This window comes from Schistosoma haematobium, chromosome 3, assembly GCF_000699445.3.
Source record: "Schistosoma haematobium chromosome 3, whole genome shotgun sequence".
Lineage (NCBI taxonomy): Eukaryota > Metazoa > Platyhelminthes > Trematoda > Strigeidida > Schistosomatidae > Schistosoma > Schistosoma haematobium.
Window position 1 is genome coordinate 34,699,512 of NC_067198.1, and position 288,358 is coordinate 34,987,869.

A 288,358-nucleotide genomic window follows, 5' to 3' on the forward strand; every position below is an offset into this window, starting at 1 on the left:
AGACTTCATTGTTCTTACATTTTCATACAAATTGCATTATATTCCCGCTCTTGCTTTCTTGATCTTCCCCCATCTTCTGCTGCCAGACATCACATTCCTGACTCGCGTCATATACTACTTATATCAATATGAGTAGCACGCACCACAGTACTACATAGAAATGAAATCAGTTCTATATAGAAGCGCAAAAATTAATCAAAAAATGGAGAAAATATTATTGAATTTTGCGATCTCATTACTACAAGTGTAACTCAATATTAAGGGTGAAATTTTCTTAATTTAACTGTTTTTACACGTAAATTTTCGGTATACATAAACAATCTGTCACAATTTATCAGCTAAACCAATTCAATACCATTGTGTATATGGTATACTGAAAATTTTCTCTTCCGACATTATCTTACAAACGCTTACACCAACAATCATATCTCTATCTATTACTAAAATTATGGGGACGGACGATGAGGTAATACCATAATGATTAATAAATTTATATTATAGCTAGTAGTGAAACCCAAAATGCACCTAACAACTTATTTAGAACTTATCAGCTGATTGTAGCCGCATTCCAGTGGTGGTCTTTGATAATCCATAGTAATGTCGAACTAACCTGATTAAGGTGTACCTATCTCAGTGAACGTTGATCAGTTATTGTACATGATCTAAAATACGTCAAAATCCAAACTCTTATATATAACTGTTATGAATAGACCTACTAGAGAAATTTTCCTTCATCTAGCTAATTTATACTCTTACTCCATAACAAAAACTCCGCATGTAGCTCTTCTAGAGTTACTGCCGGTCTCAAGCCCTGGACTTCGCAGATAACCTAGCCCTCCTATCGCATACACACGAACAGATACAGACAAAGACAGCCAGTGTAGCAGCAGTCTCTGCATCAGTAGACCTCAGCATACACAAAGGGAAAACCAAGGTCCTCAAATTCAAAGCGGAGAACGGCAATCCAATCACTCTTGATGGCGAAACTCTGGAAGATGTAGAGTCCTTCACATACCTGGGAAGCATCATCGATGAACAAGGAGGATCCGATGCAGACGTAAAGGCGAGGATCGGCAAAGCAAGGGTCGCATTCCTACAATTGAAGAACATATGGAACTCAAAACAACTTTCAACCAATATCAAAGTGAGAATCTTCAATACGAACGTCAAGGCAGTTCTACTGTATGGAGCTGAAACTTGGAGAACTACAACAACCACCATCAAGAAGGTACAAGCATTTATAAATAGCTGTCTTCGCATGATACTCAACATCCATTGGCCGGATACCATCAGCAACAGCCTTTTGTGGGAGAGAACAAACCAGTTTCCAGCTGAAGAAGAAATTAGGAAAAGACGATGGAAATGGATAGGACATACATTACTCAAATCATCAAACTGCATCACGAAGCAAGCCCTAACTTGGAATCCAGAAGGGAAGCGAAAAAGAGGAAGGCCAAAGAACACATTATGTCGGGAAATAGAATCAGATATGAAAAGGATGAATAACAACTGGAAGGAGCTGGAAAGGATTGCCCAGGACAGGGTTGGATGGAGAATGCTGGTGAGCGGCCTATGCTCCTTCATGAGCAGTAACAGGCGTAAGTAAGTAAGTAAGTAAGTAAGTAAGTAAGTAAGTAAGTAAGTAAGTAAGTAAGTAAGTAAGTAAGTAAGTAAGTAAGTAAGTAAGTAAGTAAGTAATTAAGTAAGTAAGTAAGTAAGTAAGTAAGTAAGTAAGTAAGTAAGTAAGTAAGTAAATAAGTAAGTCCACGACAAACCTATATTACGAATCCGTTAGATTATACCTGGTAAATAGCTTACTTGACCTTAGTCATATAATTCATCTTATAATTGTAATAATGAACACAAAAAACTAGATTAGTCCAAAAATATATATAGGTCGATTAGAAAAACAACCAAAAATACAGATGAAAAATGACTTATCATAGTAAATATTTTATGTTTTACTCAGTACTTTTGTAGTGAAAGAAGACTTGGTGGGGATAACCAATTTATTGTTTAGCGCATAATTACAGAGTTCATTTGTAAAATGTGAAAAACACACACTAGATACTTCATTTGGAAATTTTCCATCATTTGTCCTTTACATCCTTCATGATTTTTTCAATTCTCAATTCCTTTATGTTTCCATTTCTGTTTTCTTCACTTCAGTCTTCTTAACCTTTTTTTGACAGGCATTCCGTTTCTGATTGGTGATACATACTACTTATATCCGTCAATATAACTGGAGAACATCACAATTTTACTTGATTCTTGCTAGTTATGAATACTACTATAAAACTTGTAAGTGGACTGGGATTGTCCAAACTATTCGTCATGGCTTTTCGTAAAGTCAGCGTTTCAGTCATTCTATCAAAAATCTACTGGATCCTAAATCATTTTCAAGTATTTGGTTTTACTAAAAAATATAGTAACTTAGTATGGCTAGAAAGAAACCTAAAAAATCAATCATATATCCGTGTATGATGCAATAGCTTGTTTGGAATACATCAATTACATTAATCCCATCTTCCTAAAATCGAGAATTTTCCAGAAATTAGACGTGTTATACAACCTCGCAACATCTTGCAACGCTAAACTGTAACAGTGGGAGTCAATTTATAATAAAAGTTAATATATTGTAAAATATCAAGCTGAACTCTCATGAACAAACTGTTTGACGTAACGTCTATGATAAAGATGTGATATATGCTATTCTAAAGCACACTTAACTGTGCATTTATGAAGTTTATCTGACTACATTTATCATATATAACTTAACAGTGGAAATTGTGTGCTTATAACATTTATGATTGTTAATGATGTAAGTTAAAATGATGTCAAATGGGAAATTACGTCTTACATACACTTCATGTTACTAGCGACTCTGCCCTTGATTTTCAGTTAAAATGGTTTATCAGTCATGTATATTTTAAATATTACCTTTTCTTTTTGTATAAACGCTTGAATAAATTGGCTTGTGTTCTGTAAACATTTCTAGTATACATTTTTACTGCTAAATTCTCACAACTTATAACGTTTTTGATTGTTTACTTTTAATCTCCGACTTTCGTTCACCAAACAGTATTATGTAGCCTATAAAAAGCGTCTTTCAGATAATCTGTTACTTAATATACAGTGACAACTAATATAAGAGCTTTTTACCACAACCTATTTACTTTCAGATCTGAGTTAAGTAATCAAGCCATTTAGCCTAGTTGGTGCATAGACGTTTCTGTTATATGGGGAAGACGTTGATTCCTGAATAGCACAGTAGCAATATCACCGATAGTTTTATTTGGTGACTCAGGTTTGCATCACACAAAATGTTAACAGTTTATTCAGATTTGCAGTTGTGCTCTGTCACTGAGCACTAGGTAGCATAAACTCTAACCTCAGAGCCTCCTACGTATAGCATCCAGTAACCTAAAATTAAAATGTGATACCTAATTGTACACATATTAGTTTAATGCTTATTTATTGACGGAATTCTATGCGATTATTCGATAGAAAATTATCGGAGAGTTTTTATTTTAGTGAACTCTGTACACTGTATTTCAGATCATTCATAACCAAACATGCTGATCATATTAATATGAGAATTCCCAAACATGAGATACCTATGCCTAGCAGCTCTTACTCTAATCCTATGGTCATATGAAAACAATTTGGATTTCACGTTACAAGCTGAAATGATCTCAAACAGAAATTGTATAATTAAAGGTAGTTTAAACTGATTAAACGACTTTCTTTTTAATTTACAGACAGTTATATTTTGATGTAAAAGTATGTTATAGTTTACATACAAATGAAATGTTGTACAATGTGAAATTGATATACAAATGTTAACCGTTTAATTACTGAGACACTAAATAGGTTTTTGCACATTTGTTCAATTTCTGTCTTCTATATAACATATTGGTTAGCGATTTTTAGCGACGTTATTGTCTACGATATGATGTTGCCGACCCCATACCCAATCCTCCTCCTTTACTCGGATTTGGGACCGGCAGTAAACCCAGGAGAGCTACAGGCGAAGTTGGAAGGAGAATGCTGGTGAGCAGCCTATGCTCCTCCATGAGAGGTAACAAGCGTAAGTAATTATATAACATGCTGGTTGCATATTTAAAAAAAATAAACAGACAGATAATCTTGATGAGCATGACACTTTAAAAACTGTGTTCATGAAGGATTGCATACAATCGCAGTATGAGAAAAACAAATTCCAATTCATTATAAACTGTTTACAACTGAGGGATGGTTTTTATAAAAATAATTCATTATATGAAATACATAAGATAAATCTATAATTCATAGTTATTCATTGTTCACTATCATGAAAATGCATTGATATAAAACACTTTTGGTGATTTATAAGACAGGATTTGAGTGCCTAATTTCTATAAGATGCATACTTTTTTGGACTAATGATATGTGATCATTTAATTATAGATTGACAAGCTATTTAACTAGTTCACTACATCAAAGTGCTCCAGCCAAGACATCAAGATAATACTTAGTCATTTTGTAAAATGTTATCCTGATGTTTCATCAAGTTAACTTGTCAAAAATGTTAAACTTTAAATATTGAGAGGTTCTATTAAGCGTCTCTAGAATGTGAACATTTAGATCAGTGTACAGAATAAATTGTTAATTCATAGGCCTTATAATGAAAATCGAACGTTAGTTTCAAAGGCAGTGTAGAAGTGGAAGGAAGCAACAGTTGACCGGTAAAATGCTCAATAACTAAATAAGTTTTAAACATGGGTCACCCAATCTTAACAGACTAATCATTCATGGTCAATTTGAAAACAAGTCAAAAACAGCTAAGTTTAGTGCGATTTCTCATCTTCGCCTTGTTGAGGATTCCTTTAAACATATAGAGAAGCCAAAACTATTAATATATAAGACACTTACACTAAATCATGAAACATCAGAAAATCTAGGTTTTCTACTCATTGGGACATTACAAATATATTATTTATTTACAACAATCTACCCAATGCTCAATTTATTCGAAATTATCAAATCAAACCTTGGTAATGATACCTACAATATACAAGACACTTATTCAATCTCTTCTATGATTATCTAAATCCCTTGTTTTAAAAAAAATTCTTCTGTCCTTCTCTCTTGGATCGTTAACCTTTTATCCTTTGTCAACTTAACGCCGCTGCTCTATACCTTTTCTGATTAGGCTTTGTTTCATTTAAAAGCAGTTATCTCATCATGGTATATACTTCTATTTCATAATTAGTTGTCTTTATTTGACAAAAATGATTTAAAATTAACGACAATTCAAAGGTGTACACTCTCTCCTTATTAAAATGTGTTAATGTTCTCAAAAGCTTCTATATTAATGGATGGTTTCTGATAACATTATTCAATCATATAACTAGTAAAAAATGCCGTTGATGTAAATGTTTAATAGAATAATGAAATCTACATAACCGCAGATTATAAATAGTATGTATCCGATAACATGAACTTTTAATTCACTAAACGATAAACTAATTTTCAATGAAAAGAAATTAAGATCAACACTAAAACACGATTGATAACTTCCAGGTATAACAAAAAGTATGTCCTGGATTTTCCTGCGAAACACTACTCAATAATACTATAATGAACAAGAACACAAGTGGAGATAATCGAATGCATTTCAGTACAAAGCTACACAACGTCTTAGTAAAGTCTGGGAACCATACATTAAATACTTTATTTACAAAATATTCATTAATTGAATCAGACTTCATTGTTCCCGCATTTCCACACCAATTGCTTTCTTTTCCTGTTCTTTCCTTCTCGATCTTTTGCTACCAGACATTCTATTCCTGGCTAGCTTTATATACTACTTATGTCGACACAACTAGCGCACACTACAATACAATTAATAACAAAGCAAAAGCAATTAAAGCACTATATTCGTCATATTTGACAGAGTTTCTTTGCTTTATTTTTTCTGGCTAACTGTGGTGTTTGAACGAACTAATAATACCTTTGTACTTGTTGAATGCTCGATTTCGAATTCCAAATTCAATACATTCGTTTGTGCTTGTGTCTCACTTCTTAATTCAGTTGCGTTATTTCTGGGATTCCTAGTTCATACTAAAATTCAAATAATCCAAAACATTATACTAACTCAAATATATGATTAGGTCATTGTAACTAATGCATTTAAATATTCGAATGGACTTTTTTTCGTGACAGTTGATAATCTAAATTGAATCGTGGTTTAAATTGGTTGTTAGTAAACAAAAAGGTAAAACAAAATGTTTCATATTCATATTATGATTAATTATCGTATACTCAGTAATGATCTATTTCCTTGGTTTTGATCAATCTTCCAATGTTTATTTAGGTAAATAATTTAATATTACAGTAATTTTAGTAGTTGAGATCATGAGTCAATTGAAGCTAGATCACAATGGAAAACCTGGAAGCACTGAACAGCCGTTTCGTCCTATTGTGGGACTCCTCAGTAATGCGCACCCACGATCCTACCTCGCGGGATTCGAACCCAGGACCTATCAGTCTCGCGCGCGATCGCTAAGCCGTTAGACCACTGAGCCGGTATCCAGTGGTGTTAATATCTAACTTCAACTAATCTATGAAATAGAGTGACAAATCCACCATTGTCTTGAGTGAGTTACTATTGTTTAGTTTTTGTTATATAAAATCAAATCAGAGTGAATTTCGAAACTTTAAATAAACGCACATTTCTATTGTCTAACTAAGTTTAATTGAGATTTTTTCTCCAGAAATTCTAAAAAACTCTTACTTACTTACGCCTGTTACTTTTAATGGACCATAGGCCGCAGACCAGTATTCTCCGACCCACTCTCTCCTGGCCCTAAAAAACTCTACTTCCACTCAAACTTATCAGTGTTTCAACTAGACTATTTCATTTCAACAATGGTAAATAATACATATTTCCATTTTGAAATGACCCTTACATTTCTAAAATGATAACATTGAGTGATTACAAAATTCTAAAACTCAATATTATTTTATTTGTAAACACAAGAATCTATTAAATTATCTTTTCTATAGTCTATCACTATGAAATAAATCAATGGAAAGTCATCTTTTAACAAACATATATCACCACATACTTTAACATAGTTTCATTCTAGATAATCAATATTATCTATAACATGTTTCAAAGATCGCAGCAAATAACATTTTAACAATAACTGTTTTCTTTTCTTAATGCATTCACATCAACATACAATAATATATAGTTTCTAAACCATAGATAATAAGTACAAATGAGATAGAGGTGAATAAGATTCTGATAAAAGTAATATTAACATTGACTAATCAGTGTTTTAATTTCATTGTGTATTTGGTTGTTTGTATACTATGAAGTTAACAATGACTGTATATAATCGTACAAATCATGGTACTTTCTTAAATCTCTAATATAATCCAATTATAAATAGTACTCTAAGTATACATAGATATGTATGTACTTGTACATAGTCACAATTGTGTATGTTCATATGCTCAAATAGTTGACTTTACAAATATGTTACTAAACATATAAACAATGAGTGTACTTGATTCGTTTTCTTTCTTAAAATATATATATTTAATAGTGTCTTATTAGATTACTCTTTCTTTTGTATATTGATTATACAGTTAACATTCAGTTTGATCCTTTTTTATTATTAAAAAAAATAGTATATCTAAAATTGAAACATGTCGTTTGGTAAAGCTGTTGTAAAAAATGCTGATATGGAACCAGTTATGCAAGAAGATGCTGTACAAATAGCTGCTGTAGCACGAGAAAAATATGAAGTAGACAAAGATATTGCAACATATATTAAACAACATTTTGATCGAAAATATGGACGTACATGGCATTGTATAGTTGGTAAACAATATGGAAGGTAAACATTCTTTTTATTGAATAATAATTCAATTAATATTCTGAATGTTAAATTTCTATGGAAGTATCTTTATAGAGAAAATTCTGTTGAGACTAAAGAATTCATCTCTAGTGATATAACGAATTATGTCAGTTATTTAATATGATGTTAAACTATTAAAATCACTCAGTAGTACATAACTTACTTACTTACTTACTTACGCCTGTTACTGCTCATGAAGGAGCATAGGCCGCTCACCAGCATTCTCCATCCAACCCTGTCCTGGGCAATCCTTTCTAGCTCCTTCCAGTTGTTATCCATTCTTTTCATATCTGCTTCCTTTTCCCGACGTAAAGTGTTCTTTGGCCTTCCTCTTTTCCGCTTCCCTTCAGGATTCCAAGTTAGGGCTTGCCTCGTGATGCACTAGTACATAAAGATGGATATAATTTATCTGATAGCAGAATTTACAAGTATTAAGGATCGAAGGTTCGGTCATCGGAACTGAATGTTTTTGATGGATGATAATGTGTTTATCTATAATGATATTAAACTAACTTTAGAAAGTTAATTCACATTTCTTAACGGAACTAGAACTTTAACAAATGGTTTTCGTATATATATATTGTGAGATAGTAACTCACTGATGACAATGGTGGATGGTGGCGCAACTTCATGAATTGATTGAAGTTATACATTACCACTACTGCATGCCGGCTTAGTGGTTTAGAGGTTAAGCGCTAGAATTTTTTTAAAATATGGTGCCAGTTTATTAACAAACTTAGATGATAACCTCTGTGACACAGTAGTACAGAAACTTCAGAGCACTTAGCTGAAATTTTTATAAATATTTAAATAGATTCAATTTAAATATTAAACTCTAATATCAGAACATTGTAACCTGAAGAAAGTTTATTTAACCAAGAGCATTTTCCACAATATTAGTAACATGATATTAAATGCTATTTTGCTTATTGAATGAAATTGAATATTTTCATTAGTTATTCATTGGTATGAGTTATCTTTGAGCCATGTATGAGTTTTCAATTTGATCTTTGAACCAAATCAGTCATTTATAAATTTTAAAGAATTCTAATATACATTTTTGGTTAATGTTGTTGTAGATATTATATGATTTAGAGTAGTTGTTTAACTTCTGGTAACTAACACCTTTGTTTAAATACGTACATATTTTAGTCTCCTTGTCTCAAGTAATTTTATCTTAGTAAGTTTTTCTTCATTCTTCATTATGAATCTTGCTTAGTTCCTTACTCAATCAATTACTCATATGTTTTTCTCTTTTTTTTAAAAAAACTGTATTTCGATATATCAAGAGCTCATGACTTTTTATGTACTGTTATTTCGAGCAAACTTAGTTCATCATTAATTCAGGAAATGACCAATTGTCCTTCTCCTTTTTAACTATATCAGTTACATACAACAAAGGCAGCCTGAGACAATCATTTAGTTTTAAATTGTTTTGCAAAAACAATTTGGATAAGCAAACTTAAAGTTTTAGTTTGTTTATTCATAAAGTGGTCTTGTATTGACTGCAGTAAGGTATGGTCTCCATTTGATTTAAACAAATTTTAATACATTCAGTCATTTACTTCTGTTGTCTACAATAATACCATTTAAATAAGATCCTGATTAGGACTTACTTTATGATCTTGTTACTAGTTTATATTTTATATCTTTTTGTAGCTAGACATAATAATTTAAGTGTTTATTCTTCGAACTGTAATGATGGTTTAAATAGTTTTTACTTGACTAAGTGCTTGCAATGATCATACTGTTTGTATTCCGAAGGTAACTTTACATGCAATACATTTGAAGATATACTCACTTTTGATGAAGCTCGTGATTGAATTTAAAGTTCAAATCAGTAACTATGATTGTTATTAACACACCGTTAATTGTTCAATATTAAAACATGATTAAACTGTAATCCTGAGGGATGTAACAATTTATGAAGGAAGCTTTCGGTTTCCATCAAAATGATAAATTACATCATGAAATGCGAATCTATTCAAATTTTAGACGCATGTAAACTATTGTTCGTGTACAAGTAAAAGTCAACATGTTGACAGGTTGTATATATGGTCAACTGAAAATAGTTTTTATATACTTAACATAATACATGATTAGTTGATAGCTTAAATCACATTTCTGAACTTAAAATATTTGCCAAATCTTTTATTGTAAACCTGATCGAAATCTCCTACTATGACATTGATATGAAGTGGAAATTTCAATTTAGTTATTTACATTTATTGTTCATCCAGTAGTAACAAATGTGATGCTTGTGTAATTCATAGTGATGATCGAATTCTATCGATCGTTTGGCAGTATGTCTATTAATCTGATTGAATCGGCATCACATATACTGTTAGGTGATTAAAAACAGTCAGCAGGTAATCTTAGGCTTATGTTTTGTGGCAGTTAACACGTTTTGACAGGATGTTCAAGCATTTACACTAATTAATACTCAGTGACTAATCAACGTTAATACCTCACCTTGGAAACACCATTTCCTTGAAAACTTCAGAAATCCCCTGTTGAAGTTTTCTGTCGACTACCTCCAGCGACCTAGCATCAATCTACCCTTTCATTTTAATATGTTTTCTGCTTCTCTGAATTTAGCTAAGTTAAACATTTTGTTGATGTTTTGTAGTTTTTTTATGGGCTCTGATTTCAAAGCTTTCAGTAGAGCGATCTTTTGCCATTAAATTTATAAAAATCATTCTACTTAACATTTGTTACTGTGCTACTCTGTTATCTAATCTAAAACTCCTACATTATCTAGAAAATGGCAAACAATATAATTTACGGAATATTGAAAAATATCTACTAAAGCTGTGTATCATAATGGGTTAATAGTGTAAATGTTAAAAGAATTTCATAAAATACAACCAGAAATTGTTATCAGACTGTTATTTAATGCTAATGATTCTTTAGATGTGAATTTTCAATGAGTTTTGCAATTTATTCATCTGCAATATACAATAAATAAGTAGAAATGACCACGACAATATCTTCCAATCACCAGCTAAAGATCAATTATTGAGGATTATCTATTTTGGCTAAGAATATTTTACAGTTATCTTCATTTATCTTTGTAGTTATGATAATTAAGACTATCATTACCCTGGACACTAAAATGACAAACTTAAATCAGTTTAAACCATTCATATTTCCAGTTCAATAAAATCTGAAAACTAAAAATTGTTTTAATTCATCGAAATGTCGGTAAAACAGTTAAGTTTTTTCATTATGAATAATAAAGAAGATTGAATGTTATGGTCTCTCTTAATTTAGTTTAGTTTTTTTTTACCGATCAATCCATTAATATAATATATGCGATTCACAGTCAAACCATCTAGTTCAAAGAATAAAACTCTATCAACATCTTTCTATTTACACATTTACTTTGATACTGAACAATCTTTAAAAATCAATTCATGTATTAAATTCATTATACATTCATTATATAAAACCAAATTAAACTGTCACTGAAACTAGTTCTATGTTTGTAAGTACGAATTTCACTTAATGTGCTATTGTGAATACAGTAATTAGAACGGTATACATAAATAAGCGTATAACATTAAACTTCACGTGAATACAAGCGGATTAATTATTCTTCAGAAATCGAATATATATATATATATATATATATATATATATATATATATATATATATATACGTCATATTAATTATGTGTGCAAACATCTATGTATATGTCTAGTATATGTGAGAAGATACTGTATACACAAAAAATTCGGTACAATGTAAATTCTGTTTTCACATTAGCTATTACATGCCAGTTTCAACCAGATATATGTTACTTTCCAAAATGATTTACAAAGTAAATACAAATAGAAACAAATAGAAACTTTAAAATCAATTCATGAAATGAATTAATTAACAGTTAATTTGAAACTTAGAACGTGTGAGTATAGAATATAGAACTGTTAGATCAAACAAAAAGAAAAGAAAAGACAAACAAACTGAAAGATGCAATTCAGTAAAGTTATAGTGAAAGATACTGATATGAATGATGAAATGATGGAATTAGCAATACGTGTTACAGCATGTGCTATGGATCGATTTCAAGCGGATATGGATGTGGCTAATTATATTAAAACACAATTTAATAAAAAATATGGTAGATCATGGCATTGTATTGTAGGTCGACGATTTGGAAGGTAAGATTAAATCACTTATTACTTTGTTTTATGTCCCAAGTTTTTTTATCTTTTGTTATTAATGTTGACAATATCGTATTTTATCCATTATTTTTTTATCATAGTGATGTTTCCCATGAAGAACGATCCTTCATATACTTTTTTCTTGGAGATCGTGCAATTTTATTGTATAAATCTGGTTGAAATCAGTATCACATCAATAGTTTTGATATAAATACCGATGTTAGTAAATGGCAATGTTCAAAAAGAATGAAATCATCCATTTGATACTCTTTTATCTCAACAATGTGTCCATAGTATATTTTGTTGTTGTTTAATTTACTGTAGACTTTTCTTTTAACCTCTTAAAAACTCATAATATTCTGTGTTGATAGGGTATCATTTTAAAATATTATTATAGTAACCATTGTAAGTTTATTACTACAATCATGATATTGTTATCTTTATATTCAATAAACTGATCAATAAACTGTTCAATTTACTTTTGATCTTAACAATTGTAAATCATTGGGAATTTTATCAGATATGAAATACTCTTATAGGATGTTACGGAATGAATTGACTTTTTTGTACTCACTGAGTTGATCTTAATCAATCAGAATCAACTAAGTAGAATAGTGCAAAATATTACAAAAAGTGATTTAGAACAAGACCAATGTGTGTTGATATATATATATAATTTGCACAATAAACAGAGAAGATGAGAATGATGAAGATGTCATGAACATTCAGTATAAGTGAAATATAATCTGTTATATCAAAACATGCTTAAAATGCTGTTTGTTTATGAATTTATAGCACTATGGAAAACATAGTTTTGTAAGAAATGGGTTAGTTAGTATTGGAATTTCATTTTTGATGATGGCAGATTTATCTTTGTCAAACGAAATTATCTTTTTAAAAGATTCTCTTTTAAGAATCCATTGATAGCGGCTTTACCAAAATATAGTTATACAGTTACTAAACAGTTTACAAAATCTATCAAGCATAGTACAATGCATAAACAGTAATTCTATACGGTATATATAAGCATATTTAAACATAGTTTTTATTATGTCCTATCATTGACCAGTACACATGGACGATTTTAAGCAACTCATAAGCAACAAGGATGAGAGAGGCTGATACTCTTTGATTGATGGTTTACTCAATACTAGTCGCGAACGAAGATGAAGAACAAAAGACTAGTGATCACCAGTCTAAGACCTTTATTATATTTCAGACATTCATTTGTATACATACTAGATCAGATCATTTAGCAGTATTCCCATGGAACAACAACATTAATGATGAGAAAAATGGAGTACTGTGTACACAAATAATCGATTCTCGTTAACGAATGGAAAATGTTATAGTAACAGTAGATTCGAAAACTTTTACCTCATAGTTAAATCGTCACTTACTACAGTTTTAAAACTTGTTAGATGATGAATGTTCAGACAGTTGGGTCAGTTTGCATACAGTAAATATATGATGATAAATTATCTTTCAAAACTAAAAGCAGCTAGTCGAATAAGGTAGGAATTTCCTATTGCCTCCTTATTTTAAAAACGAGTTAAACTGTGAGCAATAAAATCAGAAACGAAGACAATGAGTGCTAGTGTACTTAATACATAAGAAAAGCTCAATTATATACATATTGACAATAACTGCTTATGAATGTAAACAGAGTGAAATTCTGAATGATTAACTAATTAATTCGAAGAAGAGGGATGTGTTCGTGGTAATAAGTAATTCAATTTTCGAGGTGTTACAAGTAATTGGCTTACTTATCACAATTATATCTTTCTTCCAACCATTTGATTTAACCATTCAACACTATGGATTTGAGTCCCGGAGTGAATATCAACTCTGGGATGCAGATACATCCAACTGACGAGTCCCAAATAGTACGAAACGCGCATCCTGGATTCCACTGCTCGCCACCGTCCATCTTTGCTATAATACTTGTGAGTTAAAGCAATATTGAAGCAATCCGCACAAGATGCACATAATACTGATCAATTGCGGTTTAAAATATCAATGGGAAGATTCAAACAAACAACATCAAATGAACTTAAACTTGTGATATGAATAAATTATTTAATACTACTAATCCGTTAGTATCGTTTTGTTGTTCTAAGAGACACATAGATGTGAGTGTAGAGCTATGATGACGAACTAATTCGAAAGAAATGTTTCTTTGCTTTGTTTGTCTTCCAATGAATTAAAGTTGTTAAAATTGGAAGAGACTACAAAACACAGTCTGAACAAAGTTCTATTGTTATGTATCATAAAAAGCAGTCATTATTCTGATGCTCAAAGAGATGAAACTGTCAAAACAATAGAAAGATCATTTCTGTTACTGATTGTAAAGCATTTTCTTTTAATAATCTATATTTAGGACTAAAATTAGTCAGTCTCTGTTATTAAGTATATTCCATGAACGAAATCCTCTCTGTTACTGGTGTCCATTTAGTATTAAAATTATCAAAATCACTTTCTATGTTATTGTTTGATGTTTATTTGAAGCTAATCAATACCGCTCTTTCAAATAAGTACAATAATTTTGTTCATCCTAAAGCAAAACTAATTATGGCAAATAAATCAGTATCAAGAAAATGAGTAGATAAGATAATGAGTAGAAAATATGTTTTCGATTAATATCATCTTGATTATAAGTAAATAGTATATTTGTAGTATCCCAATGAGTAGAAAAATTAGATTTTCTGACGTTTCGTGGCTTAGTGTAAGTCACTTCTTCAGAAGAAGTGACTTCAGAAGTTTGTGTTGAGAACAGAGAACAAAACTTCATCAAAATCATCCACCTGAGCTACAAATCTCCATTATCTCATAATTATGTTATATCCTAACTAAGATTAAAGTACGAGTAACTTCTGCGAACTATTAGTGGAGTAATATTATCTATATATTCTTATTGTATAACTATTCAGTAATTAGATTGAGTATGTCTATATTCCTCTTATTATAAGCTTCATTTTGATCTTTCGATTATTATTATTATTATACGATTTACTGTCCCTAAGTTATACACAGTATATTAATTACAACAAATCGTTGAGAAATATGGTAAGCTCTTTGAAATGCTTATGAGGAGAAAATTTGACAATTTCTACTTCAGAATCATTAATAATCTAGTAAGACTTTACTTTCTCCGACGCTTGCTTTTTTGTTGTCTACCTTAACATAGAAAAAGTGACTGGCAATGTAAGTAAGGATAGCGAAGTGACAGAATATGTTTACTGTAAGTTCTTTGTGGTTGTATGTTTAACTTAACATGTAGTGTCGGCTGCTATGTTAACCCTACATAGTTTATTCTAGCTTCCGGATAAGCCAGTTTATTCATCCTTCGCAAGTTACACTGTGACCTAGTTAATTATTCGCTTATCAATCTTGACAGTTTCTATGTGAGTGTATGTATGTGCATTCCCTTTGTTATTCATCACATGCCTGTAACTTATTTTTTTCAGCTAGGAAATATCGATTAACGATTGATTAAATTGAGTTGACTAACTTACCTTCTCCACTGCGTGTTATTTCGCTTCGTTGAGTGTACAAAATATGAGTATTTGAAATTCATTCTTGTACTTGACTTATTTAATTGCGTTATACACTGATGTAATTTAAGTCGATGATTATAATCAAGGATTGGCGAAACATATATTTCGATAACAATCATTCATACGATCCAAATGGAGTCAGATGAAAGGGCCAAAAATGTATATACAATTCACAAACTTAATTTTCTGCATCAAATATTGTTAGTCCTTTATCAGTAGAAATGATGTATCAATAAACGTTTGCACAATTCTTTGTTTTATCTTCATCATAATTTCATGGGCAGATACAACGATAATCTTAAGGTTTATCTGTTTCTGATGACTAGAGATTATTAAGTATTTGCATCATAACATCTCAATTCGTCATGAAAACTTGCAAGTGCTGCATCAGTTTAGATGCTTCGCTGGAACGTTGAGTCGTATATATAATTTTATTGACAATGACAGTATATTTGGATGGATACTAACAAGGTTACGAAAGAACATGAACTTTCACTAAGCTTTCACGGATCTGAGACACTATACATTTCGCGCTCGTAATATGCGTAAATTTGTTATATTTATATTTAGAAGACCCATTGGAAGATGTCAATATTGAACAAAGTTATCGTTAACCTGTAAATCGTTTGTTCATTTAATTTCCCTTATTCAGCAATACGCTTCAGCTAATCAATTAGTTGAAGGAAGACATGTGGAGATATGCATGACAAGCTTATTTTGTAAACAGTTTTTGATGTTATTTGTATTTATCCTGTCAATTTTTCACTGCATGTACATTTTTCATTAAATGATTGTACGTGTTGTTTAAGTTTATGACCTTGAACACCTTTTCTTCCGTCGTGTTATTTTCATAGCATGACACACGCTGTCACGTACTAACAAATACACTGTTACACACATACCTCTTGTTCTCCATTCGCTCGTGATTGTGTTAATTGAACTCTAACTCAAATACCGTTCACATTTATAGACTATAATCGAAATATATCATATTCTACATTTGGTTATACCACTGGAAGTATATCAATCTTACAGGAATCTTCAATCATCTATAATTGTGGGTTTTGGTACAAGACTCAACCGGAACACTCACAAACCTGCCGAATTAAGTATCGTCTTTAGATTTTGTTATGTTTATAACATTTTAAGTGATATATTAACATTACTATGTGTACTTAATAACTCCGTTATCATTTTTGACTTCATATATTGTTTGGTCTACCATAATTATCTGGTGAGCCTCGAGTGTATTATGGTCGTTATATTGCTTATATTTTTACTTGACACACTAGTTTATTTTTCACATTATGTACTCTCCAAATAAACTTATCGACATAGATTGCCCTCCAGTGAATCCCCTCAACTCATCGCATTCAGACGATAATATTTTAAGCTCAGTTAACACCATTTTCGCGTTCAGACTACTGGCATACGGTGCCGATAACCCCAGGGTCTGGTTCGCGTTAATAGAAGCCTTATTCTTAGCGAGAGGCATACGCCCCCGGGCGACCAAATATGCCTATGTTATCAGCTCACTTCCCATCGAAACCGCTACGGAAGTCGGAGATTCGATCGGCCATGTACCAGAGACTGATTCTTACGACAAAATTAAAGCCGCCGTAATACAACGTATATAATTCTCTGATGAAAAAAAACTACAGCAACTGCTTACATCATGCGAACTAGGGGACAAGAGACCATCGCAGTTGCTATGACGTATGAAACATCTAGCGAGTCCATATAAATTAGATGAAGCATTACTTAAACAAATGCGGTTCCAACGACTACCACATAACGTGAGACAGATTCTTAGTGTGTCAGGGTATTCCGTCAATCTGGAAGACCTAGCAGAGATGGCGGACAAGATGATGGAGATCCACCATGATATCATTGTGTTAATGCGGTACGGACCTCTGGTAAGGAAGATACGAACACCACATTTAACATCTAGCAACAGTAAACGCAGTTGACATAATAACAGGCTACTATCACGACTATCCATTCTCGACCGGCTAGATCCACGACTGGGAAAAGACCAGTTTCCAGACAGCGCCCTAAATCACCTAGACGGGCAGCTGGAATTTGTTGGTACCATTTGAAGTATGGTGGAAAAGGACGGCGCTGCACACAACCGTGCAACTTCACAACAAACAACCATGAGAACCAGGGAAACGGGACGGTCAGACAGTAATGGCGACGTCTGTTACTGGTCAACATGCCATCTGCCTCTTCCACATCAGGGACCGTACTTCTGGCCCAGACTTCTTAGTCGATACAGAAGCAGAAATCAGCATAGTCCCACTGCACCTCTCTCGTCGACAACAAATACCAAGTCGCCACTCATTGTGGCTAACGATACGGTCATCAAAACCTATGGAGAGTAATCCCTCTTTTTAGACCTCGGATTCCGGAGAAGATTCACATGGGTTTTTATAGTCGCCCACGTCAAACAACCCATTCTCGAGGCCAACTTTCTTAGCGCCTACAGTCTATTAGTAGACATGAACAAAAAGAAGCTGACTGACAAAAATACACGTTTGCCGGTGAACGGTACACTATACACCGACTACGAAATACATGGTGTACGAATAATGGAACCTGTGAACAACCTTTTTACCGATATCCTGACTAAATACGAGTGCGTCACTAAAGCGGACTACTAAAAAGAATGCAGCATACATCATATGAAACATCACAATTCTGAGTTCATGTATTGTTTGGTTCATCACAGACATAAGTTTTAAATCGGAAAACAAATAAATAGCTTTTCAGCTTAATAGATACAATTCTGAAGAAAAAAATCAATTGAGAAACAAACGGTCAAACTTTATTAAGAGTATCAAATTCAACAAGTAAATGTAACAGCAGCAAACAGAACGTACCTTTAAGTGTTTTGCCTGTTTTAAACAATGCTCTTCATTTGATGATCATTGTAGAATATCACCTAGTCATTTATTGTTGGCAAAGGAATTACAGAAACTCGAAGCAGTACTATGAAATTTTAGAAAAGTCCATTAACAGTGTTTATAATGCTGTTTGAATCTACAGTTTACATAGAATAATGACATCATTTGAAAGCACTGTAAGATCCATTTTGAATGCTTGTGTGTTTGTGAAAATCCCTCCATGTATATACTTGCACCTTGTTCCTATTGATCCTCTTAGTTGTACATTGTTAACTTTTTGACTACATTTGAATTGTTAATATTTGTATTTATTATAGTTTTTGTTTTTACTACACCTTCACTAATCCCCCGTGTTTCTTCCCGAACTGTACTTATGTTGTTTTACTTTATACTAAGTCTGGGCGGCAGCCATTTTGGTTTGTTCCTGCTTTTGATTGCTTGACCTGTGTTGACTGGAATTGTGCATTTTGGTTGTGAATTGAAGCACTCTTCCAGAACTGAAAACACTCTGTGTTATAGAGCGACCAATTATTACCTTTTGAACGAATCTGTACGTGATCTATCCAGACAGGATAGAATAACATTTATTTGTGGTGATTGTTTAGATTTGATCAATTGAACAATTATTGGTTGGATAGCTGAGTGGTTATATTTGTTTAGAACCGTCATCTTACCCAATTACTTTGTTTTGGTTTCAATCAGGCGAGGGCGCGTATCTGACTCATCCAGACAGCTGTCCTTCACTCCAAACCGTAGTTTGGAGCTTACAAGCACTACTTCGATATTACTCATCCAAATGCATTAGATTTTTTTAATAATTTAGTCAGTGATTGCAGATTCTATTTACAGAAATTTATTCGCGATCTCTATAACAGACATATTATAAATTCGTATCCACTAACAACATAGTTCAGTCACTATATTTGAAACATACATGCATCGTTTTACTTATGATGAATATGTCCCTATTAATATAAAACTGTGATGTTATATGCAGATCCTGTATATGTTCATAAAAATGGAAAAAACGATTATCAACGTTAACCATTTCTCACATAAATTTTTTTTCTCAGATAAGAGATAGGCACGACAGCATTATGTCAGTTCCGTAAAAAATAATGATACTTTTAATGGTTGGAACTATTTATGCTTAAGTACGACCAACGTATAATGTTAAAAAATAGTTTAACTCAGAATTGCTTCAACCTGAAGTTACCAAAAACCTACCAGTCATTCCTGTTTATCAACATCCTTAGGGTGGTGAATCAAATTTTAAAGTTGGAACTCATGTTTGCTTAAGAAATCTGACTGCGAGTTAATAAATAGTGAATTTTACTTGCTTGAGTACAAATTGTTACAAATAGCCACATTAAGTTGACTTAAAATTCACTTAGGTAGTAAACAACTCTGTCAAACTACTAATTAACCAAGACAGGATTCAAATGAATCACAATTAGTAGTCAACGTTATTTTGCTAAAATGCCGGAGGAATGGTGGCTATCATTTAGATAGTGGTAACTTACATGCAGTTTAATATCTAATTTTTCATGCGATTTTGTTAAAACGGCATTATTGAGCGGTTTTGTGTCAGCGAATGTTCCAAGCACATTCATAGCCCAGAGATAAGTATATTCTTCAAAATAGCGGTCAAGTTATTGGTCGTCATTTTCATATTGGTAGTTGGAGGGAGGTTTCGGTCTTATTCTACTCTTATTTCTTTCAGAATCTTAAAGCCTAATATGCCTGTCAGCAGGTACGCTTTTCGAAAAGCCTAATCTCGCGCTATTACTAAGGGTACAACGATTCATCAAAAGATGTCGTTATTATCTCTCCTGGCAGGAATCTCACAACTTTCAGATATTAACGACTGGAACGTTCGAACATATTTTGTACATTCTCTTTAGAGTGTAGTGACTCACATTTATCACGAGAACACGACTTGTTTAATAAAAACAATTATTATTACGACCAACTGTACCAGTGTTTGTTCTAATGTGCTTTTGTTTGACTGTGCTAATGACAGCTATTTTGTGCTTCCATTCTTATACTTACACTTCGATTGTAACTTCGCGCGAATTCGGTTACCTTCTGTAACCAAGGTTGTATCCTGGCACGATCTCGGTATCCTTTCGATGCCACGAGATCGCCAGCAAATATAACTCGACTTGGTCCATTACTTGCCTTCTGGTATTTGGCTTCTCGGGGATTTTATGGATCTATTTGGTTACGTCCAACCTTCGCCTTCTGATCTACTTGGCACGTGTTTCTTTGTAGCGGTGTTCATAGTTATTCTTAACTCGACGCCACACTACAATTGGTGACCCGTATTTTGGAACACGCCTCAACCCCTGGTCAAATCTTCCAAAGAAGCCAATTCGGTGAGTCTATGATTTATCTATCCACGTCTGTTGTATATTTTCATATTTTTAAATATATAATATACTCGACATGACGAATAACGATAAGAATAGTATTAGTATAATAGACTCACATGTATGTGTACCGAATCCTTGTTACCTTTTATTCGCGTGACGATGAATTCCACGCTTTATTCGAGAAAATTTCCCCTATTAACTATTCTCCTCGCTGACCCGGCTGCTTGGTACGGAATGCATTCGCATACGCATTAACGTCTACCTCCCAGCATCAAATGGTTAACTTGAACGGTTTCACTACCAACTTAAAAGTGCTCTACGAGCACACGAAAACGACAACTGGTACGAAACCTTATCGCTCGTCCTCTTAGGTATTCGAACGAGCTTGAAGGCAGATATCCAATGTTCCGCCGCTGAACTTGTATACGGCACGACATTGCGTCTGCCCGGAGAATTCTCCACACCACGGAGCAGACCTAATTTCGGTAAATCAGACTACCTCCATCGATTGTCTGCATTTATGCGAACGCTGTCTCCGATGTCAACTCAAATACAACATCGACAGGTCGCTCTCCCTCGAGAGTTATCTACCCGTACACGTGTTTTCATATGAGTAGATTCGGTACGCAAACCTTTGCAACAACCTTACGAAGGCTCTTTTCACGTGATCGCTCGTCACGAAAAGACCTTCAAGGTTGACCGACATGGCCGCGTCGAACTCGTCAGCATTGATCGTCTCAAACCAGCACACGTCGATGACAGTGCCCTATCTGATAACCTGAGATTCAATGCTAGACCTATCAAACCTACTAGCGGGATCCTTAAACCTTCTTCAGGTCCCACGCTAGATACATCTGAGACCTCATTCTCACGTCCCGGTCAACAGCACGCGTCATCTGCACCGTCTACGGATGAGACGACAGTCTCACGCCCAGATCAGCAGACCACGCCACCCTTGACCTTGGATGAGATTGCAGGCTCACGAGATATGAACGAGACTGCCGTCTCACGTTCCGGTCGCCGAGTACGGTTGCCCGTACGCTTCCGCGACTAGCCGCACAGTTAACAAACGATACGATGTAGGGTTATTTCTATACTACACGCACGCTACACTCTTCTCTTTTTTGATTTTCTTTTTGTTTCCTGAGCCTACGCCTTCGACCATCTCCGTTTGGTTCCGTCGACTTCAGTCAACTTTGGCGAAAGCTGGATTGGCCACCTATGCTCTTGTCAACGCACTCAGTCGATATATTGGTTTCGAATGCTTGGCATACGCTTGGTCTCGAACTTGATCGTTATGGTGGCTTCTGGTCTTTTGGCTCAACGTGGTTTCGTCCTACGTCTGCAGCGTTTCTGCTCCGCATTCCCTACGAACGCCCTCTTCAGATTCTGGATACAAACCACTCTGGTGTAGCATGCCGACTCAAGCAACAAATACAGCACATCGCTCCTGGTACTGTTCTCCGAAAACGACCTTCGTTGGCAACTCGACGATCAACGATCGCTTTTCTGTTCGCCAATTCATCCATCCTACAATCGCTCGTCAGCCGATCAGTCCCACGATTTAAAGCGCTACTTATCGAAAGTGTAAACCCTTTTTTAGCGGGAGGCTCCTGTAGTGACTCACATTTATCACGAGAACACGACTGGTTTAATAAAAACAATTATTATTATAACCAACTGTACCAGTGTTTGTTTTAACGTGCTTTTGTTTGACTGCGCTAATGACAGCTATTTTGTGCTTCCATTCTTATACTTACACTTCGATTGTAACTTCGCGCGAATTCGGTTACCTTCTGTAACCAAGGTTGTATCCTGGCACGATCTCGGTATCCTTTCGATGCCACGAGATCGCCAGCAAATATAACTCGACTTGGTCCATTACTTGCCTTCTGGTATTTGGCTTCTCGGGGATTTTATGGATCTATTTGGTTACGTCCAACCTTCGCCTTCTGATCTACTTGGCACGTGTTTCTTTGTAGCGGTGTTCATAGTTATTCTTAACTCGACCCCACGCTACAAGAGGTATGCTCCAAAGAAATGCCTTGTTGAGTTTTCGTTAGCCCTGGATCAAAAAATGTTCTGATGTGACAAAAACACTGTGGGCGATTTGATACATCATGACTACATGCTACGCAATATTTCTGTACTATACTAGTCCCAATTTAAAACTGGCAAAAGGATTAACTAATGTATTACAGTTCAAGTACCTTTAGGTTACCACCCTTTCAGCTATTTCCGAAAATCTGGTGTTCTCACTGGGTCAGCTGGTCTTCTTCTCAAATAAATTTTTTATTAGATATTGAATACTATTCTAAATAGTTTGGGTGTCTGGCTGTAGAATGAACTTTACTACAGCGTAGGTATTATTAGGAAGTGTTATACTGGAACGATCTGAAGAGTGCAAAGTAAACTGATATTAGGACGGATCGGATATCGGAGAATTGGGAAGTACTGGTACTTGAATCACATGTCACAAGAGAATCCAAAACCGTTCACCACTGTTTACCATTAGCGTTCTGAATTGATGACATATGGGAGACTGTTCTCATTAGATGTAATCAAAAGTATGAAGCCATTCCTTAAAACATATTCTGAAGTTAAAAAAGTCGTCTTTCTTCTAGGAACTGACCATGAAAACATTGAGTTGTGTTTACAGTTGCGCGACCTAGGATCTCAATATAATATGCCGCAAGATTCGAAATACTTGCTAATTAGGTACTCATCTGTGGTTTTGAGGAATTTGAGGATATTGAACTATGATTTTGACACACACAACGTTCCTAAACAAGCAGATTCATTTTCGTAAGTTAAAGGCTCGCCAAATAAACTACTGAAGGTCTTTTTTCAAAATATCCCGCAAAGCGGAGTTTATACATATACTCCACTTCTTATTTCGGACTCTAAACCCTGTGAAATATGACACGGAGTTAAGGTATTAACCAAGTAATTATATAATCCATAAAGGGCGTTTCTAGGGCCTAAATCTGATGTTGGGTTCAAGAATGCGACTTACCGCTGGTTACGCATTTTGTCAGCTGAGGTGCGTTTATTTCCATTTAACGTAGGTAGTTTCCTAAAGTGATCTCCAACTTTTTCGCCACTTGGGGTTGCCCTGCTGGTGTTGGCGTTATGCGTCTTCTGGCTAATCTATCTTCTTACGTCTTAGTAATTTCAAACGGCATGTTATCCTTCAACAAACAAATCATGGAAAATGACCCTAACTGTGAATGGGTGTCATTCAACTCTATAGGAATTGTTCAGCGCAATCTAAAACGTTCACTTTCCCACATTATTTCGGAAGATCTGCTCCAAAGGTTAGTTTGGAATATTTGGATTAACTACTCAGTACTATCGTAGTGCTTAAGTGATTAATTTAAACATATTACTCCCACCCATTGTATAAAATCTGATCGTTTTCACTTCCAGGCGTTTAGATGGTGTATACTCCCTACAAATTGTGGTTCAGACGAAATACATGAGCATTTACGTAATAACTAATTTTATTAACTGATAAGTCAAAATTAACAATCGTAGCTATGTCTATAACCGTCAGCTAATAAGGAGAGGAAGTAGCAATTATAACATGCAGTTTCTAGCGTTCAGCTTCTGGTTAACGAACAACACAAGCAGCACTGAATGACGGACTACATACATATATACTAATAATCTTTATTTTTAAAAGACCTAATATTCTACAGCGTTCAAATACAACGTTTTCTCCTGTATGGAGTGTAAAACCACATTCATCCGATGACACCTTTCTTTGTCTAGTTTTATATAACATATTAGGCTTCAGTATGCTGCGGTTTAATTTAGATTTTTTTTCTACACAAATTCTATTTCCTTCTATAGCTCGAATTTTAGTTACTTTTATAAGACGTTCGAACAGCAATATAACTCTGAGTTGCTACACTTCACTCCAGCAAAATCAGAAGGATGACTTGTAAAATTAAGGTGACAAGTACAAAGTTTCAATTTTCGAATGATGGAATCACCTTCACGTATATATCTGTACGATCCTTGTCCTGTAAACTAGCTTTTACTGACTTACCACACTAACTTGTGTAAAACGTGTGAGATTAGTAAATTTATAGCTTGTATCACGAAATTCGACTTGTCTTTCTCACTTGCTTTCTCTTAACACCACTATCACGCACTCAATGTTACTATTGCTTTATCCTTTGGTAATTTCGATAGTAGGAGTACTTTACATTAAAATTATTATAAATCGTGGTATGCTCTACGAATTCTTTGACTAAAGGGAACTTCAAAAAGGATCTGAAGCTCTGGATGTTGAAGTTCAGCATGCATCAGAAGAAATTTTGAAATTCAAGCAGCTCATTGTTTCAGATTTCGATTTACGAAATAATATGTAAGTTAACTTCATTGAATAGTTATTTACGTGTCAGCACTTTTCTTATCGCGCTGCGTATTCTCAAATGTTTTTTTCCAGTTATTACACCATTTTCCGCATATCCAAAGTTTGGAACATTGGATTCTATAACTTTTGCGCCACTCGCAACAGGTGTTCACAACTATACTTTAGTACTACGTAGTTTTAGCCAATAGAAAATGTTTCCAGTAAGCCACATATATTCTCGGTTATCCTATTTGAATAAGTACGTTGTACAGCTAATCTGTAGTTAAGCAATAAGCAATACCGTTCATTAGTTTCGACATGTAGCATTTCACCACAAAATATGGGGTTCGTTTCCCGGGTGAGTATTTTGCATTATAACTGAATGCAGTGGTGGCTTAGAGATTAAGCAAGTTACTTTTCAACAAGCAGGTGACTGATTCAAACTGCACTTCAGGTAACCAGATAGTCTTTCTATCCCTTATATAATATGGCTCAAAACTGAGTGCATAAATTTGTGCTCGGTAAAGAAGTTACACTTTGTGTCAAGTTATACTCCATCGTTGGAACACAGCTGTTTTGAAATGTGCTAGATGTGCCTAGATTACAACTGCAATCCGTGATATATATGCTAGAATAATCTTGATCCTGTTAGGTAAAACGTTCCGTTGGTATCACACCTGTTTATCTGGTGGTTATTTTTCACCCATGGTTTTTGTTTTGCAAAACTTGACCACACTGTTATTCTGCAACATTGAAAGTATCTTGGGTTCGCCACTGATACAGCATCCAAAGATCAGGCCTAACAGTCCGACCTTGATCGGTTGAATGACTGACCCACAAGCTAATTTATTTCAATCGCCTATGACATTTTATCATGTTTATTGTGTTCATATTTTGTATATAAGCATGTTATTTCCTTACATAGAAGCTCATCGAGCCATTGGTCTTGTCTCTGGTTTGTAATCATTCAGAGGCCTAAATCAATTATGCGATCTTGTGAGTAACTGTCAGCTAGTTAAATTATATCATAGCGTTCATCTGTCGATCAGCATTCTATTAGTCGATTGTTATGGTTTAAATATCGTGTGGTCAAAACATACTAAACCTCTCCCATAACATCCACTCACCGTCAGGGATAAATTGTTGTAGGTAGTAAATATTCCTCTATATCTAGCTATGTGTCTTATTAGTGATGGGATTAATGAAGCCAGTTTTCGTGTTACAAAAGCTAAAATGACATGCTAGCTTGCACGGAATCCGCTGAGATGGTAATATGGTTGTAGCAGTATAGGTTCATACTTTTTCTCTCGAGGTAAGAAGTCCGACACTTTATCCGTAAAACATGGTCTTTTCCGGCTGGTGTATTTAAGAACTTCTCTTCGCTCGCTTATTTTTGTCTTTTGTGTAGTGGTTGACTGCAGTCCAGATTTTTGAGTATATCTGGTCACGGTGATGACAACTGTTTGATCGACAGCCATCTTAAAATACGGGCTTGAGTAAATTTTCGGTTTTATGTTTAAATTTTCATTTATTTCCACAGTAAATACTGTTCCTCGACATTGAAAGTAGACGTAAGAAGTGAAGGTATCGTCAGTTTATGACATGGACTCGTAGGTCATCACTGTTCGGTATCGTAAGTTATGTAAATCATACGAATCAATAGCTTAAGCGATCGTTATTAATGGGAATCGACTCCGGTTTCATATGTTCTACAATTTTTTAAATCAAATTTGAACACTTAAACGTTACTCAAGTGCTTTTTATCCATGTTGTCTTCTATGCCTTTCTCTTTATAAGGTTGTATTGTTTTATGCGGCTTTTTTGTGTTCAATATATCAAGCGTTTTGATAGTTGTTGATTACCAATAATCTACGAATTCTATTGAAATAAAGTTGATTATTAGCATAATCTTGTGACGTCGTAAGTTAGTTATTTTTATCGCTTTCTTTACGTAAATCAAGTCTTACTCTTTGATCATAGGAACGATACCCAATTGTTTTCTCTTTGTTCTGATAAAACCATTGGACTCCCGGACGAACTAATTGCTTATCAATTGGAGTTAACAAAAAAAGTAATCTTTTTTCCATCTTGTTCATGTACTGTTTTTTTTCCTGGGAAATATTTTGTTCTTACTTTGATCATGTTCAGAAAATGCCTTACATCATTCCTAATCGATCTGAAGAAGATACGTTGTGGTTAAAATGTCTTGTAACCGTAGATTTTATTAAAAGTATAATCAGGCAGCAATTTAGTTTTACCATACGTTAGATAAAGCCGAAAAAACGTAATCTAATAATAATCACAGGATTTTATCAGTCCAAGTTGTTGTTCTTTCAGCCGCTCAAAACGGTTATGTGTAGATATAAATAAAACAAATCGAGGAAATATAAGGGTAGGGTGGAAAAAATACCTTTTTAAAAACAGGATATCTAAAATTTAAGTTAAACTAAGAATCAAACGCATTTGCTCTACCGTGTCCTTTAAATAATCCTTATTAAAATGTCTTGAAACCCAATTACGAAGTTTTTATCTGTCCACAGTACACAAACCAACAGTAATTAACTTCATTATTCGGTTACTTATCCTAACCTGACAGCCACTAAATAACTTGTTCTTCATACCGAGTAGGTCCTTTTGGGGTTCTCAATATACTGTTAATCTGTTTAAGTGCTCTTAGAAGTTTGCCTTGGACGTAATGATATTTACTTTTTTCTCGGGAAATAACTCTTTTCATGACTAGACGGGAAATGTTTGAATTGTTCGTACATAAAGTGGATAAGTGTGTATCTTTTCAACATACAATATATGTGTCTGACATCTACGGTATGATTCTTTGTCAGTGTGTTGAAAACATATTGAGTCGTTGTTATCCCAGTGTTATTGCTTCTGTGACTGACTTATGTACATGAATAAAACTGTTCGTGTCATCTAGGATTCTATGTGTATGGTAAAAATGATCAAATCACATATCTTTTTTGATTAAGAATAACTTCGGGAATATTTTGTTTAAATTCAATGGAGTTAGAGTGAGCACGACTTTAGAACCGCACCTAGTGTCATAAAATAGTGTGACCTACACGTTGTAGTTGCAGCCAAACATGTCGGTTTTGTCTTATTCATAGGTAATTAGTAAATCAGATGTGTATATTTTATAGTTAATTCCACGGAAAGACTCTGGTTAGAGAATCACTGGAAAATAAGGAGCACTGGATATCTATTTCATCCTGATACAAAACTCCTAAACTGCAACTGTTCACGGCTCCTTCGTTGATTGAGTCCAGGATCTTCAAGTCTGTCAGTGGATGGTTAACCTTAAGACTCCTGAGCCAGAATCCAATGACTTGCATTTGTAATTAAGACCAGTCGGTGATATAAGCTCTCGAATCCAATAATCTGCAAAGATCTAACATGCTAAAATGTGTAAGGTTTCCAGTCGGTATCCAATTTATATATATATATATATATATATATATATAATTTTTAGTGGCAATGCTCTCAATTATGTATGTATAACCAAAAAATTCCTAATTTATATCGACTAAGCAACATTAGTGTTCATTACTGAGCATCGTATGGTTGCCTACTAATCTTCGGTAAATCTTTGGTACAGTCTACATTAGTAACAAAAAATTACTCTTAAAATGTATACTACTTATAGTAGTATGCTTGTTGTTGTTAGTTTTAATACCATACACTTATTTTCGCACCTGCTATTAAAAGTAAGAAGGTAAAATAGAGCTACTAGCTTAAATGATATCTTCATAAGACATTCGCAAATATTTTAGAGGGTTGATCACACAACATATCTTAACGTAGTTAACACTGATTTTATTTTCGTTATTTGTGCTGCGAAACAATTTTAACATAACTATGATTGATGGTTTATTCAGTTTGTCTTGCGAATCAAGTTTGTGATACGTGTTCCTGGGTAGCGATATTTTCCAGCTTAAAATAAATTTAAGGGAGACTTATGAGCCAAATTATCTAAGTCTTTATGTTTCGTTACGTTATTTATTATTTATTTGAACACATACATATTGGTACAAGAGTGAGCCAAATATTTATGCGCCACACAATGAGAATTTAAAGAGAAGGAAAAAGAAAAAAAAGGTAAGGAGGATAAAAGAAAAGAACAATAAGGAAGAGATTGGTGTAAGGTAGTGTAATAATAATAGTGGTAATAATGGGGGAACGGAAAGGTACAATCAGAAGAAATCCTTTAGTTAAGGGAGATACAACCATTTTTATGAAGTAAAAGAAGGTTACAGCAGGATCGCCACTGGCTTCTATTCTGAGCCATATCTGATAACGTCTCAAGCCACTGTTGCACCTTCTCTCGGGCCCCGGCCAGGGATTTGTGAAGGACCAACAGAAGCCAGCCCTTTGTAGCTTTCTTTCATGCCACGACACTGTCATACGCCGACCACCTCTCCGCTTTTTCCAACCAGTCCCAGCGTTGGTAAATAATGCACGACGTGGAATTCTCTGGGACAACATTCGTAGAACATGTCGAAGTCACCGAAGTCGGTGTTTCAAGGTGGTGACACCAATTGCATTATCGTCTCTGTGCCCAAACACACGATGCCGAACCTCTGCATTACTAGCATGGTGTTGCCACTGGATGTCAACAATCTGTTACGTAATCTGATTCCAATAAATGTTGAGTCCAAATTTCGGGAATTCTGCTGATAAATGATTCTACAGCTTTTCATCTAAAATATACAGCTCAATAATGCTTTATAAAATCTATATTTCTAGGAAATTGCTTTGTAATAGATCTATCAAACATCGATTTACGTCGAGTGATTACTTAGTAGTTCACAGTTTTATTCCTTACGATTGGTTATTCAACATTAATTCATTGCTGTACTGTTATTCAATGCAGCATTATTTTATGTTCAAGTCTTTTTTTCTCCGACCAAATAATTTATTTTTGATCCGTTCTTTGAACAATCATTTCTAGGTATCCACTTTGAAACAGCAAATTAAAACCTACTTAGACAGACACAAGCCGTCTTTACTGCAGTTTAACAATATACTGGATAGTTTAAATGATCATAAACCGTTTACTCTAAATGGTTCCAAGATGAGATTTCTACAGTCAGGAAACATATTGTCATCATATTTAAATGACGATACCAAGGTACACACTTTAATTAGTCAATTTTCTGAATCTAGTTATGAAAGTTTTGTTATCTTTTCCTACTTATTTTTTTGATGTACTTAAACGTTTAGTTAACTGACCCTTCAACATCCAATTGTCCACAAGGTCAATGTGCTTAACGTTAAAATGCAACTCCATATATCGTGAGCTGTAGTGTGATGTGGATCATATTTTAAGGCTTTCGGCGCCAACACCTTAGGATACCTGTTAGTTGAGTTTGGTTATTTAAGATTTTAGTTTCTGGCGGATTATTACTGATGAAAAAACACTACCGTTTAAAGCATCCTATTCGTTATATATGACGGTTTGTTTAGCGTTTGCTCTAAGTATATCTGAGCGGTAAATCAGTAGTTAGTGTTCAGATTTCAGTCACTGGGTCACAGGTTCACGTCCTACTCCACCTACTTCAATGTAGGCAGCTGAGTAGTATCAGTAGTCCTCACACTTAATGTGACTTAAAGCCCAGTACACAAATTTGTATCTGGACAAAGAATTATATTAGTTAACTCGTAGACTTCCTTTCAAATTAAATTGACCGCAAGGGCGAATATTTTAACCAGGATTACATTTAACTTCTAAATATATGACTAAACGATGCAATTTATTGAAAAATATTAAAATTCGTTGGACCGAATTCTATTCTAATTATTCTCTTCATATGGTCAATTCAATAACCACATAATTTGAAGCTGTAGTGACAGTTTACACTTACAATCCATATGACTAACTTTCATTAATTTAAACTTAAAATTTTATCTATGTAACCTTCATGCATGGAATTAACTTTTTCCTAATCCTTATCAATTTTATATCTCTTTATAAGTAGTCTTTCAATGATTTAAAACGTTTAAATATCGATGTTATCATTTGTCATTTGATTGCCGCTTATTGTTGTTTTCATAAATTATTTTAGTCCCATGTTTTTAAGACTCAGGTAAGAAAATGTTGCGTTAAAAAATATTTTTTCCTAAAGAATTTGTGCTATGATAATGACAACTAATTCTCAATGTCACTACCGTGTTTCGGTTTAGGCACCCGGTCAGTATTCCAACCCTCACACAAATCGAATCATTTATGTGGCGCATATTTGTTTGGTACCTCCTTGTACCACTGTTTATTTTTTTTAAATAAATAAATACTGTCATTACACATTCATAAGGAAATATTTCATTTTATAGGCTACAGTTTCAAGCGAGCTGTGCGTTTTTATAACTGGTAAATTTAATTCATTTTTTGCATATGACTCAGTAAGGTCTGTTTATTCAGAGTAGCTTTTACTGCAACGGACGGTTAAATTGTTCATCTACCCAAAAACGGCTTCCAAAAATGTATATCAATTCAAGTTCCCACACAATAGCACGACGAGATGAAATTGACAAGGTTTCTAGCAAAAGATTCGAAGCACTATTAGTATCTGCGGTAGTGAAAGGAATTAAGCACTGGATAGTACTATGGGTTGTGGCTAGCAGTGGAATCCAGGACTTGCTTTTCGTCCTATCTTGGACTCATCGACTGCATGTCCTTGCATCCCAGATTTGATGTTCACTCCGGTCTTCGAACTCAATATCTTTCTCCTCAAACGCCATCACGTTGCCCACCTAGCTACTGAGTCCAGACAGCCACTAGCTTGCGCAATAATGTGAAGTGTAATTCATCTTGTATTTGTTGTTTGAATCTTCCCATTAACGTTTATGACTCCGATTGATTAGTCTCTATTGAGTTATGTAAGACTGATTAATCACAGCCAATGGGAACATATACCAAAAGAGACTGATCAATTGCAGTCATAAACGTCAGTGTGAAGATTCAAACAACCAATAAATGTAAATTGTATGATATGATTTCGGATCTAAGAAATAAAAGTACGTAATGATTTCAAAGCTCAACCTCTCCAACAAGCGACCGCACGGTCCTCAAATATATATTATGCACTTGCAAATGTAACTCAGTCAAACAGTCATTGAATTAATGGACTGATGTAATGATCAGAAACTGATCACCTTAGTTGCTTAGCTACTATGTTATTCCCTCACGCATTATATTCTACTTAATAAGTGTATGAGCTTTTCATATTATCACTTTTATCTTAGGAAGAACCAAAACAAATAGATGGCAAATTAAATTTTCATTCGTAAGTTTGTGATTTTTTTTGCGTTGTTTACTGTGTGATCTCTCTTTTCTTAGTGATTGTAAAGTATTACATGTGAATATATATTGTTTTCAACTTTGTATTGTCTTGTGGATTGATTTTGCAGGGATACATCCGTATATCATTGTTAATAGTATTCATATTTAGATACATTTACCTTCTGCCTTTCTATATTTGGATCATCTTTCATATGATGACTACCATGAATGTTGTTATAACAAGTCTTATTTCAACATTTTGAACTTAACATCGTTAGATTGTAAAACCTTCAAAATATTCTATGTACAGAAATAACTGTGTACTTTGTTCTTTGTCAATGATTATTTTATTTTAAATAAGTGAATATCACCCATAACTTTAATTATAGAATAACATATTAAAAAGAAATTGTTTTATTCACAATTTGTTGAATTTAGGGTGATAAACATTAATGGTGAGGGGCGATCTTCTATCTAAAGTTTAGCATTTTTATTTAAAAATGAAATGGTATCTTAGTGGTTAAAGCGTTCGAATTTCAAGTTGTTGGGGAATAGATTGGAATTCTACATCATCATCATCTAGATGTGGGCGGCCAGTTGATTTCACCACTCTCCGCACAAACAGTTTGTATTGTATTTAAGCTTATAAATACTAAGAGAATCATATTATATTTAGTTAATTACGAATGTGCATTTCGTTCGTTATTGTGTATTTTCTTTGTTCTCTGTAGATTTCTACGCCATTCAATGATGCTTTTACAAATGGCTTTCAAATCTTACAATCCTTGTTTTACAAATGATAAATTTCAAGAATTATCTTCTTCACAGTATAGTTCATTCAATCAAAATAGTTCATCAGATTGTCTTACTGTATTTAAACAAGCTGTTGGTCAGTTTTACTCTCAAACATCTATCGATTCTAATTTTTCAACACATTCTGAGAAGGAACTCTGTCAGTTAATGAAAGAAATGCGTAATACTATTGATAAATTACAATTGGAACTGTATGTTTTTAGCTGAAATGCAGCTATTGTTTTTAAGATATTCTCCGTTTTTATTACTCAAAATCTACTTTGTAAAAACTTCATATCTTCGATTTTTCGTTTAATGGAAACGCGATGGTATTTGAAGCGAAATGTTCTAAGTTCGAGTACCTGCGTGGACACCAACTCTAGGATGCAGGTTAATGCAGCTGACGAGTTCCGAATGGAACGGAACGCACATCCTGAATTCCACTACTAACCATCGACCATCTGTGCTCATAATATTTGGATTATTATTATCCGCCTTCTTCCAATTATTCAACTAATCATCTGATATAATTTTATAAACACTAAAATCATTATTAATGTTACATCACCAGTCGATGAGTATTATATATATAGTGTAGAGCCATGATGAACAACTAGTTAGAAAGAAATTCCTTCACTCTTTCCGTGTCTTTACTAAATTTTTAAATGAGAACTTTCACTAAACTTATATTATGTAGTATTTCTTCAAGTTTCATATTAAAAAACCATCATTTCTACTAAGCATCTCAGCAATGACTGAAAAGTCCGCGAATGATACAGCGCTAGAATAACACCCAACCTCCCTTTTTGACGAATACATGGAACGTGTCCGGGGTCAAGTGCTTTCCGTTTCTTGTGTCACTGTTCATATAATTTTTGCCGAAGAACCTTACCCCTGGCTACTGCCAAAGATGTTTCGATTGATGAAGGTGGATACTGGACAATTGTAGAACAACATATGAGAAGTATATTCGTACGACTTCAACTTTCTTCTTTATTTGACTGACTAAATAAGCATAATACTTATATGATATGGTAAAGTTGATCATCACAAGAGGCGATCAGCAACCCTATCGGCCCTTCAAAAATAATAGTAGAAAGTAAATTTTAGCAATATACTTTTCACCTAACTCAATGCCATATTCTTTGTCGATTGTCACTGTTGAATGTCAAAAAATTGGGTGACATGTATTAAGCTTAGCATTTTCTAAAATGTATTTAAATGTGTTTAGTTGGTTGTCTAAAATTGAGCTTTAATGAAATGAGAAATATTCGAGCAAAAGTATAATTACGTAACCTCATTAGTCTTTATCTTTTTGTTTTTTTTTGCAGAAAGGATGAGTGGCTTCGGGAATCACAACTGAACATAAAATTTCCAGAACTTTCAGCAACCTATTCGACCATATCTCAACCTTGCATTTCTTACGAAACAGGTGATAAGTATAATGTAAATAACAAGTCTAATAACACTTTTGATATATCAGCGGAGAATACCCTAAATAAGACAGATGAAGCGTTACCTATACATGAATCTTCTCACCAGTTGTTTAAAAAGTGTATGTCTGTTTTACTCTCTTAGAATTTAAACAGCTTATCCATATTTTGATTATGACATTGGTATATTTATTAAATCTTCATAAGATTGATGTTGTTTTTCCTTATTATTTACTTTTGTGCATTCGATAGTTCAAGGGTCTTCTCAAATAAAAATAATTGTATATTTATCTTGATCGTAAATTAAGGTTTGTTGCTAGATTGTAGCAGCTGCTATCTTGACGTGGTGAGTGGGGTCATATTTCGTGATGACCTAATCAAGTTTTTTTTACTGGAACATTTGTTCATTTGAGTCCTACTACGATAGACAAGTTGGCTGAAGAACAGTCAGACTAAAAGCAACAACGTTAAGGTCAAAGGACTGCCGTATTCCTGACTGTACTGAGGTGTTTCCCTCCAGCAACCACCATCTACAACAGTACGCCCTCTCCATAATGGAAAGGGGATATCACAGGTCAGATCTAGAAGTAACACACTTCATCTTCCCCTACAGATGTCCGGCGTCATCGGTAAAACCTTTGAAGCACGGAGCTAAGACATTTCAAACTGCTTATTATAAGCCACGTGTATAACGAGACTCAAAAAGTTAACCTTTTAGCTCTGAGGTCATGCTTCTAGGCTGTCAAGATCACCCCTGATTCAATCTCCTTTCCAGATTTGTGAAGAAGAAGCGTCCGTCCACAATATAGGAAACTGGGGACTGATAATCGCTTTCGTACCTCTAACAACACTGGAGATCACCAACTAACTTGGTTTACTAACCGTATTTCGCTGATGCTAAGTACTGTATCTCTTAAAACTGTTGCAATCTGATTATATGTTGTCATTATTCCTCGTTATTTCGAACGTTTATTTACATGAGCTAGATTTTTTACTCAGGGTAATATGATTGCTCTATATTCATTAACTAGTTTGTCTACTAACGTTGTTCGAGTTAGGATATTAGTATAAGTAAGTTTAATAGTTGAGATCATGAGTCAATTGAAGCTAGATTAACATGGAAAACCTGGAAGCACTGGACGGCCGGTTCGTCCTACTGTGGGACTTCTCAGCATTTCGCATCCACGACCACGCCTCGCGGGATTCGAGCCCTGGACCTATCAGTCTCGCGCGCAACCGCGTAACCACTAGAACACTGAGCCGGAATCCAACGGTGTTAATGTCTAACTTCAACTAATGCACGAAATCGAGCGACACACCATTGTCTTCAGTGAGTTGATATCTCACAACAGACCCGGTTGAACTCCAGTGACCACTGCTTCTCATTAGAACTCTAGGAAATACCTCTTGAAGCCAGTCACTTGTGAGCATATGTTAATTAGTATCAGAAGGGGTCTTGTGGAGATTGTAATAATTTCAATAGTTGAGATCATGAGTATAAGGTTTTTGTCTGCTAATCCCAACCAATTTGGCCTACTAACTTAACATTGTCATACTGAAAGTATGTGGTATCATCCTATGATAAACATTGATTTTGCCTTGACAGATAATGAACAGAACCTTGTAGCGTGTTGAATTATTTTAGTTTGTTACAATACCAGTAAACTGTAAAGTGAAAATCAACCGAACTAGGAAGTCGTGTGACTTTGGGTAACATGATTACGAAAGCAGGTATTTTAGTCTCTTCACTGTATTTAGTTTCACTCTAATACTGCTCAAATACTTGCTTAAATTTCTGTTGTACTGTGTCTCAAAGTATAAATATCCTTGTACAATATAACCCATTCAATCACTGCGTTGCTTTTACATAATTCTTTAAATCAACTATTGCTCACTTTTATTCAGCACCAGCAAGGAGTAATTTACAGTTCAACTTTCCTGATGAATCCACCTACAAGCATTTAACATCATCACTTAAATGTAGTCCAGTTAACGATCCTAGAATGAACTTCCTGGATCTAAAGAAAGGAAACTATTTGAAAGTTGATCATACAATTTCTAATTCGTTATCTCCACCCCGCACGCGAGAAATTGAAAATACTTTGCAAAATCTAAGTATAAACTCACCAGAAAATGTTCTTACCGATGAAATGTATACGGGTAAGTTAAAAATGTATAGTTTTAATGTTGAATTTCGATATCGTTGCAATAGAATAGAGTATTCTTATAACTTGGATAATTTGGCTTCTATGGTAATGTTTTTCCTGGTTAACCTACTGTTATATCAGAGTTGTCGTCTGCGTTATGTACTTATCAACTTTATTGAGTCCACAGTCTAAGTGCTTTAACTTAATAATCAGGAACCACTACAATTTCCACGATGCAAATTGAGAATGGAAAAGACTGGTGCAATGAGGATAGACTCCCCAGAAATACGTCTCAAATCATCCTTAGACCACATTATAAACATTTATATACCAAACTTCACACACACTTATATTTGTACTACATAGGTGGTGAAATACATACAACTGTAAAAACACATTATATATAGTTCCTGTATTAATACAGGGAATAAAATTATCACCCTGAATGAGACTTCACACTTGTCATATAAAACAAACTTTATACTGGATTGTTACAAGAAAATATTGACCTCAAAATATCACACTGAACAAAGTTTTCATCTGTCACTTTGGCCAATATTCATAATGAGTTGATACAAGAAATATTGATCTTAATCATGTCATTTTATCTCGTCATATCAGGTATGATTTTGGTAGTAGTACGTATAGGATTTATGGTTATATCTTTTGAGTACTTATTTAATCCGTACATCTGATAGCTACAATTGAATATATCAAATAATCGTTTAGAAAAGAAAAGAAACACTTGCAATTTCATTTAATTCAAAAACACCATTTATAATCTTGTGATGCACATATTGTTATGCAAGTGAGATTATGACCTATATTTTATTATCATATCCTGAAAAATCTGTCTTTCAAACACATTTTTTCCTCGCATTTTTATTACTGTTGTTATCGAGAAACTAGATTTATCTGGTTTACAAAACATTAAACATCTTATAGTAATGAAACACATTTGCGTATTATTTAATTACCCGGATTACTTGATTAGCCTAGTTATTTTAGTGACTCGAGATCTGACTCCATTTGGATCGTATGATTATCGTTATCGAGTGATTGCTATCGAAATATACATCCCTGTTATCCTTGTATATATAATAGACTTAAATTGCGTTAGTAAATAACGGAATTAAATAAGTCAAATACGAGAATCAATTTTGAATAAGTATACTTCATACAATCGTTGATTCAGACAAACGAAGCGAAATAACGCACGGTGGAGAAGGCGAGTGAGCTAATTCACTTTATGCAAGCATGAATCGATATCTATATTCAGACGAAAATAAGTTACATGTATGTGATGAGTAAGGTAAGATATGCACACACATACGATCATATAAAAAACAGTTAGGGTAAAAATGTGGCTTGAAAAGAATGAATAGATTGATCTGTCCAGAGGCTAGAATAACCTATGTGGGTTTGACATAGCAACCGACACTACATTATCGTTTACAGCTAGAAGCAAATCTCTGATCCTAATCAAATCGATTTCAAATAGACAGATTTACCATTCAAATTTATAAACATATATAATACAATTAAAAGCGTCATTTTATATACATAATGATCAATTCAGTTATTGTATGATTGAATTTATTGATAACATAACCAAGAAAATACAAAAACAGAACGATCACAAAAGGACTAGTAATCCTTCACTTTTTATCTTCGTAATAACCCTATGTTAATAATAGTTGTGTTAAGTACAATAAAACATTGATAAATAGAATTTAACTAATTGAATACACGCTATTCGATCGTGTTTTAATTAGTTTTTAGATTCTACAAATTTAATAACTAAAATTCATGTCATCCACTAAGCATATATTATGCGGTTCAACTGTTTCAATTATTAATTTTGAACAAATTGAACGTTGGTTAGATTGTTATAAATAAATTAATATATTTGTAACATTATCAGAAGGGGTTTGTGGAGATTTTAGAAATTTTCACAGATTGAAATCATGAGTCAGTTGAAGCTAGACCACCATGAAAAACCTGGAAGCACTGGACGGCCGTTTCATCCTAGTGTGGGACTCCTCAGCAGCGCGCACCCACGATCCCGCACCCCGCGGGGTTCGAAACCAGGACCTATTGGTCTCGAGCCAAGCACTTAACCAACTAGGCCACTGAGCCAGCATCCAATGGTGTTAATGTCTAACTTCAACCAATCCACGGAGTTGCGACACCGTATACCATTGAATCTCGCGGGGTGCGGGATCGTGGATGAGCACTGCTAAGGAGTCCCATACTTATCTTAGTTAAAAAATCATTTCGAGTAGTTTCAGTCTCATGATTTCAATCTGTGAAATTTTCTAAAATCTCCACAAACCCCTTCTGATAATAATCATCTGCTCACTAGTGACTGACTTCAAGAGATACTCCTGGAGTTCTAGTGGGAAGCCGTTACCAGTGGAGTTCAACCAGGTCTGTTGTGAGATATCAGCTCACTGAAGACAATCGTATACGGTGGCGCAACTTTGTGGATTGGTTGAAGTTAGGCATTAACACTGTTGGATGCCGGCTCAGTGGTCTAATTGTTAAGTGCTCGCACGCGAAGCCAGTAGGTCCTGGGTCTGAATCCCACGGGGTGCGGGACCGTGGTCGCGCACTGCTGAGGAGTCCCATACTAGGGCGAAACGGCCGTCCAGTGCTTCCAGATTTTCCATGGTGGTCTAGCTTCAACTGACTCATGATTTCAATCTGTGGATATTTGTAATATCCCAATTAGTAGAGAAATTATTCTTATTGTTCCGTTGTACTATTTATTCTCTGAAGAAGCGGCTTACACTAAGTCACGAAACGTCAGAAAATCTAATTTTTCTACTTATTGGGATATTTCAAATATATTATTTATTTATGTTTCAATTAATGCTATGTAATTTTAAGCTTAAAATTATTGTTATTCTGTATAATTTTATTTTTCATATTACTCAAACTATCAATTCTTTCTATCATTAACAGAAATTATGTCCAGTACAACTGATATGTTAAAAATGAAGGGACTTGATTATTGTGAAGATATTTTGAAAACCCAGTTTCCTGTCACATCATTAGTTCTGCATAAAACACCTTCAATAAAATATTCTTTAAAAGATCTATCCAATATACCAGTATCTATACCACCTACTTTTCTGTCATGTAAGTTTCGTTGACTTTTCCTATATATGCTATGTTTTTTTCTCTATGGGTTGGACATTATCCACTCAGTTTGGTAAAATAGCATTCTGTTAGTAAAAGTAGGGTATGTGCAATCAGACATCTTGAATAAAATATTTTGTAAGTGGTCTGTGTGGAAAATACTGAGGTGTATTTCATTTCTCATTTGTACTCTCTTATCGACACATAGATTTACTGTAAATAACGGCCAATCAATAAATTTGAATCAGTTTTTTATCAGAGCAACAAACGACTTGTAATTAAATAACCCAGAAGATGAATGAAAACTTGTATTCTTTTCTTGATATCACTAGTTAGGCGAGTTTGCTACAAATAGTTCTAATTTAAATCACTTGTTAGAATTAGCGAAGAACATTCATGTATTGACACTTCAATGAATACTTACCACTATTGCACATAGGATACAAGTGAAAAGGTTTGTTTTTTTGTACAAAAGGATCGTACTGGATTACACATAATAAAACAAAAATGCAAATACATATCTAATATAATTTTTATAATATGACGCCATAATAACACTTCTCTTCCAATAGTAAGTAAGAATAAACGCTCAAAATGAATATAGAAATTCTCACCTTATGAAACTGTTTTTTCCTCTCCATCTCTTGGTTTCCGGGGAAATGGTCACTATTTATCTCTTGAATAGATTTTGGCGACATAATAATTAACTTCTAAAGCGGTAATGTATAAATCTGCTTGTTTCTATTTTAAACGTGTATGTAAGAATTTTCTTTCTAACATATTATATTAACTTCTACTTTTTTCTATACATCAGTAGACTTTTCGTTTTTGTAATCTTACATACCTTTTAGCCTACAAGAATTTTTAGTTTAAACATACACAATACTAATATTTGATTTCTGATAGAGTCTTGTTTTCTGTGTTGAGTGGTTTGGTTATGAAGCTTTCAATTTCCTTTTGGATAACGGAGACATAAATTTTGTGGTCAACCGGATTTCCCCACTTAAGACTGATACGTAGTCCTGTTGACCTCGATCATGATTTGTTGATATTGACCCTTGTCTAGTCATTACTTGCATATTTATTTTGATTATCAGTTTTTAACTTTACGGTTGTCCATGTTTTTCTGATTTCGGCCATTTATGAGAGTCATAAACAGTTATAAAGTCAAGAACCAGGTCAAAAGGAATGACAATCTAAACAAATTTACGAGCGATTGCAGGGCAAGGGTCATCATCAGTCAGTCGAGGCCGAGGTCAACAGGACATGTCAGTCTTGTGTGAATGAATGCAGATAGCTCATTTCTGTCTGAAATTTGTGGTCATTATGTTGTTCAGAAGGACAGTGGAAGGTGCTCGATTAAACCATTGAGCTCAAAGATTAAGGCCACCAGATTTATCTACTTAGACTACAAATCCTCCCTACTATCTCAAAAATTCTGTTTGTATGTAGTCGCTAGTGAACGCAAATTACTATTTTTGTTTCAATGTACTGTGTAAATAATGTTGTAAAGTGTCTTTCTACACATTTTTATGCTGTAAATGTTCTGATTTAGAGAAAAACGAATCAAAACAAGAAAATTGAGATAAATTATTATTATTGGTGAATTTTGATTCCTATTTTGTATGTCTATAAGCTTCATTTATTTTGTTGGCTTTTTTCTTCTTCCATTAAATATACATTAGTCTCTTCTACTATGGAATTAAAAGAATCTCACTTGTGTACTCCAACAAATAGCAGCTTCAATCTAATTGGTAAGTTGTACCATTTTTAATGACTAGTGTGATTAACTCTTAATGTGTAACTAATCATACAATTTTCTGCCTACAACAAAATTAAAAATACAAGTTTTTTCTTGGATGAAATAGTTAACACAGAAACTAAGTGCATAAAATAAGTCAGTATCTGTATAATTAGTTTAGAATCATTCGAAAATTTCAACTATTAGATCGTGGGTTCGTGTTAGGATGTGCAGAAAAATATACCAATAATTATCATGTTAAGTCTAATGGTGGCCTTGGACTTTAAGTGTACGCTCCCTATTGGTCGATATTTACTTCACTTGTTAAATATTGTACAAATGTTGTTTTCTATTTTATGGTACGATGTGGTCTGGTTGATTGGTATATAAATAGAGTATGTCTGAAATGTAATGATTCATATCTCAGAGGCTAAGACTTGCGTTCTGGACTCAACTGCCTGGGACCAATCAGAACTCTAGGTCGTTCATTACGTGTTTGACGTGTTATTGATCCGGTCGATAAATACGCTGCTCCATCTAAACTGCAGTCACACACACGTTACAACAGTTCGAACCTGTTCCGCTTATCAGATTTTGTATGTTAACCGTCCATAAGATGTTAGATTCACTTAAATAGCTCAATGGAATCCGATTAAAGTAGAACAAGTGTTGGCTCTTCAGAATATTTATACATAAATAATGAATGATCCTATAGTATATAATAATTAGCCTCGATTAAAATTTACATTAAAAGTAATAAACTCAGTAACAGCACCAGTGCAAGAATGATTAGTGTGATATGACAGAATGGATAAAGAGAACGCATCAACAAATAAGTTAACAGTTATTTTATGATGGATCAATGAAATACAAAAGTGAGTTTATTCAATATAAAATCTACTACTCATGTGTAGTGCATTTTATAGTGAATCTCACAAATGATGCTTAGTTCTTCAGTTAAATCAATCAGCGCTGATTTCATCTCAGAGAAGACGTATGTCATAATAAATGAAGGTACTGCTGAAACAAATTCTTCTGTTATCATTTATACTTTGTTGATAAAAAGGATTGTACAAATGTAACAGGTAACTGTGTATTTATATCTTCCCTATAATATTCAAACGAATCAGTTCGTTATAGACAAATTAGTCTTTGACTTATTTTTTTGAGTAACTATTATTGTTATTTCCTTTAACTAGATGATAATCTGGAATTTGTCAATGATCTGCTTCCATCGTCTCCAAACTGACGACAGTGATGATTCTCTCATTTCCATATGCTGTAGTTATTCACTTTATTTGCCTGTTAATGTATAATTTTCTTCCATATAAATGGTGATAATGACTGTTAAGAAGTAAATATTATCATGATACACTATTTTCTGTATGTACTACATGTGAAATTAAAAGTGAATGATGTCTACTACCAGAATACTTTGTATTTAACAGAAGTATCAGTTAACAATAATATCCTCTCAAACTTTAATGTTACAAAATTTGCGAAATCTTATTTGTAAATTATGAGTTTTTTGTAACATTCAGTTTTATCTCATTTAATCGAAAATTTTATGTCTATTTTCCATAACTTTAGAGTTAAGTATACCAATTAATTACAACTGATATGGTCCACCTAGCGTAGTTTAGGTACAGGAAGCTACGTAAGATCTTTTATTTACGTCGCAAATGAATCAAACTATCTGATTTTAACATTGTCATTATTATATTTTACGCTAAATAATACTGTCAAATCCAGGCAACCTGAGTTTGCAAAGTACTATACCCATGTTAATTGTTTAGAGCTAATAAATTGATGCTTCTGGAGAATTTTATTCAGTGTGAGACTTCTCTATTCTTAGACTTATGCATGAAGTTGCAACTCATTGTTTATATCATTCAAATCTTAATGTGGGTCGATCCTCTTGAGATAGAGGCATGTAAAACATTGGTTAGCCCTATTGAAAATATAAAAACTTCAGGTAGGATCAGGTTGCATGACCTCATGTTTTTTTCAAACCAACTTCAGGCTTATGAGGTTGCCTGGTAATACCATCCTTTTTCCTTGTTTTGCTTTGTTTGGTTTTTCCAAGAATGTCTGAAATAAATACATATTTGCGATGTAAATCTTTTACCTTTCTACATTTAATATATGATGTCATTGTGTTGTAATATACAGGCCAATCAAGTCATAATCAATGAGAATATAAATGGTTTGTGCTGTTGGTCTTCTATAGATTTACATAGTCGTGTATCTTTATTTGTTATTAGTGTTGATCTGTCCAAAAGCTAGTTAGGCATAAATCTGTGAGACCGTTAGTACATATATAAGGCTTCAATACTGGCACTTCTGTTTTTCATGTTTCTCGAATTGAGTTCCCAGTGGGTTTTTTCTTAATCATTACGTTTTTCATAAGATTAACCACATTGCGTCACAAAACAAAGTAGGTATAACTGTAGTCTAACAGTTTATTTGGATATTCAATGTTTACCATTTACGATTAACTGATCAATATTAGAGCAGTCCATAGGCGCTGGACAGCCGTCTCGCCCTTGTATGGAAGATGGTTGCACAATATCGTAGATTTATTGAAGTTGGACACGAACACCGTTAGATGCCGGCTTATTAGTCCAGTGGTTAAGAGTTCGAGTGCGAGACCACAAGGTCTTAGTCCAGTTTCCGCGTACTGAATCGTGGGTGTGCCTAGCGGAGTCCTATACTAGAACGAAATATCCGTCCACTCCTTCCCGGTTTTCAATGGTAGCCTATCATTTTAATCAAAATCGACAATCCTCACAGACCTATACTGAAAACACTCATTTATTATGCTTGTCAAATGAGAAGTATTTGTTGATCAGTAACTACTGGTTTACACAAGGAAATCATGTTTTAAACTCCAATAGTATGTCATTTAAAAAACGTATAAATCAGGTAAAAGTCCACAAGTTGAAGTATATATATAATTGATCTGATAATAATGTATAAGATGAGCGCATGGTAAACACCTTCAGTAGTCACATGTTGAATATGCTTGTAAAACTTAAGTTTAGAAATTAGCATCGATTTGAACTACTTATGTTTCCTTTTCTTATCAACTTAATGGATGTTCGATAACCATGACATTGCTCATACTATTTATAAATCCAGATATTTTCTTCTTTACTTTGTCGGTTTAAGTAAACTAGTTTGCTCACGCTAAATTACTAGGTTTTTATAATCAAATTTCCATCTTAACGTAACTTCTACTGTTGCAAAAAAGACTTTTTGTACATGAAAATCATGTGTAACATTCTTTTAATACTTATTACTTCTGAAATTAATTTGTAAACTATCGATATTCAGAATCTTTTTAATGTTCACTTCGATATACATCGGAAAACAAGGACGTAATATGGAACTTAGTGGGTAAAGTATTCATATTTTCAAAACACTATCAACCCCCACCAAGCTAGATGTGTTTAACTATATACCTTGTAACTACCGATTATAGCGTTTTACGTGCACACATCTGTAACACTTACATAATTGACGGTTGTACGCTTACTGTGATATCCGCATTACTATACTTCTCATATAAATAATTCTTTTGATAAGCGCCTTCAGTGTACAAACAGTAAACGTTCTGTTAGCTTTAAATCTTACATATATGACCATAGTTTGCTTGATAATGATGAATATTATAATCATTCATGTCCGGCTCCTGTAGGAATAGAATAACCAAAAGAAATGTCAATGTAACCAACAACGAGGAAAATCTGAATTGTTGTCACAGTGGAGTAGACACATGATTGAAATTGTTTAGTAATTCAAAAAGCAACCATTAAGTATACTTAGTGATGCTGATAATAGTATTATTAATCACTCAAGTGAACTTGAGAATAAACCAAAATGCGTATATGGGTTGGAAAGGTTTTCAAAATTTTCATATGATCAAATACTAATGGTGTCATGATCAAAATAGGCGTGAAAGTATGGAAAAACTGTACAAATAATGTGTTAATTAAAGATGTAACCAAGAATGTAGGAGCGAAATAAACGGAACAAGGTCACAAATTGGACTTGTGTTAATTACAAACAATTGTAGCGAGTATGTTAAGTTGATTGTAAATGATCGGTCGAGAGGTGGAGTTTAGAGCGGCTTAGTGATAACCTGAAGTGCTAAGCAGTTCAGGGCCTCATCGCATATATATTTTTAAGGATTCAACTGTTATCGGTTTGTTCTAATTGACGAAGTCCGCTCCCAGCAATTAACACGTAACTTATATTAAGTATTCTTATCATCATGGCTCGTCAATTTGGATATACAAATGTAGATTCTGATGAGGAATTATTAGAAATAATATTCTTCGTTCCTAAATCTGTGTTCTAATAAATACTTGTAGTATTTTGTATTGATGCTCCATACTATTCTACGGTATTTAACTAATTGTTCAAAATTTGAGACTTTCGATAAGAAACTAAAACATATACATGAAACATAAATCAAAAATTAACTATAACTTAAAGCAGCCTAAATAGTGAATCAATGATACTATGTATTCTAAGTACCTGAACAGTAGAGAAAGCTAAATTTATTGTATCAATTATTCTAATACTAAATAAACCCGTTCAAATTATCATATTTTTTTATGTGGACAGCATTTCAACCTCAACCTTATAGGATGATAACAGATATAGTTGTAAATATTGATGACATCATTAGGAATCTATATCACTGAACGTATTTAGCAGATATCCCCTTGGAGATAGTTAAATTTATTTCCATTGACTTATACATTCATTACGTAATAGTAGACAGATTGGTAGATTTACAGGACACAGATTAATAGTTTTGTTACACCACAAATAACCACCAACTTTAATATTCAATATCAATTTAGGAGGCCGCATAAACGTATTTTTCGGAGATTTTCAGTATTGTGATGTGTTCCAATGACACATTTAAGACATTTTAACCAATATTATTGCAGTTACAAACAAGGATTAAGCAAAATTCAAGAAACAATATTCGTAATGAATGGAAAGTTTCGAATGTGAGTACCCGATTGCAACCTATATTCGTTAAGCAATATTACAGTAATTAAGAAGAGGATGGAAGATTCAGAGTAGCAGTCGCATTAGTTACTAAACTTATATACTAACACTGGAAAACATGAACTAACTGTTTAGAGTTTGGAAGATAATCTTAATCGGTGGTTGAATAGATTATGACATTAAAGAGGTATTACATACTGTGTTACAAACTGAAAGCAGACACTTCGTATAAATTATATTGCTTTTTTACATTATAGACAATAAACATAGTAACTGAATATCTTTCTTAAATCACTACAGAAAGTCTGACATTATAGGATTGATGTGACGTAGGATTTTGAATGCAATATTTTATTCTTTTGGTAGTGTTAATCAAATTTAAAGCATTTGATAAAGCACTTAAACTGATGAAACCCAATCCAATTCCACGACCTAGTGACTGACCATAACCACCATCTTGAACATAACCAATTAGAAGACGAAAATTCTGAGGAGATTCCTTATCATCTGCTGAATTAGTCACAGGATTACTGTTATCCTCTTTTGAATTTTTTCTATTAGATTCATTAGGATAGAATGCGTAAATACGCGCATATGCCTGTGGTACGCCTCGGTGTTCAGTTTTCACATAAACCTTAAATACAAATAATAAAAAATATGTAAGAGAACTTATTAGTGAATAAACAAAAAGCAGACTGTTTTAAAGTCTTATAGTTACTCAGTTGTCCAACGGGAACTCTATAAAATATGCCTTTTTAAAAATTATTTCTGAAATAAATTTATAAACGTCATGTTTCGAACGGAATGGTCTGCTTCAAAATGTCAATGTGAGTTTCACATAGCTCCTACCAAACTTGAATAAGCTATATGATTTATGAAGAATAAGTTCGGTAACTTAACGTTTTTATGTTCTACGTAATATGTATACTCACAGTACATCATGATCGGACCTGAGTGAAATTCTTTAAATACAGTGCCAGTATTTTGCATATCTGTCCTAAAATTGAATGAATAAATGATCAGTCTGTATTAGATTTAGGTTGGTGTCTGTAGTAGTCAGATTAAACATCTAAAGTTCGTACTTGCGACAAATAATCCTTTACAAAACAGCGTGTCAGTAGGGAAACGCCTTCATATATTCACCAAGCTAAAATGCGAAACCCCCCTCGAATAAAGTGTATTCCTTTAAAGTTTTAGCTAAATTTTCCAAGATCCAAGTTAGTAACTAAGATGACAAACGAATAGACAGCTTTATATAAAAATAAAAAGCTTTAGATGGAACTCCTTTTTTATCTGAGATACCATCAAGCGACGTTACAAAAAGATAATATGTCAGTACTTCTGATTTCATTAAAACCAAGAACCGATCTATGTTAGACAACCACGAGGCACTCGTTGACTGTTCCACCATAGTATAAATTTCCCCAGCTGTGCGCATCCACTAATTCGGATCTGGGAGTCTGACTCAAGAACTTCAGTCTTGTGTGCTAACACTTGACGGGATCCGCTTATGTACAAGTCTAATTCCGGCCAGTTCAAGATATTGCGCGACTATCTTTCATTGTATTTGGTGAGTACCTTCTTATTTTCCACGAAGTTCATACAACGAAACAGCTAACAGATTATTGCGTACAAATGATATGCAAATACGTTATAAGTCCCATAAGAAGAAGAGATAGTTTGCCCCATGAAAATGAGAGGGAACGACCATCAATGTCTTTAGGAATGCTTATGCGCATGAGCGCAACCTTATGTACCTCTGGTATGTGCATATAAAGCATAAGATTTAGCAAATACGACTCAAAGGAGTGACGACCATCAATCCTCACAAGGACGAGATTATGCTCTGGGATGGCATCTGAAAACCTGTGTTACTGGTATGCATGTACTAGTCCTAAGCGCGACGCCTGCGCGCCAAGACCAACGGAGTTCCTACGATTTCCGGGTATGTTTGTCTTAAAATGGCAATTAAACAGCTAGAAAAGCCAATCGACTTCACTAATAAAAGCATAACCAACTTCAATGGGGCTGATACGTCAAGAAACAATATTGAAGTTGAAAACTCAGATAAAGTGTGAATGTAATAAACATGGACCTGATCCTTTATGGAAGAGAAAACTTAAAATAAATCTAATCTTTTTCTTCCAAATGCTTAATAAACTATCATATACATCCTATGAAGCAATTTAATATTCAGAAACTCATAGTTGCAGCATCCGTAACTCTTTGTCATTAGTGAAACGATCTTTAAATGCTTAATTGTTTTTATTACTGAGCCTACTAAGTAAACTTCCCTACCTGCTGAGTACTTTACACCCGCATTGTCCCTCGTAAACTTAGTAAATTTGAATAATATCTAACACAAACAGTATATCATAGCACATGTATCATGGTAGACCAGACTAACCTATCGTAGTAATAATTGCTTTAATTAATCGGTGCTTTCTGATTCTCTTTTTTTTCTCTAGTTGTAGATAATTATAATCAATCCGTTATGGCACTGAAAATGACTTTAAACACATCGTTCATACATCAACAGTATGCCTACTTAAAAAAAATCAAAAGCTCTTAGATGATACCCTTCATCGCTTTAATACAATTTGGGAAATAGAAAACTTAAAACAGACTTATATCACATCTCTGTTCTCTACATTTAATATTGATATCTATGTCAAGCTGATCATGCCTATAAACTGATATGAATTCTGTAATTATTTTATTCAGAATATCTTTATTATTACCTATTCCATATCTGTAAACACTTACTTAGTTTAATTGATTATCACACAAAAATAATAAAATATTGAATAAAATCATATTGACTACTATAAATTAATTAACTTACTAGAATAATTGCATTTAAAAGTAATGAATTATAATTATACAATTGTTGTAATGATAATTTAGCACGATTTTCTCCAATGATCATTCTATGTACAACTAAACGAAGTAATCCTGGCTCACGAAGAACAAACCATTGATTATTATCAACTGAACTAGATGTAATTACATTATCATTACTAGAAATTGTTGATGAAACAATTGAATCCATTGTTTTTCCAACACTTATAGAATTTTGTGTAATCAGTTCAGACCAAGGATAAAGAAATGGACAAGTAATACCGAATTTAGTAAAATCAGGGCGTAAATTACTTGGAAGGCGACTGAAAAGAGATATATATATATAAATTTAAATGGAGCATGAAAATTCTTGGCATTTTATAAGAAATCGACGTAAACAAAAAATTGGAATCAACAAAATATTATCAATATGAATGACGTAGGTTGATCCCTTATATTATTCTTCATCAATCTTAAACTTTGTTCTGATTTTTTTAAAATCCACTCCGTTATTTTAAGAATGTAAATACAAAACCTGATTCATTTAAGTAGAATTTCTATATATCATTTGGTTAGAAAAAAAGCTAACATATATCTGATGATACAGTATAGGGTTGTGGAGATTATTAAGTTTTTGATTTAGACCATGAACTGGTTGATGTTAGACCACCATTGAAATCTTGGAAGCACTGGACAGCCGTTTCGTCCTATTGTGGGATTCCTCAGCAGTGCGCACTCACGATCCCAGTTCATGATCTCAACTAAAAAATATATATGATGACTGACCGATCATAGTAATATTTCCGGCTGTTATTCCGTGCTCTTTTTTTCTTCTTTCATTTTTTTCTACTTTTACATCTCTGTAATTACCGAGTAACAGGAATCGAATCGCTATTGGCGACTCCATTTATTAAAAAACATGAAGTTCTTGTCCTACAACTAAGAAAATACTGATTACTAACTGTTTGGTCTTATGGATCATTTATCATGCCAAATGGTTCATACTACTCCCTTAACGTACTTAATCTCTTCTCACATTGCTTACTGAGATAATTGTGTTTACAAGGCTGATAAGTTCTACGTGGTATACTCCAGTAAAAATGTTGTGCTATAAAATGCTGTCATTTATGATTGTAAAATCCACCTGCTTCATGTTATTAAAATTCATGTGACAAGAGTTTAACTTAAAACATCTATGAATCACGTACCATTACTTTTTAAAATAAGCTTGATTATCCCTGTAAATTAATGTGCATTCTGTAGTTATTTTCAAAATCTATACCATATTATTATTATCATTCTCATTAACCATATTATGCACACTAAGAAATAGTAATAAACTATTAATTTACATCAATTTATTTAACTTCTCTTTAGTGACAATTTCTGCAGATTTCCGACCAGCTAAGGTATCAGGCCATAAAGTTTCTGGAAATGAATCAAAACGTCCACCTGCACATGTTCCAAGTCCCGCCCAATAATATAAATCTCGTAGACCTCCAACTTCAGCTCCTCGATAAACACAAGCTATAAGAAAATCACGCGCTGTTAAAGAACCACGAAGTAATAAATCATTATCTGACTGTGGAAAATTTCGTCGTAATATTATATCCCAACCAACGGTTTCAGGTGAAGAACGAATCAATGACGGTGTACTATTCTGGATCAAAACAACATCTATACTGTTTTCTTTAGTTTCCTAATCGAGTAATAATAAAAGCAACATGAAACATAAACAAGTATGAAACCATTAAAGACAAAAACAATCACTTTCGAAGTCCAATAAGAAAGAACATTTGTTTATAGTCAGGGTAATCGAGAAGAATAACTTACTCGAATATCTTAGAATACCAATTCACCTTGTTTACAATAAGTCCTTAAAAATTCACTGTACTTGTTTTATCTTCCGCATAAATTGCGATTCTCTATGAACATGATATAAAAATATTTTTCATAAAACATTTATAATCACCGTTGCAACCACCAGTCGATCTACGCTAATCCAACATTTAAGACATGAAAGCTCTGGATGATCGTCCCGTTCTAGTATAGAACTCCTCAGAAGTATGCATGCATGATCCCACATACGGGACTCGAACCCAAAACCTTCAGTCTCGTTCGCCAGACGGCACCCAACGATGTTAGCGTCTAACTTCAACCAATCTATGATCTTGAGCAACCCTCCATCTGAAACCTGAGGTAGATATTTGTCTCGCACCCAACACAGAGTGGACTCCACTGGTCACGGATTCTCACTAGAACTCCAGAAGTTACATCCTGAAGCCAGTCACTGGTGAGAACAGTATTGTTATCAGTATGGAAATTTGCGAAGATTGCAGTATTTTCACAGTTTAATTCATGAGTCGACCTAAGTGGTCTACAGGTTAGGCGTCCGCGCGCGATTCGAAGGTTCTAGGTTCGAGCCCCGCAAGCAAGATCGTGTATGTGTGATGCTGAGGAGACCCATACTAGGACGAAACTGTCGACCAGGTCTTCAGTGGTGGTTTAGCTTAAATCAACTGGTGATTTCAACTGTGAAAATACTACAAAGTCTACAAATCCCTATACTGAAAACTGAAATTTATTTCAAGTAAAACATTTAAAATATTAAAATTAAAGAAAAAACCAATACCAGATTAATTTTTGTTGAGAGTAATTGGTCAGGTGAATTAGTGTGATTTGGATAGAATTTATTAATATCTAACCAAGATAATTGTTTACCAGAAGGTAGTACGAAACCAGATTTGTTATTTGACGATTCATTCATACGTAATTGGTCCTGATTTTGAGGATCATTGTCACTTAATTTGATTGGCATGAGAGACCAATTTCGATTACGAATTTTCAAACGTGGCCTACAAAATATATTATTGAAAAATATAGAACTGTGTATAATGCAGCACACTATTCGCATAGTCAGAAAGCGAACAATTCTTTAAAATGAACATATTGACAGTGTCTAATAAGATTATATGAATAAAGAAGCCATGACGAACAATGAAAGAGATTTTTGATAGCCATTGCTTCATTTAGTTTCTATAAATCATAAGCTTTCGTTTAGTTCATGATTTACTGTCATACCCTTTTAAGTCCCAAAACTATTTTAATTTAAAACGTGACCTTAATTAATCTCTTTTTCTATCCTGATGCTTAGTTTTGACATAATTGTATTTTCCTAGTTCTTTGTGTGTTTTGATCATGTTAGTAATCTACCTTTTCATGTGTCTTTGCGTTAATCTGAATCAGGAATAATTCGAGTAGTGTTCCAATGGATTCGTTTTCTCTCACTCTCGCTTGTCATCCAATTGGATGGTAGAATAGTTTTAGTTTTTCTGCCTCCAAAGCTGTTTAGTCACAAATCGAAGTCATGCATTATTGGCTTCAAGGTTAAATTAGGTAGCCTATCGCGTCAAGGCCTTAAACTAAATTAGGACAAGTTCTCTCTTGTAAATAATTAGATAGGAGGATCAAGGACGTAACACAAGCAGTAAAATCAGAACGAGGTACATTGTCTCGCTGGAAACTCAACAGTTCGATTTCCCAAAGGTTCTTGATACTGAAGACTTACAATCGATTACTTTACAAGCTCAAACGAGCTGCAACAAAACTTACTTTTGAATGGAACATGAATGTCAATAAACTAAAAACAGGAAATAGTTGAGTGCTCGTTTAAGATAAACTATGAATACCAAGAACAGATACTACACTCTAATAGTTATACAATTTGGATAAGAAAATAAATTTTTTAATGTTTGGATATTATAATCAAATACATTATCGCAATACATTTTGAAATTCATTTCGTCGATATATCACATAGTTCTCATAAAATTCATCTCCTTGTTATACAATCCAAATTTATTAAATGGATTACTTGTATCAGATATGTAATATTTCCCAGATCAACTTTTTGAATAATTTTACAAAATATTATGTATGCTGAATTTATTAAATAAAGAAGTGGTAGCACACAAGCAAGGAAAATGACATTTCAAAAGATCATTTTGACTGTGATACTATTCATACAAAAGGTATTCATCAGTACGGGGCTGTGGAGATTATTAAGTTTTTGATTGAGATCACGGACTGATTGGTGTCAGACTACCATTAAAAACCTCGAAGCACTCGACGGCCATTTTGTGCTAGTGTGGGTCCCCTTAGCAGTGCACATCCACGATCCAGCATGCGAGATCATAGATCGGTTGGTGTTGGACATTAACACCGTCGAACGACAGCGCAATGGTCTAGAGGTTAAGCGTTCGCGCGCGCGACCGAATGCACTGGGTTCAAATTCCGCGAGTGTGATTGTGGATGCGTACTGTTGAGGAGTCCTACAATGAGATGAAACGGCTTTCCAGTGCTTCCAGGTTTTCAATGGTTTATTTATTTATTTGAACACATAAATATTGGGACAAGGAGGCACCAGATATATATGCGCCACACATTTCATTTTAATTGTGTGAAGACTATGATACTACCCAGGTGCCCACACCGAAACAAGTGGTTCTCTTGGAGAGCCACACCCCAAGCCTTTGACCTAAAAGTCTGATCCACAAGAAAGTGGAGCATCGTAACAAGATGCAGTCTCATGGTAGCCAGTGACCAACAATTGGTTCATACGCAATTCGTTCCCTCAGGATAATGGAGCCCATGTGCATCATTGGTTTGCAATCAGGGTTTCCCAACTCCCCTAGATGGACTTTCCATGTCCACCAACCGAGTTGAAGCGTCGGACATTCGCTTTTCGTCCTCTCGATTTCGTAATCAACACCCCCGCCACGAGAAGGCAGTGAGTACGACTTCCCTGGCAGTGGTTGTATGTACGTGGCCATGTGAGAGCATTTCGAGAGGGACAGCTGACTCTCCCCAATCTTGGCAGTACCAAGGCATTAGGAGTGATCTAACATCAATCGATTCATGATCTCAATCAAAAATTTCAAAAGGTAAACTAAATTAATATCAGTTCATAATAATGGAAGTGATCATAGTAATGATAACATTTTAAGTAAACATGTAATGTAATTGGAAAGTTCATATTATTACATGTGAATAATCAACAACAACAAAAAGAATGTATACAATTAAAAATGTGTATTGAGGTCAAGGATTAATGAAAACGATTCATGTGATCTTATTATTGAAATTTCAATAAAAATGTTTGACAATAAAATGAAAACAAAAAATTTGACAAAATCAACTGACCTGATAAAGGCATTTAACATTTAATCATTTATTTAAATGAAGTATTAACTGACATTATCTGACTTTTAAAACTATTGTACTTCCTAATACTATGATTAGTAAAAATAATCTGTTGAATATTATAATAGAATTCCTTACGTAATATATTGAATAAGTTCTAAATATAATGATATACCATTGTTATATTCTACAACTAGATACATTCTATATAATTTATGTTTATAAAATAGGGGGTTTTGTGGAGATTTTATTAATTTCAGTAGTTGAAATCATGAGTCAATTGAAGCTAGACCAACTATGGAAAACCTGGAAGCACTGGACGGCCGTTTCGCCCGTTGAATGCCGGCTCAGTGGTCCAATGGTTAAGCGCTCACTCGTGAGACTGATAGGTATAAGGTTCGAATCTCGTGGGGGGCCGGATCGTGGATGCACACTGATGAGAAGTCCCATACTAGGACGAAACGGCCGTCCAGTGCTTCCAAGTTTTCCATGATGGTCTAGATTCAATTGACTCATGATTTCAACCATCTTACATATAGTAATCTATTATTTACATATTTAAAATTGAATTCAAACACACTAGTTTTGTATAATAAAAAGAAACTAAGCTATGAGTTTTCTAATCAAATTCTTTCACACTAATCTAATCTATTGAATAGTTCATTAGTTTCTCAACTAATATAAAAATATCAAACTTGACACAATTTTGTTTCTAATAGATTATTCTTATATCATATCAAGATAAATATAAATTAATCACAACAACAATACAAAACAAAAATCCAGATAGTGAACGGATTTTCAAAAAAAATTTGATCTTTTTATTTATATATTGTACGTATCTTCATTCTAATCCAGGTGGACAATTTAAACACTTATGGTTAAAGATAATAGATGACTCTTACAATGGATGTCATATTTTCGCTTGATAATAAGTAAACATGCTTATAAGACAATTAGAATAACAAAATAAAGAACCCTATCTTTATATTCCGATCTTTCTTATACATATTATTATAATTGATGTAACTACTTTATGAATTCGGTGTTCATCTTGGTGTAATAATGGTGTGTGGCAACTTGGACCGATATATATATGTGCCTGGTTCTACGCTAAAGATGACTGGCGGATATAAGGTGAGTAGATGTGTGGTAGATTAGTTGCTGGCTGCATGCATTTATTTACTAAATTATAACTACTAACGAAGTGAATGTGCATATATACACAGATCCATCATTTTTTTCACATTGTAAACTTTCCCATTATACACATCTTACTGACTTATATTTTCCTACCCATTAAAATCAACATAAGAAAATGATTTGATAATCTTTTAGTGTAGTTTTTGTTGTTAAAAGTTATTTACTCTAGAATAATTTTGATTTCGATTATCACCTTGAAGAGGTTCTTATTTATTTACTTGAACACATAAATATTGGGACAAGGAGGCACCAGATATATATGCGCCACACATTTCATTTTAATTGTGTGAAGGCTTTGATACTACCCGGGTGCCCACACCGAAACAGGTGGTTCTCTTGGGGAGTCACACCCCAAGGCTTTGACCTAAATGTCTGGTCCTCAAGAAAGTGGTGCATGGTGAGGAGATGCAGTCTCATGGTAGCCAGTGACCAACAATTGGTTCATACGCAATTCGTTCCCTCAGGATAATGGAGCCCATGTGCATCATTGGTTTGCAATCAGGGTTTCTCAACTCCCCTAGATGGACTTTCCATGTCCACCAACCGAGTTGAAGCGTCGGACATTCGCTTTTCGTCCTCTCGATTTCGTAATCAACACCCCCGCCACGAGAAGGCAGTGAGTACGACTCCCCTGACAGAGGCTATATACGCGTGGCTAAGTGAGAGCATTTCGAGAGGTAGGGAGTGCCCTCCCCACTCTCAACCGTACCACGGAAGTCCGGGGCCTGACGGACATTGAGTGGACGTGGTAAAGGTGGGAAGTCTTGTGCTTGAAGAGGTTCAGACAAGTTTGTTGTAAGAAACAGAATGATTTAAATTCCAGCCGTTTATAAATTTAGCATATAATGTTCTTCATATACTCGGAGCCTAATTTCTGTCAAATTCTTCATTCAAATATTGACAAATATTTATATAGATCCAGAACAATGTGTATGAGACTTCTGAGAACTGATTCATTAGTTTTTACAAAATCATACTTTTATTATTTTCATTATGTCGTTACAAAAAGGAAATAATGTTCCTTTTTTCATCGCACTAGTGTTCACACAGATGCGTCGGTTGACTAAGAGGATAGTATATTAAAACTAATAAGAAAACCTATAATCATGTTGAGACTATAATATATAGACGAACCCAGTCACATTTAAGATAGCAGGTTTTGAATTTCAGTGCAAAATTCATTTGGCTAAATAACAATTTGGCATCATAGCTGATGTCAGTTCGTGATAAAAACAGTAAATCTAATTCGTAACATTCAACTATAGATCCTAATGCTAAGTCCTCACACTAATATATAATCCACATTTAACCGTAGTAAATAGGTGGACATTCCAAAGTCATTTTAGCGTTGCTTAAAGGTCATCCATAAATTATAGTCTTACTAGAATTATAATAAACACCTTGTTTCATTCGATTGTTCATATTCGATGTGTATAGCTTTTAGCCGATGAGTTCGAATTTTCTCTACTTCAGAATTATGATCTATGTTGTCAGGTGATCTGAATAATCCTAATAGATTGTTCATTTATTCACTTGTCAAGCCAATTAGAGACAATCATTCAACTACTTTCAAAATTATTTAAAATGTACATTGCGTTGTTTCTTGTTTAATAATAAAATGTGGCAACCACAAATCAGGTACATTAAAGTGAATAATTGTAGTTAATATGTGTTGGTCAGTGCAATCTGTTCATTGTTATCATATCGATTACATTTGTAAACGTCAAACTGATGAAAAAAAATTCTTTAAAAATTCTTTCTTTACCTATTAGAACGGAAATTTTCACAATCCTGTAGACTAATAACAAGTCCCGATGGGACACAGACAGCTTCACGTATACTTGTAGAAACATTATTCCAAGATGTCCAATTTTCGTCAAGTGTACTCCCATTCTTCAATTGAATAATATCACTGATTAATCCATGTGATTGTCGACCGATTAAACGAAGGCGACAAAAGTAACCCGTTACATCATCTAGTTCAAGTGCATATTGTGTATCATTTAAAGAATTGACTTCTTTAATAGAAGTTTGTAGTAATTCCCAAGCTGGTGCAGACATTGCTGGATGAAGCCATAACCAAATATGACGAAAGCTTTCGTTTAGCTTCAAATGTTTATTTTTTTACAAGAATAAAAAAAATAACGAGGATAAATAACAGGATTTAATAAGGATATTTAAACAATACTATAACCAGCACCGATTCGAATTATCCCGTTGCTAATATTGTGGATTAAATTTTTACCAGTCGTTATAAGCATCTTGTCTGTGCGGATTGTTTCAATTAATAATATCAAATGATATAAACACCGTACTCAATGAACAAGTCAGTAGCTATCTGGTCACAGTGGATAACGTGTTTGAAGTTCGAATCGAAAATGAGTTCAGTATAGGGTGTGAATATCAGATACATTTAAGTCCTAAATGAAACAAAAAACACTTTTGGGACTTTAACGTAATCTAAAGTTCATCAATCCGACAGTGTATTTGAACAATAAATTTTCCCTTTTCTTATTACAATTGCTGTGCCTGATATAGTGTTTTAGATATTAAATGGAGTATATAATCAATTCATTATTTAAAATGATGAGTAATTTAGCATGAAAATGACTACTGAATTCATCAAGATTTAATGTCGATCAAATAGACATTAACAGTCCTTGGTGGTGAATTATATTAGGTACTTTAACGCACAATATGCACCAGGACAAGATATTTCTTGTAACTTGGCATAAGCACCATCTTATGTTGACTTTTTGATTGCATAACAGGTATTTTTTATCAACTTCAAATATTTTAAGAACCAAACATTGCTAATTTTTATTTAGTTCATTATAAGATGTAAGTCATCCAGCACTGTGCAAAACCCAAGAGGAGCTATCTCAATTTTGATTGATTACCTCAAAACCATCAGTATGATATACTTTTACTGAGATTTCGTATCAAGGTTTAACTTTCGTCATATTTGCGTTGTTCATCTGGCGTGCTGGTTTCCGGTACATTGACATTCCCATAACAAACAGTTATGAATAATGCCAGACTCTTCAAATGAAATATTTGGTGAGAAATTCACTCTAATACGTAGCAGTTATCCACTCAACGGATGAACTGAATGCAACACCTATTGGACAGTGAAAACGTTGTGAATATTTTTAGTCAGACAACAAACTGGTTAATGGATTAGATTGACCCTCCCTGATTGAATCATAATTATTTAATCAGTCAAGTACATACTTAATGTCCTTGGTTAGACTATGGGGCTGACATATAAATATGAAGTATATAATGTGACTAACAAGGTAAAATGTGGATCACATTTTATTGTGTTCCATTTTAACCTTATACCTTTGGATTCAATTATTAGTAATTAAAATACATTTAAACATTGTAAACTTCTCATTTACACTCATCTAGTCAGTTCAGTCACGAACCATGTGACCACTTTGTGTCACATTACAGATAAAGGTCATGAAGTAAGTAACCGTCATGAAGCAAGAGATCATTAGATGAGTAAACAATTCAATATTTTGTTACTAATACTAACCATATTGATAAGTTACAACTTCTGACAAGCTTAATGAAGTCAGTATAACAGGAGGGAAAATCAACTTGATGAAGATTCTTCAGATATCAGCTAATTGCTAGGTGATCAAAGTGATTTGGGAAGATCATGAGTAAGAGTATAATATAAGAACGAAATACGAACAAACAGGACAAACTTTTAGTGGGTTCTTAGCAAATTGGAAAACAGTTTCTGCAAATAAACAGTTTGTGGAAAACAAGACAATAATATTACAAAGCGTTAACCAAGTTTACATAATTAATGAGTCTGATGAAATCTTTCAAATATTTTTCAGTCTATAGATTGAAAAAAACAAGATTATACAATTTATTTACATGGGTATGAAACATCATTCTTCTCGAGCCCTTATAAGTCAACATCAACATTTCTAGAAGTACCCAGATTGTTCCTGTTTAAGGGTACAGATTTACGGCTAGAATTAGGGAATTTAGGGTTAGGATTAGGAATTCAACCTTATGGTATATTGACTGTTATGTGCATCTTTAGTATAAAGCATCGAGTAAATGAAATGTTTCACGACAGAATTTTCAGATTGTGATGCGAAAACATAATACTCCACATTATCATTCTAAACTCTTTGAAAACTATACAAACTTATTTCTACTACTAGTTTGACCTGATATAAATTAAAGTTCACTTAATTTCGACCATAATTATCTTTGCTAATTTAGTGGCTAATCAATCAGTTTCAAAGTTTACATCACAAAATGATTCTCGCTAGATCAGTACTGAAAGCCTGAAAGCACTGAGCGGTCGTTTCGTTCGATTATGAGTAGTGGGGTCGAAGATTCGCTTTACTGACGAGTCCCATACTAGGACGAAACGGACATCCAGTGGTTCTATGTTCTAAATGCTAATCTAGTAAAGACTGGTTTGTGATTTAAACTTTGAAAATTCAGAAATATCCGCAAACTCCTAACAATGATAATAAAAATCATGCAATTGTTCCAAAAATTCAATTACAATCAATATATGAAACTCGAAAGGAAGATCCAACTGGTCAAATATTGAACAGTGGTTATAGAAATTGGTTTCGATAAGTGAGAAATAAAAGTTGGTCAGCAAATATCACAGAGATTTAGTGAAAAGACTAAATACAAAAAAAATATATCAAGATAGCTGGCTTTATAGACCAAAGATTCTAAAAATGTGCCCAATGTCAATCGACTGATAATTTGCTACAGAACAATATGGTAACTGTTAAAGAGACCCACTTATTAACCGAAAGCGCCGAATCAATTATGAATCAAAGTTAAAACAAGAACGCAGAGGAATATGTTTTGCTTCATTAAAATAACGCAGCTATATACAGAAAGCTAGATATAAAAATAAAAGTGGTTAAACCGTCAGTATATGGTGGTGAGCATTGCTGAACTTCATTGAATATACTAAACTGAGTCAAGTATGAGGAAGGTTCTCAACGAACACTGTCGAGAACTGATTGGAATTAGACTAGTACACTAGTGGGCCCCGGCTCAGTGGTCTAGAGGTTAAGAGTTTGAGAGTAAAGCTAGGGTTCCTGGGTTCGATTGCCAGATGCGGGATTGTAGGTATGCGCACTTGAGGACGAAGTGGCCGTCCAGTGCTTTCATGTTTTCAACGATTGCCTAACTTCGACCAGTTCATGGTTTTAATGAAATTCGTTATATAACATAAAGAATTGAAAAGTATAAGGATTGCAAACCTATTACTGACTGAATTAATCATTAAAACTTAATTTTTGACAGATATTTTAGACTTCGATATGGAAGTTAACCAACTAATGTCAGAGTTGCATAAATATTTTGTAATATTAAAGGTGAGCGATATCAATTTCGATGTGCCATTATTATCTATCAACAACCTCAAAAATTCAAAACAACTATTCATTGGAACATAACTGATCACTTAACATTTAAATCAGTTAATCAATGCTAAAAATAACAAGAAAAGTCGATTAGAAACTAATCCATAAACCATTATGTGTGATCAATTGGTTGAGACAGTTTCTGAAGTCACAAAACTGTAAAATATTCAATTATCTGGAATATGTACTTCAAATTGCTCTACAAAGTATGAATAAACAATTAAACAAATAAGAAATTCTGCAATCATCAAGCAAAATATAGAAGATAAACATAATCAGTCAAATGACAAATACCTATTTAGAAAAATAACAATCAACTTACTGAATTTAATGAACCCCATAGAATTCGAACAGGTCCAAGTACTGGACGAGAAATATCTTTAACATATTTATTAGTTGCGTATAAAATTCCAGTTTGTTCACATGACCATAAAGGAGTTTTCATGTTGGACAATTCAGGAAGCCAAGAATCAACTTGATAATCTAATTGAAATACATTATTTAAAAATTTCACTAACATATTCTCAGGTCCATATATTTGGAAACAATTAAGATAACTGACGTCAAACAATAAACAACCACTAAAATTTAAAAAAAAATACAATTGCAACAAAAAGGTTAGTTCACATGAGCAAGTACAAATAAGTAAGTAGTTACAAGCTACCACATTGTTGAGGTCATCGTAATTATTGTAACTAATGGTTAGATTTTGGGTGATATAACTAAGAATTGTTTGCACTAGCACATGTGCATGAATGTTTTAATTTTTTTTTCTTAGATTCTAAATTACCGTGCAAATTGTTTTTTTACAAGAGATAAAAATCCAGATAGATATCTGTTAGCCCAGGTTGTAATACTAGATTAGTACGACTAGATGTAATTAAAAGATAAATACTAAATAAACTGAAATAATGTAAAAGTAATGATAATGAGAAAAAATAAAGATTGAGAATACAGTGGTAAAAAGTAGAATGGAAAGGTGTGTATGGAAAAAAATATTGAAACTTAAGATCTAAAAGAAAACAAGGAGTAGATCCGTTCATGGTTTTATAACCGATTTGGAACTATATCACCCAATGTCTTCAACTCCTGACTGCGATTAACACGAGGACCCTTAATCGGATATTTCACATCTACCAACATGGTTTAGGTTGAGTAAGCAAATTCATGAACTGGTGCCATGTCTCGATATCGCCACTCCTAGCTTTGTTCCAACTTTCATTTACCCCAACCAACATTATATCCCAAAGTGGGTGATGACTGAGGATAGGTTATGTATGTCTCAACTATCTCAATCGATGAAGATTAACAACCTTGATCGTTTCATAAAACACTGTAAATATATTTTACCAATTTACTGGTTTCGGAAATAACTGATAGGGGAAATACTGGCTTCAACAAATGATTAATTAAGTCAGCATTATAAATTGTAGACACAAGAATTACAATTAAAGAAAGCTATAATTACACTAGTATATCGCCATGACCATTAAAACAACGATATAAATGGATAATCTAAAGATTTTTACGAAGATTGACTAATCTAATCGTGTACATACATTACCAGATAACCTAAACCTGCAAATATACATCGATCTATAAAGACAACTAGATTAACCACAACTTTCAATGCTATTTGAGATCCTGATTGAAACAACAAGAAAACAATGACTATTTAAAGATTTTTCGCAAATATAACATAGACAATTTTTGACTGAGATGCAATCAATTATTTTTCCAAGTTGCAAAAATTCAACAAATCTAAATACTGAATACTCTACAGAATAGCGAATTTAAGAAGTTGATAAGACAAGGGATATAATAGGAAAAGCAAACAATCAAGTGCAATCATGGAGAATAATTATCATGTCTATACAGAAATTTCAAAAGATTAGTTAATTTCTTATTGAATTATTAACCCGATAGTAATTATGATTATAATAGCATATAGAATTTTTTTATAAGCCTGGATAATTTAGATAAATGAACTATTTTGATCTTTCTACTTATTTTTTCATTTACACATATGACCTTATGATATGTGCATTATACAACATATATATTTATATGCTTTCTTGGATGTTTCATACACATAAACGTTGTATGATGTGTTGATTAAATAGAGTTCGCACGGTTGACATCTCCGCTTGACATATTACTTTTGTCTGAGTAAATAAGTACCTGAAATAAATTCATCCAGGTTACTACCACCATTGCTCAAACGGGGTTTTAGCTGAAGCAGAATGTACGAAATTAAAGAGAGAATTAACATTCATAGTTCATTCATTCATTATTTCTAATGAAGTCAATGAGTTGCCACACTATCATAAACCATAGGTGCGGAGTCGTGGATGCGTGCTGCCGAAGAGTCCTATACTAGGACGAAACGCCTGTCAAGCACTTCCAGGTTTTCAATAGTGGTCTAGCTTACATTAACTCATGAATCCAACTATTAAAATTACTACGATCTCTCTGATAACTCATAATTACAATTCCCAAATAAATAATTCCTGTATATAATAAAAATAATAAGATATTGAAAAGATGAAATACAAAATTTTGACTAGTTAAAAATGATTTTCAAGGATTTCTTCTTTAAATTATGAAAATCATTAAAACAGCGCCTCTGCTACAATTAAACTTGTTTTCGATTAATTTTGTTAAGTTCATAAATTAACTCATTCAACAGTGTTATTCGAACAGTAAAAATATGGTCTGTCGTTTTATTATTATTATGACTGCATGAACATGTATGCTGAATATGTGACAGTACACGCAAATATCCCTGTCTCCAACTAAAATGTTGTTGCTTAAATATCACTGAATGAATCAATCGCTTCCGCATATATATATATATATATATATATATATATATATATATATATATATATATATATATATATATATATATATATATATAATTATTATTAATATTATTAATCGATTTGTCTCGGAATTCGCCTCTGTATTCGCTTGCTTGCGTGTAATAGCTTTTCCGCTCAAATTCGTTTGACGTTCTTTTAGCTTAGTGATCTGCGCAATGCAATAATAAACTGTAGTCCGAGCTTCATGCTGCCTTCTCAATTTATACACCGTTGGAATTTAATTAATAATGGTTATTAGGGTGATTAATATACGAAGCCTAAGGAATTATCTCGAAGACAAACCACCACAAACAACAATCATTATAATACATGTAATAATATTTTACTCATCTATGGAGCTGGAATGGACTGCCCAGGACAGGGTTGGATGGAGAATGCTGGTGAGCGGCCCATGCTACTTCACGAGGAGTAACAGGCGTACGTAAGTAAGTAGGCAATGGTGTCCATATTACATTACACTTTCTATCAAAGTAATTTCCCAATAAGATATTAACTTCTTAATTAAAAATTCAAATAAATAACCTTAAAGATAGGTTGATTAATAAACATTATTAAAATAACTTACTTATGAGATGCTTTATAACATGCTTTGAATATTTTATTCGTTGGTGCATAAGGTAAACGCCAACCCCATTTTGTAATCATATGAAATCGTTTAGCATGCCATATATGTGTTGGTAACCAGAATGATTTTTTCTTTTTTAAATGGTTATTATGTTTATTTGTTGTAATAAAACGTGCATGTAAAGCTAAAAGACGTAATGTACGCCGACGATATCGGCGGGATTTCAATTTATTTTTAATTCGAAATGTCTTCATTTCAAGAGAAAAAATTAGAAAAAAAACAGGTTCTGAAAGACATTCAACAATTAATACTGTGAACTATAATAATAATAATAAGTTTAATTGTCATCACATATGAGTCATAAAATTTAGCAAGCAGAATAATAAAGATTTTTATTATTTTATTATTTGAACACATATATATTGGTACAGGAGTGCGCCAAATATATATGCGCCACACAATTTCAGTTCATTAATTACGTGTGGGCTGCGATACTGCCCGGGTGCCCAGACTGAAGCAGGTGGTTATCTTGGGGGGGGCCACACCCCGAGCCTTTGACCTAAAGGTCTAACCCACAAGGCAGTGGAGCATCGTCATGAGATGCAGTCCCATGGTAGCCGGTGACCAACAATTGGTTCATACGCCATTTGTTCCCGCAGGATACTGGAGCCCATGTGCACCATAGATTTGGAATCCAGTTAAAGCGCCGGACATTCGCTTTTCGTCCTCGCATTTTCGTAAACAACACCCCAGCCACGAGAAGGCAGTGAGTAGGACTTCCCTGGCAGAGGCTGTATACACGAGGCCGTGTGAGAGTATTTCGAGAGGGAGGGCGAACCCATCTCGCTCTCGGCCATACCAGGGCATTTGGGGGCAATAAAGATTTTAACAATTAACAATGAAATTTCAAGAAAGAAAGATCTGCTTTTTTTTACTCGTTTTCTGGTTTATTTTCAAAATGTACAAATATCTAAATTATATTCATAATTGATAGTCAGTCAGTCAGCTACAACGTAGGATCAGGGATATATATATGCATCGGACCAAGTTTCCATACCTCACTCATTAACACAACAAGATGAACACCAAATTCATAGAAGCAGTTACTTTAATTGTAGTAATTTATGGAGAAAAAAAAACACTTCATATAAAGATACGATACAGGGAGAAAGAATGGATGGATTCCCAACCGACCTGTTCTGTCGATCAAGCGTATTCTTAACAGAAACTAAATACAAAAACGTATTTATTTCATGAAATTTTCAATCAACAGATTGTTCTTTTAACAAATTAATTCCTGAAAAAAGTAAAATGCAAGAATCACCGAATATATATTCTTATATATATTCTTATATATTCTTGCATTAGACCAGAAACTAGAAGTTTATTAAGAAAACAATATGTAGACCGAGGATTTCATGGAATGAGTACAATGTAGTTAATTGTTCAAGCTATCTGGTTCGTGACCGTGAGATTGTTGTAATAAACTGTTGAAGACTTAGAATACCATGATTCACAACCAGTCGTAATGAAGCAGATGTTTGTTATAAAATACTTATACTTTTTACTCTGTAAATTTATTCTCTTTTCGAATTATTGTCTGTGCCTAATCTTTTCGATTAACGCTGATTTTTTTACTACTTCTATTATATTGCGATTTATCTAAAATAACTTTATATCACCACGTTAGTGTGATATGGGAACTTGAACTGATGAGTGTATATACCATGTTCCGTTTTGCTTATAAATGACTGGCCTCACAGATAATTAACATGAATATGTTATTCTCCTTACGTAATTGATGACAACTATATTTCAGACATAAAATCCTCTCTTTTATGATTTCGAATAAATAAGATGAATTTAGCCACTATAGAAAAAAGATAATTGTTGTAAGTTATAACAACCTAAACTGATAAACACAATTGTATCACGTCCTATGTTGATTAAAATGAATAGTTAGAGACTATTCAAGTCGATCAAAAATGGTCATTAATCAAAGTTAATTTCATTTTGAAAATGTAAAACCTTTAGACTTGTTTAAGTTTTTCACAATTCGTCTAAATTAACTCAAAATAGCTAAGTTAGTCACTAGTGGAATTTGTCAAGGTATAGTTTAGATTATACAAACAATCATATCTTAATATAGTATATATATACTTTCAAAATTTAGAAAAGATCACGGGATGAATGTATCAGTATGTCAATATGTCTTAGCACTAAATGCTAACATCAACAATCTCTAGACAATATTCTAGGCTCTAAAACTCGACGGCCATTCAGCCAGATCACAAGTGATTAATCACCAAACGCTGGAAATAGGAGGGATTAACTATTCTATAATAAATGAAGAAAACATCCTGGCTGGTGTGGATATTGTTCAGCAATACATTCAAAGTTTTCCTTTCATTACTTATGCAGATAAAGATAAAGAGCGTTCTAAATTGAAAAAATAATTGGCTAGTGACAACTTTCGGTAACTTGAGATATAGGTTCGATTCGGTTTATAGGAATCGCTAATTATGAACGATCGTGATTAGTCTAATACTATTGGAATCTATCATGAATGCGACAGAACCTTAGAAAACAATCAGCTGAGCAAAAAAAATTGATATCAAATGAAGACAAAATTAAAGTGGAACGACTCTATAGATCCATTGGTTAAACATGACCTTGAGATACAAAAAACAGTAAACTAAAAGTGGTAAAAACCAACATGAAAACAGCAAAAACTGTGCAAAAATATGAACCATAAAAACTGTACTTGAGATCACGATTACAGGTGAAGAAAATTAACATTTATTAACAAAAATAGAATATCCTATGATCTTAACATAAACTTGATAGTAAAGAAATGGTAGTTACAGAACATGATAAAAGTTAAGAAAAGCCTCTTACCCCAGACTTAGAACCATTCTCATTAGGGTTTGCAAGATGATGATGTTTATGAAAACGACGAGGTAATCTATTGATACGATGACTTGCAGCGCGTCTTCGTAAACGAACAGGCAATCGTTGAAGTCCAGTAAGTGCAGTGCTAGTTAAAACATTGACACTAGATTCAAAAGATGCTAATTCAGCTCCACGTACTGTAGCTAAACGCAATACATCAAAACAAGCATATTGTGAATATGTTGATTCTGGTAAGTCATTTATGGGTTTAAAATCCATAATATTGCAATCTGCATTCAATGTAAAGAATAATACAAGATAATATCAATTTTAGAAGTAATTTTTTAAACAGAAAAAGAAACACAATACAATAACTTATTGATAAAACATAAATTCAAGTATACAGAACCATTGTAGTTCTCGTTTTTTATGTGTAAGCTAAAGGAATTATCTGGTTAACTAAAAAACAAATTAGAGAACTTAAATGTTTTACGTTAAATTACAAAATTCTTGAGTTCTAATTCATTTTTGTGTTGCTTGTTTGAATCTTACCAATGATATTTAGGACTGCAATTGGTCAGTCTTTTATTGCCATATGTGAATCCTGTGTGGATTGCATCAATATTGCCTTATGTCACAAACATTATAAGATGAATGGTGATTAGCAGTGCAATTCACGACACATGTTTAATCTTATTTGGGAATCGTCATAATCATAATTTTCAAATAATACATACAAAGATATATTCAAATGTAGTGCAGTGTAATTATATGAAAAAAACAATTACCAGTATAGGGGTTGTGGAGATTATTAAGTTTTTGATTGAGAGCATGAACCGATTGATGTTAGACCACCTTTGGAAACCTGGAAGCACTGGACGAAAGTTGATCGCGCAATTTCGTGGATTGGTTGATGTTAGACACTATCACCACTGGATGCCGACTCAGTGGTCCAGTAGGTTAAACGTTCGCGCGCGAGACCGAAGGCCCTGGGTTCGAATCCCGCGAGCGGGATCATGGGTGTGCACTGCTGAGGAGTCCAACAACAGGACGAAACGGTCGTCCAGTACTTCCAGGTTTCCAAAGGTGGTCTAACATCAATCGGTTCATGATTTCAATCAAAAAAGCAATTGTAGTTATCATAACATTTATGCTTTTTTTTATATCACAATGAAAGTATGTTGTGAATTAAAATAAATAATTGGATAGGTTATTTCATATACATTGTCTAATAAGACTTTCCAATAATTTCATAGATATATCATTATTGAAATTCAACACCAAATATTACGCAATAATAGTAATAAATATGAAATTGTAATGGATGCTATTAATTCTTATTCAGGAAGTAAAATGGTTATTAATCATGTTAGATGAATCAATAAGTTGAAAAGGGTAAAACTAGATATATGATAGAATGTGAATTATAATACACATTAAACTTACAAACCGTACATAAAAATATATATAGTAGGTGTATACCAAAAGATTATGTCATCTAAGTAGTAGTTGGAAATAACGTCCAATTGAAATTCTGACAATTACATAATATAATCTCGTCTATTTAAAAATAATAATTCACTGATAAATCAAACACCTATTCATAATGCTTTACAAAACATGAGAAACTTTTTCTTACTCATTAGCATATAAGGCTTATCATATCAAAGAATACTTCCTATTACCGATATAATATATTAACTATCACATTTATCATACGAATTATAACGCAACTCATGCAATAAAACAAGTTAATTGGTGAAAATATTGTATATCGTAAAAAATTACAAGCGTTTACATGATATGCATACATAGTCTTCGATCATCCATTTGCATCTTGCAGTGTTCTGCAATCCAAACTATCGTCTCGTCTGGATATCAAGTGTTTTTTTCTTACTCTGAGTTCTCAATGTACTGAAAACTTTCTGTGATAACTTCGACATCACATTCAGCTACATACTACTTACAAACAATCCTGTGAACAGCGTCCACTACAATGTGACTGAGTAGTGAATTGATAATGAAAAAAAGTCTGTTTAGTAGAAATCAACAATCTAGATTATTGGTCGGAGAGGTAGAAATTATCCTGTAAGCTTATAGTATGGGAATGAGCGTGGAAAAAAACATGTAAAATTTTAGGCCGGCTTTTAATCGATTAGAATAGTATCGCTAAATGTAAACAAATTTGGCATAAATAATGGACTGATTAACACGTTCCCCAGGTTGCTATGTCCGTAAATACAGAATAGAAACGACATTTTTGTAGCCCGCTGATCTGACACCGATTTGGATGAATGTACGATGCTATTAACATAAATCTTCCATTTAACTCTGTATATTACCCAGGATAACCCCGTTTGTGTGATGGAGGTAGAAAGAAGTTAAATAGTAGTTACGTTGGAGGGATTTATTTCAAGTGCTCGTTTATCCAGACACAAATTCAGAATAGGAAGCGGAAAGTCAAGCGAAGAAGGCGAATGAGCCAACTCCATCTGACCAAGTGTAACTCAATATTTATAGTCAGACTAAAATAGGCTACAGATATGTAATGGATAGGATAAGAAATGCACATACATACACTCACATAGAAACAATCAAGGTTTATAAGCGAATGAACGACAACTTCAAAATGTGACTAAAGGAGAATGAATAAATTGGTCCATCCAGAAGCCAAAATAGCACATATGGGCTTGACATGGTACTAGACACTACATCCTTATGGGCATAGATTGTCCTTCTTCTAGAAATCTTGATGTTACCTAAATAAATTTTTAAAAGTACCCAGATTTAGGGTTACGGTTTCCATCGCGAAGTGACATCAGCTATGATGAAAAAATGAGAAGTAGCCTTACAGGCGAATGAATTTTACGCGAAAACGCAAGGGCCACTGTTTGATTTGTTCGTCCATAAAACAGAAAACCATCAGGTAATGATTCGTTCCAGAATTAAAGATTTACAGGTAGGATTGAATGATAATGTTGACCTGTCCGTTATACACAATATGCAAAATAATAATATACCGTTTGGAAAGTTGTGGCAATCATCTTTTTATACTACAATGGTAAAAAATAATTTTTCGTTATTATTTTGGACGATTTGAGCAGTATATAAAGGTATCTACTGTTTGTCATACGTGATGATTGGATTTCCCCTGCAAGCCTAAAAGTTATATCCTCGTGTGACTGGTCGTTGTTATTCTATACTCTTACGATATTTCCTACTTCAGATTTCGATTTATTCTGGTCTGTCGTCAGAACAATATAATTGGATAAAATATTTTGTTGTTTAACCAATCACCAAAGTCTATTTATTCATTCTATCATTGTTACTTTGCTTGAAAATGGATATAGAGTAATTTCTGATAAACATTAACAATCCATTCTGGGGGTAGGAATCATATGTATTACCGATTCGTGCAATACCATTACAAAGCCATTCAGGTTATCGTATTACAGCTTGGATATGCCAGTTGATTTAGTATTACCGTTCTGTTACATATATCTTAGCTAAAACAAGACATACACCGGTAGCATAAGTCTCCAAAGTACATTAAACTAATGTTCTGTCGGAAATCTATTTTTATAGCTTCGACATTTTTGCTGATTGGCTTCGATATAGCTTTTCAAGAAAAAAGTCGATGTTACCATTATGATGAAAATGGTTTTTTACAGTATCCAAAACCAGACATTATGTCTAAAGATTTCCTTAAGGTAGTATAAAAATTATCGAAAACTTGAGCTTCATCGAAAACGATTACACAAATCAGAATGTTATATATTATTTCATGTTGATCTGAATGAAGTTGGATGTTAACTATAAGATACTACCAATTATGTGATCACTTTTCCTCTATAGAATTACAATGACAGAGATCAGATAGGCAATGATAATAATTTTTTTAAAAACCTAACTTAATAGTGCTTATTATTAAAACTTTCAAACAAGTTGTAAATTAGGATGGTCTTAAAAACCGCTTTAGTGCAAATTTACCAATTTCGAAATGTGACTGTCATAATAGACTTGACTGATACCAAGAAACATTTTTGAAATAAATTTACCTTTAAGTTCGACTGGAAAGTATACGTATATTTCTTTACTAAAGCACATTGAAATGAGTAAATAAGAAGTATTACAATCTAGAAATAATCTTAATTATCAACCAAGAACACAATCTAATTCACTATCTCATTATTAACCAGGATATATTAAGCATTTTTAAACTTGGATTTTAAGGCTCTTCATAATTGTCACTATTTTAATTAGGTTTATATGAGAATGAATTATGAAGTCTATGATATGTATATTATTGACAAAATCAATAGTTACAGTTGCTATACATCTGTTAGATAACTCATTAACAAGTATATAAAACACAAAATCACTTGCAATCGACTCTTCAATAAGGAATATTTAGTGTAAACTACTTAATTAATGAATAATAGATGAAAACCTGTTTGAATGTTTTAGAAGGAAAACACATTCGGGAATATTCTTCATGTTTCATCATTTGAGTTTAGTTTCAAGCGGCATAAAATATAAGTAATATATTAGTACAACGAAGCAAGATATAAATCATTTATCAAGTTATCTGTAGTACGTCTTAACTTCATGCTGTCCTTCAACGGTGTGGGCTAATGAAATTACCTGGCTGTCCACATCAAAGTAGGTGGGGTGGGGTTCAAACCCTAAACTTGTTGATTCAAAGTCAAATGACATAACGGCTGATCCGATGAAGATTTAGTAGAACTGTTATTCAAACCTATAATCATTCAAACTGGCGTCTGAAATTAGATCCATAGAACGCTCGAATACTCGAGTAATTTCATTGAATTTTGTGTGCAGAAGTAAAATTTGAACTTGAACAAAAACTATGATTCGGTTAAGAATCAATCTAGCCTAAGCTAAAGAAATATATTAAGGATTGAACAGGTTTATAACCAATAACCGATTTGTGAACCCATTTTTAACCCAATCACTTCACTCAACCATAATATCTTGGTGCTATTATAGATTTAGCTTAGTGTATTTTGATCAATAAAATCACCGATATTAATGAATATATTATGTCTTCATGTTGAATAGATAAGACCACTTTTCTAGATTTTCGATTGTCAACAATCTATGAAACCAAATGATGTCATTTATTGAGAAATACAACATATTACCAGTCATATATTGACAATTGGAAAAAAGAAAACGTTTACAAGTTCGCTGTAGTAAACTAGTCGTAAGTGAGCATGTAAGATAGTCGAGTTTCATGTTAGTTGGAAGTGGCTACATAGAAATCATCAACAAACTTAAATAACAACCTTTTTAGTAATAATTTCATTACGACACTTCGATCTAGAAAACGCAACAAACTTAAAAATGTTAAAAAGCCATCACAATTAAGAATTATTATCCTAATCTTAACGATGGTATAACACATCATACATTCAACAGACATTAAACTATTTCAACGTACACAGTAAATGCAGTTTATAATGACTAAACATACTAGAGAGAAGACTTTATATGTGTAGAAATATCAATAGAACCTAAAAAGGGACAATACAAGCGTACAATCAAACAACTAGAAACTCGTTGAGATTGAAAGGCAAATCAATGAATGAAAAAGACAGACAACGTGGACAAATAGTAAACAACGTTTATTTTGTTTTGCAATTCTAATTCACTTTTATTATATGTAATTGTGTCTGCATTATATACTACTGATAACGATCATCATAGCAGTAGTATTCACATAACGATAAATAATATATTCATAGTTACATCAGTCATTTAAGATGAGAAATAGAGAGAAAGAGGAAAAAAGGACACATGGAAAAGACGAAAATCCACACAATAAATTGATTATAAAGACATTCCAAGTCGTTCATTGAAAGATGAGAAATTTTTTCAAAAAGGCGTCAAATATAAGGTTCACTAAAAAACGGGAAAAAAACTAAAGTTCATAATTTAGAGAAGATGAAACTAAATTTTGTTGTTCTGATAAAATGACGTTTTAATTTTGTCGTTTTTTAAAAAAGAAATCGAAACATATGACTAAATGTTGCAGTTGTGTTTTCTTCGTGGAAAAACGATGTACAGTGAGAATCGTTACACAATTATTCAGTCGTCTCCTCAAGTGTTCCCACCGTATACCGGACATTTCAGAACGAAAGACGTATTGACATAAACAAACAGGTTCATACATTGACAGATGAATGGACAGAAAAAAGCTAAACTAAATTCATCGAAGAGATGTGTCATATTTATTATTATTATTACTATTATTATTATTATTATTATTATTATTATTATTATTATTATATGGTTTAATCAGCTGACTAATTCATTTGATCAACTGAATACGTAAATCATATGTACGTTTACATTGTTACAAATATGATGAGTGTAGATCATTACGTAAACGTGAAAACATTGTGTTGATCTTCTGTTTCTTTGTATAGTTATCATTTATTTTTTGGTATAACAAATACTGATAAACCTCACTGTATATGTAATAATTTGAGCAGATTTTATGAAATTATAATTGGTGTCTGCTGCCAATATATATGTAAGTATGTGCAAAAAAATCATGTTATTTATAAGTAAGTAGGTGTTTATATATGTTGAACTTACTATTAAACATTGATGATAAACAAACAAGGTTGGCAGTACACATTCGATCAAAAAAATATGATAAAATGTTGACTGAATTTCAAGAAAATTTGCTACAAATTAAAAACACACAAGTAATTGATTAATAATTCCCGTATCCTTTCGAGGAAGAGAGAAAGAGAAATTCCGTAAGTAACCAAAAAAGATAAACTATAGGAAATCGAAAAAAGAAGAAGGAAGAAAGTAGTCCACCAATGATAAAACAAAGTTGTGGAGAGGATAAGGAGAAAGAAGGAGAAGACAAGATGGATTTATGACATTCCAAATCCTTTACAATGTGTTATCGCCAGTAATAATGATTGTTGTAATTTTTCCAAACTTTGATATTCCGGCAATAAAAGAATGTTGAAACAAGTATGAGCAGATGGTAATCTGAAATGAAAGAAATCACAATAATGGAAACAAAGTGTACACATACACAAAATGCCTACACATAACCACAATTTTAAAAAATTGTTTAGAAAAAACATGTTGCAAACAAATGTATTACTGAATGAATTCAAGAGAGATATCTTCAGGAGAAAATTTATTCATATGACAATATGATGTCACTATGCATGATAGTTGTGTGCTACCTATACTATTTGTCTAATATAATGTTTCTGTACCGAAAACCTCAATCTAAAAATTTAATTATCAATGGCGGGATGCAATTGTAGAAGGACTCCTGATCAAAATACCAAAGAAAGGCGATCTCAGCAAGTGTGATAACTACAGAGGCATCACTCTTCTCTCAATACCGAGAAAAGTCTTCAACAGGGTATTGTTAAACAGGATGAAGGACTGCGTAGACGCCCAACTTCGTGACCAACAGGCAGGATTCCGTGAGGATAGATCGTGTACAGACCAAATCGCAACTCTACGGATCATTGTGGAACAATCAATTGAATGGAATTCATCACTCTACATCAACTTCATTGACTACGAAAAGGCATTTGATAGCGTGGACAGAACAACACTATGGAAACTTCTTCGACACTACGGCGTGCCTCAGAAGATAGTCAACATCATACAGAGTTCATATGATGGATTACACTGCAAAATCGTGCATGGAGGACAGTTGACAAAGTCGTTCGAATTGAAGACCGGTGTTAGGCAAGGTTGCTTACTCTCACCCTTTCTCTTTCTCCTGGTGATCGACTGGATCATGAAGACATCAACATCTGAAGGGAAGCACGGGATACAATGGACATCTAAGATGCAGTTGGACGATCTAGACTTCGCAGATGATCTGGCCCTTCTATCCCAAACGCAACAACAAATGCAGGAGAAGACGAACAGTGTGGCAGCAGCCTTAGCAGCAGTAGGTCTCAATATACACAAAAGGAAAAACAGGATCCTCCGATACAACACAGCATGCACCAATCCAATCACAATTGACGGAGAAGATTTCGAAGATGTAAAAACCTTTACATATTTGGGCAGCATCATTGATGAACACAGCGGATCTGATGCAGATGTGAAGGCGCGCATCGGCAAAGCAACAGCAGCATATTTACAATTGAGGAACATCTCAAACTCAAAGCAACTGTCTGTCAACCAACACCAAGGTCAGAATTTTCAATACAAATGTCACAACAGTTCTACTCTATGGGGAAGAAACCTGGAGAACTACGAAAGCCATCATCCAGAAAATACAGGTGTTTATTAACAACTGTCTACGCAAAATACTTCAGATCCGTTGGCCGGACACTATTAGCAACAACCTAATGTGGGAGAGAACAAACCAGATCCCACTGGAGGAAGAAATCAGGAAGAATTGCTGGAAGTGGATAGAACGCACATTGAGGAAAGCACCCAACCGCGTCACAAGACAAGCACTCACATGGAATCCTCAAGGCCAAAGGAGAAATGGAAGACCAAAGAACACATTACGCCGGGAAATGGAAATAGACATGAGAAAAATGAACAAGAATTGGATGGAACTAGAAAAGAAGGCCCAGGACAGAGTGGGTTGCAGAATGTTGGTCGGCGGCCTATGCTCTATTGGGAGTAACAGGCGTAAGTAAGTAAGTAAGGGATACAATTGTGAGAAGGCCCTAGACGACAAGGACAGTGTGTATGTGGGATTCTAACCATCGTTACGAAGTACAATATTCAGGTGGGACATCCGTGTGAGATTCTCAGTCGCTTACTAATCACTTGTACGATTAATAATCATTTTCACATTTTAATTAGGTACTTCGACAGTTTCAAATGAATGATAAAACAGATTACTAAAGAGAGAAGAACTTGCAAAAAAAAATGTGGGTTTCTTTAAAGTAAGAATCTGTGACAATAAAATGTAGACATTTATGACAATGTTTATTCAGAAAATATTCATAGTTTAATTTGATTTACCTTAGCAAGAAGTAGTGGCAAAATAGATTCATCACATAATTATGAGTTTCCGATAAAAAAAGTTTTATTAACACTCTGATATAGGTTAAAGCATTAAAACGTAAAGGCAGATGAGTTACAACCAAAATCCAATATCACAACACCAACTTTGGATTTAGTTAAGTATTGTCATTATCAATTATACATGAATACAATGGATTGTACTAGATAAGTTACGGTATATTATTGAATTAAAATATTTATAATAGTATTCTAATTTTTATTCACTATGTGATACATGGAACTCATAAAGTTTGTTTTAGCAGATATGAATGTGATAATACGCAAAAACACTCATATTTAAGGTGTTGTTTAATTCTTTGAAACTAACAAACAAGAATTTCACTTTGTAATTAATACAAATGCCTACATCTAAAGAGGCTAATTGGTAGAGTAAAGGGTGAACATTTAACTTGTATTTCGTGGACTTTTGATAATGTATTTAGTCCGATGATTAGCAAACTGGATACTAAAATGAATCTGCCATGTGAAAAATCAGTTGAAAACAGAAGATTAAAGTTGATAATAGAAATAGAAAAAAAATTATTAGATAGTAAAAAAGAACTTGATTGTGAACAAGGTGATCTCAAGTGCTGTGAAAGGCACGACAACAGTTATCACTGCCGGGAGGCCAACACCATGAAAGCATGATTTTACTTGAGGATCCTGAAAATGGAACTAAGTTGGTACTGATCTTGACGATCCAGGAGCAGGACAACTAAGTTCAAGTAACGACTCCTTGAGAGGCGTTTATGTATCACTCTTCTACGAACAGTTTCACATGTTTTGGCTCCACACTCATAAGACCCTATCGCTCGCTAGCAATAGCAATTTGTAAGGTAATGTGAGGAATATTAATTTTACAGTCTGCTTTATCTGATTCCCTCTTTCTGTTGTAAATAGACAGAATAATTGAAGATACAGATTGTTTACAGAAAATGCTATGTCGTCAAAAATCTGTGCAGTGGGCAGAACTATTCCGCATTCAGATTATGAATGTGTTGCTTTTTAGCCCACATAAGTGGCATGTTATTACCTAAATGAATGAGTGTTCCAGTTAATATGTGGTGCACGCTACTTATGTCTGTCGATATAATTAGTATGTAACACCATCAGAAGTGATATACCTGTCAAAAGAAGAGGGAGAAGATTGAATTGAAGAAAACAGAAAGGGAAACACAAAGCAACTGAGAATTGGAAGAATCATAAAGGACGTAAAGGACAACTGATGGAAGATTTGCAAATGAAGTATTTTTCACAACTTACGAAAGAACTCTGTAATTTTGCATTAAGCAATAAATTGGTTATCCCAACCAAGTCTTCGTCCACTTCAAATATAATTCAACTGAGTCACTGCGACATATAAGTTTAACTACCACGTTAAGCCAGCAGCTAATATTAGGTCGAGTATAATTGTTATGTCAACCATTTCAATCATACATTTGAATAACCTGTTAATTGTTTCAAATTCTAAATATTTAAAATTAACTACTAAAATTCGAATTTACAAATGGAAAAAGAAAGAATAAATTATTTATAAAGTAATTAGTAAACAAAATTAATTTACCTATTAGTATCAGAACCTTGACGTGCTATAGTAAATTTCATTTTTGACATACCACCAACTGGTACACGATCAGAACCAGTAGAAAATTGTAATAATTGTTTTTTTTGTTCTTTAGTCATTGAATGTACTATAGACCAGAAATTTTTAATTACAGTTGAATCAGATGTATATTCTTCATATGTAGTGACTCTTTCTAATTCATTAAAATCATATACCTATTAAAATGAGATATGAATTGTATAATTTGTTTAATGAAGAAAAATGTAAATGGAAAAATAGAATTTTAAAAAGGATCAAAATTGAAGTATGTAAACTGTCTTGTTATATCTCAGTGATAATTAATAAAAAAAGAAGTATTACAAAATGATAATAATAGGTTAGATTTCTGAAAACCAAAGCTAATCAAAGGTGTTGGATAGATGAAGGTTTGTCAGCAACAATTCCTGGTACTAGATTTCATATTAGTTGTGACTCTTCAACAAAGCGTATCTACAATCTTCACAGAAATGTTTCCTATAGGATTCAAACCAGTAATGTCAATTTCTTTAGACTAGTGACCACATACTACAACTTGATCTATAGACTTTGAACAGCACTGAAAAACGACTAGGCAAATATGATAAGAACCAATATTCACTGATCAACCCTAATGAAAGTGTAGATGGATAATGCATTTATTGTGAATTGACTTAATAACAATCAACATTATCAATGCATTTCAATAGTTGTTAATTCCTGCTATACGTTCAATTTCCAATAGCAAACCGACAAGTTTGTTATACAGTCAATGATATATATATAGAAACATGAACATTTTAAATATATCATTATATGTTTCATACAAATTATTATACTTACTGGGCTTCCACGAACAAGTAGCTCTAATTCATCTGGACGAAATAAAAATGTTAATGGGCTTTCATCAACAACCATTTGAAAACCTCTTCGAAAAGCATTGAATTGTTTTTTAACCGAATCATTCAACAAGAAACTTGAATACAAATCTACATATTCCTTAATTTTAATTTTAACACAAAAAATAAGAGGTTTTTTTAAATAAAAATACTTATTATGAACAAATTATAAACTACATATAATAATAAACATAATGATAATTAATTACTTTTTAATTGTGTATTAAATCTAACATGACAATGAAATACTCTAAGCTAGAAATATAAATTTGTAATCCAGAGTCAGTCAATCATGTATAACCTAGAAAATGGCACATATATAGATTGGTTCAAGTTACTACTACACCACAACAGCATAACGAAATGAAATTATCAAGACATATGAGAAATTAGCATAAGTAATAACAGTACCAGTGGTAAGTGAAAACGTTAGGTGTGATTCTAAACATACTGTAAATGTTTCCTTATTTAAAATAGTCAACTAGAAGATAGCATGGGTAATAAGTCTTTTAGTTAAATATTATCTAAATTAGGTGCAATTTTTAAAGTTAATAACTAATATTGTTACGTTGATACTGATGTTCAACGACATGGCCTAACCATTTGGAAGCTAGGTTATACCATTACCATTCTTGAAGAATTTACAGAAATTAAATAAAGTTGGCTGGATATCAACCAAATAGATAAATAAATATTAGTGATACGCCTAGTCTCATAGGAACTTTGATTCAATGATAATAATCTTAAAAAGGTATGTAATGTTGATGTGATTAGGGATATCAAGTTTCGCAACCAACATGATAGCAATAAGCTATAAGTGTCCTGAATTTACTGAATTAGTCAGATTTTTAATTGTATCATTCTCGAATGCATCTATCAGTTCACCTGCTCTTGTAAAGCGATGAACATGAGCTGTAGCTAGCGCTCGCTTTTAACTCCGTTACGAAAACATATTCCAGTGTGGTTCTACAAAAATAAGACGAAAGTGGTAACGAATTCTGTCCCTGAAAATCTAACCGATTCCGATCATACAAATGATTCACAGGTTCATCATAGAATTCGTTCAAATCTAACAAGATATTTCGGTATTCGACTCGGTGAAAACAGCCTAGAAGCTCTTGGCATTCATGAAATGAAGAACAACTTGTTGTCTTTACTGTATCCGTGAACTATTATTATCATTACCATTTATCCATTTATTTTGTTTTCATTTCTTTGATTATACATATAAAAATATTCCTTTTTCTCGCCAATTATTTCTCATGATCCCATTATTTTATTCATAATCCTTTCTGACATCACCTCATTACATTCAATATCTCTAATACCTTCATTCATTGTAACAAAAGTATTTTGATTATCTTAATTCAATTAGATTATAATTTATTGTTAGCTTATTAATTTTATTTATTTGCATATAAACAATCTTGTATTGTTATTATATACAATAAATAATCCAAAATTAAAACCCTTCCATTACATCATCATGTTTATTCATAATTCATATGTCCTTATGGAACTAATACTTAAAATCCCATATATATATATATATATATATATATATATATATATATATATATATATATATATATATATATATATAATAAATTTGTTGAGAAGAGATTCTTAAACTGAACTGTGCATTTTTACTTCTCAAGTTGCACAATCCCCATAGGTCCATCTTATATTTACATCCCATTCAGTCATTCATTATAGTTACAATATTCAACTTACATGGTTGATATTGATTAATCTATTTACTTTTGTAAGTTTTAATCTCATTACCAAATCAAAACTTTCACTCTCTCTCTTTCATTAAATGATTATTATCCAATAACGGAATCTTAGTTCAGAAATGAGTTTTATTCCTAACAAACTGTGAGTAACAATTTTTATTCATGTAAATATCATACTGTTAAATGTCTTTGTAGAATTTCAGAAAAATATCGCTGAAAAGAAAAACATTTCGCTTAAGTTTGTTTAATTCAATAATTTAATGTATAGATTATAAATTACTTTAGTTAATTTACAATAGATTTGATCATTATGTTATATTTGATAAGAATAATTGTATCATCTTGAAAATAACCTAAGCATATGTTAGTACTGTTTGAAAAGACAACAAACAATGTGTAAACACAAAAAATTATTTGACCAATTTAGTTGCTATGCATAAGCATCAAATTAACTAAATTAAGTGAAAGAAAAAATATATACAAAGTCAAAGACAAAAAAGCAATAATTACTTTACGATTTTCTTTTGTAACCGGAATTTTAGCTCCATCCGGTTTTAATTCATGTGTAATAACATTACCGAATGGATCAAGGTAATTGACAGCGAATGAACAACCGAATACGTTTTCAATATCATCATATTCATATTCCAACAAACTTTTTAATCCTTGGGCTAAACTCTAAAAAAAGCAGAAAATAACCATATATATATATGCCAGATACATATTCGTGTAATTATTGACCTTCAGTCACAAGTGTAAAACATCTAATTCTAAAAGAATATATAAATAAAATTACACGCGCATGAGGACCTAAACTTGAATTAATGAGCAGTTATCAAGTGAGAACTTTGCTTTGTTTAACACTTTGCTGTAGTTCAAAGCCAATACAGAGAAAAGTTAATAAAACAAAAAAGTACAGCGAGGATAGTGAAAAGTTAAAAAGTAAGATTTCTGAAAATGGATGAATGAAATCTACAAAATAATTTTGATGTTCAAGACTGAGAAAAAGACATGTGAGAATTGTGTTTGCACTACTACACCAACTGCATTTGTCCACTGAATACTATTATCTTTCTTCAAAAAAAACTCGGACGGAAATATTAGGTAAAAGACGGACGACAAGTTCTTTGAGAGCATTACACAAGCACCAATATGCTATACATATCATCTGAAAAACGTAGTATTATAAAAATATGCTAGTGATCTGGTCAAGTATAAATGGCACGATAAACAAGTGGAACCGATATACGTAAATAATTATGAAAAACAGGTAAGATACAGTGAACACAAATGACAAAGATTATTGTGTTGTTGAATGAATTACATACACATAACAAATTACTGAGAAAGAAATAGTAGAAAAAGAGGAGTAGGAGAGAGAGAGGAGGGAAGGAAAAGAATCAAACGGAACAATACGCTAATACTATCAGTAGTAGTAATAGTATTAAAATTATTATGAAATTGTGATCAATAAGCACCCATTAAATGAAGATATAAATTGTTATCTTGGAAGATAATCCTTATATAGCAACAAAAAAATAGAAATTAATCATCTTAAAAAAATGTATGACAAAAATTCAGGGAGGCGGGAGTGAAAAAAAAGGAATAATTTTAGTGGAGAGGCTTTTTTAGTTTCACAAATAGAAAGAAATAGAGAAAAATCGACGAGAAAATCAATGAAGCTAAAAATAATTGTCCTTATTCAAAAGAAATAAATAAATAGTATATTTGTGAGAGAAATATTGGCAAAACTCTATTATAGTGTGATAACAATTGATCGAATAGATATGTAGGTTTCCTTTTTTTCATTTAGATAGTGAAATTTCAGTCAGTCAGTCAGCTACAACGTAGGATCAGGCACATATGCATCGGTCCAAGTTGCCATACCTCATTAGCACAATAGGACGAACATCGAATTCATAGAAGTAGTTAGTTCGGTGATGGTAATATATAAAAGATTGTATATAAGGATATATTGTGGTAAGGAGAATTGTACATATCTAGAACTGGGCGTAGAAGAAGACCCGATTTATGTACTTTCGCAAAACATACAGTCGTGGTGTAAATGATCCAGTCGGCCTAATTGAATCGTGAATCTCGGTCGTAATTATCCCCTTTTTCTTTAGATCCTTAAATTCTGTGATAGTAGGCATAGAATCAACCAATTAGATACGGATGTACAATTTGAGAATTTATTTTCACAAACAACTGACTTGATTCCTACCTCATTGGAGGATCTTGCTTGGTTTAAAACCACATTAGTTGATAGCTGCCAACAATACAAGAATAGTAAGGGTACCACAAATCACCTACTAACCAAGCAGCACCGAGACTCTTTAACGAAACTAATAAAAGATGAAACCCTGACCATAACCGAACCAGATAAAGGAGAAGGTATAATTCTCATGAACAAAAATGATTACATGGGAAAAATGGAAACAATGCTTAGCGATCCTAGCAAATTTCAGAAAATTACTAGTAATTGTGACATTAATAATAAAGTAGAAAGACAATTGGCCAATTTCCTTAAGGATCTAAAGAAAAAGGGAATAATTACGACCGAGACTCACGATTCAATTAAGCCGACTGGATCATTTACACCACGACTGTATAGTTTGCCTAAAGTATGTAAATCGGGTCTTCCTCTACGCCCAGTTCTAGATATGTACAATTCTCCTTACCATAAAATTGCAAAGTGGCTAGTACGAATCTTAGAACCTTTACATATAAGGATATGGTACAGAAAGAAAGAATTGGTTCGTAGAAAGGATATGAAGCAATTTCAATCTCATAGTTTAAGGGAAGACAGAGAGTGTATACACCTACGCCATTGTGATCGATTCTGAGTCATGTCAACCAGAGTCTCCAACCATTGGTGACTATCGTCAGCGATTTCGGCTTTAGTAAGACAGAGAAATTGTTCTATACGAAATATTAATTAACTTTATCATGGCTGTGGTACAATGTATAATGAAAGCAATGTGAATTAACTTGAAGCATCACATCTAATGAGTTGAGTTATTCACCAATCTTAAGAATGATGTATTGAGTAAGCCTGATGATGGAAATCAATAAAATGAAGTCCTAGAGAATTCAATGTAGAATATTATTTTCAACATTAATATATCATCAATTTGAATTTATAAATAGGCCAATTTATATTACTTAGATATATAATGTGGAAAATCCTTACAGGTCGAGCATCAAATAGATCTTCAAATGTACCCAATTTTCCAACTAATTTTCGATACAACACTGACGGGAAATTAATATCCAATATAACATCATTATAAATTGCTAAACCCAATAAAGTCCCAATTAAACAATATTCACGTTCCATATCGTCCAGAGGAACTGGATTAAACCAATAATTTTGAGTTTCTTCATCCAGTACAAACATACCTTAATGGAGAAAATAAGCCGGGAAAATGTACTACGATTATTATTATTATTATTATTATTATTATTATTATTATTATTATTATTAATCGTCGTCAGCTCAATTATATTATATGTAGTAAGAGAAATTTACAACAAATGTTAGGTGGCAGTCGACAGGAAACCTTGGAAGCTAAGGTTTTATGCTAGTTAACGCTTGTTTGCAAGGAGTTCCAGAAACCTTAAGAGAATGGATGATTCCTGTACAGTTAGGACCTACGTCACCTATAGCCTCACAATCTCAGATGCTACCAGTGAGCTATTCGGGCATAGACTCACCTGCTATATGACTGAGATAGTTACTTCTATCATAGTTGTCTAATCCTTTAGTGTTGATCAACTTTTTGTCGACCAAGTTACCTATCATTGGTTAAATCCTTGAACTAAAACATATGTACAGCATTTATGTAAAGTGGCTGATCTATTAAAATGAGGATAAATTATGTTTGACTGGACTGGACTCTTGATTTTCTCAACCTGTCGCTGGTTCGATCACCCTTTTGAATTTTCATCACTTATCATTTGTTTTTTTTCACTGTTCCAATCACTTTATTTGATGTACTTTTCATCTATATTGAAGTAAGATAAACACTATACCACTGACTCAGTCTAATATTAGTGCTGTCTACCAATTTATTAGACTACCATCACCTGCCCACTGTAAAAGAAATAATGTCATAATATTCAGTTACTGTTCTTTATCACATACGTATAATCATTGAAATAAGTGACTCAACACAAAGAATCCATCAAAACAACGTTAATTAACTAACGAAAAGTCAGTTCCATACTGAACAAATAAGTTATACTGACATTGACTGGGACTTATGGATGATGCCAGTTTGAATCTTTGGGTGAGTAGCGGTCATCAAAAAAAATATAACAAGGTCAAACGTTTTGTATCGAATGGTTCCAGCTATCCAACGACATGAAGCATACGAAATTTTTTTTAAAAAAGATCGAAGGACCGTTCATTTCATGTTGTAAATACTAAGAAATTTAATTATAGCAGTTATTTAAACTCTCGCTTTATTGAATATCCACTTGTTTCCTGCTGAACTGATAAGAATTGTAACAACTAATTAGGATAAACTCTTCACAGGGCATCAAGTTCTCTATGTTGTTTCAATTAATCAAAACGTTTACCTTGATGAAATGTTGAAATTTTTCTGATAAAAATTAAAGGTTTAAAACATTTTTCTTAGTAGAAATGAAAATAAATCAACTTGCCATAGTCTGGATTAAAAATACGTTCAATGATCAGTTGAAAAAATTCTTTACTAAGTCCACCTTCATCGATTCCTTGTTCACCATCAAATTCGATGAGAAGTTGTTTTTTAAAATCACCCGGATTTTCCATACAAGCAATTTCCAACTTCAGTACAAATAAAAATATAATAAAACAAAAGTTAATCCTAAAAAATCTAAATTAACTGTAGAAATTGGTGAGACCATAAATTATGGATGACCTTTGAGCGACTCTAAAGTGACCTTGAGAGCGTCCACCTACTAAGACCAAATGACAGATATAAACCAATGTGGAGAACTACAATTATAATTTACAGTTGATAGTTAGAGCTAGGAACTAGATTTAGAGTTTTCATCATGAACTGATATCAGCTAAAATGCCAAAACGCTATTTAGTAAAAAGGATGAATGAATTTCGCACCACAGTCCAAGACCTTTTATATTACATCTGATTGGTTCATCCATAAATTATAGTTTCGCCATATATATATATATATATATATATATATATATATATATATATATATATATGAGCGACAATATTGTTCCCAATCAGATCCTGGTCAGGCTTTGCTTTAATAAACAGTAATATTTATGTGTATATATGAAATTATTAAACCAATCAAGGCAGATTGTGAGGTCAGTGATAACAGTAGATTAGACAACATAAACGAACATGAAGAGTAAAATGTACAAATTGATTGTGTGATGATAGGTGTACTAGTTGTGATGAGAATAGTACAGCCTTGAATTAGTTTTTCATAAAAGGAAGTGGGTCAATGAATTAGAAAAATAGACGCTGAAATAACTTATATTAAAATTTGTAAAACTACTTAATATGTATTCAGATGATTGGACGATGAATGAAACATACATTTGAAAAAGGAGGAGTAAAGGAAAGTAAATAAACAAAGTGTGTAGAAAATAATGATTAAAAACGTTTATTAAGGCTAATTAGGCAAAGGAAGTGATAAAAGTTTTCCAAATTTCTTCTGAATACAAAGACTTGGATTGTTAGCTCGAATCCATATAGCTTCTGCTAAGTGTGAGGGACATGATCGAACTCTATAAGGAAAAGTAGGTTTACGATAAATTATTAAAATGATTTATTTCTGTCTACTAAATGGCCGCTATCCATCAAGTGTGATAGAACAGAGCTGCATATTATTTTGATTATATCCCCCAAATGCCCTGGTATGGCCGAGAGTGGGGAGAGTCCGCTCTCCCTCTCCAAATGCTCTCACACGGCCACGCGTATATAGCCTCCGCCAGGGAAGTCCTATTCACTGCATTCTCGTGGCGGGGGTGTTGTTTACGAAAATGAGAGGACGAAAAGCGAATGTTCGGCGCTTTAACCGGATTCCAAACCAATGGTGCACACGGGCTCCAGTATCCTGCGGGAACAAATGGCGTAGAACCAATTGTTGGTCACCGGCTTCCATGGGACTGCATCTCCTGACGTTGCTCCACTGCCTTGTGGATCAGACCTTCAGGTCGAAAGCTCGGGGAGTGGCCCCCTAAGAAAACCACCTGCTTCTGTTTGGGCACCCGGGCAGTATCAAAGCCCTCACACATATCGAATGAGATTTGTGTGGCGCATATGTATTTGGTGCCTCTTTGTACCATTATCTATGTGCTGAAATAAATAAATAAATAAATATCCTAACATAACCACGAAGGAAGGTGTTCACTAACTCCTTCGTTCGCTTGTCTGGCAGTGCGCCCAATAATATAGCTCTCGCCACAGAAGCAGCTAAATTCGTAGATACACTTAGATGAAGCCGAACCAGGTAACTTATCCCTTAGTCGAAGAACCATTCTAAGTCAGCTAAAAAACAATAAACAGTTGGTGAAAACCTAACAGATTAAAGCGAATTCATGTAATCCTGCTCAATTCTTTATCTTTGCACTCCTCAAAATAATAAAGAGAACTAAGTGCATAAAATGAAAACATTGAAATCTCAGTGAAAGATATGGAACAAAACATTTTTATAATATGTGACTTCAGGATATATGCCAAGATTTCTTCAGAACTTTAATGGATAAACAATATTACTCCTAAATCATTGAATAGAATAATCATGCAGATAAATGAACAAAAGAAAACGTAAAAATTGCTTTAATGTATTATTTGATCACTCAAATAACAATTCAGTAATTTTACTGTTTAGTAATGATTAAACTAATATTGAATTAAGCAGACTGAACAGTTTGAAAGAAAAACTGAATAATCTCTAAGCGTTTCAATACATAGTTATGAAACCTAATATTGATGCGTTTATACAACGCTCTTGTGACTTTAAAGTTGAATTTCCCTGGTTTTTATGACTTAAAACTACTTGAGGAGATTGGACTAAAAAAACAGAACAAGAATTTACTATTTTTCAGTATAATGGATTGATTCACTGAAGTCAGCTTATAATAAGAAATGAATCGGGAGGTATTAAAATTTGTATAAACTCAATTGTTAAAGGTATAAAAAAGAATACCTAAAGTGAACAGTGAAATGTATAAACATATCAACATACGAACACGAATTGTATGTAATTGATAGTAATTAATAATGACGTAACAAGTACAAATTATAACTTACAATTAATAAAGCATCTTCAACGATTCTATCCCGATGAACACGCAGTTTAAAGAAAGGCATTTCAGGTGTATCCATGAGAAAAGTATGCATCAGAACACCTCGACGTTCATCTAGCATACGCATACGATTATCATAATACAATAGAACAGATTTCGAACTAGTTTGTAACAGAAATGGTAATTTCATAAAGCTTAACTCATTTGATATACCTTTTGAACGATAATAAATATAATCTTTTTTTGGCTAATTAAAAAAGAAAAAACAGAACGATAAAACTAATTATTAATCACAATTAACAACTATTAATATATGATGCGAAGGTAGGTTATAGTTAAACAGTCTCTTAAAACATAACTTTATCATATATAAATACAGACAGAATCAGTGTGGCTACACAAATTATGTATTTTACAGATACTATTCTATTGACCATGTTGATAGGGATCATTGAATGACTAGTTGAATACGATCAATGAAAAATTCTGAGATTTAGTGCATTAAACTTTGTATACAAGTTAATGAACTCATAAACCCTATCTTATCAACTGTTATAATTAGGACATAATGCTACATATATGCATGTCTCAACATAATGAGACGGCAAGTACAAGGACATATTGAGAAGACATTAATTGTTGAACTGAAGAAAATTGAAACGTGAAGCTTTTCTAGATATAGTTGTCACATCGAACCCGATCTATGGCTTCAAAACATGGTTGATATGGCTTGAAATCGATCATAGTTAACTAGATGTGTATTCTTTATCTTTGTCAAAATCTTTTGAGTTCTGAAGTTATTCCACACCCTTCAACTTTACACTTCTCACTTATTCACTTTCAACTGCATTTTGTATATGTTTAGTTTTCATTACTATTAACATGATTGTTTTGCACTCTTTGCTTTTTGTCGTATTATTTTCATCTCAGTTCGTTGCTTTAAAATTTGCCGATCTCGCCAGATCAATATCTTTCTCCAAGGTTCCAAGTAATTTAGGATTGACTTGTGACTTATTTTAATTGGGTAGATCATACGGAAAGAACAAACAATACGTTGGCTTTTTGAATCAACTGAACACGTTGACAAGCAGAGATATCATATTTACCGAAAGCCTGGTAGAGAAATGTGTTGGGTCAAGTTGCCACATTTAATTAGCACGAGATGAAAATAGCAAAAGATAGGGACAATATAGTAGCAATGAGAAGTCTAAACATTGGGGATATGGTTCGAAAAAAAAGGGTGGATAAGTACGTATAAATGAATATTGGAGTTCAAAATAGAGAGGAAGATAAAGAATAAATGCATCGGGACCAGTGTGACCAATTCTAAGCTATGTCACCCAAAGTCTCTAACCATTGGTCTCGGGAGTCAGCACCTACCAACATATTTAGATCAACAGTCAGTACCCTCACGGACTGATGCCATGTCTTGGTTTAGTCTCCCTCGACATACCTTTAACTTTCATACACCATGTTTCACAGCTATAAAATAATGCAAATAAGATTTCTAGCCAGTATACGCGCCCTTTTATTGGCAGATGGACAACTCGCCTACGCCACAAAACAATGTAATTTCAAAGGACTTTTTCAAATCCGTGCCAAGATTTTGTCGCAAAACACCTCACTAGGGATGAACAGACTTCCAAGATAAGTGACGTTGCCAACACATTCAACTATTTCGCTTCCCATCACTAGTTCAGGTGTTGAAGCAGACTAGTTCTGAGACGACAGTATGGATTTAGAAGCAGAGAAACTCATTCCAAACATGCTTGCAATCACAAGACCCAGCATCTTGTCAGTGTCTTCTCCAGAAAAAAGGACTTTTATCTGCACATACTTAGTCGATAGATGAACGTCCTAAAACCAGAGCCATAACGAAATTAAGTAAAAAAGGAGTCAGTTGGCGAACCTGACGAATACTATTTGACGTTTACAGTCCTTCATAAGCTCTGATTAAACATTAACAAAAAATATTAAATTAATTTTAATTTAAAATTATATATACCGATAATGTTAGTAACAAAAATATCTACTAAAACAAACCTGTAGGCCATCATTGAGTGTTTCATTTACAAAATCTTTAACTGGAATAAATGGTGTACGACAATCATTAGGAGAAATATTCAGCGCTTTAGCAAATGGATCTTCAGGTAAACTAACACGAGAACGTCTTTCATAAGTCTAGAAATAAGACATTGAGTATTGTCGATGAGTTATTAAGCAAACAAAACACCACAATATGATAAATGGGGACGTAAACAGTATATTATGATGAATAAACGTATATGATTAGTTAATGATTAATAAAACGTTACTTCAGTATTAGATAGTTGGAAGTCGTCGACAAGAAAGCCTGAACCCAAATTTCATGCTAGTTAGCGCTCGTCAGCGAGGGGGTTCCTGTAGTATTGAGAGAACTGGTATTTCGTGTAGAATTTGAATTCGCATCACTCAGCTTCACAGCCTGAGATGCTACCATTGAGCTATTCGTGTCACGAATAACCTGCATTACTGAGATACTGACAACTGATATATTATTGATTACTGACTAATGTCATGTTTGTCTAGTCCTTTAAGAGGTCAACGGTGTGAGATTGTTGATGAGAGATACCACAAAGCCCAGGTTCAGGGATTCATGTTGACTACTTCCAACAGCCCAACACATCGACACAGTGCACATGATGTAGAGACACTTAGACTAGTGACCAAACTGCAACTTGACCAGTAGAATTCAATCAGCACCTAAAGGACTAAACAAACATGATATAGTGACTAACCAATAATACATATCAGTTTATTCAAAAAAAGTGAAAAAGACATACCAAGTAAGAAAAGTACAACTGGAGAAAAATACTTTAGCTCCATGACTTGAGCATCGATCAATGATCTGAGAAAATACAAGTCACTTCGGATAAAATTAACATTGAAAAAACAAGTTTGCAGGAATAAATTCAAAAATCAAGAGAAAAATGTTTTAAAGACTTAGCAACAGAGGTTCATTTCTTTCTGCCCCCAAATGCCCTGGTACGGCCGAGAATGAGGAGAGTCAGCTCTCCCTCTCGAAATGCTCTCACATGGCCACGTACATACAACCACAGCCAGAGAAGTCCTAATCACTGGCTTATGGAGGCTGGGGTGTTATTTACGAAATTGAGAAGGAAAGCGAATGTCCGGCGCACTAACCGGATTAGTGGACACGGAGAGTCCACCTAGGGGATTTGGAAAACCCTGATTCCAAATCAATAGTGCATATGGGATCCGGTATCCTGAAGGAGCAAATGGCGTATGAACCAAACATTGGTCACCGGCTACCATGGGACTGCATCTCCTGACGCTGCTCCACCGCCTTGTGGATCAGACGTTTAGGTCAGAGGCTCCGGGTGTGGCCCCCTAAGAGAACCACCTGTTTTGGTTTGGGCACCCGGGCAGTATCCCAGCCCTCATAGAGATCGAATGATTTATGTGGCGCATATTTATTAGGTGCCTCCTTGTACCAATGTTTATGTGATTAAATAAATAATAATAAATAAAATAAATTTTGTGTTTTACAAATAATAAGTCAGATTAAACCATCTAAAAAGCTACCACAAGGTAATCTTACTTTCGTTTTGATCTGCAGATTAAATTTCACATGCTGAATAAATAAGTAATGTCACAATTTACAATGTTTGATTACTTAGGAATTTCTATTTTCTTATTCTAAGAGTACAATCCATATTTCTGGAACAACCTTAACTGTCCTCTCCAAATGGCTGCTCACTCTTTCAATGTGCTAAACGTTATGGTATATTTTGCAAAATGGATTGATAGACTATCTGTAGAAACCAGTTGGAACATAATTCTGCACTTTAGAGAAACATGAAAAGCTCTCCCGTAAAAGTTCAATCTTCCCATTTGTTGATTGTATGCATTACGTAAACTACAGCTAGATTGTTGTTATACATCATTATTATATACTACGCTTCCATCGTTTGTAGATTGTGTCCACTTTCTACCTCAATAATTTCTGATTACTCCAAACGTTCACCAAGATGTATTAGGAAAAGGTTATTCTGGATTTTTTTACGTTTTAAAAAATCTAATTGTTAAGTAAAAAAAATCAACCGACTAAACTCCAATCATTTGCAATTGTTGAACTGGGAGGATCCGATGCAGACGTAAAGGCAAGAATTGGCAAAGTAAGGGCAGCATTCCTACAGTTGAAGAACATACGGAACTCAGGACAACTGTCAACCACTATTGAAGTCAGAATCTTCAATATGAACGTCAAGACAACCCTACTGTACGGAGCTGAAACTTCGAGAACTACTACAACCATCATAAAAAAATACAGGTATTTATAAACAATTGTCTGAGCAAGATGCTCAACGTGCATTGGCCAAATGCCACCAGTGACAGCCTACTGTGGGAGAGAATTAACCAGCTTCCAGATGAAGAGGAAATTCGGAAAAGACGCTGGAAGTGGATAGGAAACACATTGTGGAAATTATGAAACTGATTCACAAAGCAAGCGCTAACTTAGAGTCTTGAAGGGAAAAGGAAATGAGGAAGACCAAAGAACACACTGCGTCGGGAATTAGAAGCAGACACCCAAAGGATGAATAGCAACTAAAAAGCATTGCCCAGGATAGAGTTCAATGGAGAATGCTGGTAGGTAACCTATGCTCCTCCACGAGAGGTAAAAAGCGTAGGTAAGTACATAAGTGTCCACAAACAACGTTTTTGAAAGGGGATCAAGTAAGATGGCTACATATACCTTACCATCTGTATTTCTATGTGATGGTAATGGCCGGAGAGCAATATCAAGTTTAGATGTAAACATTTTGTTTGGGGAGAAAAATCGACCAAGAGTATGGTGAATGTGGATGAACAATCATGTCTTGTATTGTACGTACAATTTTAAATAAATTAGACCGTGATTTTGATATAACTATTTGTTCCGTTCTGAATGGATTTCAGTTATTTTCTGGATTAGCACTTCCAGTATATTTTTCCCTACAAATGAATGATAGCCTACTACTACACCATAATTCTTATATTAATTTTGACAACTGTTTTAAAGTACGGATCTGAAAAAAATAGATTAAAGTGCTAAGTTTTACCCTATCCCCGTTATATAATTTATTTACTATGCAGGGTGATATTGATCTCATTTATGAGTATACTGCAGTTTACAAATGCACTGTGAATTAACACTTCTTTATTCACCAAATTGTTACCGTTTAAATGAAGTGAAAAAAGAGAAGAAATATGTTCTCTGAACAGTTACATTCTAGTCCAGTTGATAGCATTTACAAAATTAATACTCCAACAATAACTCTACAGTTGATCAGCCAATATATTAATCAGAGTATGTGCAAATGCTAAAATAAGACAACACATTTTCCTAATTCAGAAATATATATATATATATATATATATATATATATATATATATATATATATATATATATATATATTATAATACTACATTTAACAACAGTAACGGTAACGGTTGAACCACGACTTACAGGTCCAATATGAGCACACATTTGTTGTTCAAATAATCTATTCTCTTCAGCTTCCATTTCTAATAATTCAGGTGAATCCATTTGACCAGCCAATAGACTAGCATAGTAAACAATACGTAATACAAGTGCGGCTTCACAAATCTGTTTATCTTCATTTGGTAAACCATGATCTGTAGTTAAACAACGTAAAGTAATATGATGTAATAGAATTTTTTGTAGACACCATAAATTAGTTTGTTCTGGATTTGGTGGTTCTGTACAATTAGCTAATGGTGTGTGTACAGAATTAGCCCATGCTCGACATAACATAACTTGTATTGTGTTTGGAAGCCAAGTTACAGCACGATTAATATTTAACAATAAAAGCTATAATTGAAGATGATAGAAACGTAAATGAACAAATCAAAGACGAGAAAAGAATCCAAACAAAATATAAATGTTATAAGTGCCGTACATCTAAACATAAGTAATTCCAAACAACTGATATTAATGTCAAAAACAATCTGTCATCAGATCAACATGACACAGTTATTTCACTTGCTGAAATATGGATTCGTCGTTAGTTTAATTAAAATAATTCAAATTATAAGAAATTTGATTGATGACTCTCACAGATTAAGATCATATTTTCCGCTGCTCGAAACTTTATCAGTCTAGTTTAACTAAAAAGAGTGTAATGTTTAGGAGTCTAACTGATTGTTTAAATCGTCTGGTGCTGTTTTGATTTTGCGTTAATAAGATCTACTAAAGGCGATAGAACAATATATAAAGCTATCAGAAATAAATAAACAAAAAGTATACTGTATGTAGCGAACAATTGACCAATGTATGCTCAAATATATCATAAGATGTTCTTTACCATATAGATCAAATTGACTTATTATTAACCTGTGCACATAGAAGACATTCAGTAGCCAACTATAATAAAACTAATACAACCTTTGAATTTCACATTACATCAAAGATAACAAGAACTGGAGTACCACAGAAAAGAAAACGATTGGCTAAAAAAGTAGAAAATTGAATACAACAAGATAACTAACAAAATCCATGATAGACGAAATTAATTGAAGATACATGTACAAAAAATGCTGTCACTATAGGAGAAAATTTTGTTTATACTAAAATCGATCTTTTTTTAGGAAAATCCATAGACATATATGTATTCACATAAAAAGTATTGAGAAAAAAAAGGTTATCTACGGTAGTAAATGTTTATGGGCATGACTTACGTATGGTATACAATAGGACATGAAAGACTTTATGATAGAATAAACATCATTCAACAGAAAAATCAAGTAACCTTATTTTCTTTTAATCTCAAGAAAAGAAAAACAATTTAGTTGGTTAATTGTCAAAAGTCTGGAATGTTAGCAGAAAATTAGTAAGTAAAATTTCTTTCCGACCAGAAATATCACTTTTCACATTTACCTTTTATAAACAAACTTTTTACTTTAAATAAATTGGAATCTATAGATTTTCCGCGCTTATATACTTTATAAATGTTCTTAATATCATTTCATCTAATAGACTTCGTTGATATTTTTCAGAACACTATTCATCATTTTTATTTAAAGGTAAAAAATAACTTTATGAGTACATAACACTATCTTAGAACCCTCAGACATCTTTCTTTTTCATACTTTATGTTAGTAGACTCTGGAATCAGAAGGTAATAAACCCATGAACTTTGTGCAGTTACTATGGAGTTTATTTCACAGTTCACCAAACAATATTCATCAGTTAAACGATACAAGAATGAAATCAAATATTCAGTATATAAAACGTAATTAATGAAGTTGAACAGTAATGAGCAAAATGAAACGACAATCGTGATTGTCTTATCTTATGATGACTGACTAAAATATTTACCTTAAAACATTTTATCAGAAAATAAGGTTTTTCACTGTTAAACTTCATTAATTATTGGGTCGGCTCCCAGAAGCCGAGATGAGGCCTCCAGAGGCTCTAAAAGAGCAGAAAGGATTCCATCTAATCATAATCCGATAGAACTTCCTGAAATATCAAAGTGGCATGTTATGATTGAACATCCGTATAAACTTCCTACATGCGGATTGGCTGTCTTATAATGATACTCTAACCAGTGCCAAAAAGTATAAATACATCCATTTTCAGTACATTCTCAACACTTCCATAAACGCTTCTGTTCTTTTCTATCTTTTCGAATGGCGACTGTGGGTTCCACGAGTTCGAGTGCCAAAGTTGTGTACCGTATTAGTCGTAATCAAGTAGAATACTTAACATAAATATATGACTAAAACTTTATAGTAAACTGCTTCACTGTTGATTGTTAACTTGAAAAGGCGTTCACTACGAGGCTCCAGATTAAGTTGTAGGTAGGCCTCGTTGAGGTATCTTGCACTATCATGAATAGTTGTCCAGTGCTCTCTAGTTTTTTTTCAGTGTTTTTGCAGTTGAAATTAGTTTACAATATCAACTACAAACTGACCAACATTCAAAAATCTTCTTTTCCTTATAATGAACAATACTGTTTAATAACATGCTTCTGTCAGTTTTGTTTGGTTCACATTATTCAAAAGGTGAATGAGAGGAAAATATATCATTTTATAACAAAAATAATAATGATCTTTTTATCAAGAAAATACTTTACACCTTTAACACTACTTGGTTAGTTTGTATTTATGATTTTGAATAGAAGTGCGAAGACCAGGTTTTTAATGGAACTGAATAAAATAAAAAGCAGGAAATTTCAGTAATAATAATAATAAATTCGGTAATTCGACTGAATACATTGATTCGCTTCGAAAACCAAAAGTAAACGGTTATTGAAATTCCTGATTAACAGAATATGAAGTATTAAAAAACTTTGTGATGTAGCATTCCAAAGCTTGAAAACGATGTCTACCTACATTCAACTAATGATAAATGATCTTTTGTTGTTATCTGTGTGTGATGTTTGTTCATTCCTACTAAACACGACAGTAGTGATACTTTTAGTGCTGTTACGTGTTTTCCAGGTGAATGATTCAATTATGAAACCCTTGAATGATAACGAAAATAAAGGTGGATTAATGAAAGTGCAGTAGAGTAGAAATGGTACGGAGATGAAATAAATACGAAGTACAAAGAAATTGAAAACTATAAACCTGTATTTAATAATAATGTTTGAAACTAATGAGTACAGACAGTTATTGAAGGTGTGTGATTGTCTAAAAAGACCATTTTCAAATTCTTATTCAAATTATGAAAGGAAAATAAAATGGAAAATTTACATGGAATATTATGATAACTTAGTTGAAACAGTAATCTTTGTCTTTAAACAGTTCCCATAGCTGGGGTTACTCAATGAGACACTGAATATTTAACAATTTGGTCGGTCACAAGATTCGAACAGCTAAATGAAAACATTTGTCATGAAAAACTATACATGACGCCATCATGTCTGCTGCACATACGAACCTATAAACAGTCGTTGAGTTGCATTACTATTAACAATAAGAGATCCACTGAAAAGTACCTCCCATTTCGGTTGGTCAAGACAATAAAACCATGACTTACAGAAACAACAAATCAGTGATAGACTGTTATACAACAAATCTGAAAACATGATCAACTTTAAAAATGACCTTAGGTTAACTCAAATTAATAGACATAAATTGGTTAAAATGATGTTAGTAATCTGGTTTGAACTGTCTAATTAGATATTAAATAAATGTCATTAAAAAATGTTTATGCTGACGATAAATAATACACAACATAAAACCATATTTCTATAAATCAATCAGAAAAAGAATAAGCTCAAATTGATGTTGAGAATTTTATGTCGTGATAAAGATAAATTATTGTAAAAGAAAAAAACACCAACAAGAATAAAACCAATAAGATTATCACTAAAAAAAAATAAAGTTTTTAATCTGCGAAATCATACAGGCATAATCTCGAAAATATAATCACCTGATCTTATAACACGTGAATAAGTCTCTTGGATTTGATTAAATACACTAGTTACTATCAAAAAGTTCTTTACTCCTTAAAACCGTTACAATATTATCATTCAGGTTATTGGATTAAAATTTAAAACTTAATGGAAACCAGATGTTACCAACATATTGATCAAATAATATAACTGAAATTTTTAACTATTCCAGTATGTATGTGATGTATGTTACTTATGTTGACAGATATGAATAGTATGTAGTACCAATCGGGAGTGGAATGCATGCCTACAGAAGATTGGGAAGATTCAATTGAAAAAAAAGAGGAAGTAATTGTAATGACAACGGAATTGAAGGAATCATGATGCATGTAAGAGACAACTGAAGGGAGATGTGCAAATTATGTATTTGATGTGAAGTTTTCCTCATCTAAGTGATAGTTCACTATATATATATATAATGTACTTGATTTTTTCGGTTGAATAACTTGTAACGTGAAGTTAGCACAATCATGATTCCATAAGTAATTCAGTAGTAATCATTACGATAGCAAAATTTCTGGTTTTACGACAATAAAAAGAGACTTTAGAAATAGAATGATGTCCTAAAACAACTATACCTTATGATGGACGACGTTAAAAAATAAAAGAGGAACTGTATTATAACAACTTTATAGAATAGTTTACCAACCTCAAAATGTAAAGGATCTGTTGCAAATGGACATTCATAAAGAATAATAAAAAGATTCACTAAACGTTGTTGAATAATAGCTATTTCAGTAGCTGGTTGATTATCGTCTAATCCATCAGGTGGTTGAATAACTAAAAGTTGATGTAAACTGATCACAACCAAACGACGAACAGCTCTCATTAGTGTATCTACAATATTTTGACGTTCAGGTATAGATACAATCATAGACCAAGCTTTACGTAAATCATTAAGATTAACAGATGGCCAATACATATTGTTTTCTGATTTTTCAATAATTTCAATAGAGTTCAAAGTGTTCACTTGTTGATCATCCATTTCTACATCTGAAAATAAACATTTATAAATATGTTATGGTAAAATTTAGTGAAAGTTCTTTGATGAATGAATATATTCATAAACTCTATAGATATTATTTTGAATATTACAAAATAATTAAGCAAATAAAGCATAAAAATTCAGTAAATATAATTGATCTAGGTTTTAATTTATTTTTATTCATTAAAATAATATGCACCTCCAATCTCAAATACACATTTTCAGATGTGAGTAATTTGAGGTTTTTCGGACATTCAACACCAAATAATCTATAATACAATAAATATGTACTTAGTTATTTCTTCAGCTCTGTATTTTAAGTTTTAAAAATCCTTACTGGGTTTTTTTAGGTCAAACAACTTAAACTGATGGATGCAAATCAACTAATAAACCCTGAATCTGATTGAATGGAATTTTTAGGTTTTATGAATGAGGATTAAGTTATCTGCTCATCAAGAAATAATGTACATATGTATGGTAAAAAGTGATGAACAGATTGTATGCTAACAATCTATGAAAAGGCATGCCTTAATACACAGCTGACTTAAAAGATAAGCGGTTACTTCTAGAAAGCGTAATTGTAACATACCAGAATCAGATAGTAACCCTATCTATAAAAATATCAAGCCTGTTAATATCACAAAACCATTAGCATATTTCATTGGTTCATTTAGGTTTCAGTATGCTGAATATGGGTACAAACATTTCATGAACAGCTGGTGACAAGGTGGATAGCCAAAACAATGAAGACAAGTAAAACCATTTGGTTTGATCTACAAGGGTCCTTGCAACTAGTGTTATACAAAAGCCACTAACACAATTGTCTACTAGGCTATAGTCCATTCGATAGTATTGTATACCAAGCATTATATAATTATTTCGGACGGGTAACCTAATATTATTAGTTTGACACATGTTTCCAATAAGCAACTTACAAATACACTTCATGTAAAACCTTTTATAAACCCAAAATATTTTACTAGCTGAGAATTCGATTGTAAGGGAGAAAAGCAAAAAGTGTTTTCAGCACGCGATTTTATCAAACATCTACCTGTAACAAGATTCAGTACACACCTACTTCGGTTTGGTTAACCGGGTAGCATTCTTAGCTCTTACCCTTAATGTGTGGCTTAAACCCAAGTATCTGGTGGATGAATTAATTAATTTTTTAAATCCTCTTAAACATCCTGATATGGTTTAACTTCAGATGAATACATGATTCTACTTTACATATCCTAACTCCCTTCAACTAAAAACTACACTTCTGAAACATCGGGTGCATGGAAGTAAACGCTACAAACAGTTTACAGAAGTCATAGTACGTTCCCGTAAGTAACTTAACATCTTAGAAGTATACCTACCAAAATGTTCAATACAGAAATGATTTATATCACTGATATTTCAAGTACTTTTTACATACATAGTTGAAAGGTCCGTAACATAATGAAAGTCATTCTCGACTAAGAATGAATTTCAAAGTTGATTGACAGTGCAAAATAACTATCAAGTTACCAACACCATCCATTCCCTTGGTAAACTACATTATGTAAAATGTGAGGAAGAACTACAGTCAAGCTTAACTCCAGACGTATTTTTTAGAGGTCAGAACAACTACACCAATTGAGATCAACCAGAGGAAAAATGCAAACGCCATGTAGACATCAGGAAAAGTCTAGAATTTCGAGTATTTATTGACAATATATTAAAATCAATATAGTCACTTATAACCCGAAAAAATAAATACACATTTTGCAGAATGGTGGAGGAGAAATATTTCGACTTTTGTGAAGATTGATTATAATCCGGTGACTGAATGACTAAGTCAACCAACTCATCATGAAAAAATTCTCATGTATTTTATAAAATCAGAGCAGTGATAGCAACCTGTATTTTATTTAGAACTAGTAGTACAGTCCATTCTAAAACGTTTTAGTTCTTTATAGACTCAACTGCCGTACCAAGTTCGTAGAATATACCTAAAATGAGGTTGAACCGCACCTGATAAATAACATGCACACATCTCTGTCCTAGCTGCATACAGTGACCACTAGGTTTCATAATGCCGAGCAAGAAGTATTAACAACATAGAAATCTCTACCAATAAGAATAAACCAAAACTGTCTAATGTGCCTGAAAACTGATTTATCTACCTTTCAGTCAGCTACAATGTAGGACCAGGCACATATATGCAGTGGTCCAAGTTGCCACACCTCATTAAAACAACAAGATGAACACCGGATTCATAGCAGTGGTTAGGTCAAAGGTGGCAATATATAAAAGAAAGAATGCCACGTTTTGGTAAGGCCGCCACTCACTTTCTTCCAACTATCTCCAACACCGGTTAGCATTGCACGTCGTGGTAATCGGTGTTCGGGCATACGTAACACGTGACCCAAACATCTCAGTCGATGAAGATTCACAACCTCATCAACTGATTTACCACCATTCCCTAATACTCTGCGTCTAACCTCACTATTACTTATCTGGTGATTCCATCAGATGCCAGCAATATTTCTAGGGCATCTGTGGTCAAATAGTAGTAGCTTAAGAGTGTCTTCTACTCTTAATGGCCACCTTTCAAAGCCGTAAATTAAAACAGAACGGACTGCCGCGCAGTATACTCGTCCTTTTATTGATAGACGGATATCTCGCCTTCGCCATAGGTGACGTAAGTTGGCAAAAGCCAAACGAGCATTTCGAATCCGTGCTGAGATTTCGTCAGACACCAACCCATTAGGGCTGATCAGACTTCCAAGATAAATGAAGTTGTCAACGCGTTCGACCAATTTTACTCCCTATCCTTAGTTCAGGTGTTGACGCAGACCACTCCTGAAGCAACAACTTGCATTTAGAGGGAGAGAAGCGCATTCCAAACATTCTGGCATTGTTGCTTAGTGCTACCAAAAGACTGCATTTTATCAGCGTCTTCACCAAGCAGGACTATGTCATCTATGTATCCTAATTCGATAAGTGGTACTGCTGGAGGGAGGTCAATTTCTGAAAACAAAGTCGACGAGAATGTTATTTCCATTAGTATTTCTTTGATGAACTTAGACAAAAATGGAGAAAGTGGACAGCCTCGACGGACACCACTTGAGGTTGCAAAAGCAAATGGCAGTTCGCCATAAGCTCTGACTCGACTAGTAGTGTCCGAGTAAAGAGCCCTCACAAGGTTTATGTACTTCTGAGGTACGCCTTTCAATGATAGTCACTGCCACAGAATCTCGCGGTCTACCGAGTCAAATGCTGCTTTTAAGTCAAGAAAGACTACCATTGTCGGACGCCGATAAGTATGCCTGTGTTCTAGAACCTGGCGAATGGTGAATATGTGGTCGATGCAGCCACGATCAGGTCTGAAGCCAGCTTGATTCTCTCGTGTTTGCAATCTACCTTTACCAACTATAAGCAAAACTGAAATGTGAATGAAAATATTTCTTCGGAATTAAGATGAGCCGTGGTAAATAAGTTATTACCAAAACTGATTGGAGAACTTGAGGAAGATTTCTACTGATTGCTCAAGTCCTCTAAGTTAAATAAATGTCATAAGCACTTAATTTATAGTCACACACAAACACATCTAACAAACTAGAGCCAGAACAAGTTTAACATTCGGAAACTATTGCTAAAGAAGCTGTCAATAACTCTAGCAGTAAAACCATCGTTCAGAAACGTTTAGTAATTCAGAAATAATCCTAAAACAGAATATTGATAGTCAAGAGATTAACAAACTTAAGGAAGATTAAAGACTGTAATATGTGATAAAAACCAGTTTCGTCTCGGTTTTATAAACTATGTATGATTAATGGCTTGCATAGCGAAATTTCTTATTGTTAATGGATCGCACTCAACAAACATGTAACCAATTAGAAGTTTGTACACTAGACTTTGAGCTAAACGAACTCAACAACTATAAAAAGTCGAAATAAAATTCCCCAAACCTTATTAAAAGTAGGTTTGAGACCTATGACTCAATAGTCGAAGGACGAGCCCTTGAATTACTGAACGAGAGTTCCGATACAAAAGGGAAGAGTAAAACCTGAGTTGGATTTTTATTTCATCGGATCGTCAGTGATCTACCTACAAAACCCGGAACTTCCAGTCGGCTATGTTACAATTAACTTTCGATTGTTTATTTTGTGTTCAATATTTTGTAAACAAATGTACTACGAAAAGACCGCTAACCAGTTGTGCTATTTTTGATATTTTAAAGAGAGCAAGAACAAAGGTTGGTGCAGAATAATATGAATTCATTTTATTTCGTTAGGTTCTCATCAGCTGCTTACAACCTAAATTATTTGAAATTCAACGTTATTATAGATATTGAGATACTTATACATCGAAGGGTGATGAAAGATGAATATATGTAACATGATGTAGCAAAGATTTTGTTAGAGTTAATGAGGTTATAAAATTTTTGTTTCAAATATATAGAGTTTGGGAGGGAAGGTTCCAGAAAATTGAATTAGTGATTAGAAATCATGGAATTAAAACACATAATATTGAATAAAGCTAATAATAATAGTAATAATAATAATAATAATAATAATAATAATAATATTATTATTATTATTATTATTATTATTATTATTATTATTATTATTATGTAATGAAATAACTGAAAGTAGATTAATGTTGATAAAGAGGGATATGAATTGAAATTGGTCAGTTATGAATGATGTAATCATAAAATTCAGAAAGAGTTGGAATGACGTAATAAATAAATATAAAAAAGGGGGTAATGTTACCAGGACAAAGAAAAATTTATTACTGTCTCTTTTTGTATACATAGATCTGGTTTTAAACGTTTGATTGCTAGTGCTTCGGCAAATTTCAAAAGGTTTGAATTTGATTGTTTGTTGATCACCTTGAAGGACTTCAGTATATCAACTTCGTGTCGTCTTGCGACAGCGCTGCTAAATGCTTTTAGTCCGTTTGATTTCAAACCCTTCGGAATATGTTCTTTGAATCGGACGTAGGCTCTCCTTTCTGTTCTACCAATGTAACCGCTTTGGCAGATACATGTAAATTTGTATACACAGTTGGAGGTAACATGAAAGGGATACCTGTCGACCTTTGGTTGTGTCAAAGAACATGTCCTTTTGAACAGGACAATCAATTTAGCTGCAGGATATGTTTTTGTCAATGCAGTTTTTAGCCTCATATTGATTTCTGATATCCTTTTTTGTGGGACTCCATGGCGTTTGTATGAACTAATGATTGTTTGGTACTTGTTTCCTGGTTGATTTCGATTTCTAAATACAATACGTTCGTGCTCATCTAGTTCTATTTGGTTTAAATTGCACTGTTTGGGGAATTCCTAGTTAATACAATAATTCGGATACTTCTAATTATCATAGACTCACGTCAAAAATCTAATTTTTTGAGCATAAATCCGAAAATCCTCTTTCACAACAAATGTACTTGAACCATAAAACTTTTAAGATCTAATAATCATTTAAGTTGCATTTATATACTTGAGTCAACTCACTGGTGTTTGCATAAAATATAAACAAAATAAATTTTTTAGTTATAATTTGTAAGACATGATAACATTACAAGTATACTACCTATTTTAAAGATACTTTATGTAGGTGAGTGGGAATTTGATAATAAAAACATTACTTACCATTTTGATAAACAGGAAAATCTGTTGAGATACTAGTCATACCTTCGACCCAAGAAGATTCTATTATGTTGTCAACCGAGCCATCAGAATTATTTACAGTTGGCGGAATAACTTCATTGTAATCTTTTAGTGTTTTGGCACTGGTGCAACACAGTGATGAGTCTGAGACGTCTGTAGTTTTTTTATCCTTTTTGGATTGCTTTCCTGATCTAACCCCACATAATTCATGTAAGAAGCTAGTTGATAATGCATCATACGAACTGAAAACTGAATTTAATAAACTTATAAGACAGGACCACTCTCCATTTTTCCTCCCCATTTCAATAGCTTTCTGTAGTTCGGTTAACGACAAACCAGTTTTACGGGATTCACGTTCGACAGATGTATTCAGTGATGGTGTTGTATGGTTATTTTGGCTTGTTGGTCCTTTGAGGGTTTTCAAAGTATCAGAGCTCGAACTAGATGGCCTAGATGTTCCTGTAACACAAATACAAGACATCGTCAATTAAATTGGCTAAAAAATGATGACCTCCCAAAAAAAGACGCTTAGTTACTAGATTTTACGAATCTCAAGAATACGATATAAGAGAATAACAAATACATGACCAAAAGCTGGAAAGTTCCAAAAACATACCAAACAGAGGATTGCGACTACGGAAAGCGGAAGTCAGAGAGTTATCATGGTCCGCCGAGTAGTCCTCTGCAATAATTCCAGAAGCTGGCTCGCTTAGCTGGGAAGAACTGATTTCGTCATTTTCCGAAGCATCAAACAGAAACATGATTAACCGAGTAACTTCAGCGGGTGTCATCAGAGAATGAAATGAATCTTCATCAGAACCTGATGTTATTGTATCCGAATTAGCAACAAGCTGTTGTGATGAAGGAATAGAAGTCGTTTGAAGACTTGAAGGCTCTTGAGGATGGTAACTAGACACCTAAAGAAAGAGAAACTAGGCAAAGTATATATTACTTCGTTGATTCCGTTCGACGTTTCACCACCCTTGTCATCACTATTAATTTCAGGTTCCACAGAACGTGAAGTTGATGGATTGCTCATTCCAGATGATAAGATTGCATTAGTAGATAAACAGAGATCAGCACGATTGACCGTTAATTCGATTGCTAGAGCAGCCGCTTGATTTGGTGTAATACCCGAATGCGCAAAATTGACTGAAGATGCACAGTTTCTATTTTGACAATCTACATTACGACAACCATGGATAAGCTGGTTAAAGTATAGCGTAATAAGGTGCTTGGCTTGAGATTCAGGGATACTCCTAAGAATAGAAATATTTAGATACTAATTTTAAACGGCGAAAATTGATAAAAATCGATAGTAAGTGGGTAAGTGTGTGATTATAGCAGCAACAAGGTATTTCAAGGTTAGTGAAAATTCGTAACATTGAAGAACCCTGAAACAAATAACTTGCATTTTAGTCCGTAAATGAATTATATGAAAGTTTATATTAAAGAAACTTATTCACGATAAGATCCACTCTTAATAGCGATGAGGTATTAAAACACGAGACAATACTTGGTACAAACTTCCATACTCTAATCCTCAAATCAAATTAAATTGCTTTTATTCCAAGTTTCTTTAAGTTCAATAACGGAATTTTTTTTTATTTTTTTTTTAAAGAGAACAATACATCAAGATTTTCAGCCGGAGAGATTGTGTTATATTCTTTGGATGTATGTACATCCCAAATACATCATTGTATGATAGTACGATATTAAAAAAGTAAATTAACACGACAAACAATGTACAGTGTGGTCATTACCTATCTATTTAATATCAATTATCACTATTATTTGCTTAAGCGCAAATATTGGTATAAAGAGGAACCCGAACAAGTATTCGCCACATAATAAGAAAATGAGACTGCGAAGAGATTAGAGATGAGTAAAGTGTGCCGAAACCAATGAGCAAAGATAAATTGGAAATAAAAATATAATGGGTTTCCGATTGAGAGAAATACGGCCAGGAAGAACTCTTTTAATTTAAGAAATTTCTTCCATTTCTATGGATAAAATAAAGGAAAGCTACAGCAGTACCACCACTGGCTTCTGTTCTGGGTCGTATCTGATACAGTTTCCAGTCACTGTGTTGCACTATCCCTACAACCGGGACCAGAGAGTTGTGAAAGACAGGCATGCCAGTACAGCTTTCTTCCATAACCAGGCACTACGTCACAAACTGATCACCTCTTCGCTTTTCCCTAAGTCCCACCGTCGGCAAATAATGCACAAGATGCTATTCGCTGAGACGACGTTCGCAGCACATCTTCGAGCAAGTGAAGCCAGTGTTTTGAAATGGTGACACCAATTGAATTGTCGTCAATATATGAAAATACGTTTCCAAACCTCAGAAGTACTAAAAAGATGTTGATACCAAGTATTCACAATTCCTTGGCGACAACAGTGACTGAACGCAGTCACTTAACATATTAAAATCGGAGAAGCTACGTTTTACAAGTATAGTACGAAAATTTCATTATCGCGTTGTAAAGACCATAACAGTAAGACTAACATCTCGACAGCGCCATAGATGATCAATTCGATATAAGCCACTCCAGATTCACCTATATTTAGATCGGTCATATCAATTACGCCTCCACAACCACTAACACGGTTACCCATATACACGAACTCAACCACTTCTAAAGACTCACTACCAAGAGTGAGTGCAAGCACAGGCTTCATCCGGTCTTGCATAACCACTTTATGTCTAGATGTAAAGCACATATCATACGTACGGACGATAATTAGCAACTGGTTAAGTAAGGATTACATGGCTTAAGTATCATTACAGTAAGACAATATCAACCGCATAATCAGGGTCGAAAAGTTTCTCTCCAGTTAACAGAGCCACACTACGATTACTTCCATCCCTCGAATGGAAAGGAAGTGCAAATCAGGTTAAATGAAAAACAATTAGAGTGACTATTCAGAGAAATATCTGGCCTAAAAGTAAGGATATAGGATTAGGAATCAAAGTACAGGTTTTCATCACAAACTGACAACAGCTGTAATGCCAAAATGTTTTTCAACCATAATTAAGGACAAAGTTCTCACCGAAATCCAAGAATTGCAGCCCTTAATTTCATTGATCCGTACACAAATTATAGTCCAGACTATAATTCGGCGGACTCGCCGAAACAATCCATGATTCAATTCATGAGAAATAATATTTCAACGTGAAACCTCGAAAAAAAACTGAATTGACCATCGACGAACAATTTGATAGTCCAACAAACTCCAGAGACATAAATTTAGAAAAGAACCAAACGAACAAGACCTTAATGACAACAAGGAACGAACACACGCAAACGAGATAACTTTAAGCTTCTTTCTGCTGCTCAGACATAGTTTTATCGAAACCGAACAAACTATAAATATTAAGAATTGATCAAAGTTAATTGTCCGCAAAATTTGTGCTAAAAACAACCACTTTAGCAGAAAATCACAGTGTCACTATTACATTAAAGTAACGTTCAAATTCAAAAGCCTCGCTTGAGGTATAGTCGAAAAAATTTATGCCGTTGCTAACTACCAATGATCTCAGTACTTTCTGCGTGTGACACAATTCAACTTAATTTCCAAAACCATGTATCGTTACAATATGAATTTTCTAAACATATAATTCAAAATACATACGCGCGTGAAACAAATCTCTTCTCATCTGTTGTGTCTAAAAATGAAAAGGTTTTTTGTATTTATTAAAGCCATATTTTCCGCTTCCAGTAACATGTAAATCTCGGCTCTTTGTGCTCAGTTTCTATCACCTTTAGAGTGTTTCAAAAACACTTATTCTGGAGATCACTTCTCCGTTAGTTTATTTTCTTTAAGCTTTAAGACGTCTTCTTGATATTGTTCTCTCTGTGAGATCACTAACAATTTTAGTGGCGCAGGTCAACGTTGTTGTGTAAACTTGCATGCTTTTTTCAGTCGACAATGGAATACAGCGTAACAACTCCTACAAGTGTTACCACAACGTGTACTACGGACTCACACTAGCTGCATGTAAAAGATGCTGTAAATCACTAGCACGTTGGTTGTGTGGAGCATTCTGTTCTGCAAAGTCTTTGCTGAGTTTCGAGGCCACTGTGCTGCTGAAAATAACTAGAAAGAAGCCCTCAGATATAAAGCTAGCAGCAGATGTGTGGCTTTCAATTCTCGAGGAAACAGCGGGCGTTATCGTGATTTCAGATTTGTATTTGAGTGAGACAATCAAGGTGGGCCCCGATAACTTAGCATACAACAAACATTTAAATGTAAGCATCGTTGCGAGAGAAAGAAAAAGCACGCTTAGAAGAAATAAATCATCGAAAAAGTCGACAGTTCCAGCTCAGGATTCACACATCAGTGCATAACAGAATACGGAGGAGCAAAGCCTTGGCGGTGTGGATGACGTAACTAAGAGACATAATAAGATCAATGGTTGGCTCACAGTCACACTCAGAAAAGAAAGGAAACGGACTGAAACCTAAGCCTGAGAACTTCAGGGCTTCGAAGATTTCAGGAAACAAACTTCACAACTTCTTAAAACGAACCTCGCTGACAGATCAGTCATTCTTTCAAAATTAGGCGAGTCTTCCGGAAAGGAACCAAGGGCAGGATTTGGACTCGACCTCAGCCACATTAAGTCCTTAATAAGGAGGCTACTTCCAAAAACATCAGCAGGGGTTGTCATTTGTAGTCACTATAGATTAGGGCAAAAAGTGTATTCTGAATGTACGCAGAAAAGCCGCCTCTGAAAAGTTACATTTGCTCTTGCTGAAGACGGAAACAAACTGGTAAAAAAATTCACGCAAATCGATTCGTTTCGGAATAAATTTCCGTAAAGATCTTTGCCTGTTTGATCATACGAATAGACGATCGCCAGAAGTAGAAGTAAATGAGCGCCGTCAGAATGGTGAAAAAAACTTATAGCAAAGGGTTTTTACACTGTGAAAGTTCGAAACAAAACGATTTTCAAACTACTCTAAAATGCAAACAGCAAGTTATTGAATTAGTTGTATACCATATTCCAGAATAATTAGTGGATGACTCGATAACACAAGAGTAAAAGCCTCATAGTACGTGACTTTAATACACTTTCTGTAAGGTGGGATAACGTAGCAATAGGGTCATCAACAACATTTGATCCCAAATAATTGGAAACCACACTCTTATTAGATTTATTCCAGTAAATTGAAGATCCCACCAGATCTGACCTACAACGCTCTTCGTCTCGTGGACCTAGTTCTCACACACTGTGATATCAGTCTAATAACCTTACTTCCACCCTTAGGAAGATGTGATCATGTGGTCGTCCTATTCACGTTTATGGCTGAGTTGGCCTGTTAAACAGTTGCTCCTGCCCATCCTAACATATCAAAGGCAGAACTAAAGGTGGTCAGCTCTGCAGCCTTGGTCGAAAACTTGACGATAAATCTATTTCCGACAGTTACACAATCACGTTACACAACCATTCATACCCTGGACAGTACCAAGGAAGACGAAGCACGGCCAACATTCGAAAGACGGCGATATCCGACGTTTACTAAGACAAAAGAAGAAATGTGGGAACACCATCAGCCTTTGCACCACAAATAAGATGGAATGCTACTGATCGGTACGAAATAAGTACATTCCGTAGAGCTTAGAGAAAATATGAAAAGCGGTTGGCTCAATATGTACTCAAACAACCTAAGAGACTATTCTCATACATAAATTATACAACAAGAATGCAGCAATGAATTCCCAACAGCATTACGGATGAAAGGAAATCTCAGATGATAGCGGATGATCAGGACAAAGCGAACGCTATGGCAAGCTATTTTGGAGCAGTTTTCACTCATGAGCCTCTTTTAGACGAAGAAATAGGCTCAAATACAAACTCAACAAACCGTCTGCTCACCCTGGACTTTGTTTAAGACGATGTGCTTAAGGCTCTTAGCACCTTAGATAGGAAAAACCCAACAGGACCGGATGAACTACACCCCGAAATCTTGAGACATATCGCACAATATATCAAAGCCCCAACGACTGTGATATTCAATATGTCACTTGATCAATGTGTTACTTATGGACTGGAAAGACACAATCGTCGCTCCCATACACAAAGCTTCCATCGAACTGCCGACCTGTCAGCCTCGCCAGTATCATACTAGAAAGAACAACCAGAAAGGCTACAATGACATTCGCTGAAACTAACAACTCATTAAACAGCGGACAACATGATTTCAGAAAAGGCTTGGCCTTATAGCAAGATAAAAACGAATAAAGGTTCCGGATAATGGAAAATCAGTGGATGTTCTTTACATCGTTTCAGCAAAGCGTTTGATAAGGTGTCAAAAATAAACTACTTCTGAAGCCGGGAAATCTAGACATTGCCGGACCTCTCCTGCAATGGATCTAGGATTTCTAGGTAGGTCGAAATCAGAAGGTAAGTATAAATTTCAAGTGCCACTCCTAGAGACCAAAACGTAACCTAGTACAACACGGCTCTGTCTTAGGCGCTTTGTTATTTATACTGTATATTAATGAACCCCCGAGCATAGTTGATTTCCCAGCGGTACTATACGCTGATGATGTAAAAATCTGGCAAGAAATGGAGGGAGACGCAGATACATGTGAACTTCGGGCAGACTAAGATATTCTGATTAGCTAGTCCGTAAAATGATTGGTACTTAACGGTGTTGCCAAGTGTGTCCACGTAAACATTGGGAGGACACAAAGGTAAAAAGGTACAGCGTAGGGGAAGAGTGCGCTACGGGCTGGACTTTACTTTCAGGCCGAGGACTTCAAATTTATTTTACTAGAATTCTCACAGAGCTGGATGGATTAATTTTTCTTGGAATTGCAAAAGATAATGTAGCGGTAAATAAATCCCCAAAATAAATAGCTCTAAGTTTTCGACATTGGATGCTGACCATATGTTTTAGTGGACTCATCTAGCCGAAGGCGCTCGGTCAGGCATCCGCACCAGATCACGTGTGGTAACGCCGTGCTCAACATCAACCGCAATCGCTAGCCAGATTAGATCAGAGAATTCCGATATATTGGTCATCGCCAAATATACTCTTCCGATCTCCTCGACTCTGTCTTTTGATTTCTCTTGGTGGGAACGAAATATATTAGAAGGTGTTACTGGTAGAAGCGTTGCCAAACACCGAATACCTGTGACATCATCATTGGTGAGACCGTCGTGATCTGGTACACCTAATTGCAACTGTGAGTCTGTTCCTTTTTGGGATTTTTATATATCATTGCCTTACTTTTTATTTTTTTTAAACATTGTGATCTTTTTTTCGTGTTTTTTCTTGGATATATATATATTTTCCTCTCGTTCATTATCGTACTTCATATTTCATCATGACTGAACAGACACCCAAAGTACTCAAGCTTAAGACTTTGTCCTCGCCTTCGTTTCAACTGATGCCTTTCTGGCCCGACAACATCGAAGCCTGGTTTCGCTACGCAGAAGCCGACTTCTCCGAGCACGGCGTGATCGACACACGTGCACAACTCCTCGCAGTAGTCAAGGCACTACCGCGCGAATTCAACAGGTACGTAACACCTAGTATGTTTACTAGTGATGTTTCCGATCCTTACGAAATCTTAAAACGCTCGATTCTCAAACGAGGAGACCTAACCGATCGACAAAGGTTAGATCAACTCTTCAACAATATCGACCTGCAACATGGTTCTGCGACGGACATGTTGCAACGGATGAGAGAGGTAATAGGCCCAAGAACTTTCGACGAAGGTCTATTCAAACAACTCTTCTTGTCAAAACTTCCCCAACAGGTGCAAGCAGTTCTGGTCTCGTTTCAGAACAACGCCTTAGACGAGCCAGCTGCATCTGCCGACCGTATTCTAGAAATTACGAAACCTACTACCGAGGTATTTTCAGTCAAAGAAAAACCTCAAACGACGCAGAATGATATAACCGACTTGTGTCACACACTCACGCGTTATCGTAGTCTTCGTACCGACCGTAAGAGATCGCGCACACCACGTAGAAGCATTTCTCGTAAGCGATCTGTCTCTAGACCACGAGAGACAGATAACCCCGACTGGTGCTGGTATCATAACCAGTATGGAAAGTTTTCCAGAAATTGCAGAAAACCCTGCAATTTTCCCAACACGAAACCGACTGATTCGAAAAAATATTCGGGAAACTTCCAAGCCGGCACGCGTTAACGGCAACCGTAGCCGGCAAACAAAGCCGTCTGTTATTCGTCACAGATGTGACAACGAGAGTTCGCTACCTCGTCGACTCTGGCGCAGAAGTTAGCGTTCTCCCAGCGAATCCTAACGACCGACTTCACGAATCGACCCTAAACTTACAGGCGGCAAACGGAAAACCGATCGCTACGTATGGCAAAAGGTAAGTTTACCTTAACGTGGGTTTACGCAAACCCATCCACTGGATCTTCGTTGTTGCAGATGTTTCCATGCCAATCATTGGTATGGACCTTCTACAACACCACAATCTGATCATCGACACGTGCAAACGGAGGTTAGTAGACGGAAACACTAATTTGTCCGTTTGCGTAACTTCTTTTACTGGTTGCAGAGTATCCCCAGTCATAGTTAAACATATGATACACCCACTCTATCAACCACTACTCGATAAGTACCCTGGGATACAACAAACTCAACCGAAACTACCGTGTGTAACCAGCAACGTTACACATCACATCACGACTACAGGACCACCTGTATTCTCTAAAGCACGACGGCTAGCTCCCGAAAAGCTAAGGTTAGCGAAAAACGAATTCGACCATATGATAGACTTAGGAATCATACGACCGTCAAGTAGCCCATATGCATCTCCGTTGCACATGGTCCCTAAAAAGGACAGCAACGATTGGCGTCCAACTGGTGACTATCGGCGATTGAATGCAAAAACCATTCCCGATCGTTACCCGTTGCCTCATATTCACGATTTGACAGCTACCTTGAAAGGTACAACTGCCTTTTCGAAAATTGACTTGGTTAAAGCGTATAACCAAATCCCTATGGCTACTGACGACATACCGAAAACGGCTCTCATAACTCCCTTCGGACTCTATGAATTTTTGCGAATGCCTTTCGGTCTAAGGAATGCTGCTCAAACATTCCAAAGATTCATAGACGACGTTTTTCGAGGTCTCAACTTCGTACACGCGTATGTTGATGACTGTCTAATCGCAAGTCCGGACAGAGAAACACATCTCAAGCATCTGGATCTTGTTTTCGAACGATTACAAAAACATGGCATAACTGTAAACGTTCAGAAATGCCAATTCGGGACCGACTCATTAGACTTTCTGGGACACACTATCGATGCTCAAGGTGTCCGACTCCTTAGAACCAAAGTGGCGGCCATTCTGGATTATCCAGAACCGACCACCGTCAAGCAATTACGCACGTTTAACGGCCTCGTAAGTTTCTGTAGACGTTTCATACCGAAATGCGCATTACTTATGAAACCTCTGACCGACCAACTTCGTGGAAATGCGAAATCCATTAATTTGGACGACACCGCACGAAAAGCATTCTCCACAGTTAAGGAACTTATCGCTAAAGCAACAATGCTCGCACATCAGGACACCGAAGCACCCATTAGTATCGCAGTAGACGCATCGGACTCGGCAATCGGTGGCGTCTTGCAACAATGGGTTGACAACTCCTGGCAATCCTTGGCATTTTTCTCTAGAAGGTTGCTAGACACCGAATCGAGGTACAGCACATTCGGTAGGGAACTCCTAGCTATGTATTGTGCTGTACGACATTTTCAACACTATATCGAAGGTCGTGAATTCACTCCTTTCACGGATCATAAACCGCTCACTTTTTCGTTAAGCTCTCCTTCTGACAAGTACTCTTCCCGTGAGTTTCGACAACTCGACTACATTTCGCAGTTTACTTCGGACATTCAACACATCTCTGGAGCAAACAATGTAGTTGCAGACGCCTTATCTCGCATAACTTCCTTGAACAGTTTCCAAGGAATCGACCTTCTTAAACTCGCCGAGCTTCAAAAAGAAGACAGTGATCTTCGGCACGAGTTATCGTCCACAACCCTTAAACTACGCATCAAACAGATGGGAACAGGTAAGGAAACCTTACTGTGTGACACATCTACAGGTAGGGATCGCCCAATCGTGCCGAAACATTATCGACCCAACGTCTTCAATACATTGCACAAACTTTCTCATCCAGGTGTTCGTGCAACCATCAACCTTATAGCAGAACGGTTTTGCTGGCCTGGCATGAACAAAGACGTGAGGGAGTGGGCACGCTCCTGTGTAAGCTGCCAAAAATCCAAGGTTATCAGACACAATAAATGTCCCTTAGGCTCGTTTAAAACTCCCGATGCTCGTTTCGACCATGTTCATCTGGATTTGGTAGGACCTTTACCAGATTCAAATGGATACTCTTATCTCTTAACCTGCGTAGACCGTTTCACTCGATGGCCAGAAGCAGTACCTATTAAGAACATCACTCCTGAAACAGTGGCCCGCACCTTCGTCGAACGATGGGTAGCAAACTTCGGTTGCCCTTCAACCATCACCACAGACCGCGGACGTCAGTTTGAGTCTGAACTTTTCCGTCGTCTGACCACACTTCTAGGAATCACTCGCTTCCGAACGACCGCCTACCACCCACAAGCAAACGGGTTGGTAGAACGCTTTCACCGACAATTAAAAGCTTCACTATCAGCTGAAAACGTTTCACAGTGGACCGACGCTCTTCCACTCGTCTTACTAGGTATCCGCAATGCAGTAAAAGCGGACATTGGATACACTGCGGCTCAACTCGTTTATGGAACGACACTTCGACTTCCAATGGAATTCGTGGATCCTTCGTCCTCTTCAGTGAACATGGATCTAACCTCCTACACGAACAGGCTTGCAAACGCAATGCGTTCAGTTAAACCTGCTTCCACTCGACCACAATCAACTGATGTTTTCGTGTAACCTGACTTACGATATAGTACACACGTTTTCGTTCGTCGAGACTTGCATCGACGACCATTCGAATCAGCATACGAAGGACCTTTCAAAGTTCTTCAACGTGAATCTAAGTACTATATAGTCGATAAGAACGGAACCAACGATAGCATCAGCATCGATCGCCTCAAAGCAGCGTATTTAGAAGGGAATCCTATTCACGTCGATTTTCCTTCGTTACAGTCGAACGACACGACTCCACTCATAATTCCTCAACCGACAACCAACACTAGCGATGATACTCCGAATGTATCTGAAAATAAACCTAAAACGACGCGTTCTGGAAGAAGAGTAAGATTTCCAGAACATTTAAACGACTACTGCACGTAAAGCACTACTCGACATTTTATATTATCTCGATCTTTCTTTTTACGATATATAATTTTTTTTAAAAAAAGAATTTTAATATGCTTATATATTCATATTTTTTTATTTAAAATAAACAAAACAAAAAAAACATTTTTTAACGCTATTATGTGTGCTTGAGTATGTTTCCCATTTTTTCGCCGACATTGTGTTTTTACGCACATACGAGTGTATTTCGACATGCACTTACACTTACTTTTTTCTTTTCCAAGACGACTGGAAAAGAACGATGCAGTTTACGAGGAGTCGAAATTTTCGTTGAAACTCTTGTTTTAAACATAGGTTTTGGTTTCTAAACTATCTTGGGCTCTCGCCATTGATTTTTTCACCCATTTCTATATCCGACATTTTGTTCAATCCATCCGCTATTTATCACTTTTTTATCATGACACAGAAGAAGATGAAGGCCCCTGCTTCTAGGCGTCTAGCCAGACGTAGGAAAACGACCTAATCTAACTCTACCGTCGACACGGTTTTAAACAGTTTCAAAGAGACAAGCTACTCCGTTCATCCGTGAGCAGACAAACTTACAGCAGTTGTCTCCATTCCAGGCATGTTGAAGACTTTATTGGTAAACAATTTTGATAATCACACGTGCAACCATATGGATGGTGTAAAAAAGTTGCAAGTTGACATGGACATTCTCAATCCATGCCAACCTCACGGAGACTCAAGACCAAATGAATGACATAAATAGTTTCCTAGATAGTGTTGCTTCAGAGTTATTTGAAAAAATATGACAATCTAGAAATTCAGTTTAATATACCAGACACATGTGTCCTGAAAAATATGAAATCTAGTTTGCTTAGAGCCGGCAATATGACAAATGTACCATGTGTGTGCACACAATTAAAAAGAAGCCACCTTGGTATGCACTCACCGATCTTGTTCAGATTTTCAAGGATATTAAGGTTCTTCTAGATAGAACACCATGCCAGCGAAAAGCAAGAAGAGACAGTTACAGACCACCTGCGTCAAACTCCCAAACGCATCATGACCCCGATGGTTGTAAAATTAAGTCTGATTCTGAGAAGACATCTACCTTTTACATACATCCCATCGCTCATAAAGTTTCCTGAGTCTCATAAAGTTCAAAACACAGAAGAAATTAGTCCTGATGTAGATAGTGTCTATCCTCCTAATAATGCTGACTTAGATCTAACTTTTAGTAGTTGTGCTGATGACGAATGGGATAAAGCAGTCCAAATCTTTGTCATTGCAACACCCAGCTACAGTACCTGTGCGACGGATAATGGGTAAACTAGTAATAACATTTATATAACTGACCATACACTTAACGTCGATATATTCGAACCTTGCAAACCATCACAAGTATGTTTAACAACACTCGATTCTCTTCTGATTACGAAGGAAGCAAAAGAAACCACAAACCCTGAAAATAAACGTCTCGAACATGATACCCATACTTCAGGTATAGAAAGTAATCTGAATTGTAAATATCTACTTGGTCGCACACACAGACCTGATAGCCTTCTTTGTCCGGCACTATGCCTTTATCAGATGTTATATTCAATAACAATAAGAAGACTTTTTTGTGATTCCGCCAGCTTTTCTGCCGGCAACGGTATATATATTACAAATGATGACAAGGTTGTTGAATATATTTCCCCTCGAATATTAGTTGCACGTCTCTACGCAAGCTTCATGAAGCGCGTCAACTGTGATGTTGATAATACAAGTCTTGCTAAAACCATCCGCATTCACATCTTATAAAACATCAACCCAGCTGAGTAAGTCGCTACATTAGTTCTTGTAGGAAAATCTGTGTTGGAAAATCTATGATACGAATTTTAGTTATCAATGATTTAAGTACACATAACTGACTTGTTGATCAGATACAATTCCGGGAGCCGAGTGTGTCTCTTGCGATTTCTGTTGTTAATTCTAATACTAATGAGTGTATTCCAGATCATACAGTCTACATCCAATACACAGTAGAACAAACACGATGAATCTAAGGTGAAGTACAATGGATTACAGAAATTTGGACCCCTATTTTAGCTGTGGTGGCTGTGATACTTGTACGAACGAATGATTCCTTTGTAATTGATAGCCCACGGATTTCGAATTCAAAATATAATACGTTCATTTTTGTTCATCTAGTTCTATTTGGCTTAAATTGCACTTTTTCGGAATATTTAGTACGATAATTTAAAAATCTCTAATTATCATAGTTACTTATAATTACGACCCCCTGTGTTGATCAGCAAGATATCCCGTGCATTCGCTCAGTAGAAGAATCTGTATCGTTATAAAGAACATGTTCGCCAAGGAATCGTGGTTTGTAGATGCCGTCAGAGTGCCCGAATGGATTAAATATTAGGCAATCATGTAGTTGGCCACTTTTCTGAAGGGTTTATTTGAAAAGTTTAGAGACAGCTTTTGCCCTAAAGCAGGTAGACAGGTATTATGGAGTAAGGCATTTTGGAAGGGAAATCCTCAGCATGTCCCGATATCTAGAAAAAATATGAGGTTATAGATAATCAGACTGAAATGAAATGGTAACATCCAAAGTTCCCAATAAATGGTGCACATCTCACTTTTCAGGTAATGTTAAACTGACGACAGCGAAGATTCGCATATTCTTTGACAGTTGCCTGAATCACAGATGTCTGTTACTAAATGACCTGCCTTTACCTAGAGCAAATTATTCATTTTCATTGCTCGGCACGTTGATCAGATGTTTTTAGTCCCAAATCACGGTGACCCTGATTACACAGATGGTCCAACAAATCGTGGTTCTTACTGAGAGTATAAAATGCCTGAAACTTTCACGGCTGGAAGATGATTCAAGCAAATTGTTATATATTGAATGACTAGGCATCTTTTTGAAGCTAACGTTCACGCTTAGCTCAGCTTGTTTTTACTGTTGACGATTACTGCTACGGCGATATGTATCACTGTCAGTTTGGTGATGACCACTCTAGAAAGATCATTTCTCACTTTATAATCTTATTCTGAAGAACGGGGCCTGGTTCAAAATATTCAGATACTTTATAGCTTACGTCTGAAGTTCTGTTACTCTCATCGATTAGTAATTCAATGTAAATCTTTACCAGAACACGTAATATTAGTACCTTCTTTGAAACATTCGGAGTGGAATTGGTTCATTACTGCACTACACGCTGAATGGATGAATTAAAGTTGATTGACCTCTAACCTGTACTCTTGAAGATTGAAGAGAGATTTTTGTTTCCAAGACACGTGAGTTCTTAAAGACGCGAACGTTCCCGTCGAAAAACTCTCAGCCATGTGGCATTTTCATAACGACACTCAAGCAGTCTTGAATAAACCAATGACTTACACCCACTATTTAAAAAATTAAAACTTCAATCTTGTGGGAAAACAAGTCGGAAATATCTTTATTCTTATGAACTCAGCCGTATATTCAATCTTTTAGTGTGGTGATATTTATTGTTTGGGTGTAAATGTTCCTGCAACTCATGCTTACAAACTGCTATTACACTCATTGCTTTGAAATAGTTCAAATTCTGTTTGTCTTTGACCCCAGAGGACACCGCGTGGTTCGAAGTTTTCAAGAGTAACTGTGATAGCTGTGAGACACCGAGTCTAGGGGTTGTTTTGTAAGTTACTTTCGTTTCGATTCATTTTATAACCAAACTCTAAACGCCATCACGTTTCTCGCTTGATAAACGTTTCAAAACACACTCACTTAAAATCTAACAATAATAGTGAGTAATTTCAAGCACCTCAGCGTGCTCACTATGTAAATGCATCTACATAATTTTCTAGTTCGTGGCACATCTCGTTTATTCTAATGCAAAATAGCAAGTAATATACCGCTTTCCAGTCCCAAAAATCAACAATGTAGGGCTCAAAAATATTAAATTTTTTTAGACGAATTATCCTGACAGTTATGTTCCGGGTTTGTTATTACCCACCTGTTCCTTGTCATAAAGTGTTATAGCCATCCTTTCCTGTCCGTTATGATATTTATTTTTAGCATTATTCAGCAATAGGGTACTTTTAAACCGCTAGGTTTTATAGTGATGTCTGGATGCGCACCAATTTTTAACAACAGTTTTGTGGTTAGGCTCCTGAAAGCGGTTAATTTTACTTAATGAATCTCTGGTCCATGAACTTGTCACTTTATCTACCCATTTTATGCGTTGCTTTTCAGGACTGGTATAAGGTGATAGGGATGCTAATATGAACAAGCTAATAGATAAAAAAATCCTATATGATCAATTTTCTGCAATCATACATGCTTTGCTTTTTTGTATTAATCCTTCAATACTGAACGATGGGAATGGAAGGCGGTGGAGTAAATGGATTTACCTGGCTCTTGGATATAAACATATTGCATTATATCACCTCATATTTAGTTCATTCCTTAGGAAAATTATTGTTCATTGGATTAGTAATTGTAGATACTTTCGAAACATTGCTACCAAGAGTCGGATTGTTTTAACGGAATATCACTGTGTATTATATTAGATCAAGATGCTTTTTGTGAATATAATTTAGGGGATTGTTATAAAAATTAGTCGTATTTCGCACGTAAGTAGAGGATATGGTATTGTTAGATAACGCGTCATTGTTAAGTTGAAATTGACAACAAAATACTGACAATGTAGTGCTACTATTGATCATCGTACAAACAGTTCCGAATCATACGTAGGAAGCAGTCGACGTTATAACATATTTTTACAGATTTTTGCTTACACTGTCTTTCCCATCCTTCAAGTTTACTTAACTACATATATCTTATGTCAAGAATTGTTGACTAATAGTCATAAATAAATATTTGTATAACCCGAAGCAAAGCTTGTTCAACATTTTCCCAGATTACTCGTTAAGAACATTGCACGTAGGTTTAATAGGATCATATTCTGCTTGTGACAAGAAAAACGAGACTAATTATTTTACCACTAAATATCAGTTATTCCTAATTTATTCATTTCAGTTGTTTGTATTCCGGACATTATGCTGTCAAAAGTGTGCTGTCTTGGTGCAGGTTATGTTGGAGGTTCAACACTTTCAATTATAGCTCATTACTGTCCGGAGATTCAAGTTACTGTTGTTGATACTTGTGATGAACAAATCAAGATGTGGAACTCAGATACTCTGCCAATATATGAGGTAATATTTCGTACCTATAGTTTGACATAGCTCAAATCTCGTTACATTTAGGTGCATAAATATAGTAAGCATCATTACAAAATAGACATCTGCCAGTGAACAAGTCTTTCTGTTTTATTTTATAATCACTAGCTTGAATACAGCAATTATCTTTGAGATTGTAGCTCTAAAATACCAATGCTGTTGGCATACAGTCAGTCAGCTACAACGTAGGACCAGGCACATATATGTATCGGTCCAAGTTGTTACATCTCATTAGCACAACAAGATGAAAACTAAATCAGTATAAGTGGTTACTTCAATGGTAGTAATATATAAAAGAAAGACTGCATATAAGTATATACAGGAAGAAAGAGCATTGTTTCATAGAAAGAAAGGTATAAAGCAATTTTAACCCCACGTTTTAATGGAAGACAAAAAGTGTATACACATACGCCATTGTGATTGATTCTGAGCCATGTCACAAAGAGTCTCCGACCATTGGTTATGATAGTCGCGCGGATCCAAACTAAGCAGTCTGCATCTACTAATACGGCTCAGGCCAGAAGTTAGTGACTTCAAGTACTGATGCCACGTTTTGGTTTGCTTCCAACCGTCGCCAATACTAGTCAGCATTGCTCGTCGTGGTAATCGGTGTTCAGGCATGCGTAACACGTGGATCAACCATCTCAGTCGATGAAGATTCACAACCTCATCAACTGATTTACCACCATTCACTAACCTCACTATTACTTATCTGGTGATCCCATCAGATGCCAGCAATATTTCTAGGGCATCTGTGGTCAAATTCTAGTAGCTTGCGAGTATCTTCTACGCTTAATGGCCATGTTTCGCTGCCGTAAAATGAAACAGAACGGACTGCCGCGCAGTATACTCGTCCATTTATTGATAGACGGATATCTCGCCTTCGCCATAGGTGACGTAAGAAATCCATTGGTTTTTTTGTAACCCTTTGGTTTAAATCACTAATAGATGTCACTGTTGTTTGCACAGCTGTTTTTATATCTTTCTATGGAACATCTGGGTCAGTCTCGTTTTCAGAAGTGCCTAAGTGTGACCTTAGTTGTTTCTGGAATCTACTTTAGGCTTTCTCGCCACCAAGTTCAACTCTAATGCGTCTTCTTAATGTGGTTTTCCTGCGTCCAGTAAGGCGCAAGCAAATGCGTACTCGTTTTAGAACATGATTGGGGTCTGAACATGTGTTCCCGAAAGGGTGGTCGTCTTCTGTCAAGCTTCTCCAACGATCACTGATGGCAGTATGTTCTATTTGAGTCCATTGTTGGTTTGGTGCAGGGGGTCACCATTTTAGACGACGTCAAATACAAAAAATATTTAAAAAAGTCGAAAATTATATGTAAACTAATACAGTTGGATTTTGGGGGATATTACTACGCTTTTAGGTAACTTTCGGCGTCAAAACAATAAAAAATAAACAATATCAATGTACCAGTGGTCTCGAGTGCTGTTAGAGGTTTGAGGGAGGCTTTCGACTCCCGATTGCCCATACTGTGGAAGGGTTCTTCTAGAGGTACCTAAAATGGAAATTGGGTTAGAGGTGGCTGTAGTGACCTGAGAGTGTGATCGCAATTCCCAAGGGACAACTGCTTGAGGCCGGTCACACACGACCTTTTTGTGAGTAATTTTCGTGTTAGCTCCGTACTTCTTGAGACCTTACCGCCGGAGACGGGAATCCGTCGGATAAGGCAAGGAATGCATGTCTAACCCCACACTTTTTTGTGGGAAGGTAGTGTTGCTGTTATGCTGGATGTCTGAAGGAAACACCTTACTGCCATCACACTGTGCAGTCAACAGTACGACTTCATCCTCGAACCTTGGGTTTGTTTCTCTTGGTCTGACCGCTCTTCAACCAAACTGTCTGGGATGGTAGGACCTTGAGGAACGATTGTTCCAGCCAATATAGCCCGACTGGTTCGTCATGATTGGCAAACTGAACCACCACGTCAAGGTACTAACTGTCGGGGTTGGCATGCAGTCGATTGTTATAGTTCTTGTGCCATAATTTCTGCCACTTTGATATACATTTATATATATCTTTTATGTTTTGTCGTTTGAATGCTGATTGTTATATCTTTGTCGTCACTGATCGTTGTGTCGGGAACGCTTATCACTTACACATTTTTTAATTACCACTGAGTAAATGATACTTTTATTTCGGACATTGTACTAACTGGAAAGTTACTAACTGTTGGTCTGATCCACACCAGGATGTGCGACTTTCTTGGTTGACGGCCACGCGATACTCGCAGTCATTAATTAGAAACAGGTTACACTGTCTAGACTCAATCAAAGTAGTTTATTTGCACTAATTAACTTCTAAATATCTTAACTTTTCGTTTGCTTCTTTCAAAGCGTAATTGTCGGTCTTAGATTTATGTCAGTTTGTATTATCTCCCATCGTATGGTTCTCATCTAGTTGATTGCCTGGCGTGCCAATGCAAGGTGCGACAAATTAAACCAATCCAGCTTCGTACATCATCTTATGTCAATGAGTAAATAATATTGTTTATTGATTGATCCATGGATAGCTCCAGAGATTTTTCATATAAGTCCAATACCTTGTTAAGTATATTTAAATTTCATAGTCAGTCAGTCAGTAACAATATAGAACGTCGTACGCACGTACATCAGTTCGAGTTGCCATACCATATTAGCACAGAGATGCAGTTGTCGATTCAAATCCCGTAGTGGTAGAGGTAGTAAGAGTATAGTCAGTAATTGGAAGGATTAGGGTTTGAAGATGTTATTCAAGGAATATAATACAATGAAATAAATTAGGAAAGAGGAAAAAGGGACATGACAAATTCAGAAGATTCGAATTCGGGAGAACACAAAGAGTACCATTGCAAACAATTTTGAGCCATGTCATTCAGGGTCTCTGTTAGCGGGACATAGGCTGGATTAAAACATGCTCAATGCATGATTGCTTTGGTGCACTCTGATTGGCTAATTCTTATCCAATCAGCACTAGTCGATAGTTGGAGAATACTCTAGAATCTTCTCATGTAAAAACTATAAATATACTGACGATTTCTCTATTGTGCTTCCTACTTTCTTCTGACTTGCTTCTTACTTCCATCTAACCTTGTTATTTGGAATATAATCTCTTTCCTGTTCAACCGTGTTCTGATTTGGGGACTTGTCGAGTGAATCGGTGTCCGAGAATACTAAGCAATAGGAATAGCTGGGTCATAACCGTAAGAAAAGGGATTTATAACAGTGGCGACGGGGAAAAACTAAAGAAAAATGGCGATTTCTTTAGAACAGTTGCGGTTAATATTACAGCACCAGCAGAAGTTGTTAGCCTTGCAACAACAACTATTGAGCACACTTTTCACTCGACCAGAAAATAAGAAATCTGTTTATGATGCAGTAACAGACATTTCAGAAGCATATCTAGTGGAGGGTTCAAATCCCTTTATACCTGAATCAGAACGTAATATTTGTAACGTTTCCGGCTCACAGCAAGAAAATCCTGTGCTGAATGCTCATAAAGTTGTGGCAATACGAGATTATCAAGAGCCAGACCCTGTAGATGAAGCCCGGAGTCCAGAATTGAATGAAGCACTACTGGTCCTGTCTAGCTCTGAAAATAACTTTCAGCTAGAACAAATTTATGGTCCACGTGATATTAGCCAAGAAAGCTATGGGGACTCGTATTCAGAAAATAACTGCAGTGACACAACGAACCCAATTATACCGAATGTTACTCAAAATCATTGTGAGACAGAAACTTATATTGAATCAGCTTATCCGATTTCTAATGACAATGTATCAGACATGGGTTCTCAGAACAATGCATGTTATTTTGATGAAATTTCTCATAAAAATCAGGAAAATATATCAGCTGAGTCAAATTATGGTCAAAAGTCTAATTTAATTTTGTTAGATGATTTCCGTAATGATCCATTATCCACTGATGAAATTCCTAATGGATTTGAAAGTAATGCTTCAGAAGAATTAAACTCTGACCTCAAATCAAAGGTCGTTCATTATCATCTAGTCGTTTCTAGTGGATCCGACAGTCAATGCGAGAAACGTCGTTTAAATAAAGTCCTATTATTTGTAACTTGGAGATATAAGGATCCGACATTGTTTCGCGGAGGAGGAGAATGTTGGAGAATTAAGAGTTATGCATACTTTTTTTTAAGAAAAATCAAAACGCCGGGAACAGACATGTCAGTCTCAGTGCAAGGAAAAACTGATAATTCTTCATTGCCTAGACGATGGACTAATCGATAGCACAAGCCAGTCACTCAGTTGCAGTTGGACCCTAGCACCAGATCCTACGAATCTGCTCAAAGGGGAGGTGTTAGCGGGACATAGGCTGGATTAAAACATGCTCAATGCATGATTGCTTTGGTGCACTCTGATTGGCTAATTCTTATCCAATCAGCACTAGTCGATAGTTGGAGAATACTCTAGAATCTTCTCATGTAAAAACTATAAATATACTGACGATTTCTCTATTGTGCTTCCTACTTTCTTCTGACTTGCTTCTTACTTGCATCTAACCTTGTTATTTGGAATATAATCTCTTTCCTGTTCAACCGTGTTCTGATTTGGGGACTTGTCGAGTGAATCGGTGTCCGAGAATACTAAGCAATAGGAATAGCTGGGTCATAACCGTAAGAAAAGGGATTTATAACAGTGGCGACGGGGAAAAACTAAAGAAAAATGGCGATTTCTTTAGAACAGTTGCGGTTAATATTACAGCACCAGCAGAAGTTGTTAGCCTTGCAACAACAACTATTGAGCACACTTTTCACTCGACCAGAAAATAAGAAATCTGTTTATGATGCAGTAACAGACATTTCAGAAGCATATCTAGTGGAGGGTTCAAATCCCTTTATACCTGAATCACAACGTAATATTTGTAACGTTTCCGGCTCACAGCAAGAAAATCCTGTGCTGAATGCTCATAAAGTTGTGGCAATACGAGATTATCAAGAGCCAGACCCTGTAGATGAAGCCCGGAGTGCAGAATTGAATGAAGCACTACTGGTCCTGTCTAGCTCTGAAAATAACTTTCAGCTAGAACAAATTTATGGTCCACGTGATATTAGCCAAGAAAGCTATGGGGACTCGTATTCAGAAAATAACTGTAGTGACACAACGAACCCAATTATACCGAATGTTACTCAAAATCATTGTGAGACAGAAACTTATATTGAATCAGCTTATCCGATTTCTAATGACAATGTATCAGACATGGGTTCTCAGAACAATGCATGTTATTTTGATGAAATTTCTTATAAAATTCAGGAAAATATATCAGCTGAGTCAAATTATGGTCAAAAGTCTAATTTAATTTTGTTACATGATGATTTCCGTAATGATCCATTATCCACTGATGAAATTCCTAATGGATTTGAAAGTAATGCTTCAGAAGAATTAAACTCTGACCTCAAATCAAAGGTCGTTCATTATCATCTAGTCGTTTCTAGTGGATCCGACAGTCAATGCGAGAAACGTCGTTTAAATAAAGTCCTATTATTTGTAACTTGGAGATATAAGGATCCGACATTGTTTCGCGGAGGAGGAGAATGTTGGAGAATTAAGAGTTATGCATACTTTTTTTTAAGAAAAATCAAAACGCCGGGAACAGACATGTCAGTCTCTGTGCAAGGAAAAAGTGATAATTCTTCATTGCCTAGACGATGAACTAATCGAAAGCACAAGCCAGTCACTCAGTTGCAGTTGGACCCTAGCACCAGATCCTACGAATCTGCTCAAAGGGGAGGTGTTAGCGGGACATAGGCTGGATTAAAACATGCTCAATGCATGATTGCTTTGGTGCACTGTGATTGGCTAATTCTTATCCAATCAGCACTAGTCGATAGTTGGAGAATACTCTAGAATCTTCTCATGTAAAAACTATAAATATACTGACGATTTCTCTATTGTGCTTCCTACTTTCTTCTGACTTGCTTCTTACTTCCATCTAACCTTGTTATTTGGAATATAATCTCTTTCCTGTTCAACCGTGTTCTGATTTGGGGACTTGTCGAGTGAATCGGTGTCCGAGAATACTAAGCAATAGGAATAGCTGGGTCATAACCGTAAGAAAAGGGATTTATAACAGTCTCTAACCATCGGTTGCTATCATCTCGCCCTCCCCAACCAGGTAGTCTACACCTACCAAGATGACTCAGTCCGCTTGTCAGTGACTTCATGGACTTGTGCCATGTTTTGGTCTGGCCGCCCCTAGCTTTCTTCCAACCTACTCCCATACCACTGAACATAGCACGTCGAGGCAATCGGTCGTTGGGCATACGTAACACATGTCCCAGCCATCTCAACTGATGAAGTCTCACTACTTCATCAATTGATTTGCCATCCTGACCTAGTACTCGTTTCCTAACAACTGCGTTACTTACTCGATGGTCCCAGGATATACGAGCAATGTTTCGAAGACTAATAACCTACGAATATCCTCTACTCTTACCGGCCATGTTTCACTGCTATAAAGTAGAACGGAACGAACTGCTGCGCAGTAAACACGTCCTTTGGTTGATAGACGGATATCTTGCCTACGCCATAAATGATGCAAGTTGGCAAAAGCTAGTCGAGCCTTCTATATCCGTGCTGAAATTTCGTCACACACCAGACCACAAAGGCTGATGAGACTTCCAAGATAAGTGAAGCGGTCGACACACTCAACTACTTTACTCCCTATCACTAGTTCGGGTGTCGATGTAACCCAATCCTGAAGCAACATTTTTCATTTCGAAGGGGAGAATCGCATGCCGAACATGCTAGCATTGTTGCTTAGAGTGGTCAGAAGACTCTGACTCATAGTTCATGTGTATTATAGTGAAAAAATAACTCGTTATGTAAGTAAAAGGTATTTAAAACTCAATAGTTTCTGAATAACTTCCAATCAAGAGTTTATTCTAAATTGTTTATGTGTAATTTTAATGAATCCGTTTGGTTAAGTGCATGCCGTTTAAGGGTTCTGGCATTCGGATAAACTTTGTTCCGGCGTAAACATTTCCAATATATTTTAGGATATCTATCATTCCGCATACAATCATTAATAAATTCCAACGATGTTTTCGCTTCAGTGAGACGAGCATTAAACTTTAGGAACTCATTGAGCACCTTAAATGCAATCGGATCCCCACGTGACTTCAAAATTTGAAATATTCCCATATTGTAAATTTAGAACAACATATATAAGCGAACAATATTGTTTTCGATTAGATCCTCATCAGGCTTTACTCTAATATACAGTAATATTTATATGCATATACGAAATTATTAAACCAATCAAGGTAGTTTATAAGTCAATGATAACAATGGAAAAAATTACATAATAAGTAGAATGTGAAAAGTACAAATTGATGGTGTGACAACAGGTGCATTAGTTTTTGATAAGCAATAATAATAAAGGTTCAAATCAATGTTACATAATCTGAAATAGGTCAAGGATTAGAAAAATATAGAAACTGAGATAACAATTATAAAATTATAAGATGACGTAATAAGAAATGTTCAGATAATTGGACCATGAAACGTATAGTTGAGAGATAATAAAGTGGTAGGACGGTGTGAAGAAAAATAATAAACGAAGAGAATAAATAAATAAATACATTCATTTATTACTTAAGGCCAAGGGAGAAATAAGGGAGTTACAAATTTCTTCTGGGCACAAAGACTTGGCTTGTTGGCTCGGATTCCTATAGCTTCTGCTATGTGTAAGAGACGAGATCGAACACCATAAGGAAAACTAGTGGGAATCCGATAAATAACTTTGAACGACTTGTTTCTGTCCACTATATGACCGCTATCGATCAAGTGTGATAGAACCGAGCTGCGTACTGTTTTGACGTAGCCTTTTCCTAACCACGAAGGGAGGTGTTCACTAACTCGTTGGTTCAGTTGCCTGGTAGTGCCCCCGATATAGCTTTCTCCACAGGAGCAGCTGAATTCGTAGATACACATAGAAGTGGCATAACCAGGTAACTTATCCTTCAATTGCGGAATCACCATCGATCGGGTCGAATACGATAGGCAGAGGTTGGCAGCATTAAACGTTCTCTTTACTGATCTAGTCAATCTATCCCGTAATACATCGCTAGCCAAATCACCATTGAATTGCAGTTTCAAGAAAAGCGGTTTCTTATTAGCCGTCAGGGTCACTATTTTCCTGTTTTTTACGCGCAAGTGTTTCTTCAGGAAACTCAGTGGATATCCTAATTCAATCAAAATATTATGAATGTGTTGTAATTCTCTATCAATAGTGTCGACTGAGCATATCTTAAGAGCTCTATTTGCAAGGCATTTGACTAAGTTTCTCTTATAATGAAGAGGCACAAAGCTTAAAAAATGTGTGTATTGGCTTGGCGAAGAACTTTTTCTATACACACCCCTGCTGATAGAACCATCTTCTTTTCTACTTAACAAAACGTCCAGAAAATTTAGTTTGTTATCTATTTCCTCCTCACATGTAAATTTAATAGCAGGATGTTTGTTATTAAATAGTTCCAGTAGTTGTTCTTTTCTAAGGTTCTGATCGGCAATGATGAAGGTGTCATCAACGTAACGACAGTAGAAATCCAGTTTATTGATAACCTCCTTGAGAGGTCCGTTTTCTAGTTTCGCCAGAAAAAAATCCGCAAGGATGGGACCTAGTGGCGAACCCATCGCTATACCATCAATTTGTCTATAATATGTGTTATTGAAGACAAAATGGACATTCATTGTGCATTTTAAAAGTAATTCTTTAAGACTAACCCCAGGAATTCCAATATTGATTTGTTTTTCCTGCAGTTGTTGGCACACAAAATCGATAGTCTCTGTTAACGGTACATTGGTGAACAGGGAAGCAACATCTAAAGATATCATTCGTTTCCCATTTAAATTTATATGTTCCACTTTAGATATGAAATTGAAGACGTCTTTCACGCTTCTATTGACGACTAATTTGTGTAAGGGGTTTAGGATACGAACTAGCCACTTTACAGTTTTATGATAAGGCGAATTATACATATCTAAAACTGGGCGAATAGGAAGACCTGTCTTGTGAACTTTAGGTAAACCATATAGTCGCGGTGTGTTCGATCCATTAGGCTTGAGTGAGTCATGTAAGTCAGGAGTAAGAATACCTTTATTTTTTAATTCCTTCAGTGAGATAGTCAGCAATTTTTCTGCCTTCATATTTAAGTCCTTAACGTCGTTGAGTTTCTGAAATTTTGTCGGATCATTCAAAATCACGTTCATTTTATTAATGTAATCAGCTTTGTTCATAAGAACTAGCCCCCCTCCTTTGTCCGGCTTGCTTATGATTAGAGTAAGAAATCTTTCACCAAGAGAATATATGCTCGATAACCTACCACCGGAAATAAAATCACAATTTATTCTAAATGTTTAAAAATTAGTTAAATTGTAAATGTATCAGTCTAGTGAAATAAGTCACCATAGTGTGATTATTCATTAGCTGAGAATCCAATAAGTTAATAAAGAAAACAAAACCTTTGTACATTTATGATTTATTTTAAGAATGATGTTTGTTTTAATTGAAAATTTAATTAACCAGTAGATATCAGAAAATACTATAAAACTGCTACTTAATCAAGTTTATTCGCTCTCAATTTACAATAGCACAATCTTTAAAATACACTTTTAAATCAATATATTCTTGCCTTGGTTGTGAAATCATTGATGTGCAACGAATTACCCTTATTTTCATATTCTTGCATGACATACTTGCTGAGTGCTTACAATCAAGTCTGATTTATTGATAATTACGAGACTATTAGGTTGTTCATCCAAAACATTTAACTTAGAGTTCGAATTCTTGTAATTTGTTCTTTATTAATTTGGATTATCCCGTTGGTATATTGGCTACAATTTGACCAGCCTCGGTTGGCATATGCGTGTCTTATGCGGATTACCTCAATATAGGCATCATGATACAAATTTTCCTAAGAGTAAATGGAATATGGCTAGCAGTAGGATCCGTGATGCGTTTCGTCCTATTTGGGACTCGTCAAATGAATGGCTATCTGGATTCATTAATGTGCTGGTTTTTGAGGCGAAGGGCTCTAGGTTCAAGTCTCGAGGTTAATTTACCTCACAAGTCCCAAAAAGAGTGAGACTCTTCCTAAGTTTCACTGCTAACCATCTATCTATTTATGTACATTTGAGTTCTTTTTTTGTTTATATTGATTGGAAAGTTCGCTTGTCTTGGTCACCTTTATTATTATTTTTATTTGAACACAAATATTGTTAAGAGGGGGCACCAGATATATATGTGCCACACAATAACATTGAGAATGGGAAGAGAAAAACAGTGCAAGGTGCGTATAAGAAAGAAAGAAGAAGAGAACAATAACGATCACAGACTAGTGTGTGGTAGTGTAATAATGACAATAAGGGAAACGGAAAGATACAACCAGAAGAAATCTTTCAGTTAAGGAAGTTTCAACCACTTTTTATGCAGAAAGTAAAAGAAGGTTACAGCAGGATCGCCACTGGCTTCTATTCTGAGCCATATCTGATAACGTCTGTAGCCACTGTGTTGCACCATCTCTCGGACCCCGGCCAGGAAGTCGTGAAGGACCAACACAAGCCAGTCCTTTGCTGCTTCCTTTCATACCACGACACCATGTTATACACTGACCATCTCTCCGCTTTTTCCCACCAGTCCCAGCGTCGGCAAATAATGCACGGCGTGGAATTCTCTGGGACGACATTCGTAGAACACGTCCAAGAACATTTAATTGCTAAATAATTTTCCGTTAGTTTGCTGATTTGCGTCGATTATTCGTTTTACAGTTAATTTACACCATAAATTGTTAGACCGGGTGGAAAGCTACTAAAAACTTGGGGACAGTGGATAATTGTTTCGTTCTATACTGGTGTTTGTTATGAAACATATAGTTTAGGATTCAATCTATGCTGTGGCTGAAACAGCTTCCCAGTGCTCTCTAGTGTTTAATGTTTCTTCAGTTGATGGCCTTTCTAAATGAAGACTAACATCAAATAACTTTTGCTGGCATTTTTTTTTCAAAGTGACTTTAATCTAAACGAATACATTATCGAGTTGATATTGTCTGAGGGTAGTCTGACCATCATATGAAAATAAACACCTGTTATTATTTATGAATATTAGGTTTAGAATCTTAAAGATTCCATTATTTCACAAATCAGCACATTCACAAAATAATATCGGAAATTAATGATGTCCTTTACTTTGTGACCTAAAAAATGACAAACCAGTTATGTAAGCCTTTGTAGCTTTTATTATCTGTTCACCTATTTTCGTCTAAAATCCTTTGAGAAAGCTAGATCTATTACTTTTCAAATTCGTTGTTTTTCAGTCCAAGCGTTAAACGGCAAATTTGTATTTTTGGGGCAATTTAATCAGTATGAGCACGTATAGTTTACCCGATAGAATAATTTCTTTTACTTTGATTATACGATTACTACTATCTCTGAACAGACTGCAACTGATTATCATCCGATTACTTGAAAGATTTTTTTGGTCAAAGTAGAAAAATGTAGATATTAAATATTGACCCTATAGTAATAATAAGTATTATTATTATTATTTTGTACTTTAAACTTCTTTGTTTTTAATCATTGGATTCATTATTCGCATGTTAAAAACATTATTTGGGTTAAGAGTCTTTTCCATTAATCTTTTTCATAATATCATACGATAACTGTAAATAAAGTGGTATATATTGAAAATTATTTTATATGGATAAATTGACAGCAGCTGAATAATCTTGAAAGTTGAGACTACCAAGTATTTAGTTTCTTCGTGTTTGTTTTAAACATCTCAGTAATATGCATCCACTAATATTAAAATTTGGGTTTTAGATTTTCACAATGAGTACAATACATCTAAGTCACTTAGTCAGAATCTAGTGATCTATATATTTCTAATTCTAGTCAATGGTAATCGAATGTTATCACTTTTATCATGGGCGACTTCAAACGTATAACTTATCACTAGATGTTAGGATAATTAATCTCCAACCTGGTATTCATCCAGTAATTTTGAATGCCAGTTGATTATGTGGTAAGTTGGGATAGTTTTAAAGTACCCACTTAGCATTAACTGGGATCAGTTAGACAACAATAGTAAAGTTGTATTGTTAACCTGTCTCCATTTGATTGTAAATACGATAGCTCAAATTGCAATTTTTCTTATTTCAATTTTACACTGGACATAAATTTTCACGAAAAAAAAAATCATTTTTCAAGTTATTCAATTATAACACAAGTTTTTGTATGATTTCTTAAAATATTTCTCTTATCGAAATATGATGTTGTTTAAGCTATTAGTCAATATTCAATCTGGAACTGTTATAAAAAATTTAAAATCGAATTAGACCTGTTATATCTGAACGACCAATAAATAAACGGTAGCTGCTAGGAATTATTTATGGGTTATTATTACATATTTTGTGCATGAAACTCCCCGAACGATAAATTGGGACCTTTGTGAACAGGCGAAAACTTCTCAGGTATATGATGACGTTCAGATAAGACTTACTTACGCCTGTTACTCCCAATGGAGCATAGGCCGCCGACCAGCATTCTCCAACCCACTCTGTCCTGAGCCTTCTTTTCTAGTTCCATTCAATTCTTGTTCATTTTTCTCATGTCTATTTCCATTTCTCGACGTAATGTGTTCTTTGGTCCTCCTCTTTTCCTTTGGCCTTGAGGATTCCGAGTGAGTGCTTGTCTTGTGACGCAGTTGAGTGCGTTCCTCAATGTGCGTCCTATCCACTTCCAGCAATTCTTCCTGATTTCTTCCTCCAGTGGGATCTAGTGTGTTCTCTCCCACATTAGGTTGTTGCTAATAGTGTCTGACCAACGGATCCGAAGTATTTTGCGTAGACAGTTGTTACTAAACACTTGTATCTTCTAGATGATAGCTTTCGTAGTTCTCCAGGTTTCCACCCCATAGAGTAGAACTGTCTTGATATTTGTATTGAAAATTCTGACCTTGGTGTTGGTTGACAGACAGTTGTTTTGAGTTTGAGGTGTTCTTCAGTTGTAAATATGTTGGTCTTGCTCTGCCGATACGCGCCTTCACATCTGCATCAGATCCACCGTGTTCATCAATGATGTTGCCCAAATATGTAAAGGTTTTTAAATCTTCCAAATTTTCTCCGTCATGTGTGATTTGATTGTTACATGCTGCGTTGTATCGGAGAATCTTTATTTTCCCTTTGTGTATGTTGAGACGTACTGCTGTTACACTGGCCGTCTCCTCCTGCATTTGTTGTTGCGTGTGCGATAGCAGAGTCAGACCATCTGCGAACCCCAGGTCGTCCAACTGCATCCTAGCTATCCACTGTATCCTGTGCTTCCCCCCCCCCAGATTTTGACATCTTCAGGATCCAGTCGATCACCAGGAGAACAAGAAAGGGTGAGCGTAAGCAATTTTACCTGACACCGATCTTTATTTCGAACGAGTATGTCAGCTGTCTTCCATGCACGATTTTGCAGTTAAATTCATCATAGGAATTCCGTATGATATTGACTATCTTCTCAGACACGCCATAGTGTCGAAGAAGCTTCCATAGTGTTGTCCTTTCCACGCTATCAAATGCTTCCTCGTAGCCAATGAAGTTGATGTAGATTGATGAATTCCATTCAATTGATTGTTCCACAATGATCCGTATAGTTGCGATTCGGTCTGTACACGATCGATCCTTAACGGAATCCAGCCTGCTGGTCTCGAAGTTGGACGTTTACGGAGTCCTTCATGGTGTTTAACAATTCCCTGTTGAAGACTTTTCTTGGTATTGAGAGAAGAGTGGTGCCTCTGCAGTTCTCACAGTTGCTGAGATCGCCTTTCTTTGATATCTTGATCAGATGTCCTTCTTTCCAGTCTGTTGGTACTTGTTCCTTATCCCACCGTTTTCGTTTCATTGTACTAGCCTATATCGTCCCATGATTTCTTCATATCCGATGTTTTCCATTCCAACCCTGGCATTTAGGTCTCTCATCAGAATGGTCAAGCCCTTTGTTTAACACTTCTCGACGACTGACTGCAGCCTATCGTAGAATTAATCATTAATGTCTTCATTGTAGTCGTTGGTAGTTATAGTGAAATACAATAACTCATATATATATTTCATCACCCTTCGTTTGACCTATTCTCTACTGTTATATGGTTAACCATTCTTAATTTATTCGCAATTTATTAGTTACAGTGCACAATAATCACAGCCACTTTTGACTTGTATTTATCTTGTATAATTATCATTCCTTATTTTATGATGTGATGCGGTCTGGTCTGCTTGTGTATAAACCACGTGTGTCTTAAATATACGATTCACAAAGCAGAGGATAATATTTGTGTTATGAACTGAACAGGCTGGGCTGGGCGAGAAGTTGCCATACAGAGGAACAGTAAAGACTAAGAGTTGACTCTAAGCTACTCGTGCTGATTAACACACAGTGGGTTTAGCACGGGGTAAAGGTAATGTAAGTCGGCGTTTTGATTGACGATATTGTCACGTGACAGGGTCACAAGCTACAACAAAACTACTATTAAAATCATGGTTCTCAACTAAATGCAATCTGATTTTTACTCATAAATTGTCTTTTTTGTTTCATATTTTATCTGATATGCTTCTTCTTTTCAAAAAATTATATTTAGCCGGGATTAGACGAGATTGTTAAATTACACCGTGGAAAAAATCTACACTTTTCTTCGGATATTGACAAAGCAATAGATGAAGCCGAAATGATTTTTATCTCAGTGAATACCCCAACAAAAAACTGGGGCCTCGGTAAGGTAAGTAAATCGTACACAAATGGAACCAACTTTGCTTTTTCTCTATAAACATATTGCTTTTTAATACAGGAATCAGACTTGAATTGACAAACATGTAGAGCCTGTACTGCGCACACTTTTCTGATGCATATTTCATTTGAATCGGCTCTTCTAATTTTGTAGGATATTTTTTGATGAAATCTTGTGGTCAACCACCTACTCCTGATGGCCTACAATTGCAATGAATTTTAAAAGTACATAAAAAAGATATTCTTCCAGTTGATATGAAGAACTCGCGATGATACACAATTATCTAATAATCGGTATAAATCGTGCAAACGATTAGAAATCAAATCAGTGGACGTAGCCCCTAATTCTCGCGAAATCACTTATTCAAAAACCAACATTAATGTATTCATAAAGAGAATGCTATATTTGGATATCTGCTTTCCGTGTGATCATGATGAAGATAGTAACCTTGAAAAAAGTATCCCAAAACATCCAAAGAAACTACTCATACTTTTCACTCAACTTGCATTTCAAAGTTAACCATGGAACTTATGGGCAAACCTAAGGCATTGAAATAGAGTAACCACTGAGTCGTTTTCTAGCAGATTGTTTCATGGCCAACTTAGAAAATAATGTAGTTTGACAAGTAATCTTTAAATCTTGTTTATACATAAGACTCATAGATAACACCATCATTTGTAATGATAATAACAAACGAAATGCTGTACTACAAGAGTTCAATAACTGCTACATATCGATTACACTCACAGTAGAATCAGAGACAAATTTAGAATCTCACCTCCTCCATGTTTTGTCGGAACAAAAATGTAATAGTTCTGTAAAATTATTAATATATAGAAAAGCTCGGACAAATTAAGAATTTCCAGAAAATATCTCTTAGATGTAGATAGGGATACATAAAAGAGACACAGCACAAAATTTAGAATTGTCGTACATTTGACATCTCTTTAAAATCAATTGCACGAGTAATGTCCTTAAAAACCATCTATGTGTACAAATGTGCCACTTGAAATGATAAATTCGTTGAAAACTAGTTTCTTATCTTATTTTTCTCCTTATTTTCGATTTGGAATGTTTCGCAGCAGTTACTGTATCATTGAGTATTGTTTTGTTTAAATTATATGATCCACTCGTATATTGAGTATTGATTTTTTTGAATTTTTGATTTTAGCATTGTTTTTACTATTACATGTAGATCGCATAATTCTACCCTAGGTCAAGGATAAAACTAACCGGGGTCAGTAACCTACGCTATTTCTTAGATTACTGTTAAAATGATTATATATACTTGTAAAATGGATTTTAAATCTTCTAATGGCATTATCGCCTGTTGTACATAACACATCTGCTTAGATTATTCATGGATGCGTATATAAATATTACTTTGAAATTAGTTTCTCTTGAGTTTGTTATAATATGATCTACTGACCCTATCAATATTTAATGTATTGATCATTATCATAATCATAAGAGTTTGTAGTCACAACTAATCGGCTGACATTTCTTACATGGTTATTGTAATTTCTGACTCCTGTTAATGAAGATTTTTTGGGTATATTTAGAAAAATATAAAAACAACTAATTGGTTAACTTGATTTCGAAAATGTGTACTCATGTGTTTATGAACAAACATTTTATTGCCTATAATAATTTGTTAATTATGTACAGTTTTTGATTCTTATACAAATGAGAATCATGTACCATATAATAAATAGCAGCATATCTCCCATTCATAATTTCCAATGACATTCTTTAACGCTTCAAGTGATTGGAATGCTATCAGATACAACATACTCAAAAACACGTTATCAGTATTTGTGACATTTAGAACAATATAGCTAGTAATTTGTATGTTATTTACGTTCATAATTTGTAGAAAAAGTGATCACTGGAGGAATATTTACATTTGATATCACTTTTCAAAAATTAATAACTAATAATTACTGGAATGAAAAAAAATCTTCAAGATGGGATGGAAAAATTTCGAAAAAACACATACAAAAATACTTACTTACACCTGTTACTCCCAATGGAGCATAGGCCGCCGACCAGCATTCTCCAACCCACTCTGTCCTGAGCCTTCTTTTCTAGTTCCATTCAATTCTTGTTCATTTTTCTCATGTCTATTTCCATTTCTCGACGTAATGTGTTCTTTGGTCCTCCTCTTTTCCTTTGGCCTTGAGGATTCCGAGTGAGTGCTTGTCTTGTGACGCAGTTGAGTGCGTTCCTCAATGTGCGTCCTATCCACTTCCAGCAATTCTTCCTGATTTCTTCCTCCAGTGGGATCTAGTGTGTTCTCTCCCACATTAGGTTGTTGCTAATAGTGTCTGACCAACGGATCCGAAGTATTTTGCGTAGACAGTTGTTACTAAACACTTGTATCTTCTAGATGATAGCTTTCGTAGTTCTCCAGGTTTCCACCCCATAGAGTAGAACTGTCTTGATATTTGTATTGAAAATTCTGACCTTGGTGTTGGTTGACAGACAGTTGTTTTGAGTTTGAGGTGTTCTTCAGTTGTAAATATGTTGGTCTTGCTCTGCCGATACGCGCCTTCACATCTGCATCAGATCCACCGTGTTCATCAATGATGTTGCCCAAATATGTAAAGGTTTTTAAATCTTCCAAATCTTCTCCGTCAGGTTTGATTGTTACATGCTGTGTTATATGAATTATTCAAACATACAAAAATAACTATTCGGTAAATGATATTCCAACTAATCATTATGATATTAAACGTTTAGAATCATTTCCTATATATAATATTAGTGTCATATTCATCTGAAAGAATAAGTCTGAGTAGAAGAAATCATTTAAACAATATGAAATTCTTGTAACATATATATATATATATATATATATATATATATATATATATAGCCTTATTATCAAGATCATTTCTTAATTAATAATAAGAGTTATAGTTGTGAACTTTAAATTCTGTTATAAATGATATTGAATAACAATTCCTAATTTCTATTAAATGTTTTTCTATCATTAGAATAGTATACCTGCAGAAATATTTGTTTATACTATGAATAGGTATAATAATATCGTTTTGTATGGTTATAATAACATTGAAATATTACAAACAATTCAGTGAATTCATGATAATAGTACTAACAATAATAGAAATAATAATAATAATTAATGATCAATAATACTGTTTACTTTTATTATTCCGCATGACCCTAGTTTGTTGTTCATAAAAGAAAAATGATGTACTTTGCTATACAAAACAAAAATAAGAGTAATGGATGGCTAAGCAAACTATTGTTTGTAACGATAACGATTTTTTCACGATACATGTTTTTAATATTTTAACTTATTATTTTACATTAGATAAAATATTAGAATCTGTATATAAACATTCAGCTTGAATGAATTAGTATATGTATTGTATGTTGAAAATAGTAGATTTTATTATTATTATTAGTGGCTTTATTCAATATTATATTTTTGGTACAATATAGAATTCTCAGCACAAAGTATTTTAAAAAGTTTCAGTTTCTTATTTGTTAATCGATCCTAATGATAAATATTGAATGGTCATCAGTTAGGAGTTAACAGTTCAGGAATCGACATCTGAATAATGTACATTCTTTTCTATGCATATTGTCAGCAACCACGATGTCTCTGATTGGGGATTTTTGTAACATGTGCAGTGGACGGTCGTAAACTTTCCATAAGCACACCTAAATAGGTTATATGACTAATAGACATAATGGTTTGTTAAAACAAAAAAAAACAGATATCTAGATGGCAGGAACAGGTATCCCAGATTATTATTATTATCAGCTTTATTCAATATTATATTTTTTGGTACAATATAGAATTCTCAGCGTAAAGTATTTCAATAAGTTTCCGTTTCTTTCTTCTTGGTCGGTCCTGGCGATAAATATTGAGTGATCTCCAGTTAGATGTTAACAGTTCACTAAATGAACATCTGAATAATGTGCATTCTTTCCGTTGTATATTGCCAGCAACCACATTGTCTCTTATTGAGTTTTTTGTATCTTTGACAACGAAAGGTTGTACCCTTTTCAGAAACGCAGCAAAATAGGTTATGCGATTAATAAACATAGTGATATATTAAAACAAACAAAAATAGATAACTTGTTGAAATATCTAGATGGCAGGAACAGGTAGCCCAGATGATCAAGCAGGCTGCCATCTGCCGGGATGTTGACTAAATCTTAAATCTTAACAAATTATTTTATTCATTTATTTTCTATCAAAATGATAAATAATCTTTCCTATTTAATACAATTAATAAAATGAACTCGTGATAATAATAATAGACCTTTAAATAATCATAGCCTGTTGTTTGAGATATTAAGCGATATGGCCTAAATAGGCTACAATCGCATAGATGCATTCATTGTTTTCATTACTTTAGACACTTAGTCTAGTGTTGCATAATTTTCATTTGTTGATCTCATTCGCTCCTGAACTTTCTTGTCTACATTTAACCTTTCATTGCCTTTTCTTTTCATATGCTTCTCATGTTAATTTTCACCGTCCTGTTTCGAACTATGTCTTCTTCTTCTACATGTGTGTATCAGGTTATACGTTGTCTATGTTAATCTGATTGACTATTGCATATAAATAATTTACAAAAATAAAGATGCGTATACCCTTGTATGTATAATATTCACATTCTTTTAGGGTAGAGCAACTGATCTAACTAACTTGGAGGCTGCAGCTCGACGTATAGCTAAAGTATCACGACAACCCAAAGTTATAGTTGAAAAAAGTACAGTACCGGTGAAAGCAGCAGAGACTACAAGTACCATACTTCAATTTGAAGCTAAGTCTCGTCGTAACATATCCAGTCTTACAATAACAACTAATAATAATGATAATAAGGTAAGTATACATTATTTCATTCCATTTTACTTTTCATTTTTTACTTCTATTTTTTGTCCAATTTACTGAAATGACATTTTGAGAAAAAATGGATAATAACCCTCTTTCAATAATGAATAAAAGTAGAATATCTTGCATCTTCGAACATTCTTCTATTCAGTCAAAGGGTCATTATTGCATATAAAACTATAGTTCTCACTGGAAATTTTATTTCAATCATCTGAAGCTGTTTATGTATATTTTTCCTATGAACACGATACTGTAATGCTTCTTAACTTCCCGGAATAAAAAAGCAAGTAAGGTATGAATTGTAGCGTGAAATGAATTCTCCAGTGGAAATTATGGTTTTATATACAACATTCACTCAGTAAATGAAAAAAAAACAGAGCTAGATATTGCACTCGTATTCCCCATTGAAATATAGGTGTGTTATATTGTTATAACTTGTCAATTTTTCCGAAATCCCCGTCGCCAATTGATATAGCTTGTCAGTTGAATGCTGCTTGTTGTATCAGGTCGTCGCTCATTGTTGTGTCGAAAACGCTTATCACTTATACTCGGAACAGGGACCTCCTCAATTCCCACGACGCGAGAGTAAGGACACAAAGACTGGCATAAGTGAATGTTTCTTAACCCCAAAACACGACGACAACCTTAATCGAAAGCACACTCATATATTGATTGTACACCCATTTTCATTAATAATTAGGATGAATCACATATATGAAAAATACTTAGAGTTATAACATATCACATACTGAGCACAGTTCATGTAAATTGAATAGAGGAATATCGTATATTATACGGAATAAAATATCATACGAGAAAAGAAAACCGAATATTACACTGAATGATCATCACATTGAATTAGAACGGAAGTAATGTTGAACAAAACTCATAATAAATAAATCAATCGAAAATTGATTTTTCTTCCCATTATCTCACCTTCCCTTCTTTTTTTTGAAGTCTCAAAGTTTAGATCCTGACTTTAAATTTTATGACTTTATCCTCCCCCTACGGAATAATGTTGGGTCCTCATATTCCTAAGTTACAGTTAGTTTGACCATATTTAAAACATAGTTGCCGCATTGAATAGAGAGTCTACTAGAACTGACTTGATTGTAAGGATCAGCGACACTAGATGTGAGGTCATTAACGTTTGATTCTTGTGGAACATTTTCATCAAATCTCTCGAAAATCTCATTAGTAGATAATCGGTCTCTAGAATAATAAGCAGCTATCAAAATTTCATTAGGTTCTCGATCATCATTTAATACGTCCAACAAATTTTTCTCATTTCTGTAAGAAATTTGATCAAAAGTATGTAAGTCATTAAGATAACTCATATCTGGTAAAGCAACTAGAGAACCCCGATACGTATATTCACCAGAAACTTTTGTCGTAGAATGATGGGCTCAATATAATGCAACTGTCTTCATTATGCTGCTTGATTCATTTTCTGTTTCTTCTTGGGCGGGTACTGCAATAATTTCATGAGCATTTAATAAGACGTCGAATTTCTGTAAGCTGGACAAGTCAGTGTTTGTACATAGTGTTTCGGGGACAATGGAATTTGAACACACAACATGGCATGTTTTTAAAATGGTCGTTTCTGGACCACTGGGCGGATTATGAATGACTGCTACTACTTCGTTTACATTACCACTTATCAAGGATTCATGGAGGCTCTCATCGACACGTTCATAGGTTCTGCAGTCATTTTCCAGCTCTGTACGCAAATTCGAAATTAATTTATCAACTTCTGTCACATCTCCAAAACATGGATGATTTAGTAGCCGTGTGCGTAAATTGTCTAAAACAGTCAACTGACTCTTTTTTAAAACGCTGCTGTTGTCGATCAAATAGCAACTGTAATTGGTCGGAAGAGATAGCCATTTTCTGAATGAGCGCGGTAGTGAAAAATACTGTATGACTAATTAACAATCAATGTCCTTGAATGACACCGGCGAAAACCCTGTATGCTGATTACTCGAAATAATTACAATGAATTTTGTCCAATGACAGACTGGCTTTGGTTCATTAATTTGAAGATTGAGGGTTCAGAATTTTTTTTCACCACATCGCCAATTGTTATAACTTGTCAATATTTTCCGACACATTTTCAACAATAAAACGTCTCCAAAACTATTTAATTTATTCCAGATGCGCTATGAGCTGACTGGGTTGTTGGGAGCACCTGAGGTTTTCCGATATGCTCCCAAGTTCTTCGACTAATAAGTGTGATATCGGAAGCAGTGTCGAGCTGCAGACGGGCACGCTGTTTATCTATCTCTAAATTTACACACTTTCGTTGGCGGTAAATTTGTGCTCGGTTATGTGATACCAATATTTTCTTAGTTAGTGCACTAGATCTGTATTTCTTGAGGTAAGGTTTCGAAGAATATCACTTATGTGTTCTTTTCCTGCAGCTTGTTTCTTTGTGACCCTTACGATGACATTTAATGCAATAATATTCTTTATATGGGCAAAACCTCTTATAATGTCAACCTCCACATGACCAGTATGGAGATGAGGGCTGGTTGTTTGAAATGTCCTTCTTACGTACAAGAGAATCTTTCTGGCCATTTATTACCTGCACATATAATGACCGGCCACTGTTTTCAACCATAGAAGGGTCATGTTTTAGATTCACTGACCTCTGACACCCACTAGTCACTTCTTGTTGTGTTATATTTAGACACTGTTCAATTTTGCTCAGAATTCTGGTTGTGATGTGGGCATCTTCAGGTGACTGCAAGCTGGATACAAAAACAAGACACTTGAACTGATCTTCTGTCATTGCTGATAATTTGAAGCGCTCACACTCGCGATTTACTCTGCCAGCATGTTGTACCCAGTCATCGTCTCCCGCTTTAGCCAACTTCAAACATTGGTAACGAATATTGAACGACGATGACTGTTCACCGAAAATTTGTGATAAAGTTACGACCATCGCATCAAATGAAAGGTCTTTTGGGTTCTTAGGGAGAATGAAATTGGTTTAGCGCTCATGTTCAGGTGTGCCAAGTTTGAGTAGCAATATTCTGACCTTTGCGGCATCATCAAATTTCTCTAGGTCGACCTTGAATACATCTTCGTATTTCTTGAACCATGATTCAAATGTGACACCAGCCAAATCATCAAAATGAAATTCATGGATAGAATTAATAATGTGGTCAGCATGAGATTTGGAAGGACCATCTGTAAGCCCCTTCTGATTTGGGTTAATTTTCTGGGTTAGAGTCTCTATAATACGAATCTGGAACTTCGAAACGTTTTTCTTGCCGCTCCAGCAAGGCTTCAAATTGGTCAATGGTAAATGACATCTTGATAAGTTAACTCCGTCGCCAATTGTTATGTCTCAAAATGCTTATATTCTTGATATGACGCGTATAACTTGAGCACTTGAACGCTAAAACCCTTCCAAGTCACAATGAGAAGACAGAAGACTAGTGAAAGGAATGTTAATCCAGACAGTGTCAAATTAAAGTACAAACTGTCAGGTATTTATAGATCTCAGTAAAAACGAACTCATCATTATAGCTATCCAATCCGCACACAGGGGGTTATCAGCGTTGTCGAAACGTGTATAAGACACATAAATCAAATTCAAAGGGACGGCAGAACATTGGTCCCACAAAGCCGACTGCCGTTTCAATTGATTGTGAATTCATCTCGAAAAAACCCTCAGAGGCGCGAATGTAGAAGAGGTAAAAGACTCAAAGGCAAAGCCGCACAACCTTCAAGAGTGATGGACCCTGATGGTCTTTTCGAGATGAATTCACAATCAATTGAAACGGCAGTCGGCTTTGTGGGACCAATGTTCTGCCGTCCCTTTGAATTTGATTTATGTGTCTTATACACGTTTCGACAACGCTGATAACCCCTGTGTGCGGATTGGATAGCTATAATGATGAGTTCGTTTTTACTGAGATCTATAAATACCTGACAGTTTGTACTTTAATTTGACACTGTCTGGATTAACATTCCTTTCACTAGTCTTCTGTCTTCTCATTGTGACTTGGAAGGGTTTTAGCGTTCAAGTGCTCAAGTTATACGCGTCATATCAAGAATATAAGCATTTTGAGACATAACAATTGGCGACGGAGTTAACTTATCAAGATGTCATTTACCATTGACCAATTTGAAGCCTTGCTGGAGCGGCAAGAAAAACGTTTCGAAGTTCCAGATTCGTATTATAGAGACTCTAACCCAGAAAATTAACCCAAATCAGAAGGGGCTTACAGATGGTCCTTCCAAATCTCATGCTGACCACATTATTAATTCTATCCATGAATTTCATTTTGATGATTTGGCTGGTGTCACATTTGAATCATGGTTCAAGAAATACGAAGATGTATTCAAGGTCGACCTAGAGAAATTTGATGATGCCGCAAAGGTCAGAATATTGCTACTCAAACTTGGCACACCTGAACATGAGCGCTAAACCAATTTCATTCTCCCTAAGAACCCAAAAGACCTTTCATTTGATGCGATGGTCGTAACTTTATCACAAATTTTCGGTGAACAGTCATCGTCGTTCAATATTCGTTACCAATGTTTGAAGTTGGCTAAAGCGGGAGACGATGACTGGGTACAACATGCTGGCAGAGTAAATCGCGAGTGTGAGCGCTTCAAATTATCAGCAATGACAGAAGATCAGTTCAAGTGTCTTGTTTTTGTATCCAGCTTGCAGTCACCTGAAGATGCCCACATCACAACCAGAATTCTGAGCAAAATTGAACAGTGTCTAAATATAACACAACAAGAAGTGACTAGTGGGTGTCAGAGGTCAGTGAATCTAAAACATGACCCTTCTATGGTTGAAAACAGTGGCCGGTCATTATATGTGCAGGTAATAAATGGCCAGAAAGATTCTCTTGTACGTAAGAAGGACATTTCAAACAACCAGCCCTCATCTCCATACTGGTCATGTGGAGGTTGACATTATAAGAGGTTTTGCCCATATAAAGAATATTATTGCATTAAATGTCATCGTAAGGGTCACAAAGAAACAAGCTGCAGGAAAAGAACACATAAGTGATATTCTTCGAAACCTTACCTCAAGAAATACAGATCTAGTGCACTAACTAAGAAAATATTGGTATCACATAACCGAGCACAAATTTACCGCCAACGAAAGTGTGTAAATTTAGAGATAGATAAACAGCGTGCCCGTCTGCAGCTCGACACTGCTTCCGATATCACACTTATTAGTCGAAGAACTTGGGAGCATATCGGAAAACCTCAGGTGCTCCCAACAACCCAGTCAGCTCATAGCGCATCTGGAAGAAATTAAATATTTTTGAGGAGCTTTGTTGTAGAGTTGTTAAAGGAATTGCGTAAACAAATGCAACACTATATATCAAACATTATTCGGAACTAGATTTGCTGAGTCTTTACCTCATAGAAACACTGCAATTAGCACATCTCTCCATTAACCGCACATGCAGCTCCCTTAGTATCAATAAACCAGCGGAAAAGAATTTCAGGTTTGTTGTGTTGGAAATAAATAGTCATGTGTTTACGGAAGAACTGGGGGAGTGCGACAAGGTAATGGCAGTTCTAAGTCTTAAACCGGGAGTCACTCCCGTTTTTAGACCAAAACGTCCGGTACCCCATGCAACGCTGCCTAATGTTGAACAAGAGTTAGAGCGTCTGCAAAGAAGTGGAATAATAGAACCAGTTAACTTTTGTGACTGGGCAGCATCAATAGTGATTGTCAAAAAGTCAAATTTAAGTATCCGGCTATGCGCAGATTATTCGACTGGATTAAATGAATCATTTGAAGCCCATCAATACTCTTTGCCGTTACCAGAATTACTTGCGAAACTGAATGGGGGCAAGTATTTTGCAAAACTGGACTTATGAGAAGCTTATTTACTGGTTCCATTAGCGGAAGAGTGTAAGCATTACTTGACAATAAACACTCATAAAGGGTTGTTTCGATGTAACAGACTTCCGTTTGCAGTAAAGACCACCCCTTCAATCTTCGAACAAGTTATGGACATTATGCTACAAGATATCCCTGGTACTGCGGCCTATCTCGATGAAATACTGATCATAGGTACAGACTATGCTGACATAAAAAATAGGGTGGATACGGTTCTTAGACGCATAGCAGATTATAGGTTGAGATTACGTGCTGAAAACTGTAATTTCTACATGGAGCAAGTCCGCTATTTGGAATTCATGATCGATAAAAACGGAAGAAAACCTGATCCTGAAAACGTCGAGGTTATAAAGTCCATGCCTCCAGCGACTGATGTATCAACTTTACGTTCTTTCTTGGAAATGGTTAGTCATTATGGAGTTTTTCTTCCAGATCTGCATCGCCATCGTGCTCCTCTTAATTGCTTACTGAAAAAGTATACCAAATTGTTCTGCTCAACCGAATGCCAGGAAGCATTCCTAAAACTAAAGCAGCTCCTATCATCAAACCTTCTCCTTACACACTAAAATCCAGATCTTCCCATTATAGTCGCAGCAAATGCGTCAAACTACGGAATTGGAACAGTAATTTCACATGCCTACCCTGACGGGTCTGAGAAAGCAATCACCCACGCTGCAAGATCGCTGACTATGACTGAAAGAAACTACAGTTAAATGGAGAAAGAAGCTCTCTATCATATTTGCTGTAAAAAAGTTCCACAAGATGCTGTTTGGCAGACAGTTCACCTTACTTACAGACCATAAACCGTTACTGACAGTCTTTGGATCCAAAAAAGGTATTCCTGTATATACAGCAAACCGGCTACAGCGATGGGCAACTACACTACTGGGCTGTGATTTCAAGATAAAGTATCGACCAACAACGGATTTCGGCCAGGCAGATGCCCTCTCAAGATTGATTGGCTCTCATACAAAACAAGAAGAAGAGGTGCTTGTAGCGACCATAGACGTTGAGGCTGAGGTTCACACAGCATTAGCAGACGCAGTTTCCTGACTTCCGGTCACATTCGAAGTCATTAAAGAAGCTAGCAAGAAGGATAATGCGTTGGAGGTCGTTCGCAGCTGCATACTCAACAAGTGGACTTCATCTAGACTACATGGAGAGCTGTTACAATATTTTCACCGACGAGATTCTTTGACAGTTTTCGACTCGTGTATAATGTTTGGCCACCGTATCGTTATCCACAGAAATCTTCGAAATCAAATCATTAAGCAGTTCCACAGCGGGCACCCGGGGATAAGTCAAATGAAATCACTGACTCGGGGCTATGCATACTGGCCGTCAATAAACCATGATATGGAACAAAAATGTCGCAGTTGTTGGTCCTGTCTAGAGGCTGCAAAGAATCCAACGAAAGCTGAACCACAACCATGGCCAAAGCCGGACGGGTCTTGGCAAAGAATACACGCTGATTTCGCCGGACCAATACACGGTAGAAATTACTTAGTTGTTGTCGATGCTTTCACAAAATTGCCAGAAGTATATGACATGTCGAAAACGACTTCAGAGAGTACAATAAGTTTACTGGCAGGATTGTTTGCTTGTTTTGGGGTTCCAGAGATCTTAGTGACTGACAACGGCACTCATTTTATGTCATCCACTTTCAAACGCTTTTGCAGTGAAAATGGCATATCGCATCGACAATCTCTTCTGTACCATCCTCAGTCGATTGGCCAAGCAGAAAGATTCGTGGATACGATAACAAGAGCTGTGATCAAAAGGGGAGGTGAGGGTATCCCAGGACAAGTGATCAGTAAGTTCCTAATGTCTTACAGAGTTACTCCTAATCCGGCAGTACCAGAAGGAAAGTCACCGGCCGAGTGTATGTTCGGAAGAAAAATCCGGACAGTCTTTAACAGTACGTTGCTGCCCAGAAAGACAAATAAACCCATGAATGAGTATCGTGCGGTCACTCGTAGCTTCCAGGTGGGTGAAAGGGTATTTGTCAAGTCGTATCAAGGTAATAGGAAGTGGGAACCAGTTGTCATAGAACGTCGGATCGGAAATGTACTGTACCCAGTCCGGAGAAAGGTCGGAACGTGTATAAGACACGTAAAACAATTTCAATTCAAGCAACCGATACAAAAATGAATTATAGTTACAGCATTTTGTTTTCCTCTTTCAACCGGTTCAATTAAATTTAAAATGCTAAATCTTGTCTCACTATTTCTTCTAAACTTTGTTTTTATAAATTTTTTATGTCTATATTATCGACTTTTTAGTTTATCATTGTTTTACATTTTGATTATATATTGAATTTATTATGGGTTTGTTTTCTTCATTTTTATTGATTTTACATAAAAGCTTAATGAATTTGTAGTCTTATCGAATCCGGAATTTCTAGCTGAAGGTACTGCTGTCAATGATTTATGTAATCCAGATCGTATTCTAATTGGTGGTGATTCACATTCGTCATCTGGTAAATTAGCAATTGAAATGTTACGTTGGATATATTTACATTGGGTACCAGCAGAACGTATACTTATTACATCGACCTGGTCATCGGAATTATCTAAATTGGTAATTTATTTTCATAACAATCATATGCTCACTATTGACCGGCTTTAAAATGTTACTCCTGGAGTTCTAGTGAAAAGTCATGATCAGTGGAGTTCAATCTGTGGCAATCAATGAAGGGTTGAGTAAGATCATGGATTAACTGAAGTTAGACACTAACACCGTTGGATGCCAGTTCAGTGGTCTAGAGTTTAAGTGTTCGCGCGTGCGACCGGAGGTTCCTGAATGCGAGGTCATAGACGCACACTGCTGCGGATTCCTTCACTGGGTCGAAACAGCTGTCCAGTTTTTTTAGGTTTTCAATGGTGGTGTAGCTATGATTAGTTCATAATTTCAACCGTGAAAATTTATTTCCAATAGATTATTATTCTAGAAAGATAAGCATATATCTGTGCATCTTTATTTGTTTTCTGATGTCCTTTTCGGCTATGTTTCACGAATAAATCATGCATAAAATTATTTTGGAGTAGTAAATTTGAGATCATTCACACTTTTTTGGACTTGCATATTTGTATGTGCTGAAATTGGTCATGATTTCACTTCTTATCTTGCTCTAGATCTTCAGTTTCAATATTCCTTCGTATATATCTTTTCAGCCTTTTCTCTAATCATATTCTCCATGTTTAGGTTTTATTCACTATCATTCATAATATATTGTTCAGACTCTTTTGGTATTCATCTTGTCAATTTTATCTTGTCTTGCTTGGGCTTACGTATATATATATATATATATATATATATATATATATATATATATATATATATATATATATATATATATATATGCTTAGTTCTATGTTGATAATATCAGACTAACAAATTGTTCATTAGAAGAATATTTGTAACACGAGCAAAATAATATGTATGTATCTTTTACTGCCTGTAAATTAATTAACCATATACCCGTTACTTAGTTTTGTACCACAAATAACGTAGTTACGTACAGATTAAGATTTTCTATTTATGGTGTATGGTGGCCTTATAATTGATGTATATTATATTGTAACCTTTGAGTCATAATATACATAGAGTAAATCGGTTAACATTTTCCGTGTTCTAATTGAACAGGCTAATGCTAGAAAGAATTAGCCTCGGCATATCAACGCTAACATATCCTATTGGTATTGGCTTCGTTGGCATAACCTAATTTATTAGTAATGTACTCAATATATCAGTTGTCCATTTAATTGGGCACGTAGATACTGAATTCATTTGGTATAATAATTTCAAATTTCAGAAATCAACCTTAACATTCATTAGTCGTTTGTTAGCGCTCAATCTTTTCATGATTATTATTATTATTATTTCGATAGAACAATGAGAAGACGGAGTTGATCTGAAAAATATGATGTATTAGCGCTATACACATTTTTCAGATCAACTCCGTCTTCTCATTGTTCTATCGAAATTTATAAAAGGGACTAATTGCTTTATATTATTATTATTATTCCATTCATAGGCAGCTAATGCTTTTCTTGCTCAACGTATTAGCAGTATCAATGCTATCTCGGCTATATGTGAACAAACAAATGCTGATATTAAAGAAGTGTCTAAAGCAATCGGTGCAGATCATCGAATTGGTCCATATTTTTTAAATGCTAGTCTTGGCTTTGGTGGTAGTTGTTTTCGTAAAGATATTTTAAGTTTGGTAATTTGAAATACATTTTTATTATTTTAAAATTTTCTTTGTTTCATAAATTTTTTTAACAAATAAACACAATAAGAATAACGTTTATTTTGTACACATAGTTTGAGAAAATTCTATTCACCATTTGAATTGGTTAACTCCACCTATTGCTCTCCTAGGGCTATTGCCGATTCTAAGTCCGCGTAAAGGAAGAGTGTTGGGCATGGGGTTAGCAACCCTATTCCGTAGAAAACAACCTTGCTTAAAAAAAAGCTAGCCAGAATAATAATAATAATTCAAATTGTTTAACATGAAATTTATTCTTCGTGTTACCAATAAATTTACTAAATCCATTTTTTTATTAATAAAAATTCTGCTCGAAATTATTATTCTTGACTTTTGTCATACGCTTATCGTATCAAAGTAACTAAACAAAAAAGATTACGACTGATGCTACATAAAAGTAGATGTTTAGAATGTTGATTAACAACAATGAGGTGTTTTTGTCAAATAATCAACGTTTTCTGTCGTAATCGTCCGGTTGAAGACTGTAGCTATAATCAAAAAGTACACATCATGGCTTTCTGCTATTCTTTTTATCGTAAATATTATGCTTCATAGGAATAGAACTGTCCAAAAAATCGACAATTCTTAAAGGGTCATTTATAGTTTTTATATGTATGGGGTCATCTGTAATACGACCCTTAATTATTGTGTAAGCTTCATATTCATTAATCTGACAATCAGAATATTTATCTTATGCTTGCAAAGCAAGTGCGTCTGATGCCGAAAAAATGTAGAGTTAGCAAATGATTGTGCAAAGTCTATTCAACTAATCCTGATCATATTGGTCATTATGAGACTTCTTTTATCCACTCCGCGTAATAATGATGACGTAACAAAGTGAAATAAATGTGAGGAGCACTGTACACTTTTCACTGCAATAAAAGTGTTCGTTACATAACTATATTGCTTAACCATTCATCTGGATAACATTAAAAAAACGTACTATGCTTGTAACTCTTTCTAGAAAAATGTCAAGCATTTACCAGAACTAATCGAAATACAAGGAAAATTTTCAAAACAACTTCTCTAGGACTTTTGTTTTGTCTATGATAAATGTCACACTCTTAATTACCAGTACAAAGAATTGAGGAAAAATTTCTCTAAAAAGGATATCCAGGGCATTACAGTTTGTTCCTGTGGTATAATAACCAGACTACATAAAGATATTCACTGCTGTATTTACAGGTTCATTTCTCTTGTTGTTGTTTATGAAAAGGTCGTTGCTATAGAAAATTTCCGTGTTCAATTATTTCATACATTTAAATTTGAATATGTTTATCTGCGATTAATCATACGGTGTGATTGTATTATCATAATAATTGACGGTTTCGCCCAAATGTTTCGCTTACTTATTTTTCAAACGTACAAATATTGAGATAAACGCTCTTTGTTTCAGGTTTGTTTTGAACTTTAGAATTTTGAGTGGCAGGCGTATACAAATATGCGGTTTTTTTTAAAAAAAATTGACCATTTGTGTGGGTGTTAAATACTGAAAAACTCGGATATAATCTCCACAGCCCTTGGTATAGTCTTTTCCTCTATTCTCCAATGACATAATAGACGACTACATTGGAATTCATTGGTTCAATATATGACAGATGAAGGAAAGAGCTGTAGTCAGTGAACCAGTTAAAAACTTTCACAATTGAAGACTATAGTAGTGGCAGAAATTGACAATTGAAAAAAATTTATAGAATATATTTAGGAATAATTACAAATTGAATTTATGTTGAGGAGTGGTTTTGTTGCTATAATCTATAATTTTCATGTTAAGAATTCCTAATAGTAATGAAATTTATATTGGTGAATTAAGTAATTGTTATTATGAATGAAACCTACATTAATTCTAGCATCAATCTGTGATAAATTTTTACAGAAAAATTGATATTTAGGAAATTAGCGCAATCTACGACGACTATTTTGAAACAGTTTATTTTCAAATAAGGTAAACTCATCTTACTTTTTGTACACTCAATCTTCAGCATGCGCATGAAACTGGTATATGCTACTTTCTGCTTTTCAATAGTAAACCAACTGAGGTTACTATGTGACGAATACACCCTATAAATAGTATTTGTTAAGCAGTGAGACTTAATCACATTGCCAATAAACACTTACTGTTAAATTACAGTACTACACAGTAGTGGTAGTCGTAGTAGTAGTATAAGTCTAATGACTATACAGTTACACTTAGTACGTTTAAAATTGAATACATTAAGTCAAGCCTACTCAATATAAGCATGGCATATATATATAATTCAACACGAATGATTTTTTTCGTTCCATCTAAAGTACTCGTGATACTAAGAAGTTTTGACTTTCAAGAGTGAATGTGTTTTTAGTTGCTCCCATTAGCAGGTTGGTTCTGTAAAAGTCAATAAATTACTCCACTTGTCTCACTGAGGTATTTAAGAATATGATTATAGTGTTCTTCTCATCAGAATTTATTTTGTTTTATGATTGTAATGATGTGTCAACAAAATAATTCTAAAATAGGTAAAACTTCTTTTTTCACATTCAACTGATTTCCACTTTTAACAATTATATTCAAATGGACTGAATTTTTCTTCACAGTTTTATTTGTATATTTTTGTTGTTATTACACTCCTAGATGTATATATCAGAGACATTGAATTTACCAGAAGTAGCTTCTTATTGGTATAGTGTACTACAAATGAATAATTATCAGATTAATAGATTTACACGTAATGTAATTGAAAAATTGCACAATACATTAAAAGGAAAACGTATTGCAATATTTGGCTTCACTTTTAAAGCGGATACATATGATACAAGGTTAGAATGTTTTTTTTTAAATTAAATAATTATCTTGACAGAAGAGGTTTTGTGGAGATTTTAGAAATTTGAATAGTTGAAATCATGAGTCAATCGAAGCTAGACCACCATGAAAAACCTTGAAGCAGTGGACGGTCGTTTCGTTCTAGTATGAGACTCCTCATCAGTGCGCATCCACGATCCCGCCCCCGCGAGATTCGAACCCAGGACCTATCGGTATCGTGCGCGAGCGCTTGACCATTATGTTTACGTATTATGCAAATATTAATCATTTGTTAACTAATTACATTTCTCTGTCAATACGTTAGTTTAAATCTCCATTTCATCAATGCATTTTTTACTTGTATTCACATTATCATCGTTTTTTTCTTTAAAAAATATTAGAGATAGTCCTGTGATACCATTGTGTAATCAGTTATTACAAGAACAGGCTGAACTAGCAATCTATGATCCTAAAGCTCTTCATAAACAAATTGAATCAGATTTATTAATCAATAATAATAAAGATTCATGTAAGTAACATAGTATTCTTCAAGGAGTTTTTTTATCATGCCTATTTCATTTGTTTAGTTATAATTCAATTCTGGTTGTTTATTAATAAACCACTTAAAGTAAAAAATGTCTTTGAATTTGAAAACTCTGATCTAAATTACTGTGTTAATCAAATTACGTGTTAACTAGATATAAGATTACAATAATTTCTATCATTATGGTTCAACTATAGTTTTTCATTATAAGTGGATATTCATCGATTGGACTGTAAAGAACAAAGGGTATGTAGTTTTTGACATTTCTTAGTAGTTTGCGATTTTATCCAGAATATTATATGAATGATACATCAGGAGATGGAACATAATAATCTCACTTATTGAATATTGAATCAACAAAAATCATAACGACAAGTTTTGCTTTATTTATTTGTACCTATTCGGTTACAGTAAAAGTTTTCTTAACAGGAAATTTACAATGTTTCAATAAATTCCACTCTTAGATCCACTTAAATTGTAAATACTCAAATACAACTTAAAACAAAGATTTTACTTATCATTCATCCTTATCATTCCAAACGTTTACGACCGGTTTAGTTCTTATGACACTGTCATTTCGTAATGTATATTTGATGCATAATCGTCTTTAGTTTATCTAAACGACAGAAAAAGGCAAATAAGTAAACCACTGTGATGATAATGATTCTACTCGGATTTCCCATTGTTTAGTTCCGCTGTGTATTGCAACTTACGCCTGTTAACTCTCGTAGAGAATAAGCCGTCGACCAGGATCCTCCAATCAACTCTCTCTTGCGCTCTCCTCTCTAGTTGTTCCTAAGTGCTATTTATTCATTGATATCTTCTCCCAATACCCAGCGCTCTTTGTTCTTTGTTTTGAGGATCTGAACTTGGGACTTACCTCATGCTGTTTGGTGATTTCTGCGATGTGTCTCCCATCCAACTCCATCGTCATTTTCTAATTTCCTGTTCAGCTGGAAGCTGCTTTGTTTTCTACTAGACTAGGTTATTGTTGATTGTGTCTGGCTAACAGATTTGGAGTATATTGTGTAGGCAGTTTTTTATAAATACCTGTACGTTTTTGATGGTGATAGTTTTCCAAGTTTCAGCTTCGTACAAAAAACTGTCTTGGCGATCGTATTGGAAATCCTGTCGTAAGCTTTTTATAAAAGCGTGCTGATACAATAGGAGGGTTGCTTAAATTGGTTCTAAAAAACTCAGATTTATTGCATTATTTGGATAGTTAAGAAATAGGTAACCCAGGACCCTAAGAGTACTGTAATTGGTTCCCAGAATTTGTTCATCTTCCGCCTGGAGCCCCTCAGGGGCTACTGCAGGTCCCAACCCCTGATGGACGAGGAGGGTTTGGCATGGGTTTAGCGAGCCTATCCCGTAGAAAACTAACTCGCTAGAACACGCTAACTAGAAAAATAATTCAGATTATTATTATTATTATCATCATCATATCAGATCGAGTTAGTATGGTTTACTACTTTATTTCTAACACAAATTTCAGTTTACCAGGAAACCTTTACATTCAACTGATAAATACCTGTCATTTATTAGTTTTCCGAATGTGTGCGAGCGTGTATGTGAACGTTAGGCCACAAAATTGTAATTCTGCAACAGTAGAGAATCTGAAGACATCAGACCTATGTACATACATTGATTATGTATGCTCTTCCGTGTGTTTAGAATAAAGGTGTATTTTTAAGATTCAGGTGACCTTTGTTGCATGGGTTATTATTGTCGAAAAACAAGACTTATCCTTTACCAAATACCTGAACAGCATTTAAACGATTGGGTCACGTCGCACTGTTTGTCAATTTACATATTTGTGTAATCACATATACATAGGAAGGAGCAATCATGATTTGCAAATTGGACTCAATGCATATTTATTAAAATAATAATCTCAGAGATTGAAATGTAAATAATGCCAACGTTTCATCCAGCGAACTTGTCTGAACTTCTTCAGGGTAACAACCAAAATCATCAAATCAAATCTATACTGTGCTAATCCAATCATGAGCCAGTTAAATGAGAATAATGTGAAAAGTTCACAATGTATATGTGATTACACAAATATGTAAATTGACAAACAGTGCGACGTGACCCAATCGTTTAAATGCTGTTCAGGTATTTGGTAAAGGATAAGTCTTGTTTTTTCGACAATAATAACCCATGCAACAAAGGTCACCTGAATCTTAAAAATACACCTTTATTCTAAACACACGGAAGAGCATACATAATCAATGTATGTACATAGGTCTGATGTCTTCAGATTCTCTACTGTTGCAGAATTACAATTTTGTGGCCTAACGTTCACATACACGCTCGCACACATTCGGAAAACTAATAAATGACAGGTATTTATCAGTTGAATGTAAAGGTTTCCTGGTAAACTGAAATTTGTGTTAGAAATAAAGTAGTAAACCATACTAACTCGATCTGATATGATGATGATAATAATAGTGACAAGAATAACAAATTCGGGGAACCAATTACAGTTTCATGCACTCAACTTTTAATCACATGTGATCTGTGTACATAAACGACACTCCCTCACCCTAGGCAACTTGTGTTACTGTTTCCCCAATGGTATGTTCGTCACTGAGCCACTATTTCACATCGTATTATATTAGTTATGTAAATGATTACCGTTAGTATTACACTATCACGAATTTATTGATTAGTAACGAATTGATTTTATCTTTTAATAATGTTAGTTGACCTGAATCATATAGAATTAATTGCTGAAAAGATTTCCCATACAACAACATTACCATACATTTGAACTAACATACTTCTTAATCATATGAATATGGATCTACCTTGCGATCCTATGACTCGTTTAAATATCTTTCCTAATATATTAAAATAGTGGGAGAATATAAAACACATATCGATGTACACAATTAGATAATGCTTCTGTTCATGTATATTTTTCTTCAATGCTTTTTTATGTGTATGTATTTTAGTTAGTCAATTCGTTCACATTTGTTCTACGCCTGAAGAAGCTGTCACCAACGCCTATGCTATTCTGATATGCACAGATTGGAAATGTTTCCAAGTGAGTATTGTATTGTATTGAGAAATTCTCTTGTTGAAATGTTGGAAAATGATTCGTACGAATTCTTTTTGTCTTCGTTTTAATGTATGACTTAAACCAATACGTCCATGTATTGGTTATTTTACATCGTATGTTGACGTTACAATAGAATTATATGGATGTAAAAATCTTTGAATTTCTTTTTTAAATAACTTATAAATAATAAATATGTTTGTTTTTGCAGAATTGATAGTTCAGTTGTCAGTTACAAATAATATAAAATGGAAATACTGATATATCACTTTTTGATGGTGTATATTCTCTCAAAATCAGTAACTCAATAAACATTCGTGACTTGCTTTTGGCCCCATTAGTTTTGATGAAGTGAACTAAACCACTTAAATGCCACTTGTTATTTCACGTGTATATGACGATTCTCATATACACCATCATCTTGCTAGCTAGGAAATGTTATCCATACCTCCTGTAGTCTTCGAATAAACCTTCGAACCAGTAATGTCTTCTTTCTCATACACTGTCGATTGAAAATACAAAAAATATCGTGATACTTATAGAGAGTTCAATATCATTATCGTTTAGTTCTGTCGAAACTAGGAAAATAATGTGTAGATTATTATTAATTTTTGTTAGGTGGTTAGAGGTGAGCAACAGTAAACCTTAGATCTGTGTTTCTTGTTATTTGACACGCAACCCGTGTCGAACCCATTAGGAAGCACCAATGCTATAAAAGTTGTCAATCACTTCGAAGCAGCTAACATTTTGAAATCATGAGCGCAATATAAAGTCAATTAGATAGACAGATAAATTGCAATTCGATCGATCGGATTGAAGGACCAGACATGAATAGTACTGGTCACTACTCGTTGATCAATCAGTTGTGACCGTTAAATTATTGGTGTCAATATAAAACTGGCTGGCTAAAACGTTGATACAGTCCTTGTTAGGTCACTACTGACTCCCTTGAATATAATACATAAAAGAACCAAAAATACATTGTCTGTAAGTTTTAACTGACATCATACTGAATTTCTTGAAACTACCTAAATATACTAGTACTTCATAATTTTACGAGTATTTAACAACTTAGTATTTTGAATTTATTATTCTATATTCTCTGTTTTTTTTTCTGCTTTTCATTCAGTTCTTTACTGTTTGTTTATTTTGTGGGATTGACTAGACTTGGCACACATGACATTGATCACCACCCAGTGATCAATCAATTGTGATTACATCTTAGTCCTAAAGGAGGTCGGTCGCGGTCCAGATAGCTCAGTGGTAACGTCTCTGACTGTGAAGCTGGGTGACACGGGACGGAATCCGTCAGGGAGCATCAGTTTCCTCACGATTACAGGTACACCTTGCCGACGAGTGCCAAGTAGCACGAAACCCGGGTCCAAGGTTTCCTGTTGACTACCTCCAACCACCATCTTATCTCAACATAATGCATGCAGTGTCGAGTCACCTAGACTAGTGGCCACATTGAAACTTACTCGATAGCATTCGATCTGCACTAAGAGGGACTTGACACATATGACATTGATCACCACCTAGTGATCAATCAACTGTGATTAGTTCTATTATTTATATCTATATGATTTATTATATTTCTTAGTGAATGATTTTAATTGGTATCGTCGGTTTTTTTTAATCTTAATTATTGATAATACTTTTATCTGTATTAAAAACAGATCAGTAAATTTGATGAGCTTGTTAAAACGTTAACAAAATTGTATGTTTTATTTATACTGGATCATGTAAACTTTCGAATTAAAATTGTTATTTTATGTTAATCACTGATTGATTTTCAAATGGATTCCCTTCAAATTTTATTACAAAATCATGACTAGTGAAATGCATTTATGTTGGGTAGTAGTTAAAGTGTTACTCACCAATTGAATTTCAATAGTTGTTACACTAATTAAATATCAGTCGTGATCAAAAACTAACTCTCTTACTGTAAGATTTTAATGTCTTATATACAATATCTGGTAGATCTTGAATAAGGAAATTAGCTACAATTTATGATAGTTTTTGTTAAACAGTTTGCGTTTATGAATCAACTTTCTTTAATTTACACCCTTAGCATGTTTTTGCAATACACAAACGATCCAAACACTAGATATTCAAAATATTGCCATAAAATAAAATACAAAACTAAAAGCCAATAACAAATATTTATGAAAAAGTCTATTAAAATTAGCGTATAATTCAATTGTGCAAAAAATTAGTTAATTGTCAATCAACAGACAAATAAACAAAATCAGTACATGGATTTGTGGAGAATGTTGTATTTTCGCAGTTGAATTCATGAGTCGATCTTAGCTAGACCACCATTTAAACCCCGGAAGCGCTAGAAGACCGTTTCATCCTAGGATGGGACTTATCAACAGTGCATATCCACAATCCCACACATGTGACTCGAACCCAAGACTCTTGGTCTCGCGCGCAAACAATTAACCTCTGGACCACAAAGCTGGCATCCAACGATGTCAGTGTCCAACTTCCATCGATATATGGTCGTGTTTAACCTTTTATTCATTGCTTGAGGTGGATAACTGCCTCACATCCGACACGGATTGAACTTAATTGATCAAGGCTTCTCGCTAGAACTTCAGGAGTTACATCCTAAAGCTAGTCATTAATGAGCACATAATTGTTATCAGTATAGGGATTCGTAAAGACTCAATATTTTCATAGTTAAAATTACTAGTCGATTTAAGCTAGACCACCATTAAAAACCTGGAAAAACCGTATGGCCTTTTTACATTAGTGTAAGACTTCTCGCACATGAGACTTGAACCCTAGCAAACAAAAGTAAATTTCCAAAGAATTCTGTTCATAATAAAACATTACATTTTGCTTATTTGTTGTCCACCAATATATTTCTTTATTTTTTTACAATTTATTCCAAGGAATATGATTATGCGAAATTTTACCGTTTAATGACGAAACCAGCAAGAATATTTGATGGACGCATTATATTAAATCATAAACAATTAAGTCAAATAGGTTTTATTGTTGAAGCAATTGGTATTGCATCAGAAAGTTTTACCATGAATGGTTATGTTGAATAATAATAATAGTAAACAGTAGTAATACAACTCCATATATTAGTTATTATTACTTTTATTTTTGACGTCAGCTTCGGCCTTCTATGTTTATTTATTTATTTATTTCATCTTTCGTTTCTTTTGATAGTATTTTGTTAATTTTGATTCTTATGAAATGTAGAATGTTGGCAATAAAGAAATTTCTGTAATTATGACTGCATATTGCTTCTTTTTGTGTTCTTCTGTTAAAACATGTACATTCACATATCTGATTTATGATATTTTCATTACAAAGCCCTCCCTCAAAGAAAACGACATAAAACTGAAACCAATTTATCTCTAACTACACTCCAGTTTGCTTTCATTTTGTATGTTTGTGTATATGTGCTTTTTTCACACATATCCATTGTCTAAAGATAAACAATGTATTGCCAATCTATGCACACCTATCTTGTATTATTCAAAATTGTGTTTATGCCTGTATTTAGTGTCTAGTAAATGTTATATTAATGTACCGTTTATCCTCAGGAGCTTGTGTTCTTTTTTCGGTTTAAGAACAATATAATTCTCTAATTTATTTTGTACGCTGAAATAATTTCCACTGTTAGCTTTTTTATGTATAATTTATTTTTATTACTGATGACTTATGAAAGTGTAATCTTTTAAAAATGACGACAAAATACTTTTCTTACATCCTTATTCTTATTCTAATACACAGGAACTTTTAACTTTATTAAACAAGATATTATTGATACTACTGTGGTGTGGGCTACTGATTTCGACATATATAAATAGTATGTATTTACAATCCACAGTAGAATACCTAACGATAAAAGGTTGAGAAAATCAAAGAGAAGAGAACAACAAATTCTGAGACAATTGATGGATATTCTACAAATGAAGTACTTACTATATGGTTCTCAGATTTTACCAAGATATTCTGCATTGTTGTATTGAATTACATATATGTGTCTCCAATGGTGTTCTCGTTAACCACCCTACTACTGCTACTATTACTACTAATAATTATAATCATAAATCGATTCTCAATTGTCATTTTTCCCCTATCACTTGTAATTTCTTCCGTAAACTGTTTACCATTGAAATGGATAATGACCCAGTGATTTATTCTGACCGAATGATTATTGTTTCAACAGTTATCTTGATTTGTTTCGAATTTTGTCTACTTTCATTCACTTCTTTTCCTTGTTTTCTTTTTCATAAATCATTCCTGTATATTTTATAAAGCAAATTATCTATGAATCCGGTTGTGATGTATTTTATTAAAATGTACTAATCATAAAAAATGTTCACTTTCTTGCATAACAATAGTACTGGTTTATGGTGTTGTTGACCATCTGAAATAATTCTAGTAAATCAAACTAAAGTATACATTCATTATATGTGAAAATTATATTTGAAACATTCTCAGCGATTGAAATTTAACTAATTCCGACGTTTCGTCCAGCTAACTTGTCTGGACTTCTTCAGGGTAATAATCAAAATCATCAAATTTTCACATATAATGACTTCTCTATACTCGGCGCTCAATTACTGTCAAACTATTCGTTCTAATCTTGACGAATACTCGTATAAAGTATACATTTTTTGTAAATTGTGTTCATTTTTTTAAAGCAGTTTAGTGTTTATTATGAATTGAATATTGTGAGTTTATATATCGACTAATAACATATTTGAACAAGGAGGTTTTATCAGTCAGTGGAGATAAAACATTTAGACAAATAAATTTGACTATTTATACTTATCATCATTCTAAATAATAATAGAAATAAGGCGGAAATCTGAACATGTTTACGAAAAACATCATTGAAATCCCTAATCCTCATCGATTTCAATATATTGACAACAAAATAATTTTTTGTTTTGTTTTTAATCCCGCTAGCAACTAGACTTTCTTATCTTATCATTTGATAAAAAATACCAAAAAAGTTGTATTTATTTATTGATTAGTTTAATTACAGTACCACTGTTATCTGATCGTATCATCAGTAAACAAAAAAAAAGTGAAATACATAACTCATTTTTGGTGTACTCGATTGTAGGATTTGTATGTTTTCATTTAGTTTTAACTGTTTATCATTTATTTGTCTTGAAACGTATTCGTTGCTTAGGTTATATTTAGTATTAAAAAAAACATTAGTCTGACTGTATTGTACATTTTCAATCTTTACTTTCCAAGATAACAAGATATTTTAGTTCAAGTTTCAAATAAATGATCGTTCAGTAACTGCTATTATGATGTAATTGAACTTTACATTTCTCTCAATATTTATTTTTAATGTTAGCTAACTATTTTTCAATGATACTTTCACAGTGCAACTCTAAAAAAAAAGACTTATAAGCAGAGATATTGTCATGCATTACAGAAACAGTAAATAAATTCGAACACTTCACTTCTATCTGAAGTTTATGCTGATTATGTCGTGCAGAATAGCAATGAAATCTTCATAACCAACCATCCAGCTCAGTGAACAAAACTCCACCAAATAAGTTACAATTTGATTTTTTTTTTTGTATTATGTGATGTTTAGAATATGTATCACTTTTTCTGGTAATTTAACACTAACAAAAGAGTCTAGATAGCTATGATGTACTCGTTTATTCTTAATGACACGAATAACCTGTTGATTTAGTTGTAAATAATATTTTTTTAGTAAAGTAGTCAATACCTGTGTTACTAGGCCATTTTAAATGTCATAACTATTACAAATGGACATTATTCCTCACTCTTAACTTAATTGATTTTCCAAGTCATAAATAATACTATACAATTTTTATAATATCAAATCACTACTACTTAAAATAAACAATCCAGAATCGTGTATGCGTACTGCTTAAGAGTCCCATACTAAGACGAAATGGCCGTACAGTGCTTCCACGTATTCCATAGTGGTCTAGCTTTAATTGACTCAATAATTCAACTAATAAACTTCAGAATGTGACTTACTGATAAAAAAATTCTTCTTCTTATAAGAAATATTTCATTTTTCTACTTTAATCTGTAATAATTTAATTTCTTGTAATGACTTTATGATATTTCGTTAGCAAGGATGACTTTTAGTGTTGACCTTTCTTTCTTTTTTTTTCTAAAATTTTTGTGAATTTGTACAATAGACACGAATATAATAAATGTCAGTTAACATATTCGAAATTCTTTCAGATTAATCAGACTAGATTTCAATTCGCTTAGTCACATTATTTATCTTCATTTACAAATATAGTTAGAAATGTTAATTCAGAAATGTTTGATCTAGTATAACTAGTGAAATTGTGTAAAAGGTATATGAGTTAGAGTTTGTTAGGATTTATGTAGTTGTATTGTATAAGTTATCTTAATGATTAACAAAACAGATGAATCATAAACTATGAAAAATGTCAAATTAAATTCGATTAATTAACAAAAATAAAACCAGTAAAGTACACACTTAGATAATATTTTCGCACTTTTCTGACATGATAAAGACAGAAAATGGTTACCATTATGATTCATTAAGAGCTGAAGGAGATAGAATAGAAAGAAATTAATTAAAAGATATTAAATAAGAAAAAGGGAATTCAGCGAAGAAAATTTTCTTTTCGACGAAATCATTTACTTAAGCTGTACATTCGTATATATAGTTATATGGAAAATGTATGTCTATAGAAGGATAGAAAGGAATGTATCACAAAAATGGATTCGAGAATAAATAACAAATGAGGTTAACGTACTAATCAAGGGTTAAGGAAGAACAAGATTTATGGGTCAGATAATAGTTGAATTGACCAATATGAAAAAAAGCGACAAACAACAAAGGTCATAATAATAAACTAAATGATAATCAAGAAAACTTGTATAAGGTAATAATAATAAATGACTACAGTTTAAAGTACAAAATAGTAATTTAAAAAATATCGATAATAATTAAATAAAAGTGCAGAAAGACAAAAAAACCGCCAAAACAGAAACATATCCATTGAGGGAATTAGGGCCAAGGAAGGATGAGAGGTTGGACAAATCGTTTCTGCACGCAAAGTTCAGGCTTGAGTTTGTGGATTGCCGATGCCTCTGCGGCGCATAAAATATTAATTCGATCCAGATCCTTTGACTCTGTAGACTACCTTAAATGAAGAGTCTTTTGGAGCGTTGTGTCCACAGTTAATTAAGTGCTCCTGTATAGAGCTAGTGATTGTTTTACGTTCCCCTTTTAAGAGCCAGGCCGCATAATGTTCCGAGATGCGTTTGGATACGGATCGCTTTGTGCGGCCTATGTAACTTGCCCCAGATGAGCAAGTAAATTCATATATGCACATTGATTTGGCCCTTGTAACCTTTGTTGTTTGTCGCTTTTCTTCATATTTGTCGCTTGGACTTATTTGACCCATACATTTTGTTCTTCCTTAACCCTTGATTAGTACGTTAACCTCATTTGTTATTTATTCTCGAATCCATTTTTGTGATACAATCCTTTCTATAGACATACATTTTCCATATAACTATATATACGAATGTACAGCTTAAGTAAATGATTTCGTTGAGACGAAAAGTTTCTTCGCTGAATTCTCTTTTTCTTATTCAAGGACACTATGGGTTATTTTTATCTAAAAGATATTAGTATGTTTACTTTTGGTCGAAAAATTCTATTCGCTGTTGCCTATCCAACGCTTGGTAAGGACTAATACACAGATCATAAAATCTTCATTGACAATTGGCACGTGCTAATAAATTTTAAACGTTTAGCTACATATTCAAAGTAATGCTGGGAAAAACAATAGTGGAACTCACGGTCTTTATGAAAGTTTGTATCTGGAATTAAGTGAATGTGCACAGAAGCTTATCCATCTTTTACTAGTCATATAAACATCAGAAAAGTTAACCTTTTAATTTTCACATAAACGTTATGTTCTATACGTCACAGTTATTTAGAAAATTATCCTTGTGAAATTAACAGTTTTGGTGATGTGTTAGTTTTCAAACTTCTTGGCTATCAAGCTGTAGATACCAGGATCAATGTCCTCACTTATGCAAACACTATAGTTTAATGTCGGATGTATAAATCTGTACTTAGTATGTTATTTGCATGATTCATACTTATTGAAAACATTTTATTTATCGCAAATCTTATATAAAGCATATTTTACCATTACCGTAGTACAATTACTCATTGGTTAATGTTAGAATAGAATATGCTTACATATGGTCTTCAACTTATGCCCCCTATCAGATCTTAGAGAATTTCGATTTACATCTCGACTGATAAATCAATCATAGAGGTAATTGTTCATTAATTTAATCATGTCCTTAGGTTTATTATATATTAATGGTAACTGTTATTTTGCTTACATTTATACATAAAATAAGAAGCTTACCAACATCTGTCTTATTCTTATTTCCATATAGTCATGCCAGCATTGAACTGGCTAATATCATCATACTAGTGAAACAAGGGTGTGACATGATAAATTATGTTTTAGATTATTGACAAATTGATATGTATAGGTTTATAAGAATGCTGGTTTTCTATAGGAACATTCTATTCATTTATCACAAAATGAAACTCCATTGTAATTTGTAGTAATTACTTAGCTTATTTAATCGGCAGATTATATATATATATATATATATATATATATATATATATATATATATTTGAAATCATGATTGTTTGATGATACATAGTGTTTGAGTACATCCCAATAATCAACCAATATAGTTAATCCAATAGTAAAAGAGATTAACTATTATATAAAGGTTCAGAACGAAAATTCTTTGATTGTATCTTTAAATCCCAACAGGTGCATCAATTTCTTTTTATATGATAACTATCATAATCCTAGACAAAGCAATAGCCATTAGGTTAAAAACCCGGCATTTATTTATTTATTTGAACATATAAACATTGGTACAAGAGAGCACCAAATGCATATGCACCACACAATAACAATGAGGCTGTTAAGAGATAGAGAATGTAAAGTACATATAACGAAAAGAAGAACAACAATGAACAGAATTTAGTGTATGATAGTAAAATAATAATAATGAGAGAAGCAGTTCAGTTAGCAGCTGTAGCCTTTTGAACTTCATCAAGAGTTGGGGGACCTACTTCAATGTTCCATTCACACTATCTGGGAATGGAGGGTAGTTGTAGAGTAGCTGAAGACCAGTTGAACTGTTCTCTGAACTGTTCCGCCCATCGTTCTAAACGTCTGGACTGGGAGCAGATGAGAGGCAGTCCTGATGTCAAGAAACACTACGATTGTTGGCTTTTGATGAGTATGACGGTGTTCTAACATTTGGCGGAGGGTGAAGATATGATCAATACATCCTCGACCAGAACGAAACCCAGCCTGCTCCTCGCGAGTCAATCTTTCTCGGGTTTTGAACAACCTACGAAGTATGACGGAAGCCAATAGCTTGGACGCAATCGGAAGTAGACTTATCCCCCGATAGTTGTTACAGGAACGACGTGAATCCTTTTTAAGGGTAGGGACAACTATTGACTAAGTTCCTTGCGAACGCCCGACCTGGACATATAAGTATCCGTTTAGCACTGTAAAATCTGTCGAATGTACTTTCTGTAGAACAGTTTACTGATCGTAAAACCCACTATTGTTCGTATCCGTACTGCATTCTGTTGGAGCATAGGCGAAGATGATCAAAATTCATCGTTCATCACACTGATTTACCCGCACTGTGGTGGAACTTTCTAATTTAACAGTACATAACTGATTGTTAATAGGTATCCGATTGATCAGTGCCTTAACTGTACTACTTAGTTTGACAACAACGCCAGCTAAAACGACCACAGGGTCCACGGATGAACGCATGTGAAACAAATTCTCTATAGCGACTGATGGATAGCGGATTTGTAGTGCTTAACTGGAGTCTCGAGTAAACAACCTAAGAAGAAGCGGTACAATTGACTGCAGAAATTTGGATTCTCGTTTAAGCTGTGGAGGATGTGGTGTTTTGTATGAAATAATGATTCCCTTGCACATGATATCTGCCTAATCTCGCATTCCAAATACAATACATTCATGCTCATCTATTTCTTTTTGTTCTAAATTTCGTTACTGCTAAGATTCCTAGTTTGTATAATAATTCAAATACTTCTAATCATCACATTATATGAACGACGAGTTCGGCTGAGATCTTGCTAGTAATCAGTACTGATCAATAAATATAGTGAATAATTGTTGTAAACCGGATGATATATTGGACAGAAATGTGCAAATGGAGAACAACTAAATTTAATATGTATTGCATATACGTCTCTTTATCTGCATATTAAAATATAACTGTATCTATTGCTTTCATGAACACTAAGAAGTGCCTAAATACACGCACTTCGATAGTTATGGTAGTCGTCAACTAACTTATTCCACTTAATAATCTGTTTTATATAAAACTTATGTACCTACGTACGGGGAGCAATATCGTATTGCTGCAATAACGATGACCTTTCAGACAAATCAGTTGCCCCGTCCACTAACCATAAATCATCTTTAGACTTTTATGCATTATTCGGTATGATTTTACTACGTACTCATCTTGTAGAATCACGAAGGGTGTTGGCTGGCGATTCATAAACTTATGCCTAAAATATCACTTCACATTTACAGTCCTTACGGTCCGTCAATTATTCCTAGACCTTTTTGATTTACGTATTCGGTTGAACATACACTAAAAAACAACAAACTCATGCTTGAATCTAGTATCACTTAACGAGCACCTTTATATATGTATATATTGTGTATGCGTAGTTTAAAACCCATAAGTGCTGAAATTTATTGAATGCTGTTCCGGACTCCATCCAAATCATAAGTCGTCTGCTCAGAATGAAACACCTTAACTCAGTCAGATAGACCAATGTATTTCTCGAGCATGAAGCACAACAAATAAGAGTGCACTGGCAGAAATAGGACAAACAATTGATTATTGATGAGCAACTGTATCAAATACATTTCAGAAAATACTATTAATATAAGTAAAAGACGACAGCAGTTCCGAATGATCTGACCGTCAGTCATCTTCTGATTAACTTTGAATAGAACGATGTGTTGAAAACGTAGTTGATGTTAGTTGCAACGACTTTGGTGGTTTTCAGACATCAAAAGACTACGTCAATATACAAAGACTTAATAATCATGCTAGCATAACGCGTCCAGCTGACCCCAAGCACTATGAACACTAAATGTCAGTTGTGATGCGGGGGTTCAAGGTTTTAAAGTCACTTGCTTTTTTCATTGTCATACGTTTAATACTTTTCATCGATTTCTATCGATCCTAAGTCTGGCTATTCTATGTATTCTTAGGGAGTACATCAGTTCGGGTACTTATAATATTCGTATTGGCGTCATTATGAAGCTTGTAATTAAACAAATAAATATACATCCAAACGCTGAAGCTTTTAAAGAGTACATGAAATGACAACATGGTACCTCTCTTCCTTAATTTTAAAGGAAAGTATGTCCATAGCATCCTAAAATACTTGGTGTTTCCATATAAGTCTATTCGACCTTCCTATTAAGCTCCCAAAAAGTTTCTATTAGGCCTTGTAATGTGTAAAGATTCCAAAGGCGTGAAAGAGCGAAATTTCATGAAATGATTCGCCGAAATAACCATAAGGTCGAAGAGTTCATTTTCAAATCGCGGAAACAAGCCACTAAATGAGATTTTAGTGATCGACTTCATGTACAGTTGCTGAGTGATCAATCAATTACAGAGATTAATATGCCAAACCTAGAAACAGCCTTTACAAATGTCAAAACGTTTTATTGAATACTAAAACTGCAGTTACAGATCATGAACAGTTCGTCAAACTAACTTGCAGGATATGAATAATCTTACTTCATTGCTTAGCAGACCTTATTCGACTCCTGCACAAGGCAACATGGATAAACCCTTAATTGTGTGTAATTCAGGTGCTTGTAAAAACAGAAAATAACTCATCAAGGAGTTACAAAGGAGTACTAAATGGTCATCACAAGTTCATTAGATGTTTTACATAAAGTAAGCTTCATTAACTCAATTCATATGTATTTTGTCATGCTGTATGCTTTAGGTGGGGGAAAATCCCCTGCAATCGCTAGCCAGATTAGATCAGTCGATTCACGATGTATTGATAGTCTATCAAATATTTATTCCAACCTCCTAGCCTCTGTCTTTTGATTTCACTTGGTGAGTACGATTCATGTGAGGTGTTACTGGTTAAAGCGTGATCAAAATCCAAATACCTGTGGCATCTTCAGTGTCTTCCCAAGGTAATGGTTTACACCAAGCGTTCTACAAGCATACTTTATAACAACCATAAACTTAAAAATTTGCATTGCATAAGTACTTTCAACTGCCAAAATTCTAACATAATTATGCTGAGATTGTGTCTGGTGTGTAACGTGGACACGATGTCACTTTGGAGAATATTTTGAAGACTACTCAGTTTGCCTGGAGGAATGAACTGATATTTACTTTTATAGACTCTTTATTTAACATACATACTGTGAAACAATAAATTTTGTAATGTGTAGATCATGCCTGTAAAAATGGCGTGTTCCTGCCCTTGCAGATATATTATTACTATTAGTGACCTTAGACCCTGTAATTCGGATTCTAATAATTTGATTGTTTCTACTAATCGCATACTATTCTTATTCACCACTTTGAGTCGTTCACTTCATATTCGAAAGCGATCATACTTTTCCAGTGATGTCTTCCATAACATTATTGTCGACATCGATAATACAAAATCTTCCACATTAGTTGAAAGGTTGAAGTTGTTAAATTCCATGATGAAACCTACCGAAATTTTTATTTTTGATATTGTTAACTATAAAATTCATATACACGGGTGTTGTAATTTACTGATCAGAGATGGTAAGGCTTTATTTATAGATTTCGACTTCCTCATCACTGATTATGGACCATTTATCCTAGTGCTGGAAAATTTAAAAATGCTCCAAGGACAAACGTTCTTATTGACTGTTGGGGATGGTTTCAATGCAATGTTCAGTAAGTTGTTGATGACAGACTCGAGATGATCAACCAGGTGTTAAGGCCTCGAAAACGGTAATAAAATCCATTACTGCTGCGAAACTCAAAGACCTGGAAAGAAGTTGATAAAATCTTTCACTGTAGAATCGCTAGACTGTACGAACAAAGAAACACTAATGAAGTTGTTTAAGCAACAGACTATCGATCCGATAACGGAATGTTTACAGCCTGCTGATGTTACTTGCTATCGAGGAACCGATCGTCGACAATCCAGGAGTATTGGTTATTCTGTCGTCCGTATGGATGCCAGCCACGTCAACCAAATACGTAGAATTGTGGTCTACTTTGTTATGTGTACTATTACAATGATAGACCTGATCCCGTTATTATAGATCTGTCATGATATAACTGTAGTGACCTACTTTTATCAAGAGAACGTGATTGGTATAATTGAAACAATTATTATTATAACCAACTGTACTAGAGATTGTTTTGCCGTACGTGTTTGTTTAACTGCACCAAGACACATTCTTCCGTGGATTGTGACCTTGCACGAATTCGGTTACGCTCAGTAACCGCACTTGTAACCTGGCACGATCTCGGTATTCTTTCGATACCACGAGATCGCCAACAAATACATCTCGACTGCAGCCACCAACTGCCTTCTGGTATTTGGCCTACAGAGGATCTTATCGGTTAGCTGGCACGTAGTCTTCCTGTAGTGGTGATCATAGTCAACCGCGACTCGACGCCACATTAAGTAACTATCCAATCAATAGGATTTCACGTGGATGTCCAATCAATGTCTGTTCTTAATCGTCGTGTCGTGACACTTAGCAATATGATGTTAAGAGCTCAGGAAGAACGTGTTTTGGATAGTTATAGAATAATATATTCATTGTAGAAAGATATGGGGCTACACAATAATAATAATAATGTTTATTATACCCTTTGTATTTGCTATTAATTCACACGGTAAATCATGGCTCGATTTCCTTATTACACAGCAGTCATTTCAAATCTATTTTCGGTTTATTTACATTCCATACGCGTTTGGAAAATATCTAAACGTCCTCAAAAATTCTCCACGAACTCAACCATAGTTTCCGTATATGTATTTATTCACACATCCAACTGTTACGCTAATCATACCTAAACGAACGTTCAATGCAACTGTCAGTATACGTAAGAACGATGTTATTTAGACATGACATTGTAACACATCTGAACTATTGTAGTTGTTCTACTTCGATGTCGTACTTCATTTTATGAAGTATTGTTTCCTCGTGGCTGTTACTTAACAGATGATTCCGGCACATCAATCGGCTGTTCAACTACTCGACGATTTACAACCTGTCCAGTTCAATTGATGGTCTGACGACAATATCATCCGCGAGAATCATCAGTTTATGCAGTCGAGCGAATCTCCTGCAAACTGAAAACGATATTGTCGCCTCTATCCCAACACTGACAGCGTTTTTCACGGGTATCATTGACATGAGTCCAGAGTGACACTCTTGGTTTCGTATGTTCTTTTCGATATTTTTCTGTTCACTAACCGAACAAACACGCAGCATTCACCGTTTATCATCTTTTAGAGACTTCATCGTGCCACCTTTTGCTGTCGATTTGTAGCCTTCAACCCTTACTGACTGTAACAGCAGTCATCGACTTTTCAAACTGTGACTACAAGTTGGTCAATAGCTTCGCACAACGAAATCACGACCACTCTTCACTGTTATACTTCTGTACTTACGGTTAGTCTGTTAGATATAGATATAACTAGAATTTGACACTAATTAATAGCTGTCAACGACACTGTCCGACTTACAACTTTAAACTAATGACAGTACAAATATGGATATCGATTGATAATACACTTATCCTACTATCGCTATAGCATCATTACTCTTGCGGCAGACTTAACGTTTGTCATCGGAGGAACTGAATTACTTGTCAAGGCTATATATTTCAGCGCGACTTGATAGAACAATAAAACGTTTTGTTCTTTTTATTATTTCTATGGTTAATCAATTTACGTTTAAGCAACGTCCTACTAAAATATTATGACTCGCTGTTTCCCGACCAGTTTCTGCCGCCTCCTTTCCATTTGTCTTACAGATAAACAATATCTGGAGGATTTATAATATTCATTTGGCACTCTCTGACGCGCGACTGCTCCCAACATGTTTGGCACCGATTCAAACGGCCGTTGAATCTGGTGGGGGAGTATTGTAGGGCCAGTGAAATGTCACTGAGCCCTAGCCAAATCATCCGGCAGTTGGATCACTGAATGTCGAACAGATCATCGCTCCCTGCCAAGGTCATGTACAAGCAACGCGCATTAGTTAATCATATGCCATGGACTGGCCCATGCGGCAGTGGTCTTACTTTCGCTTGTATCTACCTTAACTAATATATTTCTGTAATAACGTCCTCTGTGTTGTACAGTCTTCAAAGCATCTATGGTACCTTGATGCGCCAGTGGGGTAGTCCACGTAAGGTGCTGACCACGAGGTGTGACTTCGACGTTAGCTACTTTATCACACCATTCACGTCTAACTCGAGTAGGCCTCCAATCATTTCGACATAGATCACCTATGTTGGTGATCTACAACATCACTATAAGATGGAATACAGACTGTAGAATTATGGTCTACTATGATATTAGTACTGCTCTAATAATAGACCTAATCCTAAATTTGTAGATTTGTGATGATATAACTGCACAAAAATTGGACCAAAGTTTCATAGTTAGAATCACCCAACTATAGGACTCACTGTCATTACTGATAGTAAAGAGACCTCCTCCAGAATCTTCTCAAGGAAGATTTGATGTCCACTTCTGTTTTGTAAGTACTGAGTGTGCCTTCTTCACGTGGTAGCCCTCGATCGCTTTCAATAGAATTAACTGGCTTGTTTCACCTTTAACTTTGCTAATAAGGGTGGCAAAAACCAGCCTACTAGTGATTAGAAAGGCTCATCTACTACTTGGACACAAATACTTATTTATAAATTGTCTGCTAATTCTGTCAAGCAAAATTAACTGTTTGAATATTGAATCGAAGGTTGTCTTCAGGGTCACTAGTGGCCAAACGTACGACTACTATGTAGTCAAGGTTACTTGAGGGAAAATGAGTACATTTGACAAAATATATCGTAGTGTAGTGCCAATAAAGTTTTTCAGTGAAGGATGGGGTGCTCCTGATACTTTGATGAGGTGGATATTCGTATACATATATAATGGTGAAATAGGTTGATAGAAAATATGAAAGTTGTGACTAATCGAGATAAATATTGTTCAGTGAACATCAGCGCAGACGTTCATATTGAAAAAGTACGGTCGCAAGTTCTTCATAATTCTTAGAAAACTGAGAACAACCGCACTATACAGATCGAAGGGTCATTCATGTCTCCATTCGATTCAGTCATATCTAATGCACTAAAAGGTGATAACAGGATCGCAAGGTAAAACTGGAATTCCCATTACAGGTTTTCAGGTTTCAAATGATCATTCCTAAGAAGTGGCCCACAAATTATCGCGCAGTTTGTGTACACTTTTCTGGAACCGGTGATCATGTAATTCCCATTGTATAGTAGCGTTATATTTCTAGAACTATTATAGGAGGAGAATTTTTCTCGCCAATAATTTAATAAAAGACGGAATAGCGTCCATCATCTTGATGAATCCGTTTTACTCTAAGCGCAAACCCGACGATCAACAGTTAGTCTATTGATATCTCCTGATTGTGGTTTCTAAACTTATGCATTATCAATTCAAAGTTTGTATTAGGTTTTACGTTGTATAGTTCACTAATAGTAGGGATAGAGAGTTAGTCAACCTTTATTAATCCTTGCAGTCTGTAATATTCTGTAAATCTAGTGTCACTGCAAATGACTCAATAAGTGCTGAGTATTCACCTAATAACTAGGACCAAATGGTGGTTATAAACAAGTGTGAGGATTTAGAATTATGATTTACAGCTGATCGTTAGGGTTAAGAATTGGACTTAGGATTTTCATCACGAACTGATATCAGCTGTAATGCCAAAACACTAGCCAAATGGATGAATGAATTTCACGCCAAAACCCAAGACCTGTTATCTCATGTCTGGTTGGTTCGTCCATTAAATTATAGTCTCACCGATATTATGTTTCGTGGTAGAGGATTCTAGTGACTCACTAATTGGTAAGAGAAAAGGATCTCCAAAAGTGAACGATTTGATATCAGTTTTTGAATTTTTTAGGGTGTCCTCAAACGATTAGTCGTAGGCGGAAGGAAGAAATAAGACATATTAATACCAAGATTATCTTTCGGTATGCGGTAAGCTAGCATTAAATCACTCCGTAACATGCGGTAAAATAACGGATGCAGAATGAAGCATTTCAGTCTGTCTGTCTTAGTCTTCATAAGATAGGCTAGATGAACGTCTAATTACTCTGGCACCTCGCGGTTAAACTCGTCCTACAATCTCCCCTTCCTAATCGAAATAATAACTCGCTGTTTCAATGCCGTATTTTAAATGCGTCCTCACGAAAGTCGAATAAAATGCCCTTAACATTTCTGCACCGAAGTAACAAAATGAATTACGAGTAGACCATAAGATGCTGAAGCCATACAGTTACTCGTAGTTTCAGGGTCGTTGCTCATTATGGCCTCTGGATTTTTATAGTCTATCGCGCTTGGTAACACAATTTCACTTAATGTCTAGTGACGTGAGTTGTTGCAGTTATTTATCTGCATCACTACACTGTTGTTAGAGTTAACTCGTAGTGACCACCTGTAGATCTATTCACCCAGTGAATTACGGTCATTCGGTGATATTCTATCAGACATACTGTGTAGAATAGCTGACTTTGTGATAGCTGGCAAGTTATTTACGTAAAGTAAAAATGAAGAGGCCCAAGGATTGTCTTGAATAACTCTAGAGTTTACAGATCCCACCTTGATTGGGCCTCATTTACTCGTACTTGTTGTCTCCTATCATTGAGAAAGTCTTACCTAGTTTGCGGTTTCAAAATGGATCCAAAAACTTCTCAGTTTTTACTTAAGACCCAGGTGAAAGACCGTGTCAAAGGCTTTATTTAGATTTATGAAAATTGCATCTACCAGAGTATTACTATTTTTCGCAGCAGGCCAATCTTTTTTGGTAATGAGAGGATTTGTAAAGTATGAGAGGCCTTTCCTAGAACCATGTGAATTCTTGAGATTCGATCATTATCTGTGGATTCGAGGTGCTTATTTTGCGCATACTCACTTAGAAATCCTGTAGCAGAGACATCCTGTCTCGGTGGATTAATGTCGTAGTAAATGCCAGAGTAGAGACAGCACCTGTCAATCTTATCCCCATTAGTTGCTAGCTATGCGTTGTTAGGCTATACAGTCTCATTAAGGCGACAAAATATTGTTTAAAAATAATGTCCACCTAACTCCCCCCAACGCAATAACTGATTGCAATCCGGATGCAGGAAATGGGTTTTACCACTAATTAAATAACCTTCTGATAGAGCGCTGTGGATACGTATTGTAGTTTTAGCTGAATTCTTAAACTACCTGGCCAGTCATCTAGGTAGAAAGGTAAATCGTTTGGATGACCCTTTCGAACTCGATGGTGGCAGGTCACATGGAAAAAACTTCCGTCATTACTGATACACTACCTGAGGTCCTTTGCGTTATCTTGGGAGATGTTGTGATTTTAGTCTGGCTGCAAACATTGCAGTTTGCAATGAGTTAGTGAAACCTGTCCAGTCTGAACTGAGGGTGTTCACCAACTCTCCTCCCTCACACATTTGTCTCCAAAATATCATTCATCCGACCTCTAAAACCTGTTAGTAACGTCGAGGTTCAACTCTGTGTTTAGAATCAATTATGATAATTTAGTTGGTGATCACTTACTACAACAATGGCTTCGATAGCCTGGATATGACTTATGAATTTCATCTTAGGTACTTTCACATCATGCATTATTTTCCGGTACGAGGACTTCGTGAAAAGAACGGAGATGGTGGTTTATGACATGGTGTCGTGGTATGAACGATAAGTGTATAGAACTGAAATTTATCAATGCGTCACGAATCGCTGGGTGAATTAGTTAGTGCTCCAACCACTTTTATCTCGGAAGCTTCACTAACCCTAGCTTGTTGGTATCTGATGGAACTTCCATGCAGTCTGGGGAATTTCGCTCGGTCTTTTTCAGCCTACATAACTTGGGGGATATGGAGGTTGTTAGTATCTCTATCAGAACGTATTTTGCCAGCGTAAAGCGTGGCCTATGTAAGTAGATACATGGACTGCGATTACTTAATCACAAATATATTTAAAGAATTTCTTGCTTACAGTGGAACCACCGAATAACTAATTCTGTCGTCAGACAAAACACTAGAAAAACGTATAAAAGCGGTTAGAGTGGCTGTGAATCTTTGTCGATTTACGTGGTCGGTACATTTTTTTTATGTATCCTCCGCCACCACCTACCTTGACACGCTATCGTGGTTGGATAAGATAAAGTTTGAAGGATGCCAGGAGCATCGAAAGCAGGGTATTGCACTAGTTCATGAGACCACTGTTTATTGGACATCCGTAGTGGTAGGTGCAGATTATCTGACTAACGTCTTCACGACAACCACTATCAACAGTTGAAGACCTTGGGTGATGTTTTAGAACCAGTCGTAGTAGCAGATGTATTCACTCCTTTTCTTAAACTGTGAATTTCAATAGTCCTCCACATACTTTTCCAAACGCTGATGTCTAGTTTTCCCAATTATCATTGGTACTGCTACTATTTTGACTTTTCTTAATCTCATCTCGCTTTCCTGATTTGGTGCCACAACTTGGGGTGTTGCTCATTTGAGCCAGACTGTATTTTGATCATGGCTGACGGCTCTTCGATTAGAGTATTACAGGTCGGACAACCAAGTGAGATATCAGACATGGCTCCGATTAGGAGCCATCTTATTAAATACCAACCTTTGCTATTTAACTTTTCATTTCATGACTCTACTCTAATTTCGTCACTGTCATTTCCCGTATTGTGCATTTTCATGTCATAGTGGGCCAGAAATTGTATGTGCTACAAACAAGCATGTTCCTTTTGCAATATTTTAGGATGGATTTCATCGATAAGTTGTCTTCTGTTACTTTTGTACTCCTAGAGGTTCTAGTCTGAAGTTTGTTTCTGATCTGTTCATCATGGGCGGAGCTTTAATTATGGAATGCAGCGCATTGTTAGAATGGTGTGAGCGTAATGGCTACGGACCGTTTGCACTTCACGGAATTTCAATGGGTGGTTATGTAAGTTGTTCTACCAACTGTTTAACCTAATTTCCATTTTCATTCTAACGAAAGTTCAAACTTTGTCATGTTGTATCCCATACATTACAATATACAGCTAATCTAACTTTTGAATTTTTATAGTTTTTGCTTCTGTCTGATGAATTCCGTAATCACAAGGAATTCATCGAGTATAATCTGAATATAGTAATGAATTCAAATTGCTTTTCAGAATTATTATTATAAAGAATTGACGTTTTTGATCTAATTAAAGAGTTCCTGATTGTTTTATTATTCAAAGATTTGAATGTAAAGACTTATTCAAGTGGGATCCTTGAAATAATTTTCCAATAAATGGGCAAATGACTTTTTGGTTCCTATATAAGCATTCATGTTTTATTAATTTGAGCTAGTAGTTAACTGTCCCTTTTGTAGTTCTCTATCTATTGCTAGTGAAAACTGGTTTTTTACAATGACTGGTTAGAGTATCACTATGTACTTCCAAAAATAGTGCTCACTTCTTACCCTATCTACAGCAGCCAAACTAAAAATGTTTAGAACAAGTGTTACTAAACCGTTATTACTAATGGGTCGTCTGTGACAGACTTTAAGCAGTTGTCACCCTCTTTCTTGACCTATCCACACTAACCCAATTATTTTTTCGAGTGTCAGAAGGCATATATCATTCCATGGAGTCAACTGTTGGAAAGTATTCACAAGAAGTTTTATTATTCAATTAAATTAATAAATCCTCTGATTGAGAAAAGAAACATTTCTTTATTCAATTGATGCCCATAGATGGCCAAATCAAAAATAAAATGTCAGCCTCTAAAACTACATAATTCGCAGTATAATTGATTCCACTGTACATACCTCGATGCTAAATAACACAAAGGTAGACAAATACTCGCTTCACATCACTTCCAAGTGCACATACCAAAACAGGAAGACGAGCATCTAATGATTCTACCAAGCGTATTTCCAAAATACTATACCTACAAGTACAAAACGTTCTTCGTAGTTCAATAGTACACCACCTAGTAGTTAGATATGGGGTTCGAAATAGATCCAGCGAATAGATTTAGTTGTTAGCGGGACATAGATTAGATTAAATCATGCTCAATGCACGTTTGTGTTGGCGCACACTGATTGGCTGATTCTTATCCAATCAGCGCTAGCCGATACTTGGAGTACACTCTAGTATCTTCTCGTGTAAAAAACTATAAATATACTAACGCTTTTCTTATTGTGCTTCTTACTTTCATCTAAGCTTGTTATTTGGAATATAATCTCTTTCCTATTCAAACGTGTTCTGATTTGGGGACCTGTCGAGTGAATTGGTGTCCAAGAGTACTAAGCAACAGGAATAGCTGGGTCATAACCGTAAGAGAGAATTATAACAAAAGTAAACAAGAAACAGCCCAATTCTGTCTTATTGAGATTTACGTAACTATTTAATAACTATACGAATCATATGATCAGTTAAAGCAACCTAGCTGTGTAATGAAATACTTCATAGTTTGTAGAGTATTTATTATCATTTTATCTTTTCGGCACATTCTATTAGCAGTGTTTTTACTAATCCGTCAAGGAAAGTGGTTCCATTTAGAATTGTTTTGTTTCACATTCTTATTCGGTCCCATTCGATATAAACACTACTAATTTACATTTACAAGATCAAGTAATTAAAGGTACAATGTGAATGATCCTAAATTTATTCAATACGAAGGCGAAACTGGAATAGATGCTTTCTGACCTTTCGAAATCAGTCATTTTATCCACTTATTATACCATTTTTCATCTTATAGCTTGTTTAAAATTACAGTCAATGTACAAAAATATCATATTATCTAGCTGGTAACTATCAGTTTAGTTTATTTAATAGCGGTTTTGAAAATCCCATTTAAGAATAGTCTTTAATGATATTGACTTCTCAGTAATTGATTTCTTTACATATGAGAGTTACTAATCTAGGATACCCAAGCAATTTGGTCGGGACGACATCTAAGTGAAATCATCTTAAATGATTTCTAGAACGAAATGGCAATAGGCTTTCGGCACGTAGTCGTAATTTTCCTTTACGAATAAAATAATTGGATATATGTATTAGCTCTGTACAGTAAATTCATTTATAACACTAAAAATCAACTGCAGCTTCATATCCCTGCTTACTGACTTCAGGTAACATGGTTCCAAATAAATTGCAATGGTGTAGATATATTCATTGTTTATCACCCTGTAAATCTTGGATTTTATGGTTATCGCATAGATTATGTTCCTCAGTTTTGGTTCTCTTCAGACTATATTCTTTATGCATAATTTGTTTCCTATTGACCGGTACTAATGTTGTGGCTTTTTTTAGTGTTTACTTTTCCCCGCTGTAATGTAAGATTTGATAACATAGACGAATACACGTTTCTTTTGAGTCTTGCTTCAAAACTAACTACATGACTACATAAGCCAAAGTGAATAACAGAGGTCTCGAACTTACATCTGAATGGTTGAAAGTTAAATGCGTCTAACACTAAACCGCCTGAAGTCAATAGCATGTAAATGATGATTTGTTTTACAGCAGTCTCATTTACTAATCTCTAAATATCCAGGAAGTAAGTAGTGTCTACAAAGCTCCAAAACATTTTATCATCCTTAATGTACTGGCATACTCCTTAAATGTGATACATGGTGACTTAGAAGTTCGAAGAGTGAAATAAATCTTCATATCTGTTTGTTAATACTACATAAAATTGGTATTAATTAATAGTATTTGTTTTACTAATTTTTCTCCTTACTCCCAACCCTACCTAGAATTAAAACTAAAGCTGATTAAAATAAATATGGTTAAAGAAATGTAAGTCAAGCACTGCCTTATGTTTGCAGAAATATAAAAGCAGACTCTTCCCATCTGAAACTAAATTTTAGCAACCCCGATGAACTTTAAATTTCTTTAAAACTGCATGCAATAAAGCTCAAGTGACAGAATTTGAGAAGTGAAGATCACCTCTTCAATTCCCATTAGCTTAGTTAACATGTCTATTTGCGACCACTTAGGGTCACTGGTTTTCGCATAAAAGGCACTTAAAGTCTGCACCGTCACATGCTAAAGCATAAGTTTGCTGAATTTTTCTGTTGTTCTTGAGGTGAAATGTTCCTCAGCTAAATTTAGCTCTTGGTGAACAATATTTACAAATTGTCTGTATGGTGTACTTGAAGAAGCGTTGTTAAGCCAAACTACCATTTTTTGTTATGATGACAATTGATTTTATGCTTTCCAATCTAAATATTTTTAAAATGAGGATCGTATCTATGAGATATACAGATTAATAATAATATATTTTTAGTTGTGCTTTCTCTGTACACCTTAGTTTGGTGCTTACATTTAAAACCTGTATATTTATATGTTTTAATTTACCAGATGTCATCCCTGTGTGCAACCGTTTGGCCGAAACCTATTTCCCTAATTCCTTGCTTGTCTTGGACTTCAGCATCATGCGTGTTTTTAGAGGTTCGTTTTGTAAAATTTTCTATCATAATATTCTCACTAAATTTGTTTTATGTTTGAACTTAATTGTCCAAGTGTCGAAATCACGATCATATATTCAAACTCAAAGCAGCCTGGTTTAACTTCTACAACTGTATGGTGTAATTTATTAAGACATAAAAAGCACGGCTGTTGTCATAATAACCTAGGGATTTGCTGCAGTTATCAGTTCGCATTAAAATTAATATTTAAAGTGTAAAAAAGGGAAAAAAAAGAAGAGGACTACGTAGCTAGTCATAAACTTTCAGCTCCCTCAGTAGTCACAACACAATTATCTAAATTTAGTTTCTACAAACCACAATGGAATTAAAGACTTTTTCTCATATAATACAGAAGCTTTTAAGATGTTTTAAAACTATTGACTTTCTTTAAGGACATAGTTGATGTTTGAAAATGATATGAATTTTATGTTATCTGTTAGCATTGACTTCTATTCGCTTTCACTATACTTTGGGGAATTCTTGATTCCATCCAGAAGTAACTTTTCTTTATGTTTATTCTTTACAGACTCGCGCTAAAATAAACAGTGCTATCCATTATTAATTAAAACGGTATGTATAAATGTACAATGGAACGTCAGTTAGATTCATTACTTAGCAATTTACAACCAGAAAATATGCTAAAATGCTTGACATTTGTTTTCAGGACTAGTTTAATCTAATATTTAATTTCATAGACATAGTTCCCTTTATCATTTTGAAAAGAGCAAGAACAAAGATTCTAGAATCTTTGTTCTTGCTCTTTTTAATATTTAATTCTTTGCTCCAGCAAGCTGCCAAGTCAATAGGTTGGCATCGATAACTTAGATTTTTCTTTTATATTTTGACATGTCGTTTCTAGTCACTTATTTCCCTTAACTTGTTTTACTCATCTACTACAATAATACATGGGGGGTAAATATTGTTTCTTTATGCTAAGCAGATTTATAAACCATCTAGTTAGCACATTTCTGCATCATGAATTAAAAAAACTTCTCTCTTAACTATTACATCACATTTAACCCCAACAAATCTTTATCTTATGGTTTAAAAAAATGCGTGATTGAATATGTAAAAGATACTTATTCTCTTCGTATATGTGATTTCCTAACGACCTTTACTACACCTAAACATCTGTTTAAGAAAAAGAGAAGTTCTATTATTGTGTTAGTTATCGTTGTAGATATTTTGTACAACTAATGTAAGTTGATAAATCTCAAATATACTTCTCTTACTTATTAACAATATTTCACTAATAACCAACGTACTAAAATTGATACAACTTTTCAAATTAATATAGTGTCTGTGCTCCTTATTTACTGGAGAAACCATCTATTCTAATTTATTTTTTTGTATTCATCTTGTCCTCAAATGTTAGTTAGGGCGAATCAGAATACTTTGTAAAACCCAGTTACAATTTAAGGCTATTGATCATGTCAAGAAAGCATAATAATAATCATTATATTGAAAGAAGATTTCAGAAAGCTTCAGAAATACGTACGTTGTTTCATAGTCAGCTAATCTCTTATATTTTATCGTTTAATCAATACACCTAATCGTTTAGTGTATATTATGTCGAATTATTTGTCATCCTTAGTGTCACAACAGTCTCACGTGCAACATAATTCTGCACTATAAAATTACTATTATCAACTTCAATTTATCTTTATAATAATAAGGTTTTTAAACTTACTATTATGTATAATTGTATACTATTTATTACATGAAATACTTTTTATATCAAGAATAAAAGGGTAAACTAAGTAATGTATGATTTTTCAAAACTTCCATTCACTTTATTTCTATTATCTTGTAATGTAACAAAAACACAATGTTTCAATGTAATTGGTCACTGTAAAGTGGTGATTGATGGAAGTTGACAGGATACCCCTGGACCTAGTTTTCGTGTTATTTACATCTCATGCTGCACGCAATATTCAGTCACTTAGATTAGTCGGAACATTGAAACTTGGTCAGTAAAACTCAGCGAGCATTAAGGAAGACTTGAAGCATATAACACTGTTTACCACTGAATAGTTAGTCAACTGTATTTTGTCATTACTTTAATAAGGTAGTGTAAATATGTCGGCCAGCGAAAATGAAACATTGAACGCGAAAGTTCGGTATGATATATATATATATATATATATATATATATATATATATATATATATATATTATTGATTAGAACTGACAGCGAATTGGATAACGATGTCTTTTATTGAGTTCACTTCTTCATATATGGAAATGACACCTATTGTCCATTTACTGATATGTTTCAATATCTTTCTTTATCTTTTCTATTTTGATAGGGTATTTTATCGAATACAGTAGATTGGCCTGTGTTAACAAAACAATATTATTCTGATTCTGTATATTCTGATGTAATCCGACCTCGAATTCAACCACCTATTCCAGAATTTTATAAAACAACTGATGAAACTTTTAATGATAATTTGGGTAAAAAGAAATTGTTTCATTTTCAGTTTGTAATATTGTCATCTAGTTGTATATTATACCTAAACCTAAATACTATTTGATTATGAATTTCGGAATTTCTGTTTATTACGCTTAAATTGTAAAATTATATTAGCTAAGCTGTTTGAAATGATATTATCTACCGATTTTAGGGTATTGACCAGCTTGATATGTGACAGTTAATTTATAATGAATGAAAATATGCTTAAAATCGTCAAATTAGAACATGATATCTTTTTAAACACGTTGAATTATTTATACGGTTCTAAGGTAATAATGCACATTATCATTCTTAATAACAATCATAAAAGAAGTGCTGTAGAATTGAAATACAAATGAAAAAATGTATCATTGTATGAACTATATCGATTAGCTTTATCCAAATATCTTGGAGCGATTTTCGTTAAGAATCTGTAATGATATACCTCATAGTCATTAATGCCTACCACTAAATTGCGTCTATTACTCTAAACGAAGTTTCAGTTCTGAAATTCTAATAATTAATTATTCACTTTTGTGGTTAAAGAACCAACTAATCAGTTGTTTAATTAAATGTTATTGCTATAACTGCGACGGCAGATTAGAGGACAGCGAATTATTGATCGGACCAAAGACGCGCAAACACATAGAACGACCTAGGGTTCTGATTGGTCCCGCTTCCCTGTCTAGCCCCAGCCAGTTGAGTCCAGAACACAAGTCACAGCTTCGGAGATATGAATCATTATATTTCAAACACACTCTGTTTATATACTAATCAAGCAGACCATATCGTACCATAAAACAGAAAATAACATTGACCAGTAGGAAAATGACACGTGAAATAAGTACTGACCAATAAGAAAATAATACCATCTCCAAGTTTAAGAATAGCATTAGACTTAATAGAATAATTTTTGGGATATTTTCCTGAATATCCCAACAGTTATCTGTTGCATCTAGACAATCTTGGTTCAAATTTCAAATAGACCATGACTTCCTTTACGATAGCATGTGCATTTTATTGACGGATTTTCTTAATGTTATACAATACTCTTCAAATCTTTAGCTCAATTTGGTTGTACTCATGTTGTATGCTAATCAGTCGCTACTGTTTCATCTGACAACCGCCTCTTCTACGTTTGAGAGTGTCGTTGCTGTTATGTACTTGTTGACTCCCTTGAACCTACAGTCTTACGCTTGACAATCGAAAAACACTGTAACTGTGCGATCCTACTACTTATAGGCGGAAACGGAAATCATTACATACCACACAATGCAATATTAGGACATGAAAGACTGATTTAACAAAGATTTATTGGCACCCTAGAAACATATTCCCAAACAAGTCCTGAAAATCACGTCCAAAATTATGTCATCATTAGACTTAAATGCAATCATTTATCTACTAATTTTCACACATTTTATATCACTTAGGTGGTGGGAATATGGTGTTACTGTAAAAAATACATTAAACATAGTTCTCCTGGATTTATGCATGGAACGAGAGTTCTCATTTGTCATATTGAAGTTCATACAGAATCGATACAAGCAATACTGACTCTTAGATGTTACTGGGTGAAGTTCGTACCTGTTACCCTAGCCGAAATTCATAATGAATTTACCACAAAGAAATATTGACCTAAATAATGTCATATATTCGGTTGTATCGATTAATGAGTTGAATGATTACATTGCACTATTTAAGCAATAGCATTTAATCAATAGTGAATACAAAAGCTTCATTTTTGTTAACGTCTGTTAGTTAGTCCGTGTAACTTAGTCCTTTCTTCGTTAGAATTATTTGACCCCCATTTAGAACAATAATTGATTTCAAGTTTTGAGTGGTTCGAGTATTCAATGTAATAATTCAGTGGCAAGATTAACAACTATCTTATCAAGTGATGAGTTTCACATATGTTTAAGGTTGAAAACCACTGACCCTTTTCTTCATCATAATTACAAACGTTTTCAGACTTCATTCATAATTTATTCATGTACTTTTCCTTTTTGAGAGTTTGTTTCACTTAACTCTATTGGATTGACGCTTTTAAGATCTAAAGCTGTGTAGTTCACCTTTGATCTATAGTTAAATTCATAAGTAGTCTCTGGAATAAACATAAAAGTTTTAGTATTTATTGTTGTTATGCAAAGTTATGTGTTTTAAACTTTCCCTATGTCTTCTAAGTATTACTTTTCATGCTTTTACAGGTGACAATCTTCAATATTCAACCATTTCAATAAACTCTTTACATTCAAAGCACTCAAATCCTGTAAATGTTGCTCCTTTGGCTACATTCTCAAAACAATTGGATTCACGTTTACATCCTATTAAAAGAAATCCTTTAAAATCATCATACTCAAGTTTTCAAGTTCGTGATCTATTGTCTCAGTTTATTAATATATCTAATTCAACCTCCCAGTTATCGTCATCCCATTCTAATACACACAAATTTACTATTGCTCAGAAGTTTCTTCCCAGCTTTATGTAAGTTGATGTGAGATTTTAGTTTATTTTGATTTGAACAACTCATATTGTAGTGAACGAAAACACAAGTGGAGACAACCAAATGTATTTCAATAAAATATTACAAAATCTTTTAGTAAAATCTGAGAACCATACAGTAAATACTTCATTTGCAAAATGTCAACCAATTGCATCAGGATTGATTGTTCCTTCGTTTCTACAACAGTCACTTTCTGTTCTCGTTCTCTTCTCTTCAATCTCTTCAATTTTATGCCGCCATGCATTTCACTTTCGATTTGCGCTACATACTACTTATGTCTATCGACGTCAGTAGTCCACATCACAATATATACGAACAGTATTGTTTTAGATTAGATCGTCATCAGGTTTTACTGTATTTAAGATCAATATTTATGTGAGTATATGAAAATACTAACCAATCAAAGCAATTAATGAGTCAATGAACACAGTGAAATAGATTGTATAATAGGTAAAAAGTACAAATTGATAGTAAGAAGACAGGCGTAGTAGTAGTAGTAGTAGTAGTAATCATAAGGGTGAGTAGATATCACTGATCTACTAGGAGATTTCAATGCAGGGTTGTCTGTATAGAACGTCCTATTAACTACTCTTGTTAATCTATTATGTAGGACATCACCAGCCACACCATTGTTGAATTGTGGTTTTAAAAATATAGGTTTCCTACCGGTGAATAATATTTCCAGCTTATTTTTGCCAACATACATGTACTTTTTTTCTAGAAAATTCTCGGATAATTTTCATTTATATATTCAATATTTTGGTTACTTGTTGGCCTAGAATCCTTACTTGCTTGCCTAATAAAATCATTTGACATTATGATTACTTATCGATGGTAAGTCAGTTTATCACTTATAAACGACATAGACTTTAGTAAAAGTACGTATCAGTTCAAGTTCCCATATTTCACCTTAGGACATCAAAAATTAAATTAAAATAAGAAAACCAAAGCAATCTCAATGCCAATATAAATGGTAGCTTTTGTGAGATATATTCTTGACGTTGTTAATAATGTTCACTTGCAAACTATAAATCAACATTGGTATTCAATGAATTCGCAAGTTTCTCCATGGCTTTTCGTTCTCTGTCTTCTCTGAAAGTTACTTTGTTATGATACTTGGTTTATCGGGTCTCTTTCCTTTATTAAGATTTGTGGAAATTTAAGTTTATTTTTATGTAAAAGGTTCTGAAGTTTATTAAACAACCAATCGCTCGTCATCTAATGTATCTCCATAATGTTTTACATGCACTTTTACTACTTGTCCACATTGTGGAATTTTAATTAGCTAAAATGTTCAGTTACTACTTTCACATTTCAGATACACTGGTCTTCCGAATTCTTTGTCTACATTTAATTTCAATACAGTTTTTCGTTATCAGTGGAATAGTTATCGATGGCATAAAGAAATTTCATTACTTCCACGTGTTTCTTTACCAAGTGTTAGTTTTCCGCGTACAGATTTATCACCAGATCCGGAAGTTCGACAGTTTCTACGTGATCTTCTAGACTATTTTACTCATTTAGGAAATTTTTCTCCAGTAATAGATTCTCGACTTGTTCTATCTGTTGCAGCTGAATATGATGCATATGTTCCAAGAGGTAGTGTTTGTTCACTGAAAAAAGTATATCCTAATGGTGAAATTCGTTATTTGCCACAATCTGGTCATGTTGGTGCTTATGTGAAAAATTCTCTTTGGACAAATGATTTCAGGTAACTTATAAAATATATTTTATTGTGATTAAACTAATGACCATACAGTAATGTTTGATCCAATAGGATGATAATTCTATTCAATACTTCTGGAAGTATCGGTCTTAATTGTAGGTATCACGTATCTAAATAGGGAAGTTTGATTTCAATAGCATTTTTTACCTCATTTTAATATGTTAAAGTAATTAATTTTGCTATATAAGACGGAAATTATCATCAATTAAATAGAATACATGTTAAATTCACCAGGATAACGGACTCAACATCGGTTAAAGTCAAAAGGCTTCTCGTAAATATTTGTATGTGGAAAAATATGAATGACAAATGGCTCAACAATAAGTAATGTTTAGCTTTAGTTAAACTCGCATTCACAATGATAAACTCAACAACGATGGTTTTAAAGCAGTTCATTTGAATAATGACAGATCCTAAATTGCTGTTTAAACAAAAAGACCAATAGTGACATATTCAAACTAATAGAGAGAAAGGGGGACTTTTGAATTAAAGGAGAAGAAATCTGTTTAATTATATAGTTGAAATTCGCAGAAAAATTTCTGTGAATTTAGTTCCAATGCAGTTTTGTATAGATGTCTTTCGAAAAAATTCCTTGTTTCTCTGTATCAGTGTATTCCGGCCAGTTATGTTACTTTAAAATTCGTATGCAACTGTGATTTCGTCCTTTAGTTTCATTTATAAACCACTTTAAATTCCTTATGTTACATTACACTGGATATAAGTCCACTCAACCCATTAATCTATTCTTGTTCCATTCATCATAGTTGTGACTAGGAAGTTATACGTTTGATTTTTATTTGCTGACCTTCAGGTTTCAAGTTTTTCGTATGTATTTCATTTTGGGATAGTTGGATAGTTTTTCTATCACAAAATTTACTTAGTGTTCCGTTCTCAATTATGTATTTAATTGTTTGTTTTTTTCATTTAAAAATCGCATTTTAGAAAAGCAATAAGTGATTGTTTAAATCAACAAGTACATTTATATCATCATGAACCTGGACCATTTGGTCGAATGAACACATCTCGTAAGAATATTCAACTTATTAAACGTTAGTTTCTATATAAATTTACTATGCTGTATAGATTAAATATTATAGGTTTCGTTGTGTTATTATCACCATTATTTCTTTACTAGTCACTTTCTGCTCTCTGTTTTTTGTAAACTGATTTATCAGTAATTTGTTTGTTCTTCCAAAATGCTTTTACTATTTATAGCACATAGTTTATAAATATTATTTCACCTTGGGTTTACTATTCTTACCAAAATAAATTTGTCTATTTCCCTACGCCAATTATTTTCTATAAGAGGATTAGTGTGGGATGGGAGGGGGGCTTTGTTTATTTTCTAGACGACCTTTATGCATATGTATTATATTATAATATTAACACTCATAGTGCTCGTACATATATATTAACTCTCTTCTGAATTTTCAAGTGAAATCAAACATGCCCTTTGGTTCTGAAGTACAATACTTTAGCCATCACTCCTTCCACTACTAACCAGTGGTTTCATCTTTTAGATTCTGAGAAAAAATATATCACAATGCGACCGATATACAGATTTCAATGAGCTGATATTTTGTTATTTTTCCGGACTGTTACTGCCGTTCGTGATGACGTCCCACAAATAGATCGTACGTCTCCGGCCCCAGGCTTCTGCCTTCTGGGCTTTGTAATCACGCTACCAGGTATTGATGCCAACATCTAATATAGTTTCTCCAGGTCCATAAAGAAGACGTACTCTTCACTGATGTGGGGGGCAGATGTGGATTCTCAATCACTATCATACCTATAGGGCCACCCAAGGTCATCTTGTTCAAGATAGAATCCTTCGTAATATTACTCCTGTCTCCACGACTAGCCATTCTCATTTAACTTCGTCATCATGCTCTACCATATTTAGCTAACCGAGTTTGTTATGAATAAAAGAGATAAGTTACACAGGAATGACCACGACTGCAACGCTGAGCCATGCCATCCGATGGATTGAGTTAATGCTCCCGCTTTACATAGTTAGCCTTCTCTTCGTGTCAATTGTTGAATATGTCTTCCCTAATTATATTCTCGGCTTCAAATGTCGTGTGGCTAGGGTCCAATGCCATTACAAGTCCAAACCACGGTGAAAGAAAATTGGTTGAGACTTACAGTTTAGAGGCTCAAGGAACAGTTTATAATGACTTCGACTGTTCTGAAATTAACGTTTATTTCTAGTGAGCATCAACTGTAAGGAAGACATGTTGACTGTCACAATCGGTTCAGAAAAAGATTCATGAGACTACACTGCTATCAATCATCTTTGGGAAGGCACCATGCGAAGTGATTTCTGTCATTTTGGTGCGTGTGGACAGTGTTGTTGTGTGCATCGTGGAATCAATAATCCTCAGTCTAATGCCGAAAGTCTTCTGTTTCGTTGCGGTTAAAGAGACTCATCACAAGACTGTCTCCCATTTTTAGAGAATGTGCTTAGACTGCAATCATGCTCTGGTGCTAGTACATGTTCTTCTGCATCAACAAAAGTGCAACATTAAGATTACCCTTTACACTTTAGCCTGGTGATAAAAAATTCGGGATACCATTTCAAAAACAACTAGAGAAGCACTTGGTCAACCATGAGTGTAATATCAACTCCAAAGTGGTTTTGTATGACATCCAAAACAGTCGTGATAACTGTTAGTAACTTAAACCAAAAGGCTAGAAAGCATCAGTTGATTTCCGTACACCTACTGAACTGACAGATGCTCGTAAACTTATCAGGCTTAAAACACCATGAGTAGTGCAGGCGACTTGAAAGTAGACTGAGAAAAAGGCCTACACAATGACCACGCGCAAAGGTGTGAAACGAAAGTGGAATGGACGGAAAAAATGAAGCAAAAGGAATATATCCATCGAGACAAAATAAATATTAGTTGGGCGAAGAGTCCCCCTTTCGGCAAATTAATTTTTACAGCTGCACAGTCGCAGATATATATACTCATTTTTTAGGATGATAATAATTGCAACAATAGGTTTCTGTTAAACATGGTAACAGTGAGGTAAGATGTGGTGTTTGTATGAACTAATGATTCCTTTGTACTTGACGAGTGCTTGGTTTAGAATTCCAAATACAGTACGTTCGTCCATGTTCATATAGTTCTTGGTTGAATTGAGTTATTTCTGGTGTTCCTAGTTTGTACTATAATTCAAATACTCTGAATTATCACATTGGCGTCGCAATGGTGCCTGTGATGGACCAGTTGGACATCCACTCAATTTTTGAAGATTATTTGGAGAGGTTTGGCATCTGGAGCATGACCAAGAAAGATGCGAAGGGTGATAAAATTGTGGCACATTTCCTTACATTCATCGCAAAATAAGCCTATGGTTTATTAAAAACTTTGACATATTCAGAAAAGACTATCTCACTTCCTTATGCAACTCTTAGGAATTACTATTAAATCAGGTAAAGTGCACCAGCTTCGAATGTCGTGAGAGAGCGAAATTCCGTAAGATGATTCGTCAGACTAACCAGAAGTTTAGGGAATTCATCTTTGAATTGCAAAGACAAGCTACCGAATGCAATTTTGGTGATCAACTTCATGTGCCTGTAGTGACCTACTTTTATCAAGTGTAATGGAAACAATTATTATTATAACCAACTGTACCAGGGGTTGTTTTGCCGTACGTGTTTGTTTAACTGTACCAAGACACATTCTTCCGTGGATTGTGACCTTGCACGAATTCAGTTACGCCCAGTAACCGCACTTGTAACCTGGCACGATCTCGGTATTCTTTCGATACCACGAGATCGCCAACAAATACATCTCGACTGCAGCCATCAACTGCCTTCTGGTATTTGGCCTACGGAGGATCTTATCGGTTAACTGTCACGTAGTCTTCCTGTAGTGGTGGTCATAGTCAGCCGCGACTCGACGCCACAGTACATGCCGCTGAGAGATCGATTAATTTCAGGAATTAACATACCAGGTCTGTAAAGGGAATTGCTAAGAATGCCAAACTGTTCCTTTCAAGATGCTCGAACTGCATGTATTAACTATGAAGCAGTCGTATAATAGTGATTCCTATTCTCACGAAAATACGAAAGGTGATTCAGCAAGGAATCACAAAGGTAAGATAGGATGCATTCAGTTAGTATGCAAAACCACTGTTGTGAATTGCTAGTTAAAGATGATGATTCTTGATATATACATTGTGAATTTTCGGTTAACGAAACAGGACTGTCAATACTAGGTTTAAAAAATTCGAATAGTCTTAAAGTGGCGTTGTCTTAACCAGTCCCAAAGAAAATTCTGATGCTTTACTTGAAGATATCATAGCTGTGTGTGCTAAGTGCAGTTGATGTTTGAAAATGCAGCCTATAAAATTTCTAGTGCAGGGAAATCCAATCTTTTTCAAAAGATAAGTAATTTCTTATGGTCTTCGAGATGTAGTACATAAAACATTGAGCAATTTGTGTGAGAGAAATATAATTGAGCCTATTAAGTCTTCATCATGGGGTACTCCTCTTTTTACTTCATTGAAGTTGGATAACAAGACCCCTAGAGTATGTAGTGATTATAGATTAATACTGAACTCCCGTTTGTTGAAGCAAACGTGCACGACGGTAGAGGCTGAAATTATTCTAAATCGACTTCATGGTTCTAAAGTGTTCTCGAGTGTTGACCTAAAAGCTGCTTATCTGCAAATCACTTTGGATCAATCTTCATCTATTTTGAGGGCAATTAACACTCCTTTTGGTCTGTTCAAACTCAACTTCCTTCCATTTGGTCTAAGTCGTTCTCCAGCCATATTTCAGAAAGTTATGAACAAGATAGTGATCTTGAAGATGTTGATGTCTTTCAAAATGATCTCATTCTTCATGGTTCTGATAAGGTAGTTCATGACCAGAGAATTATTGCTTTATTGCGTCGTTTAATTAAGAAGAATACTACGGTGAATCCAAATAAGTGTTCACTTTTTGTATCCAGTTTCGAGTATCTTGGATGTCTAGTTGGTGATAATGGTTTTAAACCAGATATAAAACGACTAGTGTAAGATCCATTTTGAAGGTTTTTTTGTGTGAAAATCCCTCCATGTATACACTTGTACTTTGTTCCTATTGATTCCTTCATTTGTACATTTTGTTAGTATTTTTGATTACATTTGAGATGGTAACATTTGTATTTTATCATAGTTTTTATTCTTACGCCTTTACTGAGTTTCCATGTTTCTTTCTGAACTGCATTTATGTAGTTTTAGTTGATACTTAGTCTTGGCGGCAGCCATGTTGATTTTGTTTCTCCTTTAATTGTCTTGCTTGCATTGGCTGGAATCGTGCACTTTTGATTGTGAATCGAATCACTCTTCCAGAATTGGAAACATTGTGTTATAAAGCAACCAAATATTATCTTTCGAAATAATCTGTACGTGGTGTGGTAGACCAAACAATATATGAACTCAAAAATGATAACAGAGTTATTAAGTATAAATAGTAATGTTAATATATCACTTAATATGTTATAAACACAACAAAAATTAGAGACGTTACTTAATTCAGCAGGTTTGTGCGTATTCTGATTGAGTATGGTACCAAAATCCACAATTATAGATGATTGAAGATTCCAGTAAGGTTGATGTCCTCCCAGTGGTATAACCAAATGTAGAATATGATACATCCCGATTATAGTCTATAAATGTAGACAGTATTTGATGTAGAGTCCAGTTAACACAATCGCGAGCGAATGGAGAACGAGAGGTGTGTGTATAGCAGTGTATTTGTTAGCAGTTAACAGAGTGTGTTATGCTATGAATGTCACATGACGGAAGAAAATGTGTCCAAGGTCATTCACTTAAACAACACGTACAATCATTTGATGAAAAATGTACATGCAGTGAAAAGCTGACAGGATAAATACAAATAACATCAAAAACTATTTACAAAATAATCTTGTCAGGCCTATGTCCACATAGCTCCCCCCAGAGTGTCCGGAGGTAACACTGGTTATAATAACAACAACCAGAAAAAATTGTAAGAATACGGTATATACATGGTGGAGAAGATTTGTAGCTCAGGTGAATGATTTTGGTGGAGTTTTGTTCTCTGAGCTGGATGGTATATACATGTATGAAAAAAAATATTTACAGTAATAACCAAAAAGAAAAGGTGGAGATAGGTATGACATGCACATTAGTAATATATAATGTGTTGTTGTGTAAAATAGCATTGATGTAGAGTAGCACAACAACCGCAAAAGAGAATGAAAATACGATCATTCGAAGCTTTGGTTTGCTACTTATAACAATAATGTGCAAAACTTTTAATAAATCCATATGAAAAGTGAATTGTTTATTATTATTTTTGGTGCAATTAATAATTAACTAGAATTCACTCGTTTATTATTGTGACAAAAGTTTTTTTTTAATGTGACAAAACGAGTAATTTTGGAAAAATGTGATTAATCATATACACGTTTTTAAAAAAAAGTAGATTTTATTGGGACATTGGATGATTTTAACAGTGTAATACATCGATAATTGTTTGTTTTGATTTTTTTTATTCGGCAAAATGTACATAACGTTTGGGTTTCTTTACAGTCCTACTTGAACTTGTTAAGCAAGTAGGTTTGGTACTCGGTTTTTCATCCTCCTCTTCTCTAGTAGTGGTTAGTGGGAGGGGTTGATTAATTGCAGTGCTATCTTCTTTGTCTTGTTGCACTTCGTAGAAGGCTGGCTTTATTCTATCAATAGCGATAGTCTCCTTCTTTCCGCACTTGTTGATTATAAAGTGTTTACTTGTTCTTTTGATTACTTGATATGGTCCGTCGTCAGGTTGTTTTAGTGGCTCTTTAACAGCGTCAACTCGAACGAAGACAAATTTGCATGTTTCTAGGTTTTTGTCGAGTTGTATACGATTATTATGTTCTCGCGGCGGTATCGCTTTGATTCTTTGCATTGTTTGTAGCAGTTGACTAGCAAAACGACTTGGATCAGTTGGTACTGATGTGTCTGAGTCTACTGATTGGCCTGGTAACGTAAGAGTTGTGCCGTAAATTAGTTCAGCGGCTGTGCAACCCATATCTTCCTTTACGGTTTGACGGATCCCTAAGACTACGAGTGGTAATGCGTCACTCCACTTTGATGTATCATACTGTGCCATCAGCGCGCTTTTTAGTTGGCGGTTAAACCTTTCGACCAAACCACTAGCTGCTGGATGATAGGCTGTGGTTCGTACCCAGAAGTTTTTTGAATTCCTGAAATAGGATAGACTGAAACTGGGGACCACGGTCTGTAGTGACGATGGATGGTACTCCTTAGTTTGATATCCAGCGGTCGAGGAATGCGGCGGCTACTGTCTTTGCAGAGGTGTCGGTAATAGGACATGCTATAGCCCATCTTGTGAACCGGTCCACTGCGGTGAGGATATGCGTGAATGAATTTGATGGTGGCAGTGGACCGACTATGTCTAGATGGATGTGTTGGAAGCATTTCTTTGGCAGAGGGAACTCCTCAACGGGACTGATTGTGTGTTTCTGAATTTTGCTGCGTTGACATTGTATACAGCTTCGGGTTCACCATTTTATGTCTGAGTTAATCTTTGGCCACACGAAACGTTCAGTAATCAATTTAGTGGTGGCTCTGATTACTGGATGTGAAAGCTCGTGCAGTTGTGGAAATACTTGACGTCGGCAGGCTTGAGGGACGAAGGGGTGATTGCTGCCCGTTGAAACGTCACAAATAATAGATGCATTAAAGAAATGGTAGAAATCGTCGGTAGAAATTGCACGTTCCGAAGAAACGACGTAATGATTTTACAGAATTTGAATCGGCGTAACTGATAATAGCTGCGACTTTTTTGAAGTGGTTTAATACCTTGAGAGTCGATTTAATGTCCTAAGAACTCCAAGGCTGGGACACCGAATATACATTTAGAAGCGTTGATAACAACGTCATGTTTTTCAAAACGTTCGATATAGGCGAATTTGAAATCTAAGCCTCTTATAACATCGTCTATAAATCGTTGGAAGGTCTGGGAGGCATTTTTTAATCCGAATGGCATTCCTAGGAACTCAAACAGACAAAAGGGTGTAATGATGGCTGCTTTTTCGATGTATTCTGGTGCCATCGGAATTTGATGGTATGCACGCACAAGGTCCAGTTTTGAGAAAATACATTTACCATGTGTGGAATAGGGTACCTGTCAGGGATGGTTCGGTTATTCAAACGGCGATAATCACCACAAGAACGCCTGTCTTGGTCTTTCGTTGGTACCATGTGCGATGGCGAGGCCCAAGGACTGTTAGATTGTCTAATGGTCCTAAAATGCATCATGTGTTCGAATTCTCTCTTAGCTGACTGCAACTTACTTGGTGGTAATTTCCTGGCCCTGGGTCGGGCATTTCTCCACAGTGGTCTATCCAGAAAGGATAGAATAATTGTTAATTGTTGCGACTGATCTGATTAATTGAGCGATTTTCAGTTGAATAAGTGAGTGGTGATATTTGTTTAGAACCGTCATTCACGCAATTACCTTGTTTTGGCTTCAACGGGGCAATAGCGCATATCTAAACTACCTAGACAGTTATTCTTCAGTCTAAACCTTAGTTTGGATTCTACAACTAGCTCCACTGACAAATTCGCCGTCTGCAAAAAATCTTACAGTACTACTTTCACTAGTTGATGCCCTTCAATACTATTCCCGTTTTATCCATAATTTTTCTTAATGTGCCGATTGTTTATTCAATATTTCTACATTCAACTAATTTAAACGGGGTGAGAAACAATAGTCATGCTCACGAAGTTTGCTAAAGTTTCTTCAGAGTGATTCTGTTCTTCGAACTTACTCATCCAGTGTACGTTATGTACTTATTACTGATGCTTCACCTGTGGGCATTAGCGCAGTTTAGGAGCACGAAGTTAAACCACTTTTCTGTGTTTTACGCAGACGTATTGTTAGTGAACAAGGTTATTCACAGACTGCTAGAAGGATTTACAAATATTTATTTTGAAAGAGATTCACCATTGTTGCTGATTATGAAGCTTCAAAGTTTATCTATCATCCTCAAAAATCCTTATCATGTTTCTCGACTGCTCTGGTTCAACGATAGGGTATTGCGTTGGGTGCCTATAACTATACGGTTCAGCACAAGAATGCCAAAGTCAGCATGTTGACTACGATTTTCGACAATCATTACAAAATAGACATGTTATTAATTCAGATTGTTTTTTAGTGCAACCTTCACCAGTGAGACGTTCAGATCTTATTAGAAACTCGTAGATACTTTGGATGCATACTTAATGCTATATGGAAAGGTTGGAATGCCAGTTTGAAACGTAGATTTTCTGTCTACTTTTCAAAGCGGGATGAGTTATCTACTACTCTTGATGGTATTTTGTGTTTAAATGACCGTTTTGTTATTCCTGCTTCATTGTGTAAATCTGTCCTTCAAGATCTTCATAGTGGACATTTGATGGTTGAGAAAATGGAGTCCTTGGCAAGGCTCACATGTTGGTGGACGGAGATAAATGCAGATATATGTCGTACAGCAAACAATTTTGGAAAATGTCATGAGTTGAGAAATCAGCCTTCGAAGTGGACTCCGTGGCTAGTATCATCTGAAGCTTGGCAGCGAATTCATGCATACTTGTAATTACCATTAAATAGTGTTGTTTTCTCGTTATCTTCATCTTTCAGTATGTCTCTCTATCAGTTGCTCATTAGATAAATATTCTAAAACCTCGTCAGTCTGATTGGTGGTTTAGCGACGCAACCACGCATGCAAATCATCATTATAAGCAGTCGGGCAAATCTCCTGCAAACTGAAAACACAGTCGAATTCATCTCAAAAATGACTAACGTTCAGGCCATTGTCATAGATATTATTTGAGAGTATACTCGCCTTGGTTACAACTTATGTTCACCTTGGTAATCACATGAGCATCACTCACTGTTTGTCGTTTTTTAACTTGTGAGAGACCCGATACTTGCAACTAACTTGTATGCACCATCAGCCAGTAGATGTGAATATAAATAACGCTGTGTCTCTCACGAATACACTCATGTTTAACGAATCGCTCTTAGCTATCTCTCCAAAATGCACACAATTATCGCTATTTTCACGTAAAGTAATTTTTGAAAACGATGCATGTGTGTTAGTAGTATTATTAAGTTATATCACGGGTAAGTAGTAATAAGATCAAGAAAATCTCCTTGTGACCAAATAAACCGTATCAAACTTAACAGACTAATTGGAGCACTAGTTGGAATTATTTTTCTCCATGGTTATGCTTTTGTTCTTTCAGTTAACCTACTAATGCAGATACCACTAAAAATAAACTAATTTGGACAGCTTACGAGCACAAAATACTTGTACTATCTATCAGTTTAATTATCAACCAACGGCGATTACTACGCATCCTACTGTGATTTAATAAAATATCTCTGCATAAAATCATTCTCTGTTTAACTATTAAATAAGTTTCGCGTGGATTTCCATTTTTCGCATGTTAAGAACAAAAGCATACATATTGAAATTATTACATGTATTTCTCGATCACTTGCTGCCGCTTTATTTTCGATTTATCTATCAGCCTATCAATACGCGGAGTACTATTACTTTTCTTGATAATCCCCAGGACGCAACAGTCCTACTCGGTATGGTGTCGAACCAACGTCACTTTGATTCTGGTGGGAGTAGTGTAGTGGCATTGGGCTCTAACCACACAATCCTCAAAGCTGAACACGAAACAACTGGGAAAATGGATATTTGACATTTAACGCAGGGAAATACCCAACTATGGAGAAGGTGGGAAGGGTTGAATTCAATTCATTGTATGGCATGACTCGGCGCTGCAGGTGTGGCCATTCTTGTGTAATTTACCCCTTTTATCCATAACAAATATATTGCTCTATCTCCAGCCTTAATTTGTTCTTAACCATATATTGGTAATGATCACGATATGACAAATCAGTGTAGACAATGTTGTGACATACGCATGGGATCTTACAGATTAGATAGTCGCATCGTAGCAAATCTACAATTTTAGGATTAGGCCCATAATTAGAGCAGTAATAATAACGAAGTACACCATGGCCGATTCTTGCCATGTGCAACAAATCAAAGACATTAAATACGCGTTTCCAATATAGAGACTATGCAAACGCTGACTGGGAAAACTTTCGATTTCTAATAAAGCACTCTGAATGGAGCAGTTTCTTTACCAGTGATAACCTCTTAGAAACGTTAGAAATATTCAATACCACTACCAAATCTGCACTAGACACTACTATAACCTCTAAAGTTGGTTTTAAAACAAATACTCCCTATATAAACCAAATGACTAGGTCTAAACTGCGAAAACTGAAAAGGACACACTATATATAAAAAGACTTCAGTGCCCTGCACCAGATATACTCTGTGCTTGAAAGAGTACAAAGTCAACACAATAAGCATAAACAGGTAGAGGAACGTACTGCGCTCGCTGCTGCATCTAAAGCCCAAGCCCTATGTCGTCTCCTCACGAAACGCATAGGGAAGAACACAGATCACAACATTCACTCCTTACTGCACGATGGAGGGACGTATAATGACCAAACCGTCACATGTGAACTATTAGGTGAATGGTTTTCCCACAATGGGAATACATCTCATTCTCCGGATATCGACATTAAGTGCATCGGCAAAAGCTATCTTAGTACCATAAACTTCGATATTAGGAGTATACATACCGCCATTAAAAACATCATGCCAAATGCGAGTTCTGGTGCCGATTACATCCATTCAATCCTTTATAAAATGTCAGAACCGGACATACAAACGCTACTACCCAATATATACACATTATCTTTAAAGACACGTACATATCCGGAAACCTGGAAGGTAACCTATGTTCTTCCCATACACAAATCCGGACCGAGAAACCTGGTCGAAAACTACAGACCTATAAATATCACTCCAGTCATATCACGCATAATGGGAAAAGTGATACAAAATCAAATATCTGATCACATACTCAGGGAAGATCTAATAGACTCGTCACAACACGGCTTCATTAGAACAAGGTCGTGCAGTACATGTCTGATGGACTTCTTTAACGAGGTTACTCGTATACGTGACCAGAAGAAACTAGTTATTATACTATACTTCGATATTAAGAAAGCCTTTGATAAAGTACCTCATAATCTTCTAATCAACAGACTTAAGTCAGTTGGAATTATAAATCCCGTTTTGCAATGGATCAAGCCTTTTCTTACGAACAGATACCAAATAACCAAGATTAACTCTACAACACCTACACCTCGACCAATAACCAGTAGTGTTGTGCAGGATAGTGTTTTGGGTCCATTGCTCTCTATAATATACATCAACAATATATGCAAGTGTTTTAGCACAGGTAAGACCTACCTCTATGCCGATGACTTAAAAGTCATCTATAAAACTGACATTTGCGATTTAAGTAGTACTATGCAAACAATCCAACATGAACTCAACATGGTAGACGACTGGTGCAAACGCTGGAGGTTAGAGCTCAACACAGAGAAATGCGGCTGGTTATGTATAGGAGACATGTCTCTTAAAATAAAACTAACACTTAGCAATCACACACTGCCCAGACTGGCATCAGTAACTGACCTAGGGGTACGTTACTCACACAGTCTTAATTTTTCTGAGCACATCTCAGCCAAAGCATCCAAAATGCGGAAGTTGCTTGGCTTCATTCTCCGTAATTTCTATCAAAATGAATCTAAAATCCTTCTTTACAAAGTTTGTGTAAGACCTATCGTTGAATACTGCTCGTTCTTATTTTCCAACCTACGCCTATCTGATTACTAAAGGTGGTAGAGATACAACGAGACTTCACCCGTAAAGTACTTAAGACTGACTCAGTCATTGACTACAGTTCCCGATGCCAAATCTTAGGAATAGAACCCCTTTGGAAGAGAAGGCATAGGTACCTGCGCATGCGCAGGTACACGCCATTTTTACAGGCATGATCTATCAATTGCAACATTTGTTGGTTCACAAAATGCTTCGCAACTTATTAAGTTTATAGTTGTTATAAAGTATACCCGTAGAGCGCTTACTGTAAACTGTGATCTTGAGGAGACGCGTACGTCAAGTTTGTCCGAGACGTCAGAAGTTTCATAGCTGTGCCCTCAGATCAATTTTCTGAAGAAGAAGAAGAAAAAAGAGAAACAGAAGAGCAGCAAGGCACTTGGATATGAACGCCAAACGTTGCCTAACATTGTGTAGTAGAACTGACAGAGGTATAACAAATTAGTATAAATTCATATTATATCTTGTTAGAGTGAAATGAAGTCAGAGGCTCCATATTAGAGAATGTAGTAATAAAGAGCAATGAGTTGTGTCGTTTAACGAGTTGTAGTAAGCTCACATGAAGGAAAGGAAGTCAAGGCTGGTACAAGGAAAGCGGTTTCTTAGAAGGGTGTGTATATAGAGGATGAAGTGTTAAGAATACTAATGACTATATATTTTGTTGTCTAACTTTTTTTCTTTTTTTTGTTTATCCGATGCCAGCCACACAATCCTAGTGTAAATGTCCGAGTTAGCAAGTTATAGGTTGTCTTAGTAGAATAGCTAATCCAGCATAATATTGGAAACGTGAGTCTGGGTGGTGAGCGTAGGAATACAATCTATATCACAGATTGATTGACTTATTCTCAATCATGAAGAGCCTGATTTATCCAAAATGTTCTGCTCCCACATACACGGGTGGATTGAAGTTATCGCCCTCACCATCAATGCTTGCTGGTCAGTAACTTCTGACATCTGAAACATACTTGACGTACACGTCTCCTCAAAGTCATGGTTTACAGCATGCGCTATACGAGTATACTTTATAACAACTATAAACTTAATAAGTTGGGAAGCACGCTGTGTGCCAACAAATGTTGTAATTTATAGATGCCTGTAAAAACGGCGTGTACTTGCACATGCAGATATATATATATTATTATTATTCGAATGTCTATATAGAAGGAAGAGGGAGAAGCAGATGGCGTTAAAGAAGAAATGTATGAAGAACGAAAAGAGGAAATTATGGGAAATTAAGGCCATAGTGGAAGGCGTGGTGGTAAAAATTTGTTTTCGACGCACAAGTATAGTTCTCCCAGATGTATAGTCATTGCTTTGGCAATGTTACTAAGATGCAATATAACTGCTTTTGTCAGTCATCCACTTTGTAGATGACTTTGGATGAAGAAACCGCTTTGGTTGAGTGCCCTGTGTTCATGGGGTTATGAGATTATCGAGCTTCTTACTGATCCGTTTTCGTATCCTTCAAGCCACGCCATGAAGTGTCCTTGAATTCTCCTGGATAAAGTATGAATCGCAAGATCTATACACTGGCTTCACATGAGCCGGCGTAGCACAGCGGTCATATATGGTGAACTGAGCTATAATGTTTCAATTGTTTGAATTGTATTATGAACTAGGAGTCCCAGAATTAACGCAATTGAACTAAGAAGTGAGACACAAGCATAAACAAATGTATTGTATTTGGAATTCGAAATCGAGCATTCAACAAGTACAAAGGTATCATTGGTTCATTCAAACACCACATGAGCCCACGGTAAAACAGATCGCAATTTAGGCGTGATAACCCAGCTTTGTTAAGAAAAATTGATCTACAGATGCGCCTGTTTATTTACTTGTCACCGATCCCAGGCAAATCTTTCTGTTAGGACTGACATCAAGTTTCATGAATCCTAAACTACTGATGGATAAGATTTTATGTTCATTAAACTAAGCTCACTGATGTAAATGACGGTTAGAGCCCTATGAAATCTTGTCAGTCACTATGTAAAACTGTTTGATAAATATTCGGGCTGCAAAATATGATCATATAAATGACCTTCAGTCTTCAGTAATAAGGATAGGAGGTCCATCGATCTATAGTAATCCTTGAAGTTTGTAACACGGTAGAGGTCAAAACTCATTTTGAATATACCAACAAAAAGTGCTGATATTGAGTGTTCTGGTAGAGAATTCCGATAATTCATTACTCGGTGCAATAAATGAAACTTCAGATGTAGACGATTTGATCTCGGTTTTCGAGATTTCATCGAATATATACTCAAATGGTCAGACCCAGACGGAATGAAAAGATAAAACGTATTCAAACATATTATTAAAGGTCATCATTCAGTACAAAATAGACCGCTATTAGATCAACCCGTATTTAACGGTAAGGTAACGGAAACAAGAATAGGTAAGAGGACAGACAACAGTGTTGAACCTCGAATACACTGTAGCGGTAAATGAATCCCCAAAATAAATAGCCCTGTAAGTTTTCGACATTGGATACTGACCATATGTTTTAGTGGACTCATCTAGCTGAAGGCGCTCGGTCAGGCATCCGTACCAGATCACGTGTGGTAACGCCGTGCTCCACATCAACCGCAATCGCTAGCCAGATTAGACCAATGAAATTCCGATATATTGGTAATCGTCAAATACACTCTTCCGATCTCCTCGACTCTGTCTTTTGATTTCTCTTGGTGGGAACGAAATATATTAGAAGGTGTTACTGGTAGAAGCGTTGTCAAACACTGAATACCTGTGACATCATCAACATAAACCTTGGTAATCACAACTTTCTCCGCCTTTGTGGTATGATTTCTCTGTATTTCTACAAAGTGTTTTTAGATGTTAAGTGAAAACAGGGTCGGTTTCAAATACAGGTTCTGGTTCTCTGCTGTTTTTTTCAAATTTTCTCATGATAATCTATTCTCCGTAGACAACAGTAATTGTCACCTTCAGAAAGCACTTTATCTGCGGACTTTGTAATAATGAGCATATGTATTGATCTAAACTGAAATATTCAGTAGTTAGATTATTCGGTCTGGTCTCTTTATTAAGGTTCATATTTAACTGTCGAATGTACAATACCGCACTGTGCTGTACTACAAATAGTCAGCTGATCGCGGATAGCACAAAAGTGAGATAATAATTTTTTTCGTTTCAAGCCTTTGAAAAAAAATTTAGATGTAAAAAACCGGATGTTAGCGGCTTCCAGATGCCTTAAGTGAACATTTTAAGGAAAAATATATTTGGACCCAAAGTATAATGCAAATATAAGATTTCGAACTAAAGTGTTTAGAGGATAAGCCTTTTACATGGGCTAGAAACGGCTATTAAATCTAAAAAAGCATAAATATTGTATATCTTAATGATAATTCTGCACACAATATTTTTCTTGCTTTCCAAATTAAAGAGTTTGTGAGGACACTCAAGAATTATAGAAACCTGAAAAATCATTTGCCGGCAGACAAACGTCTGTCCCATCGAATCATCAACGAATGTTACTCTTTGTTGTAACACGTAGTTAAAGATCCATTTGTTGACCCGTTCAAGAAACAGGTAAATTAACTGACTAACCAACCTCAGAGGACTTACACGAGCCAACAAATATATTGTCTTGACCAAACTGAAACTGTCTAGGAAGCTACTTATTTTCAATACTGTAATAAATATAAACTGATAATGTTAGCAGAAACCGACAGAGGTTCAGAGAAGTAACTACTCAGTGCAAAGACAGTGAATAAAACGTCAGATTATTTTGCATTTGTTTTAGTACATCAGTTGCTAATATTTCCTGCATAGGACTGGAGTGCCGGCTATTTTATTGTTTTCGGCTGTTAGTGGGTTTCCGTAGTTTGGACTGCTAGTTCTTACATAAGTGCTATGTAGATTTATTATTGCTGATTTTCAGAAACCTGCAAACCTTATTTTAGCGTCTTAATAGTAATCGGAGGGTTCTTACATAAAAACTCAACTACACGCTGCTTATCTCAATCTCCCTATTTTGAGAAAGTGGCACAAAAACCCCGGATTTCCTCAAATCAAGGGGGTAAAAACATGTTGAGTACCCTAACTAAGTCGATAACTAAGAGTTAGAAAGTTATGGAGTGTGGATTTTGCCTATAGACAAAACTAAGGTGTACTATATATAGCACTTTAGTTTTTAATTTCCTTCTAAATTATGTGTAGAAAGTAGTCCTTTACTCAAAAGCGATCGATGAGTCAGTACAACCTTAAGTCAGCTAATTGTAAGTTGACGCGCATTGTTTGCTATTCATTGACGTACTGTTTGTGTGGTCTAGTAATGCCTAATTAGATGAATGATCCTAAATCTTCAATCCTGGAGAAATGTTCATTAAGTTTGGAGATTATTCATAGCTTTTACTTGTTTGTGGTTATTATCTCTATATCTTTTCTAACTCGGCGGTAAACCACTAAAAGAAACCTATTTATTGCTGTACAATTAACGCAAGCACTCTTCGGGCCAAATATTTATCATGAAAAAGTAGTAATCCTTTCGGAAATAGAACATGAGGTACTTCCAACAATCGAGTAGCATGACTTTGTCCGACTTTACAACCTTGTTAATCATGTGTTAGATATATGGTGAGAAAATTCACTTTCTGGTATAATGGTGAAAAGAAAGGTCTGTGTGATAGTTTCTATTACTCTTTCAGAGTGTCTAAATAGCTACTCAGTACCTTAGCCTGGTTTTTGTCCTCTGTTCTGTTTTACTAGAAAATTTGTATTCTATCTATCAATGTACGTAGTTCTCCTTAAATCGGCTGGTGATAATGCTACTAGCATCGGTGATGACCCTTATGTACAGGTAGGTTAATTTTGTGATTACTTTGTCCACCATTTTGAAAAATTAGATATTAAAAAACTCAGGTTTCAGCGTAGACTTACTGGAAACTCTTGATTTCGAGTATAACATATCAAATCTAGCGGAATACAAAAATTGGAGGAACAATCACAGTTGCATTATTTTTAGTAGCCCACGTTCCGTTATCGCATGTGTTAAAGCTGGACTAACAGGTCAGTGTACTTTTTTATGACACCTTTTGGTAAATGATAGGTAATGAAAATGACCTTTGTTTCGTTGTTGGTCCTAGCACTGAGTTACAAGGTAATGAATCCCATAGTTATATATATTAATAAAATCGTTTTATAGCTAAAAAAGCTGGATTTTCGCCTAAGGGAGCTGATTCTGGTGATGCGGAGAAGCTCGCTAGTTTTATTTTGAAGCACTTTACCTCAAGTAATCTGTAGATAACCTAGTTTCTTCCACTCATTACACACAAATCATTTTACAGAATTGGATAAACCTATTTTTTTCCCATCTGGGCAAGTACACCGCGACACACTACCGAAAGTTTTGGAAAATGAAGGTTTCTGTATAATAACTTAATATTCTTGAAATACAGGAAAAAAAGTAAATACCGTTGTGGCCTATTCTTCTGTAGAAAATACTCAACTTCATGAAAAACTGCGATTGAATTTATGTGTAAGTTCTCTGTTTTCAGGCATTGCAACAATAACTTTAAAAAAAAATTAATTCCCCTCAAAGTAACATCTGGTTTTCTGGCTAGGTTTAGCAGTATTTTCTGGATTTAATTGTGTATTTTTGCTTGCTTCACAGCATAACATCTTTGGATTATTCACATTGTTCATTCTACAGCTAACCAAATAATTCCTTTCGGAAAGTGCAACCAAAGCCACGTTCTGTTCACTGCAAATGCGCCTTGTGTACCTTAGTACACCAATCGTAAGTCAGTAGTTTATACAACAGCTGAGTTTAGTTACAGGCTCTTCTCAGCAAATTATAAACGAAAACAGACTGGCTGGAATCAGTTAGTGAAGTCATTGACTTTTGGACTGAATCCTAATGGTAAGTACTAACTACCTGTTGACCGAAAGGTTTTTCGGCAACGTTTGTCATTGAAAAGCGTACCATAGAAGTACATAAAGCTTGACCATGGATAAGGTAACAGAAGAACTAAGTTGCAAAATTTTCGTACAAAATCTAATATTTCCAAAGTTCGTGGTTTGAAATGAGAATAGGACAATCAGGTACAACTTACTTGCAGAATGTTAGCTCAGGTATCTTTCAGAAACAAGAATGTTTAAGCTATGTGGTATGTTTAAATTGGAAAGTAATTTTGAACATACTCTTTGAAGATTTGTACTACTAAATAATCTTAGTTGAAGGTCATCAGTACCAATTAGCAACATTAATAATCGAAAAAAAATTATCAGTAAGGCATATAGATGGATTTGCAAATATTTGGTACTAATTGTTTGTAATTGATTGTTCTGTTGTATGATATTGAAGCCTATAATTATAAAAATAATTTGTTAGTGTTTGTATCTTTTTCTAGGAAGGAAATCCTATTCCTGAATGTTTAGTATTTTTCAGTCCCTCTGGTGTTTCATTGACTGAAAAAATATTATTAACCGAAATTAAACCACATCGACCGAATATTAAAGTAAGTGTATGTTTTTTCTATATCCTCAACTTATTTCACTTGAGAAGGTGTCCGTACCGTTTCTATATAAAGTTTCTGAACTTACATTTTCATTTAACCAGTTAAATTTTAGCCCTGGTTTATCCATGAGGATTATTGGGAATAACTACATCATGACAAACAAATAGTATATGGAAGCTAGTTCTCATTGTAAACTGACATCAAATACCATACACCATAACACACCAACTTTATGGAGACATACTAGCAGTTTTTTCTCTTTTACTAAATCAAAACTTGAAGTTTATCTTATCTGGTCGTTATACATATTTAGTTTGTGTTTAGCGTCATCACTTTCTAACATGTTCATTACTACATTGTGATGAAGCTGAAAATAATTTTCGTAGATTCGTAGATCTATTCTCTCATCTTATGAGATACATAAACTATTTATTTTGGTTTACTTAGTACTAATATGCTAAATTTGAGACAGATTTTTATTTTATTTTATTGATCATGGAAAATGAGCTAAATAGGGTTACCGATGAGGTTTCAGGTTTTCTTTCATATCATATCGAACAAAACGTCTGAAGATTAGTTAGCCTGTAACACAATAACATCTTGAAGATTTTGCAGTGTGTTTAGAGGTTAAAGTGGCTAGTTACGAAAAAAGATAAACTGGAGCAAGCAAAATTACTTTTGTTCTCATAGAAATCTATTCTGATAGCAGTGAATCTTGAAGACTTAAGGGAAGTATTCAAAATTCATAACAGTTTAAGTAATGAATCAATCAAATTATTAAGAAATGCACAACTGTGTTATGGAACTTCCATATTTCGCGATAGATGATTGTTGATTGGCTGTTGCGCGAATGTTTGGTGCTGTTTTATAAGGAGGAATATTTTTCGAGCTCATGAAAATAATACAATGATGAACTGTCAGAAAACACGCAAACTAGAAAACTCCTGTGTTTCATTTTGTCGTTAGATGTAGTTTCTGCTCGGTATTCAAGTGATGTAGAGTGTCATCAAACTCAGCTATTATAACGATACGATCACGTAAGTTAGTGGAAATCTTGTTCAAATCAGTGATCTCAAGATTACTAAGCGAGCCAGGATTTGTGATCGCCTTTTACTCTCCGGTCTTATATCATAATAATGATAAGAAGGCGACTGCAGTCCAGCTTCTTTTTGCTTTCACTACCATTTCAGCTTTGGTTCACTAATTTAGGTATGCGAATAATACTTTAAATAGTTTTAAGTAGACATAACTTATCATAAGATATAGGTATATGTGGTCAACCGAACTACACTTGATGTATACAGCTCAGGCTTAATGTCCAGCTGATAAAAAACGTAGTTGTGAAAGAATCAAATGTGACGATCGTTAAAAGTATAGTAATTATAGCCCTAAACTTCGTTCCATAGGCCTCGTCCATAAACTTTCCTGTGCTCGCTTAGACTTAAATGGTCAAGTAGTCCTATTAAACGTCACACTAAAAGAGTATACTATAACATTATACAAAATTACATCAGTTAGGACTTGGTCATTATCTGATATTAGTGCATATTGATCTAGGTTGTCCTAGAAATTGTATATGACCTCCAATAAATTGTATGATTCTATGTAAAAGTTTTAAATTTCATCGGGTTTTATTAATAATTACTTATTTTGCCCTGACTTTCTCTGTCAATCAGTTGGTTGCTATGGGACGCGCAACAGCAACACAATTAAAAGAATTAGGTTTGACTGTTTCAGCGGTTGCCTCATCACCTAAACCGGAAAGTCTACTAACGGCACTAAAGCAGTTAAAATGATGTTTATAGTCATCAGTAAAGAAACTTTTTATCTTTTCAAATCCTAACTCTTTGTTGCTTTTAATATGCTTTGACTTGTTTGTATTTATTTATTCCCAATCATTTCCAATACCAAGGAAATTTTATTGCCTTTTGGAGATAGTACAGGTAGTAGACACTATTTATTCAAGCTGCATTGGTTGTTTTTTTCTGCAAAGAATATATTTATATGCTTTTTTTATTTTACAAAAATTGTGCCTTGTTTACTTATTTATATCTTTATTTGTAATTTGTGAATTACACAATCTATTTATTTGTGTAAACTAATAATGAGCTCAATTCTATGGATTGTTGACATTATTTTTTATGCAATGCATTTGAAATTAGTATTTTAAATAAATTTAATGTTCTACAGAATATGTTCTTCTTCAGGGAATATTATTATCTCCAACTTAGTGTAAAAAGATGTAAAATTCAAATGACGTTAGAATTTGAGTATTTGCTGAATTTATCACGTGAAAAGATTCTACCATCAAGTATCTAGTAGTCAAAAATGGTGGTTTAAATTCGAGTGTATTTGTCTAACTAAACTTGTTTAGGGTATTTTAAACAAAACAGAATGAAATCATTCAATATATAATGTGGATTTGGTTTCCAGTGTTAAAATTCCATTGGAGTAGTTAGATCATATCATTCAATAGGATGGGGAAAACTTCCAAATAAACATAATCTTCTGTAGTGATCATAATTAATGATGACTAATGGTAAGATCATGTAAGCCTACTAAAAACTGGAAAAGACTCATTTGAATTACCGAAAATATTCTGATCACAATGACCGTCACTAAGTATGTTATATACTGCTTCAGTGATGTATCAGTTGATGTTCTTTTCTATTAGCTATTACAAACTCTAGACTGCTTAATAATATTCGTTGTAGACTGATTAAATCTTCGAAATCAAACAGAAAATTCATTTTTAGACGATTAATTAAAGCGGATACGATAGATATTCGCCCATTTCATTTCATATTGGTTATAATTCATCCTGAACGGACTGAATATCGAAAATATCATTATGGTATAAAAAAAGTATCTTTCTTGTTACAAGATCTTTATGTCTGTAGATTATCCGACCATATAAAAGTTTGTAAATATGTGCTCCTTTGGGTGCTGACAAGTCTGTGTTGTTTCGTAGTACCAATACTTTTAGTAATCAGAATTAATACTAAGATAATTAATTTCGTCAGTAGCATTTATTTGTAGACTTTCGTTGTTGTGTTAGACAGATTATTCACAATTCAATAGAAAAGAACTTCATCTACATTGGTCAAGCTTCAAAAGATTTTCAGTCACATTATTCTAATGTTTGTTGCTAAAGGAACGTTTAAAGAAGTATAAAACTCTAATTCTAGGAATCCTGCGAGCGGGATCATGGATGCGCACTGCCGAGGAGTCCCGCAATAGTACGAAACGGCCGTCCGGTGCTTCCAGGTTTTCAATTGTGGTGGTCTAACATCAATCGGTTCATGATCTCAATCAAAAACCTAATGGAAAATTCTTGAATTAATAAACTGTCAATTGACCAATAAGTACTAATCAGTATTATATTTGTGTAGTCTTTAATACTGATCAAAATTTATTGACCAAGTTCCAGTGTGAACACTAGTCTAAACGATTTGATGTCGAACAATGATTATGTCTCTGATTGGGACACTGTGTGACTTGGGTGAAAATCCCATAGGGAGTATTAGTTCTTTTGAGATCGCAGACACAATTTGCTAATGATTATCAACCACCATGAAACTAATTGGCCATCTCATCCGTCACTTGCTATTTAACACCAATGAATCGAAGCTTCTTTGAAAGGTAATTATTTAAGTTAACGAACATTACTGCTTCTGCTGGTAAGGGCTTACTATTTGTGACAGCTGATCATTTAGTCAATCTCTAGTTACTATTTACGCAAGAGTAATGGAAAACGAAATTCGGAATGATGCATATTCAAACTTTTTTTACTACATAGAGGTGTTCAATGGACTAAGCCACTTGAAAATAATGTTACATGTTTGAAACGCATTCCTTCACAATTACATGTATGTATACAATGGAAACGTTATTAACTTTACTGACAGTTTCAGCCTGAAAGGTGAACAAACAATACAAAAATATTTTCGATCAGTGAACATGAACAATGTTTATATTGACCAATTTTTACAACTGAACAAATCTATCGAAGTTTGTAACATGGTGATTAAGATAATGTGGATAGAATGCATATTTCCTTATTCGATTTCACGAATATATTTATTGATTTCCTATGTATCCCTTTTTCCCCCAAAAAATATCATTTTGATTGGTTTATTATTTCATCAATACATTATCCCAACATTTGACATGTTCTACATCAAAATTTCTCTCGCTTTTCAATAAGTGCAATTAAAATTATACTAGTCAATCAATATAGTGCTAAACAATTCGCTACAGTTAGTTATTAGCTACTGGTAACTTTATCAACAAGACTATATGGATAAAATCTCAATTAGAGTCGGTTTTCATTGACATATTCAATAGTTTACGATAGGGTAGTTGCAAGCATGTGATTGAGTTATTTTAGTTTTTATCCATGGAATGGTTTTGAATTATTATCCATAACGTTCAAACAGACTTGATGTCAACCAATAAAGTTTCACCAACTAAATAAAAAATATTGAGTTATATAAAACTACGGGATTAAGAACAACGATAAATAATACATGATTGATGTATATGCAGCTCAGTGGTTAGGGTGTCCAACTTTCGGTCACAAAGCACCGGATCGGATATTTTCCCATCAACTTCACTTTAGATAATCAAGTAGTTTCAATAGGTTTCACATTTAGAGTGTAGCTGGAAGCCAAGTACACGAGTCCATTCCTAGCGAATCAGTCATATGCGAATAATAAAAAAATAATTGTTTCTTAATGAGTATTTCTTGAGTTCCATGAAAGCATTATTGACGGTAACGTCAGTGTTCTTATTTATCTTATCCTACAATTTTAATTTCATAGTTTATATCCTAACACCAAGAATGCAAAGAACAGGGCTGAAACGTATCTCACATTAACATATAAAATAAGTAATGCCTACTTAGCCGATGATTAACAAAAAAAACCACGCTCAATAGAAACGAAAAAGCATAGAACTTGTGAATTGGCGTTCACTGACATATTAAAAAAATAAACATCCACTTGGAGGAAATGCTGTCTCAAATAACTAACTTAAATTATCATTCATATCCAGATTTAACTTAACAAACTCCAATTGTTAACGTAAAACGAACACTTGATCATAATCTTGCTAACTCAAAATGCCCAACCAACTACTATAAATAAACAGATAAGCTAACTATTACCACTCAAATTCAAATAAATCGAAAAACATTGTTCTCCGTGATTAGACTAACGGTAAGCAGGTATTCGATTACATTATTCAGATTGTAATTTATGTATCGAAATTGTGTTAGGTATGCACTGAATCTACAGTAATGAGCAAACACTTAAAAGAACGTAGTCAGAGCGGCATCGCAATCATATTGGTACAATAGAGAAATGGTAAAAAAAGTGTTCATATTCAGTGTAAAAATTCAGTAAAAGGTATTTCAAGTTGCAGTCTTCAATATTTATTATAATTGTGGGTTATGATGCACATATTTACCCTTTACTAACTTTGCACTGAAGTGTTAAATGAATTCGGACAGTAATTATACAAACTATACGAAGGTACAATCTCACTGTTGGGTTCAATAGTGTAGAATACTTAAGATTTTGATGTTTAAGAAATGAAGATTTTAAGTACTATATCTCACGAATAACTTGATTAGTGTAGACCGATTTATGTTCAAAAATTATCAAATTGATCTTCCTCAAGTAGTTTTTACAAATGATGTCATTATTTTAATATTAAGAACATACATACTACTGACAATTTAAGTAACGTCCCATATATTTTCCTTATGTATCTAATTTATATTTAGTATATTAACACACTAATTTTGTTTCGTAATAACTTCTTCATTATTTTTGAGATTGATATATTTTTAGTCCACCAAAGTGATATACAAGAAACATGGTAGCAAATGTGTTTTTTTAACACATAAATGGATCATGTCCACTACAAGTAGTGAGGAATTATGTAATAATTTTAAAATACTATAGAATAACATCACTGAAGCTCTCGTCGTTTCGTAACAAAATCAATTATCTTGACAGCACAATTTGTAGTGACTTTTACTTTTTTGTTATTGTTTATTTCAATCTGAATGTGTATAATATTATTTATGACATATCATTGGTGTCCGCGTGACTATCGTAACCAGTGGTTGGAGAATCTTGGTGACATGCCTCAGAATCGATCACAGTGGCGTCGGTGTATACACTCTCTGTCTTCCCTTAAACTAAGAGATTAAAATCGCTTCATATCTTTCTTTCTACGAACTAATTCTTTCTTCCTGTACTATATCCTTATATGCAATCTTTCTTTTATATATTACACCCTCTGAATTAACTACTTTTATGAATCCGGTGTTCATCTTATTGCGTTAATGCGGTATAGCAACTTGGACCGATGCATATATGTGCCTAGTCCTACGTTGTAGCTGACTGACTGATGACATATCATGAAAAAATAACCAACATAAGTTATTTATGCCATCTATTGATATCTATTTATTTATGTATCTATGACTGAGAACAGTTATGTGAGAACCTGTTGGATTACAATGTACTAGTTTGATTCCAAAGTTATTGTGATCTTAATTAAATTCAGTGCATACATTTCAATTCATTATAGGCTTAATGATATTATGATTTACTGTCTGGAATAAGACTACAGAGACAAACCAACTAGACTTAAGATAATACCTTCGAAATTTGTGCTCAAAATCTATTCATTCGTTTGGCTATACAGTGTTCGTGAATTACAACAGATGAAAACTTTAATCCTAGTTACTTATGTTGACTCTGATATGATGGAAAGAAAAGTACATTTTCGACTGATTTACTCATTATGAGTTTAGTTCAAGATTACTTCCATTTTGATTCAATGTAATGATTACTGAATGTAGTATTTGTTTTCTTTTCTCGTATGACATCTTATTCTGTATATTATGCGATATTCTTGTGTTCCATTGACATGAACTATGCTCAGTATGTGATTTTTTATAACTAAGTATTTTTCATATATGTGGTTTCATCTTAATTGTTAATAAAAATGGGTGTACAATCAACATATAAATGAGTGTATTTTCGACTAGGGTCGTCGTCGTGTTTTGGGGTTAATAAATCTTCACTTATACCAGTCTTTGTGTTCTTACTTCGCGTCGTGAGAATTTCAGAGGTCCCTCGTCCTGAGTATAAGTGATAAGCGTTTCCGACATAACAATCAGCGACAACCAGATACAAAAAGTAGCATTAAAAGAGCCAAGACAATAAGTATTCAAACGACAAGTTATAACAGACTCCTAACTTAAACTCTTACTACATAACCCTATTTTGAATTAGAGAAGCGGTTGAGATATCACTTGGTCACTTTTAGCATCAGCGAAGTTCATCTGTATACTTTAGTTTCCACCATTCAATATATATATATATATATATATATATATATATATATATATATATCGCTCATCACAATAAAATGTCATACATATCTCGTACATGTTTATTTGTATATGATCTTAGATGGTTGTACATTTTGTATTGATTCATAAAATGGAAGAAAATAATTAAAAGATACAAGTCAATTTTCTTTTTTCAAAATAAGGAAAAACCAAACACAAGATCATGATTGTTTTTTTTTAAAAAAACAAAAGAAAGAAAAGAAGAAAAAGAAAGGAAAGACTATAAAATAGGATATTGCAAACAATTCAAAGCATCTATATGAATGAAAGTACATTACTGAACGATTCTTATCTGGAAAAAAACAAACAAGCAAAATACATTAGAATCCAGTTATTTTTAATGCATATATAAACAAATTAGGAAAGAAATGCTCATTATTACTGTCATTATTATTATTATTATTATTATTATCATTATTATTATTTAGATTGTGATAATTGGATAGGATAGTATAACTTCTCTCCTCCTTTTAAATCTAAACAAAAAATGAATTATACACATATGAATTAATTATATGACTTATTTCTTCTTTCTTCGAATAGAATTAAGGGAACCAGGTAAAAAGAGACAATATTTTCAACAGTTGAGATTGAAGACAGACCATCATGGAAAATCTGGAAGCACTGGACGACCGTTTCGTCCTAGCATGGGACTCTTCAGCAGTGAGAGGCCACAATTCCGCGCGCAGGACTCGAACCCATGCGACGAAGCTTAACCTCTAGACCAATGAGTTGGTCAGCATCCAATGATGTTAATGTCTAACTTCAACTAATCCACAAAATTGAGCGACACACCCATCATTGTTTTCAGTGATTTATTATCTCACAACAGACCCGGTCGAACTCCGCTGGTCATTGCTTCTCACTAGAACTCTAGGAAATACATCTTGAAGCCAGTTACTAGTGAGCATATGTTGATTAATATCAGAAGGGTTTTTGTAGATATTATAGTAATTTTAATAGTTGAGATCATGAGTCAATTGAAGCTAGACTACCAAGGGTCCCACAATAGAATGAAACGGCCGTCTAAGGTAATACCAGTCTAATCACTAATTATACAACTGAAAATTAGAATTATTACACATAGGTATGAAAGTATGACTTAGTTCACAATTAAATGCGGAAGATAATTATTTGATGAAAACGTCAAGTTAAAAACATTCAAATCATTCAATGAAGGTTTCTGTTACATCCGAAAAAAGAATAAATGAATGGTAACTGCTAGGGCTTATTTATGGACTATTATTACACATGTTCTTATTAAATAATTATTATAAGATTGACTATTCTTAAGTTTTCCTCAATCTATTAGTTATACACTCACAGCCACTTTTGGTTTGATCTTGTATTATTGTTATTATCTAGTTTGTAGTATGATGCGGTCTGGTTTGCTTTTATATAAATCAAGTATGTCTGAAATATGTGATTCATACAGAAGCTGAGATTGTATTCTGGACTCAAGCGGGTAGGGATAGACAAGAACCAATAAAGACTATTGAGATATAGACAGCTGGTACTGGTTAACACGTTATTAGTTTGGCACAGTGCCAATCTCATATTAGGTCGGTATCCCAGTTGACAATCTAGTCACGTGATATTGACGAGCCATAAGAACATAACAGTTTCAGTTTACTATTCTTCTACATCATTGACAAATATAAAGAAAGTTTTCTAATATTCAAGTAAGCTACATAGACACAAACATAAAAAATTTATCCCTGACAAGAGAATTAAAGATCCTGGTATTTAGTACCTAGCAATGTTGTTGATGTACAGAGCGAAGAAGTACTAAACGAGATCAAAACAACTGTCTAGTTTATCTTAGTTCTCGAGTTCAGCACAATTTTTCAATTTAATAGCTTTGTTAGAAACTTTAAATATTGAATTTCAATAAAAAATATAACTTACCTCTGGTATTATTATAATATCTTGAAAATATAAATTATTCACTTTGTTTTAATAGATTCCTTCTGATAAGCACACCTTTACAATAGTTTTCTAATTGTCTAGGATTAGGCCATTCATCATTGTCAACACTATCATATTGTTTCACATTTTTCTTAGGTCTATTTGTTATATAGTCAGGGATTAATCTAAGGTTTTCTTTGTAGGTGATAACAACTTTACTTGAACTGGTTAATGAACTTGTTTCATCATTTTGATCAGCTGAAGGTGTTCTTTTACAACCTATAATATTGATCAAAGGTTATTTACAAAATATTTGTAAATTATCTACTTAGTATGCCAATACGACTTATAACAGATTAAAGCATCTATTTACATAATGGTATAATGTTAAAACAGTTTAGTTGTGAAAATATGGAAAGAATACTGCAAATTATGATATCACAATTCTTGAATACTTGAAACTGTGATTGAAAAAATATTGAATTATCCTGCCCTTCCAAATTACATTACAAAACCTTTTCACTTAAAACAAGATCTATCTTATTCAGTGTTTAAGAATCTTCAAATTAGTGATATAAATCCATATGATGGAAACTGGTGTCCAGTATTTCAAATGATTTTATTTAGCAGGTAAAATACTAACACTTGAATTATTTACATTGTTTATATAAATAAATGTCTAAGAAAACCTTATAAACTGGTTTGAAAATATTTTAAATTATAAAGTACAGGTTTTGATGAAGTTTTGTTCTCTAAGCTGGATGGTTTGGCCGTGGAGCTTTCATCGTTCTACTGAATGACATCATCAGCAAAAACTTCAGATAGAAGTTGAGTGTCCGAATTTCTCTATATATGGCTCACAGCTTGTCCTGCAGACCTCGATGTTGATTGGTTCTTGATTACCTTGAACCTGTCATTGTTTACTTCTTTGTTTTGGTTGTATCTTTCATTGGTTTGATTTGATAAGTTTAAGGTCAACAAGAACCAATCAACATCGAGGTCTGCAGGACAAGCTGTGAGCCATATGTGGAGTAATTCGAACACTTCTACCTGAAGTTTATGCTGATGATGTCGTTCAGAAGAACAGTGAAAGCTCCATGATCAGAACATACAGCTCAGGGAACAAAACTCAATCAAAATCATCCACTTGAGCTACAAATCTTCGCCACCATTTCAAAGCACAAGTTTTCTAACTATAAATAAAAGGGGTTAATATTGTGCAGCTATTATACGACATTGGAACATAGAGATTAAGTTTCAGTGAATAACTCATGTTAAACAAGGATCATATTATTTCAATGTTATCAGAAATCGCCTTCATATTTAATGAGATTATTTATGAACATGTATCAAGATATCAGTCAGTCAGTAACAACGTAGAACTTCGTACGTACGTACATCAGTTCGAGTTTCCATACCACAAAGGCACAAGTATCAAGATATGCTCTTTTTGTAAACGAAATTCTTAGTAAATTATCAAACAAATTCATGTTTGAAGCAAGTTAAATCATAAAAGCTTCTAGTGTCTTACAAACTACTAATGTTGTTCATATCACTGATTTACTAGTTTCATACAACATACTACTCATTAACAGATTAGGAGTAAACTTTATTACAATTGCATTAAAGAAGACTTAGCTGATGTTAAATAATATTTGAAATGTAAATTTCAATTTGAAAAAAAAACAACTTCATATATGGAGCCATTTCTTCCACAATCTTGTCACATTCTAGAACCCACATATTAAAGTGTAATTTTCATTAGAACATTTATCCAAGTCTTTATTTACTATCATGTGTAATAGATCATTAAGAAATGAATTATTATCCTCTAAACTAATTTGATATGATTGATAAGGATTCGTTTTTTAAAGTAGACTTATTATATGGGAGAGGAAGAAAAGTAACGTCTATTTAGAACATATTAACAGTTATTCATTTAAATATTAATAATATAATCAGAAGGGGTTTTGTGGAGATTTTTGGAGTTTCAATAGTTGAAATCATGAGACAATTTGAAGGTAGACCAACAGGAGTCCCATAGTAGGACGAAACGGCCATCCAATGCTTCCAGGTTTTCCATGATGGTCTAGCTTCAGTTGACTCATGGTTCCAATTATTGAAATTAATAATATAAGTTAATGGACAATGAACTTTTGTTACTATGGCTAGTAACTGTATAAAGATAGACGAATAAAAAACTGCAGTATCTAAACAGTTCAAACTATTTTATTATCTAGTAGTAATGTAAAAAGGTTGTTTGGAATGTAAAATGAATGTCTATTTTGTTTTTAATAACATATAATATAGGAAAATTGATGGAATAACGATGAGTTCACTTCGAGGTTCTATCCAGGCAGATTTTTTTGTTGTTGTTGAGAAACTAGGAAAAGGACCTCTCAAAGTGGTTATCGATAAATTTAACTATTATTATCGTTACATTGATGATACTTTCATTATCGTTGATTAGAACAATCGAAACCAAAAACTCTTAGAGCTATTTAACAATAAACATTCAGCAATCAAATTTACATGTGAAGAGGAACTTGATAATAAACATTTCCTTGAAGTTTTGTTAAACAGAAAAGAAAGTGGTTCCATCAGTAGAAGTGTGTGTAGGAAATGTTTTTCAGTAAAATAGTACACAAATTACCTGAGATTTGTACCCATTCATTATAAGAGAAACCTAGTTAGATGTCTTTCAAATAGAGCTAGGGAGATATGCTAAGTCGATACTATAAACAAGGAACTAGAGCTTATTCATAATATATTGAATAAAATGTGCTATCCACAAGGTTTCCTGAAGAAACAATTACATGTAACAAACAGGAAAGTAGCATCATCAAAGGATAGTAAAACCCTCTTCCTGAAGCTGAAATACAACGGAGATATATCTGGTGATGTGCTACGGGATAGACTAACTAGAGCTGTGAAGAGAACGTTTAATGCAGCTAACCTCTGTCACGACTCGACCTATAGCGATTCCTCGACTAAAGGATAAGTTACCTGGTTCTGCTTCATCTAAGTGTGTCTACGAACTCAACTCCTTCTGTGAAGAAAGCTATATTGGGCTCACTACAAGACAACCGAGTTAGTGAACACCTCTTCATTGTTACGATAGGGTAGAATCAAAACAATATGTAGCCCCGTTTCGTCACACTTGATCGGTAGCAGCTATGTAGTAGACAAAAATAAATCATTTTGAGTAATTTGTCGTATTCCTACCAATTTTCCTTATGAGGTTCGATCTTATCTCTTATACATAGCAGAAGCTATAGGAATTCGAGTCCAAGTCTATGTAATCATAAGAAATTTGTAACAGATTTATCTCTCCCTTGGCCTTAGTAAATGATTTTATTTATTATTATTTTCAATACTCATTCTTCGTTTATTTTTCTTCATCCTTTCCCACTCTATTCTTTTCTCAAAGATACGCTTCACAGTCCAATTATCTGAACACTTCTTTCTACGTAATCTTATAATCTTTATGAATGTTATTTCGGTGTCTACATTTTTCTAATTATTGACCTATTTTGCATTATGTTACACTGATTCAAGCCTTTATTATTCTTATCAGAACTAGTACACCCGTCATCACACTATCAATCTGTACTTTTCACTTATTTATGTAATCTATTCCCCTGTTATCACTGACTCATGAACTACATTGATTGATTTAATAATTTCGTATATGCATATAAATATTACTGTATATTAGAGTTTAGCCTGATGAAGATTTAATCGAAAACAATATTGTTCGCTTATATCTATCTTGTTCTAATTGATTTCCACTAATAATATCAATTAACATATACTTTAAAGAAATATGCTTTATAAATAATTATGCTCAATACTTACACTGTTGAATCTTTGAATGAATCACTTTGACACGTAAACAATACAATATAAGTTTGATAATAGCTGTGATACTAGAAAAAGGTACCGGTAGAACTGGTCTATTACTGTATTCCAATACTATTGAAAATATATTAAATTTCCATAATTCAATTGAATTCTCTTCAATTTTTTCAAATACATTACTGATTTCAAAAATAGTAAAGGGAAAAACACAAAATAAAGCGACGAATATGAAATTATTTGTGATATATATATATATATATATATATTCGAAGACAGATTTTGAATGATAACAGACCATTTTTATGGAGTTTTGTTCTTTGAGCTGGATGGTTTGGTCTTCACCATCTCCAACATCTTGATAACAGACCATCGTAAGCTAGGAGGTTTGACTACTTTAAAATTTTTATGTTCAATGGCAATTAAATGGAACATTAAATTAACACAAACATTCAGTTACAAATACATTTTTCCTCTTTGAATTCATTCCATTATCTTGTTTATTTATCTTGATTTTATGTATGCTGTGACATTTTTGATTCACATCATATATAAAATTCTATTTTTTGTTTTCTTAAAATTCACGGACCAGAGAAATTGTTCCTCATACTACTTACGTATATACACAATCTGTTATTTTAACACTTTTCGATTCACACCACGTATCTCTTATGCACTAATGCAAATACCTACTTTCAACATTATTAACGTTGACTGGATGACCTATTCAGTATACAGTGAACCGGAGAACCGTGTACCTATTTATATTTGATAATTTTGATGTTTGATTACATTTCTTTGAAAAATCTTGGACCAAATTGACAAGCGAAACGTTGGATTTACTTCAAATTCATTCGCCGAGATTTTACAAATACATTCTTCCTCTTTAAACACTTAGGAATATCAAAATATCACACGTTCTATAAGAATTGATAAAAATATAAGCTATTTGAACTTAGTAAGTAGTATATTTCGATATACAAAAGAATAAAACACAGAAATAATGAAATTGAAAATAATAAACCATATCATAAAATATGAACGACCACAATTAGAGTTAAGAAAGTAAACCAACGGGATCTGAAAATGCAAGGTTTAGAACTTCATAGGATCACATATGCGCATTGTTGAAGAATACCATACTAGGACTAAGCAGTTGTCCTATGCTTCCTGATATCCAATGATTATTTAAGAACAACTCGTAATGAAAACTATCGGAAGACTGCATTTATTTTGCTTACAATAGATTACAGTTTTGATCGAAATGACAATGGATTCTAATTAGATCAAAGTTGAAGATAATTTATACAATTTTTCGTCAATATTTGAGATAATAGTTAGACAGAAATTTGGTGCCGAGTATTATTTGTGAGAAATATATTTGAAATAATCTTAGTGAGTAAAACTTAAATAATTCCAATGTTTCATACACAAACGTATCTGAACATCATCAGGGTAATAATCAAAATCAAATTTATCAAAGAATTGTTGGGACTGTTTAAAGATTCCCATCATATTAAAGGATATAGCAACTCACGTGGAATTGAGTTTATTATCAAGCTATACAATCGTATATATATGTATATGAAATATTTTTTGTAAAAGTACTAATTCCGTGAGGAAATGTGAACACAATTAACCATGACGTATTAAAAAGGTTATAATACTAGATTACGTAATACGAATAATAACAATAGATTTAGTGAATATAATAACACGGCTAAACTGCGAATAACCTTCACTAGTAGGAAATTATTTTCTGTATCCATAAAAGATAAGCTTCCACGTCTGGTCGCCTCTATGTGCATCTACCAGTTCACCTGCTCTTGTGGAGCAAAGTACATTGGCCGTAGCCAGTGCTCGCTTTCAACTCGGATACGGGAACATATCCCAGCTTGGTTCTATAAGGGTGAAAAGAAAGCAGTTAGGAGTTCTATACTTGAACACCTAATCGACTATAACCATTCTACAGATCTACAATTTGATTTTAAGATTGTTTATATGATTCGTTCAAATCCAATTCTCAAAAATAACCGAAGTTCTTACCATCCAGGAGCTTAAACCAGAACTATGCGTAGAAAAGAAGTATATCTTATCGTTACCTTGGCCTTAGTTATTTTGATTATCCTATTATTATTATTACTGCATTCCCCCTTTATTTATGTCTTATATTCTCATTATTTTATTCGTAAATGCTCATCATATCACCTTATTTGTTTTTTTACACCTCTATGATCCTTAACTATTATAACAAAAACACTTTAATCATCCTATCATATTCACTAAATCTATTGTTATTATTCGTATTACGTAATCTAGTATTATAATCTTTTTATTACGTCATGGTTAATTGTGTTCACATTTCCTCACGGAATTAGTACTTTTACAAAAAAACAAAAAAATTTTCATATATATATATATATAGCTTGATAATAAATTCGTTGAAAAAAGAGATCGCTTCGCTGAAATTTGAGTTTTAATTTTAATGTTTAAATGGGAATTATCTGTGAATTGAATTTGTTCACATTTCATTCGGTTAAGTCATTTTGTTAACTTATTAACGAGCTGAGTCATCTGTACAACAACAACTTATCTATATCATTGTATCTTTACTATTGTTGCGAATGTATGAACATGTATGCTTGAGCATTGCTTACTACCTACGCATTTATTCACGCTGCTAGCCTTAATACTAACTGATAAATTGATTCGATCATTCATTCATTCATATATATGTCCATGTTATTCATGTTCATTGCTCTCTCTCTCTCTCTCTCTCTCGCTTAATTGTACTCGTTTACTCGTACTCATATTCGCTGACTCACTCGCTTGCCTGCTTGCTTTTCGGCACAACTCTTTCATGCTTGTTTAACACACCTGTAATTTTGGATATGTGTGTGGTCCCATAATAAACGTAATCAACACTTCGTATTCGCCTTCTGATTAATATACCATTGGGGCGTTATCTAGTGACGGTTATCAAGACGAACTGTATACGAAGTTAAAGGATTATATTGAATACCGACCACTACAAGGAATTGTTTAAATTTGAATCGCTGAGATTATTTCACATATTATTTTCACAAACAAAATTGAAGATCATTATTTATAAAAAGGCCTTTACTAAATAGTCGAGTACAAACAACATACTTTGTTTTCATCACATCATTTGTACGTGATTCTATGAAATACACTACAGCAAAACAGATACAAAAAGCTGACAAAATTTATTTTCTGGAAACTATTTTGTACCTTTAAAGTAATTCTAATCATTAGCATCATCATCATATGAAAAGATATTGAGTGCAAAACTGTTGAAAGTCAAATAAATTGGTAGATAATACATGTTTCGTCCTACAACACTACAATAACAGTTACAATCCCAACCCAAAGTTCATATTGATATCACGAATGGAACAATGTTAGACCACCATTGAAAGCCTCGGTCGGCCGTTTCGGCCTAGTATGGGACACCTCAGCAGTGCGCATCCACGTTCCCTCACGTGGGATTCGGACCCCAGACCCTCGGTCTCGCGCGCGAACGCCTAGACTCTAGACCGCTGGGCCGACATTCACAAGTGTTAACGTCCAACTTCAACCAATCCAGGATATTGCGTGACCGTCCTTCTCCATCTTCAATGAACAACTGTCTCACAACAGACACGGTCGAACTCTATCAGTAATGATTTCCGCTAGAACTCCAGGAGATTTGTCTTGAAGCTAGTCAGTAGTGAGCACATAATAATTATTACTATACAGTTGTGAAGATTGCTGAGTTTCGATTTATATCATGAATAGATCAATGTTAGACTACCATTGAAAACCTAGTGGTTTAACATTCATCGATTCATGATATCAATCTAAACTCAACAATCTCCACAACCTTATACTGATAAAGTTTATATCTCAAATAGATCAAGGTATTGTGTACTTCTTTGTTTTCTTTTAATGTATATAGTTGAATTAAGAAGCTATCAATGTCATAGTGGATAAAATAATTAGTGTCTACTTCATGTGTTTATCGATACACTTGTAGACTATAGAATCAATCAACCTGATCGTATAGTGACACAGTCTTAAACGGACGAAGTACAGTAAATAAAAAAAACAATAAAGTTTTCAGATTTTTCATCATCTTACTGTAAATTAATTGTATATAAATTAGTCTATAAAAACAAATCGATTAAAACATAACTTACCTGAAAATTGCAATTAACAGATTGATTAATAAAATCCCAGCAATCATTAAATAAACAGCTAAAAATAATGGACTTAAATAATTAGACATTGGACATTCCGAATTCAATACACCAGTCGCTGTACAACCTTCATTTTCAGCTATATTTAAACAAAATAATAAATAATTAAAGATTAAATATATATGCAACCAAATACAAAATGTTATCAGAAAAATGAGGGGGACTATAGGAAAATCTATTAAAGTCAGAGAGTATTTTGTGTTGCACAGATTATATAACGAATTAGTGGGAAATATAACACTTATGGGATAATCACTAGTAAGGGGGCAATAACAGAAAAAATATATATTGATTGGCTTGAGTTATATCAGTTCAAGATAAGAAAAATATACACACACTGTGAAGATTAAGAAATCATCGAAAGGTTATGAAGATATAACTGAATGCGCCCAGATAATTGTAATCGACATAGATTCGCTAGGTAGTGTCTTTGATTTCCCATTTAAAAATATACAGCAATAAGGTGCAATAAATGTCTGACCCAGTCTACTTAAACATACAATATAGATAATGTAAGATGAACAGTAGAATCAGAAAACAGCATAATAAATATATTTTTTGTTATATCCCAATAAATAGAAAGTTGTATTTCCTATGTTTCATGACTTAATGTAAGTCACTTCTTCAGAGCAAGCAAATAAGTGAATTAAGCTGACACAAGTTTAAATAATATAAAGGAGGCAATATAGAATATTTCTATTATTATTAATGGTTATGTTCAATATTATATTTCTGGTACAAGATAGTTCAACAAGTTTCTTTTATAAAACAGAAAAAGAAGTGAAAGAAACTGGTAACAACATACATATACATACGTTAAGTAAATAAACTACCTGGAATTAAATGAAATGGGTTTTATTTTTCATTAGAGAAGATTTGAACCGGCACAACTTTTTCAATTAGAAACATGTTTAAGAAGACAAGCTGTTGATTTGATCACTTCCCATAACCTGTTCGTCACATAGTATATTTACTAGGTAAGGTATTGTAGAGCTTTTATACCTTTGCTTGAGTGAATAGATTCTAATGTGTCGACACCTCGTTCTACCAGAAGATAATCAGGGAGAAGGATATGAATGAATTGGATGGTTATTATCTGATAAGATAACACCTGCCAGGAGTTTGGAAGACTTTAGATGTCTATCCACAACCATAATAATAATGACCCCAAAAAATTTACCACAGACCTTACTAACTGCCTTCAGTACTCCCCGCAAAGTCTTTTCTCAAAATCCCGGGAACAATAATAAAATACAGTAAAGAATGATAAGTGATATGCAAGAATTGACAAATTGTGAGAGTAAATGTCGAGTAATCCCAAAAGTATGTAGACTCTTTATATAGTAAATCAGACAGAAAATTTTCTTTGATAAAAATAAAAAAAATAAAGAGAACAAGAGAGATCAAAAGAAAAAAATTACACCAGGATAAATGAACTACACTGTGTTTATCAAAGTAAATCGTGAACGTTATAACATTTATAGAAGGATAATTTTGCTTTAATGTGATTTTAGTAATATTTTTAGGAAGATTATTAAACAGCAGGATGTTTATTATATTCTCTTTTTCTCTTAGCTTGTCTTATTCTGAGGTAATGATTTTATTGGTTGCTATTCTGAAATGACTCACGACTAGGGAAATTTTTGCACTGGATGGAAACAGTGCAGTTGCGTTAACATTTTATAAACTGTTATATAGTAGAAGCATGTTTCCACTTCTAGTTGATACAAACAAATAATATAATTATTCAGTTTAGACGCATTTTGCGACACCATATTTTTGTATTAAGATTAGAGAATCAGTATGACATTAAATATTGGCTTGCATCGTCTACACTACTTTTAATTTGATAGTAACTCGTACTTTACAACTAAAAACAATCATGTTAAATGCCAGTAAAGAAATGATACACTCAAAAAATAATTTTTACTGAAGGAATCTTAGTAAATGGTAGGAACTGCCTGAAACTATTTAGCAAACTGTTAAAAACAAATCTAACTCATTTATAACGACTTTCGATCTGATAATTCCTGATGAATGTTTTATTTTAAGTTACTGTAAGTTAATCTGAAAATAGCTTATGCTACAAACCAACATTAACTACACGATCACTGACGATCAAGACTAATGTATAACTATGTACGGATTTATTTGCTTTGCTTCGCCCCATACTAAGTGCGAGAGCTGCTGATATTATTAGGCAATATAGTGTTTGAACCAGGAACTCAACGGAGAGGCTAATACTTTAACCACTGAACCATTTCTCGTTGTGAAACAATGAGCACTGGGACATTTATTTCGTCCCAGTCTACAACTTAATAGAAGCATACACCAGAAAACTCTACTCAGTGATCCTTCAGGACTGCTCAGTAAGACTAGTGTATGTTGGTTTGTAAATTATCGTAACACTACACAAATCTCTCTAAACTTTATCACAAATAATACGGTAAGTGGTAAATATGTGTTCTTAGTGAAACACATTCATTAAAGTGCTGTATATTTCACTATTTAGTCAGAATATTTTCTAAAACAAATTATTCGTAAAATATTCAACAATCATTCAGCAAACCTTACCAAAAGCATATTCTAACATAATTTCACCATATAAATTCCAGTAAGGATAATAAAATATATCACGTAAAGTTCTCCATGAGAAATTAGCACGATAGGGATAAAGTAATACTTGTTGTGATACACCATAACTAACCAGCACAACGACAAGTATGAATATAAACATTTGCAATTCAATTAGCATACTTCTAACCATAACTAATTTAGGACCCAAACGTGGATGATGTGAATAGAGACTGTAGACTTTTAAATAACAACCAACCACTAGATTAAAAGGAAAAAAAGAGACATAAAATATCCAGAAAAGATAATAAAAAATTATTAGTGAATCATAAAATACAGTTAAAACATTTATAAGTATTCGTATCATCAATAGTTGAAATTCAGGACTAGTCTTTATTAGTATAGGGGCTTCGATATAGTCATTTTTTATAAAACAGATAAATTGTGGCTAGTAGTAGAATTCAGGGTGTGCTAATAAAGACTGATCGAAATCCAGTTATAAATATCAACAACGGGACAACTCAAACCTTACTAACAATTAGTACAATTTAATCTTGGATTATTTTGGATTGGGTTATTTATTCTCTGAAGAAGTGGCTTACACTGAGTCACGAAACGTTAAAAAATTTAATTTTTCTACTCATTGGGATATTACAAATATATTATATTTATTTATAACAATATAGTCAATGCTCAATTTATTTTGTAATGATACATAAATATTGCTAATTTATCTACTCTACTCTGTCGATATAATGAAATCTTCCAATAAATACTAAAGTTATCATTAACTCCATTTTGACAGTCAGTGACTAGTATGATCTAACGACTACGCACAAACTGTATCCAAACCTACAAACCTAATAAAACTACGAACGAGCCATATAGAACTAAAAAAACTCGAATAATCAGACTGTTAGATTGATTGTAAATGATAATGTATGTTATGTTGCATTTCTGTGGTTACATACTACTGACAAAACTCGAATGAGGCAAAATATAAGAACAAGAGATTTCACTAAATTTGGGAAATTTTCATCGTTTAATTTCTATGCTTTCTATTTAGCTATTGTTTCAGAATGACTGAATTACTTAAGATAATACAAAAAAGACGTGTTCGCTAACGGATACTTGATACAAGTCAGTTAATTTCATTGAGTAAATATTTTCATACTTATACATATATCCAAAATGATTAGTCGATATAAATGACAAATGATGAAATACTATAACATTTATTTATTAGTGTATAAAATTATAACTGTGAATATCCACTGCTTAAGGTAAAGATGACTTTTTTCAAAGATCCAATGACGATAAATTCTGCTTTTAAACTGAAAGATTTGACTAGTACACAACACATTAGAAATTTTGGTGGAGTTTTGTTCTCTGAGCTGGATTGAAGTTTGTGCTGATGATGTCGTTCAGAAGAACGATGAAAGCTCCACGACCAAACCACCCAGCTCAGAGAACAAAACTCCACCAAAATCATCCACCTGAGCTACAAATCTTCTGCACCATCTCACATTAGAAATGTTATGCATATGGTAAATATTCAAGGAATATAATGAATGTTATTCAAAATATACGCAAGTTGATTCATTAAATAATCAGTAACATCAGAATATTACTAATATATGAGGTTATTAAAGATTTTCCCATTTGAAGTTAGCTTTTATCATCTATTAGAGAACTAATATAAACTAAAGCGTACTGAACGATTGTTTCGTCAAAGTCATAAACTGTGATCGGTGTGATGTTTAGTATTTGAACATCTGACGATAACTACGTAACCTTGTTTTAGTTGCCCAGAATTCTACTATAATTGAGCCAAAAATGGTAGAGAGGCAGGAAGTGTAAATAGGAGGTTGTACGATAAACAAAGGTATTTACAGGTTTAAGGGTAGCCTTGACATGCTAGAGGATCATGGAAACACACTAAATATAGTAGCAAAATAGTTAATCATCCAGTCACAGTACGAAACCTAAACTTCTGTTGTTCTGGAAATTTCTGGTCAGTTTCGATTTAGCGCTGATGGACGAAGTATTCTCAGACTTTTTACAGATTCTGAAGTCTTCCCCGAAGAATTCTAGGACGTCACCAACACGACTAAGAACAACCATGTTGAGAGTGAGACACCTTACTGAGAAAATAAGTTAATGACTGTGATATTTTATGTACTCCTTGCAACTGAAGATGTGAACAATTAGACCCTGACTCAGTGTGTTCTGAAAGTATATCCTCGCAGAGAGCTGTGAAATGTTCGGATCCAGTGTATTATGGAGCGAATGGATAACGACTATTAAGGAACTGCAAACTAAAAAGAAATACATAATTAATACTTCTATGTTTTTTAATGGTTTTCAGTGTTTTATGTCAGATCGTGAAGAAAACTAAAGAAATATTTTATGTGTAAAAATGGTTATATACATACATACATACATCATGAACTTACATGTTATAACGTAGAATGACTTAGCAAGAATAAATGTCGTACTGAAGCCTATGCGTAACGACGCACTAAATAAACCCAAAAAAACTAAACATACATCAGATTTATTCCAATATAAACCATACCCCTGATTGCATAATAGTTCAAGTTTACCATCACAAGATTGACAAATCTGGAAGCGAAAAAGCATGTATAAGTTACTATATATATGTATACAAAATGAATACACTATACCTGTGAGGTTATCAACATTTTATAGGTTAAGAAATGAAACGGCATATAGTGAAAACTGGAACACAGACAGAACCCTAGATTAAAACATAAAATCTGTCTATTCTTAACCGCGCACAAATATTCATAGCTACTGGTGTTGTTTAAAGCGACTATAAAAACTTTTCATTTAAACCATCCAGTACTACTAAAACTGTGAAGAGATAGATGAATGAAATCGAATATAGTCAGAAAATAATTATATGAGTAAAATGAAATGAACAAGAATAGTATACATAGGTAAATCAGTTCAATTAAGAAAATGCATTTACAAAGGACACTTCACTTACGGAAGTTGCTCTTATTTTTATGGAGTGAAACGAAATTATAGAAAGACCGCCATTAACTCTAATTCTAATCATTATCTGATAGCGTTTCAAGACACTGTGTAGCACTATCCCTAGGGACTCGACTGGTTAGTCGTGATGAATCGGTAGCTGTCAGTCCTATATGACTTTTTCAGACACGGGGTTATGTCATACCCTTGTCACCTCTCCTATTTTTCCAACCAGTTAAAAGGTCGGCAAACAAAGTGCGATGTGGAAGTCGTCAGGAAGATATTCGTAGTACATATCTAAGTCACTGAAAACATTGTTTTATGGTGACGACACTGAAAATCACTGATGAACCTCAAAATTGTTGACATAATGTTCCTACTAAATGTGAGCAATCCTTCGGAGACAACAATGAACAAACACAAAGAGTCTCATAACATCCTCAACTCGGAGAGGCCATGTTTCAAAAGCGTAGCACAGAACTATATGACTTACATCGCGACAGTGCCATAGATGTTGCAGGTTAACATAAGCTGCTCTGGCCTTCAAGTATATATATCTCATCACTCACACTACTACCAGTATTACACGGCTACCCAGATACATGTACTTCTTGACTACTTCTAAAGGCTCAACAACAAGAGCGGGTGTGGACACATGCTCTTGACAGTCTTCGAAATTACCTTAGACTTAGAAGGTGTAAAATAAATGCCATACCTATGGACGCTGATTGCCAATTGAATTGGTGTAGATTACATGTCTTGGTTATTATCGAATAAAAAGGCAAATATAACCCACATAAGCAAGGTCTAAAAGTATTTCTTCAAGTAACAGACCCACACCATCATCACACATTTCCATCAGAGCTGTTTCCAGACTGTCCTTGATAGCAGAGTTAAAGAGGAATGGTAAGATTAAACAACCCTCCCTAACCCCACTGTTTGAATGGACCAATGGAGAGAGGTGGTAATAAACCCTCGCTATATGTAGGGTGTTTGTATACAGGCGAACCCTTCTTCAATAGTCCTGTCTAACGAATGGAAGGCTAGTCTGATGGTAAGAAACGAAAGGATTACTGGCCTGCAACAAGTTTGATGGTTCTCTAACATTTAATGGAGAGTTCAGATATGGTCAATACATTCTCGACCAGAACAAAAATTGTCCTGGTTTTCGCGAGTCAGTATTTAATGAATTTAGAACAATCTGTGAAGTCTGACGGAAGCCAATAGTTTGAACGCCATTGGAAAAAAACTTATTCTCCGGTAGCTGTTGAATCAATGACCTAAAACCTTTTTAGAAATAGGGACCACTAACGCCACATCCTAAGTTGTTGAAAGAATCCCTAGTTTTCAAACTTCTCCAAATAATCCAGTCAGTTCCCAGATGTGAAGTTCGCCACCATCATTATTAAGGGTTGTTAGTCATCTGGTCTTATTACGAAGTTTACTGTTTATTTAACAACAGATTATGTAAGTGAATTCGTTGTCACAAATGCGTCCATGCGAAAATAATTTTGACTGAAAATGAGTTATCTATAACAAGAATAGTAAATGAAGTATTGTTGCGCTGTCGAGAAGCCATTGATAGCCTCAAATCACGACAAATTTAAAAAAAGATTTATAAGCTCTCTGTATAATGTATGTAATCCAATCCCATAACATCACTCAGTTTTGTAAACGTTACTAGTCTTTATTCTCACAGTTCTCTATTACATTATCGATGGAAGTATCATTCTTGATAGAAAATTCTTCATAACATATAGAAGAATATTTTTATTATTATTTCAACAAGATTTTGCTTGTATTTATAACTTAACGAGAACAACACACACTACCGTGATGAGTACGCTTTAACCTGTGAAAGTGTTAAAAAAAATCAAAAAAGTATAAAATTACTAATCATCAAAGCTAACTAACCTGTTGAATCATGTCAATCAATTTCGCAATAAAATACCCGATAACAATAGATTCATGAATTGAAATTTCATCTGGTATTGTTTCAAATAGTAAAGTGTATGAAAAGTGTAACAGAAATATCACATAGACAAGCTAAACATAGTTGTTTGTTTTTCCAAAAAAAAAAAGAAAAAAAAGGAGAACAACTCAATGATGATGATGATGAGTTAAAACAATACAAAAGTAAAAAGTATTCAGGTTACTCAGAAACTTAAACTACATGATATAATATGGAACGAGATACACTGTGCGTTGAAACAGTTTTGCGATTCGCCAGAGTTTGGCTTAAATGTTTGAGGGATATATATATATATATATATATATATATATATATATCGTTCTAGTTAATCTTTCTACTTACAGAACCGGTGAGACTTGCGCATAAGAAATGTGTATACCATAATCAGAATAGGACAACAGTACAACAAAGCAGATAAAATTACAGTCTTGTTCTCCAAGCTCAAAGTTATTGGTTTTTCTTAATATAATGAGGAAAGAGTTAGGACTATTCAACAGTAAATGACCTGTCGTTATCATATCTTCTAAACTGTCGTTTTTTTAAAACCATGTATGTCCTTTTCTTCATTATTTTGCAATTGATCGTGTTATTTGATTGGAAACAAAACACTTATTAGTCTCGTTAATGTACTAGCCTTCAACTTCAAATCATTCAGCAACTTACTTCATTTGTTTGTTTTCGTGAATGTCCATCACTTAGCCACTAAGTATCATTGTATATCATCTATCGATCAGCACCGGAATCATGGATTTTAGAAATAAAAAATTCATTCACCAAACTATAAATTAGAACTCATAACACTTCTGCACAGAATATTATCGTAGGGTTAACTAGGTAAGATCAAATGTTGAATGTTATGGAATCTAGTCAATTCATTGTAATGTAACTTATTTCACAATATTTTTCAGTACAAAATTTATTAATTAATCAAGCATGATCAGAAGAAAGTTTAGGTATGAAAACTAATAAGAGTCATATAAAGTGATTTTGGAAAATGGAATTTTTAGTCATTTGAAAGAGCTTGCATAACAGCGCATTTTTTATGTAAAACAATTAATGATAACAGTCTTTTGTTATGCATATTAGTAAGATGGATCAACAGTACGGCATTCCACTGTAAAACTAATGTATTTCTTAGTCATAATCAATGTACAGCTTGATATATATGTACTTTGGACAGAATTGATAAACTACATTAGCATGATAAGATGAACAGCAAAGGAATCAAAATAATGTAAAAGTAATGATAAAAAGAAAGGCTGGAAAATAGAAATATGATGACAGAGTCAAAAGGTATATAGAAATAAACACTAAAGCTTAAGATTGGGAGTAAGATAAATAGTTATTGTATCTGCGCTAGTGTGACAGATTCTGAGCTATATCACTCAAGGATTCCAAACATTGATCGCGATTAACGCGAAGAGCAGCAGACAACGACTTAGTAGACTGACGACACGTCTTAACTCGGTTGTCCTTAGCATTCTTCAAATCAACGTCTACATGAGCTAGTATCACCCACCGAGGTAGGATGTGGTTAAGCATTGATAATACATGTCCTAAACACTTTGATCAACTTGGCATCCTTATTTAGATTGTGGTGTATAACCTCAGGATTCTTCACTTGATAATCCTAAAATATGCAATGTATATTTTCGACCCTTGAATTTATAATCCAGGAACAGTAAATATTTAGATTCACTTGGTATTGCTTGTTTGAATCTTATTATTGATGTTTAGGACTGCAATCGATCAGTCCGTTATTGGCATATGTGTATCCTGTGCGTATTGCCTCGATTTCACTTTAATTCACCAGCATTATAAGCAAAGACAGATGCAGGTACATCCAGCTGACAAATCCCAAATAGGACGAAACACGCGTCAAACTGGATTCCAATTTTAGCCACTATTCATCTTTGCTTATACAATAAATATTTATTTCCATAATTTCTAGTATAATATTCAGTTAATCCATAAACTTTACATAATGACTACTAATATCTAGTGGCTTTATAGATTGGCACATTGTTCAAATTCACATCACTTTAAAATAGTGTTTATGTGGTCAAATTCTTGTTGTCAATGAAATCTAACATACACAATTATATTACTATTTATAGAAATTGTTTATAACTAAGTATTATTAGTTTCATTTTGTTTTTAAATTTTATTAACGGTTAAATATTTAAAGGTGATTGTTTTTTTAAAAAAAAAGAGAAAACAAAAGAAAGAAAGATATTGATCAAACTAATCCGATAACATAATAAAAAATTTTTTGTAAAACCACACATAGAAACAAATAATCACTTGGATCGGTCAACAACAAAAATTTTATTTTATTCAGTATTCAGAAAAAAAAAGTTGTTGAAGTTGTTTATTGAATGAAATAAATGTTTTGTATTTTTTTTTAAATAAAAATATTTTACACACAAGTATACTCCTATTGACTACCTACAACCACCATCTAATCTTAACATAAGACGAAATGTAAAATGAACTTGATGAAACAATCATTTACATTTTGTTTTTCACTAAAAAAATTCAATTCAATCATCGGTCAAATTAATAATTAACACACCGTAGAATTTTCTATTAAAGTAAACAATAACAAAATAACTTCTGTTGTTTTACCAATAAACAGTGAAATATTAACAAAGTAAATATATGAGTAAAACATTGTTTTAAATGGTACAATAGTAGATACTGTATAAACAGCTTTAGACGGGTGTACTTTATCATTTAACCTATTTCACAAATGGTAGAGACTAGTCAACCAGATGACTGTTATTTCGATGTGTTAGATACAGTGACCTTAGCGTTAGACATAAATGACCTTGACACGAACAATGTGTTTCATGCTTCTATGATATAAAAAACAGGCTTAGATTTAAAGTTTCAAGCTAAATTTGTTTTTCTATTTAATGAAGATATGTCTTTATAATTAAAATCGAGTATGGATATTATCAATATACTAGTGGTTGGTAGTGGGATGCTCCAACCAGAATCTATTGATACAATTGCAGCAATTAGCATTGTTATATGACAGGGTGATTTATTCTGACCTTTCCATTTATTTTTCAATTAACTACCACGTGTAGTCTTAATCGTGCTTTGATATATGTACATATGATAATATATGTCTATCCATTTCCTGTATTTCTTAAATGACTTATAAGAACTAAGTCATTTTATTATCCTCTGAATTGGTGTATCAACGAAGTCCAATGCTTCGTAAAATCGCTGAATATTTGTTTGCTTGTTTTGCGTCCGATATTAGCATGTCTGAAATATACCTATCCTAATTACAACTCGTAATAGTCATTTAAAATACCCTTGTCCTTAACGTGTAAATTCGACAGAACATACACAAAATAAAGTAGCATATATATTTTATTATCATTAGCACCATCAGACAACGGACAATAAAATACGATATTCAATGTAAAAAAAAAAAGAAACTATGTCTTTAAACACCAATAATTTTTCTAATAATCTACTGAGTCCAGACAACCACTGGTTTGTATAATGGGTACGAATTTGATTTATAATGGTTTGTATTAGACAGTGATCAATCGACAACGGGAAAATACAAACCTTTATAAATAAAGGATGACTCGTATGTCATTCGTATTAACATATCACAAAAAGGATCTATGATCAGTTTAAATATCACAACTCAGTTATCAAAGGGGAATAAGATTGTCTATTGTAAAATCCAATGAACAAATAGATGTCGTTGGTCAAGATAACTTTATTTTTGACAATTATTGACACTAAAAAAGAACTAACAGGGAAATTAATGACATCCCAATTGTATATTTATACTTCAAATCAAATTATTCGTATCTCCTATGTATCATACAATTACATTAGACTGCAATAGAGAAAAAAAATTGTATTTTAGATTTCATGTAAAACTATTTATACTTCCGTAACCTTTAACACTAAGCACAAAACATATTGATTTGTCGCTTCCATATCTACTTTTTTTCAGACAGTTTAGTTCTTTTTTTTACAATAAGTAAAAATTTATGTTCAACTTACTGCATTAAATATGAACTTGGTTCTTGGAGCATTATAAAATATTTGAATTCTTGATTTTATTGTATTGCATTTAGAAATTAATCCACAACATGAATCAGTAGAATTGTTCCTTTTATTCTTAATATCAGGATCATAAGAACTATTGGAATCGACTAAGTTTTGTGATTCCTTTGTAATTGTATGACGATTATCCCATCGAAATAAGCAATCGAAAAATAATAAGAAAGGAAAAATTAATGTTGCTAATATTACAAATGCATTGGTATGCACTCCTCCACGCCATGCACGATATAATGAATCTTGGCATGCTGTTGAACTGATAAATTTTCGACGTAATGATTGAGCTGCTAAACGTAAACAATTGAAACTACCCCATATATATGTTTCTCTATCTAATAGATTTAATGTGAGCTCCTAAAAAAATATAATTACAAAATTATAAATATAATTTTTTTGTAAAATTCATTTTGGTTAACATGATTACCAAAAATTGAAGAAATCCCATGATTGCGTTGGCATTTTCCCAATTTAAAAGTATGAAATGTTATGACTACTCTTATAAATAAGCATTGACTAAAGTAAATAAATTACTACTCTGTATCCTATTTCCATAAAACAAAATCATACAATAATCAATGTAGATCATTTTTCAAATGAAAGTGACTGGAAAGTCCTTTAACAGATCAGAAATAGTGACTAATATCAACAGTTATTTATCTTGAGATAAGATATTTAACTTGATATGATAGAACTGCAACAAACGCAAGATTGATAAATTATCTCAACACTCATCACATTTAATTTATTCTCTAAGTATATATGTAGTTTACCAAAACACATTGTAAGTAAGGATAGGCAATACATCTCAATTAACGTAAACATATCAAATCTACGATCTACAATTATTGTTTCCAGTAAGAGACCAAAAGTTGTTAATAATGTTAGACCATCATTGAAAACCAAAGGACCTAAGTTCGAGTTCAGCATGAAGGGTTGTGGGAATGCATTTCTGAGGAATCCCATACTAGGATGAAACGGCCATGCAGAGTTTCCAGGTTTTCAATAGTGATCTAACATTGACTGGTTCATGATTTTAATGAGACTTAACGATCTTTACAACCCTATACTGACAATAAACTATTTGTTAACTGACAGAAGAAATATGTTAAATTTAACTTTGGAAGACTTACTTCACTTGTTGAATAACATTTTTCTAGTAAACGAGTTGCAATCACTTCAAATTCTTTAACATATGATTCATATAAAGCTCTTGCTTCTGTGTCATATGAAGGCAATGATTTAATCATATTCGAATAAAGACAACATCCTATTAATGCTAAAATAAGACCATTTTCACTAAGCTCCCAAAAGTATAAAGCCATTTCTTGACGTTGATGCAACACAGCCCAAATAAATAATTCCTTTAATTGTTCACAAAATAAAATTAAACAGAAAGATAACAACAAATTTCAAAATAACAAAAGATTAGTACTTGAAGTGTTTACACGTCGGCTAGTTCAACTATTGTTTAAGGCACTAAAAAAGCGATCTATCTTGAGAATTTCACGAAATATATTGATGTTATTTACAGAAAATTTCGGGTAATCTGATCAATTCAATATTTATTCAAAGTGTATTGATAAATTTCCGCAACAAATATGAGGTGATTTTAATCTCTTATTTTAAGGGAAGATAGAGAGTGTATACACCTACACCATTGTGATCGATTCTCAGCCATGTCACACACAATCTACAATCATTTGTTACGACAGTCACGCGGACCCCAACCAAGTAGTCTGCATCTACCAACATGGCTCAAATTAGAAGTTAGTGATTTCAAGTACTGATGCCATGTTTTGGTTTGGCCACCCCTAACTTTCTTCCAACCATCCTCAACACTAGTCAGCATTGTATGAGTTTATTTTCCACAGAAAAGTCAATCATGTTTATTACTGAGAACTCCAAACACAAAGAATTGTTTTTTAAAAGCTGAAAAAGTCTCATCATATTAAAACAAAGATAATATGAACGAAGAATCTTCTTTAAAATCAATTCTCTTCAGATTCAACAATTCAATATACAAATTAATAATTCAAAAAAAGTGACCAACTTTAAGGCAAAGTACATGTCAGGTTGACTAATATGAAGTGTTAACTCGTATAAGTTAAATGAAATTATGAGCTTAACGATTAGAATACTGTTAACGTGAGTTGAGAGAAATGATAATGTAATTACAAATAAAAAATCATGTAATATGCAGAATACTATGAATTAGGTATAAAATAGTAAATAGGGGTGGATGTTGAGTAAATTTCCCAAAAATGTTGTTAAGAATAGATAAGCTTAAACTATGACAATGAACATTAATCAAATTACGTCACCATATACTTTTAAATGATGTACCTTGCCAATTTTTGGATTATTAATTTTAATATTACATTGTAGAAATTATTAAAAAGAATATTCTTTATTCATATATCTATGTGTTTAACCGTTCTTTAGTCAGTAAATTTTGGTTTTTCATAGTTAATTCAATTTGAAATTTAAGTAATCTACACAGTCAAAAGAACTGGATCAAAATGTTATACACTGCTGAGGTATTGGCAATCCATCAATACATGCCCGAACTTTGTGTGCAAAAACGATTCGTCCAACTTCTCATCCTTGTTCCGTTTTAATTCCCTTTCGTAATATCTTTCGGTTCTTTTTGTTTTTGTCATTTTTATTTGATTATTACTGATTTTTTTTAAATTAGTGCTTTGTAATCTTAAACTGTAATAAGTTATTATTACCCTTAAACAAATTTTCTTGATTTTAGACCTAATATATCCTCTCTTTTACTTCCCACTAGATCGGGACATCTCAGAGGACATAGCAAGCGTGTAGAAAAGACTAGAATGAATAAAATACCCATAGCATACAGGTTTTTAAACCGAGTCATCAATTCTTAGAACCTGTAACCCGAAACAGTTGTGTCTGCACCTTCAATTGACTCATTTAAGAAAAGACCAGACATTCACAGAAGCGTGCTAGAAAAGGAATAACATAGGCCGTATGCCCGTTTGTCCTTACTACACAAATTTGAATCCAAAATCTGAATCACTATTCAGTTTTTATTATTATGACCTTTATATTTGTCGTTTTTCTTCATACCTATCAGTTGGACAATTATTTGACCCGTAAATTATTTCCAGCCTTCTCTTACTCCTTGATAATAAGAGTGTCGAATCAATTTATGATGCAATCTTTTCTATCCTTCTATAGACATATATTTTCCATATAAAATATAAATACAAATGTACAGCTTAAGTAAATGATTTCGTCGCTGAAATCTCTCCATTTTTATTCAATGGGATACTTCAAAGAACAAAGAAATTCATATTGATTTTAGGAGCACATCTATAGAAAAAAACATGATTCAAATATCTCATATGAATCTACAAGTCAAATGAAGAGACAGTAATTGAACAAATACACAATACATAAACCCAATAAAGTAATATGAAATGCCTTACAATTTGTTAGCCAATAGGTAAACAAAAATGTTACACATAAATACTGTGTTCCATTTTGTTTTTCTAAAGCCAAGTTAATCGGGGGTACATATTAACAATTTTAATTTGTAGTCAATCAATTATGTATCATTTTTTGTTGTTGAAATAACATTCATAATATAACGGATATAAATAAATATTCATTAGTGAAACAGTGTAGGTCAAAACAAGTCTGGTCTGTTATTTGATTAATATTAAACAATTTTTTTTCCATATAATCTACGATTATTAGAATTCTTAAATAGTTTAATAGGAACGGGAACAGATACATTTTAACTCTGTCTAAATGTAAATTGTACTGTTTAGTATTTAAAAGTGTAATTATACAACAAAATGTTTACCACTGAAACATTACGATCATGAGAAGTTAAAATCTTTTTTTCGTTTGCCAATTTTTCCAGTGATTTACTGTGAGCTTCCATTAGGGAATTCGGGATTAACAATCCAAGATACTATAAGACAGCCTATATAACCATTAATAACTGAATTAAAGTGATCTAGAGCTATGTTATAAGAATTCGAGGTGTTGTTATCGTTTCCAGGTTATACACTGTTTGAAAAACGAACTGGATTAGTTATGCATATGGAGATCTGAAAGCGTGATCACCGAGGCCCAATGATATGTAATTAAGACCAGTCTGTCACGGTATTCTCTTTTTGATAGTTTTAAATGTGTTAATTTCGTAAATGAAACTACCACAAGTAGGTTAGAAGTACATTCTTGATACGATTATCTTGAAATCATGTAATAATGACTTTCAGATGTTCTGATGTCGAAACATGGCTAAATATATAGTGAATGAAGTTGATGGTTCTAAGTAAACATATTCGCTTATTACGAGTCGTTTTATAGCTGTTAGAATGGTTTATTCAAACTATGCAATTACTATTTTAAACTATTCGATTTGAAATAAACAGACACTTATTATGGGAGGGTTACTTAAAACAATTTCAATCAATTATATTAGAACAAGATTATATTAGTTTAAAAACTAATTTTATAAAAGAGTGACAATCACTGGAGAACAATTTAAACTAAAGAACATTTGAAAATCATTGAACCTTACTATGGCACTATTTGTTTATACACAAACGCGGATGTACATGTAATCAAACCTTTGGATTTTAAGATGAGATCACTAAATCAAAATCTAAATATTCATATTTCCGATTCAGAAAAAATATCAGATAAATATCCACTAATACTGGCGAATAACATTTTTGAACTATAAATTTGGAAGTTCATCTAGACGTTAGTCCCACGTAGGGAGGTGATTATCAATCATCGAACTTCTTTTAACTGGTACCAAACGCATATTCAACGATCTTTAATTTTAAATAATATTTCAATCTATAACCGGTCATTGACAAATCGGACAATTTTGCATTAACGGATAACAAAAAAATGAAGTGGAGCAGTTCGAAATAAGATAGAGCAAAACAGTTAAATTCAAAGAAATGTAATAACTATTTTTAGTAGCTTACTTGAAATGGCGAGGAAAACCTTGACCGATTCACTACGTTAGGCAGATTGTCTGGACTCTGAGTTGCACACAAATGAGATAATACAACCAATGAAGAGGTAAAAAAAACAAATGTTATCAAAATCACAGAAATAGGTTAATAATAATGTTACTGGTAAAACAATCCACATAATTAGACTTAAGAAATATACACTTGAAAAGCAGTATCTTGTCAAATAGTTTTGATAATGGTGTTCATGGAATTTTCACTAGATTATGAAATTTAATGCTGTGAATGACCGTCTAAATCGGACCAAAATGTTACTGACACCAAAACAATGTCATGTTGTTGATTACACGAATGCCTGCAGCCGGAAATATATCAAACACGGAGAAATAAAATCACGATAAACATGGAAATATGTAATTTTCTACAATTATGAAGTTGAAACAGAAAATTATGACTATACGGTTCATAAGTATTTCTCGGTTAATAAGTAAAAAACATTGGTGAAGTATTATAAAAGTATACCAACAGAAAAGTTGTCAACAAACCAACAAGATTAGAAAACATATTATCCTGAAAACTTGAAAAAATTAGTCTTATTTCTAGGATGATTGAGTCGACCCTTCAACATCAACCACAATGTTCACGATTCAATACACTTAAAATTGAACATTCAAGGACTCTCTCTAACATTTCATACATAAAACATCAGAATAAGACGTTGAATCTGATATACTATCTTGATATTTTCTGTCTAGCTCCGATTAGAGACCCTCTAGAGCTACTGCCAGTACCAAGCACGGATAAAGGACGAGGATTGGGCATGGGGTTAGTGACCTCATCACGTAGAAAAGTAACTTTCCAAAAAATCGCTAACCAGAAAAAAATAATTCAAACCATTTAAACTCAGCTCTGGGGGTTAGAAGGTTTTGATTTTGAGAAGTTATGACACCTCATAGTGAAAGCTAAGTTCCTTCGGAAGTCACGAGGCTGATGACCCTTCTGACAACCAGAGCAACCATCAATTTAGGTACATGGAATGCTCTTACAATCTGGAGACCAAGAGAGTCATCCAAAATGCTACAGAATAATTTCTGTCTAGAATATATTCGACAAACATTTCTTGGTTAGAAATGTCATACTTGGATATATTATGATTTTTAGTGGTCCGTGGATCTGACTCCTATTTAGATCGTATAAATGTTTGTTATCGCCTATTCTCGTATATAATCGTCGACTTAAATCACGTTATCCAATAACGGAATTAAATAAGTCGAATAACGAGAATTGATTTGTGAATACATATATTTTGTATATGAAGCGAATGAAACATAGCAAAGCAAAATGACACGCAGGGAAGATGGCTGGGAATTTATGGACGAACCAATCAGATTTATGATAACAAGTCTTGGATTTTGCCCCGAAATTCACTCACTAATTTGTCTAAATAACGTTCTGGCATTTTAGCTTATGTCAGTTCGTGATGAAAACCATAAATCTAATTCCTAACATTAACTATTAATTGTAAATTATAATCCTTATTCTTCAAACTCCTTTTTAAGCTTCATTTAGCCCAAGTAAGTAGGTGAACATTCTTAAGGTCACTTTATGGTCGCTTAATGGTCATCCATAAATTATGGTCTTACCAAACATGAATAGAAATGATTTTAAAAAAAGTTTATTCAACTACTCGATTTCTTACATCAGCATCTGTTTCATAAAGATAATTGTCAAAACTTCCCAACATTTTATCTAACAATAAACCAATAGTAGCTAGTCGTAATTTTTTGTTTGAATTATCTATACTCGGAGTACTATTTTCATTTTTATCAATATTTGTTGACAACTGAAGAAGTTTATGCTTGCGAAGACATTTGATTAATCCATCACGATGTACTGAATTATTATATAATATACTAAGTCGATCCACAGTAAGAAATGTATTCATTGATACACCATTATATAAAAATATTTTCACAAAATCAAGTTCATCCTTTTTTAATGCTTCTAACATGAAATATTCCAATGTAACTATGTACATAAAGAAACAAAACAAAAAATCAAAGATAAAATAGAGAAGTTAACAGATAAATTAATGCGAAAAAGTTCTATCAGAAAGTTACGACAGATTTTCAAAAATTAAAAAAGACAACTTTTCTGAAAAATGATTTCATAACAAAGGATTTAACATTATTTGTAAGTAAAATCATGAATCGATCAATGTTAGACCACCACTGAAAACATGGAAGTACTGGATGACCGTTTCATTCTGGTGTCGGACTTATCGGAAGAGCACATCCACGATCCTGTATGTGAGATTCGAACACAAGGACTTTCGGTCTCGCACGAGAACGTTTAACTAATAGACCACTGAGCCGTCATCAAACGGTATTAATGTCTAACTTCAATTAATCCACAATATTGTGCAATCATCTTTCATTGTCTTCAGTGGAGAACTGCTTCACACCCGACACGGATTGGACTCCACTAGTCACAAATTCTTACTAGAACTCTGAAAATTATCTCTCGAAGCTAGTCACCAATGGTGGCATGATAATTATCAATATACGTTTGTGGATATGGTTGATAAACCAATTAATAAGTAATTGATATTTCACTTGTTATGCCTTGTTTTTTAATATCAACTCAGAACTTCCCAAATTACAATAAAAAGTTAATGTTATATAGAGATAAAGAAAGAGATGTTGTACAATTCAACCAATTTAAACATTATCATTTGAAAATTCATTCTTTTAAATCATAGAGATAACACTATTCAAATTTGGCTAATTCAATTATCATTAACTGAAGAGATGTCATTTCAACAGTTAACAGTTATATTCCAAATCTTGGATAAGTGCATATTCATGAATTTTATGAAGCTAGATGCATGAATTGTGGAAACTTTAATTTCAGTCTATATAACGAGTGAATGAAATTTTTTATTTGAATGATCGAATAATTGTGATCATGGACATTCAAGAATGAATCAAGATATAACAGGTATCTTCTATTTTCACTTCTTAGAAATAATTGTATGTAACTACATAGAATTCATCATTATAAGTGTCGATGTTAAAACATCCAAAAATAATGTGTTAACAATGATAATGAAAATAATAACAGTAATGCTAACAGTACAAGTAAAAACCAGTAATAAACGATTTTTCACTCAACTACGAATGATACGGCCCAAAATGGAATCGCAACAGAACAAAATCATCTAATTTTTGCCATAAGATAATCATACTTTTATCCAGAAAACTCATCCTTTCCGGGATAGAGCCGTGATATATTGGAACTACCTGGTTAGGGTCACAGAGATTACATTATGTAACAGTTGGAGACGTTAAATAAAATAGCTCATTATCAGCCATTTTTCTTCTCCCCTTAGATACGTAGTTTTAAAATTGAATTACACTTTTTAGTTCATTAATTCATTCTATCCTCTCGAATTATCTAGTCCAAGCTTAATATATTCTGCTACCACTGGTACTATTACTACTACTATTAAGAATAATAATCTGAGATCAGAATATCAAGAATGCTGTATTGATGTACTGTATCAAGTTTATTCAATATCTCAAGGTCTATTTTGTCTATAACTGACTAAGTCACGGAACCAAAAAAACAGGTTACAATTTACCTTGATCAAATTGATTGCCTTGTTGAAATATTATATCTCGTGCAATGTCACTACGTTTCCAGGTGAATGCTAACTCTAATTGTTTGTCTAAATTAGATGATGTTTTGATTAGAGAGTATAGAATAGCCAAATCTAAATCATTGGAGTGATTCATATCAAACGTTGTAATTAGTCTATCATTTTGTACAATGAATTCAATCATTTCTATAGCAGAATCAACCTTCGATGGAGTACCAGAAATATTTTGTAGTTTATTTTTTAATGCAGCCAACTCCATCTCTGAGAATCCATTGAATGTTCTAGTTTATTTAAAAAGAAATTGACATGTAAAAAACAGTGTCTAAGCAGAAGTATGGTATACACTACTGACGTCGACAGATATAAGCAGTATGTATCACCAATCGAAAGTGAAATGTATGGTAACAGAATGTTAAGGAGATCGAAGAGAAGAGAACAAGAACAGAGAATGACTGGTGCGGAAACGAAGGAACAATCAATTCTGAGACAATTGATTGACACTTTGCAAATGAAGTATTTACTGTGTGGTTCTCAGATTTTACTAAGAGATTCTATAATGCTATGTTAAAATACAATTGGTTGTCCCCACCGGTGTTCTCGTTCACTACAGTAGTATACAGAAGTAAATTTATAAAAGTATGTAAATTAAATAAATGAAATTATTATTGTGGTTGGAGTTTATGCGATAACTATGATCACTGGTTAAAGATGATTTATGACAAATCTCACAATTGATCAAAATATAATAAACGCATTCACTATTCAACTTATGCTACATTTTTAATTCGAGTAGTCTTTCATACATACCGTTTTATTCTGTTTTTTGGAAGCATATTCGAAATGTTTAGTTTTGCTCATTATTATTACAATTATATGATTCATTTTAAGCTTTACGTTGATTTTGACTATGACTAAATTAATTGTTACAAACAAGAACTTACATAGTATATCAAGGTGATGAATAGTTTGAATACAGTTGATCATATCCATTGAACATACCACTAGTGTATGAAAGTTATCAAGCAGATAATTACACTTTGTTTTTGATGGAGTTTTGTTCTTTGAGCTGGATGGTTTGTTCACAAACTTCGGGTTAGTTCTGATGATGTCGTTCAGAATGACGATGAAAGTTTCATAACCAAACCATTCAGCTATGAGAACGAAACTCCACCAAAATCATCCATCTGAGCTACAGATCTTCTCCACTACACTTTGTACATGCTTATTTTGTTAATACGATTTACCAATTTCAGTTAAAAGTTAACAAGATTATAATTTTATTGACAAATAAATATATAATTTTATGAATTTGTTAAAATCTTTATTTCAAGTGTTCCCAGTGATGGAGTGATAAATAAAATCTATATAAATGAGAATAAACACATTCACTATGTTTGATTTCCCTAATCACAATCCATGTACTATCACATTGAAACATAAGGAACCATGTAGGTAACCGATTTATCAACAGAAATTTATAAATGAGGCCATGTGAACTATATATATATATATATATATATATATAGAGAGAGAGAGAGAGAGAACGAAGACCTAAGGTGGGGAATACCAATTCATTGTTTAATGCAAAACTACGGAGTGCCTTCGTAAGATATGAAAACCATACATTAAATACATTATTTGCACATCATCCATCAGTTGTCATTTACATACTTCATGATTCTATTACAATTACTCTATGTTGACATTCTTTTTCTTTTCACTTCGATCTTCTTAATCTTCTGACAAGCATTCAACTTTTGATTGATGGTACATACTACTCATATTTGTCAACATAAGTAGTATACACTATATATACATATATAGACTTAATTCATAATTTTACGTCTAACATTTCTTTTACAAAACACAATGTTCAAAGTTCATTTCTAATTTTGGTTATTTTTAATTATCAACCAAAAAAAATACATATCATCATCTGTGAACAAATATTATTTGATATGTTCCTTTTTTGTTCTCTAATAAATGATCAAGATGAAATAAATTCTATTGTATTGAATAGATCAGTGATTGATAAGATATTGTACATTGAGAGTAAACTTCAAAAGTAATCATAGTTACAAAATAAAATCACATAAAATTTGCATAGTGTTAAACTAATATCTATTTCTATTCTGTTTATCTATATAGAGAGAAATATCATATTGATACAACTAATTGATACAATAAAAACAGATTATGAACTGTGCTGAACTTTGATTGAATTCTTTTTACACTCATTCTAAGCAAAAATACCTTACATTGGTAACTGAATTTTATATAAATAAACTTTGAAAATTTCAATTATTAACATATTCGTATTATGTTGATCAATTGTAGGTCTGAATCTGTCGACTCGTTTATTTCAGTTTTAACAACCCGGTAAGATCAATAGCATCTGATTAGTACATAAAAATAAACTTGATAAATGAATAATAATCGAATTCATTTTCTTTATTCATATCCACATATCAACTATATTTTATTTAATAACATTGATTATTCTGTTTGTAAATTGTTTATAAACAATGAAGCGGCGCTTCAGAGTGTTCAGGTGTTCATCTTTGGGCTACTAAGTCTTAGCTTTGAATCCTACTTCACCTATTTCAATTTGGGCAACCGGGTATAATAATTATCCTTCACAGAGTGTAACTTATATCTAACAACTTGATGAATGATTACAATTAGTAGTGTTTTATTTGAAAATATTCTTTTACAAGGTGACATCAGCAACTTACTCATTTCTTAAACGATACTCGAATGCTAATGATAGGATGTCAGCTGCTCGCCCAGTACCAGAACAAATCACTACGGGAACATGTTCTTTAAGACTATTTTTAGCATCAATAAAAACGTCATGACCACCTTCAACAATGACAAGCACTACAGGAATACCGAAACCACCCTCTATAAGAAAGATAAAAGTTCCTCTCTTAGTAATTATTTATTAATAAATGATAATATAAAAAGTTTGATAAATCTTGAATGTTTACAAATAAAAAAAAGATTACTCCAGAATGAGACACTTAGTTAATTAAAGTTAGTTTTGCAGTGTTTAGACTCTAAATGTAAGTTATAATTAAAATTGGATGACAACTATGAACGTATAAAATCAATTAATAATGATTTTTTTGGAATGAACTTTCACCCAGTTAGCAACAATTGACAGTTTCGGATAACATAACTAGTAGATAATAATGTAATTCACTTATAAAGTACAATTTTCTAAAATAGATGACTTCGAGTAACATTATTTAAATAAGCCAGAATAAATATCACTCATTTTCAAAATCGTTGAAGTAAAACTTGGATTTATTACTTGTTGGTTAAAGTCTGAGTGTTTCTATCTAATAATCCATCAAACCATAGAATAGATGATTAAATAAATACATAAGTAATTCATAAGTTCCTAAACTACATACTTGTTAAACATTATTTCTCTGTTTATCAGCCACTTTAATCAATTTTACTTCTTACTAATACAGATTTGTATGGATTAACCAGTCTAATTATTGCATATTATGTTTTATCATTATTATTATTAGTTTCTAAGTTTATTTCTATAATAATATACGATTCAAACGATTATAAAAGTTCTAACTGGTTCAATTCTAATTGTTATTATAGGATGTTATGAATATTGTTTCACATCGTCGATCGACCTTAGTTAGATGACTGTTTAAAAATAGGAAGCATTGGACAGATGTTTCATTTCAGCATTGGCCTCCTCAGTTGTTTGCATTTAAAACCCGACAAAAGATTGAACTCATGACTATGGAACTTTGTTGTAAATTCATTACTTATTTGATGGTTAACACTTATAGATTCAATGTTAAGTGACTATCAACTTCTGCCATTAGGAATGTTTGTCACATACCAGTTCAGTTCTACTGATTATCTTTTGTTTGGGTTTAATTTCGCCACTGAGAATTGTTATTCTAATGGTTAGACGTCTTGTAACTGAATAGTTATTAGTAGTTGTTTAAGTAACATGCAACTTATGTAAAAAATAACTATATCCATCTACTTAGTTACTTACTTACACCTGTTACTCCCAATAGAGCATAGGCCGCCGACCAGCATTCTCTAACCTACTCTGTCCTGAGCCTTCCTTTCTAGTTCTATCCAATTTTTTTCATTTTTCTTATGTCTGTCTCCATTTCTCAGTGTAATGTGTTCTTTGGTCTTCCTCTTTTCCTTTGGCCTTGAGGATTCCAAGTGAGGGCTTGCCTTGTGACGCAGTTGGGTGCGTTCCTCAGTATATGTCCTATCCACTTCCAGCAATTCTTCTTGATTTCTTCCTCCAGTGGGATCTGGTTTGTTCTCTCCCACAGTACGTTGTTGCTAATAGTGTCCGGCCAACGGATCCGAAGTATTTTTCGTAGACAACTGTTAATAAACACCTGTATCTTCTGGATGATAGCTTTCGTAGTTCTCCAGGTTTCCGCTCCATAGAGTAGAACTGTCGTGACATTTGTATTGAAAATCCTGACCTTGGTGTTGGTTGACAGTTGCTTTGAGTTCCAGATGTTCCTCAGTTGTAAGTATGCTGCTCTTGTTTTGCCGATCCGCCTGGAGCCCCTCTGGGGCTACTGCCGGTCCCAAGCCCGGATAAAGGACGAGGGTTGGACATGGGGTTAGCGACCCCATCCCGTAGAACACTAACTCGCTAAAAAAAACGCTAACCAGAAAAAATATCCATCTACATATACATCAAAATAAAGAATATATATGTTGGTATTTAAATTTTTAACAATCTATAAGAAGAAAAGAGATTTTATTGTTCAAAACCTAGTTTACTTACTTTTAACAGGGAGAGCAATTTGCTTTTCTAGTCTAGCTCGAAATTCAGCTGATTTACTTCCACCATATCTTAAACGTCTACCTTCATCAACAAATATATAATGTGTATGATTTTGATTTAAAGAAACTGGAGAATCACGAGTTATAAAATCTGTAATTTCATATCGTATAGGTGTATTATGATTCTTATGAAAAGATAATAGATAAATAAAAAACGAATTAATTACTTTATGCAAATCATCTTAAGAAAAAGAACAGATTAAAAAATCATACTGTTTTCGTCTATACATTTAGTGTCATATAATTTTTTCCAATAGATTGCTAATCATTTATAGAATAAATACATGGAGATTCGATTCTTCATTTCAATGGACTCAACTGAATGATTCAATTCCCAACATAAGTTGATACGCAACAACCTCTGAATAAGACGAAATGCGAGTCTTGTATTCCACTATTAGTCATATCACATATATTCTATAAAGCTGTCAGTAGGTTAACAGTGAAACATAAGATGTAGGAATTGAAATTTCAGTATGTTATATCACATGAAAAGTCAGGTAAATACACCTGAACAATCAGTCTACTTTATAACCATTTTCTTAAAGCAATGTGCACACATTATAAAACCGTTTAAGAATTATTAAGATGTTTATAAATACACATTTGGTGAAAGCGATATGAAATAGACGTGTGATGTAAATCGCCCACAAATATAAAGTTTTTATTCAAAATAGCTCATCAACACCAAAAAACGCAATTCGCTTTTGTTTAATATTGCGCAGCCTACTTGCCGAAAATTTCCACAAAAGCCCATACATAATAACTTTTATGCTTAAAATGGCCAGAAAGAATTGAGAAGCCCATCCTTTTTACTAGTGGTAACTGAAAGAAAAAAATACACTTTTAGATCTGAAGAAGACGAAATTTATTGCCTATTGTTTCGGGATCTAAGTCACATATCAATTTGTTTATTTTAATTGGTAAATTCAAGCGTGAGTGTAACATAAAGCCATTATTATAACACGCTGTCAACTAGCTTTCTGTCTAAACTCTCGAAATTTGACTGACATTTGTCCATCATCCATGATGATGCCATTCTTACGGTCTCAGAGATGCCAAAGCTCGATGGCTTGAGATGTTATCGGATATAGCTGTGAACAGGAATTAGTGATGATTATACTGTAGTTTTTGTTATGTTTCGTCAAAAGTGAGAAGAACATTTTTAACTGGAATAAATCTCCCTTTGTTCTGTTTTTAGGCGGACAGTGTTTCCGATTACATATAGTTCTTGTCCACTTATTATTTTTTTACAATAATGCTTAATCTTGCTTTATAGGTTAGTGTTGCTAATACCTCTATCGTGTGATAGGAATTTTTTTGCTGTACGACCCATATTTCAGATTAAAACAAGACAACTATTAAAACATTGATGAAAATCATCTTTGTATTGGTTGTTTGAATCTTCCCAATGATGTTTAGGATTAAAACTGATCAGTCTCTTATAGGCATATAAGCTAAATGGATAACGGTATGGTGTTTGAAGCGAACGCCACTGGGTTAGAGTCTCGGAGTGAAGATCAACTCTGGGATGCGGGTACATCCGGCTGACGAGTCCTATATAGAACTAAAAGCGTATCCTGGATTCCACTGCTGGCCACCATCATCCCAGCTTATAATGCTGGTAAAATCGTACAATAAATCTTTAAACTGAGAAGAACGCTATAGTAGAAAAGTCGATAGCAGCAGCTAAACATCCAGCTGATTAGTGTCGAATAGAACGAAACGCGTGTCCTGAATTCTATTGTATTTAAAAATTTGTAACTGAATGACATTATCGATGCTATTTGCACAGGATCCACACACATCAAAAAGAGCTCGATCAATTGAATTCCTTCATATCAATAACAAGAAAATCGAAACCATTTTAAAAATTTTCAAACAAGACTATTTAAGCTTTACATGTAAAACTATGACAAGTGTTGTTTGTCACCAGTAACTTTTTTTTGTAATGTCTATACATTTATTTCAGTAGTTATAATATAGTTATAAACTTAAACAATAAATAGTCCGAACGTCAATGTTGTATGTCTCACATAACAGTTCAATTACAGGATTTGGAATTATTGTTTACGATTAATTACAACGTAATCAATTATAACCAAAATGTAAAATAATTTATTCACGATAAATACATAAATTTTAAATGAGAATTTACTTCAGAGACAAGTGTTTGTCGGTTCAACACATAACCCCAAGGAGCAATACCAAGACAAATAAGTGATTCAGATGGTTTCCATTCATCAAAATGAAACTTTTGATCTTGCAATGCCTTGCCAACCATTCGTACAATTCCCAAATTTAATCCAGATGTTACAATCCATGCCTTGGTACTTAGTGCAGCTTGAACTAAACCCTATATATATGTATACATAAACATGCATATTAAAATTGAAAATAGTTAGATAACTTTATAAAATCAATGAAAGATTCGACTGTTTCCTCTCTTAATGATAAGAAATATTGTGATTTCTAATGTTAAAACCTTTTCTGTAGTATTGAATATGGATAAAGAATAATCACAGTCGATTGAATGGATATAGAGTATAGGAAAATAGGAAAATCATATACGATAAATATAATATAGATAGACATGAAGAAATTAGAATCAATGTATGTAACTAAATTAAGAATAATGACATCTTTCAATTTATAAAAAAAAGAATACCAAAAATACTATTTGTTCATATGTTAATAGTTGTTTAACTTCTCTGAACATTACAGTAACTCACTAACTGTTTATTGAAGAATAATCACTGTTATGTTACCGAGTCACCTATTGATCAACACAGTGAATTAGATTTAATGTGGAATATTTGAAAATGAGAAACAGAAAACAACAATGTGAGAAAATGATACTCCCCCCCCCACTAATGGCTAGTCTAATTTTATCATTACTAAGTCATTCAATTAGTAGGTATTTCATCGTTATAATGTCGAAAACATGTATACTCTTGTTATTACATGTTATATTGTTTGAATATGAAAATATTGTTACTGAATGCGAAACTTAATATTTAACTTTCATAAATGGTTTGTTGGACTGGATAATTTGATTTTAAAAATATGTTTTAAAAGATTATCTCACACATAAGAGCAATATAGTGATGAGCAAAACACTTAGTTTCCAACTGCTAAGTCACAAACTTATTAATGCTGATAATGGTATTATCTAGAAGTGGTAGAGAAAAGTTTGTGAAAAATAGATAAATTTGTCATTGAAAAGAGGATTTATAATAGTTAAATTCAAAACTTGTTTAAAAAACAGGTACACAGATTATATTTACCTGTAATCTATTATAAATTAGTCATCTATAGTAACTGATTAGGTAAAAACGGATACAAATTTTTAAGGATTATCTTAATTTTCCTTCGAGTTCGGGTTTGTACTTTAACTTTACTGAGTTTGTGCTTGAAATTTATTGAAACGGTATTCGTGGCACTTGATTCCTAACAGGTGGATCGATAATTTGAGACTAATGCTAAGCACCAGTCAGTCATAATCAACGTAGAGCCTGATACGAATGTGCATATAACATATAACTGGCAAGATGAAACTAACAAGATCAGTAGCAAAGGAGCAGGAATAACGTAGTACAGATAAAAATATAGAGAAACCAAACATTGGGAATATGGTTAAAAAAACGGAATGAAAAAATTATGGATGAAGGAATAATGGAACGGAAGATCTAGAGGTAGATAAAGTGTTAGTGCACTAGAGTCATGGTGATAGATTCTGATCTAGATCACCTAACATTTCTAACTTATGTACTAGAGTTAAACTAGCATAGTAGGATTGAGAACATAACAAAACAAATATAAGTCATAAATAAATACAAAATTCTCCCCGCTCTAATTACAAGACGATGAATTTTGATTTAAATAACGATCAACAAAACTGGGATAAGTACCTGCAGTTTTATTACAGTATTACTAACAACAAGTTGTTTACATCATTTTTAACTTAGATCATGAACCGATCAATGTTAGACCATCGGTGAAAACCTGGAAGCACTGGAAAACCGTCTCGTCCTGGTACCAGACTCCTCAGTAGTAGGCATCCACGGTCCCGTACGCGGGATTCTAACCCAAGGCCTTGGGTCTCGCGCGCGAACAGACATCTAGACCAATGAGTCAGCATGCAACAGTGTTAATTTCTAACTTTAGTCAATCCAAAATATTGCGCAAACATCTTTCATTGCCTTCGGTGAGGAACTGCCACACCCCTCACGGTTGAATTCTACGGGTTACAGCTTCTCACTAGAACTACGCGGATCACCTCTCAAAGCTAGTTACTAGAGGTTAAGCGTTCGTGTGCGAGACCGAAGGTCCTGAGTTCGAACCTCGCGCGTGGGACCATGAATGCACACTTTTGATGGGTCTCACACCAGGATGAAACGGTGGTCCAATGCTTTCAGGTTTCTAATTGTGATCTAACATTGAACGGTTCATCATCTCAACTATAAATAAACAATCTTCATAACTGATACGTTATTTTTAGTTTGAAATACAAAAACATGTTCTTGAAGATCTGCATTTATAGCTTTTTTTCATAACACAAGATATTTTAATGTCATCAATAATCTAATAACAGATGAAATATTTTATATTTTTCTAAAGTACTTTGATTATAAAAGAGCATTATAACCTCCATACTAATATATGATTAACACAAATAAGTATAAATTTAGTCAAATCATGATTAATTTACGAATTCTATAAATAACTGAAATTATGTCATTATTTCAAAGTGATTGGAATACATTGATACTGTTCGAAGATTTCACCGTATTCATAAAAATGTAGCTTGTTTTAAATATTTTCTTATATAAATATTGTAAAAACAGACAAACAAAATTTCAGTTTAATATTTAAAATTTAGAAAATTTTCATTGTGAACTAGTTATCTCAGAAAGATTACAGTCACTTGGTATTGTTTTACTTGTATCTTCCCATTGTTATTTAGAACTGAAATTGATCAGTCTCTTGTTGGTATATGTTCATCCTGTGCCAATTGCCTCAATATAGCCTTAAGTCACAAGCTTTTTAAGCAAAGATGGATAGTAGCTAGCAGTGGAATCCACTTTGACACGCGTTTCAAACTATTTGGGACGCGTCAACTGGATGTATCTGTATCCCAAAGTTAATAATGTTCACTCTGGGACTCGAATTCAGTGCTGTTCACTTCAAACACTATTGCGTTATTCACTTGGCAAATGGAAAGATACAAGTAAATAATACCAAGTGAATTTAAACTTCATCCCATTGCACAAGCAAGTGTCTCTCAGGACTTGGTAGCTAGGTATATAACGCGATGGCGTTTGAAGCGAACGGTGATGGTTTCAAGTTCCTGAGTGAACATCAATCCTTGGATGCAAATACATCCAGATGACGATAGCCAAATAGGACGAAACGCGTGTCAAACTGGATTCCACTGTTAGCCACTATCCATCTTTGCTTAAGATTATAATCATTTAGTTAGAAATTGCGGGACATAGACTGAATTAAAGCATGCTCAATGCATGATTGCTTCGGTGTACACTGATTGGCTAATTCTTGTCCAATCAGCGTTAGCCAATACTAAATGAACACTATAAACTAACGTTTTCCCTATTGCTACTTGCTTGCTTCTTACTTCTATCTAACCTTGTTATTTGGAATATAATCTCTTTCCTGTTAAACCGTGTTCTGATTTGGGAACTTGTCGAGTGAATCGGTGTCCGAGAATACTAAGCAATAGGAATAGCTGGGTCATAGCCGTAAGAGAGAAATATAACAACTGGATTCCACTGTTAGCCACTATCCATCTTTGCTTAAGATTATAATCAGTTAGTTAGGAATTGTTGTTTCATATGATGCTTCAAAATTTCTTGTAATAATTTTTTTAAAAATACACAACCATAATATTTAAAGTAATTCAGTTGAAATTCCAAAAAATATAAACTAATTAGAAAGAACTTAATTCAACTGAAAAGTCTGCTTTCTTATATAATTAAGCTTTACAATAAACATTTTTATAAGACCTTATATATTGTTTTAGATTTAGTTAGACATGAATAAGAACAATATAATTTAACCCTTGAAAATCAGATTATTTGAATCGTTAATCCATCTACATATTACAAAATAAAACAAACATCAAATACAATTAAAAGTCATTTTGTATATTGGTAACCAGATAACTAAATCCAAGAGTTGAGAATATTGTTTCCAATTTTAGAAAGTTCATGGATATTAAACAACAAAAATAAAACTTATAGATATTGAATAGATTTAATTTTCAGGAAAATCAATTTTAAATTAGTTACTGTATTAACAACATCAAACGATTGATATTTATCAGGTGACAATAAGTAAACATTTATAACCTCGTATATTAAGAAGTGTTATTCAAGAATTGAGTAAAAAATATAAAGCGGATACCTCTGTAAGATTCCATAAGATGCTCCCAAATGCCCTGGTACGGCCGAGAGTGAGGAGAGTCAACTCTCCCTCTCCAAATGCTCTCACATTGCCACGCATATATAGCCTCTGCCAGGGAAGTCCTACTTATCGCCTTCTCGTGGCATTACTGTTGTTTACGAAATTGAGAGGACGAAAAGCGAATGTCCGGCGCTTTAACCGGGTTAATGGACATGGAGAGTCCACCTAGGGGAGTTGGAAAACCCTGATCTCAAACCAATGATGCACATGGGCTCCAGTATCCTCAAGGAACAAATGGCGTATGAACCAATCGTTGGTCACCGGCTACCATGGGACTGCATCTCCTTACGTTGCTCCACTGCCTTGTGGATTAGACTTTCAGGTCGAAGGCTCGGGGTGTGGCCCTCTAAGAAAACCAACTCCTTCGGTCTGGGCACCCGGGCAGTATCACAGACCTCACACATATCAAATGAGATTTGTGTGGCGCATATGTATTTGGGTGCCTCCTTGTACCCATATTTATGTGTTAAAATAAATAAATAAATAAAATTTATTTTCAATTCCTCATTTGTTTTTCAACGAATTTATTATCAAGCTGTACAATCGTATATTTTCATATATATATAAGACTGTACAGCTTGATATTAAGTTCGTTGAAAAGAGATCCCTTTATTGAACTTCGTGTTTTTAACTTTCTAATGTTTAAATGGGAATTATCTGTCATTTGTTATCGGTTTTTAATGTAAAACTTTGTAATACATAATGAGTGGAATGTAATGAAATAATTATGTTGATATTTCCTTACAGGTAGTATTGGAAATCATTTGCAAGTAGGTGTAATCTCACAATTTACAAATGAAATAAAGCTTAATGAATGTTATCAAACAAAGTGATGTCACATTTGTTAGATAAATACTAGTGAAAATGTATTATTTCAAGTTTATTATTATTAAGTAAACTATTATAATAAAATCAAAAAGTCGATTTATTATGGAAGTAGAAGTTTTCATTAGACTGAACAATAATTTCATACACATAGTTCCCTTTATTATCTTAAATAGAGCAAGAACAAAGATTGGTGCAGAATAATATGAATTCATTTTATTTCGTTAGGTTCTCATCAGCTGCTTACAACCTAAATTATTTGAAAATTCAAATTATTACAGATATTGACATCTTTATACATAAGAGTGTGATTAAGGATCAATACATGTGTATGATGATGTAGCAAGCAAAGATTCAGATAGAGTTAATGAGCTCATAAAATGTTTGATTCGAATAAATAAATAAAGTTAGAGAGGGGAAGTTCTGGAACATTGAAATAGTGATTAGAACAATAAATAAGAACTTTCGTCTAAATTTGAACGAATAGTTTCACAATATTTGGGCGCCGAGTTAATTTGAGACATTAAAAAGAAGAATATATTTGTAAAATCTCAGCGAATGATTAGAACTCATGAAAATAGATTAATGGTAATAAAGAAAATATGAATTGAAATCAATCAGTTATATATGATGTAATTTATATTTCAGAAAGAGTTGGAATAATGACGTAATAAATAAATAAATAGGAGCAAATTAATAGAAAGAGTGGGGGTTATTGTTACCAGGGTAAGGAAAGATTTATTACTGTCTCTTTTTGTATACATAGATCTGGTTTTAAACGTTTGATTGCTAACGCTTCAGCGAATTTCAAAAGGTTCGAGTTTGATTGTTTGTTAATCACCTTGAAGGACTTCAGTATATCAGCTTTATGTCCTGTATCAAGGAGATGTCTTGCGATAGCACTGTTGAATGAGTTCAATCCATTTAATCTTAAACTTTTAGGAATATGTTCTTTGAATCGGACGTAGGCTCTCCTTTCTGTTCTACCAATGTAACTGCTTTGGCAGGTACATGTAAATTTGTATACACAGTTGGTGGTAACATGAAAGGGATACCTGTCGACCTTTGATTGTGTCAAAGAACATGTTGTTTTGGACAGGACAATCAATTTCGCTGCAGGATAGGTTCTTGTCAGTGCAGTTTTTAGTCTCATATTGATTGATCCTGTGACATCGTCACCTTTGAATTGAAGTTTAATAAAAATAGGCTTTTTATTTGCTGTAATTTCTTTCGGTTTTTTATCTTCACATTTGCCGTATTTCTCAATAAATTTCAGTGGGTATCCGTTATTCTTTAAACATTTTTTAACATTCATAACTTCAGTTCTATATTTTGAAATCTTTCAAGATGATTGATAAACAACCAAGGTTCCAGTTGTTGGAATCATTGTGATAACAGGTGTCAGAAACCTAATTTATATATTTAAAAGGACGTATTTGTTAATATTTCTCTGACTTTTTGACATAAATATCCTTTCGTTATATGGAAGAAATTTCTGTTCAAATATTTATGATGATTGATCGCATCATGACATCTATTCTCTCGATTCTCCTATAGATCAACAGCTTTATTTTTACTGAGATTTATCCATTGTTTTTTAATCTTACTAAGAACGTTCGTCCATTACTTAATCACTTGGTCTTTTGTTACCACCAGTCTTGTAGAATGTTCTACATAAAATATGTATTTGCAATATTATATCTAATCTCTTAAATTTATTTAATTCCCTAATATACAGCACTGATGTGTACTCGAAACGATTTCTAACTAAAGTCATCTGTGCAAGTAATGACAATCCATGCTGTAATTACTATAGGTTGTAAGCATCTGACGAGAAGCTAATAAAATACAGCGAATTCACGTTATTCTGCTAAAATCTTTGTTATTGGTCTCACCAAAATTATCCATAACAATAATAATAATAATATGCTAGAGCTTTAAAGGTTAGTTTAACAATTTATTAAGCAACAAGGAGAAATAGTTGTAAAGGAAATCAGTTTTAGACTGATAGAAGGATGGAGTCCCAACTACCTCATGCTTTTTTCAAGCACAAATCAAGAAACGCTGATTAGTCTATTTTAAACCAATTAGAGTGAGTGGACATATATGCATGTTACAGGATTCTAATGTAAACTTTTTATATTTTTTAATCGTCTATCTTTGGTTTTCGGGCTAATTGTAATATTCGTCAGCCCCTTCCAATTCTGATTTTGAATTGGTAGAAGTAATGTGAAGTACAATGTCCAAAAAAATACTAAATAGGAGAAGAATATTATTAAAACTTTTAGTTAAATATGCTGTGTTTCCCAGGTGAAATAGTCATTAAGAGAACTATAAAAAAGTATTATGCATACTTTTCACTCAAATCTATTAAGTTAAAAACAAGTACTAATTAACATTTAAAAATACATAATATACTGAACTAAGAAATGTAATAAATATAACCAACCGAATAGAAAACATCTTTTTTATGTCCATCAAGAACAAAACTCTTTGCACCACCAATAACAGATATACACAGACTTGGTTTTTCTGGTTCCATCATTTTCCAATAATCTTTCATTAATGTCATTACATCTTCAAGTTTATCTTCATCCGAAATTCGAACAAACTGTAATTGTACAGAATGAAAAAAATATGTCGAAAGTACAAAAAAATAATTAAATAATAAACTATATATATATATATATATATATATATATATATATATATATGGCTTGTGGACTCCTACTCTAGAACAACAATTTTGAGTCTTATATATCCATTGGAGCCAGAGTAGTGTTTCCTTCTCTACTTTTCAATTTGTTTACTTCACCTCTCAACCTGTTACTGTGTAAAATTCGAAAAATTGGACTAATAATAACAACAACAACTTGCATCGAAAACAAATAATTATCAAGGTTGGGTGGTGTTAAATTAGTCTACTTCGACTAGAAACGAAAGAATACTCATATAATTGATAGGTGAAAGAAACTTAATTTTAACTTGAGTAGATGAGTTTATATTTTGAGCAATCTTTCTCTCTTTCATTCTATGCTAGGTTTATAATTCAGATCAATCAGTTAATTTAAATAATAAGAATACCTTAACATTGAAAAGTAATCAACATTCCATTGATAATTTTATAAAATTAATTAATCTACACACCCATTAGCCGCAAAAATAATGCTAATATAATACTCAATAAGTTTATTTAGTAATGTACACCATAAAAATGATACCATATTATTAATTATAAATAGAAAAAGATATAACAAAATGGTCACAAAAAAGAGAGATGACTTTATTATTAGTTTTCTACATTTTACAAAGACACTACTGTTCTTTTACAACGTAGATGTTATTTGCTAGAAATTTGAAAATTACAATAGATTTCGGCCTACCGTCAAAATAGTTATACTTTTATAAAATTTTGTGTTGTCAAGAGTAAAGCTGGAAGTTTAGTGACGAGTATGCTTCTGATAAATTTATGTCTAGTAATGATCATAATAATAGCACAAAAGAACATATTACATGTCGCTAGTTTCCAGCATTTTTGACATAATATATAGACGTTAGGTGGTTGAAGGCATTTGTTAGAAAGCCAAGGACATAATTTTCGTGCTAGTTGACACGTATCATTCATGCATACTTAAAATCTAAAGAGGGTTGATGAAACGATGTCAACCAATATAAAAGTCTCAAATGTTACAGCACTGAATTATTTGAGCCGCGACTGATCACCCATTAGCAATGATATATATACAACTGACCGACTACTGAGTAGTCACGATAAGTGATTGGAAGTAGTTTGTAGGAAACCCAGTGTCTTGATTCTTGGGTTATTTGATCCTCATCAGCCAAAATGAAACTTAATTGACAGGATTCAATAAGCCCTAAAGGACTAGACATGCTCAATGATCAACTGACTGTAAATTAACAGTATGAATTAGAAAAATAACGTATAATTTAACAAGCACGAGCAGATGAAGTCAGCACGGAATACATGCACTCGCATATCGAAACATTTACATAGATTCGTTCAAAGAGATATTACAGGCGCTTCAGTGAACAATAAAGATTTAATTGTATAATAACACATTAACAAGTTTGTAACTATCTCCGTACTTATTTAATATTTTATAAAGATGTCGAAGATACGTCTAATAGTGTAATTACTGCCTTTTGAAGGATTCGTAGATTCGTACATCCGTGGTACTTTACGTATTAGAAGCAATGAACTCTAGTGAATACAAGAAAAGATAAGTATAATACCAGTTCCAGGGTTATTAAATGCTTCGGGATTATGATGAAGTCATTGAATACTTTATCATCGCGGATCTACATATCCTATAACGTGGACTTTAAGAAATTAATACTAAGACTAATATCCCTGCATAGCTTCTTTAGCACAACAAATCATTATTTTCAGAACGCTTCAAATTTGTTGTTAGCAAGAAGGTGAAGCGAAAAGGATCACTTGAGTTTTCTTTAAGAATAGGGAGTATTTAATTATCATTGTTCAACCTAAGCCATTGTTAAGAATATTTGATAAATACAAATTACATTGCAACTACCATAAACAACAGCTGAGATCACAGACAAATTAGAATATTTAAAGTTATATGTTTTGTAGTGATCTTTTATTACAATAAGTGTGTTCCATTAAATAAGAATAGGAAAGATGACCTATAGATAATTCAGTATATAAGACTAAAGTTAGCCTTTCAGTGGTCATATTTCTTGTTTTTCATAGACCACATGTGTTGTTAACAGAATTTACAGGACGTAATAACTAAGATAAAAAAAGAAAACAAAGGCAAAAATTTGAAAAAGATCTTTTCAACTTTTAAATGTAAATGAAAAAACCACAGCTTATAGAATAATTATATACCGCTTGACCATAAAAAGCAAATGGAGTTTATTTTAATCAGCTACTGTGGGGAAAATATCTAGCCAAAACGGCCATGGTGATTTATAATCTGTACAAATAATTAAATGAGGAATACAACGATCCCGACCCAATAAGACCATTCAGAAGTTACCTCTGTGGGTTTTTGAATAGGCGAATCAGAGAATTCGATTTGACCAAAAGCGTTCGTCGGTCCAATAACTTTTATATCATTCGATTCTGTCCACGTATTATCATTATTATTGATTATATTCTCATCTATAGAACTAACTTATAATTCATAATTCTATCACATACAGTCATAATGTTTGTAGTCCAGCTCTCCACAATAGCATCTAAAGAAACTGTATTAGAGAAACCTGAAAATTACTGAAGGTGCCCATGTGGACGCGGAGGTTTGGTAGGATCCGGTACAAACTTTACACACTCTTTAAATGTGAAGCATCTAAGTATGAAGTTGTGTTTTTTCTGAAAGAAAGAAATATTATTCTCAAATATCTTAGATGCATACTGTTCCTTGTCGTTCCGAAATCCGACTTCTGAAGGCCCTTTTCGCTCGTATAACAGCTGTGGCGAAGCGTCCTGAAATAGTGAAAACAATTAATAAAAAGCTTTTGTAAAAGTGCACGGTGGGCAATCCTGGTTAATTATTCTAAGAACAAAAAGATTAAAACGATTTGTAATAAACACAGGGAAAGGAACTTGGTTACAGCATATAAAGCATGTAATCTAGGGGAATATCAAGACGATCTGGACAGGATGAACATATGCCAATAAAAGAATGATCAATCGCAGTCCTAAACATTAATGGGAAGATTCAAACAACCAATAAAAAGTGAATTAAAACTTCAGGCGATTGTACAAGCTAGTGGCTAACTGGACTCAGTAACTACATGAAAAGTACAATGACGTTTGAAGCGAACGGTGCACATCAACTCTGAGATGCAAGTTTATTCAGCTGATTAGTCCCAAATAGGACGAAACGCGTCCTGGGTTCCACTGCTAATCATTATCCATGTTTGCTTATAATGTTTGTGAATTAGGTCAAAGGCTCCGGGTGTGGCCTCTCTAAGAAACCCCTGCTTCGGTCCAGGCACCCGGACAGTATTACAATCCACACACAAACCAAATGACATGACAAATACTGGAAATGCTATTCTCGCTCCAATTAAAATCCATATAATTCACATTCATTTTTATTTTTTATATACTACGTCACTTAACTACTCTCTTCCATTCTCACTTTGTGTATCCTTGCTCCATCTAAACGACCTCTAGTCACTGACTGGTTAAAACTTGAATGCTACCACCGAATACAAATACTGAAACAGTTTTTCTGAAACCATGTATACCACTCAAACTGGCTCCCTTCAACGTTTGCACACTAATGCAGGTAGGACAACAGATAGGATTGGGTGTGTATTTAGAAAGTCACAACATCGATGTCTCATGTCTACCCGAGAACAATCTTCAAAACTCCAGTGAAGTACCGAAAATTTGCTCTCCGTCTATCGCTAAGGAAAGCTTGTTTCATGTGCATTTATCCGAGGACCCTGTGTCAGCTTCGTCCGGTTTTTCTGATATTGTTGCACTAAGCGCTAAAGCTAAGGCAACACTGACCAACTGGATTTCCATTAGATTAGAAAGTTCCGTCAAACTAAGAAGAAATCGGTGTGAGAAACGATGTCTTATTGTCATCTCCGCCTATGCTCCGATGAATTGCAGCCCGGATGCGATTAAGGATGAATTATACCACCACTTAGCAAATCGTCTACAGAAAGTGTGTTCCACAGATATTGTAGTACTAGCCAGATACTTGTAAGCTCAAGTCGGGCGTTTAGGCAGACAAGAAAGTCATTTATGTGGCCGATTGGGACTTGCTGGTTGCAGGTCAGATAACTGGGACCGTCTACTGCAACTGTACGCAGACTACAACCTGTTTCTGGCTAGCACTAACTACCGGATGTGCCACCTGGAGTCCTCCTCCTGAATCGCAAGCCTGAACTCAGATTGATCACATCGTGATCAGCTACGGCTGATGTAGTTGTGTACAAGACTGTTGCTCCTTCTGAAGTACTTATCTGCACTCTCATCATGCTCTTATTTGCGTTAATCTTACCTCACTTTTCAATGACCAACAAATTAATGTTCATAAATAGATCGATTTCAGTAACTTGGTTGCAGATTCTGCTACAACTAAATATCAAACCGAGCTAGTTTTAAGGCTAGCTAAAATCCCACCGAAAAGTGTAGATGAGCATTGGCTGCATGACGTCATGAAAATGGCAAGTAAAGTCTCTTGCGTCTTCGCAAAACGTCCCGCTTTTAAGCACTGAGTTTTTTCAGGCTCCTTACAGCACATTGAAGCCTATCAGTCTACTCCGAGTGGCCACGAATTGGACCACAAACGACGACTGTTGCGTATTGAAGTTGAGCAAAGCTTGCGTAAGGACCGAAAAGCATAGCAGTTAAAACGTATCAACAAGTTGGAAGCAGTAGCTGCCAGAAGCTCTTTCAACACATCCCAGTCAATGGTAGCAAGAAATTTGGTGTGAGCGAAACAATCTGTGATGATGAGATACATCTTTATATATTCGTACCCATCACACCCAACACATATTTCCAGAACAGGTAATTCTTCTCTAATACTACTGAATTAATTCTAGACAATAGCAAACCTGATTTAAGACAGGACCTGAAATACATTTAATGAACCTATGGAAAAATGTACAAGGAATTAAAAAATCCCAACATCCACCTTAGTAGAAGTAAATGAAACGTTTGCACATGGTAACTACCTCTTTATAAATCATTCTGCTCCTAATTAGAATACAATATCTTTGAACATGATAACAGTTATTTCAAACTTCAATACGGGTCCATACGTAACTTCTACAGCACGTGAGACAGTTCTAAGAATTGTTGGTTGACATATCGAACTCCATTAATTCTAACGCAGGGGGCTATAAATTACGCAAGCACTTGAGCATTGACTTCTCGGATACTGAAATACGACTACGTGAGGAACGTCATAAAACATATATAGTGTTCCCTAACCAAATAAAATAACTAGATGTGCGTTTATTTTGAGGGTCATTATCACTGACTTCGATAAGTTAAATAGCTCAGACTGCTGAATTACTTCCATTCTACGAAAATCCTTTCCAATAATGATGAAAAAAGTAGACAAAATATAACAACGCGACAGACATAAATAAGCTGGAATTAGTAGCACTATAGTTTGCCTTATCAAATTTCACATAAAATCTCATCAGATACACAAATGACAATAACTTCTGACGGCAGAATACTAAATGTTAGAATTTTTCTCGTTTTAACTTCTAATACAGTAAGAACACGGTTTAATTTATTGAATTCTCCACATTGAACAACACGGTACATGTCCACAATTTCATTATTCATTTCGTACCGTAGTAAGTTATTTAGGTTGAAAATTGTTACTTACTGACACAAGTGAGGTAAAACGGTGAATGACAGAAGCCTACTAATGTGTCTGGATGTATGAAATATGCTAGAAAACGGACTTGATATTATACATCTCTTAGTATCTAATAACTAGAACGGATACTGTTTGGTGATGCCTTAATAAAGCGCACCTTGAAAAGCACAACTAAGCAGCATTATTGGCAGCCGTTTTAGCTCACAGTTCAACCTATATGGTTATAACTATATGTTAATTCCCTTTTCTTCAAATTGAACGGTTTACGATTGCCATAACAAAGAAACAACAATGTATCGAAAGTCAACTCACTGGGTCATGCGTAAATGTTTGTTATGAGGCCCAGCCAAGGTTTTAAACAACAAATATGTGTTTTTTAAGACAAACTTAAAATCGTTTCGTTTCGTTTCATTTTTAAATAAGCCTCATATGGGGTGACAATGGGCAAGAGTAACTGACTATCTGCGTTCAATTATGAACCTTTACCCAGACACTTATTTTTCCTGTAGAATCATACTATTAAAAAAACGTTGATTAGGCTACGGATATAATTGAAGAAAGGATTCTACCAACATATTTGGACAAATATTTTTATCAAAACAAATATACAAAATGCAATTATTAAGATAAAGAGCTTGATCAATCATTAAAACTTGCCTGCCTCATTTTGATCTCCATATACGTTAGCCCTGGCACTAGAAACAACACCTTGGAACATAGTAAAATAACTGAATCGTTGACATAAATTAGGTCATTTGTTGGTCACTTATAAGTAGAACAATTAAACAATGCAAGTCAAGCACAGAGAAGTCGACAAGCTTACTTCACAGCATTCTCATTCTCGAACTAACCAACCTTTTTTACTTTCTTTTTCCTAGCAAATATAGTGGTGCAACTATGTCTTACTATTCAGTTTTTATTTTCAGTTTTTCACGTAAAGGCTAGTTCAGTTTATCTCATCCGTTTTTATCCACTTTTGCTCGTTTTTAGTGTGCTTTTCAGTGTATTTTTGTACGATCTTGGGCGTTTGCTAGCATCTACAACACAGTTTACGTCAATACAGTCATGAAAAATTCATACGAGACTAGCCAAAAGGGACGGTGATTCCAGATCCCGTCTAATGAAGATAACTTTCCCATCCTCCCACATGGCGGCTTCAACTCTGGAGGCCTTTCGTGCCAACAGACGTCGGTTGCCAGTTGGAATCCACATGCACCCGGATAGGCCATATGAAGCCAGGACCAATCACAAGGGCAAGTCGGAGCTGATCATTCCATTTGTGGACTGTCTTGATGATAAAAAAACGTGTAATGGACAGGGCCTACCAACTCGGCAAACCTCATATAGTCAGGCTGCCCATCTACGTAAGGCTCATACACACAAACAGGAAGAAGCTCACGCGTTTCAAATTGAAAGCATAAAATGCTTATACATGAACGCCGCGAGTCTACCAAACGAAATGGATGAGCTACGTGAACTTAGCAATATTCATAAGGCTCATCTGATAGGAATATCTGAATCTTGGATATTTTCTCAGTTCTCGGAACAGGAGCTAGCAGCACCTGAGATGCCTTTGTTTCGCAACGACAGAAAATCAGGAATTGGGGGTGGAGTAGCCATGTACATACGATCTTGCTTGGAGGTACACCAAGTTCATAACCTCGAGTTTAACAATCTTGAGGAATCCATATGGTGCTCTGTAAGATTGTCTACTACTTCGAGGTGCCTAGTCGGAGTCATATACAGGAAGCCCACTGCCGACATCAAGTACGACAGTCGTACGCTGGAAGGATTATCCCGCTCTACTCGTCTCAGTTTCACTCGTATCCCGATTCTAGGGGATTTCAATTTCCCTAGAGTCAACTTCATGGAACATACGTACATTGGAGGTGAAAACTCAACTGAAGCTCGGTTCTTCAACCTCATTGAGGACTTGAGATTATATGAAAATGTAAAGTCGGCAACTCGTTGAGGAAACAGTCAGACACCATCGCGCTTAGACTGTGTACTTACAAACGAAGAATTCCTAGTTGACAACCTCTCAATCCTGGCTCCCCTCGAAAAAGCGATCACGCCGTTATAGCCTTCAGTTTCGTCAGCAAAACTGACCTAAGATATCCCACCAACAACTTGAGCTGGAACTTCAAACGGTTGAATGTGTCAGCTCTACAGGACTATCTACAACAGGTGGATTGGGATGTTCACCCTCGCTTTGGATCTTGCTAATCTAAACCTGTGAATGTAACCAGTGGGGTTATACAAGGAAGTGTGGTTGGTTCATTACTTTTTCTCCTTTTTATCAATGATGTGTGTTCCCTCTTTCAGTATGGTAAGCCTTTCCTTTTTCTGATGACCTGAAAGTAGTTTATTCATTCTCTTCTCCCACGAAAGAAAGCTATATTTCAGCGGTAATCCAAGAGGAAATAAACAAGTTGTACGAATGGACTATTTCGTGGAATATGCCACTTTATGTTGACAAAAGTGGATTTATTCACATTGGTCGCTGTCTTAACTTAAATCTGACTGTACAGACACATACACTCAAACCTCTCAACACTGTTTGTGGCCTGGGTTTAAGATATAGCAATAGTCTGAACTTTTCTGAACACATTATATCTCAAGTATCCAAAGCTAGAAAGCTGATCGGATTGATAATGATAAACTTCAATAATATCGAATCGAGATTGTTACTATACAGAAAATGTGTCTTGCCCATTCTTGAATATGGTATTTTAGTTTACAGTAATTGTAGACATAATGACCTGATTAGAATTGAAGGTGTTCAAAGAAAGTTCACCAAAGCTGTTCTGGGGTATTCCGAAAACAAAGACTATCACCAAAGATGTCAACAACTCAACTTAGAACCTCTTTGGATCAGACGTATCAAATTAAATCTTGCCTTTATCTACCGGCTTATTAACGGCATTTCCTACTCCTCCGTATCCACCCCTTCATACCTTATGATATCATCCCACAATCTACGCAATAAGGAGAATATTCTAGCGATTCCAAGAACCCACACAAACTTACGTCAGAATTTTTCCTTATTCGCTACTCAACCATGTGGAACAGACTGCCAGTGAACCTCCGTTGCAGTGAAACTACAACCCGATTCAAAAGTCTCCTTGACGATTTTCTTTCCGAAAGTGGATTATGTCACCTATTGAATATCAATGTATTCAATAATGATTTATACAAACAAGGTCCATCATCCATTTAATTGCTTGAAAAGCAAAATAAAACCTTTAAATCTTTTCACATCTATCTTGTTTTATTTCTCTTTATCTTAATATATGAAGTCTGCTTATGTTCATGTTTATCATTATAACCGTTAATAATATCATTATTAGTTCCCCGACACATTAGATATTCTTTTTGTATCTTCTTATCCTTCTAAACATATTTAACTCCAGATTGTCCTTTAAAATCAATTTTGACTTTCATAGCATCAATCTTAATTATTATTGCACAAATATTTATACTAATATCCGGTTTCACTCTGTATACTATTACATAAATCTAAATGTATTTATCCGAGTGCTTTAGAAGATTTTTATTTTATTTTTCTAAATTGTTGGTTTCCTTCTGAGGTTGATATTCATTACACAATTATTATTCTTATCATGGATCAAAACTTTTCACTAAGTGTTCACTTTTCTTCACTCTTCTTTCCCTCTAAATAAATATTATTCTTAAGATTACGAAGTTTGTAATTAAAACAATAACTTGTGTTACACTTAAATTAAATTCTCAGACCCCTTTTATCTTCACTATGCATATATGACTCATACATATTGATATTTTATTACCCTTTTCATTTAATTGTAACTTTCATAGCATCACTCTAAACTATAACTGCACAAACATTTATTCTGGCGTCATATCTTACTGCAATTATAAGTTATTTCTTCTTAATTATTTTTGTTACTAATTTAACGATACACACATAGTCGTTTATTCTTGTTCTGTGTTCATAAACACGCCTATTAGACTGTTTGTGTATTTCACGTCTCCTTTATTTCTACTCCCTTATTTTCTCCATTTCCTTCTTTAAACTCAATTCAATATTCTTCTCAATTGCACAGACCCGATTTATTATTATTAATATCCTACTATTATTGCTCTAATATTTTTAAAATGGCAAGTATAATGCTGAAATTATTGAAAATTGTGTATAATTGCATTTTTTGAAGAAACCCGAAATGGTTTCTTCACAACACTTATGTACCCATAAGATGTTTGTGAATAATAATAATTATAATAATAACTCGATGTGGATGCTCATTGGGACTACTTACTGCACACGCTCATATGTGCTACAAATCATTCAGTTCTCCAAACGGTCCCCAAAAGCTACAAGCAACCTACAATCATCAAGAACCGCACACTTCGCCTGCTAAGCCGCAAAAAGCACTGTTGGGCAGAATACATACGAACTGACAACAACGGAGCATACAGGCAATACAAACATGTAAGGAACATATGCACAAAAGCAAAAGAGAAGGCAGAATTCAGTACCAGATAAAGCTTATCGATAAATTTGTCTCCAATCCGAAAAGCTTATTCCGTTATGCAGCCTCTCTTCGACAAGCCAAAACTGGAGTTTCCCAACTGCTAGGTCTTAACGGCCCGACCAACGACGACGGCGACGCCGCTGACCTTTGGCTGAACAATACTCTCGGACATTTCAACTGACCCACATAAACTATACTGACGAAAGCTTCATCTATAACTTCAAAGGACTTACCGAAGTGAACCTGAGCGCTGACTTGGTGTTCCGGAAACTGCGGCACTTAAGAATTGTCACTTCTCCTGGCTCGAACATGGTTCGTTCTGTCATACTGAGGGAAGCAGCCTCAATCCTGGTAACGCTGCTTAGCGTGATGTTCTCACACTCGCTAAGCCGAGGAAAAAACCGGAAAATTGGAGGCTAGCTCACATCACACCAATTTTTACAGGAGGTCGATGCAGCGAACCTTCAAGTTACCGACCGGAGGCTCTTCTCTCAATACCTTCAAAAATCATGGAATCCCTGGTATGTGAAGGTATGTACGGTTATTCATTATCCATAAACTCCTGTTCACTCCAACAGCACGGTTTCAGGAAGGGGCATTCTTGTATAACCAACTTGTTGACTGCGGTGGACAGATGGACAACCATTCTCAATCACAAGGGGAAGGTTGATATCATCTACCTAGATTTCTCAAAAGCTTTTGACAAGGTTAACCATACATGTCGTATCAATAAGCTCAAACGATTGGGTATCAGACCACCTCTAATCGATTGTCTCACTTCATACCTGAAAAATCGACATTTTAAGGTCAGGGTTAATTTCACTTTATCTCAGGCTTTGTGATGTCCTAGTGGAGTGCCCCAGGGCTCAGTAATAGGACCTCTTCTCTTCTTGATCTACATAAATGATCTTCCTCAACAGGTAACGTCAGACTTATTAATTTTTGCCGACGACGTGAAACTTTGGAGAGAGATACGCAACCAAGACGATATACAGGCACTTCAGGAGGATCTGACTCGACTTCAAAGTTGGGCAGACGATAACGGAGTTACCTTTGGCACTTCAAAGAATAAAGTAGTCCATCTGCGACATGTCGCAGACTACAGTCATAACCTAGGAAACTCCTCTCTAGTAGTACCCCGAGTCGAAAAAGATGTAGGAGTCTTGGTCCCCCATGATTTAAAGTCTTATGCTAACTGTGACAAAAATGCCTTCCGAGCAAAACTTGCGCTGGTAACATTGAAGCGCATTTTTGGCCAGTTTGACGGAAGAACTTTCCATAAAATCTTCAACGGTTTTATCCGTCCCTATTTAGAGTACGGAAACATAGTATTGTAACAGCTTAGGTTGGTTGGTTAAGAGTTCACCTCAAACAACCAAGCATATGCCAAAACAATATAGTTCAAATATTTATTCACTTCCTTATGTTGTATAAGCGTTATATTCCCTATTATCTTATATTGAATGTTGAGAGGCTTTGTTTGTCTAATTAAATAACCCCACGCTCCACTGTGACTGCGCGAAGATCGAAATAAACACCAATTCACTACTTGTCTGGTTTCTTCTATCAATAGCACGAGGGTTATCTTAAGGCACGAAAGTATTTCCTCCCTCACTCCAAAGGGATAAAGACACTCCAGAGTGTATCCAACGGTGAGCCACGAAATCAGTTCGAGGACTCAAATTTAAACTTTATGAAGAGCGCCTCCATTCACTTAACCTTTACCCATTAGAGTATAGGCGTCTTAGAGGTGACATTCTGATGGCTTACAGTATCCTTAACACTTCTAGACATCCTCTTAAACACCTACTTAAGCTTAGTCCCAATACAAACCTAGGGGGTATCACCCAGAAATTGGAAACATAACAAAGCAGAACGGATTGTAGACACAACTTCTACTCCTTCAGAGTTGTCAAATGCTGGAATTCGCTGCCGGCCGAGCTAGTTCAAGCGACTTCTCAGGAGTCCTTTTAGAGACAACTTGATCTATTCTTAAAGACTAAGCATAGTATCACACTATGATCTGTCAATTTCTTTTTCTCTTTTATCGTCAACACATCTAGGTTCCTGGAGTTTTTCGTGATCCCCTGCTACTAGACACGGAAGCCTGTTAGGCGAAAGCTTCTTCTATTCCGTCCACAACCACTTGAACCACCATTTGAACATACTTCAGGAAGTTTCACTAACAACTATCATGTTCATTCTCGTTCATGATAACATCAATTGAGTTATAATTCATGTACTTTTTATCGGTTTGCCTCAAATTACACACTGGTATTGCATTGTAGATACACATATGAGTGAAATACACAACCCTTTTTACACAGTTTTCGTGCCATTCTGTGTAATGGAATTGCTTCTAGCCACACGGTTCTCGAAGCTGAACACAGGATAACTGAGAAAATTACATTCACCATTTAACACGAAGGGAAAGCAAGTAATGGTTAACGCGGGGACAGTTGATCAGCATGTCATTGCTCGGTCTTGCAGGCATGGTAGTTCTGTGGAACGTATTCCTATTAATTTTTCCTTATAACTAGCGATCGGCTATTATGACTGCGTCATCATCAGGTAGTCGCTGATTTTCATGTCGCAATCACTTATTACTTATACTTATAAAAACTGTGATCCACTGCAATAACAACGGCGCTAAAGCAAGAACACCAACATTGATAATTTAGAGATTTATTAACCACGAGACACGAAGACCCCGTTCGAAAAAAATTCATGTATATATTGATTTGAACACCTAGTTAGATGATTAAGTTTTATGAAATCAGACATATGAAAAATAGTTGGTGTTATGACAAGTTATATGCTGCATGTCATGCTGAGCATAGTTGATGTTAATGCAATACAAAAATATCGTATGTTATACTGGATAAAATATCACATTGGAAAACAAGACAAGTACTTCGCTGATTCACCATCACATTGAATTAAAACGGGCGTGATGTTGATCAAAAATCATATTGAGGAAACCAATGTGATTTTCACTCTTCATCCCTTCATGTTAACATTAAATGCATTAATGTATCTGCAGACCAAATGTATTCTCCAAAAGCGCTAAACGTTGTAACGTTGATTTCACGATCGGATGAGTTAGTATAATCTATGATATATAATCCACAACTATCCGTTAGAACTACCACAACGTTTACACTACAAGATTCACACTAAATCTGAAGAGGATGGAATTAGGCTACTCTTCCTTCAATCTTAGAATGAATAGATCATAAAACCAATCTGTCAGAGACCGGTTGATATACTCACAATACTTGTCGATGGTAACGGAATAACTAGTGAATAAGCTGATGAGGGAATACATGGATAAGAACGGCATACTCTACGAAACCCAGCACGAGTTCAGTATAGGCAGGTCTTAGGCATTTAATCCACTCATAGCATGGAGTAGCTGAAAAAAGTGCTGGGACATTGAGATACCGCTTAATGCAATTCTCCTCAACTTCGCAAGTGCATTTGACACAGTAACACGTCTATCCTTCAAAGGGAGGTTGCAAAGATGAGTTTAGCTGACCCACTGCTCTCTTGGCTCCGAAATCACTTACAAAACAGGATGTTACGTAGCACACAAGAGTTGGAAGATTTAAACATCAGGAGTTGCAAAATTAACAATTTTGAGACTACTCCTTTTTTGATAAAATAAGCCCTGTTCTTTGCAGACGACGTAAAAATTTGCAGGTCCATAAAATGCGAGTAGGTTTTATTTGAGCTTTAAATGACTGTATAACAATTGGGGTATGGGAAGGAAACAAAAGAACTAATATTACCCTGTCAAAACTCAATGATATGAATATTTCACCTCACTCGACACAAACCAATTACACCCTCCATGGGAAACGGTCCAATTTATTTTTCATGGCATTGTGGGGATAGGAATGACAAAATAATTCTGCAAACAGTTTTTGATATTATTGGCATTCGTTTTCTTAGTATCTACAGTCTGTACATTTACCACGAAATGATTGTACATGTTGTTCAAGTGTATGACCTTGAACACTCATAGCATGACACTGCCGACTGCTATCAAATACACTGTTATACACACGCTTTTCCTTCGCTATTATTTGTGGTTAGGATAACTGAACTCTAAATCATCTACTATCTACATTTATGAACTGTAGTCACATTTACAATATATCATAAGTTTGGCTACATTACTGGAACCACAACAATCCCATTAGAATTATTAATCATTTATAATTGGGGATTCTAGTACCAAATGCCTGATCTCGGGCTTGTAAACACAGGAAGACAAAGCACCAGTTCAAATCACTCAGGGATTACTGCCATTATGTACCAACTTTTCATTTAATGCTAAGACAGCTTGATGCATTGACCTCAGAGCTATTCCTAACACATGAAAAAATACACACAGACGTACATTTAAGTCTACAACATCGTTGCAGTCCCTTCATAAGCGACATAAGTCCCCTGCACCAAGTGAAGAGACTGGCGATCAATTGGATAATAGGGTTAAAACACCAATCAAGCACTCTGGATTATTTTCATTCAGCTATAGAAGAAAAAAGGTGATTTGACAATAGTATACAATACAAATGATAACATAATGTCAGAACATCAATACTATACTCTTCGAAGGAAACTTCAAAAGACTGTTCAGCTGGGGGCGTACGTCGCTGCTAATTTTTCTCAATAACAGTTACTCCATATTGAAATACCTTCTTAAGCGACGTGATCACAGACCATCCCAGGGGAAAGCTTTAAGCGAAGAATTGAGAAACACATACTCACCCATAGATAACCATCTTTCGTTTGAACTTATGTGTCTGAAGCTTGTCTCAAAAATTACCACTGTTATCACCACTGCATGTGAATGCTTATATCCTATCTCTATCATCATCGCCTCCGTTTAATCTCTTGTTCTTTAATTTCGTTTTCTTACACATTTTCGATTTTTTAATCTTGAAACGGTCGTCTTTTCTTAGCACTTGAATTAACAATATACTATTTTCACATTAAAACAAATAACCTCGTGGTATCCAGAAAGCCTACCGCACAGTGGAAAACACACCCACTCAAACTACAAGAGTTACAAATCGACAAATAATTACCAAACTGACTAGAATTAGTTTAATGACCAGAATACCGTTTCAAATGGTTCAAATGGTTGTGGACGGAATAGAAGAAGCTTTCGCCTAACAGGCTTCCGTGTCTAGTAGCAGGGGATCACGAAAAACTCCAGGAACCTAGATGTGTTGACGATAAAAGAGAAAAAGAAATTGACAGATCATAGTGTGATACTATGCTTAGTCTTTAAGAATAGATCAAGTTGTCTCTAAAAGGACTCCTGAGAAGTCGCTTGAACTAGCTCGGCCGGCAGCGAATTCCAGCATTTGACAACTCTGAAGGAGTAGAAGTTGTGTCTACAATCCGTTCTGCTTTGTTATGTTTCCAATTTCTGGGTGATACCCCTTAGGTTTGTATTGGGACTAAGCTTAAGTAGGTGTTTAAGAGGATGTCTAGAAGTGTTAAGGATACTGTAAGCCATCAGAATGTCACCTCTAAGACGCCTATACTCTAATGGGTAAAGGTTAAGTGAATGGAGGCGCTCTTCATAAAGTTTAAATTTGAGTCCTCGAACTGATTTCGTGGCTCACCGTTGGATACACTCTGGAGTGTCTTTATCCCTTTGGAGTGAGGGAGGAAATACTTTCGTGCCTTAAGATAACCCTCGTGCTATTGATAGAAGAAACCAGACAAGTAGTGAATTGGTGTTTATTTCGATCTTCGCGCAGTCACAGTGGAGCGTGGGGTTATTTAATTAGACAAACAAAGCCTCTCAACATTCAATATAAGATAATAGGGAATATAACGCTTATACAACATAAGGAAGTGAATAAATATTTGAACTATATTGTTTTGGCATATGCTTGGTTGTTTGAGGTGAACTCTTAACCAACCAGCCTCAGCTGCTACATTAGCTTCGCCCTAGAATCAACTTCCGTAGGAACGTCCGTTCGATTACCGTATCTATCAAAAACACCTTAGTTATGGTTTTCCATCCCAAGCGAAAATTATCAACTCGCTGATTGTTCGACTTCTAATCAATGACGACTAACTCCGTCGGGAATCAACGATAGTCCATGGATGTCTTTTCATTTGCTAGCTTGTCATCTTATTCTGTAGCATGTGATTTATTCTACAACTATCGCTGATGATTTGCTACTTGCTCTCAAGAGAAATAGTGTGAGAATGTGGAACAAGAATATCTGAGGAAGTGCCGCGAGCGGGCTACCGAACACCATGTTGGTGAGGTACTATATTTCCATGCTCAGACCGGCTATCAGATGTTTACTCACCTGCCTCTTGAGTCACCCTCAAGTAAAAAGTGAAGAAGAATCTACTTCAAAGGTAATGGTGAAAATCAATCAAACCTGAAGAACTGCTCCACTGCCTGCATAAAATAACAGGATACAAAATGGAAATACATAAATATAATTGATAATTGTTCGGTTCCACGTAAGTGATTGGCCTCCAGAACGGATTGGTATTCTGGAAGGAAATAGACATAGTGTAGACATCTTGTGTACAAAACAGTATAAAAACAAAAAAACTTTTATAATGCATATATGTAAAAGTGTAAACTTGCTAGAAGTTGGACTCATTATCAAGTCAGATCGAATGTATGACCTTGGGTCTATGACGACCGCCTTTTATAACCAGGTACGTCACCAAGGATGCATAAGGGTACTCCACAAAACGGAAGAGAATATATGGTTAAGGAGAAAAAAATCGTGTAAAATATGAGGATCAAGTACAGTTGTGTCAAATACTCTTTTCTGGTTTGATTTAGGTATGCATGATATACTGAAGCAATATTTCGTCAATTCATCCAAGTAACGAATTGGTCTGCACCTTAGAAGTGTATGAGTCCTATTACTCATTAGTACTATGAATGATTAATTGGTGTAAGGAAATATTGCAGTAATTTCCCCCGTCATCTGATGTGGTCTAATGGCTAGGCACGCGGTCAAGCACTCAGGAGGTTAGAGGTTCGAGTGCGTAGGGGGCCTGCGTTCCTGTTCACAGAAATCCTTTCAATTCTATGTTTGTCGCCCGTAAGCTGCTGAGATATGAGAGAAAAATGACAAGAGGACAGATTGATATGTCAAAGTGCTATATTGGAACAGTACAGGTTCTTTGTTTATATTAATAATAATACTGTAGAAATAAAACTAGAAGTTTGGTAAATTTCCATTTTACGTTATCCTTAAACCAACGATATATATATATATATATAAGTTATTTCCATAACATGTCTCTTTTATAACGCTAATGTTAAGTTCCGGGATTTTGCATGGACCACTTGTAGCGTGGTGTCGGGTCGAAATTGACTATGAACACCGCTACCAAGAAACACGTGCCAAATAAATCAGAAGGCGAAGGTTGAACGTAACCAAATAAATCCATAAAATCCCCGAAAAGCCAAATATTAGAAGACAGTTAATGGACCAAATCGAGATATATTCGCTGGCGATCTCGTGGTATTGAAAGGATACCGAGATCGTGCCAGGATACAACCTTGGTTACAGAACGTAACCGAATTCGCGCGAAGTCACAATCAAAGTGTAAGTATAAGAATGGAAGCACAATATAGCTGTCATTAGCACAGTCAAACAAAAGCACATTAGAACAAACACTGGTACAGTTGGTCGTAATAATAATTGTTTTTATTAAACCAGTCGTGTTCTCGTGATAAATGTGAGTCACTACACACTAGTAAAATTGGTTTAACGTTAGCATAACCATGATAGTCGTATCGTCAGTTCAATGTTATGATTACTTAACAGTTCCTTTATAAGTTGTGCTTAAAATTAGGTATGTAGAATCAATGCGGCTAACATAGTAACCTTACAGTAACGCACTGTACTATATCTTCACGGTTATTGATTCTTAAATGTCAGAAATTTTTAAAAAAATCTAAATATTTCCAATAAAGATGGGTTATATGATCACACTAAAAAGGATGCTGGAGGAAAACTGGTTAAGTTATTGCATAAGTTTCCTAAACATGAAATAAAATGATGAGAACTTTATTAAGTACTTGACCATGGTTTAATCCAAAATGTTTTGTCTAAAAACTACTTATTAATAGTAGTATTGATCGTATCAAGCTACTAAAAATATCTTCGACCGAAAACTTTTAGAAGTAGTTCATATGGTATATATGTATAGCCAGTCTACGTGAAAAATGTATACAGATATATAAGAAGTACAGCCAACATAGTTAATTAACTAGAAAAAGAAATGATAAAACTCACCTGGGTTGCTTTTTGAATTCGTTGTATTTGCCAGTGTTAGTTGTATGAGTTTGGCTAAAATCCTCAGCCATCGTTTCGGAATACCTAGCTTATATGTCCAGTATTAAAAAAAATATTCAACATAACACTTATATATCAAAGGTAAAAGGTCTGGGGAGTTGTAGGTGAGGCGGAATAAGGGAAAAAAATATTTTTAAGTAGATGCAGGGTGTGGTTAGCTACGTGGTTAGATTTTATCCTGCAGCCGAAACTGTCAACATCCTTGACTGACTAATTGGATGTGCCCAGCGAACCGTTTTAGTCAGTTGTAAAGATTTATCATCTTTACATTTCGATTCCGTAATGGATTTGTCAGTTAAGCGATCTAACAACACGTATGGTGGTTCATGATCTAGACAAGCCGGCTTTAGCCTATCAATACTTACTGTGTCGATGTTTCCATGTTTTTCTATCACGAAATATTTAGATTTTCTTGAGACGACTTTGAAAGGACCTTTAAATGGAGGACTGAGTGGTGCTTTTATTTTGTCACATCTTATCCAGACGTGCGTGCAATTGCTTAGGTCTTTAGGTACATATGCGGCGCGCGATTGTTCACGAGTATTAATCGGCTTCAGTTTAGACATGTGGTCCCGTAGTTGATCTACATAATTTTCTAAATTAATTTTTTGACTGTTAGTATTAGGGTTTACAAATTCACCGGGTAGTCTCAGAGTTGTTCCGAAAACCAGTTCCGCAGCTGGACACTGTGCGTCCGTTTTGACAGATGTTCGTATTCCCAACATAACTAATGGTAGGAATTCTGTCCACTGATTGGAGTTTGAGTGAGATATAAGGGCGGTTTTTAGCTGACGGTGAAAACGTTCTACCATCCCATTAGCCTGAGGATGATATGCAGTGCAGCGTATCCTATTGGAGCCTAGAAGTTTAGCCAAGTTATTAAATAGTTCGGATTCGAATTGCGCTCCTCTATCAGTCGTTATTGTTATGGGTGTACCAAAAATGGTTACCCAGTTTTGCATGAAAACCTTGGCTACTGTTTCCGCTGCGATATCCGTTATCGGGATGGCTATAGGGAATCTGGTAAATCGATCTATGCATGTAAACAGATAATTAAAACCGTTTGAACGTGGTAAAGGACCTACCAAGTCGATATGCACATGGGCAAAACGTGCATCTGGTTGCGAGAAAACACGTACGGGTGAATTTGTGTGACGATTAGTCTTTGATTGTTGACACGCTGAACACTCTCTAACCCAGTTGTGTATATCCTTCTGTAAGTTGGGCCATATATATCTGGCATTGATTAGTTTTGTTGAAGCTTTTGCGCCAGGATGAGACAAAGAATGAAAGTTATTATATATCAACTTTCGCATACTTTTGGGAACGAAAGGTCACGGCATTGCCTTGGTCGTGTCACAGTAGATTAAAATACCATCGACAGGTGATGGGAACTGTTTCAAATTAGGACTTGAATTGTTTGTTTTAAGCAGGTTTTGTAATTCTAGATCCTGCTCTTGTTCGTTTCTCAACGTCTCGAAGTTTACTGTAGACTGCTGTAGCACGTTCATTTCTAGCCTAGATAAAGCATCTGCCGCCTGATTGTCCTGACCTTTGACATGTCGGATATCGCTTGTGAACTGTGATATATAGTCAAGGTGTCGGACTTCTCGAGGTGAGTATTTATCAGCTCTCGCTTTTAGTACATTCGTTAGTGGTTTGTGATCCGTAAAGACTATAAATCCCCTGCCTTCTAACATGTGTCGGAAGTGTTTAATGGTTAGGTAGATTGCAAGAAGTTCTTGCCCGAAGGTAGAATACCTTGTCTCTGCTGGAGCGAGTCTTTTTGAGAAGAAAGTAATTGTTTTCCAGGCGTTTTTAACCATTTGGTTAAGGGTACCTCCTACTGCTTTATCTGAAGCATCCACCATCAAAGCAAGTGGGGAAAGAGAATTCGGATATATTAACGTAGTTGCTTGAGCCAGTTTATCTTTAAGCTTTTAATAGCTTTGACAGCGTCAGAAGACAGTTTGAATTCTTTTGGTTTTCCTTTAAGTGAATCTGTCAAAGGTTGCATTAATTGTGTGCAACCTGGTATGAATCTGCGATAAAAGTTAATTCGACCTAGAAAACTTCTCAGTTGCGTTAGCGAACTAGGTATGGGGTATTGTTTGATGGTGTCCACTTCTTATTCGATCGGTTTAATCCCTTCTGGGCTTATTGTGTGATCGAGAAATTCTAAAGTTTGAACACGGAAAACACACTTACTTTGATGTATGTTTATTCCATGTTCATCCAGTCTTTTCAACACTGCTTGTACATGCTGTTCGTGTGATTGCAAATCGGGGCTGGCAATTAACAAGTCGTCTATATATCCCTGCGCAAATGGCATATCTCGAAGTAGGTTATCTATGAATCTTTGAAATGTCTGTGCCGCATTTCTCAGGCCGAATGACATGCGTACAAACTCGAATAAGCCAAAGGGTGTAGTAATAGCTGTCTTGAGAATATCTTCATCAGCCACTGGGATATTGTGATATGCCCTGACTAAGTCAATTTTAGTGAATATGTTCATACCCTGTAAACCGTTTGTGAAGTCTTGTATATGCGGTATTGGGTACCTATCTGGTACGGTTTGACGGTTGAGGGCTCTGTAATCGCCGCACGGTCGCCAGTTACCTTCATTCTTCTTTGGGACCATATGCAAAGGGGATGCCCATTGACTATCAGAGGAACGGATAATACCCAGTTGTATCATATAATCAAACTCAGCCCTAGCGGTTTTGAGCTTATCTGGTGCTAGTCTCCTGGGTTTTGCAAACACCGGTGCACCTTCGGTTTTGATAGTGTGACTTACTTTTAGTTTGTCTTTGGAAGGCTGTAGGTTTGGTCTAGTTAAGTTTGGAAATTCCGCGAGTATATCTTGGAATTTCGCTGTTGTTACTGGAGGAGTTTGAATCAAGTTAAGAGATCTGATGTGACTTTCTTTGCCTTTTGTGTAATACAAAGTTTCTTCTAGTGTTAAGCGCCGTTTCTTGGTGTCAACTAGAAATTCGTATCTCTCTAGAAATTCCATAACCAGTATTGCCAGATCTAAGTCGGCTACAGTGAAAACCCAAGGGAATTGCCTCCTGAACCCCAAATCTAGGGTTAAAGTTTTCTGCCCAAATGTCGCGATTTTAGTTTTATTTGCAGCTTGAAGTGTAATTGATGATGTTTCTCGACTAATCTCAGTTTTATTTTGAGGGATGATGCTAAGAGCAGCGCCAGTATCCACCAAGAAATTCAAGCCAGAGTTTCTGTCTCTAACATAATACAAGCGACTGTTTAGGCGCCCCTCCTCAGTCGTCGCGACCTGGGGAGGGGTTACTCGTTTCCCGCTGTCTTGGAATTATGCTTAGACCAGGCGCATGGTTGCATGCACTTGGTTGAGTTGACACCAAACTTCCAATGGTACCAACAAAACTGCCCAGATTGTCTGGACATTTGTGATCTGTTTTGTGACTTGGATCGTGGTCGTTGTGGTGACCTGCTCCTGTTTCTATGACCCATTTGCATTCTTGCGACAGCCTCAGTGAGACTCTTAACACTCGCAATGAGTCCTTCTATCCCTGTGTCTTTCGCTGATTCTACTTTTTGTGTGTGATTTATCGTGCCTGATCCAGTTGGAGGACCTCCTTCCATTATTCTATCGGCTATACGCGCTAAATGAGATAATGAAGTTTCAGGATCTTGTGCATCCAAACAGTGTTGGACGTAGCATGGGAGAGCTTGTATCCATCCTTGTTTTAGGACTGCTTCACCCACTGTGTTATCACCCAATGAGACTTGGAGGTGACGTAAAAACTGTGACGGCGACCTATCACTTAGTGTTTCACCTTGGAAAAGTCTTTGGATTCTTTGACTGTCTGATAATGATAAACGGTACATTATCTCTCGTCTTAAGATGGTGTATGATTGTGGTGATGGTGGACTTAAAATCAAGTCACGGACTTCTTTGGCGACTGAAGTAGGAAGGATAGAACACAAGTCTTTATAGCGAATCCCTTCAGATTTGATATTGTGTCTCGTGAAATAATGCTCTAGTTGAGCAAACCACAACTCAGGATCACTACGATCAAATTCTGGAAGTCGGGATTTCGTAGTCATAACAGTGTCTATCTCCACTGGTGACAAATCCTCCAGATTATTGGTTTCTATTGAGTCTGACATGAGATATGTGACAAATATAGCAATAAAATTAGCACGAAAAATGGTTACTATAACACGAATAACTTAAGATAATACGAAATAAACTAGTTATATACTCAACTTAGTTTACGGATAATCAGGTCTACTTTTACGATTAAGTAAAAAAATAATGTCAATAACAGAAATGAGGTTAAATTTGTGTTCAAAAAGGGCTCACCAGTTTCATGCCTTAAGGTAACCCTCGTGCTATTGATAGAAGAAACCAGACAAGTAGTGAATTGGTGTTTATTTCGATCTTCGCGCAGTCACAGTGGAGCGTGGGGTTATTTAATTAGACAAACAAAGCCTCTCAACATTCAATATAAGATAATAGGGAATATGACGCTTATACAACATAAGGAAGTGAATAAATATTTGAACTATATTGTTTTGGCATATGCTTGGTTGTTTGAGGTGAACTCTTAACCAACCAACCTAAGCTGTTACAATACTATGTTTCCGTACTCTAAATAGGGACGGATAAAACCGTTGAAGATTTTATGGAAAGTTCTTCCGTCAAACTGGCCAAAAATGCGCTTCAATGTTACCAGCGCAAGTTTTGCTCGGAAGGCATTTTTGTCACAGTTAGCATAAGACTTTAAATCATGGGGGACCAAGACTCCTACATCTTTTTCGACTCGGGGTACTACTAGAGAGGAGTTTCCTAGGTTATGACTGTAGTCTGCGACATGTCGCAGATGGACTACTTTATTCTTTGAAGTGCCAAAGGTAACTCCGTTATCGTCTGCCCAACTTTGAAGTCGAGTCAGATCCTCCTGAAGTGCCTGTATATCGTCTTGGTTGCGTATCTCTCTCCAAAGTTTCACGTCGTCGGCAAAAATTAATAAGTCTGACGTTACCTGTTGAGGAAGATCATTTATGTAGATCAAGAAGAGAAGAGGTCCTATTACTGAGCCCTGGGGCACTCCACTAGGACATCACAAAGCCTGAGATAAAGTGAAATTAACCCTGACCTTAAAATGTCGATTTTTCAGGTATGAAGTGAGACAATCGATTAGAGGTGGTCTGATACCCAATCGTTTGAGCTTATTGATACGACATGTATGGTTAACCTTGTCAAAAGCTTTTGAGAAATCTAGGTAGATGATATCAACCTTCCCTTGTGATTGAGAATGGTTGTCCATCTGTCCACCGCAGTCAACAAGTTGGTTATACAAGAATGCCCCTTCCTGAAACCGTGCTGTTGGAGTGAACAGGAGTTTATGGATAATGAATAACCGTACATACCTTCACATACCAGGGATTCCATGATTTTTGAAGGTATTGAGAGAAGAGCCTCCGGTCGGTAACTTGAAGGTTCGCTGCATCGACCTCCTGTAAAAATTGGTGTGATGTGAGCTAGCCTCCAATTTTCCGGTTTTTTTCCTCGGCTTAGCGAGTGTGAGAACATCACGCTAAGCAGCGTTACCAGGATTGAGGCTGCTTCCCTCAGTATGACAGAACGAACCATGTTCGAGCCAGGAGAAGTGACAATTCTTAAGTGCCGCAGTTTCCGGAACACCAAGTCAGCGCTCAGGTTCACTTCGGTAAGTCCTTTGAAGTTATAGATGAAGCTTTCGTCAGTATAGTTTATGTGGGTCAGTTGAAATGTCCGAGAGTATTGTTCAGCCAAAAGGTCAGCGGCGTCGCCGTCGTCGTTGGTCGGGCCGTTAAGACCTAGCAGTTGGGAAACTCCAGTTTTGGCTTGTCGAAGAGAGGCTGCATAACGGAATAAGCTTTTCGGATTGGAGACAAATTTATCGATAAGCTTTATCTGGTACTGAATTCTGCCTTCTCTTTTTGCTTTTGTGCATATGTTCCTTACATGTTTGTATTGCCTGTATGCTCCGTTGTTGTCAGTTCGTATGTATTCTGCCCAACAGTGCTTTTTGCGGCTTAGCAGGCGAAGTGTGCGGTTCTTGATGATTGTAGGTTGCTTGTAGCTTTTGGGGACCGTTTGGAGAACTGAATGATTTGTAGCACATATGAGCGTGTGCAGTAAGTAGTCCCAATGAGCATCCACATCGAGTTATTATTATAATTATTATTATTCACAAACATCTTATGGTGTGGTGGACCAGACAATATATAAAAGCAAAAGATATCAACAAAGTTAATAACAACCAATAGTAATATTAATATATACAAGTTAAATGTTACAAATACAATAATAATTAAGGACGTTACTTAAATTGCCCAAACGTTGCGTGTTCTGATTAGGTCCAGTAATGTAAATCTACAATTATAAATGCTTGATGACTCTGAGCAGGTTGGTGAACTCTCTAGCGATATAGTCCAACGTAGGATGTGATATATTCCGATTATAGTCTATAAATGTAGATAGTATTTGATTTAGACTTCCATTAACTCAATCACAAATGAAAATAGAACGAGGAACGCGTGAGTAGTAATGTATTTGTTAACCAGTAAGAATACGTCACGCTATGTATTAGTTCAACGGAAAGTGTGTTCAAGGTCATTGACTAAAACAACACATACAGTCATTTAATGATGAGTGTACATACAGTGAAAAATTGACAAACAAATACAAATAATATTAAAAACTATTTACAAAATAAGCTTGTCAGTCATATCTCCACATAGCTCCCCCCAGAGTGTCCGGAGGTAACACTGGTTACAATAACGATAATAAAAATTTTATACAAAAAAAAATAATATTTACAATAATAACCGATTAACAATGTGGAGATGCGGATGACATGTACGTTAATAATATACAGTATGTTATTGCGTGAAAATAGCGGTGATATGGCATAGCATGACAAACAAAAGTAATGAGAATACCGTCATTTAAAATCTTGGTTTGCTAACAATGATAATAATATACAGAACTGTTACTGAACCCAAAAAAAATGAACTGCTTATTTTTTTTGTGTGTGTGTACAACAAATGAGTAATTAGAGTTTACTCGTTTATTATTGTAACAGATTTTTTTCTATGAAAAAAATGTGACAAAACGAATAATTGTGGGGAAAAAATATGGTTAATTATGTACACTGTAAAAAAATAAAAAAAATCATAGATTTTGTTGGGAAAAATCGGGTGAGTGTAATGGTATAGTACATCAGTAATTGTTTGTTTAGATTTTTTTTATTCGGCGAAATGTACATAGCGTTTGAGTTTTTTTACAGCTCTGCCTGAGCGCGTTAAGCAAGTAGGTTTGATACTCAGGTTTTCTTCCATGTCTGCTGTAGTGGTGGTTGCTGGACGGGGTTGGTTCAGTGAAATAGTATGTTCTTTGTCGCGTTGTGCTTCGTAGAAAGCAGGCTTTATTCTATCGATAGCGATAGTCTCTTTCTTTCCACACTTGTTGATTATGAAGTGTTTGGTCGTTCTTTTAATTACTTGATATGGTCCTTCATAAGGTTGTTTCAATGGCTTTTTAACAGCATCAACTCGAACAAAGACAAACTTGCATGTTTCTAGATTTCTGTTGAGTTGTATTCGATTGTTATGTTCACGAGGCGGTATGGCTTTGATTCGTTGCATGGTTTGCAACAGCTGGCTAGCAAAACGACTTGGGTCCGTTGGTGTTAAAGTGTTTGGGTCCACTAGTTGACCTGGTAATGTAAGGGTTGTACCATAAACTAGCTCAGCGGCTGTACAACCTATATCTTCCTTTATAGTTGAACGGATACCCAGGAGTACAAGTAGTAATGCGTCACTCCATTTTGTCGTATCGTTTTGTGCCATCAGCGAGCTTTTCAATTGGCGGTGAAATCTTTCGACCAAGCCGTTAGCTGCTGGGTGGTAGGCTGTTGTTTTGATGTGATTCACGCCCAGAAGTCTTGTGAATTCCTGAAATAAAATAGACCGAAACTGGGGACCACGGTCGGTAGTGACGATAGAAGGTACTCCGTAATTTGCTATCCAACGGTCAAGGAATACGCCGGCTACTGTTTCTGCAGAAGTATCAGCAATAGGGCATGCTATGGCCCATCTTGTGAACCTGTCCACCGCAGTGAGAATGTGCATGAATGAATTAGATGGTGGCAATGGACCAACTATGTCTAAGTGGATATGTTGAAAACGTTTTTCCGGCAGGGGATACTTGCCAACTGGACTGATCGTGTGCTTCTGAATCTTGCTGCGTTGACACTGTAGGCAGCTTCGCGTCCATCGTTTTATATCTGAATTAATTTTTGGCCACACAAAACGCTCAGTAACCAATTTGATTGTGGCTCCGATTCCTGGGTGAGAAAGGTCATGCAGTTGACGAAATACCTGTCGACGACAGGCTAGAGGTACAAAAGGGCTATTGTTACCCGTTGAAACATCGCAAATGATAGATGTATTTGAGAAAGGGGTGGGTACTGGTTTAAGGTTCAAGTTAGACTTCTCCTGGCAGACCTTCAAATCTGCATCGTCTACTTGTAGTTTTGCGATGGTTTCTAGATCGATGTCTTGTTTACGTAACAGGGTATTTATGTCCTTACGTGACAATGCGTCAGCTACGACGTTAGTGTGTCCTTTGACAAATTGGATATCTGTCGTAAACTGGGAGATGTAATCCAGTTGTCGTGCTTCGCGAGGTGAATGTCGGTCGTACGATGTGTGGAATGAGTAACATAAAGGTTTATGATCGGTCATGATGGTGAAAGTTCGTCCTTGTAGTAAGAAGTTAAAGTGTTTAACGGCTAAGTAGATAGCAAGTAACTCCCGTCCAAAAGTACTATAGCGTTTCTGGGCTGGTGACAGTCTTTTGGAGAAAAACGCTATGGGAGTAGTCATATTGTTTACCTGTTGTTGTAATACTGCCCCGACGGCTTTTTGAGATGCATCCGTACACAGAATTAAGTGGGTTGTGGGGTCAGTATTTAGATGTTGTAGCATGGTGGCATTAGCTATCATCGACTTTGCTTTTTCAAACGCTGTTTTGGCATCAAGAGATAGGTTGAATGTTTGATTCTTCTCTCTCTTCGTACCTTTTTTGTCGGCTTTCAACAGATCGGTTAATGGCTGTAATACTTCAGCACAACGTGGTAAGAAGCGGCGATAAAAATTACACATACCGAGGAAGCGTCGTAATGACTTCACCGAGGTTGGTTCGGGGTAGTTAGTAATATCTTCAACTTTCGTCTGAAGTGGTTTGATCCCTTGTGAGTCGATGTAATGTCCCAAAAACTCTAAGGCTGGGACTGCGAATATGCATTTCGAAGGATTGATGACAACACCATGTTTTTTAAAACGATCAAAAAGGATGTGGACATGTTGGATGTGCTCTTCTAAAGATAAGCTTGCAATCAGAACATCGTCGATGTAGGCAAACACGAAATCAAGGCCTCTTGTTACGTTATCCATGAAGCGTTGGAATGTCTGCGCAGCGTTTTTTAATCCGAATGGCATCCTTAGAAACTCAAACAAACCAAAAGGTGTTATTATGGCTGTTTTCTCAATGTCTTCCGGTGCCATTGGAATTTGGTGATATGCTCGCACTAGGTCGAGCTTCGAAAAATGCATTTACCGTGTAGGTTTAATGAAAAATCGTGTATATGCGGAATTGGGTACTTGTCGGGAATGGTTTGATTGTTTAATCGTCGATAGTCACCACACGGACGCCAATCTTGGTCCTTCTTTGGTACCATGTGTAACGGCGAGGCCCAGGGGCTGTTGGATGGTCTGATAATACCAAGTTGCATCATATGTTCGAATTCTCTTTTAGCTACTTGCAACTTGCTTGGTGGTAGTCTCCTCGCCCTGGCGCTAATAGGGGGACCGGTGGTAATGATATGGTGTTGTACCTGATGTGGGTTACATTCCTTTTGATAATCTGATTTTGTGATGCACTCGTATTCTGACAGGATGTCGTTGAAAACGTTGTTCACAGGCTTCATTATTCGAACACCATGGATTTCGTTGTCGTTGGAGAGTGTACCATTTACCTGTAAACGTGTGTTTACGTCGATCAATCTCTTGTTGGTCATATCTACTAACAGGTTGCACGCACTAAGAAAATCGGCCCCGAGGATGGGTCGTTTGACTTGAGCAACTATGAATACCCATGTGAATCTTCTGCGGAGCCCGAGATCCAATATAAGTGATTGCTCACCGTACGTTTTGATAATTGATTCAT

General features: G+C 34.4%; 7 protein-coding genes across 9 annotated transcripts; 5 read left to right on the plus strand and 2 right to left on the minus strand.

Moving 5' to 3' along the window:
• Nucleotides 1-7,701: 7,701 nt before the first annotated feature.
• DYNLL1_3 (Dynein light chain 1, cytoplasmic) lies at nucleotides 7,702-12,844 on the plus strand (the record flags this gene model as incomplete). The annotated part of the gene is made up of 3 exons (XM_012940451.3): nucleotides 7,702-7,892; nucleotides 11,898-12,077; nucleotides 12,182-12,844. The coding sequence occupies 3 exons, from the start codon at nucleotides 7,702-7,704 to the stop codon at nucleotides 12,258-12,260; spliced, it is 450 nt and encodes a 149-aa protein (XP_012795905.2). The 3' UTR covers nucleotides 12,261-12,844.
• A 10,765-nt stretch (nucleotides 12,845-23,609) lies between these two features.
• Nucleotides 23,610-44,925, plus strand: MS3_00005616 (uncharacterized protein). Its single transcript, XM_051213712.1, has 15 exons — nucleotides 23,610-23,723; nucleotides 23,758-23,961; nucleotides 23,991-24,235; nucleotides 25,183-25,293; nucleotides 27,262-27,352; nucleotides 30,245-30,424; nucleotides 32,536-32,576; nucleotides 33,304-33,576; nucleotides 34,696-34,919; nucleotides 36,703-36,957; nucleotides 39,912-40,088; nucleotides 41,774-41,842; nucleotides 42,584-42,704; nucleotides 42,744-42,914; nucleotides 43,029-44,925. The coding sequence occupies exons 3-13, from the start codon at nucleotides 24,051-24,053 to the stop codon at nucleotides 42,616-42,618; spliced, it is 1,641 nt and encodes a 546-aa protein (XP_051069712.1). The 5' UTR covers nucleotides 23,610-23,723; nucleotides 23,758-23,961; nucleotides 23,991-24,050; the 3' UTR covers nucleotides 42,619-42,704; nucleotides 42,744-42,914; nucleotides 43,029-44,925.
• Nucleotides 44,926-45,799: 874 nt separating this feature from the next.
• POP1 (Ribonucleases P/MRP protein subunit pop1) lies at nucleotides 45,800-108,114 on the minus strand. Of its 2 annotated transcripts, XM_051213713.1 has the most exons (9): nucleotides 70,459-71,509; nucleotides 67,881-68,164; nucleotides 64,983-65,230; nucleotides 61,855-62,113; nucleotides 57,869-58,209; nucleotides 52,331-52,553; nucleotides 51,051-51,397; nucleotides 49,703-50,021; nucleotides 45,800-47,491 (listed from the first exon to the last, which is right to left on the minus strand). In XM_051213713.1, the coding sequence occupies exons 2-9, from the start codon at nucleotides 68,151-68,153 to the stop codon at nucleotides 47,144-47,146; spliced, it is 2,358 nt and encodes a 785-aa protein (XP_051069713.1). In that variant the 5' UTR covers nucleotides 68,154-68,164; nucleotides 70,459-71,509; the 3' UTR covers nucleotides 45,800-47,143. The 2 variants fall into 2 exon arrangements, with proteins under 2 accessions (XP_051069713.1, XP_051069714.1); XM_051213714.1 differs by lacking the exons at nucleotides 45,800-47,491; nucleotides 49,703-50,021; nucleotides 51,051-51,397; ... (4 more) ...; nucleotides 67,881-68,164; nucleotides 70,459-71,509 and adding exons at nucleotides 103,417-104,348; nucleotides 104,488-104,964; nucleotides 105,122-108,114.
• An 11,108-nt stretch (nucleotides 108,115-119,222) lies between these two features.
• MS3_00005618 (uncharacterized protein) lies at nucleotides 119,223-162,056 on the plus strand. The gene is made up of 10 exons (XM_051213715.1): nucleotides 119,223-119,446; nucleotides 120,790-120,965; nucleotides 135,616-135,753; nucleotides 140,429-140,629; nucleotides 148,887-149,102; nucleotides 150,559-150,747; nucleotides 153,404-153,588; nucleotides 153,973-154,100; nucleotides 157,076-157,167; nucleotides 160,080-162,056. The coding sequence occupies exons 2-10, from the start codon at nucleotides 120,810-120,812 to the stop codon at nucleotides 160,239-160,241; spliced, it is 1,467 nt and encodes a 488-aa protein (XP_051069715.1). The 5' UTR covers nucleotides 119,223-119,446; nucleotides 120,790-120,809; the 3' UTR covers nucleotides 160,242-162,056.
• An 11,220-nt stretch (nucleotides 162,057-173,276) lies between these two features.
• ABHD18_1 (Protein abhd18) lies at nucleotides 173,277-190,420 on the plus strand (the record flags this gene model as incomplete). Of its 2 annotated transcripts, XM_035729753.2 has the most annotated exons (11): nucleotides 173,340-173,425; nucleotides 173,461-173,542; nucleotides 173,573-173,673; nucleotides 173,706-173,784; nucleotides 173,820-173,929; nucleotides 177,358-177,496; nucleotides 180,888-180,977; nucleotides 183,304-183,451; nucleotides 185,657-185,933; nucleotides 187,271-187,663; nucleotides 188,621-190,420. In XM_035729753.2, the coding sequence occupies 11 exons, from the start codon at nucleotides 173,340-173,342 to the stop codon at nucleotides 188,730-188,732; spliced, it is 1,617 nt and encodes a 538-aa protein (XP_035585466.1). In that variant the 3' UTR covers nucleotides 188,733-190,420. The 2 variants fall into 2 exon arrangements, with proteins under 2 accessions (XP_051069716.1, XP_035585466.1); XM_051213717.1 differs by having other exon boundaries at nucleotides 173,277-173,425; nucleotides 185,657-187,663.
• A 13,833-nt stretch (nucleotides 190,421-204,253) lies between these two features.
• MS3_00005621 (uncharacterized protein) lies at nucleotides 204,254-212,471 on the plus strand. Its single transcript, XM_051213718.1, has 6 exons — nucleotides 204,254-205,303; nucleotides 205,350-205,512; nucleotides 205,553-205,603; nucleotides 205,649-205,735; nucleotides 205,791-205,865; nucleotides 205,902-212,471. Exons 1-6 carry the CDS (start codon nucleotides 205,235-205,237, stop codon nucleotides 206,030-206,032), a joined length of 576 nt encoding a protein of 191 aa, XP_051069717.1. The 5' UTR covers nucleotides 204,254-205,234; the 3' UTR covers nucleotides 206,033-212,471.
• Nucleotides 212,472-218,202: 5,731 nt separating this feature from the next.
• On the minus strand, nucleotides 218,203-229,901 carry TRPM1 (Transient receptor putative cation channel sub M member 1). Its single transcript, XM_051213719.1, has 4 exons — nucleotides 229,451-229,901; nucleotides 225,254-227,255; nucleotides 224,361-224,499; nucleotides 218,203-220,343 (listed from the first exon to the last, which is right to left on the minus strand). The coding sequence occupies exons 1-2, from the start codon at nucleotides 229,635-229,637 to the stop codon at nucleotides 226,981-226,983; spliced, it is 462 nt and encodes a 153-aa protein (XP_051069718.1). The 5' UTR covers nucleotides 229,638-229,901; the 3' UTR covers nucleotides 218,203-220,343; nucleotides 224,361-224,499; nucleotides 225,254-226,980.
• Between the last annotated feature and the right edge of the window lie 58,457 nt (nucleotides 229,902-288,358).

Excerpts from the sequence above, each read along its gene's own strand:
- MS3_00005616 (XM_051213712.1), top strand. The coding sequence starts at position 24,051 with ATGCGTCTTCTGGCTAATCTATCTTCTTACGTCTTAGTAATTTCAAAC. Across the intron at positions 27,353-30,244 it reads AATTGGAGTTAACAAAAAAA|GTATCCACTTTGAAACAGCA; the intron begins GTAATCTTTTTT and ends AATCATTTCTAG. Across the intron at positions 30,425-32,535 it reads ATTTAAATGACGATACCAAG|GAAGAACCAAAACAAATAGA; the intron begins GTACACACTTTA and ends CTTTTATCTTAG.
- POP1 (XM_051213713.1), bottom strand. The coding sequence starts at position 68,153 with ATGGATTTTAAACCCATAAATGACTTACCAGAATCAACATATTCACAA. Across the intron at positions 65,231-67,880 it reads AGAATGGTTCTAAGTCTGGG|ACATTTCGAATTAAAAATAA; the intron begins GTAAGAGGCTTT and ends CTTGAAATGAAG. Across the intron at positions 52,554-57,868 it reads GAAAATTTCCGTTCTAATAG|GCCACGTTTGAAAATTCGTA; the intron begins GTAAAGAAAGAA and ends TATATTTTGTAG.
- MS3_00005618 (XM_051213715.1), top strand. The coding sequence starts at position 120,810 with ATGCTGTCAAAAGTGTGCTGTCTTGGTGCAGGTTATGTTGGAGGTTCA. Across the intron at positions 150,748-153,403 it reads GTAAAGATATTTTAAGTTTG|ATGTATATATCAGAGACATT; the intron begins GTAATTTGAAAT and ends TTACACTCCTAG. Across the intron at positions 153,589-153,972 it reads GCGGATACATATGATACAAG|AGATAGTCCTGTGATACCAT; the intron begins GTTAGAATGTTT and ends AAAAAATATTAG.
- MS3_00005621 (XM_051213718.1), top strand. The coding sequence starts at position 205,235 with ATGTACGTAGTTCTCCTTAAATCGGCTGGTGATAATGCTACTAGCATC. Across the intron at positions 205,604-205,648 it reads TCCTAGCACTGAGTTACAAG|CTAAAAAAGCTGGATTTTCG; the intron begins GTAATGAATCCC and ends ATCGTTTTATAG. Across the intron at positions 205,736-205,790 it reads TTTGAAGCACTTTACCTCAA|AATTGGATAAACCTATTTTT; the intron begins GTAATCTGTAGA and ends ATCATTTTACAG.
- TRPM1 (XM_051213719.1), bottom strand. The coding sequence starts at position 229,637 with ATGCTTTTTCGCTTCCAGATTTGTCAATCTTGTGATGGTAAACTTGAA. Across the intron at positions 227,256-229,450 it reads GTCATTCTACGTTATAACAT|TGGTTGGTTGTTATTTAAAA; the intron begins GTAAGTTCATGA and ends CTTTTAATCTAG.